Raw genomic sequence first — 239834 nt, 5'->3', positions numbered from 1 at the left:
AAGCCCACAGTAGTGTACAACATTGTAAATAGTCTTTATTCTTTTTACCAAGCCTATTAAAATTATTACCGGGTGAAATTCTACAATATAAATATAATAACTTGTACTAGGGATTAAATGGCACAGAACTGTAGGAATGGCCCAAAAAGAAAATGCAATCATTTAAGAATAAACCATCGAATACCCATATTGTTCCACTAAAAATCGTAACATTGAGAGGCATGTTCCCTTCGATGTGTATGGCAGTCAGGGCCCTGATTTAGATCATTAAAGAATTTCAGAGCAGTATAGGTTTTTTTATAATGTATTATTGTTTATAGAGTTTGTAATCTGCTTTTGATATCCAGAAAATGACCCATAAAATATTTATGCTTTAGTTAGTTCCAGTATTCGAATGTGATTCAAGAAGTGTTTTAAGAGTGCTTATATTCCAACAGAGTGCTGAGGTGCTAAAACAACTATATACGCAATGTTTGCAACACATATGGGTGCCACCAACCTGATCTCATGAAAATTCGTACATAATTTATGAATTGGCTATTTCGTATGGTCTCGCATGATGTTGTACGCATAAACTCGTACGACTTCATCACGTGCAAATTCCCGGATGTCTAATGCTGAAGTAAGCACGAGTTCCGCACACGAGGCGTTAAGGATATACTTATTAATATTATGCCTATACCCAAACCCCTTATCTACTCTTAACCAATCAGTAGAGTGTGTAAACATGATAGGAAGCTGTTGAGTGTGACAGAAGCAAGTTATTGTCACGTATTAGATAGAAACGATACGAATTGTATCGTACGATACAATTTGTTGTACGAATTAAACAGTGCAGTATCACGATATCATACGAATTAGCCAAATATAGAAAAGTTGTATGAATCCTGACGATTTCGCCGTGAGAGTGTGTTGGTGCCACACAAAGGTGGGTGGCAAATCAAACCTAAGTGGGGGAGCTCAACCAAAGAAACATGGGTAAATGGGTAGTTGCACCCCTGCTGATTTGTGTCACTCAGCTTCTTTGTGTTCATGGCTTTCCAAGTAGTGGTGGGGATTTTTATTTAATTCACTGATTCGTTTAGCGGCCATTTCTACCAGAAAGACTCCCTTTGGCGTAAGCCCCGTTTTACGGTTCAGCGCTCTAATTCTAGCTCGAACTGTCAGATCCTGCCGAAAGACGATGAAGGTAGAGGAGAGGAACTCACCCCTACAGCAGGACGGGACCTAAACTAGTGGTGAAGGGGTTGTGGTGGGGAGTGGCGGGTGAAAACAAACATGGCATAACAAGCGATAAAAGACAGCTGTAGAGCTAATAAAGAAGATGCTGGACTATAATTGAATGAGATGCCTGAATTGATTGAATGGTAAAATCCTACTATGAGTCTTCCTGACAGAACTACCACTCTTCCATTTCTAAAGATTGCATATTTACTCCAGTAGGTGGCGATAAATGAACGTCTTTTCTGTTATGAGTGAGTCATTTAATAATTCAATCAGATGATTTGTTAGAAGAAAAAAAACGCAAACAATGGAAACACAGACACAACGGACATGAACGAGAATGATTTGTTCACTTAAAAGATTTGTTCAAAAACATTGATTTGTTTCATATATCAGCATGTCTTTGATTACCTGCGACCTCGTGCCTACGACCGAATCAAAGCCAGCTGCTGATATTCGGAAGAAAAGCACTCTTGCTCATGTGATGTTGCTTAATGAAATCTTCATTAACCCCAATACACACCCCCACCCATTCTTCTACCATTAGTTCCACAATCTTGAATGTGTTCTCTGACCCCCTGGGGTGATAACGTTTTCAGAACACATCATGCTGAGGAGTCTTCTCCTCTCGCCCACAGATTTTCATTTGATTAAACACTGCATCCTACTGCGTTCCTGTTTTGGACATCCCAGCCTAAGGCCACTTCATGGTCCATTTATTCCCTATGAACTAGAACTGAGATAACCTGCATCATACATGACATTTAGATTCAGAAGGCCATACATCCGCAACAGAGTGCGGGTCTTTGGTTGGACACAGTTTTGTACTGAATGCACATGAGACCCAGACTTTTTCCACACTACTACAACAAATCAGAATTGCAGTCCTACATCTTGAAAGGATTTGGTGATGAAATCCATTGGAAATTGAATATATTGACATATTACAAAACGTAATCATTACTTGCTATGAAATAGTCTTTCATATCTATAAAAAAAATACTCTTTTGTTACATATTTCGGTAACATTTTACATTAATGTTCCCTTTGTTAAGGGTTTATAGGGGCTCATTAATGAATAATAAAACATTTACAAATGTATTATAAATCATTAATATGCAGTTAGCAACATGCATAAAAGGGGTAAAAAAAAAAGCTTTTATGCAATACCTGACAAATAGTGAGCCATTTCACCTCACATGTTATAAATGCTTTATAACACTTATTCAACATTAACCTATGAAAATGTACCTTAATGTAAAGTGGACACAAATGAAGAATTAGTAACACTTTACAAAACGGTTCCATTTGTTTACATTAGTTAACAACATTAGTTAACATTAACTAACAATGAACAATATTTATTAGGCATTTATTAACATTAGTTAATGTTAATTTCAGCAAATACTAATACATTTTTAAAATCAAAAGTTGTCCTTGTTAACATTAGTTAATGCACTATAAACTAACAATGGTCAATTGTATTTTTATCAACTAACATTAACAAAGATTAATAAATGCTGTAAGAAATATATTTTAAATATATATTAATTGTTTGTTCATGATATCTAATGCATTAACTAATGTTAACGAATGGGACCTTTTTGTAAAGTGATACTGAAGAATTTACTGAGGGATTGACAACATTAGTACGGTTTAATGGTCATCAGGCTTTATTGTATGATCTATACTGTGACTGAGCATGAAGACCTGAAAAGTGTTTTTGCAGAGGACTCTAGGTAACAAGGGCTATAAGTAAAACCATTACTTTGACATTAACGTGACAAGGAAAATGATAACACAATGAGTCAAGACATTACAGTAATTCATTTAAACACAAAGTGGACTGTAGCAAAATGACATAATCCCTCCTTCTAATCTCACTCTAACAATCGATTTTTGCTGCATTGTGACATAAATAATCAATTAGGACATTTTATATTTTTGATTGATATAAGTATGCAAAATACACAGATAAAGCATTTATAACAAGTGATGTAAAATACTCACTATTTGGCAGATATTGCAATAAGGCGCCCTTTTGATCCACGTTGTTAAAACTGCATATGATTAATAATCCATTGGTAAATGACTTATTACTTATTAGTGAACCCCTTAATAAACATTTAACAAAGGGAACATTAATGTAAAGTGTTACCCATGTTTCTTAATAGCATAAACTAAGGACTGACTGCATTTTAAAGTGAATCTTTGATTCTGATCATCTTTCAGACATAACTACACTATATTCCAATCAAAATTACACAAATTCTGAGTGGAGGAAATCTCCTTCTGTTTAAGATTTTTTTTCTGATCTTTTGGACAGTATAATTGATTTGATAATTAATTGGGATTTTGATCATTTGATAAGAGCCATTAATGCAAATAACAGGCCTATGATGTGGTAATACATGCCCTTTGACTTTGTAAAAATCTAAACACAGTTGAAAATTTTCCAAAAATCCATTGTGAATAAAGGTCATCAAAATAAATGTATTTTAACATAAAAAATATTCTTTGGTGTCACTTGGCTTTCTTTTTCTTTCTTTCTTTCACTCGAATTTAGTCATGCAGTGTTGATACATCATAAATGGTTCAGTGTTTGTTAGGAGCTGTTTCCTTGAAGGCACAGGCTGAGAAAGGTTGTCTGCTGTAGTGCACACTGCACAGGGAATGTGCCCTGTAGTGTCCCTGTATGCTTAATGTTGCCACCTCTACCAGCCATCATACATTTCTTTTTCACATGTTGCTATTGGTAAAAGCTGCCCTTTTGTGCTTATACAGGCCTTGCTCCTCCAATTAAAAATCTTAACCTTTAAAAGATGAGTAGTACACTCATCTGGACTCATTATTACCTGCTCCCACAGACTCCGTCACACTGTTCCACTGAGAAACGACTTTCTAGCTCCCCCTTGCGTCCATAAAGTTATATTGCAAAGAGAATTGGTGAACGTTTCCTACTACTACTGTATGTTAGTGAACTTTAAATATATTCAGTATAGTGCTGTATGCAAAAGTTTGCCCATACATTTGAATATACTCTGTGTAGTGTATACTTGGGGGAAGAGAGTAGATACTTTGAGAAAGGTACGTTATTGAACACGCTATTCCTCAGAGAGAGGATTGTTACACTGTGTTTGCTAAAGTGGAGCCAAGGTTTTACACAAGGAATAGAAGGCCATTCATATTCTCTGATTGTATAGCTGTTGTTTGGAACTGAATGTTAGATCTGCAACATCTGCTAAATGCTAACTAGAAAACAGATATGGACTGTAGGTGGACTGCATCAGTTGTTCATCTGCGGTTTCATTCATCTACTTTATCTCGCTCTCTCCTCCTTAATAGCAAAAGAGGTTAGTTATGTAAATCTCCAAAGCTGCAGTGTGATTATGACTGTGGTTTGCAACACCACCCTGCTATCTGCCACCCCCATATACAAATCTTCCAAATATACAACATGTTGCTTTAATGTTTAATGTCAGAAATCCCAGATATATTCATGAGAAGCAGATATCAAATGCTATCAAATCTCTCATGCACGCACACACACAACACACACACACACACACACACACACACACACACACACAGTTTCCCTGGGGCCTTTACTTTTATACTGAGATCATTTCAATTTATCCCCTTAATCAATCCCTCACACAAACATTTCTGCATTTTTACATTTTAATTTTTTTGTATGTTTAGGGTTAGTTCACCCAAAAATGAAAATTCTCTGATCATTTACTCACCCTCATGCCATCCCAGATGTGTATGACTGACTTTCTTCTGCAGAACACAAATTATGATTTTTAGAAAAATATTTCAGCTCTGCAGGTCCATACAATGCAAGTGAATGGGTGCCAAAAGTTTGACACTTCAAAAAGCACATAAAGGCAGCATAAAAGTAATCCATATGACTCCAGTGGTTAAATCCATGACTTCAGAAGTGATATGATAGTGATATGATGTGGGTGAGAAACAGATCAATATTTAAGTCCTTTTTGCTAGAAATTCTTCTCTCTGCCCAGTAGGGTGTGATATGCATGAAGACTGTGAATCAACAAAAACACAAGAAGAAGAATGTGAAAGTGGCGATTGAGCAGGGAGAATTTATAGTAAAAAATGACTTAAATATTGTTCTGTTTCTCATCCACACTTATCATATCGCTTCTAAAGACACTGATTTAATCACAAGAGTGTTATGGATTCCTATAATGTTGACTTGTGATTTTTGGAGACTCAAAAATTTGGCACCCATTTACTTGCATTGTATGGACCATAAGAGATTTTTCAAAAAATCATCATTTGTGTTCAGCAGATGAAAGAAGGCCATATACATCTAGGATCACATAAGTGTGAGTTAATGATGAGAGAATTTTCATTTTTGGGTGAATTATTCCTTTAAGCCATTTTCCTTATGGGACAATTTGGTCCTCACAATGTATGCAAAACCTGACCATTACTCACACATTCAGAAGCTAATTTGCATAAATACAAAAGCCCATTGTGTATGTTATGCAATGTGTGGAAATATTTAAATACAAAAAAATATCTGACAAAGGACAAACTGCATATGCCGCAAATCAATTCTTTATTAAATCTACAGAATTACTCATCCATGGCACATCATTGGAAACATGGAAGTAGGAACATCATCATAAAATTGATTTGCATCTCCAAAAGTCACACAATGATATAAAATGTCACTTCTCACGAAACTGTCTCAAAACGGTCTGTCGTCTTACAAAAGGAATGTGCCAATATCAATGCAACAACCACGAAAGCTCTGTTTACAAGCAGTACAACAAAGCACAATAAGGTTGAACCTAGCACATATAAACAGCCATAATATTGTTTTCTGAAAAATAACAAGCACTGTGTCCCACTGTTGTTGTACAGAAATACAAAGCGATTGATACGTGTTTTGATTTTATTGGAAAATTCAGGGTAGGAAAGAGTAAAGTGGAAAGCAGGCTGATTTGATGTGCTTTGTTTTCATCCTAACCGGAATGATCCGACCCTGGCTTAGGCATGGCAAAATAACTTGCCGCTAGTGCGTTTAATGGAGGTCATTTTACACGTTAGCTGGTAGTGCTTCCCTTCAAAAACTCTCTGCCATATATCTACGCAAGTTTGTTGTAAACATCAAATCCCATGTCAATGCAGCTTATGTCGTTTTACGACTGTTTATGTGAGCCTGACTTCAGTAAAAATGTACAGACCAAACATTGTACTGTGCTTCCTATACAATACTACCTGGCTATAGCAACCAGAGTTGGAAAAAAAAAGTGCATTTCCATGTGCGTTTGACTGTCAATGCTTTAGGTGAAATTACACTCATTGGGTATAACAAGACCCTGCATATTGCAGCTAACCCGCAGGGAGATTCAAGGGCTTCGTCTCAAGCAACGGTCACGCAAAGGTTTTTGCTAAGGTTAGACTTCAAGTGGTCTGTAAACATTGAAAATGTCCTATAGTGATGGTACATCAAAGTCTCTACTTTAGGGAAAGTTGTATACTAGAAAGGTACATTTACTAGAGAAAGTAAGCAATGTGCTTATCACCATAATCTTTCCCATTACACTCAATTGAACTTTGCATTTATCGCATTTCCCATGTTGTTTTTCAAAAGAAATCTTTTTTTCTCCCTCCCACTTTCTCTCAGCGTCCAGGGGTGAAGATGTAGTCCAGTGCCTGTCTTTCAGCTGCTGCCACATTTGGATGCCAGAGGTCCACCATGAATACAACTCTTGGACCATCTTCTGCAGAACCTGAGCAAACAAACATATGTGTAATTTGTGAAGTCAATGGTAAATACCAACAAGTTCACTTTCTGAACTAAATGTGAGTGGTGCTTTCCTGTAATGGCGCTTAATAAGCGATTAAAGGAATAGTTTACCCCAAAATGATCATTCTCTCATAATTTACACCCCTTCATGCCCTGTCAAACCCATATGACTTCCTTTCTTCTGCAGAACAAAAAGATATTTTGGAGAATGTCTGAGGTGTTTTATACATGCAATTCAAATCAATGGGGATCAAAACTTTCAAGCTCTCACAAGGAAGCGTGTGAACAATGTGTGTGATGCGCGAGTGAATAAGGACTTGAATTTTGGTTTGTTTCTCACCCTAAGCCATCGTATAGTTTCAGAAGACATGGATTATACCAATTGAATCAGATGGATTCATTTTATGCTGCCTGTTGTCCTTTTTGGAGCTTGAAAATTTTGTATGGAAAAAAAACACCTCAGACATTCTTCAACATATCTTGGTTTGTGTGCCGCAGAAGAAATAAAGACATACAAGTTTGAGATGGTATGAGGGTAAGTAAATGAGAATTATCATTTCAAGTGAAAAATGAACATTCTCTCATTTCCTCACCCTCATGTCATCCGAGATGTGTGAATTTCTTTCTTCTGCAGAACACAAACTAAGAGTTTTAGAATCATATTTCAGCACTGTAGGTCCATACAAAGCAAGTGCATTTGTGACCAGAACTTTGAAGCTCCAAAAAGCACATAAAGGCAGCATAAAATTAATGCATACGACTCCAGTGATTATTAAAAAGGGAACACATATCTTGTTCCAATAACAAGATTTATTTCCCATAATATGTTGTTTAAACATTGATCCCACTCCGACTGACATTTGTTTTTGATATATACATTCAGAGTTGGTTTCAGATCTGTGGAAGGTATAGGACATTTTACTGGTTCAGTAGATAGTGCTTCTCTGGCAGCTCTGTCTGCTTGTTCATTACCAGAGATTCCTGAGTGTCCAGGTACACAGCAAAAAATAATATTTAAACTCTTTGCTTCAAGAGATGACAGTTTGATTAAAATCTTCACGATTGTTGGTTGATCAGTTTTAGTAGCTTTCAATGCTTCAAGCCATGATTTTGAATCAGTTATTATTAAAAAAAGTTTTTGTGGAGCAGTCTCAATAAACTTCAGTGCCAGTAGTAGAGCGTTTGACTCTGCAGTGAAAACTGAACTTTGGTCGGCGATGCAGATACCCTGACACAGTTGGTTTGTTGCAAAAGCTGCCACCACTTTATTTCCAGATTTAGATCCATCTGTGTATATTGGGATATGTTGTGGGTATACTGCTCTTATGTCCAGAAATTGTTGATGGAAATCATTCGGATGCGTTTTGGATTTTTGGTTCCTTGTTAAATCCAGATGGATTTGAGGCTATTTGAGATCCCATGGAGGAATTTTGCATTAATGTATCTGTTCCAAACTGTTTAGATCCACTTTCAGATTCTCCAGATGGGTTTTTATACATAGGCCAAATGGACGAATGAAACTTGTTTTTGTTTTCATATATTGTTGAATACTGAAGTGGGAAAACTGCTGAATAGGCTGGGTTTTCTTTATTTGTTTTAAGTTTGGTTGCATATTGTAAGGCCAACATTAGGCATCTGATTTCCAAGGAAGGTTCATTGGCTTCTGCATAGAGACTTTGGATTGGTGATGTTCTGTAGCCTCCCAAAGCTAGTCGTATACCTTGGTGGTGTACAGTGTCCAAAAGTCGTATGTATGACTTCCTAGCTGATCCATAAATTATACTTCCATAGTCCAGCTTTGAGCGTACCATGGTTCTGTACAAGTTCATGAGAGTTGAGCTGTCTGCTCCCTATTTGTTTTTGGATAAAACCTTTAAAACATTCATAGCTTTAAAACATTTATTTTTTAGTGATTTAATGTGAGGAATAAAAGACAGTTTGTTGTTAAAAGTGATACCAAGAAACCTGTTCTCTTTAACAACTTTAATGGGGACTCTCAATAAACAGTTCTGGTTCATTGTGTAGCGAATGAAGCCAACAGAAATGCATACAGATGGTTTTTGTTTGTGAGAACTTGAAACCGTTCTGTGTTGACCAGGAGTGCATTTTGTTTATCTTCAATTTGATTTTTCGCTCGATAGTATTCATATACTTGCTCTTGTAGCAAGTATTCATGTACTTGCTCTTTTTCAAGAAAAAGAGTCAAAATTATTTTTGTGACAATCAACATTATGCCACAAATGCTATGGATTGAACCTGGAATATTCCTTTGAATAATTGTAATGAATCATAATTTCTCTCTCACCATCATGAAATGCAGTGTGAAGAAAAGAGTCATCGAACAGCAGGCAGCTTCCCTTAGACCAACACTGCGGCTCTCCACCAACTATCAATTCACAACCAGAGGGCACCTTCAGTCCTGCACACACAGAGAAAATGTCTATACATTAAACAGGCACTTAGACACTTACACATACTGTATATTGCTGCTCTCACATACTATATATATGGCACATACACTACCAGTCAAAAGTTCTTGTCACACTTGAGAGAATTTATGTTACTCATGATCTTAAAAACCTTTTGAGCTAAAGACTTGTGCTTAAATGCAAGAAATTACTTTGAGACAAATATACTGCTACTTGTGTCACATTTTCTTTTTTTGGAACAGAAAGTAAAGGAAAAGCAGTCAAAAAGTGCCAATCATACATATGAACTCCTTCAATATGGTTTTAAAAGCATGCTAGGCCCTTATGGAGTTGGTTTAGACAATGAGTGTGCAAAGCTGTTATCTAAGCAAATCGTATCTCTTTTTTTATCCCATACTTCCAATTGTTATTTCACAGGTTTGATTGCTTCCCAATTATTTTAAAATATGGAAAACAATAAATAATGAGTAGGTATGTCCAAACATTTTGACTGGTAGTGTACATACTGAATATATCTTACCAAGGTGGCATCGCAGGCGTACGTTGGTTGGACCGTAGTGCTCAGTGATGGTGGCTCCGGGGCTGATCACTGAGAAGCAGGCATTGCCAAACACATTATTAGCAATAAAGGTACGGAGTTGCCCAAGCACCCTCCATGTCCTTGGACAACGTCTGGCATTCAGCACCATCGGAGTGCCCTGGTTCACCAAATAGAAGGTCCACCACTGGCCTCGAGGTGTGCTGTTAACCTTCCAGCCAGGTGGAATTGAAGAGCCGGTTCGATTTGACGGCAGCCGGTACACGCTCTCAAATTCAGCCAGCAATGCAGGGAAACTTCTCTCCAGAAGCTCCACATCGTGCTTCTGTGCCTCTCGTGAGAAGAAGGGAGCAGAGGGAAGATCTGGCAGGAAAAAGACCTCCGGTTTCTGGATGGAGGGGCGGCTGCAGAGCAGGTAGCGCCCCTGCTCGCGCACACCCTTGTGCACACGACCCATGCCGGCCCAGGTGTAGCGTTTGGCGTACTCCTGCAGGCTGTGGTAGAGCCGCTGGTTCAGCCCCTCTCCGGGCTTGGCGCAACGGAAGCACTCGGGTGACTGGCAGTAGACGAAGCCGTTAAGTTCTTCCTCACTGACTCCGCTTCCTCCGCTGGCCTTACGGAGTTTCAGTGAGCCTCCACGGCCCGAGAGGTCCGTGGCTAGAACTCCGCCGGGCACGGCACTGCCTCGGTGCTCTGGAGTGAAGCCGCCATGAAGCGAAGGTGCAGCATGCTCGCATCCCACGCGGTAGCAGTACCAGATAAACAGAAGGGCGAGACAAAGAGCAGTGCCCAGGGCGCTGGATTCACACTCCCGTACTGACTGCATGCCACCTGCCACCAACTCCCTCATTCGCTCTAAAGACCATTCCATCCCTATGAGTGGTTTACAGTGGCTGATGCGGAGTGTCTCGTTGTTGGACTGTGCATTGGAGGGCTTGATTTGGTATTTCAATGAGGCATTACAGCCTTTGCCTAACTTTTAATTGCCCTTTTTGCTTGAAGCACCTCAGCTCCATTTTCATCGTGCCACGTCATCAAAGAGATCATGTGGTGACCGCTTTGGTTAATGCAAACACGCTTTCCGTTATCCGTTTTATTGCATTTGGAAATGTTGACACTGACAGTGTGCCGCTGTGCGATACCTCATCTGCTCCTCTCCTCCTCATGCAGACAAATACAGAGAGACACTGTGCATCCCAGGGCACCTAGGAGACAGATAGAAGGAGAATGATACAAGATAAAGTAGATATAAAGGACATTTCATGATGAGACAAAGCAGAAAATATCAGTACGACATCACAGTGCAAACCGCATCACACCTGCCTTGACAGCCCGGTTTGACCACATGATCATTTCGGTATACCACCCACACACATTCCGGCTTATTCCTCCCCTCCCCACGCTCACATCCACACACCCAGCACTGATAGAGACCGCAGCACACACAGGCTCTGCATTTGAAATTCAGCTTTTGCAACACACCTCCTCCGCACTGCACTTGTAAAATCATGAGTCATGGGAGAATTCAAAGCCATACAAATACACAAGCATGCAGATAACAAACCACAACCACAGACAAGGATATATTAACAAATCTACATGAACACACTTGACTCTAGAGCCCAAAAGCCAGACATACAAAAACAACTACTGATATATTTAGATGCTTAAGATGGAATGCATCCGGACAGGCCAAATGTTTATAGGCTACCACAATCTCATGGCGGCTGTCAACAAACACAGATGGAATTTACAAGAGAGTATAGCAGGGGAACGAGTACAGTTCTAGCCAAACACATAGCACAAAGAGGAATCCCAGCCACCCAACGCAACATGCAAAGAGACGAGTATTCCGATGCACAAATGAGATCGAGAGACGCCTATTCAACTGCTTACCGATTGCGTCGGCACTTGTTTTCTGACAGATTTGCAGCGTCTGTTTTCCCTGCCTCTATACTTCTCTCTCAGACACCTCCCTTTCGCCCTAGTGCCCTTATGCCCGTAAAACACTATCAGGCGACGTCCCTAATGCCGAAGGCAGCCAGGCAGAAAACAACATGACAGATGTCCGACGTCTCGGTGAATTCTGGGCGTTTAAGTAACAAAGGTGCATAACTGACTTGTAAATACACAATTAAGAGAGTACTTGCGTTAAAAAGAGCTAGACACCGGTCGACGAATGGCAGAGAGAGGTTTTCGCAGGATTCTCGAGACGCGTTTTTAAAAGTTGGACTTCTTCAACGTGACAACGCGTCTTAAAAACGCGGCGCGCCTGTGCGCGAGGTTGAAAAAAACAGCGAGACGCTTCCGTCTAGTTCATGTTTACATAGGAAAACATTTAAAACGGCGCGGAGGACGTGAAAACGTGTTCGGCCCCTAAAAATCTACTGCTTCTACTAACAACATCAACGCAGATGATAATATTAATAATAATAATAATAATAATAACCATAATAAAAATAGTAATGCTGTTTTTACATTAATTTTAATTGCTTTTAAAAGCGATATTTCCTTTGAGGCTTACTGGTGCATGCCAGTGTCGTAAGCCGCAGAGATCCGCACACCCACCTGTACCGCTGCTGCTCACGTAGCATCTCACTCAGCGGTTGTAAAAGTAAACACCGCAGTGCTACAAGACCAAACTTATCACGGACTAATCAGATAGGGAGGGAACAGGATACATCCCATTTGAACACTTCTGCCACGTGGTTCTCAGCTTTGCTCTCACAATGCGCATTATTTCCTTAAAAACATTAGTACTAACAAGTGACACCCCAGGTTGCCTACAATTCCTATAATGCATTGCACGGCACATCGTCAACTTCCTCTGCAGCCGTCATCATGAGAGTTTAGAACGAGTCACTACAAAGAAAATAACAAAAGTAACGCCGTGGCTCGTTTATGGTCTAATTGGAGACTTCGTTTTGATACTTTGTTTCTAGTCGTCTTTGTCGGTTTAACCAAAATTTGATTGGTTTCAACTTTAGCTTTGCTAGTTGTCTAGTTAAGATGAAGTGTTTAGCGTGTAACTAATCGATTAAAAAAAATGAAAGGCCTGCTGTCGTATGAATTAAAGCTGCCACATTACACAATACTACAATACCAGTGGAAAATAAAAAGACTGACAGTGACATGTGAAACTTGCCTTCGGGTGTAACACACGCGCGCGCACGAACAGCCTCCTGCTGTGTTGCTGTAGGCAGGAGAGACTCTATTCATTTTAAGCTCCTCCTCTTTTCTCTCCAGCCCTGTGAAACCTCATATCATCTAACTTTGAAAAGCGGATGTTCAGTCTTGAAAGTTATGTTGAAGTCAACTGATGGTAAAATAATAAATAAATAAATAATAGACAAATTAATAGCTGAGTAGAAGTACATTTGCAATACAATTTTGCTTGTCATAATCATCAAATGTTATCATAATATTGTCCATATCTGGATTCAGTCTCCTGGTAGCCTATTTTGAGATCTGAAGTCATAGAAATATTTTCTATTTTATGTCTCATTTTATCCTGTTTTTAAGTAAATAGGCAGAATACGTGTAAACTGGATACTTCTGTTTTTTTTTTTTTTTTTTTTTTTTTTTTTTTGTTTTTTTTTTTTTTTTGTTTGTTTTTTTAACAGGGTATATCTCTTCCTCTTTGCTGTAATTTTTAGCAAGCCAATGACAGAATATCAGAAAGTGTGCACTTTAGCCAAATGCACATATATGGGTTCATATAGACAAGTATGTTATAAATAATCTTTTACAAACGTATTTTCTCAAATGCATTCTTAATTAGGTGTAGACTAGATGAAGTGTCGGCTAGACCAGTCAATAAAAAGAATAAAGTTCCCTTTTCACAATTCTGTTGTTAATATGTAATACATTTAAATACATCCTCTTAAATCATGGTTATCAATCTGATGAAATGGTTATCAATTTGATTTAACAATTATTATTATTATTTTTTAATATAAAAAACAAAAACAATAGAATAGAATTCACAATAGAATTTCAGACAGTTCATTCTGAGTGGAGCTTACCAATAAATATATAAATAAATACATTAAAAAAGAAGAAGAAAGAAAAAATAGTCTTGCAATTTTTAGTAACATGGCAGTTTTTTTGAGGAGGCAGCTTATATCAATGCAAATGTTCCTGTCTTTTCGATGTTATTTTCAGGATTTTTCACAAGATGTCAAATTGAAAATAAAAGCGAAAAACAAAAAACAAAAAACATGGAAATGTATTTTGTACTGTAATGGGTTGGAGAATATAGTAATGAATGGATTTTCAGAGGTACCTCTATATTCTTGCCCTTTTTAGGGTGAAAAAAGAGAGCAAAATTCGTGGTTACAGTAAGGCACTTACAATTGAAGTAAATTAGAAAAATTATATTAACAGATAAAATATTTTCATCTTGTGGCTATACTTTTGAAACAATGTGTTATTTTAAAGTTAATGGACTGGCCCCATTCACTTCCATTGTAAATGCCTTACTGTAACCATGAATTTTGAGGGACGAGTCGAAATTATTTTTTGTCATAATCAACAGTATGCCACAAATGCTGTCAATTAAGCTTAACTTGTATGTACATTTCTTTAACACAGAAGCCTATGATAAATCTGACACTAAAGAGACATTCCACAATGTGACTAATAATTTGTCATTAAAAATTAAATAATAAAAAAAAAAATAGTTAGAGTGACTCCCAGTTTAATATGGAGTTGTGAGATGTTTTCCTAGGGATAGGTATGCATCAGAATGTGATTCCATCCATAACTCGGCATCAGGGGTGAGGGGTGATGTAGCCAATTTGTTAAAGATGTGGTGGTAACTGAGAGGTTGTAAGTTCAAACCTCTATAGGGGAGCACCATGAACAAAACGCCCTGAGTAAGGAAACAGCTTGCTTAGGGGAGACAGTCTCTGTAGTAAGGGAACTGTTAACATTTCCCCTGGTACAGTCCGCTAAATCAGGGGTTTTTAAACTTTTTAATGTCAAGCACCCCCAAATATGATGACCCCCTTCCTAAAATATGCAGTCAGTTTTATATTTTCATGTATAATTATTGTTCCATACTGTGTAATACTGAGAAAAATAGCAACTGTGCTATTATATGGTCTTTGTGAAATCAATTAAAAATTGTATTTTATTTTGTTACTTAAGCAAAAACATATTAAATTAAATTACAATATTATCTGGAAAATATTTACTTTGTATTAAGTTGACAGCGCATCTTTTAGAGAATAAAATAACTTTTAACACAGTTGGTGCTAAAAATGAACATGTTCAACATATTTAATTAATATCTAAAATTAACAAGTCAACTTTGATTTAAAAAGTTATATTTAGTCAAATATTCTTTATAAATTGAATGCAGACCCCTGTGGGTCCCCGGACCCCAGTTTGAAAACCCCTGCAAAATAACTTAGTAGTAGCATCAACAGGGGCGTAGCAGCCGCGGAGGACGTGGGGGACATGTCCCCCGCACTCTTTAAAAAGGTGATTTTTGTCCCCCGCACTTTTCCAAGCTAAACTCATACTGAGTCCAAATGGTGGATTTGTATACAGTATTCTTTGCGTTTTGTTACTGTGGGCTGGTTGAGCGACCATCCAGCCAATCACAGGTGAGTTTCATGAGCCGAAACAACTCTTATGCAATAGGCCGTCAGTCAGACAGTCTAATCAGCGTGGCTCTGTTCATTTCTACAAAGTTCCTTTCAACAATGCTCATTTATCCATGTTTTTTATCAGCATTGATGTTGATCTAAATTAATAATTTAGAGATGAGGAATACACAAACAATAGTTATTTATCGGCATATCGTTCTTGATTGGCAGCATTACGTGAAATGCACTGCAGAAAAAACAAAGGACAGTCCTTCTTTTAAGCACACATTGTAAGTGCCGTTTATATCAGTGCACGAGTCTTCATTAATATATATTATATATAATAATATATTATATTCGTGAGGTCATAGTTTGATCGGTTGTTTTTGGCAATTTAAGCAGATTACTAGATCTGTGTTAAATATGTAAAGCTATTTTTAATATCAGCTCCTGTTTTTTACCTCAATGCTGGTGTGCAAACTGTAGAATAAAAGATAGATCTGCTCTGTTCTTAGCACACTTAGGCATTTTACTGAAGGGAATATGTAGACACGCTTTTTTATACATGAAAGCGTACGGACGTTATTGAAACACATTATAATTATTATAAGACTATTATTGTTGTCTTTTGATAAAAGTCATGCTCAGCAGCTCACAAACTGTAGGGAAATGATAGATTTGCTTTGTTCTTATAATGCATAAAACCTCAACTAAAGTCTCTTTGTAGGTCTGTAGACATACACATTTTAAAGGATTAAAATTTTCTTTTGATCATTGATTCAGTGACTAACTCATTTCACACAGGACACTCATTTGTCACCACCTTCTGGCATCACCAGAAATGGTCACTGATTCATTAAATGGATCTGAACGAATTTTGGTGAACATAGTCAAAATACTCGAGCCACTTGGATACATTTAAATCCCACAATGCACAAGCACAATTGTCATGATTATAACTGATTAAATAATTTATTCAAGGACCAGCTTGTGCTCAGTCTTTTATTGTCATGAGTGAAACAGAAGCAAGTGCTCCACAAGATGTCCTTTAATTTTTCAGCTAATTTTGCAATTATTTTGCAATACTTAAATCTTTAAAATGCTAGAAATATTAAAAGTAAATAATACGTATATATTAATATAACACTTATACTTATATATTAATATATTCTGTAATATTAATACTGCACTGTATGTGTTGGGTCTGTGCCAGCCACCTACTAACAGTTGTGTCCCCACCCCACACACACACACGACACACTTTTAAAATGACTGCTACGCCCCTGAGCATCCTCTTACAACAGCACTTTAGCAATCCTGTTTAGAAACGACCTCTACACCTTGATAATTCGCTTAATTAGGCGTTCACACACTCTGAAAGGGGAGGGCTGATTGCGCACTTCAGCTCGAGACTACAAGTTCAGCGATTAAGCAAAAGCACTGTGCCTGCGTCGGGGGTAAAATGGCCAGACGGAAAGCAAGACTTTGCTTGTGTATCAGTATTCTGGTGATATGTGTAATTATCATCATTATTATCTGCGTGACTCGCTTTAAGGAGGGGTGTTCTGGCAGAGCTTTCAAAAAAGCAGCAGTGGCAGCGGACTCGGAAACCTGTTCCAAGATCGGCCGGTGAGTGATGATGATCAATAGCAGCATGGTGCTGAAGTTTGCGAACGCGTACTGATGTTGCACATGAATGCAGTGCAGTTTTACATTTATTTGGCATGCGATCACAGCTGACTTCAGTTTTAAAACCATAGAAGTGCGTTGAGATCTCTTTCACGAACCAATCACTCTCATCCTCTGATATAGTTTACAGAATGGTGAGGAATATCACCTTTTCTTGCAGAATAACTAGGTCTGTCGTAATCCCATGGGATAGCTGGGTCGGGGAAATTTCAGGACATGAGTGGCTAAAGAGGTGAAACAGCCGGTTGAATGTACACAGAAACTTTTAAGTTAATTAGTTGAAGTATCTCCAGTCGACTAATCTTCTTGACACCTATCTCAGTTTTCCTCTCAATAGCAAACTGTAGTGGGCGATCATTCCTTGAAAACAACTCATTTAGGCTTTATATAGTGGGTGTGCTTAATCTCCACATTATTTCAGATTTAATTCTGGTACTGTAATTATGAAAAATGTATTTGTGTAGAAATATAGGCTACGTTTTTATAAATTATCTGAGGAGTGTAACAACAATTAGAAATGTGGTTCACACATTCAAGGGCCGTTTCTTGTTTTTACTATGCGCTAGACGGACGTCATTGACCGCCACAGCGTTTTATTTTTGATTTTTTAAATTGTATTTATTTATTTATTTGTCAGCCTCTTGCGTGTTTAGACGCAGTGTCAGATAATTAAGAACTTCAATTTTTAAAAGCGTGTCTCGAGACACCTGCATTCAGAACGTGTTCGGAGTGAACGGCCCCTTCACGGTTTATTATGTGTTGTTGATTCTTGAAAACGGAGTCACACTTACAGATAATTTATTTGAAGCCTAAACATTAAAACGGGTTAGTTCTGCCAGTGTACGTCAGGTCTTAAAACTAGTCAAGTTGCGTGCCTCTGTTCTCACGACAACAATAACAGATGGCAGGTATGATTGTTAGATCATTGTCCAAATTAGTTCCTCATGTGGTTTTACCTTTTACCCACACACACACACACACACACACACACACACACACACACACACACACACACACACACACACACACACACACACACACTTATGCCTTTTCTCTAATTCGTCATCAATATACCAGAGCACATTTTCTCTCATAGAGATATACTGCAGTCAGGTGGCTCAGCCGTAGATGGCGCCATTGCTACTTTACTGTGCACGTCAGTCATAAATCCCCAGAGTATGGGCATTGGAGGAGGATCTATATTCACAATACTGGAAAAAAGTGGTGAGGTTCTGATGTCTCCTACCTAATTACTTTATTGTAATCTAACTTTCTGACACGGTAATGTACATTAATGTTAATGCTCATTCACGTCTTTGTTCTCTAGGCAAAGTGAGAATCATCAACGCTAGAGAGACTGTTCCAAAAGTTTTTAAAGCAGATCTTCTTGCAGAATGTCCAACAACATTCCAGCCAATGGAAGGTGATGGATTATTAGAATGATTGAACTTTTGTTTCTTGTGTCCTTGTGTCTTGCAACACAAGATTGGTTGTGTTGGTTCTGACATGCTGTTATCATATCTAGATGTTCTGATAGTGTTGATTTAAAGGAATAGTTCACACAAAAAAAATTAAAATTCTCATCATGTACTCACCCTTTTGCCATCCCAGATGTGTATGACTTTCTTTCTTCTGCAGAACACATTTTTTAGAAGTATATCTCAGCTCTGTAGGTCCGTACAATGCAAGTGAATGGTGGCCAAAATTTTGAAGGTCCAAAAAGCACATAAAGGCAGCATAGAAGTAATCCATAAGACTCCAGTGGTTAAATCCATGTCTTCAGAAGCAATATAATTGTGTATGTTACTATAAATCTCCACCTTGACCAGCCCCGACCAGTAGGTGCCGATATGCACAAAGAATGCGAATCGTGAAAAACAAAAGAAGAATGTGGAAGTGAAAGTGGAGATTTATAGTAAAAAAAAAAAAAAGGACTGAAATATTGATATGTTCTCACCCACACCTACCATATAATCTCTGAAGACATGGATTAAACCACTGGAGTCGTATGGATTACTTTTATGATGCATTTATGTGCTTTTTTCTTTTCTTTTTTTCTCCCCTTTTCTCCCCAATTTGGAATGCACAATTTTCAGTGCACTCTAAGTCCTCGTGGTGGCGTAGTGACTCGCCTCAATCCGGGAGGCAGACGACGAATCTCAGTTGCCTCCGTGTCTGAGACCGCCAAACCGCACATCTTATCATGTGGCTTGAACGCATAACCCCGAAGACGTAGCGCATGTGGAGGCCCATGCTGTTCTCCGCGGCATTCACGCACAACTCCCCACGTGCCCCACCGAGAGCGAGAACCACATTATAGCGACAACGAGGAGGTTACCCCATGTGACTCTACCCTCCCTAGCAACTGGGCCAACTTGGTTGCTTAGGAGACCTGGCTGGAGTCACTCAGCACGCCCTGGATTCAAACTCACGACTCCAGGGGTGATAGTCAGCATCAATACTTGCTGAGCTACCCAGTCCCCCTGCCTTTATGTGCTTTTTGGAACTTCAAAGTTCTGATCACCATTCACTTACATTGAATGGATCTACAGAGCTGAGATATTCTTCTAAAAATATTTGTTTGCGTTCAACTGAAGAAAGAAAGTCATACACATCTGGAATGGCGAGAGGGTGACTAAATGATGAGAGAATTTTTATTTTTGGGTGAACTATCTCTTTGAAGTGGTTCCTTTCTAAAAAAAAAATAAATAAATAGTTATCAATATTAAATGCATCATGGAAAAGATGCAATGCACCAACTCTTTCTTTAATTACAGGCCTTGTTATAAATGTTACAGGAAGTAGACTTTTTATTTTTCATAAATACACATACTACAGTGTACAAAACACTTTAGTCATATATGATGGCTATTTACAAAGTCTGACTCCACATTATTTGCTGTTGCTCCTCTTGATACCTTCACTTCTCACTCTGTCTTTGTCTTTCTCTGTAGGTGCTCAATGGATTGGTGTCCCAGGTGAAATCCGTGGCTATGAGCGAGCTCATAAACTGTATGGACGTCTGCCTTGGGCCAGTTTATTTAAGCCCACTATTAAGATGGCAAGAGAGGGCATCCCCATTCCCTATTTGCTCTCTCGATTTTTGCCACTCTTAAAGCAGAAAACACAATTACAACTACGGTAACACACTCACATCAGATTCACCCCGAAACGAACATTCTGTCATCATTTACTCGCCCTCATGTTGTTCCATATCCATATGACTTTCTTTTTCAGAGAAACACAAGGCAGGTCACCATTCACTTTCATTGCATTTTGTTTCCATAAAATGAAAGTGAATGGTGACTAAGGCTGTCATTCTGCCAAACATATTATTTTGTGTTCCACTGAAGAGAGAAAGTAATACAGGTTTTGAACAAAATGAAGGAAAATGAGAGTTAATGATGACAGAATTGTCATTTTTGGGTAAACTGTCCCTTTAATGTACCATTTGACACCAAGAGCTCTAATAAAAATTCTATTGCATTTGAAATGTTGAAAGTAAAAAGTGACCATTTTGTCTTCGCATGTGTTTCTCTTATAGTCAGTTGTACCAGAATGAACAAGGGGAGCTGTTAAAAGAGGGGGACATAGTGAGATTTGAGAAACTAGCAGATACTCTTGAGAAAATTGCAGCACAGGGAGCAGATGCATTCTACACAGGAGACATTGGCAAAGACCTAGTCAATGACATAAAAAAAGCAGGTAATTAGAAATGTCACTCTCTACAACTGTGATATCCATACGTGAATTATGTACATTTAAAGGCAGTGTCCATTTCACATCAAATCATTGCTAAATTCTCTTTCTAAAATATGCATGTACATAAATACATGATTTGATCTGTTCAGGGTGCATAATGCCTGGCCTTGTCATTCAGTCTGCTGTGTGCTGTTTTAAGAATTGAGAATTGTATGTATTTTGCAATTTATACAACCAACTGTAAATTCTTGTGTGTTTAAGGTGGAAAAATGTCTCTGGAGGACTTGAGTTCATTCAGCGTATCTGAATCTGATGCCTGGAACGTGACCCTCGGAGAGTATGACATGCACTTTCCCCCACCACCAGGAGGGGGTGCTACACTTAGCTTCATACTTAACACAATGCTAGGTGAGAAAACTAATTATCTTAGGGGCCATTTACACGACAACATTTTCAACTAAAAACGGAAAACTTTTAGGCGTTTTGAAAACAGGTTTCAAAGTGCAAGTTTTTGAAAACGATGCCATTATCATCTCCGTGTAAACATACAAAAACTATGATGTGAAAACTATGATGTCATGTGCACGTGTATTACTTCAAAACAACACGCGAGACATTCAAAACTACAATGGCGGACTACAGGACTGTGTTTGTGCTGCTCAAGATTTTGAGTTTGACACTTCTCCAGCAAAGTGTAGATTTACTGCATCACTACTACGACCAGCGATCGCCATCTTCATTGTTTGTATTCACCGCACTGTGGAAGAATGCTTATGTGCGCAGGCGCGTAGTGTTTCTTTAGAAAGTGACATCGCTAACTACTGGCCTGGCATGCATAATACAGCGTTTTTAGTCGTTTCGTGGATCTGTGTGAACGGGGATCGTTTTGACAACGTTGTCGAAAACGCAAAGGAAAATGTTTTACGTTTTTAGTACATCGTTGGTGTGTAAACGTACCCTTAGGCTGTGTTCCACTTCACTTTAAACATACACTCCATAACTTCCCTAAGGCACTTACCATCATGCCATTTTAGAAGTCCATTCTACTTCGTTAAGTGGGTGAGGGAAGTTTCTGTTGACAGACCCTCAACCCCTTGATTTTGACCGAGGGAGCGAGCCTACTCTGATGTACGCTTCAGGCAGCTCCATATCCCACAATGCAACTCGATTGTTACGTAACAGCAAATCATGCTTCGCCTACACACAACTCTAGTGAAAGATATAACGGAAAGCAGTTCACAGCTGTAAGAGAAGTTAGATCAAATAAGCAGTTTAGAAGAGTTATATTGATTATATTGAGTTTGTTACAGTCGTACAGTCGTAGCCTATGTGTTTATTGTAATGTTACCATTTACGTATGTGTAAATTTAGCAGATTTTGTGTAGATTATATTGCAGTGGAATTATTACACTGCAATAATCAGGTTAAGTTTTTATCATTTGTGATAACAGTCAAATAGCTAATATCCTTTTGAGACAATAGGTCGAGTAAACAATTAATTTGAATAAAAAGTAATTTGTTTCTTAACAGACAAGATTTATAGATAAGCCTCTAAAATTAGAATTAAACTTTACCTGAATCTGGGATTGCATGAATCTCAGAAGATATTGTCTTCTCAGGTGCAAAGATTGCCAAATAATTCCACAAAATGACATCATGGGCTTGGCTTCATATCGGTTGAAGTAATCAAGGGCTTAGGCCATTCAATTTAAACTCATTGCACAGGTTCCGCTCAGGGGCGGACTTAGCACTAGGCAAAGGTAGGCCCCTAAAAATACAAATGATAATTTTTTTATATTATTAATGCAAAATAACATATGCTGAAACTTGAAATATTGCTGTTATAACACAGATTTGATTAATATTGCTGTTATTTTCAGCACGGTCAATGCAAGCAATCCCCTCAGATCAGGCTTTAATGGAATATTCTAAGATTTTACACAACTATGCAAGTTTGTGGAGGTAACAGGCAGGGAAGTCTCGAGTGCTCCAACTTTAGCGCATGGCCAATGAGGCGCTTTCAGGGTTGAGGCAATGTCAGCTCTGCGCTGTGCACTTGTCACACGGCTGCACTCTAGATCCGTGAACCACAATTTTATGTACTGCTTGTAAAAAAGAGCGTCAGAAACTGAGAGGTGATCACTTAAAATGTGAGGTATTATTCTTTTTGCCCAGATAGTCTGTGAATGCCTAGATGATTTACTTCTAGAGGAAGAGTTTTAGTAGTAGTGAGCTTGTGAATGGGAAACACTGGATTCAGCATGTTTCTGAGATTAAGAGAAACACCACATTGGGATGAGTTCGTCTAATAGCCTATTCAGATTAATGGTCAATTTATAAAGCACTACAATGAATATGTTAATAAAAACATTTATTTAAAATCAAAGTATTAGTGTTTTGTTAATTCAAAGTCAGGGAATAAAAAAACTAGGCCTATATATTCTGTGGTGTGTTGGAGTTGTAGAAATTGCAATCATTCATCTTAACATGAATATTAATTGTTATAAAATATGTAACTATATGAAAATTTGTTATGGATAAGGGTTTAATTAAAATGTGATTTGATTATTTGTTTTCCTCTCCTGTAAGAGTTGGCAAAAAATCCATTCTGATTGACTGTCTGCTATAGGCAACTCTTGTGAGACAGAGACAGGCTCATCTGGTAACAAAGTTTTGTTTAAAATTTACCAGGTTGCTACAATGAGCACCTCTGAGGAAGAACTAGTCTAAAACTTTTTTATTAGATTTGCCAATTTTTGCAATGTTTATGGCACTGAAAGAAAATAAAGATTGTCATTGAAGCAAATTGTGTGATTAAGTGATTACTTGAATGAGCTACCACTTTTTTTATGGCATACCACAGTAAATAAAATAATAACAGTGAAGAGGGCCCCATTCCTGTACTTTGCCTAGGGCCTCCAAATCAATAAATCCGCCCCTGGTTCCACCAGTAGTGGGCACTCACGCAACGAAAGCAATGATGTACATCTGAGTCATGAAACTGAGTGAAGTTATCGAGGACTAAGCATAAAAGATTTTCTGGAACGCAGCCTTATTCATCTTTTATCAGTGGTGCTAGTAATACTGTTATTATTGCGTATAATTCAGGTATATGAACAAACCCCTTTTGTGCTATGGACATGAATGATAACTCAAATCATGCAACTTGTTGAAGTTTTTGGACTTTAAACTTTCTAAAAAACACAGACTCACACTGAAAGAAGGACCCAGACATGGGAATGGGCTCTTTTGACTTGAGCCATTGGGGAATCACTTATCAACATGCTAAAAAACACCCAAAACACCTTGGCAACACCAACAACCAACACCCTAGCATTGTGGCTGCCAGTTCTGGATGGGACAGCACCACTCACTTTTCTTCAAATGTAAAAATCTAGTTTTATTGATGTTATTGCATGTCACAGGATATCAGTACTAACAAGTTGTAATAATAAATCGGTATCAGGTTTTATACTATTATAAATACTATAAATAATTATAATTATAAATTATACTGATGGTGCTGTTTTCCATCAAATAATTTTTGGTGCCTCTGTGGCATACTTCCAACAATGAATGTCTCATTTCTTTTTTTTCAAAGTGATCACTTTCAATGTTAATTATTATTGTTAAAAATTTTGATTATGTTTTCTGTTCCTCAGGTTATAACCTTAGCCCTAAATCTCTGCAAGGGAAGGAGAAAGTTTTAACATTCCAGCGATATGTAGAAACTTGCAAATTTGCCAACGGTCTCAAGAGATTCATGAGAGATCACAAGTTTGCTTCTCAGACGGTACGCTCTGTTGTAGGAAATCGTTTGTTTTTATTCAAAACTTTTCTCCATTGTAAATGTTAAAGAGATGATCAGGCTCTGCTTTAGTAACTCATACTAAACATTACAGTCATTACACCCTCTGGGCTCTCTGGTATAATCTACTATAATGACTTAAGTGCCATGTTCATGGGAACCATTACTACAGGCAGTACTGCACAGTAATACTGTCATTAATGCTGGGAACACACTGATAGATCCACACATTAAGTCATGTATTAGTTGATCATCCTTGTCTTTATGTGTGTCTTAATAAAGGAAGCAGTTGAGATCACTCAGAAGCATTTTGCTGAGAAAGTGAGAGCAAAAATCAGCCCTGACCACACTTATGATGTCAGCTACTACAACGTCACTCCATACCTGGATTCACATGGCACCTCTCACGTGTCCGTGCTCGCTGAGGATGGTATGGCTGTGTCTGTGACCAGCACCATCAACCACATGTATGTGCACTTCAACTTTCACTCCATTTATTCAAGCCATAGGAACAAAGGGAGCTAATATAAACATAATATCCTTTTTTCAGTCAGCTGTACTATACTATTATTCTGGAACAAAGTACTATTTGGTATCTTAGTTCTCATTCAAAACACTAGGCTCATCACTTGTGTCCTTTTTTCTTCTCAGATTTGGATCCAGAGTTTACTCAGCCAAAACAGGCATCCTCCTCAACAATGAACTTGCAGACTTCTGTGGGAAAACAGATCAAATTCATGCTGGTTAGTAAACCTTCACAAATTATCTCTAGATTGTTGGATTCTTGATATATGTAACCGGTCCTCCTCGACCCGCTCCAAGCGGGATGCAAACCAGCGTCAGCTGGCATTGGGAGGCAGGCAAGCTAACGAGGAGGCTAAAGATTACAGCCTCTAGCGTCAGTCGCTAGTGCGCCTCTTGAGGCAAGGGGAGTGAGTTTTGCACATACCGCACAGCTATCACGTATCAGCTGGCTCCCGTTACACTCACCCCCCTAAACCTCACTCCCATCTGGGTCACGGCCCCACTGTAACAGGTCCTACTCAACCTGCTCCGAGCGGATTACAACTAGTGTCAGCCTGCATGGCAGGCGGGCACGCTAACAAAGAGGCAAAAGGCTACAGCTTCTAGTGTCATTCGCTAGTGTGCCTCTTGAGGCTTACACATACCGCACAGCTATCACGTACCAGCTGGCTCCAGTTACACATACAGTATACCACTTATTAACTAAAATAAGGATATTAGAATAATAGGTAACATTTTACAGTAAGGTTCCATTTTTTAATATTAGTAAATGCATTAGCTATCATAAACTAACAATGAGCTATATATTTTTACAGCATTTATAAATCTTTGATCATGTTGATTTATGAAAATACAATTACTTACATTATTGTTAGATCATGTAAATTCATTATGCATTAACTAATGTTAACATGTAGCTTACAACTTTTAATTTAAAAAATGTATTTATATATGTTGAAATGAACATTAACCAGGATTAATAAAAAAAAATGTAATCCAGGATACGTTTTTTTTTCAAGATGGCGCCGCAGATGGCTGCTTCAATGTGGAGCTCTCTAGCGTTTTTGTTACTTTTGTTTGATTGTCATGTTTTTTGTCACTCTTTCCCAATTAGTTTCACCAGGGATGAACTGCTGAATATTCAGCAGAGCATACCTGATAATTGTTTGCCAGTGTTTGTTTATTCGGACGTTTTATTAGACATCTTAGTTGGAGGCGCAGCAGTGCTCTACAAGCGATCCAAAGGACGCATGTGAGGGAAGCAAGCCGGCGCGCATGTGAAGCTTTGTCAATGTGGCTTTAGGACTCCACTGCCGAGTATTCATCTGGAGAATGTCAACTCCCTCACCAACAAAACGGACGAACTGCTTCTGCTCACTCAAACAAATAAGGACTTTTCTAACTCCGCTTCTCTGTGTTTCACGGAAACCTGGTTGAATGAAGCCATCCCGGACAGCGCGTTTCATCTGCCGGGCTTCCATCTGTTCAGAGCGGATCATGTTGCGGAATCATCGGGGAAAACGAGAGGTGGTGGAACATGCTTTTACATCAATGAAAGTTGGTGTACAGATGTAACAGCATTGAAGAAGGTGTGCTGTCCTAATTTAGAAGCACTCTTCATCAACTGTATGCCTTTCTACTGGCTGCGGGAATTTTCCTCGTTCATTCTGGTGTGTTTTTATCTGCTGATTACATCACAGAGAGGGCGCAACAACACCCGGACTCACTTATTATTATTCTGGGAGATTTTAATAAAGCTAACCTCACTTGTGAACTGCCAAAATACAAACAATACATCACATGCCCCACCAGAGACAAAAATATACTGGACAACTGCTACACCACTGTAAAGGATGCATAGCGCTCTGTCCCACGTGCAGCTTTAGGACTCTCTGATCACTGTCTGGTTCATCTTCTCCCGACCTACAAGCAGAAACTAAAATCAGCTAAGCCTGTAGTAAGGACTGTAAAGAGATGGACTAATGAAGCAGAGCTGGAACTGCAAGCCTGCTTTGACTGCACTGATTGGAGTGTTTTTGAAGCTGCAGCCACAGACCTGGACGAGCTCACAGATAGTGTAACATCATATATCATTTTCTGTGAGGATATGTGCATCCCTACTAGAACATTTTTATCATTCAATAACAATAAACCATGGTTTACAGGAAAACTCAGACAGCTTCGTCATGCCAAAGAGGATGCTTACAGAAGTGGGGATAAAATATTGTACAACCTGGCCAGGAACACACTGACTAAGGAAATCAGAGTGGATAAAAGAAGCTACTCTGAAAAGCTGAAAAACCAGTTTTCAGCCAGTGATCCTGCATCTGTGTGGAAAGGCCTGAAAAGCATCACCACGTACAAGACACCTCCCCCTTGCTCTGTAGAGAGTCAACTAATGGCTGATGAACTGAATGTGTTTTACTGCAGGTTTGAAAAGCCCAGTCTCACACCCATCCCCCGCTCTGATCTTCACTTCACACACACACCAACACCTCCTGGGACTCACCTGCCTGTCTGAAAGTCTGTGCTTACCAACTGGCCCCCATATTCACACAGATCTTCAATAGATCACTGGAGCAGTGTGAATTTCCCTGATGCTTCAAACGCTCCACCATCATTCCAGTCCCCAATAAAACCCAAATCACAGGACTTAATGACTACAGACCTGTCGCTCTCACGTCTGTGGTCATGAAGTCATTTTTAGAGACTGATTTTGGCCTACCTGAAGGACATTACTGGACCTCTGCTTGACCCCCTTCAGTTTGCTTACCGAGCAAACAGGTCTGTGGGTGATGCTGTCAATATGGGACTGCATTATATCCTGCAACTCCTCAACAGACCTGGGACTTCTGCAAGGATCCTATTTGTGGACTTCAGTTCAGCCTTCAATACCATCATGCCTGATCTTCTCTCAACCAAACTGACCCAGTTCTTTGTGCCCACCCCAATCTGTCAATGGATCACCAGCTTTCTGATAGATAGGCAGCAGTTAGTGAGACTGGGGAAACTCACATCCGGGACCCTCACTATTAGCACTGGTGCTCCTCAGGGATGTGTTCTCTCTCCACTGCTCTTTTCCCTTTACATGAATGACTGCATTGCTAAGGAGCCCACTATCAAGCTCCTGAAGTTTGCACATGACACCATGGTCATCGGCCTCATCCGTGATGGTGACGAATCTGCATACAGATGGGATGTTGATCAGCTGGCTGTCTGGTGCGGTCACAACAACCTTGAGCTGAACATGTTCTAAACAGTGTAGATGATAGTGGACTTAAGGAGAAATCCCCCTCCGCCACCTTTTCCCATTTACCCGCCTCTTACTTTCCGACATGATATTATTATTATCAAGCTTCCCAAGGAGAACTTTGTCCTTGCAGTAATTTCCTCAGCTCTTGTCTACTGAAGTTTTTGTTTCTTTTCTTTTCCTCCATGTCAAATTAAAAGTTATCAAATGATTAGCAGCAAGTAAATTCTCCTATGACGGGTAGTGTCGTTAAACTAACACATCTCACGCACTTTACATGAAAAAAAATGATTGTGAACTGCTTGCTACTTTGAAAAAAAAAGGTTAATAGATAAATGTATCATTACGATTTAGCAGTGTTGAAGTATTGAATTTGGCTATCTGACAAGGCAAGCCCAAGAGCAGGCTGATCAGACAATGTCAAAGCCTGACTTTTCATTCTTAAGAAAAAAATTAAGATGTTCTTAAGAAAATATTTGAGAACTCCTTAAGAATTTTTCAAGAATTGCACTTAGGAACATTCTTATGAACTTCTTATAATTTATCCTAAAAACTTGTAGTGTTTTTCCTAAGAACATTTTCGTGAATCTGGCCCCTGGGCTCTACCATCTCTCAGGACCTGAAGTGGGATCCCACATAGACTCCATTGTGAAGAAGGCTCAACAGATGTTGTACTTCCTTCGCCAGCTGAGGAAGTTCAACCTGCCACAGGAGCTGCTGACACTACTCGGCCATCATTGAGTCTGTACTGTGTACATCTATAACTGTCTGGTTTGGTTCAGCCACCAAAACAGACAGAAGGAAACTACAACAGACAGTCAGGACTGCTGATAGGATTATTGGTGCCCTCTGTCCACCCTCCAAGACATGTACGTCTCCAGAGTGAGCAGGAAACGTGCAGGTAGAATCACTCTGGACCCCACACACCCTGCCCACTCCCTTTTTGAACTGTTGCCCTCTGATCGGTGCTACAGAGCACTGAGTGCCAGGACATCCAGGCACAATAACAGTTTTTACCCTCAGGCCATTTTCCACATGAACCATTAAACTGCCTCAGAACTCCCCCATTGTGCAATAATGTAAATACATATATCATGTCCATGTGTAAATTAACATATTTAATTTAGTAACTGCACATACCCCTGACTTGCACATGCATTACCACTTGCACATGTACATATGCCATTCTGTTATGTCCTATTATTTGTATGTCTATTTATACTCCTTGTTGTATATTCTGTGTCTCACTGTAATGTTCTGTGTGCACTTGTTTCTCCTATCACTCAAAAAAATTCCTTGTGTAAGTGAGAACACTTGGCAATAAAGCTCATTCTTATTCTAATAAGAGCAGTAAAAGTATTATTTCATGTTAACTAATGTTGTTAACTAATGTTAACAAATGGAACCTTTTTGTAAAGTGTTACCAAATAATATGACACTCGATGGACACATTGAAAGGGTCCAAAATTTACTCTTTACTAAACCTCCCAGTGGAAGATGAATTGGGAAAATTTACCAAAATATATTTTTTGAAAATAATTGTTTATACATATTTTGTACTGAAAGAATAAATAATAAGAAAAAAAATGAGAAAATGTGTTTAGCATGATTTTGTAAAAAAAATATAAGTTTATCCTTTATGGCAATGTAATAATTTAGTTGTGTTTTCCTCGAATATTAATTGTGAAAAACAGTGATGAGCCAGTCTCAGTCTCTCAGTGAAACTGCATCGGTCACAAAAACACACACAAAAAAAAAGTTCTGAAGAAAAATGATAAACTTCTAGATAGGTAAACATATGATTGAAATTCTCTAAAAGTTTTACCTTCTTAAAAGATGCAGAAGTTGCGATGGAGGTTTCCTTTGTAGACGGTTTTTGTATTATTATTTTTTATTTGAATTGTTTGTCACTTACATCTCAGTGAGGGTCAGACCCAAATTCTTAAAATTCAACTTAAACCATGTCATGCAATAAAGTTAACAGCAAACTGGCCATTTTATGTACCTGCCAAAGCCAATTTTTACCTTCATTTTCTGCTTGGCAAGTATTAATATTGGACCCTCCATGTGGCACTTAGTCTGCATTAGTATCTGCTTAAGACTGTTTTGTGTGTGTCTATGTGAAGGCGAGCAGCCACCTTCCTCCATGTCTCCAGTGATTCTCCACTCTCCATCCGAGAAGCACACAGTGGTTATAGGAGCATCAGGCGGTAGCATGATCACCACTGGCATGGCAATGGTGAGTTTAAACTGCACTTTAACATATTTAATACAGTTATGTTTCAGTAAGCAAACTTTGTCTGAAACCCCTGGCTAGACCCTCCTGAACTTCCTGTGGTTCGGAAAGACTCTGAAAGATTCCATCGCTGCCCCTGTCGTGTTTGTAGACTCCAAAAATTTTCTCAACTTTGAACCCTCGTTTGACAAGGTAAACATACAAAAACTGTACCCTGCATCTAAATTGTTTGTAATGGATCAATTGAATTTTTCAATTGCTTTGATCTCTTTTCTTTCCCAGGAAGTTGTAGAGTCACTTAATAAGACGGGGCACAAAATTAAAGCCCCACTGATGTTCTATAATGTGGTTAATGCAGTATCAAAGGAAAACAGCTGCATCGATGCCGTATCTGACTCAAGGAAAATGGGAAAAGCTGCAGGGTACTGACCTGGAGTGCAGCTGGAGACCAATTCACATCAGTTCTCGGAACTCTGCTTAATGCATCTGTCCTGTGTTTTGGAGTAGCTTAAAATGAGATTAAGTACACTGGGCAGATGACAAACTGAAATAGCAGCAGAAAGCACCATCAATATTTGATTATACAGTAACTGATCATATGAATTTGACAATTCATTGTGAAAAATGTGAATGGAGTGAAGTACTCGTGTTGTATATTATACAGTATGGAAATGTTCTTTTCTAATAGAATGCAAAAGTTGGGTTCCAAAGGTAAAAATCCCATTCATTTTCTCTATGACAATTTAATTTGTATCGATAACTTATACACCTTTACAGACAGACCTACCGTGAGCTCTGGGGTTGTTAATCGATGGTATATAGTATGCTTTTGTTGAAGCCATCAGTTTATGTTATTTCAACTCCATAAAAAAATAAAATTAAATCATGTTTAATAACAAAATTCCTGGTGAAAAACTACACTACCCATGATCTTTTTTTAATTTTTTTTATCCCCTTTTCTTCCCAATTTGGAATGCCCAATTCCCACTACTTAGTAGGTCCTTGTGGTGGCGCAGTTACTCACCTCAGTCCGGGTTGTGGAGGACAAGTCTCTGTTGCCTCTGCTTCTGAGACAGTCAACCTGTGCATCTTATCACGTGGCTCATTGTGCATGACACTGCAGAGACTCACAGCATGTGGAGGCTCATGCTATTCTCCACAATCCATGCACAGCTTACCACACACCCCATTGAGAGTGAGAACCACTTAATCACGACCATGAGGATGTTACCCCATGTGACTCTACCCTCAACTGGGCCAATTTGGTTGCTTAGGAGCACACCCTGGATTTGAACTCACGACTCCAGGGGTGGTAGTCAGTGTCTTTACTCGCTGAGCTACCCTGGCCCCCCCACTACCCATGATCTTGAAGAAAAAGATCCAACAATCAGAGAGTTGCTGCAAACAAACCACCACATGCGAGCACTGCAACGACCACCAACTTCCATGATGCACTGTGAATGATGCAATCGAGACAGTTTCCCTACACTCTCAAACTTATTATCTGCATATTAATAGCAATACTATTCAAATATATAGTTACTACAGTATACTTATCATCAGCTAAGAATCAATAGTTTCATATTTTTCAACATTTTTAATTTGTCATTTGCAATGCTTCATGGGATTGTAGTTCATACCCTCATCAAAGACGTTAAGTAGATCATGAACCTTTGTCTTTTTGTCCAATTGTCAAATACTTTTTTGCTTCAAATCAAAGCTTGTAATCTTGTGATTCACCTCAGAGTTTGTTGGTTTGGTTTATGGTTTAGAACTCTTTTATGAAGGATTTTCTGAAATCCCAATGATGGGAAAAACACTTGGCTGAGATGGCAGAACCGAGATGGCTTGAAAAGTGGGCGGGCACTGTTGTGTTCTTTAGTTTGCAACATTATTTTAGGGAGAAACATAAAACAAAAACTTGAAAGTAAAATTTAATTACACTTTGTATATTAACCGAATTGTTTGTGTATTGAGTTGGTTTGTGTGCAGAGCTTTTAACGTCTCTCTTCAGCAATAATTATGTAAAAACTGAATTTCTTTTTTTGTTTATGAAGGTTAAACATAAGGGCATGAAACAGACTTTGTACAACAGATGTTTTCCCAATTAATTAAAAATGCCTCTTAATATTTTATGTCATTTAAAGATTTAAATGTCAAACTGTTAAAAATGATGTAAAAGTGATCAACTAAGCCAGGCTAATCAAAAATGGCAATAGAGAATTTAAGGAGATCTCAGGCTAAATGGTAGCTGTTGACATGGGACTCCGACTGTGGCTTAAAAGAATATTCCGGGTTCAATACGAGTTCAGCTCAACTGACAGCATTTGTAGCATAATGTTGATCACAAAAAAGAAAAAAAGCACTTACAATGGAAGTGAATGAGGCCAATTTTAAGATGGTTTAAAGGCAGAAATGTAAAGCTTATAATTTTATAAAAGCACACTTAAATTCTCATGTTAAAACTTGTGTAGCCTATTATTTGAGCTTTAAAGTTATTGTTTATTTTATCGCCATCTTTGTGGCGGACTACTAAATTAACGGGATTATAGGGTCTATGGTATTATATCAAGTTGCAAAATTGGATGTAACTACACAGGAAAGTAATCAAACATCTTGTGGCTATAATTTTGAAACTGAGAATTTTAACATTTACGGATTGGCCCCATTTACTTCCATTAGTTCCAATCATTGACTGTTATCCAGATTTTTTTTTTTTTTTTTTTTTTAAAGAAAATGAGGGACAAGTTAAAATGAATTTTTGTGGTAATCAACATGCCACAAAGGCTGTCGATTGAGCTTAACTTGTATTTAAATCGGAATATTCCTTTAATATTCATAAAGTCTGGTTACGTGTCAACAGCAAAAGGAGGCTGCTGTAACGTCAGCTTGGCAATGTCAGGCAGACAAAGACGATGATGATGTGAAGAACCCAAGTGCAGTTTATTTATAAATGTGAAATCCAAAAACCGTGGACTTGAGTGGACTAGTGGACTAGTGGACTAGTGGACTGGACGACCGGATGACGTAACATTAACAATACCTGACCAAGGACCACGGCAAACATGAGGGTTTAAATACATGGACAAGACAACCAATGAACAGACAGAACTATAAACAAGATAACAAGACCAATACATTTAAACCAATGAAAAGACAAGACTGATAATGAGTAACTCAAACAATGAACCAATGAAAACAAGACACATGAACGGGAACCACATGACAGGATCACATGAGGAAACAGGAAATCACATGACATGAAACACATTACTATAGAACCGGAACTAAACTTCCAAAATAAAAGACATGAACACAAAACGTGAACAAAAACACATTAAAGGTGACAGTTGCATTTTCACTCTAAAATAAAATGTTTACTGATGGTTAGGTTTAGGATTGTTTGGGTTAGTTAAAGGTGCACTCAGTAATTTTTTCCCCATTAAAAAAGTTTTACTCCTAAAGAAATGAATTGTAATTTTGGAACATATGTATAAAATCATGGCCACTCACATGAGTTGAGGACTCTAGTCATATCAGTGACCTTATAAAAGCTGTTTTATTCTACATGGGACAGGGGCGCCCTCATGGGGGCTGCCATTATAGAATCACACGACCAGCTGAATACTACACGCTTAACCTCAGTAACCGTCTTGTTATTGGACACTTTCACTCTTGGATTAAATTAATCATGGCTGATTGTGAATAGTGAATTTCTACAAATGCATCTGTAACTGAAGACTATTGATTTTGAATGATGCTGCATCCACACCACTAGGTGCCACTGTAAGAAGACATGAGCAAAAAGTTGCTGAATGTACCTTTAATAAAATATGCATTCCTGTTTACTTATTACATTATTTAAAAAAACAAAAAAAAACAAAAAAAAACATTTAAGTTAAAAAAATGCTTTTGAAGCCACCCGGTGGACATTTTATCTCAACAAAACTTCAGCTTCGACCACTGGGGGCAGTGGTTCGATTTTTGGGAAGCACAGACCAATTTCAGCAGCAATTTCGACCTCCTGCTGCCGAATTCACAATGTAATCACTCCATAGTGGCTTTCCTCAGAGCTAATTTCACTTTTTCAATTTTATGCATTTTTGCAATTACATTTTATCAGCTGGCTGCAGTTTTTTTTAACAATATATCTTGTTTAAACTTATTTTTGCTGGGAACATTTTGTTTTTTCTTCAAATTGATGCAACTTAATTAGATATTTTGTTATATCTAATACAATGACATTCATACATTTGTATGTTGCTTACTGTAGTGTCTAAATTGGGCTACTGAGTTTCTTTTTCTTGGTTGCAGTCACTGCTTGAAAGAGAAATAAATAAAAATCCAAATCTGAATTTGTTTTTAATTAGATTTGCAAAGAGATTGTGCCAAAATATTTTTTTGGAGTTTACCATACAGTAGTCCAATGCCTCTATTGCCTGTTTACTGTGTGGATTGCTGACCTCCTTTCACGGTTTCTTGGCATCTCTCAGTAGGTCTAAAGTGTTCAGATGGATGGTCATAAGGAACGTTTAGCTCAGCTGCTTACCAACGGTGCCTCCACAGCATGAGGTCCAGCATTTCTTTATAATTATCATTCAAAGCGCTGAAAATAGGATCTGTCTGAATGCACAGCTAGATCACATTGCAAGTTTTGAACAATGCCAGTGAGTGAATTAGCTTCGGCATCATGATAGAGAAGAAAAGCAAGGCATTATGTGCTCTTGTTATTCTGGAGGACAAGAATAAACATTGTCATGTAATCTTTTGGCATAAGTTGTTAGCATAACCAGAGTGCCAGTCAGCAAATCCTTAGATCCAGAAGACAGACAGTCTAAGGCCCAGACATTTCATATTCAGTCCACAGGGGAGATTTTTAGTCCTGATTCTGCCTGCTGGTACCCAAATCTTTCTCATTTAGCCTTTATTTTTTCCTCCATACTTCAGCTGTGAGCATATGGAAGCCAGAGGGTTTCCTGCTTGACAGTAGAATAATAGGATATACAATGAATCATCTCTTCTCAACCCAAACTTAAACCCATGCAAACCAATCGCTGGCTGTGGTACAATACATCTCTCAGACATTTCTGCCATTTTTTTTTCAAAGCATGAATGTGTTCCTAGACTCTTTGACAGAACATTCATGAGCACTCAAGGGTCTGTGCCCACAGAACAATGCTCTTCCACAGTGAATTATGAGCATGCAGTTGTGACCACACTCCTGTCAGAAAACAGCATTGGGGCTGTTCTGGAAAATGAAACATTTCCTTGTTTCCTTGCTGAATTACAGTACAGTAATTAAACATGGACACATATGCAAATCACACACAGACGAAGCCTAAGGCAGTTCTGGAGATACAAGTTACTGTTTCTACGGGCACTTCCAGCTCCCAAAGTCATTCTGGTGACTTTGGGAGCAGCAGTTTTACATTTCTTGACATTTCTTGAGTAGCTATATTGTGTAGCAATAATGTAAGTTAATGTTGAAGTTTACGTTTTTTAATTTTTTATTATTTACCTTCAAAAAGTTGCCTGCTGTGGTAGTACCATGCATGGTACAGTTATGGTACCAGATGATAAAAATAGGTACTTCAATGTCCATGTTACTAAACTCATTTCCATGGGACTGCAATGTACATGTCCAAAAAACATGGGAAGTCATGTACTATTATGCTCCTTTTGATTGGAAAATGTCTTCTAGCGACAAGCCTGCTTGTACTAAGGGCTTTGAAACCCCCAAATATATTATCTGGTCTTACGAAGAGGTCAAATTGGCTACTTCTATACCTGATACATTCATCTTTTAAACATAACAGCCTTTTTGTTTATATTTACATATTTAAAAATGACTTAAATATTGATCTCTTTATCACACACACCTATCATATCGCTTCAGAAACATGGATTTAACCACTGAAGTCTTATGGATTACTTTTATATGCTTTTTGGAGCTTCAAAGTTTTGGTCACCATTCATTTGCGTTGTATGGACCTACAGAGCCCAAATCTTTGTGTTTTGTAGAAGAACAAAAGTCACACATCTGGGATGACATGAGGGTGACACTCCGAATTCTCAATTTTTGGGTGAACTATGTCTTTAAAAAAGCACATTACTGTACTCAACTATGACCCTTTATTTTTCAAAACAGGTTTTGCTTCTGACCCGATTATTCCAATGGTACTGTTTGATAAATTGCCCTGTGAATCTTTTTGCAAACAACTACTACAGTATTAAAATAAACATTCATGAATTCAATGGCACTCAGCCATTTGTTCCAAAAACAGTTTAATTAATAGCATAGAAACAGCCAAGGCACAAGAACAATGTGTGTTTAAAAATATATATACACAAATGTATCTCTCAAAATGCCCTATACATTTACTACCAGAGTCACAAAATGCTAAACATTTACAGGTCTAGAATTACATCTGCAGCTTCAGGAAACAGTATTAATTTGTTCATTTCATTGATCTATACATTACACAGCAGCTAATGATATTGCAGTTTGTATAATTCGGTGGAAAGCATATCAAATCAACATGCCAAATCACAGTCCAGTGATAGCCTTCAAATTTATCAGGACATAAAATGACTAACATTACATAATTATTTTGTTTTAAAACAGATTTATCCTACTCTGAAAACCTGTGAGGGTCCTGGGTAACATTCAGCAATGTTTTAGATTGTGATGCATTGAAGATACTTTTGATAGTTGAAAACGGTTTCTCAGGTAGCCATGAAAATCATGCCACAGCATTACTTTTTAAATGTTCTGAAGTTACAGTTACACAGTGTTACCATATGGTGCTCAGAAGACTCCTAATCTGCTCTGAACTATTTAAAACATTTAGACCAGAAGTGATAATGTTTTTTTCTGCCCTAGGAGCTTGCATCTGTTTACTTACACTAGTCATTTACACAAAACAGAATAATAGTTACTGTTAGTCACAGTTACTGTTGTTGAGCATTTCACATTATGCAAGCCATTGCTGTTACTCTAATGTTGTCCTTTGGAAGAGGACGGCAACAGTGGGTAATGGTGTCTAGCAGACGTAATATGATGTGACTGGACGCTGTAAGCCCAGAATTGTTCTTATGAATGGCTCTGGTGTCAGTAATAATTGTTATTATGTAATTTATCTGTTGGTTGTTCCTTAAAGGAATATTTCGGGTTCAATACAAGTTAAGCTCAGTCGACAACATTTGTGGCATAATATTGATTACCACAAAATTTTATTTGGACTCCTCCCTCCTTTTCTTAAAAAAAGCAAAGTCGAGGTTACAGTGAGGCACTAACAATGGAAGTGAACGGGGCCAATTTTTGAACATTAAAATACACACTGTTTCAAAAGTATAGCCACAAAACATAAAGGATATACGTGTAAACATGATTTTAGTGTTATAAAATCGCTTACTAAACTTTTCTGTGTAAAGTTATAGCCAATTTTACAGCTAAATTACCATGACCGTGTAATTTCAACAAACCCTAAAACCCTGAAATGACTGTAAAAATTATGATTTAAACAACTTTACAGCTCAAATAATACATGAGTTTTAACAGAAGAATTAATGCAAGTGCTTTTATAAAATCATAAGCTTCACATTTCTGTGTTTAAACCCTCAAAAAAATGGCCCCATTCACTTTCATTGTAAGTGCCTTACTGTAACCTCGATTTTTGCTTTTTTTTAAAGAAAAGGAGGGATGATTCGAAATAAATGTTTGTGGTTATCAACATGATGCCACAAATGCTGTCGATTGATCTCAACTTGTATTGAACCCGGAATATTTCTTTAAAGAGCAATGAAGTCACATACAGTAGTTTATTTACTGACATTTTATATACTAATATCGGTGAAACGTTCACCTTCTAGATAGCAATATAATAGCATTTCCCACACATTTAAGCTTTGTCTTATTCCAGTGAATATTTACCCATAAAAAAAATACACGCTAAATAATACCTAAAAAAAAATTTAAATAAATAATAATAATAATAACAATAATAATAATAATAATTTAAACATGATTTAAATTAAAAAACGCTCATTATTTGTATGTGTATTTTTTATTTCATATTTATTTCCTTGACATATTGCTGTCATATCACCACTTTTATTGGTAATTCTTCTTTTTTTGCTACTGGCAACAATTTGGAGCAGTGCAAGAGTGCGAGACTGCTCTCAACAAATAACCTCATGTCCATCAACCAGTCGAACTCCATTATGCAACAAAGAACCCATTCAATGGAATCAAAGGAGGACCATACAAATGATCAATCTCAGTTCTTTTCTATACACGCAAGGGAATAAATAAGGTTGGTAAAATCAGACACTGGGGTATTCAGTTAGAAAAGCACTGTTGATACCAATATGAACAAACATTTCCCATCAAAAAGAAAATAACACAATTAATAAATTAATAAATACAAGTAGTCTTTGTGCGTCCTTGTGCATTGTGGTCCATGTTGATTGTTGGGCACAAGGTGTGTTGCTTTTCAGTATGCATATTTGTTGTTCCTGGATTTTGACTGAGTCACCAATACAGTCTGTTGACTGAAGGTCCACAAACACAGAGAAGAGAGAAAGGGAGCAGGGCAGTCAGTATCCTGCAGGATAGCCACCTTTTCTGGGGTCACATTCAGCACAGATTTTGTCCCCCTGTCGCACAACTGCCTGGACAACTGCTCCTGGAGTCCTCAGCCATTCTGTGATGTGATTCTTCTGAGCCAAGCCATCCAGAACACTCTGAAGAACGTGGGTACATAGGCCACACACAAACACAAAATAAAAATGTGAATCATTATCAGTTTACTGACTTTAAGCAACTTTAATTGTCAAGTGCAAGTAGCTCACCTTCTCAAAGTTCTGTTCCACAACTGTCATGTTTGGGTTGAGCTGATTGTGAACTCTGGGCTCTGTAACTGCTTTCTTCAGACTGTAGTTAAAAAACAAGGAGTTCAGGATTACCTAGGATGAGGAAGAGAGGAAAAGTGATACATTAGAGAACTGATACATGACAAATGATGATGCCATTATAAAAAAAGAAAAAAGGTTTAGGCTACATGAACAGCTATTGGAATATTCCTGTAGAGATGCACCTATATGGAATTTTTGTGCAAAAACTGATCATTTTACTTGATGCATTTTAACCCTTTCAACTGTAACAGCTAGCTTATTATTTAAAAACCACTCGTTTGACACAAAACAGATGTCAGTTCAAGAAAGAGCACTTTCAAGGGTTATCCTCAGTATATATTTTTTTCCGTAAACTATTGCTATCCCTTTGAGTTACCGCAAAATGACGGGAAAATTATCTAAATCTTACAACGGATGTAAACTAGAGTCCACAATATTAGTACCCAATATCGGCCTGTAAATAGCCAATAACAACCAATACCGATAAATTAAAAAACAAAAAATTGGTAATATCAGCCGATAACTATTACAGTGTCAATATATTGTGCATCCCTAATAATCAGTTTATGCAGAATGAAAACATGTACATTCTGTTCTCAATATTCTCTTATGGAAGAACTGGAGATGCTCACTCTCGCCAATTATTATGCTACATTTTATTTTGGAGAGGAGATCATTTGATCAAATAATTCATGCTTATTCATATCCTTAACAATAACACACAAGAGCACGATCAATTGCAAAATGTAGGTCATGCTTACGGTGCTTTCAACCATCTGTAAATAGATTTATGCTAATTTCTTTGCAAAACAAAATCTTTCTCCTCCTCGCTTCAAAAGTGTGTTTCTTTGATCGCTTGATTTTGAACTGTCTATATATTGTATCCCCCAGAGATACTTTAGTTTGGACATACAGTATAAAATGTGTGGATATAAATGATTATTCTGTTACAATGACAACTGCAAATAAGGTGTTTATGTCCAAAATTCTGATCAATACAGGCATAAGCCAGCTGACTTTTTCCGATTTAGACATTGTATGTATGGTGAAATATACTATATATCCAAGCATCTAAGCATGATGGGAAAAGTTTACATTGTTAAAATCTGTGTGGGAATCTGTATTTACCAGAGCAGTTGCTGTAGTGATTTTCGTCCCACCTGAGGCCCCGACCACCATTTTGACTCTGTTGTGTTTGTCAAATATTATTGTGGGACACATTGATGAAAGTGGTCTTTTACCTTGCCAAAAGACAAAAACAGTACAGTATGTTCATTCATGGTCTTCAAAGAGGTACAAGTGCTGTTGTTTTGGCTTAATATTAAAGGAATAGTTCACCCAAAAATTTAAATTCTCTCACCATTTACTCACCATCCCAGATGTGTATTACTTTCTTTCTTATGCAGAACATAAACAAATATTTTTAGAATAATATCTCAGCTCTGTAGGTCCATACAATGCAAGTGAATGGTGGCCTAGACTTTGAAGCTCCAAAAAACACATAAAGGCAACATAAAATTAATCCACACAACTTCAGTGGTTTAATCCATGTCTTCAGAAGCAATATTATAGGTGTGGGTGAGAAACAGATCAATATTTATGTTTTTCTTTATTATAAATCTCCTCCTTTGACCATCCCCGACCAGTAGAAGGTAATATGCACGAAGAATGTGAATCGGCAAAAAAATAAGAATGTGGAAGTGAAAGTGAAAGTGGAGATTTATAGTAAAAAAAAAAAAAAGTAGCATTTTGGTCTATTCTTGCCCAAAACCGATTGGATTGGTTTTGAAGGCACTGTTTCAGTCACTGGAGTTGTTTGGATTACTTTTATGCTGATTTTATGTGCTTTTTGGAGATTCAAAGTTCTGCCAACCATTCACTTGCATTGTATGATACTAAAGAGCTGAGATATTCTTGTAAAAATATTAATTTGTGTTCTGCAGAAGAAAGAAAGTCATACACATTTGGGATGGCATGAGGGTGAGTAAATGAATTAAACTTAAAGGGATAGTTCACCCCAAAATGATAATCCTCTCATAACTTTAAGACTGAAATTTTGGTCTGTTTCTCACCCAAAGTGATCTTACCGTATTGCTTCAGAAGACATGGATTAAACCACTCAAGACGTATGGATTCATTTTATGCTGGCTTTATGTTCTTTTTGAAAGTTGTGTACCCCATTGACTTACATTGTACGGACAAAAAAACATAATGCATCCTTCAAAATATCTTTGTTTGTGTTCCACAGAAGAAAGATAGTCACACCAGGGTAAGCACAAAGTGAATTATTATTTAGGGGTGAATTATATTTGTAAGGCATGTGAGTCTTTTACCTGGCTGAATGAAGTTGTTGGGTGAAGGGGGAACCCCAAAGCCATTTGTAATGTAAGGAGAGCTGAAATCGTCCATCTCGTCATTAAAGATAATGCCAGTTGAATGTGACATCACCTTAGATCCAAAACTATGAGAAAACAAGAAAGATTAAGTCAATAAGATCAAAAGGAAGAGCAAATCAGTAGTGCATTTAGTAAAAGACTCTTACAGTACACATATTGTTTTTTTTTTTTTATAAAGTTTATATGAACATATTGTAATGTTTTCAATGCTTCAGAGAATCAAGTAGCTTCTAAGAAGGGGCAGACTGTTTTATGTTGCAACTATTGACTAAATATTGTTAAAGTGTATCTCAATCTTGTTCCAGGAAGCTCCCCAGCACTGTACATATGTCTCCCTTACAGAATCTAACATGTCTGATGTAACTCATTACACATCTGATGTTATCTCCAGTGGTGGTTCTAGCTTGTATGGTGCCCTGGGCGAAACCCGCTTCAACACGGGGGGGTCTGAGTGGGTGCCCGTGCCGCCCCCCGCAAGATGCCACCGCCCCCCCGCAAGATGCCGCTCTGGGCAACTGCACATGTCGCCCATGCCTAAATCCGCTACTGGTTATCTCATTAGCACACTGCCTGAGAGTGAATGATGACGGAGACACCTATACTGTCCTACAAAGGCCAAATGCAGTAACTATGCCAACACTGAAACTGAGAAAATGGATTCAAAGCTTTACGATTGTCCAGCCAATATGGATTATCATTGTTTCCTTCTCTTAAAGAGCCAAATCCCTCTGTTAAAGTACAGTTTCTAGTCCAGGAGTCCCAATTCTGATCATACAATGAGTCAATTTTGAAAATATGTCTTTTCATTGCTGCATTTTGCCTTTTTAGTGAAGTATAAAGTGCAGTCCTGAAGGTTATATCTCTCCTATTTTTCGTACTATAAGTTGATGGTGCTTGTGGCTGCCACCGCACTCCCATCCTCTGCGATAACTGACAGGTGAGCTGTCCCATGGTCATCGGGTACAAAGTACTCAGGATCGTAGTAGCTGTCTGGGTGAGTGGTGTCATCTGTTATTTTACTCCTGATGTTGTCTGCAAAGTAGTCTGAGGTCATGTTTTGGATGAGCTGAGAGAAGAGATGATTGAAATGAGATTTACAAGAGGCAATTGAGCTTGCAGGTGCATGAAATAGGAACAGTTAAAGGATTTGGGAAAATAATGCCATTACAATGAAGGACTCTTTAAACCATTTCAGAGATCTTGAGTAAAACTGGATCAGATTAGGCCAATCTGGAGTTGACTCTTCAAAATCTGAGATGTGCATTGAATTTCACAATAAACGACTCCTTGAAGGTTCATGGGAAGAAGCCCAAGAAATACATATAGTGGTGCCAAATAGGATTTGGACAATTAAGCCATAATTAAAACGGCCTTTTTGCCTTAAAAATAGCACAAACACACTTTTCAAGTGGTTTAAAATGAAGGTTTCAAATAAAACAAGATATTGTTATTATACACTCTCTGGTTATCTAACGTGTCACATGCCCATAGGTAAATTTATGAACTAATGAAATATACCTGTTGAACTGATTTCTGACCACTAACAATCACATTGAGGTATCATTTGTTTGCAGATGCCCCTTGGTTATATATTTTGTATCTAATTCAATGACATTCAGACATTTTTCAGTGTGACCTAGGTGTCTAAAAGTGTCCAAATACATTTTGGGCCCATTGTACTGTACTAACGTCGGTGATGTTGAGGTAGCGTGGGTCTCCCAGTTTACTCCTTTTGGCATAAGCAAAGCGGAATGCCTCTACGATGCGATGATATGTCAAAGTCTTTTCCTCTGCTGTGGACACGCTGCTGTCTGAGAAGTTGTAACCTACAATAGAAAAGTTATTTGTCTTAATCTTCAGTTTACCAATGTTAATGGTAAATTCAGGTAAACTGATCCACTTTTTCCCAGTCATCTTTAAACAAAAGTGACCAAACTTAACTGAATTTAAAGGGATAGTTTACTCAAAGATGAAAATTCTCTCATCATTTACTCACCCTCATGCAATCAAAGATGTGTTTGACTTTCTTCTGCAGAACACAAACAAAGATTTTTAGAAGAATATCTCAGCTCTGTAGGTCCATACAATGCAAGTGAATGATGATCAGACCTTTGTAGTTCCAAAAATCACATAAAGGAAACATAAAAGTAATTCATATGACTCCAGTGGTTAAATCCATATCTTGGAGTGATATAATAGGTATGGGTGAGAAACAGAACAATATTTAAGTCCTTTTTTACTCTAAACTCCACTTTCAAATGAACTTTCAGATGTGAAAGTGAAACTAAACAGGCACCACATGGGGCTTTCAGATGTAAAAGTGAAAGTGGAGATTTACAGTAAAAAAAAAAAAAAAAAAAAAGACTTACATTTCTCACCCACATCACTTCTGAAGATATAGATTTAACCACTGGAGTCATATGGATTACTTTTATGTTTCCTTTATGTGATTTTTGGAGCTACAAAGTTCTGATCATCATTCTCTTGCATTGTATGGACCTACAGAGCTGAGATATTCTAAAAATCTTCATATGTGTTCAGCAGAAGAAAGAAATTCATACACATCTGGGATGATATGAGGCTGAGTAAATAATGCCAAAATTTTCATTTTTAGGTGAACTATCCCTTTAACCCTGCATATGATATCACACATTAATGTACAAAAGTACTTGCCTTACACAATTCTGAAAACCTTAAAGGGAAAGTTAACCCAAAAATGAAAATTCTATTTGATTTTATCTCTTTCAATGCATCTTGTTTTTTTTTTTTTTGTTTTTTTTAATCCAAGCGAATGGTGACTGAGCCTGCCACACTCCCTAAAGGCTGGATTACACTACAGTACTTTAATATTATTTATAGCCCCGATTAAAATTTTGGCTGAATCGGTGCTAGAGGCCATACGGGCTGTGTTTTCCCACCCAAGACTGCACCCAAATGTGCTTGAGATGTGTCTTTCGTGACTCGGAACACAGGGGATCAGCAATAAAAATAGCAACGCTCCCAAATATGTGCAGCTAGAACGGAAGTCGCGATTCCTTGTGAGTTTGTTGTAATCGGATCAACTTAACCGTCGAATAGTATGTGATCCTTATTCGTTTGGTGTGTTATGCCTAGTTTTTATCTTTTGCCATTTCAAGGTCGTTAAGTGTGTGATACCTATTTTATGTAGTTTTAGAATCGGTTCAGATTGAAAAAACTGTGCAGTGTAATCCTGTGTTAACCTCTCCTTTTGTGTTCCACAGAGAAAAGAAAGTCATATATCAAAGTCATAAGATTTTTCATTTTTGGGGTTAACTATCTCTTTAATTAATGTCCTTATACATAATTCTACTTGCCCTTATGACAAAATTCTGAAGGCCTTAATTAATGTTCATATACATATACTGATTGCCCTCATGTCTAAAGCATCCATTTATTTAAATCCCTGGTTTACCAATGACAGTGGTGCTTTGACATCAAAGTGTCTCAGAGGAGTTAATAAGTGTTTGTGTGGCAATATGGAGTATTATTACAAAATTAGCAGATTCACAGACATGCCCACTCATATTTTTCCATAAACTACTCAGTCACCTATAAAACGTTCACTGCAACCTCTAAACTCTTATATAATACTTATATATTATTATATAAAGACAATGACAAGTACATTTAACTTGCCTACACAGGATGATTATTTAAAGCAAGCGGATATGTGATAAAGAAATAGTTCACCCAAAAATGAAAATTCTGTCATTATTTACTCACCCTCATGTTGTTCCGGGTCCATATGACTTTCTTTCTTACATGGAACACAAAAGGAGCCTCAGTAACCTTTCACTTACATTGCAACTTTTTTTTTTCTCCACACAATGAAAGTGAATGGTTACTGAGGCTAACATTTTAGCAAACAACTCCTTTCTTTTTCCATAAAAGAAAGAAAGTCATGCAAGTTTGGAACAAAATGAGGGTGAGTAAATGATGACAGAATTTTTATTTTTGGGAGAACTGTCCCTTTAAGATATAGTTTCTCTAAAGCACATTTACTATTTGTTGTACTTTGAAATGCTTTAAATAGCTCAGATCTTAAGCAAACACATAAAGACACTATATACAGACTCACCATCCACTATGTTGAGTATTAGTGCAAGCACAGGTCCACTGGATGGAGCATCAGGAACATGAATGGTGTACTCCCCCACATTTAACTTCAGCGGGCTCTCATTCAACACTGGCTTATATTCCATTAGGTCTTCAAGTGTTATAATCCCTCCTATATTATAAGAAACAAACCCCTGGTTGATTTGCATATTTTTTATAGGATAAGGTCAGTGGAACTTCAACATAATCACAGTAAAACAGAAAGCATGGTATCACCTGCAGCCTGGATATCATCCACTATAATCTGGGCCATAGACCCGTTGTAAAAAACATCCGGCCCTTCTTCTGCTATCGTCTCGTAAGTGTCAGCGAGTTTGGGAAATCGAATAATATCATTTTCCTTCAGGAGGTTTTTGTCCGAGTCACAAAACACTTCACTGTAAAGCAGAGAGAGAGAGAAGGAAAAGCAAGACTATGACTATGTTTAGAGCAAGGTTCCCCAATTAGTTTTCACCAAGGGCCAAATTCTGTCGACAATACAAAGCCAAGGGCCACAAGTGTTTGTGCTGCTGCTATCATTAGTAGAAGTATTATTATTGTTTTTATTATTACTATTGTTGTTGTTGTTTCTTTTCTCCCAATTTGGAATGCCCAATTCAAACTACTTAGCAGGTCCTCGTGGTGGCGCGGTTACTCACCTCAGTCTGGGTGGCGGAGGACAAGTCTCAGTTGCCTCCGCTTCTGAGACCGTCAATCCGCGCATCTTATCACGTGGCTCGTTGTGCATGACACCGTGGAGACTCACAGCATGTGGAGGCTCATGCTACTCTCTGTGATCCACGCACAAATTACCACCCGCCCCATTGAGAGCGAGAACCACTAATCGCAACCACGAGGAGGTTACCCCACGTGACTCTACCCTCCCTAGCAACCGGGACAATTTGGTTGCTTAGGAGACCTGGCTGGAGTCACTCAGCACACCCTGGATTCAAACTCGCAACTCCAAGGGTGGTAGTCAGCGTCAATACTCGCTGAGCTACACAGGCCCCACTATTGATGTTTTTTTGTTAAAAGAGTCACAACATAAATATTTTGATTTTTTAATTATTTATTTTTCTCAGTATTAGTAGCCTGTTTTATTTATACAAACAATTATGAACATTTTGTTTGTATACTGATACACAAATCTACACAACTTTGCCTGTTGAAAATTAAAAAACGAGAAAAAAAAAAACTTAAATGAACAATCTGGATCTCCATATCCTCAATGCGAGTCAGCTGTTCCTGCTCATCTCCAAATGGGATCTACTCCCTGCTTTTTCCCTAATTGCTGATTCAATTATTAGGCCTATTAGCATTAATATTGTTATTGTTCTCATAATATAACAAAGTATTTCAATAATTTCAATAAAAAAAGACCGTAAGCCAGTGCTTTCTTATATATTATTTTTAATAGGCCTATTATGCATATTTTTTTTATACCATACTATACATGTTAATCTTAATGTGCACTACTCCACATGTATTTGTATCACAGTAACTTGTATATATTATCCAGGCATTACAGAGTTCTCAATCGCTTTGGCTAAATTCTCAAATGAGAATTATTTTTTCAAAACATTAAGTTCAAATCTCTGAACAATTAGTTTCTTGTTCACACCAGATTTGAATTTCTTATTCATTTAAGCAATTTGGCACGTGTGCAAAAAACAATTGTCTACAATTTGCACAATAACTAATACACATGGCTTGCTGATCAAAACTGATGATTTGATTCTCAGTGAAACTGTCATACTCTTCACAACTTCTAAACATTCTTTCATCGTGTGAGCCATCATATGCAAAATGATCCATTCAGTTAACAAAATCTGTCAGACATACATGTATATTCCATGAATATCATGACATGGAATGTTTTTTTTTTTTTTTTTGCATAGATGTCATTTTGTGGCAATTTTTTGTTCACTATATATGACTTTACATGTAAGAAATGTGTAAAAATGGACATGCTAATGTGAATTTTCTATTTACATGCAACACATTGCTACAAAAATTAATTTACTGTATACATACAAATGTGCATATCCTTTTTCTGTGTACTACAGTACTGTACAGTACTGACTTTTCCCAGTAAACTTTTACCTACTGTTGAAATCGGTATCTAAAAACCTCACTGTGATACACAATAGCATTCAGCTAGACAAAACTGACATTCTTGTATAGTACAGTAAGCAGTCAGTGTCAACAAAAAAGTAGAACAAAAATGAAATTTCTATATAACAAACATTTCCAGGGTTGACTGTCATAGTGAAAAAAAACATCGAAACATTTTGACCAGTACGGCTCACACGATGACAAAAAAACTTTTCATTTTGGTGGCATTGGCCAATTTATGACACAACAACTAGGGTTTGAAGCATGAATTAAATGTTTTGGGTGAGTTACTACATTTTGCAGACATACAATAGAGTTGTGATGTCCCATAAAATAGTTGCACTTACAGTTCAGAGAATGTTAAGACTGTATCAAAAAATGAGCCAAAGCAATTGAGAAAAACTGTAATACACTAGGGTGTAGCAGCCGCGGGGGACGTGGGGGTGTCCCCCGCACTCTTTAAAAAGGTGATTTTTGTCCCCAGCACTTTTCCAAGCTAAACCCATACCAAGTCCAAATGGTGGATTTGTACACAGTATTCTTTGCGTTTTGTTTCTTTGGGCGGTTTAAGCAACCAACAACTCTTATGCAATAGGCCGTCAGTCAGACAGTCTAATCAGCGTGGCTCTGTTAATTTCTACAAAGTTCCTTTCAACAATGCTCATTTATCCATGTTTTTTATCAGCATTGATGTTGATCTAAATTAATAATTTAGAAATGAGGAATACACAAACAATAGTTATTTATCGGCATATCGTTCTTGATTGGCAGCATTACGTGAAATGCACTGCAGAAAAAAACAAAGGACAGTCCTTCTTTTAAGCACACATTGTAAGTGCCGTTTATATCAGTGCACGAGTCTTCATTAATATATATTATATATAATAATATATTATATTCGTGAGGTCATAGTTTGATCGGTTGTTTTTGGCAATTTAAGCAGATTACTAGATCTGTGTTAAATATGTAAAGCTATTTTTAATATCAGCTCCTGTTTTTTACCTCAATGCTGGTGTGCAAACTGTAGAATAAAAGATAGATCTGCTCTGTTCTTAGCACACTTAGGCATTTTACTGAAGGGAATATGTAGACACGCTTTTTTATACATGAAAGCGTACGGACGTTATTGAAACACATTATAATTATTATAAGACTATTATTGTTGTCTTTTGATAAAAGTCATGCTCAGCAGCTCACAAACTGTAGGGAAATGATAGATTTGCTTTGTTCTTATAATGCATAAAACCTCAACTAAAGTCTCTTTGTAGGTCTGTAGACATACACATTTTAAAGGATTAAAATTTTCTTTTGATCATTGATTCAGTGACTAACTCATTTCACACAGGACACTCATTTGTCACCACCTTCTGGCATCACCAGAAATGGTCACTGATTCATTAAATGGATCTGAACGAATTTTGGTGAACGTAGTCAAAACACTCGAGCCACTTGGATACATTTAAATCCCACAATGCACAAGCACAATTGTCATGATTATAACTGATTAAATAATTTATTCAAGGACCAGCTTGTGCTCAGTCTTTTATTGTTATGTGTGAAACAGAAGCAAGTGCTCCACAAGATGTCCTTTAATTTTGCAGTTAATTTTGCAAAATTGTGCAATTATTTTGCAATATTCGAATCTTTAAAATACTACAAATATTAAAAGTAAATAATATGTATATATTAACATAATATATCACTTATATCACGTAATATTAATACTGCAGTGTAAGTGTTGGGTCTGTACAAGCCACCTACTTACAGTTGTGTAACCCCCCCCCCACACACACACTTTTAAAATGACTGCTACGCCCCTGGTAATACAAACATTTTAAAAAGAGTAGTTCGCTTTGGGAGTCCGTTTGGAATATACTCGTGGCACAATATATGTGCAAATATAAATAGGAGGTATATTTATGCAACAGTGCTCTTTACTCATCTCACTCGCATAAAAACACAGATTATATACTCCTCAAAATGCATCAACACCATGAAAGAACATAATGAAACAGTTATGCCAAATTAGGTAAATAAATGCTTTAACAGTATTCAATATATTAATTTCTAATAGCTGAAGGTGTGTGCAGGTGACAGGAGGTATAAATGTTTGTAGAACAGCAACAGCACCGCCTACTATACATGGGTGAAATTGTTTTTCATTTGTATTTTTTACGACCTTTTGTCAGGAGTTCATCTCGCAAAATTGTCATGGATTTCTTGTGAAAAGGCCTTTAGCGCGGACCAAACATTTGTCTCTCGTGGGCCGGTTATGGCCCTCGGGCCACCTATTGAGGAACCCTGGTTTAGAGTGTGGTGAGTTAAATAGTTACTTGTTTGTCGTCAATGAATAAGTGGAATTATTGATGTATGTTGCAGTAATGCGCAATAGCAAATTACCCAATGGTACACTCTGGTAAACTTGTGTGCATTTCATTTAAATGACTAAAACAAGCTTAAACTAGCAAGCTAGATAGATAGACAGACAGACAGACAGACAGATAGATAGATAGATAGATAGATAGATAGATAGATAGATAGATAGATCACTTGTTCACTAAGATAAATCCTTACCACATCGCCTCATCACTCAGAATGGATTCCCTGTTTTTTGCGATGGCGTTGGCCAAGGCCCTGCCGATTGGGAAACCATTGCGTGCCAATTCAATACTGGGCTCAAACAGTTCCCTCCATGGCAGTCTACCATGCCTTTTGTGTGCCATCTCGTAACCTCGAATTTCTCCTGGTATGGCGATTGACAACCCCCCTGCCATTCACACAAATCACAATAGATTGTTCTCATCATTAAAGGACCACAACAGTAAGAGATCGTCGGACAGATTCACTTCAAAATTCAAATGGAATATTGTGCTGAATCTTTCATGCATTGCAAAGCTATCATGGAGACTGGACTTGGTGATATTTACATTAATAGTGATGTACCTTTCCTTGAGAGCTGGGTATTATTGCCAAACATGTCCTCTGTAGCATTCATTGGAGCAGTTTCCCTGGCATCAATTGTCTCCACTTTTCCTGTGGGCAAAACATGAACATTTCAATTCAGTGTGTATTTATCAAGACTATCAAACATTTCAAAAGAGACTGAGGGCTTGTATGTCATCTCAAGTTTTACATTTTAGCTTGATCTCATGAGCTGGTGGTGGCCTAATGGTTAAAGTTGTGGTTTGCTGATGCAAAGGTTGCAGGTTTACTCCAAGGTAAGAGTGACGCAAGAATTGAGATGACTATGATGCTGAGTCACCACTGTGTCCTTTTGCAAGGCACTTGACCAAGGGTTGCTCCAGGGAAATGTCTCTTCAATTGGTATACTGTATATCACTTTGTATGAACAGCATCTGCCAAATAGTAAATTACCTCTGCATCATCTCAAGCCTCTTAAGCATTGTGCGTCAGTACTAGACTTCTATATAGGGAGGAGCCCTTACAGGAGGATTGAATTTTTGATTTCCACTGAGCAAACTTTAAGATTTGTCAGTAGTTTTGAAGAGTTATGGAGTATGTTCATGCTTCCCATACTGTACGTTCCTGAAACTTAACTGAAGGGGCATTGCAATTTCAAGGTTATGTTTCAATTCACAGGTAACACACATGCTGATAAAATGTTCCTAGAAAGCACTGCGGCTTTGGATGAAAGCATCTGACAAATGTACTGCTAATGTAATATTACCTGTTGATGCATCATATATGGTGAAAAACAGCCCTCCTCCGATGCCCATGCTGTGTGCATTGAACAGCCCAACACACAACAGAGCAGCAATAGAGGCATCAACTGCAGAACCGTTCCGTTTCAAGATATCCCTGCAAAGATAAAGAATGCCGTGCAAATGCAAGTGAAGAACAGTAACTGCATGCAAAATGACCATTCTTACTGCTCATTGTCAACTTCCTCCACATTGTAATGTCACACTGTGGTAGACATGTGCATCTGACCTTTTCCACAACAACACATCAACGCCTACTTTACCTTATCACCTCCATAGCCCCGCCCAGTAGTGGTGACTAGTGAGATGGAAGGAGAGAGCAGAGGCCCTTTCCTACCTACAGTCCCACCTACTTTTCCCTTAGTGACTTTCTAGATGAGAACTCTTACGAGGAACGGAATACCCGAGGAGACTTCTCCCCTGTTGCATTTGCATTCATAAAGTACCATCGTAGTGATGTCATCTAGTATTGACCATTTTTATACTGACGTATTTGCACATGCATTTCAATAGCAACAACAATAACAAAATCAAAAACACCGATGGAGGAAGCCAGGATCGGAGCTACACTTTTATTTGTTTATGGCTGTTTTATATGACCTTTGGCTACATGTAGGCAGCTGCCTTATCACTTAATGGTTTTAACAACAGTGTTTTTGGATGAATGGAACTCTCTGAACAGTTTAAAAAGCACCTTATTTCATCTTACCTTCATCCATCCTTATACACCCTTTGAAGGCAGCATTGTCCAGTTTTCGGATGCAACCTAATAACGGTTTAGTGTATAATAAAGTTAAATTACCCACTCTAGATAAACATCTTATTATTTATATCCGCCATCCCAGGGAAAAGTCGAGGTAGTAATCCAGAAATCACTTTATTTGCTTTATAGTCACACAGTACAGATGCAATGAAAATTAAGAGCGTGTCTCTTAATGAAGTCACACACACATACACACATATAGTGGTGTGAAAAAGTGTTTGCCCCCTTCCTGATTTCTTATTTTTTTGCATGTTTGTCACACTTAAATGTTTCAGATCATCAAACAAGTTTAAATAATAGTCAAAGATAACACAAGTAAACACAAAATGCAGTTTTTAAATGAAGGTTGTTATTATTAAGGGAAAACAAAATACAAACCTACATAGCCCTGTGTGAAAAAGTGTTTGCCCCACCTGTTAAAACATAACTGTGGTTTATCACACCTGAGTTCAATTTCTCTAGCCACACCCAGGCCTGATTACTGCCACACCTGTTCTCAATCAAGAAATCACTTAAATAGGACCTGCCTGACAAAGTGAAGTAGACCAAAAGATCTTCAAAAGCTAGACATCATGCTGAGATCCAAAGAAATTCAGGAACAAATGAGAAAGAATGTAATTGAGATCTATCAGTCTGGAAAAGGTTATAAAGCCATTTCTAAAGCTTTGGGACTCCAGAGAACCACAGTGAGAGCCATTATCCACAAATGGCGAAAACATGGAACAGTAGTGAAACTTCCCAGCTGTGGCCGGCCGACCAAAATTACCCCAAGAGCGCAGCGACGACTCATCCAAGAGGTCACAAAAGACCCCACAACAACATCCAAAGAACTGCAGGCCTCACTTGCCTCAGTTAAGGTCAGTGTTCATGACTCCGCCATAAGAAAGAGACTGGGCAAAAATGGCGAAAAATTTAGAGTTCCAAGACGAAAACCACTGCTGAGCAAAAAGAACATTAAGGCTTGTCTCATTTTTGCCAGAAAACATCTTGATGATCCCCAAGACTTTTGGGAAAATACTCTGTGGACTGACGAGACAAAAGTTGAACTTTTTGGAAGGTGTGTGTCCCATTACATCTGGCGTAAAAGTAACACCGCATTTCAGAAAAAGAACATCATACCAACAGTAAAATATGGTGGTGGTAGTGTGATGGTCTGGGGCTGTTTTGCTGCTTCAGGACCTGGAAGACTTGCTGTGATAAATTGAACCATGAATTCTGCTGTCTACCAAAAAATCCTGAAGGAGAATGTCCAGCCATCTGTTCGTGACCTCAAGTTGAAGCGAACTTGGGTTCTGCAGCAGGACAATGATCCAAAACACACCAGCAAGTCCACCTCTGAATGGCTGAAGAAAAACAAAATGGAAGACTTTGGAGTGGCCTAGTCAAAGTCCTGAGCTGAATCCTATTGAGATGCTGTGGCATGACCTTAAAAAGGCAGTTCATGCTCGAAAACCCTCCAATGTGGCTGAATTACAACAATTCTGCAAAGATGAGTGGGCCAAAATTCCTCCACAGCGCTGTAAAAGACTCATTGCAAGTTATCGCAAACACTTGATTGCAGTTGTTGCTGCTAAGGGTGGCCCAACCAGTTATTAGGTTTAGGGGGCAATCACTTTTTCACACAGGGCCATGTAGGTTTGTATTTTGTTTTCCCTTAATAATAACAACCTTCATTTAAAAACTGCATTTTGTGTTTACTTGTGTTATCTTTGACTAATATTTAAACTTGTTTGATCTGAAACATTTAAGTGTGACAAACATGCAAAAAAATAAGAAATCAGGAAGGGGGCAAACACTTTGTCACACCACTGTATGTGAAACGGGCAATTCTCTTTGGATACTTTATTTGTTATATGTTATCTCTGTTAAGGGAATTGTAAAATTAGTACAATCCTCTCAGTAGCAGGCAAGCAGCTAGTTTGTTTACTAACGGTGGCTGTGGAGCTCCTCTCCATTCTTAATGCAGGGTTTTGTCCAATCACAGGCACCTCCCACAGTCCCAGAGTTCCTATACTTCCCAAAAGTATCTACCCCGGAGTAGGAGCTAAAAATGTCCCCTAAAACGGCTTTGAGGAACTATATTTCCTTACGTCTGAAACCAACGAAAAGCACTAGTCCCTGGGAAAAGAACCTAAAACAGGCTTTACTGCCGCCAGTGGGAAAGGCCTTCAGGTCAGTCAAGAGCCAGTCATAACAGTGGGCGTTTACTGTAAAGTCTTAAAGGAGAAGCAGCACCAAAACCGAGCATTTCTGACAGAGTGTCAGAATGAGGGTGAAAAATTATCATGTTTTACAAATATATAACTGTTTTTGTGCAAAAAAACAAAACAAAAAAAAAAGAACTTTACTAATCTTATAAGTGAACCACAAGGAATATATTAAAATAATTTAAAAAAAGGCATGTCATCACCCCTTTAAGGAGCTACAGTATTTCTACCTGATCTGACCCTTAAAATTTGTTTTGTTTGTGTAACTAATGTATTCAGGTTTATTCAGTGGTTTTTTAATTGAATAAAACCTGTTAATGTTTTATGTAAGAAGCTCATTTTTAAGTTAACATTGTTTTTCAGTGGGCATTCTCCCATACATACATTCAAATACTGTATTTGTAGGTCTTTTTAAACTTACCTTCCAACCTCCGAGCACTTCCCAGCATCTGCTGCCACGGCTGCTTTAGAGTAGAAATGATCTGAGGAGGCAGTGAGTCTTTTATTCCCAATCCCCAAAAAGACACCCATGAAGAAACCCACTGCAGCCACAAGCAAGACCACCAGCCCAGCAACAAGAGACTTCTTGACCATTTTCCTATAAAAGGGAATACAGAATGTCTGAGATAAAAAAGCAACAACATCTAAATACACACTTTATTACATGATATTTGTGTGATATTCATACATTACCCAAACAGAAAATAAAAAGCCTTTTATTTTGTAGATTGAGATGAACTTAAAGGTACACTTAGTAATTTTTTCCCCTCATATACAAAGTTTTCCTTCTAAAGAAATGAAGAATAATTTTGAAACATATGTATAAAATCAAGACCACTCTTGTGAGATGAAGAGTTCAGTCATATCAGTAACCTTATAAAAGTTTATTCTACATGGAGCAGGGGTGCCTCATGGGGGCAGCCATGTTAGGATCACATGACCAGCTGAAGACTACCTGCTCAATATCAGTAGCTGCCCTGTTATTGGACACTTTCATTCATGGATTAAATGAATCCTGGTCTAATGTGCATAGTGAGTTTCCACAATGGCATTTGTAACTGAAAACCACTGTGTTTGAATGATGCAGCCTCCAGGCCACTAGGGGTGAGTGTAAGCCATACTTCCAAATACTTCAAACAATTACTGAGTGCACCTTTAAATCCACACCTCCATATCTGATTATCAAATGATGTCATGTAAATAAATAATTAGCTCATGCAAAAATTAAAATTCAACAATTTCTTGCTTGAACACACTTCTTAAGTCAGGATCTTAGAGCACTAAAAATGCTTTAAATTTAATCTTTTTTCTCGGCCAAAACCTACCATATGCCTTCAGAATACATGGAATGTGACGTATGACTTGCATGGACTACTTTTATGACACTTTTGGGTCCTTTTAAAGCTTTAAAGTGAGTCACTATCCACTGCTAATGTTTTGAAAAGATGGACTGAGATATTCATTAAAAAACTCTTTTAGTGTTCCACATAAGAAAGAAAGTCATACATGTTTGGAACAACATGAAGGTGAGTAAATGATGACAGAATTGTCATTTTTGAGTGAATTCTGAACTTCATCATTTATGACAGTGGATGCTGTTTTCAAGGAACAGTATCCACAGCAGCATTATTAGTTTGATAATTGAAAACGCAACAATACAGACATGCAAGATTATGAACCTCTACATTATAGAGAACTGATTTTCTCCATCCCAAAAATAAAACATATATTTATGTTACATCACCTTTTTAACTTGTGTTGTTCATGAATGGAAGCACGGGAGTAAACCTTGGGTAATTTTTTAGGAGAAACACACAACAATGAAATGTCACCCAGTTCGTAGGACCTGTGAATAAACCCTTCACAGTTATACAACATCATCACTCTTTCAATTGGTACTGTGAGTTTAATCAAAATGTTCAGCATTCAGAGTACAATGTCATTGCAACTTACAAATTCTGTTCTGTGGCAGGACCACAGCACAGAGTTCAGAGAGAGTTCATTTTTTTGTGTTAATCCAAGTCTTACAACTGTCACACAGTATGCAAGCCCTGATTTGATTGGACCCCCTTCCCTTTTGTACTCCACTCTTATGCCAGGACAGTCTGAGCATATACTGGATAAAAGATAGTAGGAAGACGGTCTTAAAAAATAAATGACATTACAGGACATACCTCAGAGCTGATTTTGTCTTGTGAACCATGACCCTGGTCCAGAACCTGAAATCCTCTTTTCTTGTGGATGTATCAAGATAACAAGAAAAGACTGGGACTGAGGCTAGATATAATCTGGACTACTTAAAATTTAACTCCAGTGGTTATATAACAACCTGGCCCCAAGGAAGTCTGAACCTTAAATAATGATTGGCCAGTCAAATAGGATGATTTCACAAAAATAATAAAGTGCACATATTGCTTACAGGTAATTGCCTCACCCTGCTTTAAGAGCTTTCAGGGACCAAACGTACCAATCACTGAGACCAAATATTCTCTTGATGAAGATACAGTCACCTCACCTTTATCTTAATCATAGCAAAAAACACAAAGTGGAGTACAAAAGTCTGATACTAAGACCATGTTTAAAATCTGGGATTATTTTTAGCCATTCGTGCCCCTCTTTAAATACAAACATCAAAATACAGTATAAGGGCATCGCTGCAGCATGTTATTTAGAGTCGCAAAAACACCCTACACCAACCCTTACCCTAATCCTTACCCCTATCTTCCCATACAAAAATTAACCATGGTTTTACTACAATAATCATAGTTTAAACGTGGTATTTTGTAGTAAAATCATAGTAACCACAAAATCAACCATAGTTACTGCAGTCATGATTGCTACAATATTACAATAGTAAAAAACATGGTTAACATGGTTTCACGAGTCTTTCGCAAAAGAAGCAAAAGAGGGTGAGCAGAAGAGTGGGACAAATGAATCATCAGGTTTTACACAAACTAGTGGAGTCCATTCTAACTTGAGTGTTTCATGTCATTAACACAAATGTGTATCACTCAAATTTTAATACTGATATAAAACTACTGTATTAAATAAGAAAAGAATTCAAAAGAGGCATTTTCACTAGTGGTCTCAGACTTTTGGACCCGATAGTATGTCTGATGGAAAACCAAGAAACAAGAGTCATGTCAAAGTCTGCACCATCTGTTCAGTATGTTGGTGTTGACTTGAATCTCAACTTTAAAAATGATATTTTTCTGGGGGCTTTATTTAATGGTGAGGTAAACAAAAGCCTTCTGCACTTTAGAACCATACCAGAAAATTCTTTGACCTTCTTACAATAACAACACTTGTTACCAACATTAAAGAGCACAGTTATGTAATAATGTTACCATAAAAACAACCAGTCAGCACTTTGCTGCATAGGACAGAACACATGAAGCATCACTGAGCCTGTCCAAGAGAACTTTGTCCCGCTGTCCTCAGTCCAATCAGTGAGTCTCAGCAGAGATGGCAGTTTGTCAGTATTTGTCTTCAGCTCCTCCTATTATGTGATATGCACTGTGAAGGATTTATTAATATGCTTTGTCACCCAGCAGTCCCTTACTCTCATGAAACCAGAATTAATTGTCGAGTAAATAGATACAGAGTGTCTGTGTGCAGGGAGGTGTATCTGGTGTGTGCGTTTGAGTGTGAGTACTGACAGAGAAAGTTAAAGACCCCATGCATTTGCTTGACAAGCACATTTTTATTTATTTTTTTATTTTTTTGACTTTTTCTCAATTGAAACAGGAAGTTTAGGCGGGACATATCAAAGACTCATTCTTTTTTTTAAATAACCAGTATGTTTAGATTTCATCACAGTCACTTTGCTGATCTGTTGCAGGGGAAGGTACATTCTCATTCTAGAGAGCAATTTACTGGGCAATAATCTGTGAAGTGCAGCATGAGTCATCAAGATTTTTGGTCCATTTTCCTAGAAGAGAAAGACTGTACATTTTCAATAAAAAAGTTAATTTTGAGCAAGTTTAGGAGTACATTATATGCAGTAGATCAGTGTTTCTCAACTGGTGGGTCGCGACCCAAAAGTGGGTCGCAGGAATATTCGGATTTGGTCAAAGATATTAGGGAAAGCACAATGCCATGGTCCTCCCTCTTTTGAAAATGTTTAATTATAACTAAGCACAATTAAAAATGTTATGTTGAGCTTGCGTTTGGCACTTTATACATGCTAAATATGCTTCTAATCTGCAACGTGATATTTTCGTGGTGCGATTGAAGCCTGGATTTCATGCGAGTGTGCATTGTGAGCCATCACAGAACCACTTGCACCAATGATCTGCTCTGTTCTAATCGACTGTATCTATGGAGCATGCACATCAACCGGGATTCCCATGATATCGCGGTGCAGACCACAAAACAAGGGAGGATTTTCTAGTTTAAAGCGCTATGTAGGATGTCAAACCCCTTAAACAGCTCAACAGCCCCAACAAGCTAAACAGCACTGAGGAAAAAAGAAAAACTGTGCTTATGCTGCGTTCCATTCAACTCAGATGTGAGATACTCCTACTTGATATCTCCGATCTCCGATGATAAAGGCATTCCATTGCCAGATGATTGGAAGATGTTGTGTAATGAAACAAATCTGTAATGCTCCCATTAGCTTAGCAGGGGTTCGACCAGGTCCGACTGTCACCAGAGACGTCTCCTATCAACCCAACTGATAAACAATGCTGCAATGCTAGCATTTGTGGTACAGGTGTACGATTATGAAAAGATAGTATAATTTACCATGTTTTAATTTATTCTGGTCGGACGGAATTTCTGTGCCACCACAGACTGATCACTGATCATGGTCCCCCCCGTGAAAAAATCCTGGCACCGCTCCTGGTGCCAACATGTTTGTGTGAGGTCACGCACCTGCATCTCGTTGAAATCGGAGTTGAAAATTTCCACACGAGTTGTCAAGTTAGATTTCCGACTTCAAGAGGCGTTCCATTGTACTTTTCCTAGTAGGAAGCTGGAAAATCTGACTTCCAGATTTGAATGGAATGCAGCATTACTCATCCTTACTGAAATTTATCATGACTTTACAGTAGAAACAGTAACTAACTGTACTACAGTACCTTGCAAAGGTTTTAGGCACTTGTGAAAAATGTTGCATAGTGAGGATGTCCAAAAATAATGACATAAATAGTTTTCATTTATCTCTTAATGTCGTACAAAGTCCAGTAAACATAAAAAAAGCTAAATCAATATTTGGTGTGACCACATTTGCCTTTAAAACAGCACCAATTCTCCTACGTACATCTGGACACAGTTTTTCTTGGTTGTTGGCAGATAGGATGTTTCAAGCTTCTTGGAGAATTCACCACAGTTCTTCTATCTATTTAGGCCGCCTCAATTGCTTCTGTCTCTTCATGTAATCCCAGACTGACCTGATGTTCAGTGGGGGGCTTTGTGGGGGCAATGCTATCTGTTGCAGGGTTCCCTGTTCTTCTATTCTAATCTTTTCTATTTGCAAAAGTAATGTTTGGGAGTCTAAAATGTATTTTTCCTATTGACACACTAAAGCTGAAGATATAAATAACCATCTTAAGACAAATGTTTTTGTGAAACATCTTATGTTCCTAAGACTTTTGCACAGTACTGTATATATATATATTTTATTGGAACATAAAATGAGTACAGAAAGTTCGAATATGTATGTATTTAACTGATATTTTGACAAAAAAATCTATAGTTTCATAATCAATAAGCTACTGAGTAGAACCTGTTAGACCTCATTTTTATTACAACTGAGGTAGTTGTAGTTAAAGTTTCTAAATGTGTTTAGGCTACTTATGTCATTACAAATACTATATATATACAGTATATATATATATATATATATATATATATATATATATATATATATGCTTATACGGCATTGCACTGTAAATATAAGGGCAAGTACATAAAGGACTTTAAAGTCTAGGCCTCCAAGATTTATGACATCAGCAAAAAATAATAATAACAATGTCACTTGATGCATGCCCTTATACTTGAAAACTAAGAACAAAACCATGCAAGATAAAAGAAAATCCCACCCAGGCTACATTAAATACAGTTTACATTTTTTACTTGGGTCGCCACTTGATGTCCAAGGTAAAATCTGGGTTCTGAAGCAAAGCCAGCTGAGAACAACTGATGAACTCTTTAACTACGTATCCACTGGAATTTTAGAGAATTGATTTGAAAGTACTATTACAGGTGGCATGGCATGACATGACAAACAGGCTGCGATGCATTTTGTGATGTAGGCCTACAAATTCCATGTTGATGAATCATTCGGCTAATAGCCTACTGTATCTACCTGGGTTAGAGGTAACAGCACATGAATTCATGTTTGAAGCAACACTGTAAACACTGGAGTTTTTCCCACCTATTTTTACAAATTACGAAACCAGTGCTACAATTTACTTAGGTTGTGACACTAGCAGTAGCTACAGAGCCACCATGTATAACCCCTACATGAGGTGAATTCACCAATTATTGAATAAACTGTATGAAAATCAGTTGTTTTGATAATGTCCTGCACATCTTTCTTGGCATATGGGGCACATACGAATCACTGCTGGCCAATGGCATGACAGTATTCTCTAATGATCCACGCGTGGTGCTGTGGAGAGCCTTCACCATCATCCATCCACTGAATAACAACTAGAGCTTCAGGCGGACGTGTCCTACTGAGATCAAACACAAATACAACACCGTGAGAGTTGGGCTTATAAAGAAAACGGGGTTTTTTTATTGGGTCAGGCTAGAGCAAATGTTATATTTTTGTGTCACACTTAAAACTGGAAAAGGGCATTGAATATAAGCGCGCGCAACGTTCAGGTAAAACGAGTACGTGGTACTCAAGTTAGGACAGATGTGGCGACTGCTAGACGTTATTGTCCTGGCTGTCATGGTTACGCCGTGAGGGGTAAGACGAACGTATTTAGAGTGTAACATTGTGATTTTATTGTCATTTAAACTATGGGCTCCAGGCTTAGCCGTCAAAACAGTCTCGACAACGAGACTTTTTCTCGGAGGCGACGGAAGCATCTAGACAGCACGGGAGAGAGCGAGCGCAGCGCGAGCCGCGGCAGCGGAGACTTCTTGTTTACATCGCTGATGCTCAAGTCGGAGAAGCTGCCGGGGATGCTGAGGAGAGCCAACCACAGCCCTTACGTCAGACGGGTCGCCTTGATCCGAGAGTTGCAGAAGCTTCTTCGGGAGATGAAGATAGAAGAGGCGACGGACGTGCTCAAACTGTTGAGGAAGGTGAGGGCAAATGTCCTGCAGTGCTTAATAAACGTGCATCCTATTAATTGACACATGAGCAACTATAAAACATGCATGAGATTAGTCTCTCTTTGTTTCAGTCTTATTGCATGTTTTACTGCAGCTTATGAAGCCCCTGATTAAGTTTCATCACTGATAGGGTACAAACGTTGCACAGATAGCCCACATTAGTAGCCTGAATACACAAACACAATAAGATATGTCATTAAGAAATACTTAGTACTAATCTTTGCAAATGAACTAAATGAATAGATATATGAGGTATCCGGAAAGGTGAAGTGTTGCTTGGTCTGCTGCACAAGTCACACTGTTCAGCATTTCAACAGTGCAGCTTGCTTTATAGCGCTGCAGTGGGTCATTTTTTGAAGGAAATCATTTCTGATTTCTCATTTGTTGCTCATATTATTTATTGTCCACACTAAAACTTAAATATAGTGTCTTTTGGATGTTTCCACATGGAACATTGATTCTGTCAGAGTGACCCATAATCTCAAACACATTACTGAGTGTCAGTGCAGAGTAGTACAGAGAGAACTGACCATTGATGACAGAGGAAGAACCGGAGATCAGGAGATCAGGCACAAAAGTGTGTGTGTGTGTGTGTGTGTGTGTGTGTGTGTGTGTGTGTGTGTGTGTGTGTGTGTGTGTGTGTGTGTGTGTGTGTGTGTGTGTGTTACAAATGTCCTAACAGGGGGCCCGGGTAGCTTAGCGAGTATTGACGCAGACTACCACACCTGGAGTCGTGAGTTCAAATCCAGGGTGTGCTGAGTGACTCCAGTCAGGTCTCCTAAGCATTGGCCCAGTTGCTAGGGAGGGTAGAGTCACATGGGGTAACCTCCTCGTGGTCGGTATAATGTGTGGTTCTCGCTCTTGGTGGGGCATGTGGTGAGTGGTGCATGGATGCCACGTGGATGCCGCGGAGAATGGCGTGGGCCTCCACACGCGTTACGTCTCCGCGGTAATGCGCTCAACAAGCCACGTGATAAGATGCTAAGATGATAAGTTGACGGTCACAGACGCAGAGGCAACTGAGATTCGTCATCCGCCACCCGGATTGAGGCGAGTCACTACGCCACCATGAGGACTTAGAGCGCATTGGGAATTGGGCATTCCAAATTGGAGAGAAAAGGAGAGAAAAAAACCCCAAAACAAAAACAAAAAACAAATGTCCTAACAACAAACACTATCAGCCAACGGTACCCACAAGAAAATTAAAACACTATATAATTGTTAATAAAAAATAATGCATGATAAATAAATAATGAAAATGCAAATGCAAAAACATTTGTGAGAGGGTTACATTTAAGGGTAAGATAGGGTTAGGTGATAGAAAATATCATTAGCTTAGTGAAAAATAATAGAAGGGTTGTCACGATACCAAAATTTCAGTAGTCGGTACCGATATCAGTTAAGTAACACGGTTCTCGATACCAGTTTCGATATCACACCAAAAATATACTAATATGGTAATGTGCTATTGATGACACACATTTAGTGTATTTAAAAAGTTGAATTTAAATGTAAATAATAAATTAAAACAAATGCATGCTTACTTCATGTGTTTCTTAATTAAGTATGCATTGCTTAAATGTTTTTTAAGTAGGGCCATTGTATTTTTATTTTTATTTTATTTTTTCAGAATTCATTGTTTTAAAGCTTAATTTCATTATCAAAATGGTGTCTAATCAAATTCATAATCAACAAAATTCATAAAACCTTTAACAAATGAAAATATGACAATCACTTTTCAACTTACATTTGAATTTTTGAAATTGTATTCAGTACAGTGACACTCTTGCTTGTGATAGGCTATATTGTTTAATTTTTTCATTATTATTATTATTACTTAAGTGAATATTACATTTTACCATACATTCATAATATATTTCTGTTGCAATTTCTTCAATTGCAGGCGTCTAGCATTTATTTTGAATCAAGCTTTTATTTTGACGTGTGTTTTTGACGGAAGCTTCACACCAAATTTGAATAAAGAGTTTGCTACATGGCCCTGTGTGACCATTAAAGCAGAAATGCTGTTTACATGTGCTACGTGCTTCATAGTGAATGAGTGCTCTGCTCTGTTATCTCATACTTTCATGTTATCTCATAGTTTCCACTGCTTCACACATTTATTTTAAAGCACACAGCTCATGCAGAATAAGATTGCGGCAATTTGCGGTTTAATAATTTTAATTTGATTTATAGTGTATTAATTTTTCCCCAAATATATCAAATTCTTGTGTGAGCATTTGGATGCAGTCGTGTCAGTCAGACAGTGTGCGGGCATCAAATTGAGTCAGTACTACAGGTACTGCAGAAACTCTACTGTAGGCTGCTGTATTACCATGTTGGGCTGCATGTTTTTAAAGGTATAGTCAACCAAAAATAAAAAGTGTCTTCATCATTTACCCACCCTCATGTCATTCCAGCCATGTATTTTTATTTTCTTTCTTCCAAAACACAGAAAATTAGACATTTCCCCTTACTGTCATTATAGTATTGATATGAGAGCAAAACCTGTCACAGTTTAATTTACAGTCCTGTTCGCTGTATCAAAACATGATTAACAGATGCATTCACGCCTCATTATAATGGAGTTTTAAGCTTGTTCTGGGAGAGCTTTTTAGATAATTTCACAACAATCAATCAATGCAGCTCTGTAATACAAGCTTCTCTTTCTCTCTCTCTCTCTCTCTCTCTCTCTCAATGTCTTCATCCTTGCAGCTGCTTGGCTTGCTTTCTCGTTCCAAATAAGCTCAATTGCTGTGCTGTTGATAATCTAAATTGGCCACTGTTGATATAAATGAATCTGGTGCTAGCTAGAACCTGCAATGCTTTTGAACTAAACAGTTGTTTTATTTTATTTTTTTCAGCTTTTGCAGACTTTCTTTAAATGTTATTGAAATGTCCAATGTTAAAGAGCACCTAATATGGTTTTTCAAATATTACCTTTCAGTTAGTGTATTATATAGCTGTTTGTGAAAGTAAAAAAATCTGCAAAGTTTCAAAAATCAAAGTGCACGACAAATGGAGTTATTGACTCCCAAAATAAAGAACCGATTTTGAACACCTGAAACGAGTCGTTAGTAATTCCAGACTTACTTCCTGTACTAACCTACATAATTTGGTAACAAAAAACCCGCCTCTGGTCTTCATTGGCTGCTCGTGAACAGCTTTGACTCGCCCTCAAACACTACACTAAGCGGTAGACCAATCACAACAGACTGGGACATCTGACCAATCAGAGCGGAGTAGGCTCTCTGAAAGGAGGTGTTTAGAATGAATCCTTTAGGACAGATCATTGAACGAGTTGTTTTTGTCACTGGGGAAAAAAGGTAATGCTACAATTTAAATTATGAGCAAATTAAAGTGTTTTTTTGACCTTGGATGCATGTAAATCTATTGTATGAGACCTTTAAAACAAAATTAGTCACGTTTAAAAACCATAATAGGTGCTCTTTAAAGGCGAAGTTTGTAATTTCTGCACTACTAGTGTTGGCGAACAGAATTGCAAAAATATGAATTTTTTTTAATATGGGTGCACAATATATCGCCGGCTGATATATTATTGGTTGTTAATGGGGAAAATCTAAATTTTGCAGATAGTGTGATGCCAAAGTTTTTCTAGCAAGTCAGTCCACTGGCAGCCATCTTTGGAACGCTCCCGGGAGACTATTTCCAGTCATGACAGTGCAGCTCCTTTCTACTTGAATGGGGAAACAACAAAATTTCAAAAATGGTTGGTCAAGATTACGATCAAAGAACATATTTCAAATCAGCAGTAAAATCTGACAACACTCTTATCATAAATTGTGCTTCTTTACCTCAGATTACCCTAAAAACGCAATTTTCCCGGCTTGTATAGCTAATGTGCATGCACATTCTCGAGATGATTGACAGCTGATGTCTGTATCTAAAAGGTGATGTCTCTTTTACCTGTAAGGCATTACCTCCTTTCTACATCCATTGACCGTTGGGTGCTAGAGCTTCTTGGTTGGGCATTCCAATTTCTCCCATTCATTTTAATAGAAGTGGCCCATCTCTGCTAAATAGTCTCTAGTGAAGCCCAGATTCCAACCTTTTAAACAACAACAATTTTGTTTCAAGAAAGTAGTGATTAATTTATTAGCTAGCAGCCCAATTTAAAAGTTTAAAACGCAAAAAAATTAAAATATGTTATCGGTTATTTGGGTCAGCCCAGAAATTCCATTTAGGTGCATCCCTAGTTTTCAAACATGTTTTCCTGTACACTCCCTGTCCTCCGTTGTTCGAACAAATAGATAGTCCATCGCCCAAGCAATTGGTTGAGCCAATGCTGCTATTTTACACAGAAAACCCTAATAAGTTGACTTTATTGATTGAGTTAACTTGTTCCCTTAATTTAATTATGGCCTCTCCAAACCTTGCGTAATTAAGTTCACTTAACTTGGTGTTCATATAGAATGAACTTAACTATTTGAGTTAAGGGAACTAGATGCAAGTAGACTTAACTCAGATTTGCTACTTAAATGTTGTTGTTTCAACTTAATCATTTGAATTGAATGCACTCAAATTTAGGTCATACTTTAGGTCATAGAGTAACACAGTTTAAATAATGAAGATTATAACTGATTCTAGGTCACTCATAAAAATAAATGTATTTCTCCACAGTAATGCATATATGCACATGCACAAGGAGAACTGAGAAAGTGTTATAGTGATTTCTGGTTCGTGAATAAATTGTTCTTTTCAGTGAATGAGTTGAACCAGTTCACCAAATCGGACTGAATCTTTTGAAACAGTTTGCATCTCGAGTCAGCACTGATCAACACTGAAGTTACTCCATCTTTACCTGTCTCTCGGATGTGTCTGACACTCGGATTCAAAATGAGTCAATAACTGGGAGTAATATGATCCTAGAACTGGTGATATCTGCTTTTCCTAACTCTTCTTTGCAATGAAGAATTCCAACTAGTTCACAAATCAGACTGAGCGTTCCGGTCACAACAGTTCTCGAGTCAACAGTAACTGAACTGAGAATCGCATCTTTTAGACATGTCTGACATGCTGAGAACCGATAAGCTGCTGATACTGAGCATGTTTGTGCTGTGTGATTAAGGGGGGCCAACTTGACCAAAGCAGAGACAGATCATCTTAATGGTGACATCACACAAAACAACTATGAATGAATGTTACATTTATATAGCACTTTTCTGACACTAAACTCAAAGCACTTTACACAGTGACCAGGGGACTCTCCTCAACCACCACCAGTGTGCAGCATTCACAGTGCACCAGTATGCTCAACACACACCAGCTATTGGTGGAGAGGAGAGAGTAGAGTTATAGAGCCAATTAGTGGATGGGTATTATTAGGAGGGCATGATTGAGAAGGGCCAATGGGGGGAATTTAGCCAGGACACCCATACTCTTTACCAGAAGTGCTCTAGGATTTTTAATGACCACAAAGAGTCAGGACCTCAGTTTAACATCTCATCCGAAGGATGGTGCCTTTTTACAGTATAGTATCCCTGTCACTATACTGAGGCAATTAGGACCCACACAGACTGCAGGGTGAGCACCCTCTGCTGGCCTCCTTAATACCTCTTCCAGCAGCAAACATAGTTTTCCTCAGGAGGTCTCCCATCCAGGTACTGACCAGGCTCAACCTTGCTTAGCTTCAGTTGGCAACCAGTCTTGAGCTACAGGGTGATATGGCTGCTGTCACTATTTGCTTTTTTAGAAGATATCTCAGCTCTGTAGGTCCATACAACGTAAGTGAATGGGTGCCAAAAATTTGAAGCTCTAAAATCCACATAAGGGCTTGTTTGTTATCGTCACTTAGTTTTTTTCTGCTTTTACAGTCCTATTTTCAGTGTGTCCCTATCTCAGAATGTGCTGTTAATTACATTGAGAATGTGACATCCCAGAGCAGAGAGTTTTTTAATTAACACACAGAGATAGTCTTGGATACCTATGCTGGGACAAGCATGCCACCTGAGATCCATGGTGAGCTCCTTTGTGTGCACTCTAAGCCTTTTCTAAGACTGTCGCACATTATCAAGAAACAGAGAATTGAAAATGGGTCTCATGTTTCTGAGCTGTTATCAATGCCTTACAGAATTAGAGTGGACTTTGAAGGGACAGATACTACAGAGATATACTGTATGTCTTGGTGACAGGGCTGGTGGTGATTTCACAGTGATGAAAAACACTTGGCATACTGGATCTAGATACCATCTAGCAGGACAAGAAAACAAGTTGACAGCCACAGATCTTGCATGATGTCACTTGAGGTGGCCGACAGCCACCGCTTGGCAATTTACCACAGTCTCTTTCTCAAAAGGGTTGTCATAGAGATACTATAATTGGAATTCTTAGATGTCACAGAAACTGGAATTTGTGTCGACAGGAACAGGAATTATTTTCAAGGTTTTTTTTAAGATCATAAGGTTTTCATGATCTTAAAGCTGAAGTATTTCATTTCTGTGCCACTAGTGTCACCAAATGGAATTGCAAGAATAATCACAGTTTTCAAACAGTTTCCCATCAAACCAAACCAGATGGTCAAACCAACAGAGCAATGTTTGTTTAACACCACATAGCTACAGTGTTTATACTTTTCAGAAAAAGTAACAAATGAATGGCTTACTCATAGATGTCTCTGCATATTAAACTAGATAAGAGAAAGTATTTAACTAAAAAATTACACACTTCAGCTTTAAATTAGGGTAGGAATGTGTAATCAGTAGCTGTCTGTCACTAATATTTTTGGGTAATGTTGTTGGTGTAAGGACTCGACATGGAGGCAGAGGTAGAATCCATATGCAATAAGTTTATTATAATCAGCAAACAAATCCAAGACACTAGGCAGAGATGTAATTGTTGAAGCAGGCAAAGTAGCCGTTACACAGGTAATCAGTCCAACCAGGCAAACAGAGCAAAACAGTAATCCAATAACGGTAATCCAGTGAAACAGGCACAATGGTCATAACAAGTAGGCAAATAAACAGGCAACGAAAATGACACTTGATAAGGCAGTGAAACTGGCGATACTTCGCAAAGTCACAATGGAAGAGCATGGCTATTTATATGGTTCAAACAGGAAGTAACCATAGAAGAAATGGTACAGTGTCAGTATTCGGGAGAGGGCTTCCTCTGGTGGTCGGCTGAAGGGATACCAGCCTCATTCGTTACAGTTGGTTCTCTTTGTGTGTTTAAACTAATGCTCAAACTAAGCTAAAATGATGTCCATTAGTGTGATGACACATTGAGAATAAAGATGATCATTATAAGAGTCAAGGATCATTAGATACTACACACACACACACACACACACACATATCCAGCTTTCTCATCCTTTGAGAAGTGTGTGTGTGTGCACATAACTGTTTCTTAACATCTTGTTATGCCCTTTTTTCATATTCTTCTCACTCGCTGTCTGAATCTCATAGAACACTATTGACATTTACATTTCTTGCACACAGTTTAACCCTATAGACACCAGACTTCATGCATTTTTGCAGACAATATGGCCAATCAGCTTTCCAAAAAGACCATGCTGGTCAATCAGCTTGATCAGTTCAATTTTGCTGGTGAACACTGTACCACTTAGTATCAAGGTAACTAGATATCACAAGTAGAACTGTATTTTTGCCTCATTTTCTGAATTATATCTGTAAAATAAGCTGTAATTAGCACTTATTACTTTTGGACGCACATACATTTACATTTCAAAATCTGCACACATTTTCCACACATCTTTCATGTGTTGTCTGTACAACCATTTGCAAAGACTGTGATGAAGTTATTTTAATTAAATTTTCAACGGCAATCTAGTATTGTAGTGTAGTCAGATAAAGCCATTTCTAAATAGCACATAAAAAACAAACAAACTGTGACGTTTATGTCAGTCAGGCGGTCTCCTACTGGGCAGTTCTTGGCCGGAATAGGCTTTTATGGACCCTTTCTTCAGATTGTGATTAGTGGAAATAGGACAAACATATTTATATTTTCAGTTTTTTATAATCTAGAGCAAATTTATAACATTATTATTTGTTGTAATATTACCCAGGCATCAATAAAAAAACAAACAAACAAAAAAAAAAAAATAGTCAACTGCTGAGGGAGCAACAGTAAATTTGGCATTTTTTTTTCTTCTGACTGTAGTAATACAGTGTAGAGGAATACATGTTTTATAAACTGAACCCAACTGAAGGTGCGTTGTCAAAAGTCTAGCATCGCGAGACTTGCTAGATCCACATCAAATCTGCACTAAGCAACATAATCCAGCCTGTACAAGTATGGAAATTATGCTGGCCTAAGCTGGTCTTTTCAGCAGGCCTACATACAGTCCACACACAGTTAAAAGTTATGGAGTGACCCCTGTGTTCCCCTTTTTTTGTGGGAAGTGTATATGAGATACAGCACATGATAAAGGGAAGAAAAGAGAAAATGTTCTGTGTTGGATGGATTAATGGAGAAAGTCTGTGACAGAAAGGTGGGTAGGTGTGGGCATCTCCTTCCCTGCAGCTAAACACATTTAAGCATGCAGACTCCAGCCGCACAAAGTGCAAAAACCTGTTTTGATCAGAATATGCAAGTCACCATGGATAAAAGCATCTGGTCTCTGAATATTAATAATCCAATGGAGGCAGTTTCATAATCCCCTCTCCACTAGAAAGTCTACGGCTGTCTTAGTGAAATACCTCAATCTTGTCATTCTAGAGCTATTCTTGTCTATCTGAATCAAGGTTGTATAATACATGGAGAGTTATGCTGTCTTTTAGATTATCCACTTTGAAAGGTACCAAATTGAAAAAGTATTTAACAGGATCTTGTAGCTCAACTGGTAGAGCACAGCGTCAGAAAAGCAAAGGTCATGGATTCAATTCCCAGGGAACAACAACAACAAAAAATTACTGGAAAAAAGAAAGAAAAGAACAATAATATATAGCTCAAATGTGTTGTAAGTGGCTTTGGTTAAAAGCATCTGGTAAATGTAACAAAGACAATATTAAAGTTTTGTGTAATGCAGAGGCATGCGTGGTGAAATTACCAGAAAACACAGTATAAGTAAGACCTAAATGAGATGGAGCTGATAAATATGTGCTCTCTTTTTCTGTTTTCAGGACTTAGGTTTAGAGGGTACATCACTCAATGATATCCTCTATAAGAACGCATCCTTTCTAAATCTGGTGGACCCTATTTCTCACGAGCTCCTGCTGAGCCTGGCCAGAGACATGCAGTGCCCAAAGAAGGTGAGTCACCCAATTTCCCTCGACTGTGTAATTTCTTCGCTTTTTGATTGCTATTTAAAAGTCAAGAAAAAAAATGTATTTGCATAGTGATTAGTTGTACTGATTTATTGCAGCCATCAAATGGAGCTCACAAGCAATTTAGTATTCTGGACATGACTCATTGTCTTTGTGATGTGACACAAGACACAAATAAGACGCCTATTTTTATTTTCACTCATCTTAAACTTGAACCAAAATGCATTATTAGGATAGGTTTTGTCTGCTCATTCAAATCTTAGGTGGTTTTCAATCTGGGCACGTTTGCTGTGGTCCGAATCCAAGTGTGATTGTTCCTGGTTCATTTATTCATTTGGTGTCATTATACACACCAGAGCGAATGAAGCTTGCGCCTCTGTGTGACGCATGCCGTAATTCAGCAGTTGTGCATGTCCAGGAGAAGGCAACTATTTCGGATGCTCACAAACCATCTTTTTTGAGGACGCAGATGGTTGCACACTGAGTACACTCATTGTGTATGTGTGTGTTTGTTTTTGTGCAGCTGATGATGTCATCATGCTTAAAATGCATACACAAGTTATATTACTTCCTGAACAAGTGCTGACCCGAGTACTGATTGCTTTCTCACTCGCAAACCGCGCCACAGTTACATCTACTGATGATCTGAAGGTATGGTATGACTGAAGATTAGCAAAACCGAATTCACCTTAAAGAAATAGTTCACCTAAAAATTCAACATTTTCATTATTTATTCAGCCATATGTCTTTTGAAACACATATTACTTTCTGTTTTGAAGAAAAGCTCCTTTTGTGTTCCATTCTGGAGAAGCAGAATGTTAAAGCTTCTCTTTTCACTGCTTTCAAGCAAGCTTTTCAGTAAACAATTATTTAAATTTCAGTCTGTTCCTCACACAAAGCTATCGTATGCCTTGAGAAGACTTGGAATATAGTGCATGAGCCATATGGACTACTTTTATGATGCTTTTATGGTCCTTTTTTGTTTCCTTTGAAGCTTCACAGCTTCTGGTCTCCATCCACTTTCATTGTATGTAAGAGAGCAGCTTAGGCATTCTGCTGAACATCTCCTTTGGTGTTCTGTAGAAGAAAGATTTTCCATAAAGAAAGTCATATGGGTTTGTAATGACACAAGGGTTTGTAAATGATAATAGATATTTTATTTTTGGGTCTTTATGTCTTTAAGGTAACCCAACAGCTATCTAAAGATCTTTGAATCAGCATGACAGAGCATTCCACTGAGACCGATTTCCTGCTTAAGTCTTGATTGTAAGCCTTACCAGCTGCAGGGCACAATAGAAACTCTACTCCCTCAAATGCAAACTAAAGTCTGCTTGCTTATCATTCTCATATTCTTGCCCTTTAAAGATTATGCATACTATTATGCAGATTTTTCTTCCTCTCCTAAGATTAATGTAGTTGTAGAACCCTGAGGCTGCTGCTGGGTTTAAGAGCAGATGAATTAAATTAGATGGAGATCTTGTTGTGAGTCTCACAGGGAGTCGGTTTGTAACATATCCTCAGATACTTATCTAAAGACACTGCAAGCTCAGTGTTAGACTCGGTATAGGCTATTGGACTGTATGGAAGCTGTCACTAGGAAACTACGTTTCAACCTGAACTGCTCTGCAAGTGACAGTGGCTGGATTTCATAAACACTGGTGGCCAAAAGTTTGGAATAATGTACAGATTTTGCTGTTTTGGAAGGAAATTGGTACTTTAATTCACCAAAGTGACATTCAACTGATCACAAAGTATAGTCAGGTCATTACTGATGTAAAAAAACAGCACCATCACTATTTGAAAAAAGTCAAATCTAGACAGGCCCCATTTCCAGCAGCCATCACTCCAACACTTTGTTCTTGAGTAATCATGCTAAATTGCTAATTTGGTACTAGAAAATCACTTGCCATTATATCACACACTGCAGAAAGCTATTTGGTTTGTTAAATGACGCTTAACATTGTCTTTGTTTTTGTTTTTAGTTGTCACAGTATGCAATAGTCTGGCATGTCTTAAGGTCAATATTAGGTCAAAAATGGCAAAAAAGAAACAGCTTTCTCTAGAAACTGAAAATTGAAGATTTCATAAAAAGGTGTACATTACAGTCTTCAAAGACAAAGGACAACTGGCTCTAACAAGGACAGAAAGAGATGTGGAAGGCCAAATGTACAACTAAACAAGAGGATAAGTACATCAGAGTCTCTAGTTTCAGAAATAAATGCCTCACATGCCTCAGCTGACAGCTTCATTGAATTCTACCCGCTCAACACTAGTTTCATGTACAACAGTAAAGAGAAGACTCAGGGGTGCAAAGAAAAAACACTTTTGAAACAGAAAAAAGAAATGGTTAGAGTGGGCAAAGAAACACAGACATTAGACAACAGATAATTGGAAAAGAGTGTTATGGATCTTAACCCCATTGAGCATTTGTGGGATCAGCTAGACTGTAAGATGCGTGAGAAGTGCCCGACAAGACAGCCACATCTATGGCAAGTGCTACAGGAAGTGTGGGGTGAAATGTCACCTGAGTATCTGGACAAACTGACAACTAGAATGTCAAAGATCTGCAAAGCTGTCATTACTGCACGTGGAGGATTTTTTGTTGAGAACTCTTTGAAGTAGTTTAAGAAGTTCTGAAATGTTTTTTCAAATTGTAATAGTAATTGTTCACGTTATTAATGTCCTGACTATACATTGTGATCAGTTGAATGCCACTTTGGTGAATAAAAGTACCAATTTCTTTCCATAAGAGCAAAATCTGTACATTATTCCAAACATTTGGTTGCCAGTGTATACCAGACCAGAGAGAGATTGCTAGAAAAGGGGTCTGAGATGATGCTAGACAATAAAGGAACAGTTTACCTATAATTGAACATTCTGTCATCATTTACTCACCTTTAATTCATTTCAGACCTTTGACTCCTTTCTTTAGGCTACTCTTTTTCCATACAGTGAAAGTGAATGCTGACCTTGGCTTTCAAGCTAGATTTTCAAGGCAAGATTTACAGTGAATAATGACACACAAAGCTATCATATGGCTTCAGAGGACTTGGAATATAGTGCACAAGTTATATGAACTAATATATGGTGCTATTATGGTGCATTATTTTCCTTTTTGGAGCTTGACAGCCCCTGTTTTTGGATTTTGCGTTACAATAAGGAGAAGTGAAGGGTAATGGTTAGGGATGTGCACGGATAGTCGACATTCGGTTAACCGTGCAATGCGGCGCTATTCGAATACCAAACTGATTTGGTTATTCTACACGTGCCATATAGGTCTTCAACCTGACCCAAAATCATCGAGTTCCGACAAACCTTTGGGTTTTGGGTCAGTGTTTTAAGTATAGGGTGAGTTAGGGGCTGTTCAAACATGCTTTTCTGTGCTTCTGTGTTGTTTTTTTATATACTGTTTACACGCGCTGGACGGGCGTCTTTGACTGTTGCGCTGAATCCCACTGTTTTTTCCTAAAGCATCTCACTCAAGATGGCCACATTTTTAGACACCAAATAAACACTTGCATTGTTTCATTCATTGTGCTGCGTTGTGCTGCTTTCTGAAGAAGCTCAGGTTTCAAAGAGGACTTAATGTGACTGTTACACCATTAAACATGATTCCAGGTTGTTTTTCACCAAGATTCAGTGCTTTATAAATGGTAAGAAAGTGTTTTTTTCCCCTTTTGCTCTGGTGTGCATACATATGATAATTAGACAAGTTCTAATTATAATTTTAAACCATTTAAATATCAAAGCACCCTGAAGAGACTATTTAACCGCAGCAGTGTAACTCCACCCACCTGACAATACTTGTGTTCACTCCCTCTTGGAGCTCATATACATGCAGTGACAGTTTAATTATTTTTGTTTGAGTTTAATGTGAGATTTTATAATTTGAAGATCTATATATTGTGCTATTTAGGCTCATAGCTCACTGTGCACTTTATTTGCTGCTGTTTTGAGTAATGTTTGAGGAAATTCCATTACAATAAATGTTCTTTATTCCCGCATCCCAACTCCAGACGAAAAACCGATTAACTATTTGTGAAACGTTAACCGAATGTTAAAAACGGTAACCGTGCACATCCCTTGTATTGGTTTCCTAAATGTATTGAATCAATGAAAATACTGCATTGGTTTAACCTTAACATAAACACAACTTATTTCCCCTCCTACAGTTTGCTGTGTTCTGTCTGCATGATCAGTTTTGCATCTCAGAATGTGAAACCGTCAACGACAGCCCCAGTAGGAGGTCCTTAGATTTCCATCTAAGCATGGTACAAGTTATTAACAGAAGGAAAAGCAGCAGTCAAATTTTGGTTTAGAGAGTCTGATTGGATTGTGACATATTAATCCTCAGCAGAGATCCAGAGCAACACAAATTGTTAAATTTTTAAGCTGGGTTTTTTAAACTGTGCCATCAATGTCACATCATACACGATCTGTTTATAACTAGCATCTACAAGTATCCAGTTGGCATTGTATAGAAAAGATGTCAATAAAAACTGATCTTCTCTGAAATTAACACTGATTTGAAGAGGATTTTTAAAAGTATTAATGTGTTAGAACGGGCAAAGAAGTTTAAGGTTCCTCAGCCAATAGCATGTTGAAATCATAAAAGCCCTTATGACTTCTCTCTTGTACACGTTACAGAGAATATAGTGTACATGGCAGCACAGGTTTAAAGACAGTTAATTAGTTATATAACTAAAGTGTACAGTGACAAGTGACTTTCAAAACAAAAAAGGACCAGCTTTGTGTCAGTTCCTCACACTGCCATATGGCTTTAGAACAGAAGCTTACAGTAGGCCCAAAACATACTCTACACAAATATGTAAATGTTAAGCATTGGCGCTTCTTGCTACACAAGCTCAATTTTGTGCATTGTTTCATTCCAAAATGTGTCAGAATGCAATTTATAATACAACGCAAGTAGCATTGCATTCTCAGTGTTGCCGCAAGGAGTGCTGTAGCGGATATTGGTGTGCTTCTACTGTGAGTTTTGTCTTCCAATTCAACTACTTTCATGGTGGAGCAAGAGTTTGAAGAGAATCTTGCTGAGCAAATAAGTTAAAGGTGCACTCAGTAATTTTTTGAAGTATGTCGAAGTGACTTGCATTGGCTTACAGTGACACCTAGTGGCCTGGATGCTGCGTCATTCAAACACAGTAGTTTTCAGTTACGAATGCCATTGTAGAAATTCACTATGAACAGTAAACCAGGATTATTTTATCCATGGATGAACGTTTTCAATAACAGGGCAGTAACTGAGATTAAGCAAGTAGTATTCAGCTGGTCATGTGATCCTAACATGGCTGTCCCCATGAGGGTGCCCCCGCCCCATGTAGAATAAAATAACTTTTATAAGGTTACTGATATGACTGAACTCTTCATCTCACAAGAGTGGTCATGATTTCATACATATGTTTTAATATTACTATTTAAATGAGGAAAAAAATTACTGAGAGAACCTATAATATATTTATTGTAACTTACCTGAATAATGACACATCCAGTTTAATGGCACAGACTACTTTTGAAGGTAACTCTATGGAGGTGTGTTACTGCTTCACTAACGTATGATCACACGTCATGTATGTTCAACCAAACAACATGCTGCAATACTTTAGCCAAACGCAGTGCAAAAATCATATGGACTACTCTTTTATAGTGTTTTTTTTTTTGGTTGTTTTTTTTACATTGATGAAAAAATTCATTGTTTGTAAAAGAGCAGCTGGACATTCTCCCTGATATCTTCTTTTGTGTTCCACAGAGGAAAGGAAGTCATACAGTTATACAGGTTTGACCTGTGGCTGAGTAAATGATGACTGAATTTTCATTTCTGTTCATATAACAAGACAGATTGGCCTCCACAAATAAGCTATTGGTTGATAGACTATTTGAATTAATCATCTTGGTGCCTGAGAAATAACATTTGGCTGGCACATTCGAAAGTGTTTTATGATTCAGAGCATCAGGCTGCCATCACTCTAAAACCACGAGCTTCTAAAGGTAGATAAGTCTTCAAGATTGCAGAGGGAAAAATTATGAAGATGATGTAGCTGATCTGGATTTGATACTAGATTAGTGTTTTTTGTTTTTTGTTTTATCTTAAGGAAGATTAAGTTCCAAATTAATTTTTTATCTGAATCAAATTTAAATATGAGATCTAAATAGTGTGTCAGACTTCTGAAAAAAATTATCACAATAAGAAACTGTCTTTATCTAGGGCATTATATTGTGTTGACTAGCAGAATATGAGAAGTTGATACCCCGGGCTCCACATTTATCTTGGACAACTTTAATCAAAAAATTCTTTCTCTGTCCTTATTATGCTTTTCTATTGATGTTGTTCTCTTAGGACTCAGACATGCTGAAGTCATCTGATAAGATCTGCAGGCAGCTCATCTACCATCTGACCCCTCACTCCAAGTGGCTTAGAAAAAGCATGACCCGGAGAAAGGCCCAGGCCTGGTGAGACATCCGCCGATTTATAACTGTCCTCCTTTTATACCAACAAAACACCAAAAAGTGCTTGTATAGCAGTGGCGTCTAGTGCTTTTTAAAAGTGGGGAAGTACAGATTATGGTTTTGAATATCTGCAATGTTGCCTCCAAAGCTGCTCAAACTACCGCTCAAACTGTGGAATTACTAAACGAAAATAATTAACTAAGCTGAAAATTGTTTTTGAAACAAATAAAGCAAAATATCAGATTATGAAAGCTGAAATAAATGTGTCACGTAAGGTTGTAAATAACTGTGTGGATCTCAGAGCTGCTGAACACTAAGCTCAGTGGTGATTTTACATTTCATTTGCTATTAGTCATGTACATCAACGTTTCAGTTATTTTCTATTTAATGCGAAGTCCCGTCCATTTGAGAGCACAGCTTCAAAGGGGCTCTGTGTTCCGTGCATCCACTGACCTCTATGGACATATCCATGTAAAAAGGTGAATTGTGTTACTTGAATGAATAGCACGATTTTATGTACAGAGCGTAATATGTCTTTTATTTAGATTTTTTAATGTATTACTTTTTATAACTGCATAGCTATTAAGTACTTCCGGGTTTGTTGACCATTTTTGGACAGCTGCATATCACTGCCATGTTCTTTCAGAGTTGTAACACAGTTTCAAATTAACAACTTTAAACAGCCAAACAGCCCACTATAGCACAATAATCAGATAAAAGACAAAGACACTGGTAAGGCAAATAGAATTTGATATTTCCCGAGTTACTTTTAAGATTCTTGATTCTAAAAAACACTTTTAAAACGAAAAAGCGTTTTAGGGGGGCCTGGGTAGCTCAGTGGTAAAATACGCTGGCTACCACCCCTGGAGTTCGCTAGTTCAAATCCCAGGGCGTGCTGAGTGACTCCAGCCAGGTCTCCTAAGCAACCAAATTGGCCCGGTTGCTAGGGAGGGTCGAGTCACATGGGGTAACCTCCTCGTGGTCGCTATAATGTGGTTTGTTCTCGGTGGGGCGCGTGGTGAATTGAGCGTGGTTGCCGCGGTGGATGGCGTGAAGCCTCCACACGCGCTATGTCTCCGTGGCAACGCGCTCAACAAGCCACATGATAAGATGCACTGGTTGACTGTCTCAGACGCGGAGGCAACTGGGATTCATCCTCCGCCACCTGGACTGAAGCGAATCACTATGCGACCACGAGGACTTGGAGCGCATTGGGAATTGGGCGTTCCAAATTGGGAGAAAAAGGGGAAAATCCATCCCCCCCCTCAGCTTTTTAGGGATGAAAAATATCTTGAGATTAACACACGTACATGTGGTAAACACAATTTAAGTAGAATAAATGGTCCTCTTCATTTTGCTACATTACCACCTTGGGTGTGCTTTAATTTTCAATATTTCAGTGGTCCTTTATCAGTTATTTCTTACACATCTGTATATTATGTACTGAGAAATTTTAATTATGATATATTGTTGTATTAAGAAATACATGTATATATGTGTAAAATATCTAGATTTTCTTTTTATCCTTTTTTCCTTTGCTTATATTTACAAAAATGTGCATACACTACAGATCTGTTTCATGATTTATTGAGAAATATGGTTGCAGTTTCAGACAGTGTGATTATAGATGAGTGGAACAAATTAGAGCTTGTTTGGCTCGTCTCTGCTGGCCCATTAATCTCAACCCCCTTCATCTCTGCTATTGATTAGTAGAGCATTTCTGACTGCGCTGGTGCCGAATATGGCAAGTACTGTCTGAAAACGATACTGCAAATGCCCTATGTAGCTTGGGTTCAAAATACTCCATAAAACTGAACCGAACCGCAGTTATCCAAAATAACCCTGCTGAAAAGAAAACCCAGAATTGCTTGTTGTCAGCATGGGATGCTGTTGTGCTGGTATCCCCATTTGTTTTGTTTTTTACAAACTTAACCAGCAAGACTGCTTTTGTCAACCAACCTCTTCAGAAAGATCTTTTTTTTTTTAACAAGTCAAAAGCGTGGTTATGCTGGTACTCCATCTAGATCAGCACCAAACCAGTCTGAACAAGAATGTAAATTCATGCTGGTCTTTCCAGCAGAGAAAACTGATTCATTGTTTCCTTTTTCACTCATGTTTTTAATTTATTAGAGTCGCAAGTGTTTGTGTAATGCAAGCACCAATCAATGGTGGCAGAGGATCCAATGTGTGTGCATCTGTGTGTTTGTTGAAAAGGAAAGTTAGCTGTAATGTCAGAGGAAATGTGTGTCTGTATGTGTTCCGCCCACATGGCCATTATGGGTACCCTGAATCCATTGCCTCTGCTCAATACAGTTTTTCCACATCCTGAATTAACCATGCTGCCCTGCTCCATTACCTTTAGACTCTCAGGGGATGATAAAGCAATGAGCGCATGAGAGAGGGAGAGACAGAGAGAGAGGGATATTTTCACACAGCAATTCTCATGTATAATGAAGAGTCGCTAAACATAAGTGACTGTAACTGTATGGTCATTTTGAAGGAGGTCATGTCTCTATCAAAAGTACTATGGCATGTACCATAGTACAGCAATTGTACCAAATGTGCTCCTGTAGCTCAGCTGGCCAAGCTGGGCGCTAACAACAGGATTGGATTTCCAGGGTATGCACATACTGATACAATGAATGCATTGTAAGTTACTTTGGATAAAAGCATCTGCCAAATGCGTAAATGTAAATGGTAACACCATGATACTTTGATATAAAGGCCATAGTACTGAATAATTACCATATTCATGTACCGTATTCATGTTATTTACATGGTACTCCAAGCTTCTTTAAAGAATACCATGGTACATGTCCAAAAAATATGGGGGGGGGGGGGGATTTTTCCCTTTTTCACCCAATTTGGAATGCCAAATTCCCAATGTACTTTTAAGTTTTTGTGGACACATAGTGATTTGCCTCAATCCAGGTGGCGAAGGATGAATCCCAGCTGCATCTGCGTCTGAGACCGCCCTACCGAGAACGAACCACATTATAGAATATATGAAAGGTGCTCGACGGCTTTACCTGGTATCCAAACTGTTGGTTCCACATTGGGACCTGTCCGTGGTCCTGAAGGCACATTCTCAAGCTGCTTTTGAAACTTGGAAGGCATTTCTCTGAAAATGCTTTCCCTAAAGACAGCTTTGTTGCTTGCTTTCACGACACCAAAATGGGTGTGTGAGCTGCAAGCATTATCAGTACACCAAGCCAGTCTTTCACGCACACATTCTTTTTTTTTTTTTCACCCCAATTTGGAATGCCCAATTCCCAATGCGCTCTAAGTCCTCGTTGTGTCGTAGTGACTCGCCTCAATCCGGGTGGCGGAGGACGAATATCAGTTGCCTCCGCGTCTGAGACCGTCAATCCGCGCATCTTATCACGTGGCTTGTTGAGCGTTACTGCGGAGACATAGCGCGTGTGGAGGCTTCACGCTATTCTCTGCGGCATCCACGCACAACTCACCACGTGCCCCACCGTGAGCGAGAACCACATTATAGCGACCATGAGGAGGCTAACTCATGTAACTCTACCCTCCCTAGCAACCGGGCCAATTTGGTTGCTTAGGAGACCTGGCTGGAGTCACTCAGCATGCCCTGGAATCGAACTCGCGACTCCAGGTGTGGTAGTCAGTGTCTTTACTCGCATTGTCTTTACCCAGGCCCCCTCACGCACACATTCTTAAGTTTTTATAGTCTCGACATGACAGAACCCTTGCTGGCACATTCGACATTTGACACATTAAGCATATTTATATATAAAAATAAAGAAAAGTGAATGGTATATCACCTTTTCCCTTTCACTTTGTCTGCAGCTCTAGAGCGGGGCCCAGAGGGAGATGTTTTAGATCAAGTTATGTGTTTAGGTGTATCTTTTTCTGTTTCTGCGGCTGCTTCGGTCAGCATGTCTGCAATATGGAAGTTGTCTATATCCCTTAGTGAGAAACTGAATGAATGTTAGACAGAGAACTTAAGGTTACTCACTTAACCTCGGATCTCTGATGACATGAAATGAGGTAGCTCACATCACTGCCCTCTTTGCAGTTCACACGGAGAAGAGATATATTGATATATATTGTGGAGGTGGGGGGTGGGGTGGTCATTGGTGCTTTCACAATCACGCTTGGGGTGTGCCCTTATTAAGATACCTCACTTCAATGACACTGCGCATGTCTTGTTTTCAGTTGGTTGCACAAGAATCAACACACAGTCACTGTGCAGTATAAAAATTACTATAAATGGTTATATAAATGCAAAGAAGACAAGACCTATTACAAATCAGTGTACAAACAGATAGTAGACCCACTGAGCAAAACAGTATGGTTCAGAAGTAAAATTCTAATTCATTTTCTCCATAGGTAAATAGTTTTTTAACGATAACTTTAAAACTTTAAAGACAGACCTACTAATGAGCTCATAGGTCATTATTTGATGGTATATGCTTCTACTGAAGCCATCAATCCATGTTATTTCAAATTTAATTTTTTTAAAATAATGTTTCATAGTGGAATTCTTGGTGGAGAACTACTGTACACTACCTGTGATCTTGAGGGGGAAAGTCCACCAATTAGAGAATCGCAGCAAACAAATCACAACAATAGAGCTCTGCAGCGATTGTACACTTCCACGATGACACACTGCAAATGACCTATATAATAGGCCTATATTTTGCAATATACTTTAAATATATTGATTCTGTACTTATTATAATTAACTTTTAATCAATTGTTTTTTTATTTTTCCATTGCTTTTTATTTGATTGCATCATTCATAATGCTTCATTATTGTACTTCATGCTCTCATGAAAGACTTCAGTTACAGTCTTGTGCCATTGTTTTTTAGTCCTTTTTTGCTTCAAATCAAAGTTTGCAGTGTTGTGATTCACTTCGGGGCTGGTCAGCTTGGTTCTTGTCGTAGTACTCTTTTACTTCATGAAATCCCTATGGACAAAATAAATCGGAAAAAATCTTCTGTAACCAGGATGGCAACAACAACAAAAAAAGTCTTTGACTTTCTATATATAGTATATCATTTATAAAACCAAAAAGAACAGATGGCAAACCTAGGCTGAAATTATTTACTCTGTTAAATGCATAAAATACTTTGAGTGAATAAAGAAAATATTTAAATGCATTAAATACTGAGTGTTTAAGCATGTATTAAGTATGTGTTGAAGCATTTGTGTAGGGTGATGCCCTGTTTGTATTTTCATTTAACATTAGCCTCTACCAGATTTCATTACCAGATTTCATTTTCCAGTTTTTATTTTCGTATTCCATTTTTGTACTTCATTTTTGTATTTAATTTCCTTATATATATATATATATATATATTCGGCCCCATCGACCGCTGTTTTTTTTATTTATTTTTTTATAAACAGCTGTCAGAATATAACCCCAAAAGATAATTTTGTATCCTGTGTTGTTTCTTTACAACCCACCAACTACAAGTAAGCAGCTCCGACTGAATTACTGTAATTGCTCAAGTTTAATACTAAGGGTTAGACATTTAGAAAAACCCCTTACCAGAATGTTTGAGGAATTTCAATACAGTGCTGCCTGGCAAACACTGTAAAAATGAAATATGTGTACAAGTGTTTCTTCATCCACTATTCAAGGATCTCATTTTCTGAATGGATGCTTGTTTTATTAGCTACCATATCACCGTAATACAGCTCCATTTACATGGAAATGAAAAACGAAATGAGAAAAAGTATTTAAATGGACAGATTTATATGTGTCTGGTCACTTTTTATGGATCTGCATCAGTTTGCTCTTGTCTTGTAGACATCATCGGCTTCTTCAAATTCATTGTGTGCTAACTTGCACAGATGGCAACTAGAGAAAATGTAACTATACAATAGGCAAAGATGATTAATGGAAAATCAGGGTGTGTTACATGATGAGGAAGACGATGGTCTGACAAAGCAAATCAGAGGGAGAGAGAGATACAGACAGGGATGAAAGAAGCGGCATCTCATGTCATGTTGGCTCTTTTGTGTGTTTCTTTCATGTGTGTGGGACTTGAGCAGAAGTCTGAGACAGGCATTGTAGTGAAACTGTATTAGAGAGAGCCCGTCGCTTTGATTGGCAGTCCAAAGCTACAGTCTGTGATGACTGATTCAGGAGCCAGACAGCACACATGCACACTCATACACACACACACACACACACACACACACACACACATACACAATCTGTCAGTCTGCCTGTGTTGTTTTACTTCCACATGTATTTATTATTTTTTTGGTGAAGATTTTTGTTTTTTTCCTAACATTATGTCTAGAGGACAATTTTATTGTTCAGTTGTTTTATTGTTTATTGTTATATATTTTTACATTTTTAATTAAGTTTTTAGTTCTATTTTATTTTCAATTTGTCACTCCAATTTAGTTTAGTTTTCATTTTGTTTGTTAGTTCTTTTTTTAGTTTTAGATAAGTTAAAGTTTTTTTATATTTTCTAAAGTCTAAGTTTAGTTATAGTTTTTTTTAGTACATTTAGTTTTTATTTTAGCTTTAGCATTTATATTAAGATATAAATGTAGAATGGGGAAAACAGGCATGTGGGTCGGATAGCTGGACTCTCCAATGTCCAAATTGTAAATAATAATAATAATCTTATAATAATATAATAATAATAATAATTTTGTTTTTGTTTTAGTTTATGATAATTACCTTGCTCAGCGGTTGCTTTTTCATATAGCTGTCATCAGAGGTTGCGCTAGAATTTGTTTTATCTGTCACTGACAGCCGGAGTTGTAAAATTTCCGTCATGGTCTACTTTTATCCATCATACTTGTTTTCATTTCATAATTACTAGGGCTACATTCAGGGGCGTACATAATGTCTATAATAATGGTATACAGTACATATGACAGTGGAGATTTTTGACTCCCCAAGCGAGTGTGGTGAAAACCAAGGGGTTCTATGATGAAAGTTCTTCCTGTCAATCAAATGCTGCGCTAAAACAAGATTTTTAAACTTTGCCGGTTATGTGCAGTTTTATAAGGATAACCATCTGGTCGGAAAAAATGTACATACATACATGCACAAGTTTACGGAACTGAGAATTCCGCTCTGAACGTAATGTTTGTGCTTAGATTAAATGCATGTATAATTGGCAGATACAATACACCACTTTTTTCACACTTTATTTTTGTTCTTATACTTTTTAGCACTTTATTATCATGAAGTAACACCCTGACGTAATAATTAACATATGCAGTCATGAATTCAGAGTCCCACACCTTGAAATCTGAGCACATTTGGTCAGAAGTGATGCATATTACCAGGTGTAGATGCCGATAGCATTCCACTTGTCACTTTCACTTTCCACTTGTGATAGGATCACCCGAAACGTTTCTTTAATACCAGGCAATAAACAAGGCACACACACACACACACACACACACACACACACACACACACAGTGGGAGAGTGAGAGAAAGAGAGTGAAGTTAAAATGCACTAGGTTAAAATGGTTTTCAAAATGACAGACAGCGTTTGGAATTATACGTCAGTGTTTAAAAAAAATCTGTAATTGACGGAGAATTTACGGTTAAAGCTAAAGTGTGTAATTTCTTCCCTACCAGCATCACTAAACGGAATTGCAAAAGTATTGATTGTTTTCAAACAGGTTTCTCAAACACTCCCCCATCTTCTATTGGATGAATAAACAGATAGTCCCACCCCAAACTTACAGCACTGGTTTAGACAATGTTGGGGTAGATACAGTCAGCAATGCGTCACACATTTGGGGCATGGTTTAGCGTGGAGGAAAGCAAAGCCCTGTTACCATAGTTACTTATTTATTCCTGAGAGGAAAACACTGAGTAATATCCCATAGATTTGGCTATTTTAACAGCGAAGAAAATGACGAAAAGCTGTTTTGTTTTTTGCACTTTAGCTTAAGCCAAAAAAACTTTAAACTTAAAACTTTATCACCTCCCAACCAACAAAAATAGAAGCCTAAAGAAGACCGCTGCAGATCAATCTAAAGTCTCCATTTGCTCTCTTTCAATCTCATTAGTGTCTTTGAGAAACAATTGAGATATTATCGAGACCTCTTTTGTGATTTTCTTTCTTGCGGTTGGTGATGCTGTCTTTGTCTAACACTGGATGTTATATACCTGTGTTTAGTTAAGACCAAGATGAAATGGTGTTAGTGTTGTTTACAGGCCTTTGTGAAAAGACAGCCCAGCATCTGCTCCTGGAGCTGGGTGTCAGTCTGAATCTCAAGCTGATCAAAGGTGTGAAAGCATACACTCAGGTAGAAAACAGCCATTGCCATGCCAACGGCAGTGGTAGGCATGCCTTTGTGAGCTCTTTTCCTGGTTTGCTGTTGTCGTCCTCCTCTCTATCACTCAATCTGCTTAGTTGGTCTTAAGCTATCATCATTCACCAAATTCATCTCTCACCTCTCACAGCCTTTCAGACCCATTCAGCGATGAAGCACAGAGTAATTAGTGTAAAAATGTAATGTTAGAGTAATAACGGAACCTCCGAATCACACTCGTCACTGATTATGCGGACGTGATCACTTCATGGTTTCAACATGGTATCCGAACCCAGATCTTCAACGCTGCTGACACAACGCACTTTCGGTTGCACCACAGGGGAAAGTAATCACACTGTAAATGATGCAAAAATGTCTGATCGAAGATGCCGCTTGTCGGTGAGTCAACATTATGGGGCCGATCCTAGGATACCGGAACTCTCGGAACGACATGCCAACTTGCTGTGTGATCATGTTGGATTAAACATCTTAACAATTTAGAGAAGTAGATCATTAAAAAAAAAAAACTAGTCCACAGCCTATTTACATATTTCCAGTTAGCCATGGCCAGATATGTAAGTATACACTATGTGAAGATCCCTTGTCTATCTTGAAAGGCAGCTATTACACAGACACACTACTGAGGTACAAGGCCAAAGGCTTTGCTCTGAGCTGTAGTTTGAATATTGAAGGATATTCATTTAAATTTTCTAATATCTTAGCAGCACTTCCAGGAATCTACTCTCACATGTCTATACCTACAGTATAAGGTTATATACAGTTTATACAGTATAAGCTGACATAGCTTCTAATAAACCGGTTATTTTACAGACACAGAAACAAAGTTTTGACTAATGATTCATCAACCCCTTTTTCACAAGGGCTGCAGCCAAAAATAACGAATTGCATTTTACAGTAAAGTTATACAATGGCATACAGTATATGCCACTGCAAACCAATCTTGACACTTTCCCATTATAATAATATAAAATGCAGTAGTTAGTAAGAAAAGATATTGCCTTTCTATATACCAGTTCAGTTGGAATAGTTTACAAATTACTTGATTAATTTTTTTTTCTCAATTGCTAAGACCCATACATTTCTTAAACTTATAAACACAAAACAAAAACTACAAACTCAAATGTACAAACCTCAAGCTAATAGTGTAATATCATTTGGACTTTCCAACAAAAGGTGGAAGAGAGTTATTTGCAATAATGTATTTAATGTAAAGATTTCTCATGCTGATCAAAATTTGCTCTTTCACAGAATTTGGACTGTGTTACAGTAAATGGATTGGAGATTTTTCACTCTCATAGGTAGCTGAATGCATTATCAAAGTATCCAAAATATATTATGTAAAAAGTAAACATGCAAGAGGCAGGGGAGATGTAGAATTTTATGTATGACATGCTTTTTGTAGAAATCTTTCATTGCTCAGACCCCGTGTGGGCTTGGTCATGGTTGTGGTGATGAATAAAACCAAACATTCCTAGGGTTTTAACACTTGCTTCATGTCATGACAGATCTTTTCACTGTTAAAGCAGAACAATCAAGGGTTAAATCTAAATCTACTGTATGTCAGGCTGTATTTATGAAAGTAGCTTTTGATTCCAGACACATGAACTTACTATCCATGGATTTAAACTCTTGTTCATGTACTGTGAGTGGAAGCTATCTTACCATCAAATCAAGACTATGGGTACAGTTGTGCATAGTATTGACAGTAATGCTCCGTATGACGGTAATGTTTCCTGTGCTTTTGATTTTAGGGAACAAGCCTGCCAACACAAAAGCCCAAAGACAAAACGACTCCTTATTCATTCATTTTTGACATATCACTGTACAGAAAACTTTACTAAAGAAAAACTGTATTTAAGTTCAGTTTTATGCAGTAATTAGTGGTGTTTAGTGATTTAAAAAACTTCAGCACACAACTTGTTTTGCACCCTTTGTGCTACAGACTTGAATAAGACCTCAAATTGTGCTGCCTTTAGAGCATAAGTGTGCAAGCCATCAGAGTTATGTTTTTTGGTGGATGGTAAAAGGAGCAAAACAAATTCCATAGATTTACATAGAAGGAAGGATCTGATATCTAGACTCCGGAATATCATAGAAACTTGGGAGTGGGCTCTTTTGACTTTGGTCAGTAAGCAACCACCTAGCAACCACCCAGAGTAACCTAGCAACATGCTAAAACATCCTAAAAACCATTTAGAACACCCATGCGACTACATAGCAAAGCCCTCGCAACCACCCACAACATGACGGTGGTGAGTTTTGCACAAGCAAGCACCACTCATATTTTCTTAAGAACATTTTAAAATATAGTTTGTGTATACAGTGTGCATTTAAAGATGTGTGAGAGAAAAGGAAATCCACAGAGAAATAGAGAGGAGAGAGAATTTCCTATTGGGAAGGAATAAATAATGGAGGTATTTTGAATCATTGATGACTCTGTAAAAACAAAATGGTGTGAGGCTTGAAACAAGCACCTCAGGGAAGCCTGGAGAGACAAAAATGAGGGCTGAGGAGGAAATCCTGACCGCTCATAACATCCATGCACTGCATTCTATGCTTCTATATCACTGATTTGACTTTTGTCTGGAGCTGTCAATTTAATGGGTTACTGCAGATAAGTACAATTATATAAAATAATGTGATAAACAATATACACATGATTAACACAACTGGCACAAACTTTCAGGCAGTACATAATGAGTAAGGGGCCATTCACACAGGACACATTAAAATAAGTTCAACATTGGGATTTTGCAGAAGGAAGTGCAACTTGAAAAAACTTGGCTCGAGATCTGCATTCTGTTCCATTTTGTTTCGCTGCTTCTACCTGTTTTTGAAAACAAGATGTTTTGTGTGAATGACCCCTAAGTCTACCAGTAACAAACAAGATCCAGACCCAAACCTAGAAAAGATCCACTAAAAAAAGTTTTAGAAAATGTATTGTTTAATGTCAAGATATATATTGTCTGGGGCAAAAGAAACATATCACAATAATTGTTTTTTGAAAAAAAAAAAAAAAATATATATATATATATATTATTACTATTTTATTTAATGTCCTCTATAGAGGACGACAGGACCCAGTTACTATGAAAATAAAGGGATGTTTTTTCCATTAAAAAATCAAGTTTTAAATTTTGAGCTCATTTTCTTCTTTAATACATAGTCTGCACCACTGCCTTAATGAAATTTAAAAATATATATATATATATATATATGTATATAAAAGATGTTTATATGGTGTAATTTTTTAATGCACTCATGTACATGGGCGTAGAATACGCTGGGGATGCCAGGGGGGGTGTTCCCCTCACTTTCAATAAAAGCAAAATTCGTCCCCCGCACTTTCTCATTGGGCAAATGTGTTTATGTTGCGTGCTTCATACAGAAATTGTGTATATGTGTAAACAAAAACATTAAACTTCACTTATTATGGTATTATAGTATGCATCTGAAAGCGTAAGAAGCTTTCTTTTAATTATACGTGCATTTGGCACTCATGCTTACACGCAAATTAATTTGTGCTTTTCACCCAACACTGGATCACAGTGGGTGAGTCACTCACAGCAATAATGACAGGTTATTGACAAGGAAAAAGGCATAAAAAAAAATATTGTCTCTGCTGAATTAGGCCTGTAAATTAAAATTAGCCATATAAATGATGTATGATATCTTGATTTAAGAAGTCTTATAAAATCTAAAGTTATTCTCCCAAAGAGTGTTTTTTTTTTCTGTAGCTATTTGCTGTGAAATTATGCCCCACAAAGGCAAAATGCAGTATCTGCCAACACTGAAAAAAGGCTTCAAAGTTTTTTGAACTGTCCAGCCAAATGTTCATTATCAAATTTTCAAACTTCTTTTTCTCTGAATCTTAGGATAGGAACAATCACTGTAAAAGTGGTAACCTGCCATTGTTAACTTAAGGAGCTATTTCTACTTTATCCAAACCCTAAAGCCCTGTACACGCATGCAGCGTCTTCGCTTGATGTCGCTATAGTCTCTGTACTATGAAGTCGCTTGTGGGCGTTCCTACTGCTGTCGCTCTAACGTTATTGGTGGACTGCACGTCTGGCCATATCTTTAAATGCAGTTAATTATCACAGATTAGAAATGTTGCCAGCAAAACTAAGACATCATTCTAGTTTTACAAGGAATTCGTTTTCTTGTCTCTAAAAATTAACATTCCACTGTGTTGTTATATAAACTACTGCAGTGCTCAGTGCATTTAATCATTAACCAGATTAACGATCTATCAGTGTACGAAATCTATGCATGAAACTCACTCAGACTGCCAACGGTTTCTAAAACGTCATTCTAATTTGACAAAGAATCAGTTCTATCGTCCCTAAAAATAACCATTCTGCAGGGGAGAGTGTTTTAATATGAACTGCAGCAGTGCTTATTGCATCATACAGTATCTTTAACAAGATGAACGATCTATCAATGTACAAATAAAACTCACTCCTTTCCATGCATCATGCTTATTATATTCATGTATGTGGTTACAGACAAATCATAAAAAACTGTGAAATTGCTCACAGAAACTTCCCTGTCTTGCCTGTACGCGACTCCATTACCTCAAAGGAAATGGATGACGTGAGCTCCACTGAACACTGAACACTCCTATTGGTATTGGAAACATCTCAATTAATTGCTTTTTTTAAATGAATGTATATCATTTAATATCACTGAATCAACCTGATTACATTAAGTTATACCAACAAAAGTAATTTTGTAAGGTTAGATCAGGTAGAAATAGATCCTTAATGTAAAAAAATGATCCCTTTTATAGTGTAGGCTGTATGAAATCTAAAGCTTTCTGATAAATGAAATTTTTAAATTGCATGTGTTCCCTTTTAATTTGACCTAATATTAGTTGTTAAAGCAGCATAAAGTCGATTCTGGACTTAATTAATATAAAAATATATATCTTAAATACTAATGTCTGTTTTGCGCTAATCAATGTCCCCCTCACTTTTGAAATGATTGCTATGCCTCTGCTCATGAATACATATGAATCAGCAGTGCCTGCTTTTAATTGGTGTTCAATTATAATGAGTGTTTGTCAGCACTCTGGAACAGAAATCTCAGATCTCAAATATTATAGAAATATAAGTTTTAATGTTTTAAAAATCATAAAAAGCTTTTATTCTTTTACTGTATTCACCTGCATTGTCACCCAATAGGTGAAAACACAAGAATTGAGTCCTGACGTCCCCTACGTAGGGCATCAAAGAAATAAATGCCTCTTTTATAAAGGAAAATCATATCCTGCACTCATTTTTTTTTTTTCTTGAGATGTGTATTAAAGAGCACCTATTATGGTTTTTAAACATGACTAATTTTGTTTTAAAGGTCTCATACAATAGATTTACATGCATCCAAGGTCAAAAAACACTTTAATTTGCTCATAATTTAAATTGCAGCATTACCTTTTTTCCCCAGTGACAAAAACAACTCGTTCAATGATCTGTCCTAAAGGATTCATTCTAAACACCTCCTTTCAGAGAGCCTACTCTGCTCTGATTGGTCAGATGTCCCAGTCTGTTGTGATTGGTGTAGTGTTTGAGGGCGGGTCAAAGCTGTTCGCGAGCAGCCAGTGAAGACCAGAGGCGGGTTTTTTGTTACCAAATTACGTAGGTTAGTACAGGAAATAAGTCTGGAATTACTAACGACTCATTTCAGGTGTTCAGAATCGGTTCTTTGTTTTGGGAGTCAATAACTCCATTTGTCGTGCACTTTGATTTTTGAAACTTTGCAGACTTTTATACATTCACAAACAGCTATATATCACACTACATGAAAGGTAATATTTGGAAAAACCCTAATAGGTGCTCTTTGATATCTCAAGAAATTACATTTTAATAATAAGTACAAAATAATACGCCTAATGTTCATCTTTCCCTAAAATGTGCTGAATTGGGATGTCAGGCATTTTTAAATTGCAAGAAAAAGAAGTTGTCGAGGCCGAACCCCAAAACATTTGGTATCTTTGAAAAGCCCAGAGAGTCCTAGATTTACAACTACGGCATGTATGGTCTCAGAAAAATATGAAAATGGACAAAAATGAACGGCTGTGTCTCAGCCATTGATTAAAGTCGCTTTTTTGTATTCTGTTCAATAATTTACTCATCTGCCCCAAAAAATGTCTTTAAAATATCTTTCTTTGGGGACTTTTCTCAGCAAATAATGCTAAATATGCTTATTTGTAATGAAATCAATTAATTAATCAGCATATAGTATTTATTTAAATCTCTTATGCAATTAATTTTTTTTAATCAATTGAAAACTCTACTTTAATACTAATACACTATAAAAAGCACACCTAGTAGAACAATTTGTATTTCAAAAACTCATATTTCTTAGACTGGAAATGTGCTGTGAAGGGAGCACACATTGGAGTTGCCGCTGAGAGCAGAATGTTTAGTCTCTGTGATTGTACGAAATCTGACAGTAAGGGAAATGAATGTCACTCATTGGCTGGTTGCCAAGAAACATGAAGTGAGCTTGATGTGACTGTAATTGAAACGGACACCTGGTCGCAACAAAAATAAACAATTAAAATTACTCATATTATTCTTTTACGCCTGCGGCAGTGGCAAACTGAAAAGACTGCATATTTAGTTTCCTACATTTTGGTAACCTTTAGAAGCCATCCCTGCTGAAAAACACTACGTAAACCAGTCTGAGATGGTTTGCTGGTTTGATCTGGTCTCCCAGACTGATTTTAGAGGGGATTTGGGCACTTTTCAGATTGTCAAGTTGATAAGTAACAGTTTGGCAGGCTGGACCCAGCTAGAGTAGACCATCTTAAACTAGATAAGACCAGCAAACCATCTTAAGCTTTTTTTTTTTTTTAAGGGATTTGTAGGAAACACAATTATGCATTTGTTTAAGCTGAACCTTTTGACAACATACATCACTCAAAATCCAAAAATAATTGTTTTTATAACTATTTGTCCTCTCCCTCACATAAAGCAGATCTGAAGCGGGTTTAACAGGGCAGACTAATCATTTTTTCTCTCAAAAGCACCTCCCCAGCTTAGACTTTTTATCTAAATTGACTCCTAAAGCACCTTCAAAGAATTTCTACAGCATCTCATCAAAGCACGCTGTCTTTTCATGGCCTGGCCTATTGCTATTTAATCACAGAGATCCCATAAATGTCACTGCTTTAAGGCAGAGCGAAATGTCTTGTGAGTTAACTAAAATGAGGTACCAAGCTTAAAAGACCCACTGCATGTCAAAATAAAGCCATTGGGCTCTCGTATACAGCACAAAGCCAGGGGGGATTGGACCTGGAGATATATTTGGCGAATAAATTGAATTTGGGCCCAAACAAAGAAGAGAGATGGCACCTGCTACCACTGATACGAAAATTGAGGAAGACTGTCAGTAGGATTTTATGAAAAGATATCAACCTCAGTGCGTGTGTGCGTGTTCTTGTCAAAGCACATATGAATATTCCTTTGATCTCTGTCCTTCTGGTAGTGTAATTTGCGTGACTCATCCTATTTCCATTTTAAATTGTGCATTGTTTCCATGTTGCCCAAATCATTTAGAAACATCATGCAAATGATCTGTGGTGCTGAGTGCATTTCAAGGGGATGTCTGTTTCTGCTTGTCTATGTTTATATGTTATTGATCCTGTTACTGAAATTGGGTTAAAATGAAGCACCCAGACATAATTATGGTGCTGTATAGAGGACTGTGGAAAAGTTTAGTGTGGGCTACTCTGCTCTCTTTTTAAAGGAGCTACACTAATTTCTATTTTATTTTATTTTTTAATGAACGTGTTTAATTCGCTCTTGTGATAGTGCATTAGAGAAAGCTCTTTACATTAAAAAGTAACGCACATCACCTTTAACTTTCCAATAATATCTATTATATTGTCTATTACTTTGCTAAAGTAATCTTATTCTCTTCAGAGCAGAGGATAACGTTTTGATGAGCCTAATCTTCAAATGCAAAAAGAACAATTAAATCAACCAAATCAGGATATTGCAACTACTGTACATTGAAATTATCTCTATATTGACTGTTCAAAGAACATGAGGTTTATTCTGGTTGAGTAGAAATGCAGTCATTCTGTCTGTTGCAAGCATCATTGGAAACCAAAAATATGAAAACAGCAGCACACCCACAGCAGGGATTCAGTGTTCAGTGGAGTTTGGCAGAACAGCAGTGAACTCTGACTGTGAGACTTCTGAGACAGAATACACAGATTTATTTTTGAAAGGAACCTAGTCTTCAGGAGATTTTATCAGATGTTAAAAGAATGTGTTAAACTCGCCTTATAAATGAGCTATTTTTCTTTCTTTCTTTTTTTTTTTTTGCAATGCAACTTTGGCTTTTATGGTGAAAAACTGAGCTTTTGAAGTTTGTGTTTATACTTCGGTCTGATTATTTGAGTCATTTTGCTTGAATTATTTGAATTATAGTATACGTTTAAATCAGCATTTTAAATGCACTTTTGAGATAATGTATTGCTAATGTATTGTTGAGAGCAACACATCAGTATTCTAAAGGACAAACGATCAAGATTGCTGACTGATTTGCCTGTGCATATTGACTAAACTTAAAACGTAGCCCCTTCATATCTAAAAAAAAAAAAAAAAAAAAAAAAAAAAATTAAGATGATTTGAAAATTCTCATTGTGCATACTCAAATTAGACATATAAAGTGGAATGGAAAAGGCTAGAAATTAAACAGTTTGTCTTTTTCTTTGATGTTATTTTGAAATGTATTATCATTAAACAATGATCTACACAGGAGCGCCAATAAAATTAATAATAATAAAAAAACATTCTACTTTAATACACTAATTCCTACTATTACAATTATTTGGACAGGTCTGTGGCAAACTGCATGAGTCAATCATTTCAAAGTGATTGCATGATTTTGCACTACCCAAGCCCAGAAGAAAGAAGCATTTAATGTAAATCTATCTATCTGTCTATCTTTCTGTCTGTCTGTCTGTCTATCTATCTACCTACAGTTGAAGTCAGAAGTTTACATACACTTAGTCATTAAAACTCATTTTTTAACCACTCCACATATTTCATATTAGCAAACCATAGTTTTGGCAAGTCATTTAGGACATCTACTTTGTGCATGACATGAGTAAATTTTCCAACAATTGTTTACAGATCGATTGTCTTACTTTTAATTGACTATATCACAATTCCAGTGGGTCAGAAGTTTACTGTGCCTTTAAGCAGCTTGGAAAAGTCCAGAAAATGATGTGAAGCCTTTAGACCATTAGCCAATTATCTTCTGATAGGCTAATTGGAGTCAATTGGAGGTGTACTTGTGGATGTATTTTAAGGCCTAATTTCAACCTTGCTTGACATCTTGGGAAAATCAAAAGAAATCAGCCAAGACCTCAGAAAAAAAATTGTGGACCTCCACAAGTCTGGTTCATCCTTGGAAGCAATTTACAAATGCCTGAAGGTATCACGTTTATCTGTACAAACAATAGTATTCAAGTATAAACACCAGACATAGTTGAAAAAAAATATTGCTATCAAAGGCTGTATACGGAGTAAAGATGGAAATTAGGTGCATTTCAAACTGTTCGGAGACCAGTGCAGTCAGAAAACACATTGGAGGTTAAGTCATTCACTAATTAGGGAGCAAGCGAGTATCCGATAGCTTTCATATGCATCCAAGTGCATTTACTTCGAACTTCTGGTCAAAAGTTACGTTTCAGGCTGCAGATGATGTTTGCACAACTCAACGTGGTTGGCAGACATGGGACAATGGTATTCAGTACTTAGATTCAGAATTTACAATGGAAATGTTTTTTTTTTTGTTTTTTTTTCCTTTTACACCCAATTTGGAATGCCCAATTCCCAGTGCGCTTTTTTTTTTTTAAGTCCTCGTGGTCGCATAGTGATTCGCCTCAATCCGGGTGGCTGAGGATGAATCCCAGTTGCCTCCACATCTGAGACCATCAAGTCTACATATATTCAAGTATAAACACCATTTGACAACGCAGCCATCATACCGATCAGGAATGAAACGCATTCTGTGTCCTAGACATGAACGTAGTTTGGTGCAAAAAGTGCAAATCAATCCCAGAACAACAGCAAAGGACCTTGTGAATATGCTGGAGGAAACAGGTAGACAAATATGTATATCTACAGTAAAACAAGTCCTATATCGACATAACCTGAAAGGCTGCTCAACAAGGAAGAAGCCACTACTCCAAAACCACCATAAAAAAGCCAGACTACAGTTTGCAAGTGGACATGGGGACAAAGATCTTACTTTTTGGATAAATTTCCTCTGGCCTGATGATCATCGTTATGTTTGGAGGAAAAAGGGTGAGGCTTGCAAGCCGAAAACACAGTCCAACCCTGAAGCATGGGGGGTGGCAGAATCATGTTGTGGGGGTACTTTGCTTTAGGAGGGACTGGTGCACTTCACAAAATAGATGGCATCATGAGGAAGGAAAATTATGTGGATATATTGAAGCAACATCTCAAGACATCAGCCAGGAAGTTAAAACTCAGTTGCAAATGGGTCTTCCAAATAGACAATGACCCCAAGCATACCTCCAAAGTTGTGGAAAAATGCCTTAAGGACAACAAAGACAAGGTATTGGAGTGGCCATCACAAAGCCTTGACCTCAATCCGATTTGTGGGCAGAACTCAAAAAGCATGTGCGAGCAAGGAGGCCTACAAACCTGACTCAGTTACACCAGTTCTGTCTGGAGGAATGGGCCAAATTCCAGTAACTTATTGTGTGAAGCTTGTGGAAGGCTACCCAAAAAGTTTGACCCAAGTTAAACAATTTAAAGGCAATGCTGCCAAATACTAACAAAGTGTATGTAAACTTCTGACCCACTGGGAATGTGATGAAAGAAATAAAAGCTGAAATTAATCATTCTCTCTATTATTATTCTGTCATTTCACATTCTTAAAATAAAGTAATGATTCTAACTGACCTAAGACAGGGACATTTTTCTACGATTAAATGTCAGGAATTGTGAAATACTGAGTTTAAATGTATTTGGATAAGGTGTATGTAAACTTCTGACTTCACTGTATCTATCTATCTACACACACATATATATATCCTACAGGAAGATAAGGACTAGGTGCAGTACTCTAAACAGATGACACAAACAGATTGTTTGGCTACAATATCCAACCTTATGTTTGGTGTAAATAAAAGAAAAACACCATAGTGTAAAGCATGGTGGAAGACACATTATTGTTTGGGGCTGTTTTTCTAATTCAGGGCTGGCCAGCCACTATAGAGTCAAGTATCACCATCAGTCAATACCCCAGGAGCATTTGTTGCCCTCTGATATCTGCAAAAGTGGTCAATGCCAGTAAGGGGTAAATATGTGCATAAATTATAATTATGACTTATGATTTATTAGTTTGTTTTTAACAAAGGATTGCAAAGGAATCATTTTTATTTAATCAGAATCAATATTGTTAACATTACTGTCAACTACAGGCCTATGTACTTCATGTGCAAATTTGTTAAAACACACCTTTTGATAAGCTTTAGCCTACTTGCTTCCCTAGCACATTGACCTCCTGAGACCCAAGCATGACTGCTGTGTGCATTTTTCATTTCCCTTTTTGATGCAAAACATGCAAAAAGTAGTTTTCCTAAAAATGTATGTCCTCATATGAGGACAGTGGGCCTAAGTTGTGAAATTTAAAGAATACTAAGCTATAGAAAATCATATATTTTTTCAAATTGTTTAATATGTTTCCAGGAGTGTTGGTAATTCATATTTTTAAGACATTACAGCTGATTTTCTGTAAAGCTGCTTTGGAAAAATGTGTATTGGGAAAAAGCACCAAAAAACAAAAACTAAAAAAAAACTACAGTATAAAAATAACATTTATTTGACTTGATTTGACATTTATGTTACAATGTTTTTTTCCTACATCTCAATATTCTCTCTTGCACTGTCAAATAAACAAGTCAAAGCTAGTGCTGAAGCATTTTACAAATTAGAAATTAGCATAATTAATTCTGATTCAAGTAATGGCCAACATCGTCCAATCACTGCCAACCATGTTAAAATAAAATTTTCCATTGTTAAAAGACGCTGGCTACCACCCATGGAGTTCACTGGTTTCGAATCCCAGGGCGTGCTGAGTGACTCCAGCCAGGCCTCCTAAGCAACCAAATTGGCCCAGTTGCTAGGGAGGGTAGAGTCACATGGGGTAACCTCCTTGTGGTTGCTATAATGTGGTTCGTTCTCAGTGGGGCACGTGGTGAGTTGAGCGCGGATGCCGCGGTGGATGGCGTGAAGCCTCCACACGCGCTATGTCTCCGTGGCAACGTGCTCAACAAGCCACGTGATAAGATGTACGTGTTGATGGTCTCAGATGTGGAGGCAACTGGGATTCATCCTCAGCCACCCGGATTGAGGCGAATCACTATGCGACCACGAGGACTTAAAAAAAAAAAGCGCACTGGGAATTGGGCATTCCAAATTGGGTGTAAAAGGAAAAAAAAACAAAAAAAAAACCATTTCCATTGTAAATTCTGAATCTAAGTACTGAATACCATTGTCCCATGTCTGCCAACCACGTTGAGTTGTGCAAACATCATCTGCAGCCTGAAACGTAACTTTTGACCAGAAGTTCGAAGTAAATGCACTTGGATGCATATGAAAGCTATCGGATACTCGCTTGCTCCCTAATTAGTGAATGACTTAACCTCCAATGTGTTTTCTGACTGCACTGGTCTCCGAACAGTTTGAAATGCACCTAATTTCCATCTTTACTCCGTATACAGCCTTTGATAGCAATATTTTTCAGCTTTTAGATGCACTCATTGATTCTCAATGAGAAAATGCACAGTGGATAAAGGATTTCTAATGTGAAAAAGGTCGATTGTCCTCGCAGGAGGTCATCGTGTTTAACGGTGTGCTGTTTCACGATAAATTGCTGACATTTTCAAAATAGAAATCAGATTAATCTAGGGATGTTACTCTTTTGATATAAATAGGTTTCAATGTAAAAACTTAGAGGTTTGTTACCAGTTGTAGTTTTGTTGCCATTTCTCCCAAAGGCAAACTTCACTGAGATTGGCGCCATGCTATGTTTTCACATGACTCTGTGCGTCGAAAGTTTAACCCTTTAATGACAGCCCAGAATGTTCTGAACTGAGAAAAGTTGGTTTAAATTAAATTAAATTATGTGAATTATAGAGAAGCCAAACCACAATGAACGCGCATGAGGACACGTGATCGCACAATGTTAAAATAAAAAATATTAGTCTGAATTTTCAATTATTCAAAAATTTCAACTAGGATTTTGTGATTTTCTTTTGGATAAAGACTGGACATTGATGTACATGCAAGCCCACACAATGACATCCTGCACTCTAACCCCACCACAGCTATCTAATCCTGGGGGCCTCTTTTGCCTCTGTATTTTAAAATGCTGGAACCACAAAGTTATGACAGCACCCTGCTCCTATCCAGCAGGGAGATACTGCTGAATCCCCTACTATAATTTTTCCTGTTTGTTTGGAATCTTTGCAGAATCCTCAGTGTCTAATGACTTTTTCCCTCTTTCAATCATAGCCTTAAAACGACGCTTCAGAAGAAACTCTGCAGTGACTCGGTGGACCTCTCTGGCATCCCTTTGTCAACCCGTGACATACAACATGTGGCGTATTACCTCCAGACCAGTGGGGGTGCTGTGATATCCGTAGATCTCAGTTTCACTGAGCTCCGGGACGAGGGCCTATGTCTACTTCTGCCCTTCTTGGGTGCATTGCCCAAACTCACAACACTGGCTCTCAATGGGAACTGTCTGACTCTTGGCATCCTTAAAGATCTGACTGAAGCCTTCAAAGACTCCAAGAAGTTCACTTGTCTTGCCTGGGTTGACCTGGGCAACAACGTGGACATATTTACCATGCCACAGGTGAAACATGAAGATTCATACAACATCAATTTTAGCCCCCCTATTGTTATTACTAATACGGTAGCCAGTGCCTCTAATTCTGTAAAACAAGGTTGCACTACAAGACTCAGGACTCAGAATTGTTCTGAATACCTAAAAGCTACACACAGTTTAAACAATGTTACAGTAATGTCTTCTAACTATGACATGTTTTCCTGCTTTATGTGAGAAAGAACATTTCAAGTACATTAACATCCTTGGTTGATCCTGAAACAACATTCCTTCAACAAACATTCATAGCCCTAACTCCATCCCTACCCCTAGCCTACCAATGAAATCAAAGAGAAATTATAAGTAGACAAGAATGTTGCTTGTTTCTGAAACCAAAGGCAGCTGACATGATGCCTAGTGAGTGACTGACTTCACAAGCAGTGCATTGTATATGAAAGGAGGCACCTTTTAAGGAAACAAGGCTTCCAGATCATTATAACATAGTCTAATAATCTCAGTTAGTGTTATCGAAGTAGTGTTAAGAGTTATTTAGAGATAAAAAGTTCATATTTAATGACTACAATGCTTATTTATCAGTAGAAATGTAATAAGTTTAAAAAATTTTAATTTCTAATTTTATTTAATTATTTTATCCACTTCTTCAGATGCCATTTTTCATGTAATGCAAACACTGAACTCAGACATGCCTTGATGTCTTCCTACCTCTATACACTGCCTTCAAATGCAGCATTTTTCAGATTTCTGACACTTCCAATGGCCAAGCACCAACCCCAGCCCTAAGCTTAGCCATATCCCAGACCCTAAACCTAAAATTGTAGTGGTTCTTAGGATCGTTGTACCAGGACCCTCAAGAATGTTGATCTAGGAATATTTCCTACTAGGTGAATCACATTAAGCAAGATGGTTATTTGCATTACACAATTTTAATCAGATTTCTATTGGCAGAGAAAGCCAATTAAGACTGAATTGTCTGCATAATTAGTTGACATTTATAGTTCATTATAGTGTCTCCTTTGTTCTCTACAGCCCCTTTTGGTGGCCCTAAGGCGGCGTTGTAGCCTGAAGAGCAGTCTGCCCACCATTTACGAGTACACAGAACGTCAGCCCTATTTCTACCGCATGGAGAGCTCCATTGAAGAACCCAGCCACCATGAAGAAGAGGAGGACGAAGAAGACGAGGAGGAGGAGGACCTGGAGCCATGGAGTATTGGAGAACAGAAAAGTTCAGGTAGTTTTACCTTGCACCATTGTGAGAGGTGAATCGCTTCTGTTGTTACCCAATGATGGGATGAATATAAGAAAGAATGAGAGATCTCTCTTCTCTCTGCACCATTTTCCCCAGTCAACACCTTTCACCTTCTCCCTCTTCCACTGCAGCCCCATGATTTTCCTATTGTGGTTATATGTGAACCAACACCATCACATTCCCAACAGCAGTTGTAACCAGTGGGACGACTAACCATCTGAACACAGCAAATGGTGAAACATGCTGATTCAGAACTTTTCAAAAGCTTCACCATCAACTTACTGTGTTGGCAGATGATGCTCCTTGACACAAGCTGGCGGTTCATTGGAGGGGGCCACAGAGAGGTTTGTAGAAGATGCTTTCTTATGCCTCTATTCTCTCACGAAGAACCAGTGATGGACAGAAGAAATGGTAATGAAAATATCCCAGTGTTTATAGAGTCAGTTGACTGGCTGATACATACCAACGGTGGATTTTAAGCTCCGAGGACCCAGCTTGTAACTAAGGTATGGTTAGCGATTTTTGTGGGGTCTGGTTAGGTTTGGTCGTATTTGTCAGTGTTGAATTTCTGAGGCCATCTTTGCCGCAGCGGACTGGACCTATTGCCACTCTGTGTGTGCTCTACTAATCTCTCAACAAAAGCCATGAAACCAGCTCAACAGACTATACAGCTGAAGCACCATCACGTGACACGGTCAAAACTGCTAGGTCAAGACTTTTGCATTTTCCCCCCTTTCCAAAATGTTCACTTGTGAATACCCACGCATCACTTGTCACCTAGTTGTGAATGATGATACAAAAAGGTAATGCTGTTGAATTGCCAGGGGTTGTTTTTTTGTTGTCTACTAATGGTGAACAAAGCCATAGTATCTTAGAAGACAACAGGTACATTTAAACAAAAATAAGAGTTTACAGAATGTTTAAGCTCATTCTTTTGTGTAAAGTCATAGTATACCTCTTTAAAATACCTCTTAAAAATGTCTTGCTGTGTCAACAAAGACTGTGCTCTGTTGTTTTCATTATTCCCCTCTTTAGGATAAGTTGATCAAGCATTCACTTAAAGAGGACTCTATTACATTGATAGTTCAATAAATTGAGATATGCCTCTTAATTTGGTTACATTTCCATAAATGTATATTTTAAAATCTCATTGCTGAAGCTAGTCTTGATAATCCATGTCTGGTAAACTAAACTAAAACGTATGAAACTTTGTTAAATGTTATTAACATCATTCAAAAAGTAAACTGGCCTGGAAGCTCCTGACTATTCCTAATTGTGGCTAATCGAAATGGGTTTTCAGTGGCAAATTCTTATTTTACCTTTGCCCCCCAATCCTTCCCCCAGTCTTGAATATTTGGTTACATCCTTGCCTTTAACACATAAAATAGTATTTACACATAACTGAATTGTATCTTTAACTTAAACCCTAAAGTGATTTTGCCAGACAGGTCAATAATGACAACAATGTTGAAATGTCTTAGAGTCATTTAATGTTTGCTCCATGGCCTTCGATTACCTGAGCACTTTAGTCAGTATTTTGATCAGGTATGCAACAACAAAGCTTATTGTAGCATTACCATCTTGTACAAAACTGACATTTTTCCATCATTTTGAAACTAAAAGGAGCTAAACAAATAGTTACTGTACTGCCAGCACTTAGTTGTAAACATTATTTATGTGGCTTTTTTTTTTTTTAAATGTGTCAAATCTTGGTGTATTTGTTTAATGTTGTCTCAGTGTTGTTGTTGACTACTGTAGGCTGTTATATTAAGTATATTCTAATATCCCACAACATGCACTGCCAAATATGTATCTCCACAGGGCCTCAATAAATTATATTCAGATTATATGTGAAATAACCTCTTGTTAATTCTTATGTTGTGAAACTAAAACGTTGCTAAATAGTTCCCTATATTAAAGTAGTTTGAACTATTTTTCATTTAAAATTTCAATCGAGTGGCTTATCGTAAAAGTAGAACTATTTGCATAGATATTTGCATTTGTTGTTATGGCCCTGTGATCATTTCAGTTACTACCCTTGCGTCTGCTTATACAGATGTTTAACCTGCATAATGACGTTCTTGTTATTCATATAAACCAATACAAGGTCTCAATACCCAGAATGTTAACATTATACACAGAGGCAAACACTTGCACTCAGCGGCAGCTTACGTTGTCATGTTGTTTATGTGTAAGTTTGTATGAGTTATCTCTGTCTGTCATATACTGTGTCTTTTGAACCTGTGCTTCAAGCATCATGTATTAAACAGTACTTTGTAAGACTGTTCAACGATTCTGTAATAAAAGTTTATTAAGAATCTCTAGGGTGTGGTAAAATAATAGTTGTGTGTTTATTTCCTAGAGATGGGAGATCAGCATGAAAGTGTTTGATGGTTGAAAGTGCCAGTAGGAGGTGGTCATGTGCCCATCTGTTGAGTGATGTGCACAGAGGAGACACAGAGGACTTTTTTATATAATGGGGGTGCATGGTGCTTGAACCTCCAATAGCTTGAGGGAATATTACACACATACACACACAATTCTTTAAGGTTTAAGGAATAGTTTTTCTTCGTTGAATTGTCATTTTTGCGTGAACTACTCCTTTAAAACAGCCCCACTTGTTCACTGTGGCAGAATTCTAACGTTCATGAGGACATCTATCCGGATGCATAAAACACGACACTGATGCCCAGCTCCAATCAAATATAAAGTGGAGCTTGTATGGTTCTTGTCTGTGTGTTTATGTGATTGTGGGTATAAGAGTGTATATTAAACATCTGTAAACAGATTTTTAACAGTGTGTACACTTGATTTTGTCACATTGATCTTAAACAAGATGCACATACTCTTCTTGTCTGTTACATTTGCTTGTGTAAACGGGACTATGTAACAGCTTTGGAGACAGTCCGGGTTGAGGTGTTGAGAATAATGCGTGTCATGGTCTGTGTTGATGTGACAAGCATACAGACCCATAGTACTGCAGAAGAATTTCTGCCAAGGTCCTTGTCTGCCACCCCATGGCTAAACAAACCATAATAAAAAGAAAAGGGAGAAAGGTTTGGAGGTCGGTCCGGGTGATGATCCCAACCAAGTCCCCTCTCTCGTTCTTGATTTCCTATTGCTCCTGTTCTTGATTGTCTATCAATAAAAAATTGGAAAAAAGCCATGCTCACCGGAAGTCTCATTTCTACAGTTGAGGCTGTTTATTATGGATTGGATAACACAAAACCTCAGTTTTAGAAGATGGATATTGTGTGCCAACTGTAAATTATTTTCTGCTATGAATGTAGTGTTTCTGTGAGTAATAAAAGGTTTCTGTATACTATTCATGGCTTAAAGGGATAGTTCCAAAAATGAAATTCTCTCATCATTTATGCACCCTCATGCAATCCCAGTCTTTCTTCTGCTGAACTCAAACACATTTTTTTTAAAGAATATCTCAGCTCTGTAGGTACTTACAGTGCAGAATTATGAAGCTCCAAAATGCACATAAAGTCAGCATAAAAGTAATCCATACAAATTCATAGAGGTCTGCAAACCGACCTGGGCCCGACGGGACCCGAGAACCTGACGGGTTTCAGGCCGACTTCGGGTTCGGGTTTGTATGAATATAAAAATAAACAGGCTTACTAAACTTGTTTCGCACATGCGCTCTCACTCACAGACACATGTGAATGGACGAGTTAGGGGCCGTTCACACCAAACATGTTTTTGCACTCGTCTGTTCTGTTTTTCCATTGTTATCCTACGTAAACACATGCTGGACGACATGCTTTGACATTTGCACCACGTCTTGCGCAGGACCGGCATATTTTAAACACCGTGTCAAGTTAAAAAGAACTTCTGAATTTTCAAAAACACATGTTGAGACACCTGCGCTCTGTTTCATTCTTTGCGCTGCGTCTAGATTGTTTTTTTAGCACAGTTGTCACAAAGATTCAACAATCTGAACAAGTTCAGGCTGTAAAGAGAGGACTGTTGCATTGTTTAATATTATTCCAGACTGTTCTGCACCAAGTGAAGTTTCAGCAAATACATGGTAAATCAATGCTTCTTTCCATTCTGCTCTAGTGTACTGAGGGGCTGCTGTGCCTTGTTAAAACTGTTTACTGTTTCAGTACTGTTACGAATGTTGCCTATATGCTTACATAAAATACAGCCTATTGCAACAGTACGTGCTAAGAAAAGAAATTAGATAGTAAGTGATTTCGGGTCGGGCCTCACGGTCTAGGGTACGTGTCGGGTTTCATTTTAAGGCCCATGCAGACCTCTACGTAGTTAAGTTAAACCTATATCTTCAAAAGCAATATTACAGGTGTAGGTGAGGGGGGAAAAAAAACTATATTTAAGACCTTTGTTATTATAAATTCTCCTCCCTGCCCAGTAGGTGGCGATATGCACAAATAATGTGAAAAAGAACAAAGTGACAGTGGAGATTGGTAGTAAAAAAGGACTGAAATATTGATCTGTTTCTCACCCAAACCTATCGCATCACTTCTGAAGAAACAAATTAAACCACTGGAGTCATATGGATTAATTTAATGCTGCATTTATGCGCTTTTTGGAGATTCAAAGTTCTGGCCATCATTTACTTGCATTGTATGGACCTACAGAGCTGAAATATTCTTCTAAAAATCCCTGTTTGTGTTCAGCAGAAGAAAGAAAGTCAAACACATGAGTAAATGATGAGAAAGTTTTAATTTTTGGGTGAACTATCCCTTTAAGCTCTGAATAACACAGGTACTTTTTTTTGTTTGCTGTTTGTTTAGTTTTTTTTATATACTAACAAGGAAACACTTTATTATTTTCATTCATTATGTTCAGTGTTTAAGTTTCCCATGTTGTTTTATGCCCAGCCATGGACCTGACGAGGCTCTCTGTGCTGTCAAAGTGAGCCGTGGCCTTTTTATCGTAGCGCACAAAATGTCAGAGCACAGTCAGGCAGTGGTAACCCCACCAGGCTGAACTTTGAAGGCTAAGAAATTACGTCGCCACTTGTCTGGATACTTGGTACATTTGGTACTGAGGTTTTCCCCCCTCTTACAACACTCTAACAACAACAACAAAAAAACTGTGTGAATGATTGGCTGGGTCAGGCTATAGCTGTTAAACATTAGGACAGGGAAGGTGATTGCTGCAGGCTGAGAGATGGAAGAGATGGACATCAAGCTTATTGCTTTGTTCTTTACAAAGACTCTCTTCTTCTGAATCCATTTCTGCCCCTGTCAATCAGCGAATGTGGAATAAATAAACTTAAGACATAAAAAAACATACTCTTGACATCAGACAAAAGCAACAACTAAACGTCCTGACCATGTTGTATATGATATTGAGCACATTTTTAGTGATTATACAGAGAGCTTTGTGATGTTGTACAATTTTGCCATCTAGTGGACAAAAATACATTATAAGAGCCTTTGTTTAGGCGTAGGCTATATAAGAAACAGAAATGCTTCGAAGTAATATTCGTTTCAGTGAAGTTCCTAAGCAAATCTCAACAAGGTATGATCAATGAAACTATTAAAATGTCAAAAGCCTGACTGAGGATCAGTGAATAACAATAACAGCAGATAACTGGCAGATAGGCTCAATTGCAGCTTTAATAAACAAGAAAAGGGACTGAAGTACTGGTTTTCCTATTATGTAACTTTCCCGAATCATGAACAACATTCGTTTGAGTTTTTAAGGTGGCATGTTGTTTGGATAAAGGAGCAACGGTTAAGAAGAAGAGTTGGTAAGCACAACACTGCGGTTTTAGCCACAGTGGCTACGTTTACATGCAACCAAATAATCAGTTTATAATCTGACTGATAGCTCAATCGGATTGAAAAACCTTCATGTAAACACACAAATGATCCGACTGAGCTGGATCTGAATGAAATTTTAAATCCGAATGAAGGGGTGGTGTAGATCTAAAATAATCAGATTAAAAGACAAATATTAACCATGTAAATGTCTGAATCCGATTACTTTCTCAATCGTATTCTAAAATACCTTTTGCTCATGTGCAGAGATGTGGTGTATGTATGTTAATACATGATACTCTTCGCGGGAACCTAATTTATACAAAGCAATGACAAAACGCATTATTAAGGGTAGCCTATACGGGCTCGCACTAAATATTCTGCTGGTCCATATATGTTCTTTTATGACATCACATAAAGCAAAAAAGTACGCCTATGTCATTCTTAATATGGACTTTAAGCAGCAGGTGTGACTATATGGCGTTCTGTGTTCCATTGCTATGTTTACTCACTTCCTGACATCGAAACCATAATTTCTAAAGCATCAAGTTGGCCGATGGGGCCTGGCTCGCAGTCGGCATTCGATTTATCCTAATGGTGCATAGGTCTGGAGTTTGTGCAGGCCAGTCAAGTTCTTTCACTCCAGACACAGTAAACCATTTCTTTATGGACCTCACTTTGTGCATAGAGGCACTGTCAAGCTGAAACCGAAAAGGGCCCTCCAAAAATTGTTGCCACAAAGTTGGAATCTCATTATATTTCATAGCATTAAGATTTGTCTTCCCTGGAATAAGGGTGTCCACACATATGTAGTGCAGGTCCCCCACTGTCAAAAATGTTAAGGCCTCTACTCGAAACTAGGAGTGTCAACGGATTAAAATAATTCATCACAATTTTGTCATTCATAAGTTTCTGGAACTGTCAGCTTATAAATTGCAGGCATTTGTCTTGATTTTTAAGCATTTTTTATCAAGCTTATTTTAAAATAAACTATTTATAATAATTGTGAGTCCTCTTGCGGCCCCCTTGAAAGTTTGCTGAGGCCCCCTAGTGTGCCGCAGCCCCCTTGTTGAGAACCACTGATGTAGAGTACAATCTAACCAGACCAAGTGAACACATGCAGTTACTACATTGTTTTAATGTAATCTTATGTGTGTATGATTCTCAGAATGTGCCTACCTGTAATAAATTTGAAGGCAGGCTCCGCCTCAGATCCCATCATTTTGATCTTGCTGAAGATGGGGAACACCATAGTTGGATTTCACAAAAGCCTCAATTTCTCGACTCGTACCTGATTCGGTGTCGCCATATTGTGCTCAAGGAAAGGCGAGCATGTTAAAATGAGACGTGCTGAGCTCTCAGTGAAGTTCTTGCAGAGCTCGATAATTCAGCTCTGTTAACTTGCTTCCACTCGCCATGTTTACAACCAGAGAGACCTATTACCAGAGACAGCGAGCCGTCAAATGAAAACACCTCTACATGTGACATTTTTCAAAAGACTAAAAATGACAAGTTGACTATTTAAAAGTTTTCTGCACACGAACTTGAATAACTTACTTTTCCCCTGTATTTCTCCAGTGAGATGGTCCTCCCTCTTGCGTCCATAACTTCATACGTGTAGAAGTTTTTCTGTTTTCGGGACGTTTGATAGTTTACTCTGCAGTAGATACAGGGAGCCCACGCACACGGCAACACTTAATAAGACTATGAAAAGTCGAGCTCTTGAAGCAGATGATTTGGTGGAGTATCCCCCAAGCGCCACCATGTTGAAGGAATGAATATATGAAGAAAAACCCAGAGATTACACATCGGTTGAAGGCATCAAGGCATCAAGGCATCATGTTACACAAGAGAGTAAAAAGGTGGAGCAACTGAAGTCTACTTGCCATAACGTTAGGGATACGTGTTTATACTGAAAACCAATTTGGTTTTAAGCAACATGTGGTAGAACAGCTACTTTTATTACATTGTTATTACATTATAATGTATTACAGCAACCTTACTAAATGTAATCCTGATTTAATCCTGATTAAAACCATGAACCTGTACAAACCCTTCATAAACATTTGCAATGGTAACACAAGTTACAGCCAAAATACCGTATTTACTCCAGTTATCATTACTACAACAAAAATTTGGTTACGTCCCAACATAAAGGTACTCTGGCAACAGACAGTGTGGTGATGGTAGAAGGTAATGCCTCAATATATACACTGCGTGCCCAATTATAAGGCAAGTGAGTATTCTGATCTTATCATTATTTCCATGCACATTTTCCAACTCCAAACCATATAAACTTGAATTCTTTTTGGATTCAATAATTTTCAGGTGGTATGCATTTATGTAATGAGGGAGGGTGTGGCGAAAGTGACTAACACCTTATATCAAGGTGTGCAAAATTATTAGGCAGCTTCACTGCCTCAGGTAAAATGGGCCAAAAAGTGAGATTTAACTGACACTGAAAAGTCAAATATTGTAAAATGCCTTTCAGACGGATGCAACACTCTTGAAATAGCTAAACTATTGAGGCGTGACCACCGGACAATCAAACGTTTTGTGGCAAATAGTCAACTGGGGCGCAAAAAACACATGGAGAAGAAAAGGAGCAAATTAACTGCAAAAGGCTTGAGAATAATTAAACGTGAAGCTACCAGGAACACATTATCCTCCAATACTACCATATTCCAGAACTGCAACCTACCTGGAGTGTCCAGAAGTACAAGGTGTCAAGTGCTCAGAGACATGGCCAAGGTCAAGAAGGCTGAAACACGACCACCACTGAATATATTTACAAGCTGAAGCGTCAAGATTGGGCAAAGAAATACATGAAGACAGATTTTTCAAAGGTTTTATGGACAGATGAAATGAGAGAGACTAGATGGATGGGCCCGTGGCTGGATCACTAATGGACACAGGACACCACTTCGAGTCAGGTGCCAGCAAGGTGGAGGAGGAGTACTGGTATGGGCTGCTATCATTAAGGATGAGGTAGTTGGACCTTTTCGAGTTGAAGATGGACTGAAACTCAGCTCTCAAACCTACTGCCAGTTTCTGGAAAGTACTTTCTTCAAGCAGTGGTACAGGAAGAAGTCCTCAGCATTCAAGAAGGCTATAATCTTTATGCAGGACAATGCTCCATCACATGCATCCAAGTACTCCACTGCTTGGCTAGCCAGCAAGGGCCACAAAGATGCCCAAATAATGACTTAGCCACCTTCCTCACCTGACTTAAATCCTACTGAGAACTTGTGGGCCCTTCTCAAACGTGAGATTTACAGTGAGGGAAATCAGTTCACCTCTTTGAACAGCATTTGGGAGGCTGTGGTTGCTGCTTCAGCGAAAGTTGATCGTGAACAGATCAAGAAACTGACAAACTCCATGGATGGAAGGCTCATGGCAGTTACTGAAAAGAAGGGTGGCTATATTGGTCACTGAATATATTTGAAAGGCCAAAAATGTTATTTAATTGTCATTTTGTGTTACTTATTTGTTGCAACTACTCTAAAAATGTAGAATAAACAATTGTAATTTAGTTGCCTAATAATTGTGCACACTAATAGTTGCCTAATAATTGTGCACACTTATATATTCCCTAGAGAAAGACAAAACTCTTTCTTTTTTAAACATTCAGGTTTGAGGTTCAATAACATTTTGGATTGACTGAGAGCATTGTATTTGTTCAACAATAAAATTAATCCTGAGGAATACAATTTGCCTAATAATTGGGCATACAGTGTAAACACCATGGTACTGAATAATAACCATTAGTTACATGGGCTTTATGTACCTAATGAAAATCCCTAAAATTCTCACATCGATTTTGAGACCAAATACTTATGTCATTTTCAGTTTTGTTCAAGGTGATTGAATCAAAAGTTTTTCAATAACTATCCAATACGTAGTATTGTATTTCATAGTAGTATACGTAAAGTTCCCCATAAAACAGTTTTTCTTTTCTTTTCTTATTTTTTTTCTTTCCAATTTGGAATGCCCAATTCCTAATGCGCTCTAAATCCTCATGGTGGCATAGTGCCTCAAACCGGGTGGCGGAGGATGAATCTCAGTTGCCTCCTCATCTGAGACCATCAATCCGCGCATTTTATCACATGGCTTGTTGAGCATGTTATCGCAGAGACCTAGTGCGTGTGGAGGCTTCACGCTATTCTCTGCGGCATCCATACACAACTCACCACACACCCCACATTATAGCGACCACGAGGAGGTTAACTCATGTGACTCTACCCTCCCTAGCAACCGGGCCAATGCTTAGGAGACCTGGCTGGAGTCACTCAGCACGATTCGAACTCCCGACTCCAGGGGTGGTAGTCAGCATCAATACTTGCTGAGCTACCCAGCCCCCAAACACAGATTTTCTTAAGTGGGGGGATAAGAGATGTGTTATGAAAGATGTTCAAAGTGGGCTCATGTTGACTGATCCAATCACAAAAGAGATTATTTTGTTTCAAGAATACTTGAGATATTATGAAATGCCAAATGTGATAGAAACTAACAGGAAATGGTACACCCTTTGGAGAAGTGGTTATTTTGAATAAGCATTATCTTAATTTTTTATGCAAAAAAGTATCTTACTGTCTCAAAACTAAAAAAAAAAACTAAAAAAAACATTTACAACGTTTCTGCACTATAACTATTGCCCCTATATATACACAATATCACTATAAACCCCTTGGTAGACTTTTACCCCAAATCGCTGCCTTTTAAAAAAAATATTTTTAATCGAAACAACCTTGTTATTTCTTTTCACACAAATTATGTTGCTCCATCAATATTCATAAAAACGAAATTCTTTTTCCCATTTTGTGACCAAAAAAAGCAAACTTTTCTTTAAGGTGTGCCTTTAGCCCTGCTGTACCTTCATGATACATGTCTAAAAACATCGGATTTACATAAAAAAACAACAACAACAAAAAAAAACATTGCAGTACTATGGTGTTTTTCAGTAAGCTTAGTATTACATTGTTTGGAGGAGATCCATTATTAACTTACACTGGTTTTACAGTAGTAACAATAACTGTATGAACTATGGTATTTTGGCGGAAACAATTGTTACATTAGTAATTTTTTAACAGCTGCCTCCTCTACACGCACGTATAAATGAAAAAGGCCACAAATGTTGTTTTCATATACAAAATAAAATGTATTTTTAGCATGCACACCTCACACAGTACATGTTATAACACTTCAATTGTTTTATGTCTTAGTGGTCTGCAAGTACAAGATTAGCAGCCTAAAGACGATTGACAACAGTCATCCCAGACAATGGGAGCTCCTGGTCAAGGAGGCGGAAGAGCATGGCGCATTTGTTTCGTTGGGAAATGTTGCCCAGGGTGTGATGCAACCGTGCCTGTAGGTAGTATAAATCTCTCATTCGCTCTTTACAGTCAAGACGGGAGAAGTACACAGCAGCCTCATCCAATGTGTGCACGGCTAGTTCCATAGCTGTGAGGAAGATGGAAAAAAAGACACTTGTTTTATGCACCTTATTTAAAGACTTGGGAACTCTTAGGAGTACAGCAATGCCCTTAAGAATGTACAGTGTAAGAAAAGCATGACTCAGTACCAGACTGTTTGTGTTCTTCAGCAGCAGTCCCTGCCAGCGCCATCTGACAGCGAGCAGCCAGCAACAGAGCTCTGCCCTTGTCTATCAGTGCCCCATGAGCCAACACAGACTCCAACACATCCTGCACCAGTACAAGGGCTTGCTCAGGTATCCCCAACATAAGCTGAGAAAAGAGTGAAAAGGGAAAGATAAACAATGTTTTATGTTATATGACAGAACAAAATGAGAGCAGATATAATACATTTTTACTGTTCTGAGAACCTTAAACTGTATCGGACTAAAGCTCAAATCTAGAACTGTATATATGCATAGAAAAAAATGGATTACTGTTAAAAACAGAGTTTGAATTGGAATAAAATGAGCCCTGATATTATCTGCATCTAATATGACCCTTATCAGGCAGATGCAGATAATAAAAAACAAACAAAAAAAACCCCAATATCGATATGTTTTTTAGGTGAAGTCAAGGTTCTGGAGGTTGTTTTTGTATAAGCACTTGCCAGTCAGTCTAAGGCATGTGGCTTGCAGCCTTATGCATGCATTGATGTATTTGGTGTACCTGTGTAAATGCCAGGTGTAACACAGCCTCTGGGGCCATGTTCTGGAGGTTGTGTTGGCGTGACAGAGCAAGAGCCTGTAACAGTAATGGCAGAGCTGTCGCGAAACCAGACGAGTCCCAGTGGAGTTCTGCAGAGGCCAGCATCACCCTGTCACACAAACATACTGAAGAGTTATACACAAGCAACAGAGCAACAAAACCTGTTTCTTATGTTCAGTTACAAATATACTGCATATCTACTCATAAGCACATACCTGATAATCATCTCTGTGTTCTTACTCTTCTCACATTGTTGCTGCAGATGCTGTAGAATCTTAGAAGCCTCAGATGTCTGATTCAGAGCTTTCAGCAACTGGGCTTTTCTGAACAGACATGCACATAAACAGTCACATAAGCAAGCGTAACATGCTTGTATGGGGTCAACCTGCTAAAACCAGCATAGGCAAGTTACTTCAAAAAAAAAAAAAAAAAAAAAAAGTAATCCACTACAAATTTAAAATTACTTCTCTAAAATTTTAATTTAATTACTGGTTACTTCATGAAAAAATGATCAAATTACTTCTTTACTTTTAATTACTTAGTTTCTAGAAACCCTACGAACACATATTTTTATTTTCTGCTCAAAGATTTCAAAACAATGTCTATTTCCTCTTCGTCCATTAATGCACAACGAGCTTGTTTACATGCATGTTCTTGCACCAATTATGCTCAATAAGCCAACAATTGGGTGTTTTTTATGTGTGTATATGTATGTAAGTATATGTGAATATAATTTGTATATGTCTTTTATTTATTTACCATTATTGTCATTACTTTTCTACTTATGTATATTTGTTTAGCCAACTGAAGTAGGGGGATACAGTGCATCCGGAATGTATTCACAGCGCTTCACTTTTTCCACATTTTGTTGTTACATCCTTATTCCAAAATTGATTAAATTCATTATTTTCCTCAAAATTCTACAAACAATACCCCATAATGACAACGTGAAAGAAGTTTGTTTGAAATCTTTGCAAATTTATTAAAAAAAAAAAATGAAATCACATGTACATAAGTATTCACAGCCTTTGCTCAATGCTTTGTTGAAGCACCTTTGGCACCAATTACAGCCTCAAGTCTTTTTGAGTATGATGCTACAAGCTTGGCACACCTATTTTTGGGCAGTTTCTCCCATTCTTCTTTGCAGGACCTCTCAAGCTCCATCAGGTTGGATGGGGAGCGTCAGTGCACAGCCATTTTCAGATCTCTCCAGAGATGTTCAATCGGGTTTAAGTCTGGGCTCTGGCTGGGCCACTCAAGGACATTCACAGAGTTGTCCCGTAGCCACTCCTTTGTTATCTTGGCTGTGTGCTTAGGGTCGTTGTCCTGTTGGAAGATGAACCTTCGCCCCAGTCTGAGGTCCAGAGCGCTCTGGAGCAGGTTTTCATCAAGGATGTCTCTGTACATTGCTGCATTCATCTTTCCCTCGATCCTGACTAGTCTCCCAGTTCCTGCCGCTGAAAAACATCCTCACAGCATGATGCTGCCACCACCATGCTTCACTGTAGGGATGGTATTGGCCAGGTGATGAGCAGTGCCTGGTTTCCTCCAGACATGACGCTTGCCATTCAGGCCAAAGAGTTCAATCTTTGTTTCTCATGGTCTGAGAGTCCTTCTGGTGCCTTTTGGCAAACTCCAGGCGGGCTGTCATGTGCCTTTTACTGAGGAGTGGCTTCCGTCTGGCCACTCTACCATACAGGCCTGATTGGTGGAGTGCTGCAGAGATGGTTGTTCTTCTGGAAGGTTCTCCTCTGTCCACAGAGAAATGCTGGAGCTCTGTCAGAGTGACCATCGTGTTCTTGGTCACCTCCCTGACTAAGGCCCTTCTCCCCCGATCGCTCAGTTTGGCCAGGCGGCCAGCTCTAGGAAGAGTCCTGGTGGTTCCAAACTTTTTCCATTTAAGGATGATGGAGGCCACTGTGCTCATTGGGACCTTCAATGCTGCAGACATTTTTCTCAGATCTGTGCCTCGATACAATCCGGTCTCGGAGGTCTACAGACAATTCCTTGGACTTCATGGCTTGGTTTGTGCTCTGACATGCACTGTTAACTGTGGGACCTTATATAGACAGGTGTGTGCCTTTCCAAATCATGTCCAATCAACTGAATTTACCACAGGTGGACTCCAATCAAGTTGTAGAAACATCTCAAGGATGATCAGTGGAAACAGGATGCACCTGAGCTCAATTTTGAGTGTCATGGCAAAAGCTGTGAATACTTATGTACATGTGATATTTTTTTTCTTCCGTTTTTTATTTTTAATAAATTTGCAAAGATTTCAAACAAACTTATTTCACGTTGTCATTATGGGGTATTGTTTGCAGAATTTTGAGGAAAATAATGAATTTAATCCATTTTGGAATAAGGCTGTAACATAACAAAATGTGGAAAAAGTGAAGCGCTGTGAATACTTTCCGGATGCACTGAACATGAGAGGGTAGGGTTAAATGGGATTTGATTTCATTTAATTGTGTGTACAGGCTTCACATTTCATTTGGACACATAAAACAATAAATGATGGAAAAAAAAGAATACACTGATTTTTGATAGCAATTAGCATATTGCTGTGCATGTAAATGCGCTTTAATGACTTGTTAGGGAGCGCACGCTCTTCAGATCACAGAAACGCAAATAGATGTAAGAGTGAGTGTTATTCATGTTTTAAATGCATCCCACATACTGTAAATAACAATTAAAGTAATAACATGTCTAACCCAAGTAATGTAATTGTAAGACATTAACTGTAATCTGATTACAAGAATTTAAAATGTAATGCTTTACTCTACTTTTTGATAATAATAATTACCTGTACAAACCCTCCGTGCTGTTTAAGGCAGAGATAGCAGTGACGTGGGGCTCTGCCAAGTGGTACTTCCCATCATTCATAGCCTTCTCAAACTGAATCTTCAGATCACATAGCATCCAGAGCTGTTAAAACAAACAAAACATTCTCGATATGAGCTGCTGCTGATCTGTGCAGAACTGATCAATTTAAGTTGTGTTTGGCAAGCGGCTTACTTTGGCATGTTGGGTATGAGGAGGGAACTGTTGTTTTAAGTGTTTCATAATGTCACCCACAACAGCATACAGGCCCTGAGGATTGCAAAAATGCACACAAATCTTAAATACAGACAGCAAGCACGGTCAAATTAAGCATTCAAAACTATGCTTGCCAATTTAACAAAGATAGATTTGTGGCCATCATATAGTCAGATTCTGTGTGGTGAAAAAGCTGTTGTTGTTGATGTGAGGTCAGGCACCTGCTCAGCATGGAGCTCTGCCAGATGGCAGAGGGCGACGGCAAAGGCTTCTGTGTTGTTTTGCTGCACACCAAAGTTCACCGGCTCCAGACTGTTCATATTTAATAGGAGCTGTGCCTGTTGCCGTGCCATCGTGCTACAGACAACACGAAGAAAAAACATCATACAACGTAGCAAATACAACATCTATTCGAAACACCCCAAGTGTCCTAACCAGGTGTTACACATTAGGTCTCATCAAGTAATTTCTCAGTTTTTATTTTTTATTATTTTTATTTATTTATTTATTTATTCAGCTTAGCATGAAAGAGATGGTATGCATTTTCTACTTTGTCTCTGTCATTAATTTCATATTTCAATTAAATTGCATTGTAGAATAAAAATAAATAAATACAATGAGCTGTAAATATTCATCATTAAAAACATCTGTACATAGAAGGGTGTAGGAATACTGGATATCTAACCTTTTACCATACATCCTCCATATGGAGGTGGTCTGGGCCAGGCTAATCTCAATGAGCTCAGAGAGGCTTTGCTTCCAGTGCATGATGTTTGTTCCCCGCAGGGCATCCAACAGCTTATTAGCTGGCATACCTTGCTTTGCTCCCTGCTGGACCAGGGATTGAATGCCTAGAGATGCTAAATACTGCAAAACACAAGAGGAACCTTAAAGGGATAGTTCACCCAAAAATGAAAATTCTCTCATCATTTATTCACCCCCATGCCATCCCAGATGTGTATGACTTTCTTTCTTCTGCTGAACACAAACAAAGATTTTTAGGAGAATATTTCAGCTCTGTAGGTCCAGACGATGCAGGTCAACAGGGTCCAAAACTTTGAAGCTGAAATAATGTATAAAGATTCCAGTAGTTAAATCCATGTCTTCAGAAGCTATATGATAGGTGTGGGTGAGAAACAGATCAATATTTAAGCCCTTTTGTACTATAAAATTTCCTCCCTGCCCGGTAGGTGGCGATATGCTTGATGAATGTGAATTGCCAAAAATATAAGAAGAATTCTTAGGAGAGAAGAGAGTGCTTAGGAGGGCTGTTTGAAAGTGGAGATTTACAGTAAAAAAGGACTTAACTATTGATCTGTTTCTCACCCACACCTATCATATCCTTCAGAAGACATGGATTAAACCACTGGAGTCTTATGGATTACTTTTATGCTGCCTTTATATGCTTTTTAGAGCTTCAAATGTCTGGTGACCATTCACTTACATTGTATGGACCTACAGAGCTGAAATATTCTTCTAAAAATCTTTGTTTGTGTTCAGTTGAAGAAAGAAAGTCATACACATCTGGGATGGCATGAGGGTGAGTAAATGATGAGAGAATTTTCATTTTTGGGTGAACTATCCCTATCCCTGTTAACTATAATTGTAAATTATGGCATTTTTTATCATGTCTTATGGTTTCACATTTACAAATGAATATGCTATAAAAACAACACAACCCATTTAAAACAAGACAAGACTTATTAAGAGCAATTAAAATATTTAGTCTTCAGATTTACTTACAGGGAGACAAAAGTGTGCAGCGATTTTCACTGAGTCTTCAGTTAGTACCACACTATCCGATCCTTTCATCTGTTCTAGTGTGTAGAGCCAACTCTGGAACAAAAAAAAAAAATACAAAAACAAAATCACAACAATACAAAGTCAGCTTTTCAGTTATTTATTTATTTATTTCATCCTGTGAGTAGTCCATGTTTCAGAAAAAGTGCACAGCAAATTATGTTGAGAGCTTTCAGGGCACTCACTGAAGAATGAAAGCGCACAGTCATTTCACGAAATAATCTTTCAAATTTAAATGTCCACTCCAAGAAACCGCTCCTACCAGACAGTGTTGGAGACACACATGGTCGTTAGCTTCCTGGGCAATCCGAATAGCTTCCTGCAAAGCCAGATCAGCCTGTTGACTGCACACAAAAGCACAGAAATGTGCATTTAGCATTTAAATTTAGGTTACAGTTATATTAGAAATTCATAGGCTAGAATTCTGATTATCCCCTCTTTGCCCCAGAAAATAAAGTGCTTCTAACACAATGCAATGCTCTAAACGCAATCAGGACAACTAATACGCACTAGTGTCCAAATCGACAGTGCAGAGTCGCTAGATTTAGAACAGCATAGCGCAAACTGCGGCCATAGCCTTCATCTCCATTGCTCTTCCCCTCTGCACCGGAGAGAATGAGGCGGTCGAAATAGTGAAGGAGGCTGTGGGTGGAGATGTAGATATCCTGCACTCGCATGCTGTTCAGATAGCTCAGGTAATGCTGTAGAAACATAGAGACAGAGAATGGGTCAATTATTTAAAAAAGGGATTAAGACACTAACCAAAAGTACCAGGGAAATGTACCAGGGTAATACCATGTTATTCCTTTAAGTAGCATGTAAGTACCATATATAAATATGGTAATAGTACCATGGAATTACCATCTGATATCATCACTGTACCATGGCACCTTCACAGTACTTTTCTTGTAAGGAGAACCCAGAAAACGTGTTTCTTTTGAAGTCAACATGGAAAGCCAATCACAGACACTTTTAATTCTGTAATCTGATGTACAGTATTTCTGAATGAAAAAAATAAAAGACTGGATTTTGAAAGTGGGAGTTACACACCAGAATAGAGCTGAGTGGATGGAGGGGACGGAATGGAAAATAAGATTTGTGATGTCAGACGAAAGTTGTTTTAGTGGTTTAGTAAGTTGAAGGAATAATTTACCCAAAAATGATTATTCTCTCATCATTAACTCTCCCAAACTCCTATGACTGACTTTCTACCACGGAACACAAACAAATATTTTTTAATGGAGATATGATGTCTGTTTGTCCATACAATGCAAGTGAATGGTGACAAGAACTTTGAAGTTCCAAAAAGCACATAAAGAGAGCATAAAACTAATCCACACAACTCCAGTGGTTTAATCCATGTATTCTGAAGTGATCTAATCAGTTTTAAATGAAAACAGACCAAAATTGTTATGCTTTTTCACTGTAAATCGTGCCATTGCAGTCTCTAGGCATGCTCATGATTTATGCTGCCTTTATGTGCTTTTTGGAACTTGAAAATTTGGTCACCATTCACTTTCATTGTATGGATAAACAGACATCATATCTCCATTAAAATATCTTTGTTTTTGTTCCACGGAAGAATGTCATACGAGTTTGAGAAGGCATAAGGGTGAGAAAATTATGGGAGAATCATCATTTTTGTACGAAACATTTCTTTAATACATTTTGATAAAAACAAAAAGGTGTTTGATTCACTTTTTGACCAAATAATTTTCACGACCTTTCCAGTCATTTTTAATTAAGACCAATTTACTTATGAATAATTTAGACCAATTAGTGTATAGGTTAGACTGACTCATTGAAAAGATCCGACTCAACAGAATGAATCAAACATCACTTTGGTATACAAGCAAGTTTTACTTTGTAATAGAGCAATATCTAGCTAATTAAAAAAATATATTTACAACAGAGCAAAAGTAGAAACATTTATCATCACTATAGAAATTTCCATGATTTAAGATTTTATTAATTTCCATAAATTCTTCCAGCCATAACATTTTTTTAAAATTCCAGGTTCTCCATTTAAAAGCAAGTCAGCTCACAGCTTCAGCAAAGTCAGGGTTGAACTTGAGGATGTTGTTGAGCTCGTCTTGTAGCTTAGCCGGCGGCACGGCCTTGTTCTCATCGTTCTTCAGGAGGTATGCCTGAGAAAAAAATATTAAAATATTGTAGCATGTCACATATGCTCATATGATATGGACACAAACTAGACAATGGTGTTCATGAAAGTGACATTAAGGTGGCACTTTAAACAAACCTGTCGAGCAAGAAAGTATTCCGCCTGTTTCTGAGATAAAGGACCTCGAGACTCATCAGATCTATGATAAACAGAAAATAAACCCACAGTCAGATCCACAACCATGACATTTACACAACCCTGTTCCACCAGTAATAAGTGGAAAAATAAATGTTCCCACTGACCTCAGTTCAGACTGGTGTAGAGATGGTGTGTCCAGCTCATCTTTGTCTATGTGGTCAGCGCTGGTGTCTTCATTGCTCGTCAGTTCCATGTCTTCAGCAGGTAGTGCTGACAGCTCAGGCTGGTTGCCAGAATGGCAATACTGCTGTAGAGACTTGTACAGCTTATACACCTGACTGAAGGACAGTTTATTATAGGCCAGCAGCATCTGACGCATGAACAAACCTACAGAGAGAGTCAAAAGAGAGAGAAAAAGAGCTCAAAACATTTCAAACTGACAATACTTACAATCAACAAATGGAATATTTACAATTCATTTTGGTAGTGCTAGTAGCACAGAAATTGCACACTTCACCATTAAAGGAATAGTTGGCACAAAAATAAAAATTTCTCTCATCATTTACTCACCCTCATGCCATCCCAAATGTGCATGACTTTCTTTCTTCTGCTGAACACAAACAAAGATTTTTAGAAGAATATCTCAGCTCTGTTGGTTCATTCAAAGCAATTCAACTTTGAATGTGCAAAAAGCAGATAAAAGCAGCATAAAAGTAATCCATTCGACTCCAGAAGTTTAATCCGTGTCGATATGATACGTGTGTGTGTGAGAAACAGATCAAGATTTAAGTCCTTTTTTCCAATAAATACCCACTTTCCAAGTTCACTTCCATATTCATCGTCTTATGTTTTTTTGGTAATTTGCATTCTTCATGCATATCGCCACCTACTGGGCAGGGAGGAGAATATATAGTAAAAAAGGACTTAAATATTGATCAGTTTCTCCCCCAAACCTATCATATCGCTTCAGAAGACACGGATTAAACCAACAGAGTCGTATGGATTACTTTTATGCTGCCTTTGTATGCTTTTTTGAGCTTCAAAGTTGTGGTCACCATTCACTTACATTGTATGAACCTTCAGAGCTGAGATATTCTTCTAAAAATCGTTGTGTTCTGCAGAAGAAAGAAAGTCATACACATCTGGGATGGCATGAGGGTGAGTAAATGACGAGAGAATTTTCATTTTGGGGTGAACTGTCCCTTTAACCCATAGACCTGGAGCAGAAGTGGTGTATTATTACTAAACAAACACAAATTCATACCCACAACACTTGTTTTGAATGCCTCAGAGTCACTGAAAGCATTTGGCAGAATAGTAAAGAAGTGCTCCATGTCCTGCAACTCTCCATTAGCCATCATAAGCAACCTGAGAAAATGGCAATAATTTTGTGAATGATGAAAAAGTTATTTCATTTCATAATGGAAAAGTTATTTATAAAGAGTACACACCTGAGTTTAACAGCATTGACCATCCGAAGACAGCACTCCTCCACTATCTTCAGAAACTGTTCTAAGGTCAGATCTGGACCCTGGTCACCACACACATTGCACAATATTTATAAAACACAAACACATCCTTACAAGAGAAACATTGCATGATATACATACCTGTTGTAAAGGTAGAATGAGTTTATTCAGGCGTCTTCTGTCTAGAAGTGCCATGGGTTTCGTTGTGGACATCTCATACAGTAAAGTTAATACTGAGATCTTGTATGGAGTGACCCAGTCCTTTATACCGAAGACATTGGCATGGACCACTCCATTTGTCATCATGGGGTTAAAATATAAACTTTCGTGCACGCTAGCCATTGCAGAAAGATCAAGCCCCTCTGGACTTCAGTTATTCCTCGTGGATAAGCAGAATAAAGAATATCGATGCATTGATTCTCTAATCAAACGGAATAAAGCAGGATTTCATGGGTCACGCTAAGTTAACCTAGCTTACATTGCATGGATAATACTATCGGTGAAGGATTAAAGTAGTTTAGAATGCAAGAATATAATTTGCAACATCTCTTCCAGATGGACGTCAACAAAACAAAGTCTACATCTGATTGTTCAGGTTAATGAACATATTTGCATCTTAACCCGCATCAATTACGAATGCTTTTCTTCAAAATACCCTCCAGTTCCGTTCACGTTTCAGAACGAGCTGTACAACACAGATAAATTGATTGCGCTCAGGCCGCTCTATAGACTACAGATAAATCGATTGCGGGTCGTGTGTAGAACCCTCTGGCTGCAAAATTTTCGCGAGAGTCGCGTTTGCGGTTACTTAAGTTAAAGTTGTGGTTAGATGTACATGTATAGTTAAGGTTATGGTTGTTTAGGGGTATGGATAGGTGTAGGGTTTCTGTGAGATTCCAAATAAACAGAACAAATACAGTATGAATGTCGCGTGCCACTCTCGCGAGACTTTTGCAGCCACAGGGTGCCTGTGTGCCAGCACTGTTTCAAGCATAATATTTGACAATGTACAATAGCCTCTAATTTCAGTGGGTGGCGGTTCAGCAAAATCGTGAGGTAAAATGCATAAAATGTTGTTCTACTTTTAACGTTTAAACAGAATCTGCACATGAGTCTATTTCTTTGAAATACGGTAGATGGCGTCAGTGTTCATTGGTTGACGTGACAGTTTACATGAAATGGAAAATTATCATCCTCATGCTTAAGTCTCTAAGAACTATAACACAGACACTGAAAGTATTCTTATTACACTAATATTTCTTATCCTCTCCTAGGATAACATTGTTAGCCTAAACCCATTGCTTAGTTACATTTTTTTTTAATCCTTTGTAATTGTTACTGCAATTGTGTACAATTTTATGATATTGTTTGATGATGTATGACTCCTGACTTTTCCCATCATCACTATTTCTGTCCATTCATATTTCCTATTAATGTTTTATGATGTGTTACTAATGAACAGAGAGGGTAGAAGGCTGCACATTCTTCACAGGTATAATCTAAATATACAGGAATATATTGTATTCCCAGAATACATATACTGTACAGAAAACATGTCAAACATTAAATCAATTATTTCTAACATCATAGGCCAATTCATTAGGTGATTGCTTTCTATGGCCTCAAAATGGCTCAGAAGAAAAAAATGTTAATAGTTGTGACCATTTCAATTCTAACAAGTGATGGCTATGGCTGTATCTTTAATTCTTTTAATCAATAGGAAACTGGAGGTGCTTACTGCTTACACAATGGACATAAGTCTTTCAAAATAAATTTGACCCCTACACCTGCACGTAAAACTCAAACTAGTATTCAAAATTAGCAGAGAATTTGATGGTATGTGTTGATTTTCTTTTTAAAAGCATAAAATACACAAGATTTACTAACTACATTAATCTTTAGCTTAAAGGAATATTCTGGGTTCAATATGTTAAGCTCAGATGTCAACTTCTGTGGCATAATGTTGATTACTACCAAAAAAACACTTTTCCAATTCATCCCTAATTTGTTTAAAAAAAATAATTACAGTGAGGCACTCACAATGGAAGTGAAAGAGTCCAAATTGTGGAGGGTTTAAAGGCATAAATGTAAAGCTAATCATTTTTTTTTAAAGCACCTAGATTAAAACTTGTATTATTTTAGTAAATTTGTTTAAATTGTATTTAATCAAATGAATAGTCTTTTTTAGGGTTTACAGCCTTACATCGTCACAGCAATTACGTTGTAAAATTTTATAAAATTTTACACACAAGTCGAAGCAATTTTATCACACTAAAATCATGTTAACACGTTGTTTACGTCTTGTGGCCATACTTTTGAAACGGTGAGTGAAAAGGAGAGAGATAGGAGTGAGTAGGCAGCTGGCTTGTAACCAGCGGGACTGTCGGTGAGAACAGATCCAGTCTAGTCTGGTCAGGTTTCAGAGTATTTATTGTACATCCAAGCATGTATTTATGGGAGTTTGTGTGTGTGGTTTCTAAAGAGAAAAACAAGGGAATACAATGTTTAGGTTCCCAATACTCAATGCCACCTCAGGGAAATGGCATCTGCAAATATTACATTAAACTAGGAGACTCACAGGCAGTAAACTTAGGTAAACTAATCAGTGCATGAAGCTGCCATCTACATGTACCACAATCCCAACAAATGCATATCGGAAATAACCAAAGCACATGCCTAAGCAGGTAATCTAACAATGACAGTGCTGAAGGCCAGCTAGATCTTCAAACAACTCAAAAATGTATCTAACATGAACATGCATGAAAATGAGGAGCACATTTAGGCCTAACTCAAGTTATGCAAAATAATCTATAAAATACAGAACACAAGGCACTTACATTGTCAATTACGAACAAAAATATAAGATACAAGGAGTAGATATCACAGTCCTCTGCACGGTTCAACAAACGAGAACAAAAGAAAAACTGTGGGCACAGCTGCTGTTAATAAGGCCTGTGAAGGTGTCCTAATTGGCCTGAGATTGAATGGGTGGAGCTGGATGCTGCCAGGGAAATGAAGGGGCTAAGAGGGGTGTGGCACTTGCTCTGAGGATGCAGCATAGAAACAAAGGAAAACTTCCAAACAGCCACCCCCAAGTTTATATTGCAAATCTGTTAATATGAGAGATCATGGGGGATCAGGTTGGCCTGGGAGAGGAATAAGGTGAGCAACAGGCCTTGTGGACCTTCTGTCCTTCACTTGGACATCAGCAACCCTACAACAACCATCCTTGCTCGGATGGAGGGAAATTACTTTACCCACTGGCCACAGGGATAGAGGAAGCTGGGAATCAAGAATTAGAACAACAGTGTTAAGTTGGAGGTTAGGACTGTCAATGTGCCACTTCTGTCAAGACTAAAGAGAGGGAAGGTAATTTCTAAGGAAATGGGCCCAAAAGTGGTCAAAGAATTTGACTATGACACCACTGATGGTGACTTTGCAGCTCAGAGTCTGGATACATTACCAGGGGGAGGGAAGCATCATGCTGCCCCATGAGCAACAGGTTAAGAGTCACAGGGTCAGTAGTCTAGGGAGGTGGCTACAGGGCAGGGACTGGGCCAGGAGGCGACCACAGGGAAAGGACTGGGTCAAGAGGCCTGGGAGGCGACCACAGGGCAGGGAATTGAAACAGGAAGGCAGGTCCTTGGTTCCACCTGCAGGGCCTACCAAGATCAGTCAGTAGCATTCCTCTAGTTAGGTTCTCGTGCCTTACCCCATAAGTGCTGGATAATAACTTTGGCCCTTGTTGTATAAGGGAGGATATACCCGAGAGGATCATACTGGCGAGCAAGAACTCCGTAAATATGGCGCATAGTTGGAGTGGTAGATTCAATGGCTCTGTGCCTGTATCTGAGGGTGTCTGCATGGCAGTTCCAGTGGAGGCCTAGGGTAGACTCCAAGGGATCAAAAAGGATGGATGGTGTGACAGCCAGAGTTCTGTTTGATTTGACCTGGTGTCTGGAGGTAGGTCACAGATGACCCTAGGGTCGTTGCTGGTCCATTGTCTGATTTCAAAGCCACCAGAGGAGAGGGTAATGTGCAGGCTGTGTAGGTCTCTGGCTTCCTCCAGCGTGGGGAGACTTTGCAGGCAGTTATCCACGTAGAAGCAATTGTGTACCTGTGATGATCCTCTGGAGGATGTAAATGGCACAGCAAGGGCTTGAGGTCATGCCAAATGGGAGAACCTGCCATTCATACACAGTTGGACATCTGCAGTCCAGATCACCCCAGAGGAAGTGCAGGAGAGGTCTATCCCGGTGGAACGGGCGCACCTGTTGAAACACTGATTTAATGTCTCCACTGATTGCAATCTTGTGTTGCCTAAAACGGAGCAGAACTCCAAGGAAGGAGGGCCTAATGATTGGTCCAGGAAGCAACTGTGAGTTCAGACATTGATTTTGGTAGGAGGAACATTCAAATACAATGCAGTCTTTAACATTATGATGCACATGGTGGTGAGGTATGTACCAGAACTCAGGGGCATCTTCCATTTCAGATGAGGACAACTTATTGACATACCCAGCATTAACTAATTTCTGGATCTCTCTGGTATAGGTCTCAGCCTGTTGTGGGTTTTGAAGGAGTTGCTTCTCACAGCTGCGAAGACGGGACATAACTGCCTCTTTAGAGGCCTTCACGGGGGGGCAAGTGGTCTGTATGGAAAAGAGGTGTGGCATACGTAGGATGCCATCAACAGGTGTTCTGATGGTTTGGGTCTCAAGCTGGTGCATTGCCTCTTGATCCTGTTTAGAATGAACCACAGCTTTCATGCTTCTGAGGTAATGCATCAAACTGCCACAGTTTCTGTACATTATGGTGGATGTCATCAGGTGGGCATTTAAGGGAGATGTAGTGAAAATGAGCAGAGGGAGAGCTAGCAAGATCTCTTGCAGGGCCCTGCAGTGTCCAGCCAAGTTGGGTCATGATTGCCACAGGGGCTCCAGGTGGGCCTAATTTCACAGGTTGTGTTGGGGTAATAAGTTGTGTATGATCAGCCCCTAGAAGGAGCAGGGGTCTTACTTTATTAAGCTGTTTGAGAGGAAGCTGATTGAGGCGAGAGTAGCGCCACTGGAGGGATTTCACAGGGCGAGAATGTTCGGACAAGGATAGCTGGTCAGCAGTTAAGGCTTGACTAATAACATAGGACTTTTTGGATTTAAGAGTCTGAACAACTTGTCTCACAGTTCTCAGCTTCAGGCTCTCAGGTTTTCCTACCAACTGGAGTGTCTTGGCAGCAGGGTGCAGGAGGATTGTTCTTTCAGACCAATCATCCAATATGGCACAAGTGTCAAAGGATCTGTTTCCATTACGCAGGGTCACTTCAACTACCTTCAGCAACACTTTTTTTTGCAGTCACTAGGGTGGTCAAGATAGAGGTTCTGCACTTGCCTTTGGTTGATGTTACATAGAACCTGTAGATGTTTCCCATCGGACTGGCTGCAGCATCCCTTCAGGTCACACGGAGTTGCAAAGTGGTCTCGTGCACATAGTCAACAACATCTCGGTTCCTTATTCCAATTAGTTCTCTGGTCGTTTGTGAGCTGGAGGAAGCCATTACATTTACTAACATGGTGTTCGGTAGAGATACAATAGGTGCACACTGGATAGTGTTCAGATGAGGTGTTGGGGAGAGGCTGACTAACTTTATGTGGGGCGACTTGGGCTTCAGGAGAGGTACCATAGAGTATGACTGTACCTCTTAATGGGTGAGGGGGCGATGGCCTCTGTCGGATAGGCTGAGGTATTCTTTGCCTTCTGGGCTTGCAATGGACTTCTTGTTGTAGCCAGCTGGAAAAATCTAGGAGGTTATAGGAAAGGGGACCTGGTCTACTTAAACTCTTATTCCTCTTAAACTGGCAGAACTGCTCATGGGGAAGCTTCTCTAAAAGCTGCTCAACATGTGAACCACAAGTAAGCTCAGAGAGACCCTCAGGGCCCATGGATTGAAGGAGGCCCACTAATGCCTGAACTCTGAGGGCAAATTGGTCTAAACCTCTACCATCACCCATGTGGATAGCAGGTATCTCCATTATAGCTCGGAGCTCCTTCAAAGCAAGCTGTCTAGGTTGACCATAACGCTCATCTAGAGCCCTCATAGCTTGAGTATAAGAATCTGGGGCATAAACATAAGCCAATGCAAGTCTCCTTGCCTGGTCTACCTTTAAATGTTCCAATAAGATGTGGCATTTATACTGCTGACTCTCCTGGATCTAACAAGTGGGATAGGGCCATCATTAACATGTACTGGCTTTCATCCTCCTTGGTGAGATCAGGGAACGTGGGACCTTCTATCCTCCTATAGTTTGACTGCAGGGGGCCAATAGAGGGAGCTAGCTGACTTTGAGGGGCAGCAGATGTCAGGTGGCGGGCTGCACATTGAAGACTGGTATGCCGGCTGGGCAGGATAGGACATAACACAAAGCAAAGGTTGATTTGGCAGTGTATAGGCTGGGAGCATGGGGTTATACGAGGCTGTTAGTTGAGATATGGCAGGAAACTGACTACAGCTGGGAAGATGCGCGAGCTGCAAGGATGGTGGTATGGGTTGGGTAAAAGGGGCACGGCTTACGGGAGGAGAAGGAAGCTGCTGCTGAGGTGGAAGAGGAGTGGGCCTGTGGTTACCTGTAGTCTGACGGACTCGTGGTGATACTACTGGTTGAAGGTTATCAGACCAAGGGGATGGTAAGCGAGACTGTGAGGAGTGGGTGCTACTCTTAAGCATGCACAGCTGGATTAATCTACCCTGATTTCTTACTTCTATCAACTGCTGTATGAGCGCAGTCTGGGTATTAGGAAGGGGAGCTATTGGAGAGGCATGTGGGTGTTCAGCATCAGGGGTTTGCACTCTCTCAGATGTGACAGGTGAGTAAGGGTGTGGAATGTCCTCCTGAGTATCTCCCTCAGTGGGCAGTTCTGGCACCTCTGGCTCTTCCTCAGACTCATCCACAGACTCATCCTCATCCTCTTTCTGGGGTTGATATGAGGACCAGTGCCAGACATATCCGCAAGGTAAAGAGGTTGTTGTTCTGCTGTAGGTTGTGACCGCTGATGATATTGCAGGATGAAATCATAATGTGCAGGGGGCTGGGCTTGGCGGCGTGGCCGCTCATGCGGAGATGACGAAGGCAAGGAGTGACTAGACATGGCCACTGGTCATCAACTACTTCCGGCTCAAAGGACCATGAAAAGGAGAGAGATAGGAGTAGGCAGCTGGCTTGAAACCAGTGGGACTGTCGGTGAGAACAGATCCAGTCTAGTCAGGTCAGGTTTCAGAGTATTTATTGTACATCCAAGCATGTATTTATGGGAGTTTATTAATGCGTGTATGGTTTCTAAAGGGGGGAAAAAAAAGGGAATACAATGTTTGGGTTCCCAATACTCAATGCCACCTCAGGGAAATAGCATCTGCAAATATTACATTAAACTAGCAGACTCACAGGCAGTAAACTTAGGTAAACTAATCTAAACAGTACATGAAGCTGCTATCTACATGTACCACAATCCCAAAAAATGCATATCTGAAATAACTAAAGCACATGCCTATCGAAGCAGGCAATCTAACAATGACAGTGCTGAAGGCCACCTAGATCTTCAAACATAATTCAAAATGTATCTAACATGAACATGCATGAAAATGAGGAGCACATTTAGGCCTAACTCAAGTTATACAAAATAATCTATAACATACAGAACACAAGGCACTTACATTGTCAGTTATGCACACAAAAATACAGGATACAAAGAGTAGATATCACAGTCCTCTGCACGGTTCAACAAAAGAGAAATTGTGGGCACAAGTGCTGTTAATAAGGCCTGTGAAGGTGTCCTAATTGGCCTGAGATTGAGTGGGTGGAGCTGAGTGCTGCCAGGGAAATGAAGGGGCTAAGAGGGGTGTGGCACTTACTCTGAGGTTGCAGCATAGAAACAAAGGAAAACTTCCAAACAGTGAGTATTTTAACGCTTATGGATTGGCCCCATTCACTTCCATTGTAAGTGCCTCACATACAACTTTGCATGTTGACTGAAATTGGTTAAAAACAAGTTATCAATTATTGACTGTAATGAATTACAATTAGAACAAACCTTCTTCAAAAGACCTGGCAGTGACTCAGGAGACACTCTCATTAATCACTCAGGGCCTGAGTTGTGAATACCAACAAATGTGTCATGGTGGGTCAATTTACCCATTAAAGGAATAGTTCACCCTCATTTACTCACCCTCATTGCAGATGTGTATGAATTTCTTTCTTCTGCAGAACACAAACGAATATTTTTAGAAGAATATCTCAGCTCTGTTGGTCCATACAATGCAAGTGAATGGTGATCAGACCTTTGTAGCTGCAAAAATCACATAAACATAAAAGTAACCCATAAGACTCCAGTGGTTAAATCCATGTCTTCAGAAGCGATGTGATAGGTGTGGTTGAGAAACAGGACAATATTTAGGTTATTTTTACTCTAAATCTCCACTTTCACATTCACATGTGAAAGTGGAGATTTGCAGTAAAAAAATATAAAAAAAAAAGGACTTAAATTTCTCACCCACACCTATTATAGTGCTTCTGAAGATATAGATTTAACCACTGGAGTCTTATTGATTACTTTTATGTTTACTTTGTGATTTTTTTTTGCAGCTACAAAGGTCTGGTCATCATTCACTTGCATTGTAATGACCAACAGAGCGGAGATATTCTTCTAAAAATCTTTGTGTTCAGCAGAAGAAAGAAAGTCACACATCTGGGATGGCATGATGGTGAGTTAATGCTTGGACAGTGTATGCCACTGTACAAAACCACTTAATTTTATATTTAGTAGAACTCTCTAAGCCATATAGTTCACATGCTGTATAATTCTGTAAAACTAGCTAAAGGGCCTCTATGAGGCACGCCAAGGTTGTGTGAAATCTAAAAGAAAGAAAGTAAAATAAAAAAACTATTAAACCAAAGGATAACAAAGCAATTCCATTACACAATGTAGAAGATACATGCCTACATACAGTAAATTGTAGAAAACCTACACACTTCCTTAGGGTCCTGTCTAGAAGAGAACCCTCGGGCTGGGAAGGTCTCGCGAGAGTCAAATTTCCTGTTACTAATGTTCGAATTAGGAATAGGTTTCGATGTACAGTTAAGGATATGGTGACATTTAGGAGTAGTGGTAGGTGTAGAGTTTCTGTGAGACGCCAAATAAACACAGTATATCTATGTCCTGTGCAACTCCCGCGAGACTTTTCCCAGTCCCTTTCAGACACGACCAGTGCTAATGCACAAACTTCCGCTGCATTACTGAAGAAAGAGATGATTTGCTATTTGATGAAGCGTCACACCGAATCACTCGCTGTGATTGGCTGAAAACGTTTCCGTTGCATATCGCTGCTGTGCTGGTGCGGTCGTAGACAGAGCGACTGAATATGAACAGTTAGCCCAAATACCTGCTGCCGTTTACAAGCAATGGCCAGCCCGCCTTTACATACAGCTGGGTGAATCCCCGCCGTGTCTTGGAGTTGCTATGAGGGTACAGTCCTTTTTTCCGTTGTATTCTTAATGTTTGGAACTTGTTTCTCCCCCTTGGCTGTTTCTCTTATGCAAGCATATACATTATATCTATAATTTGCTACTAGCATTGATGTCAGCTCTATAAGTAACAGCTGATTCCAGTTTATCATGTAATGCATGTTAGTGTCTGTGTACTGGACGCATGAGTTTTCATTGGTGCACAGATCACAAGGTGGAGCCCCAAATGTTTGTATATCAATCAAGATCTAGCAGTTTGCTGCCTTCGTGTGTTGTATATCAGTATTGAATTGTTAGATGCAGTGATCAGCGATGTGTTTGTTTCTAACTCTTCTGCTGTCATGTTTTGATTTGTTGGGAGGTGAGATCCAGCAACAGAACAGATTCTTCACTGTGCTTTTGGGCAACACAATGACAATTGGGAGTTGATGAGACTGTTGGCTCCATATGAAAATAAAAACACTGGTTACTCTCTGTTGAGTGTCACTAAGAGCACTGTCTAGCTGCAGTCATAAGTAATTTAAAACACACTAATCCCTCGTCATTGCTTTGTACTTTTCCCATCCGTCTCTAATGAGATTGATCCCAGTCAATGGGATATTTGAGGGCAAGACATTCTGAATGACCTAGTAAATACAGGAAATAAAGTACAGGCATCACATGCTATTATTATAATGCTATTTATAGGAATGCACCAAATATCAAAGGTTTTAGTTAATTGTACTGAAGACAGTCATGAAATGGTAAAAGATCATTGTCATGCTTAAAGGTATATGTAACCCAAAAATGAAAATTCTCTCATCATTTACTCACGCATGCCATCCCAGATGTGACTTTTTCTTTCTTCTACAGAACACAAATAAAGATTTTTAGAAGAATATCTTGGCTCTGAAGGTCCATACAATGAAAGTGAATGGTGGCCAAAAGTTGAAGCTCAAAAAAGCACATAAGGCAGCATCAAAGTAATCCATATGACTCCAGTGGTTAAACCCATGTTTTCTGAAGAGATATGGTAGTTGTGGGTGAGAAACAGATCAATATTTAATTCTTTTTTTTTAGCATAAATTCTCATCCCTGCCAAGTAGGTGGCGATATGCACGAAGAATGCAAAGCGGCAGAAACAAAAGAAGAAGGATGTGAAAAGAGATTTGTAGTAACAAGGGACTTAAATATTGATCTGTTTCTCACCCACACTTATCATATCGCTTCAGAAGACATGGATTAAACCACTGGAGGCATATGGATTACATTTATGCTGCCTTTATGTGCTTTTTGGAGCTTCAAAGTTCTGGTCACTATTCACTTGCATTGTATGGACCTACAGAGCTGAAATATTCTTCTAAAAATCTTTGTGTTCTGCAGAAGAAAGAAAGTCATACACATCTAGGAGTATATGAGTAAATGATTTTTAAGTTTTGGGTGAACTATCCCTTTAAATTCTCAAAGTTATTACATTATTGCAGAATTATCAGTTAAGATATGTTAATGGCTTAATATTAGGGCTGGGCGATATGTAAAACCTATTTTTGCAATAATTGCCTTAAATATTGTGATATCCGATTACATCGTCAATTTTCAGCATTCTCACAGATGACATTATTCTTGAAAACAGTTTTCAGAGGAATGAAACGGAGAAAAAAAGAGTGAAAACTCTTTACATGCTGCACACATCTGAACAAACAGCGAAACAGACATGAGCATTGACGGCTTTTCTGTTGTCTATTCTTAAAAATATAATAAAGTGTGTTTCTTCAAGTGTGTGTCTTTGTGTCTAACAGTATTTCTTATCATGTGTTACTTCGCCTGTTGCGGGTAGATGAACAAAATTACCCACGCTGAAATACATTTGGACGAGGAACTTGCAAACTGGATTCAGCCTCGTCGCATTTGACGGGTGACAGGTGCTAGTTTCACACCCTGGCCACTGTTTAATATATTTGCCGACTTCTCAGATCCATGGTTTTGCCATTTCCCGATATTGTCGATCGGCATCGGGATCTTTGTAAGATATCGTTGATATCCGATTACATCATCCTATTGCCCAGCCCTATTTCATATGTATGTGTTATGCATGCAGGCGGGGGCCTCGTCCATGTGGGCAGCATGCTGTGGTCTGCTGAATGAGGTGATGGGTACTGGGGCCGTGAGAGGGCAGCAGCCAGGTTTCGGAGCCGGTGCAGGGCCTTTTCGTTTCGCTCCCACTGCAGGATACTCCACATACCCCCCCAACAACTCAACCAGCAATAGCCTGGTCTGTCAGGCCTGTGGACAAGCATTTTCTGTCTTTAGGAGGAGGGTATGTAGACTCATAACCTGTGTCCCTAATAACGAACTGTACCCTATGCACTTAAAGAATACATAATGCAATTGGTCATGTAGTGTATGAATTTTTAAAGTGTAGTATCCTAAATGGAACACATAACGTTTTTTTTTTACTACATGGAAGCATTCGCTGTTTAACAGCTGATAGAAGTGACGTTTCAAACACATGCAATCTGTTCCCACTCAGTTTAACACCTACATTTAAAATAATTAGCATTCACACAGCGTGGGGTGATGGTAAAGCATTCAGCTCACTGAAGTTTCACAAGTTGCCATATTCTTCATTATTTACAATTGATCTGTCGGACCAGCATCGAAGCCAGGTAACTCTGCCCATTCCACAATGTACGTCAAGCCTCGAGTGCTGAGGGCATGAAGTGTCCAACATTCCACACTCTGTTTTGATGGCTGAAGAAGTGCATCATCCGGGTACTTGAAGTACACTTCTTTTTGTTGCATTTTCAATGTAAACATACTACTTGCACTAATTACACTACAAAATGGTGTAGAAGTGTGCGGCTTTGGGACACACCCACCTGTACACCTCCCACACACTCATTTGTTTTGCTCATTATGTAAATTTTTTTTTTTCATGTGAGCTGCATTTATTGACAGCATTTGGGTTTAAATCCCCCCCCCCTCTCTCCCTCTCTCTCTCTCTCTCTCCCTCCTCCCCAGCAAATCTGTTGTGACTGTAAGAAGAGTTTCTGTTCGCTGTGTTCGGTACTTCAGGAAAACTTGCGCAGGTGCACAACTTGTCACCTGCTGAAGGGCACTGCATTCCAGCGCCCTCAACTCATGCGTCTGCGTGTTAAAGATTTGCGGCAATACCTTACTCTACGCAACATTAACACTGACACCTGCAGGTATGTTTTAAGCAGACAGTATTATGCTGTTTTTAACAATAGGTTACATTTATAACAACTTTTGTATTTTTGAGTTATATGGAAATTATGTATTGTATAGAATGCTATCTTTTTAGGGAGAAGGAGGACCTTGTGGACTTGGTGCTTTGCCATCAAGGTGCAGAGAGTGAGGATGAACCAGACACGCCTTCCCTGCAGTCACGGCCCCTTTATAGCCTGTCCCCTTCAATTGAAGAACCCAATTCCCCTGTCTCAATTCTCTCCCCAACTCAAGGAGAACCAATCAGTAGGAGCAACAGCTTGGAATCCACCAATCAGGTACGTCCTTGATTTAAATAAATGTAATTTCTGACTTTGAGCTTGGTTATGTTTGAACTATCATACTCCCATGCTATTCTTATTAATTCTGCAGTAGATAGTTTGTCTACTGCCTTCCATTTCCAGTGTAATGGATGAACTGCAAGAAACATTATTGTGCATCACTATAGGGCTGGGCGATATGTAAAAAATATTTTAGCGATAATTGTAAATTGAAATATTGCCATATCCGATTACATCATCAAAAACCACTCTGAACATATTCTACAATACCGGTACTTTTTCCATTACCGTTCCAGGTAGCAGTTTGATACATATGATATGAGCATTAAAACAATGCAGAACACAACAATCAGTCTTCAAAATGCCAAGTTCTCAAACAAAACTGGTTTGTTTTGGCTTTGATTTGCTTACTTAAAGGGATAGTTCACCCAAAAATGAAAAATCTCTCATCATTTACTCACCATTGTGCCATCTCAGATGTGTATGACTTTCTTTCATCTGCTGAACACAAAGATTTTTAAAAGAATATTTCAGCTCTGTATGTCCATACAATGCAAGTGAATGGTGACCAGAAGTTTGAATCTCCCAAAATCACAAAGGCAGCGTAAAAGTAATCCATATGACTCCACTGGTTAAATCCATGTCTTCAGAAGCGAAATGATAGGTGAGGGTGAGAAACAGAATAATATTTAAGTCCTTTTTTCTATAAATCACCTTTGACCAGCACCAACCAGTAGATATGCACAAAAAAATGCAATTGCTAAAAAACAAAAGAAGAATGTGAAAGTGAAAGTGGAAATTTATAGTAAAAAGGACCTAAATATTGATCTGTTTCTCACCCACACCTATCATATAGCTTCTGAAGACATGGATTAAACCACTGGAGTCATATGGATTACTTTTGTGTTGGCTTTGTGATTTTTGTAGATTCAAAGTTCTGGCAACCATTCACTTGAATAGATTTGGATGGGGATTTGGAACATGGAAATAAACGTTTGCAGGGTAAACTTAGACAGCGGTGTATGGGAGTGAATGGGAGATCATGGCAAATATTATTTTCACTTACCCATTTGCTCCAAGAGCAAAATTAAAAATCCACTATTACATTTGAATGACTTTCCAGAAGAGGAAAAAAATAGAGAAGACAGTCAGATGGGAGAAGATGCCAGATTTACTGTCACTCTCTCAGCAGCTGTAATCGAAACTCCCTCGCAGCTGTGGTAATACGTTTTTTTAAAACTAATTCCAGGGTAATATAACACAAAGAATAATGTTATAAACTTGCACTCAATATTTAAAAAATTGATCAAATAAAAAAGTTCGCAAGATTCACGCTGCTAAATAAGATCGGAAACACGTCATTATAGTATGTGAAAAAGGTCTATTGTGAGGTCAGGACCTACAGAGTTATTTTTCTAAAAATCTTCATTTGTGTTCTGCAGAAGAAAAAAGTCAAATACATCTGGGATGACATGAGGGTGAGTAAATGATGACAGAATTTTCATTTGTGGGTGAACTATCCCTTTAATAATTGATACTTAATTTATGTGTTTACTTCTGGTAGTCAGTGGTGAATCCTTGCTAAATCTGTACTAAGGGGCTTAGCCCTCATAGCTAATTATACTCTTTCTGTGTAAACATTACATGCTGAAAGGATATTGGAGACTCCTCTTCTGTCTCGCTCCTTAACCTTGACCAGACCGAACACACGCCAGAGGTGAGTTACTGCAGACTGAAAACGCCAGTACATGGTCAAGAAGTGTAATCCAGCCATACTTGCTGTTGCTGGTCAACAAAATAATAACAACACTTCCACACACTTTGTCTTGACTTGCCCTGTTGGATTGTCATTGATATGAAGGCAGTTGATGAGCTTGAGTAATTTGTAATCCCATTTCCCCATCTTTTCCCCATCATTTCCTGTCTTCTTTCTGCAACATACTAGCAATAAAATTACGTAAAGGGGAGGGAGGGAGAGATAGATAGATATGTTTTATTCTCATATCATTGAACAAGCCTACAGTAGACAGCAATCTGTTTTTCATTGAGTTCATCAATGTGTCCAGTTATCACATTACATGCTCTTGCGTTCCGTCTGCGCTATTTTTAATTGTCGCTCTATGTACATGTCCGTGCCTCAGATGGACGTGTTTGGAGCATCTCACTTGCTGGGTTTCCATCAAAAATATTTAGCATTTTTTAAGCGAATTTCTATAAAAAAAAAGGGAGCCGCCCTGTCATGATGGAGCAGCTGAATGATCTCTCCCTGCTTTGGGGACCGTTTTATTTGCAAGACTGGAGCAAGTATCTCATTTTATTAAATGCATCCATAAGACACCGCAGGATAAGTGTAATATCTGATATAATGTGGGCTGAAATAGCTGTGATGCCCACACACCGCCAGTCTCCACATACCTGGGAGTGCCCACTCTCAAAACTGTTCTGGATGATTGTGAGGACCCAATTTATCGACCAGCTGTGGGTTAAACACTTCCGATTGACAAGCGCTATGTTCAAAGAATTGTGTGCCAAGGTCGGACCTTTCAGTGGGCTAGTCACATCAAGATATCGCACACTCATAACACATGCAAGAATGGTCAAAACGCGTCATCATTTTGCGAATAAACCGTTTCCATCACCTTAATGCGCATTTGAACTAATGCGAAACTCTAGAAAATCCACCTCCTCCTGGCTCATTAAATTTTAAGCAAATTTAGACAGTTGTGCCACCTATTGACATGGCTCGTAAAAACGGATGTACTTCCACAGGTTGTGTCTTGTTTCAAAGGCTGCGTGCTAGCTAGGACGTGCAGTATACCGAGCGTCCTCTTTTAAACAAGCCTCATTTAAACGAAACGACCTTCGTAGGACAAACGGAAACAGAACTTATAATGATTGCTATGACAGCACGTCACTCTTTAACAAGTGCGAGCACTTTGAGTAAGAAGGGAACAAATTCCCTTTGGAAGGTGGATGTAGATAAATTCTCTCTTTGGATCTACAGTGCATCCGGAATGTATTCACAGCGCTTCACTTTTTCCGCATTTTGTTGTTTCAGCCTTATTCCAAAATGGATTAAATTCATTATTTTCCTAAAAATTCTACAAACAATACCCGATAATGACAACGTGAAAGAAGTTTGTTTGAAATCTTTGCAAATTTATTAAAAAAAAAAAAAAAAAAAAAAAAAGTCTGGGCTCTGGCTGAGCCACTCAAGGACATTCACAGGGTTGTCCCTTAGCCACTCCTTTGTTATCTTGGCTGTGTGCTTAGGGTCGTTGTCCTGTTGGAAGATGAACCTTCACCCCAGTCTGAGGTCCAGAGTGCTCTGGAGCAGGTTTTCATCAAGGATGTATCTGTATATTGCTGCATTCATCTTTCCCTCAATCCTGACTAGTCTCCCAGTTCCTGTCGCTGAAAAACATCCCCACAGCATGATGCTGCCACCACCATGCTTCACTGTAGGGATGGTATTGGCCAGGTGATGAGCAGTGCCTGGTTTCCTCCAGACATGACGCTTGCCATTCAGGCCAAAGAGTTCAATCTTTGTTTCTCATGGTCTGAGAGTCCTTCAGGTGCCTTTTGGCAAACTCCAGGCGGGCTGTCATGTGCCTTTTACTGAGGAGTGGCTTCTGTCTGGCCACTCTACAATACAGGCCTGATTGGTGGAGTGCTGCAGAGATGGTTGTTCTTCTGGAAGGTTCTCCTCTCTCCACAGAGAAATGCTGGAGCTCTGTCAGAGTGACCATCGGGTTCTTGGTCACCTCCCTGACTAAGGCCCTTCTCCCCCGATCGCTCGGTTTGGCCGGGCGGCCAGAGTCCTGGTGGTTCCAAACTTCTTCCATTTGTGGATGATGGAGGCCACTGTGCTCATTGGGACCTTCAATGCTGCAGAAATTTTTCTGTACCCTTCCCCAGATCTGTGCCTCGATACAATCCTGTCTCGGAGGTCTACAGACAATTCCTTGGACTTCATGGCTTGGTTTGTGCTCTGTCATGCACTGTTAACTGTGGGACCTTATACAGACAGGTGTGTGCCTTTCCAAATCATGTCCAATCAACTGAATTTACCACAGGTGGACTCCAGTCAAGTTGTAGAAACATCTCAAGGATGATCAGTGGAAACGGGATGCACCTGAGCTCAGTTTTGGGTGTCATGGCAAAAGCTGTGAATATTTATGTACATGTGATTTTTTTAGTTTTAATAAATTTGCAAAGATTTCAAACAAACTTCTTTCATGTTGTCATTATGGGGTATTGTTTGTAGAATTTTTAGGAAAATAATGAATTTAATCCATTTTGGAATAAGGCTGAAACAACAAAATGCGGAAAAAGTGAAGCGCTGTGAATACTTTCCGGATGCACTGTAGAGAGAAAAGAAAAAAAGATTTTACATGTGTACTTTTAGTCTATAATACTTTATTTTAATTATATATTACTATAATTAGCCATCTTTTTTCTGAACACGGAAGTGTTTCACGATTCAACTGTTTTCAGTTTCCGGTCTCCAGTGTTTTCACTCGTATCGGCATATATTCTTAGCGGGTAATGTAATGCTTAAGGCATTCAATTTGTAAAAATTGTCAAAAAACATGCCGATACGTCACGGTTGAGATGACTTTTTTTTTTATAGACAGTGCCTCACTTGAGTGTGTAGATGACCTGAAGCGATGGTCAGAGGTGAGTTACATTGATATCATTAATTAAATGAACCATTAAATGAATTTCAGGCTCAACTTGTGCCGTTGTTGGCTGTCATAACAGCAAAAGTTGAGCCTGAAATTCATTTTTACATCAAGTAACACTTAAATGGTTGTTGTTCTCCTCTGGATCCCTCGTTTTGGCAAGTTTAACTTGGTGTCTCGAGACAAGGAATACAAAACATGTGATTCTTCCGGATTAATCTGGAATTCCGGATTTTCCACCTTAAAAATGTGACCCACGTGAATTGTGTAAATATGTAAAAAAAATAAATAAAGAGAGAGAGGGTGGGGCGGTAATATTACATTGGAGGTTCATGTTATCGACCTGTCCGGTGCACTCTCTGTCAGCATTTTTCATACAAACAAGTATCATCAAAGTCTTTCTAGCAAGTCAGTCCACTGTCGGCCATCTTTGGAACGCTCTCAGGAGGCTATTTCCAGTCATGAAAGTGCAGCTTCTATCTACTTGAATGGAGAAAGACCAAAATCTCCAAAACGGTTGATCAAGATTATGATCAAAGAACATATTTCAAATCAACAATAAAATCGTACAATACTGGAATCATAAATTGTGATTCTTCATATTACGCCAAAAACCGCGATTTTTCCTGACTTGTGTTGCTAATGCGCATGCACATTATAAAGTTGATTGACAGGCGATGTCTATATCTAAAAGGTGATTGGCTCTTTTAATTATAAGGCGGGACTTCTTTTCTACATCCGTTGGGTGTTCCAATTTCTCCCATTTGTTTAAATAGTAGTGGCCCATCTCTGCTAAATAACCTCTGATATCATTCAACCTTCTCTCGGAACTGCTTCACTCACTCAAACTTCACTGCTGCTGCTTCTGCGTCACGCACACACTTTGTTGAAAACGATGGAGGTTCCTGATTTTCGCTGTCAGGACTTCATTCAATTAAGACAGGTTTATTTTAATTCATCAAGAGAAATAAAATGGTTGGATATAAAACAGCTTTGAATCATTGTCACAGTTGCTGACAGGTTAAAAATAGCTATTGTTAAGCTGCAATTACCGCGTTACTGAAGTGATATTTGCAGTGAAATCGTGACGTTCATCTTAAGTACTCATGGCCAGTATATCGAACCATAAAACCCTGCAGTTACAAGTTCCTAGTGCATTAACTAATATACAACATTTGAGATTTTTACCTGTTTCTATATGTAAAATATAAAGTTCAGTAAATATGCGCTTCCCCACTGCTCGCACTTGTAAGCTGCTGAACTGCACCACGAGTGAAGGAGAGAGGGTGAGAGGGTGACACATTGCACTTTTGAAAGTGAAACATGCAGGAATTATTAAAATTGTGCTCAATCCCCGCAATTCCACGCTATTGAGCTAATATTCATTATTGAGATTTTAAGCAGGCCACTTGTCTGGTCGGGCAAGTAAAATTCTCTTTAACTTGCCTGTTCAAAATTCCACTTGTAGCGGACAAGTGTTAACGTCGAGCCCTGAACATGTTTAATATCTGTATGTATAGTGTCTAATAATGCTTTTGCACTTACTGTAAATTACTCTTGCCAATAAAGTTTGATATGAATTGAATCTGCCCGATCATTAAAAAAGTCCATAGGAAAACAACAGAACATTTTGCCCAACTTTTAATTACAGCATGTCCACTGATTTTATGGCATATACACATACTTGTATCAAAGATTCATACCTGTAATTCTATCTGCAAAAAACAGAACATTTTAACATGTTCATATTATATACAGTTTGTACATGAATGTATATTAAAAAATAATTTAAAAAAAGTTTGATCTTTCTGTAAGGAACGATTTTTATTTATTCATTTATTTATATTTATCAGGTGAGCCCTCGGACGCGGCAGCGGGCTCGAGCTTCTCTGTCAGACCTGTCCAGCCTTAATGATGTTGAGCAGCTGACTGTACGGCAGCTGAAGGAGATCCTGGCAAGGAACTTTGTGAGCTTCTCGGGTTGCTGTGAGAAGTGGGAACTGGTGGAGCGTGTCAGGAGGCTTTACAGGGAGAGCGAGGAGAATCGCAAGTCTAGTGAGTCCTAAATGCAGAACCATGCTAACACTGTTCTATATTTAAAACATCACGCATTTCGAGTGCAGTGAAGTAGGATTATACAAAGATGCTTCTGTTTTTTGTTTTTTTTTTAAGTGGAGAATGTGAGCAACCCCATCACTGCAGGTAAGAAATTATTTCACTTCATATTCTGACTTGGGTTGTAGAAGAGTTCAGAAAAAGTTATAAGATTGGACTCCGATTGAGCATAGTCCTGGGTTTAGAAATCGATTAATATGAAATTTGTCATTATTTACTCGTGTCTTTTCCAAACCTGTATGACTTTCTCTTCTTCCGTGAAGAGAATATTTGAACAATATCCTGGCCAATGTTCCCTCTAAGATATTGCTCCTGCGCAGATGGAAAAAAGTCAGCGCAGATGGTGGACTCAAGTGTAACCTAGAGATTTTCCTGAATCAGAGCTAAATGCATGCTCAGTGTTTAAACTGGAGTCCATGTGAATATTTATTTTTTCAGGATGGAGCTGAAGCTCTGAATGAGATGTGTATTTTCACCTTGTTTACATTGTTGATTTGTGAAACAACACATCCACCTAACCGCATTTACCGTGAGGTGCCTATTGGTGGAGAAGGCAGAGTGATTTACGTAAACAGTCAGTTTTATCTTACTAGAATGTAAACAGGTGCAACAAATCAGGTATGTTTCAAAAATATTGGATTGGTGCATAAGACTTTGCAGTGTAACTCACTAATGCAGCCTAATAGATCTGACAAAAAGAAAACACCATAAAAGTGGTCCATTTGACTTCCAAGTCGTTTCAAGCCACACAATAGCGATTGTGTGAGGAACAGACTGACATTTCGGTATTCAGTATTCACTGGCATTCACAAAAAGTCTTGACCTAGCTTATGAGAATTGGGCGCAATCATGGGAGTTTGTGCGAGAAGTAGCAATGCTCGATTCGCGAACGAGTCACTCTTTTGAGATGAATCATTTCTTTTTTTTAATTACCTTATTTTTATGATCTGTTTACAAAAAAATAAATAAAATACTTGTAACATTTAAAATGGAACCAGTAAGTAAAAAAAGCATGTTATCCTCTCACCCATTTACACAAATTTATAAAATTACAGACTTGTAATAATTAGTTGGTGTCCTCTTTAGCATATACTCTCCATTTCACCAAGTAACTTTGAAATAATTTTTAAGCCTTAAATTAAATGTAATTTCCTCCATACAGTAAATTTCTTTGCCAACTTTTATCCATTGTCCATCTAAGGGAGTTCTGGCTGGTACCAATTTCTGGTAATGGACTTTTTACAAGCAATGAGAAAAATCTTAAGGTACACATCCTCTTTCAGCACATTATTAAAAATATCCCCAAGGTACAGTATTGAAAATTCCCTCAGGATCTTTTATTCTCAAATCCTATTAATATCTAATAAGATTCTAAACTTTTCAGTGATCCAATTGGTCCAGTTCACAAACCTGATCTGAACAGTTTGTTAACAAATAATTTTTGGAGTTTGGTTTTCGAGTTCCGCTCAATCATGTGGTTTTGGAATGACATGAGGGTGAGTAAATAATAACAGGAATTTCATTTTTGTTTGAACTACACCTTTTAATAGGTTAAATGCTGTTGTGTTAAGGTCTAGGTTTGAGTTGATTTTAGTTATTAAAAGATCTGTTTTTTTTTTTGTTGTTTTTTTTTGTAAATTAAAAAGATTATTAGCTAGCTCTCTACAGAAATCAGATATTGTCTAATAGCTGTGTTTTGCTCCTCCCACGTAAGTGGTAGCTTATCCCCCTCCAATCTGCAATGGTGGAATTGGAGGTAAGGCTTGTGATTGGTGGAAATGCTCCCTGGTCACACCCACCAATGCACTGCAGTTTGTGATGTTATTGCACTACAACCCCTACTCCCTGCATGGCCACTGACATAACAGATAGCATGTTCTCTCCAAAAAGTCTATGTTGTGGAAAGAAAATTGCCATTGTTTAGACTCCTATAAATGCTAAATAAAGCTTGGATGTAATAAAGAGAATAATGTTGAAGACAATTTGCATTTTGTAGGCAGGGTTTGGGCAACAGAAATTTCTCTGCTATAATTTTACCCCCCATTTCATCCCTCCTCATCATCAAGTATTGCTTTGTGTCATTAGGGTTTTAATAAATGTAAAAAAAAAAAAAAAAAGAGTAGGAGGTGTCCTACATCAGATGTGGCCATTTTTTGATTGTTCAACCTGCAACTACACAAGGGCTATGTTTGGATTAGCATACTACCCTACTACTCTATGCTATTGCTGCAGTGTATATACAGTTTCTGTAGAATATTACTGCTTAAGCTCAATTCGATTTTGTCCGAGGGTGTCACACATGCAGACTGTTTTGCTGAGATCTTGCTCTCTTCAGTCTGAGGTATGACACACTTAACAATTAAGAGTGGTGACAAACATACCAACTCACCGAAACTATCTCTTCTATTCCGTCACGTGGAGCTCACCTACCGCGTGAGCATAAACAGTTGTAATAGTGATTTAGGATATGATTCATTGAGTAACTTTGTAACAATGTTCTAAGATGGGATGTGAGAAGGAAGCTGGAGATGGCGAAATCCAAAAAAAGGTATTTTTAATTTACAACTTTTCAGTCTCAACATAAAGGATTTGGCTTTTCAGCACTGCACTCTAGCGAGTCTCTCTGAGCATGTGTCTGCCCCTCCACTGACATCTGGCTCGCTCTTTTAACCCGTCTCCACTCTAACTGCAGTGAGAAACAGCTGTTATAGACAATCAATGACAGGTGATGATCTTTAGCGTTCACATCTCCTGATCTTGCTCTCCATGCACAAATCGGGGCTCAACCACGCCCCCACTACCACATACCCCCACTGCCTGACTCAGGCCAGGGAGCCATCTGGCCTGCCCATTTCTGGAGTGGAAGTCTGCAACAGCCATCTGCGCCCCCGGTCTGTACACCAACTCTAACTTAAACGGCTGGAGGATCAGATACCAACGGGTGAGCCACACGTTAGTATTCTTCATGCAATTGAGCCAATGGAGCAGGGCGTGATCCAAACAGAGGGTGAAAGCCCATCCCAGGAGGTAATACCGAAGATGGCCAGATATTCCTTCTCCACGGCGCTGTACCTTGCCTCTCTCGCAGAAAGTTTCCAACTGATGTACAGCACCGGGCACTCCTCCCCTTCAACCACCTGGGACAACATGGATCCCAACCCTCTGTCCGACGTGTCGGTCTGTAAAACAAACAGGAGAGCAAAAACCGGAGCATGTAACAATGGCCCACAAAGCGCAGTTTTTACCGGCATAACAGCCTGTTGGCACGGCTCCGACCACTGGACCAGGTCTGGGGCCCACTTTTTAGCGAGATCAGTCAGTGGGCTGGTGATGTCCGAATAAGTGGGTACAAACCTTCTATAATAACCAGCCAGCCCCAGGAACTGTCTCACCTCCTTTTTGGTCTTGGGTCTCAGACAGGTTGAATTGGCGCGGTTTTATTAATTTGGGGATGCACCTGCCCATGACCCAAGTGGAACCCCAGATACTGTACCTCCCTCCATCCATACAATTGCGCACTTCTTGGGGTTTGCCGTGAGTCCAGCCTGTCGCAGCAACCTCAGAACAGCCCGTAGATGCTGCATATGCCACTGCCAATGATTAATGTATATAATTATGTCATCCAGATAGGCAGTGGCATACTCTCGGTCTGAGGCGCTGGAACGTAGCTAGGGCCCCAAACAAACCGAACGGAAGGGTCACAAATTGGTGTAAGCCAAACGGTGTGGAGAAGGCTGTTTTCTCGTGGGACATTGGTGTTATTACTCGCCACTTTGTGAGTAATTTAGAGCTTGATGTTGGTAGTAATACAAGGACTTTAACTCCCTGTGAAAATTCCCATAGCCAAGCTCCCCTGTTATACAGCCGGGACTGACATTCTTGAGCCTGTAGCAAATTATTCTGGGATTGCTGCCCCAATGTGTGGAGTTTTGCTCGGGTCAAGAGCGTATTGAATTTTGTTTTTGCTGTTTGAAGGTCCCTCCTCCCAATTTTCTTTCACAATGTCTAAGACACAGTGAGGCTTGCGCCCATATAATAATTCAAATCGGGAGAACCCCGTGGAGGCTTGAGGGACCTCTCGGACTGCGATTAACAGGGGTCAAGCCACTTATCCCAATTCACCCTTAGGCGATTCAGTGTCTCTTCCTCTCTTAAGTGACCCGCATCGGATTATGATGAGCCGTTGGGAAAAGCTATTCCAGACGGCTCATCATCATCCGATGGCGGGTCACTTAGGGCAGGAAAAGACACTGAATCGCCTAATGGCCCGTCCTTCGTTATCAACAACTAGGTTGTATCTTCTTTTGTCTGAGTGTCCTGCATCACTTGATACAACCGATTGTTTTTAATTGAAAAGTACGGATATGCGAGTGCAATGTCTGGTTTAAGACGTTGACCATCAATTACTTTCACTCGATCGAATGCGTGTCTAAGAGTTTTGTCTCGCGTCTGCTCCAGAGGGAGATACCCTGTTGGGAATCCTCTAAGGGCTTTGGAAGCCGAGGCTTCCCCCTCCCATACGTCATCCTGCCGTGGAGCTGTTGTGGACACCCCCTGCACCGCCTCCCCAGCCAGCGCATCACAAACTACACACCAAGATGCTTTGTTACAGGACCCATCTGCACAAATTTCTCTCAAAGTGGTAAAGACCGGCTAATTTGTACCCAAGATTAGTGGATGGGTGAGGCGGTAACAAGCGTACCGTCCACTGGCTGTTTGGCCAACTGCATGCCCCCGCCGTTCATTCAAACAGTTCCAAAAAAGCCTCTGGATCATCCTGGGGCCCCATCTTGACCAGGGGCACATGGGGCGGAGTGGTTGCGGGTTCCGGGGTCACAGCGGCAGCCACCTCCCAGGGTACCAAGCTCCGGAGCACCTGCTGATCCTCCGCTTGGGCCTGAAGGAGCGTGATGAATCTTTGCTCCTGCTCCAAGGAGGCCTTGATGCTGCGCCTGGTGGATGCTTGCGAGGGTCTTAAACATTTCCTCCAGAGGTGAGGCCTCCATGACTGCCTTCTTCCTCCTTCAATTCCCAGGTTTCAGCACCAGTGTATCAATGTTCAAGGAGGGGATGTGAGGAGGAAGTGGGAGACGGCAAAATCCAACTCAAAAAGATATTTATATTTGACAAATTTTCAGTCTCAACAAAGGATTTTGCTTTTCAGCAAACAAGATTTGGCTTTTCAGCACTACACTCTAACGAGTCTATCTGTGCATGTGTCTCCCTCTCCACTGACGTCTGGCTCACACTTTTAACACGTCTCCACTCTCACTGCAATGAGAAACAGCTGTTAGAGACAATCAATGACAGGTGATGATCTTTACCATTCACATCTCCTGATCTTGCTCTCCATGCACAAATCTGTGCTCAGTCACGCCCCCACTACCACAAACTTGTCTTGTGAAAGTGTGTGATTGTGTATTTATGCCCTCGAGGCTTGCCGTAGAATGTGTATGTCCATATGCAGCCATCAGTGTCTAAAGAAATTATGTTAAATAAAAACCGACTGTAGTGTCTCTGCATTCTGATGTCATTAGTCATTTTAGTCTAGGAGAAAAATGTAGGAAAAACGCTTGGTGACAGAGTCACTCTGGATTAAAATCAGCGTTTGTGGTGATATGCAGCTGAGTGCAATGAAATCGTTCAGATCAGCTTGACGTCTTGTCAGTTCTTCAGTGAAAAGAAGAAGCTCATTGTTCACTTCACGAGAACACGAGAGCCCGCCTCAGCAACAGAATTTTTTTTTTCAAGCAAGCCTGATGTGCTTTTTCAGTTTTTGAAGCCATTCACTCAGCAGGGAGTCCCGACGGTCAAGTGATTAACGACCTTCCGCTGGCAGACGCTAATGCATGCTTCATCTCCCTCCATCTGGACGGCGATTATTTTAATGAAGCTCAAACCTGATAATCACTGAAAAAATTTTTTTTTACTGTTTTCCACAATGCAATGTGCTCAACTTGACCTGCCGTTTCCTGTGTGCAGTTATAGCCGCAAATTTTAACCTTAATTTTTCTTGACCCATTATTTGACCTCACATTGCAAATGTTGACATATTTTACACAAAATTTGACCTTTTTTCTAAGATGATTAAACGTGCATTGTGATGAGGTCATGTGAAAACATGTAGCCTACTACTGGTTGAAACATTTGCCTAATGTTTCATTTACTATTTAAAAAAATAACAATAATGCAACGTATGCAGAAAGAAGTTAACTAGTAAACCATTCCAAACATAGCCCAGATTCTGTCCATAAAGTAAGGTTGGGCCACATGTTGTAATGTCCCATTTCTTTCTCTCTTTTTCACTGCAGATACTTGCCGTACCCAGTTATCAAACGATGACAACTTGTGTCGCATCTGTATGGATGCGGTCATTGACTGTGTGCTGCTGGAGTGTGGTCACATGGTCACCTGCACTAAATGTGGGAAATGCATGAGTGAATGCCCTATATGCAGACAATACGTTATCAGGGCCGTGCACGTTTTCAAATCCTAGTACTGCTGAGAGAACCATCTTTAGCCTGATAAAAATTCTTCAGCAATGCGCTCCACTTGCTGACTGTTTTGCATTAGGGATTCGGTGCAGACGCACCCAGGATGGGCCTATGTCCTTACATCTGATCAATGAATGAAGATAAAGTTCACTGCTTAAATTTTTATGAGGTCAAGGAGCCTCAAGGAACACATGGTCCACAGTGGCTTTTTTAGTGCAACAGTGCTTCAATAATCAAATAAAATAAAAACATTCCACAAGGACTTCAGAGGCTCTGTTAAAATATGCAATTGTTCAGCAACAACACCTCACAGCCTTGACTTGATGTCCTACAGATTTGTAGACTTTCTTCAGCTTTATTTTCTCACCTGTCACATGCAATCAGCTTTTTTTTTTCTCACCCGTCACATGCAAACACTGTGAGAAAAAGAATGGAAAACAAGCATTACTCAAGTGTGTTTGTATGTCACATACATCGACAATACACCATAACTCAGGATGGAAGGATCTGAATGTTTCTTTTTGCTCTTCTTTTGTCACAGCATTTGTGAATGCGCTTTTTGTTTCTTGTTTGGATTATGAGGCTCATGACGCCTGGATTTTGAGTTGCTGTGAGTTCCATTGTGATTCCTGATAACTGGACACTGGGACCATTCAAAACAAAACAAAAGTGGCATAATTCACTAAAACGCATTCTTAGTACACTGCAGGTCATTTTCCTTTCTTTTCAGCAAACTTTTGTGTTTTATGTTACTTCCCTGCTTTGTCAAAGATCTGAACTGACACTGGCTGGTTTCTCAGACCTTACTGTTCTGAGTGGCTTTGTGCTAGTGTCAACAGTTCAGCAATCTGTTGCCAAGTTGTGTAAGTGGTGGGAAAAAAACTGATGACTCTGATGCCAGGCCCAAAACCAGCCCGTCTCACCAGACCCCAGCAAAATTTATGAATGCTTGTATTTCATGAGTGACTCCAATACCTTATTAGTGACATCTCTGTTAATGATGGAAGCATGTCACGTTCCTTATTCTCAAGACAAAATCACATTTGCATGCCCTAAAGAATTTGGTGTTGTGTGCATTCATTGTGTACATGGCTCTGCGGGGTAACCCATGATGAAAGTGTCTAAATTTTCTGAAAACATACAGAATTTATAGTAATGAAAAAATAAGTTTGACTCGTTCCTCTTTTTCTTAAAAAAAAAAAAAAAAATCTTGGTTACAGAGTGGCACTTACAATGGAAGTGAATGGGGAGGCTTTTTAAGGCAGAAATGTGAAGCTTATAATTTTTAGAAAATAACTTACATTAATAGTTCTGTTAAAACTTGTGTATTATTTGAGCTGTAAAATTGTTTAAATTGTTTTTACGTTCGTTTTAGGTTTTACGTCGTTACGTAATCAGGGCAGCGAAGTTGTAAAATTGGATCTCATGACATTTACTCGCCCTCATGCCATCCCAGATGTGTATGACTTTCTTTCTTCTGCTGAACACAAAGATTTTAATAAGAATATCTCAGCTCTGTTGGTCCATACAGTGCAAGTGAATGGTGACCAGAACTTCGAAGCTCCAAAAATCACATTATGTTTACTGATTGGCCCTATTCACTTCCATTGTAAGTGCCTCACTGTGATCCAGATTTTTATATATATATATATATATATATATATATATATATATATATATAAAAATTTTTTTTTTTTTCAAAGAAAAAGAGGGACAAGCCAATATATATTTTGTGGTAATCAACATAGTGCCACAAATGCTGTTGATTAAGCCTAACTTGTATTGAACCTGGAATATACTTTTAAGCATATTGTACAGGCAGAATGAAACTACTTTGTAATCCTTTCAAAGTAAATGTCATTGTTAGCATTTTACAGTAAGGTTGTGTTTGTGAATATTAGTTAACGCAATAGTTAACATGAACTAATTGAATTAATAAAATTGAATTAATCTTCGTCAATGTACATTTTAACGTACAATTTTTGACAATAAATGTCGTATACATTTTAGTTACTGCAATATGAACTAACATGAACAATGGTATTTTTATAACTTAACCAAAATTAATAAATGCTGTAAATAAATCATTGTTTATTGTCAGTTCATGATACCTAATGCATTAATGTTAACAAATACAGCCTTATTGTAAAGTAATACCATATCATTTATGTACATTTAATGAAAATCAATTGAAAACTATAACCTAATGAAAATTATGGACTTTGGAAATTGTAAGAGGGATCATTTAGGTGCCAAATAAGGTGCATTTATGTGTCTCTAATCTGTGCTGCAATTTTACCCCATTGGTGTTAGTGTTTGAATGAATATGTATAGATTCGGATGACCTGTTTTAGTATTTGCGTTCATTGAACTTAAGGAAAAAATACAACTTTAAGTAATGCCACGCAAGAGTGATGCTCCATACAAACGGCCCACCCATCTTTCCTGTATGCTGACAACTTGATAACATCAGTTCAAGCTACTAGCTGAAGTGTCAATGCATATTGCTGACAAGAAGCGGCCAAACAAGACAGTAATGCTTTCTCACTCAAACACCATCTTTTTCTGTGGTATTCTTACTTAGGATTATAAGAGATTTATATAACATTTTGGTGTATATTACATCCTTGTTTAACCTTTTTCTGTCTGACATATCATGTGTACATGCCTATTCCGATAAGTTTATTTTTCTTAACAAAAAATTAACTTGATATTTGTTTCTTTTGGTCAGTTGCCTAATATAGAATTAAATAAGATAAAGCATTATGTTGTTATCTTTGTGGTACTTAAATAAAAGAGCTAAGAACACCTTTTCACTGGATTGCACTGCATTATAATGATTCATAAATGTCAATATGTTGTACCATTTCATTATTTCCTTAAATATGAGCTTCAAGATGTTATTTCAGATGGGAATGAGTTAAGATGCAGAAGCATTTGCCACACATTACTCCTGTACAAAAACAAGTTCCTCTTTTTTTTATGCCCGTTTCTCTTTTGAGAAAGAATGCTTCACAATCAATTGTTTTTAATTACATACAAATATAAATAGCTGAATGTACATTAGAGTGTGTTAGATGGCAAACAATGCCTTAATTTATAGTGGTACAAGTATGGTGGTTTAGATCGAATTGCAGACTCCCTCTGTCTGAGTCACAATTGTGAGACAAAATTTACAAAACACATCAATAGTCATCATCACAGGAACTGTTTTACAATAATAACCACTGAGGAAGGAATAGTACATTCATGATGAGTTATATACAAATACTGCAAGTCTTTTTTTGGCCTTATGAAGAAAATGCAAGATAGATAGATAGCTGGATTACATACATGTGTAGAAACATTTTTTTAATTATTCAGAAAGCTTGGTTTGAAAGCTTCATTGAAATTAAGGACAATAAATTCATATAATCCATCTAGATTAAATGTAACCACCTAACTGCAATTTCTTTTTTACCCAACACCTATAAATATATACTGAGTTACAGGCACAGCTGAGAAATATACTTTAAAGGAAGAAGGCTTGGCTGTTACAACTGTGTAGCACAACACAAATGGAATATGGCACTGTTTTACAAATAGCCCATATCTGCTCTGAGATTAGATCAGCAAGTACTTGAAATTCAAAGCAGTCAAAACTCATTATTGAAAAACATTGAGCAGATTTGAACATTCCAATACTGAGGACATAAAATGGACAGAAATATTTAAAAATTCCATTATTTATATATATATATATATATATATATATATATAAAGAACAATACATATACACAGAACAGAAGTAAATATAGCACAGAATTCTGAACCGATACATCTTTTGTACAAAAACTGTTTTGAGGGTTTTGATTTACAATGTACAATCATGCTTACTCTCTCTTGAATTAAGTGTTTGTAGTATCTGATGAGTATGTGAATGTGATATATATATATATATATATGCAAATCACATTACCTGCTTTCCATCACATCACCTTTTAAATACAATCTCCCAGTTTTAAACATCGAAATCCCTTAAAGATACAGAAGTTGCTCAATTAAGTGTCCATTTTAAGAATAAACCATTCAGAACAATAGCAATATTATGTGTCTTTAAGTACACTCTTCCCTCCAGTTTAAAAGGAGTTGACAAAATGTTTTATCCACAGACATGTGTTGCAGTGCTTCTTTTTTAATGTGCGTGTCCGGTTTCAGTCATTTCTCCAAATACATGAGTGCACCTGATACATAGTATCAGCTTATATTGGTTTGTTCAGTCCTCCCAGACGTAAGGGGGTGCTGTGTGGCACAACTAGCTGAGTTTTTGGAGCAGTTTATCCTCTTGTAGTTGGAAGGGAACTATGACTGACATCTCTGCAATGAAGCGCTCACACGCCTGCCGGCTCACCTGCTTGCAAATGCGCAGGTCGATGCGACAGATGCTTCCACAGCGTTTAAAGTAGCTCAACGTCTGGTCAGTGACCCTGTGACACACTAGAATTAAGAAAGAAAAGTTTGTTCAGGAGTGATTGAATGGTTTTCCAGTATTAGACTGAAAAAAGTGAACCCCTCAAAAGGGAACATTATTTAAAGAATTGGTCCTGAAGCAGTGGCAGAGACAAGGGTGGTCCAGGGCCCACCCAAATTAAATCCTAGCCCACGCAGAATATTAGAGATTATTCTTTGACTTCAAATATATATTTAAAACATAGTTTTAAAAATGCATAAATTCTGATTTCTAGAAGTGTGAAAGAACTGTTTGAATGCACCGCTTCTCTGTTGTTAAGGAAAATTTTGGGAATAAAATTTGTGGCCAAAAACTTTGCCCATCCATTTTTGTTGAGGCCCACCCAAAAGTAATTCCCTGGCTACGCGCTTGTCCTGAAGATTCCAAAAACTAAAAATATCTGAAAATTTAACACATGGTGTCAATGAAAGTGGCAACAATTAAGGTAAACCAGTTGAACATTACATATAAATTTACATTTAAAACCCAGAACCACATTTTCTTCAAAAAGACGCATTGAACAGGTTGGTAACTGGCTTCAGCAACACGTTGGTGGAAAAGGGGAATGGAATGGCAAAATTTGAAACCACAATATGCTCTTAGTTTTGTCAAGATGGCAATGGTTTTAAGGCATTAATTTACCAGAGAGGTTGACATCAGTGAGGGAGTCTCTAGTGGTTGTCCCTGCAGCAGTCAGCAGGTTGACTGACTGGTCATTGATATGGTTGCAGTAACTCAAGTCCAGATGGGAAAGTAGAGGCATATTCTTAATGATGAGACGCAGAGAGCTGTCCGTGATGTCCAAACCAGCCAGACGCAGATCAGTCACATTCCGCAGTTTGCTGCGTGTGTCTATCTGACCTGTTGAAAAAGACGCAAGTGGAGAACATTAATGAAAATTAACTGAAAATATATTAATTCAATTAAATAAAAGTCAAATTTTTAGTATTTTAGCAGCCCTAACCAAAAAACTATGGGGGAAAAAACTACAAATAACAGTTAAAGAGTGAAAAATAACTGGCTAATCAAAATAAAACAGGATAAAAATATTTTAAATCACAACCCCCCTCAAAATTCAAAACCCTCAATACTGTATTAAATAGGGTTACGGATTTGTGTTGGAACATTGAACTTGCATGCGTGCATTTATTTGTGTATGTTACCAGGTCTGTTGTCTGTAGGAGGCGAGAGTAGGTCCCTCATCTGGGGGTCTTTGAGTCCCTCCACCCACTGCAGGTCCAGAGTGCGCAGTAGAGGACAACTGGACGTGCAGAGAGCCGAAACAGCCACCCATGAACAGCCTGATAGTAGGAGCACTCTCAGTCCTGCATACAAACACGCATATACACAGGGGTTTGGAGGTAAATTTGGATGCGGTGAATCACAGATGAGGATGACATGGATCCACACACATGCTCACATAAACACTCACCTGGTAGTCGATTAATTAGCCAGCTTAATTGCTTCTTGGAAATGTTGGTCCAGCTCAGATCCAGAGTGATGGGCTGTCTGCGAATGATCCCACTCAGCATAAGAGGAGTGATGGACTTGCAACGCTTTAGATCTATATGAGTCCATAATCTCTTGTCACAGCACCTAAACACACACACAGACATTAATGCTAGCCAAAAAGATCCAGAACCACAATAACAGTGAACCAACAGTAAAATGTAATTGTATTAATCACACTGGCGCGGTCTCAAATCACACAAATGATGTGGACTTGCAGCCTCATGGCCTCTGTTTGTCCACAAGATCATAGAATGTCCCATTTGTATTTTTTTGGTTCAAAAGAATGCTCATGAACACACCCAATCCTCCTTCAATGCGTCGCTTATACACACTTTTGCACACTGCTACCTAATACTCCATACGACACTATATCACCAAAATGTGGACTTAGAAGGGGACCACGAAGGCTGAGGTCTTCATTAGTGACAGGGCCAATGATTAGGGATCACAAATCTGGAAACTTTGATAAAACTCTACATGGCGCAAGCTAATCCTTTGAACATGTAATGTTAGCCAGTCAGCTCACATACTCCACCAAGATGATGGGTTATTTGACATGTATTCTGTAAGCCAATTAACTTGTGTACGCTCTGTCTAACATTTAAATTGCCTCAGTTGTTTGCAGGCAAGCCAGTTTCACTGCAGAGCACTACAATAGTTTTCTCTCTGAAACTCTCCTCCCCAGCACCACCTGTCTAGATTTGCTTCAAGGGGATTTTATTGTCCTTCGTGCTTGATGCAGCATGCTATATGTATGTCTGTTTGTGCAGCAGCATGTCTTACATGCTCAACACAGCATGTCTGTGTATGTATCAATAGCAAGAATTTGTTCTTGCTTTGCAGTGGCAGCAGCACGTAAGCAGATCTGGTATGCCAAGACCAACCTACTAACTTGTCATATCCATTATATGTTAGACCTAAACTTTATTCAGAGATGATGTCATGACTGAATTATTCATAATTGATAATCTAGGTATCAGTGGTTAAACTAGTCTTTAGCTATTTCTTACCAGCGATTCCAGGTCCGGCACACTCGCATACACACACAAAGCTCACGATGGCTCAAGTGACTGAAGATAGCCAACCAGGCTTCTCTTGTAGCTATGTGATTACGCTCATCAGCAAGTGGCAGCCTATCAGGTGGAGGGCAGATCGGAGGTGGCCGGATGACATGCCGCTCCATCTGCACGCATTTGGGAGGGGAACGTGCGGGCAGTGGCCTGATTGTGGGTAAACTGCGGTTCAAACCTAGAGGGGTGATCTGAGGAGGATAGAAGTGTCTCAGCTCCCAAGATGTCCCGTTCATCTCCCGAGCTCGTAAGTGCGGCCTCTCCCCTCCTCCCTCTCCCCCTCTTCCCCTTTCTACTCCTCCACCTCCTCCGTTCCCTGCAGTCCCAATCCGCAAGCCTCTCTTTGGTTCCTCGTTCTCGCTGTCCTCAGGTTCACTCTTGAGCGGCTGCTGATTCTCGTTGGCCAGTGAATGCTCTGTGCGACGGATCTCCATGTTGAGCTGCTTGCTGAGCTCTGCGCTGAGTTGTCGTTTCGGTGGCTTGCGACGGTGTCGCTTCGCCCTGGCTCGTGGTGCTTTCTCCTGTGTCTCACTGCCTTCGCTGCTGGGACCTGCCCTGGGGGAGCTACACCGTGATGCGTCACTCTCAAGCGATAATGAGAGGTTCTTCGGTGCAGGGCTGCTGTCCCTGCCTCGTTTGCCATTACTCTCCTCTTCCTCATCCTCCTTGTCTTCCTCGTTTTCTTCCTCTTGGTCTTCCTCTTTCCTTATAGTGCTGAACTCCTTTAGGGATCTGAGAAATAGATCTCTATCCTCCCGCCTCTCTTCATGACGGTGTTCGTCTTTCCTCACTGTGCTGTAGTCTCTCTTGAATGAATGGCGAGGCGGCTCTCTCTTCTCCAGCTTCTCCTCCTCCTCAGAGTTATCCTCTTCCTCTTCTGTTTTCATCTGAGAGAGTTTGGGAATCAAAGACTCTTCGGGCCTCCAGGGTTTCTTCGGCTATAAATACAACATTACAAAGTTACTAAATGACAAATCAAGAGTAGACCTTTATGTTTATGCAAGTCTATGTAAATGTTACCTTCTTTTTAGTGCTAGCCTCCTCTTCCTCTTCATCATCATCAAATAACTTCCTCTTTTTCCTCAAAAAGTTGGGTACTTCAGAACGTGGTCTTGGCAGGCCATTTGGCGTTAGGAGTGGGGGCAGACGTGAGGGCAAATCCTCAGTCTTCACTTTGGGAGTCTCTTCCCTCTCACTTTTCCTCTTGACGGACACTGCGCCGGATGAAGTCTGGTCACCCTCCTCTCGTCCGTCACGTCCTGCCTTCTGCTCCCTCAACAGGGACCCCGGCAGGTTGGATGCGTACTTAAAGCCTGGGCCCCGTTTTTGCTTACAGGCCAAAAGAATGGCAAGAAAACAAAAGACAACTTTATACCTTTTGATTGTCATTCATAATGCTTTATGCATGCATATATACTGATGACATGATATTACCTATAACTGTTTAAATTGTTAAAAAAAAAAAGCTTGCATTTGATTAGTTCACCCCAAAATAAAATTCTGTCATAATTTACTCATGCCCTCTTGTTCCAAACCCATATGACTTTCTTTCTTCCATGGAGTACAAAAGGAGATATTAGGCAGGATGTTAGCCTCAGTCACCATTCATTTTCATTTTATGGGAAAAAAATATGGTGACTGAGGCTAACATTCTGCCTAAAATCTAATTTTGTGTTCCATAGAAGAGAGAAAGTCAGCCTACTGGTTACTAAACTGCGGTAAAATGACTACAATGCACTTCTTTTTGCATTTTATACACATTTACATCTTGTTTGACAGTTTCTTTATTGCCTTGTCATTGTAGCAAGAAACAAGTCACTTCATGTGACTTTTTTAAAATAAAAAAACAGGAAAAAAATATGTGAGGCAACACAAGTTTAAAAAGTCAGTAAACACCATTATACAAATCACAAAGTGCTCCCCTGTATTCCAATACAAATAATTTTCTCTCTTTTGATAAATACAATTAATACTCTTTTATAAAACATCTTTATGGTCTCCAAACACTTCCTAAAATACTACTATCATCACTGTTTTTATTGAACTTCTATCAAACCACTGTAATAGCTGTTCCCCAGATACTCACTTTTCCAGTTTTCCCAGCATAGTTGCATTTGGGACATTCCCAGCAGTTCGGAAGCTCATCATTTACCACCCCTGCTGCATCCTTCACCTATATAGGCAAGAGACTGGTGTCAGAGCAGAGGCACATCGGGAGCCAGAGAGGTCTAAACACACTCCTAAGTAATATGAAAACATCACCCTTGCACACTCTAAAGAGGAACTGAAGGGTGTTAAATGCTGCGAGAACCCACCCTCTAACATACACTTTAATCCAGTCTCTTCCTTTTCTATGCCCACATAAAACGAAATCGGGGACAGTGTACAATACTACATTGCTTTGCATTTACCTAGGTAAAGCTATATTTCAGTCAGTCTGACCTTGAGGCAGTTCGGATGGACAATCTCATTGCAGATGGAGCACTCCATGAGCATGGCATTAAATTTCTCGTCTTCATCCTCAAGTGTGTCTTCTTTACCAGCCTCACTGCATACCACACACACTGCTGTGTGCGGTAACACAGGCTGTGGAACCACATGCCAACAAATTAACATCTCGTAAATCAACATGCTTGAAAATGTGTGAAAAACTTGTAGTCCAAAATACAGATATAACAAAATTAGAAACACAATATAAAATAGCCATCTCTTTCAAAACATTTGCCTTTGGTTGCTTGTATTTTAATTATTTTCAAGTTGTACTTTGCAAAATCACAAATGTATAAAAATTTAAAGTGATTGTTCTTCCACAAATGAAAATGAAAAACGACATCTAGTGTATATGGAATTCACAGATTTTCTCAGGCCACGTCCACACTAATATGTTTTCGTTTGAAAGCTCATGAATTTCGCCACGTTAAAACCTCTCATCCACACTAAAATGGCATTTTCATCAACCGAAAACAAAGACTTTTGAAAATGCTCTTCATAACCGCATACTTTGGAAAACGATGACGTTAAGGAAACTGAAAACTGAGGTTTCTAACAAACACATAAAGCTAGTGTAGGCGTGGCCTCAGGCTTTAAGTCATTCCAATGATTTTCAATCAAATTTAGATCAGAGCCTTGACTATGGTTTACAAGGACATTCACCTTCAATTTTAGTCACTGTATCATTGCATTGTTGGTGTGCTTTAAGTGACTGTCATGTTGAAATGTGGACTATTTTCCCATTCTTAATTTCCTAGCCCCTTTATTTTGGCTGTTTCTTCATCCCTTTTCCCACCATGCTGCTTGTGAATATGCTGCCATTCTACTTAATGATTATTTTGATTTTGATCCACTTAAAACCTTTTAAATATTTTAATACTCATCAACCCAATTTTTAAGTGCCCCTCTGACCAAAATTGATTCCTCTCAAAACTTCCTCTGGAACCACACTTCCAACAGTGGAATCCTCTGGAATTTTGAGAGGATGACATTTTGAAATCACCATATTTTATAATTCAAACTACTTTGCTTCATACGATTGGCTCATAAATTAAATTGCTAGTAATTCTCATCTTATCCAATTAAAGTACTCTTAATTCCAAATATCCAAATAATGTAAAGTTCTGTGTATATAATAAAAAATGTACCAAGCAATATTTAATATGTATGTATCCCACAACAAAATGAAAATCTTTGAAAGGGGGTGGTGACTTTCTAGTGACATTATCTGTCTGAGTCACTGGATTTCTTACCGCTATACACTGTCTCATAATACAAGACTGTTTCATGCGGCCAGGTCCTCCAAATTTCTTCATATCCTTACAGAAGTGACATTCTCCACATTCCGTCCGAACACACGCCTCGCACTTCCGACATCGTGTGCGCCTGCGTCGAGCCCCAGAGGAGGTTCGATTGGAAGGCAGCTTGACCGCTGTCGAATTAGACGAAGAGCTGGCTGCTGTCGGAGTTGTTGCTGTTGATGCAGCCATTTTGGGTTTTGGCCGGTTGGGTGGCCGTTGCTAAAGGAAACAGATAAGGAAGAATGGGAATTAAATAATAATTCAAACAATAATAATAATTAGATTACACTGACATTGTTGCCCAAAAAACATTAAATATGTCCAGCTCCAATCCAAAATATTTTACAGACAGAGCTATAATTAACCACGTTTACATGCACTTAAGGAAAAATAAAAATTACATTAAAATAATTATTCATTTGAAATTCAAATTAAATTAGAATGGGGGAAAAATTAGGCTAAGAGAAAAAAGACATCTGAAATTCAAAGGAGTGCAGTGTTGAACCACAACAGCCCCAAGAAAATATAATTTTTTTAATCTGACCTTGAACGTAACTATGGTTGGGTGACATCTAAGACCTTCTACCTTCTACTTCAGGCATTAATAGCTGAGGCATCCCTAATGATCTATGAGGTCTACTAGGTTCATAATCTTCAAGCATATCTGAAAATATATTTTTGTCCTCAGCCATTCAGTAATTTATAAATAACAGCACTTTAAAATCACATAACCACACTTAAAAATCAGTTCTGTACCTAACTAGAAGCCAGTGTAAAGATCTGAGTGGTATGGTTTTCTTTTTGGAAAGTCTGGTAGGGAGTCCATTGCAGTAGTTTACCCAGCTGGTAATGAAAGTATAAATGAGTTTCTCTAGGGCTTAACTGGATAGTAAACACCTAATTCTTGTTATAAGTTTTAGATTTTAATAGGCTGCTTTGATGTGACTACTAAAACTAGCAAGTACAACATGTACATGCAACCCGCATTAAAGGCAGGCTCCTTTGAAGGTCCATTTTAAACCACTTAGTCCATTTCATGCCATTTGCTTGACAGAATGTACAGTATAAAAAAAATGATACCTGGTTCACATATTACTAGCTCACTGGCACAGATGAAGTGTTGAGTGCCACCAGGTGCTCTTCTATAATTACCTCATTCTATACACTGTACACAGCTATCGATGACTAAAAGCTCTTACTGTTCATGCATCAGTCTATTAATTACACTTCAATAAAACAATGCTCAAAGCCATCACTTTATCACCCTTGAGATCTGCAACATTTGATATTTGTTTAGCATCACTTCTTACTCTACTGTGCATCTCTTAACTATTAGAATAAAACCTATTTAAAGTCTTCATTACATTAGCCTGGACCCTTGCGCACAAATAGTGGATTCCGGCAAACAGCCTCATTAAGTCCCTCAGTTGCCGGCAGTGAATTTGTTCTGGCAACACATGAGTTCTGGTACCTACTTATTCTCCAACCACCAACACTGGCTTTCCACAGAATGAATGCTTTGACGTTTAAATCTAGACATGAATGTTTTATTGCCGATTATTAATTGATCATGAGGGAGTAAACCCCAATGAGGATAAAACAACAAGATGCAAATAAACTCAAACCAAATGTGGACACCACTGAGGGGCTGCTTAGAGTAAAATGTATTTTATTGCCAACTAAAACGTCTCTACTAGCTGTGAGAAGAATACTACTGAAAAGCTGAGATTTGGAGATGTAGTGATTATAATACTGTCTGAATGCAGAAATTATGCATTGACAGGTCTGTGGTCTAGGAGTAAGTGCACATGCTCTGACACGTCAAGCCATGGTGCTCATGCAGGCAATGTAGGTTCAAACTACATTTCCTGATCTTATCCCTCTCATCATTTTCTGTCCACTTTCTCTACTGTATTAATAAGTGTCAAACAGGTCAAATAAAACAATTAAAGGGGTCATGACATGAGGAATAAAATTTTTCTTGATCTTTTGACAAATAAGAGGTTATTGTGCTATAAAAATACTGTAAGTTTCAGAACTAAAAACTTCCTCCTTAATAGAAAAAGTGCATTTATTTAAACCAAGCTCCAGAAACGGGCTGTTTGGAATTTCGTCATTACACCCTTGGCCCCGCCCACTGGTGCTCACTGCTCAGTTACACAGGTGAAGAGGAGAGAGGACCTGTCATGGGAGATTCATCTACACCAAAGGATACATGTAAATAATAACAATGCCTATCTGGATTTAAATGTTTTTCTACACTAGTTGAACGGCTTTGACTGTTATCATGCATCTTGCATTTTTAAAAGATGCGATATCAAGGTCGAACTCTATATAGGAGACCTCCATTGTATTTCATTCAGCTGTGCTGTTTCCTGTTGTTTTAAGGCATCCTGGACCATTTTTGCACCCATCTGTGCTATTTTTAATTGTTAGTCTTTTGTAAACATGCACTAGATGGATGTCTTTGATCGTTTTGATGTATTTCTGGTGATGTGTGCCGTGTTTTAAGAATGGTACAAGTGCAACTTTTAAAAATCACGTCTCATTCTGCTGCTGCCACTGACTGGTAGAAACACATGCAGTCCTGTGTGTAAACACACATGGAAGATGTGAGATGGGAAGACCAGCGTCTCTGCTTTGGCCTGTTGAAGCAACCAACATCACCATGGAATGCATTACATTTGCGTATTCAGAACATTTCAGCATGGATTGTATATTTTCACCTCAGATCAGTGTGAATTGCTTGTGAACCAGTCAATACATGATTCACGCTTTGCAAAGGAACAATTATTGAATGAGCATCATTAAAGGTGGGGCAGTTAAAAATTGGACCTGATGCAATCATAAGTAAACAGTTTCAATTCATGAATATTTTAAATGTCATGACTGTTTTATATTTAAGGTGCCACTGTGTCATGTATTTGTATGCAACATATTGGGTGTATATTATGTATAAATCATGAAATTAAATTTTATAATCTTGTGGAGCTTGTTGTACATTTTGTTACGATTGAGTTTCAAATACAGCTGAATTGGAGGGACTGCACAGTGTTAGCCAATCAGAACCGTGGGAGTTTACATAGAAGTTTTAAAGGGCCAGAGTGCTTAAAACCGGGTGTTTCAGACAGAGGGCCAGAGACAGGGTGCAAAAAGATTATATATTATTAAATTATGACTGTTTTGGTGCAAAAATAGTAAAAAAAATCTTTACTAACATTAAAAGTGGACCACAGGGAAGATATATATACTTTTGTACTGTGCAAACATTTTAGGCACTTGTGAAAAAAGTTGCATAGTGAGGATGTCTTCAAAAATAATGCCATAAATAATTTTCATTTATCAATTAAAATCATACAAAGTTCAGTAAGCTTAAAAAAAGCTACATCAATATTTGGTATGACCACCTTTGCCTTCAATTCTCCTAGGTACACCTGGACACAGTTTTTCTTGGTTGTTGGCAGATAGGATGTTTCAAGCTTCTTGGAGAATTCACCACAGTTCTTCTATCTATTTAGGCCGCCTCAATTGCTTCTGTCTCTTCATGTAATCCCAGACTGACTCGATGTTCAGTGGGGGGCAATGTGTTGCAGGGCTCCCTATTCTTCTATTGTATTTGCAAAAGGATTGTTTAAAAGTCTAAAATGTATATTTCCTATTGACACACTAATGCTTAAGATATAAATAACTATCTTAAGACAAACGTTGTTGTGAAACATCTTATGTGCCTAAGAATTTTGCACAGTACTAATATATATATATACACAAAGAGTATGTCATGACCTCTTTAAAATAACCTATTCCCATATTTCATAAAATATAAGTTAATCATATGCACGGCCTTACTTAAATAAAATAAATAATATGGAAATTAACCAGTTATCAAGTGTCCTTGCACAATATATTTTTTTATGATCTTGTGAAGGAGAAAAAAAAGACTGTCACTGGTACCAGGTGGTACAGACTGCGTATGTGTGAGGAGGACAATTTGTTCTTTAGTACGTCAGCTGTTATTTCTGTTTCTCAGTGTAGTAGTGATGCTGCCACAAGATCTAATTTTACTTATCATTATTGTCTCTTATATTATCATCAATGCAGTTATTATAATCGTCACTTCATTACTTGCACCACTAAACACCCTCCTCATCTCAATTTTCTCAATTACAAATAAGTGTTGTTGTTATCTTGCCTCCCAGCTCAGATATTGAATACAGTAGAACACATGCACAAAACTGCAGTGCAGTCTGTCCTTCTGCAATGTAGCCATGGCAACACAGCAGTTCCTGCTCACTGGTTGAGTGAAGGAAACGGTGTCAGAAATAGTTCCATTCAAGATTTAAACTTGATAAGGGGAAGTGGTTGATGATTTCATTTAATGTCAGATGTTTTTTTTTTTTTTTTTTTAATTGTTTTTTTACGATTGAGTTTCCCATTGCCTTTCATCTGAGATCTTAAATAACAGCACTGTACACAATGCTTTCAGTGTACTAATAAATAGCATGCACAAAATACAACAGGATGGCATATTTGCGTAAGACAGGATGAATTGTGAATTTAATGTAAGCAAAGGTATACAGATTCTAAATGATCTGGTAGGATGGTGTTAAATTAAACTTGATGGGATGTTTCACACACTAAAAGAGATGCACATTAGCTAGTCCAGCCCTTCCCATAAACAAATACTGGTGTAGAGACACTCTTCACCTTCTAAAATCCTACCCTGCTTTCATTTGACACTTCCTTCACAACACAACAAATAGAACACAATCTTTCCCCCACCACTATATTACATCATAACAAATTCAAGGTACTGCAGAGCAGTATGGAGTGCTGACACTAAGAATACTACTACCCAGCACAAGATTGTTTGTGTGCTTTGGAGTGATACATCACAGCTGTGACCTCTGTTCTCACTGTCCACCCGTGGAACCCAATATGGGAGATAGACATTTAAAAAAAAAAAAGAGAGAATGCTGTATTACAGCCAGTATTCATCAGCTGTTAAAAGGTTACCTACATTTGATGATGTAAGCTGTAACACAAGACTTTGTGAACCCTAGATTAGCCCTTTTCAACAAAGTACAACACCAGTTAAATCAAAAGTTCTCCAGTGACCTTTCAATAGTATGCTGCAACATCAATGGAGATTCACATACATGAGACTGGTGCAGGACTTGTGGTGTCGTGGGTGCTGCCTGATTCAAATAGAAGAGAGCCTTTATTTATGGCCTTATGGCCAGGGCTGGTGAATTTGTTTCTGTGACATTGCCATAGACAGAATAGCACCACTTATTACAGGGACATTCCCTGTAATAAATTCCCTTAATCTGGAAGTTAAGTGCCTTGCTCAGGGGACATTACTGTGATTGTTCATGACTCGCCCCTTGCCGGGATCGAACCAGAAACTTTCTGGTTACCAGCCATGGGCTTTGACCAGCCTACACCACCCCATCTGCAAGAGGTGATGTATTTCAAGTGTACCAGCAGGGAGTCTCTGAGATAATTCATGTATTCAAATCGAGAATGTGGAGGTGGTGCAGTCCCACACATACCTAGGAGACCAACAAAAATAGCTGATTAAACAAACAATGCAGCAATGCTATGTTTAAAAAAAAGCCTAGAGCAGCCTCTTCTTTCTCAGAAGGCTCAACTTTGCATTTAGTGAGCTGCTTGAGATGTTTTATCAATGTACTGTCTTTAATCTATGATCTGCTAGGGGGGCCATGAAGAACTTATGCCACAAACTAGGGCAGCACAATTACACCTAAATCTGGGCTGACGATTATTTCCTTTTATATTGTAATTGTGACTAATTTCAATTGATTTAATTTACATTAAAATACTAATTTGTGTTGGGCAACTATATGCCATAATGTTGTAGGCCACACATCTAATATAAGATGAGAACTGTTTCTTAATTACTTTCTGGCAGAGACCAAATTTTTCATTTTGGTTCTCATAGCAGCATGAAAAATATAACTATTATTCAAATTTAGAAAAATTATACAGAGAAATCTGTGATTGGTCCAAATGGTCAACCACTACAAAAAAACATACTGTAAACAGAAAATGTTGATGCATGAAATTATGCAAATTGACACTTCTAAGAATTAGCTGTTATTGTGATTTAGATTATTTTTTTCTACAAATTAAAACTGGGGACCTTTTTAGTAACCATTAGATACTTAGTTCAATTACATGTGTAGTTATAATCAAGCAACAGCAGGTTTTTGTGCAATCGAGCTACAGTCTTCATCTGTCTGTCCAAGTATAGATGGCACAATGCGTAATCGAAAATTTGAATGAAAGATATCAGTTGAGGAAAGGCCGGGGTATACTTCGTATTTCAGCGTACTGTTCCGTCTCTTGTATGATCGATCACTCAGCCTTTGAAAGTACAGTTTTGAATAATGTACAGATTTTGCTCTTATTGTTACTTTTATTCACCAAAGTGGCATTTAACTGATCACAATGTATAGTCAGGACATTAATAATGTGAAAAATTACTATTACAATTTGAACAAAAATGTTCAGAACTTCTTAAACTACTTCAAAGAGTTCTCATCAAAAAATCCTCCACGTGCAGCAATGACAGCTTTTCAGATCCTTGGCATTCTAGCTGTCAGTTTGTCTAGATACTCAGATGACATTTCACCCCACACTTCCTGTAGCACTTGCCATAGATGTGGCTGTCTTGTCGGGCACTTCTCACACACCTTACAGTCTAGCTGATCCCACAAAAGCTCAATGGGGTTAAGATCCATAATACTCTTTTTCCAATTATCTGTTGTCCAATGTCTGTGTTTCTTTGCCCACTTTAACATTTTCTTTTGTTTTTCTGTTTCAAAAGTGGCTTTTTCTTTGCAATTCTTCCAATAAGGCCTGCACCCCTGAGTCTTCTCTTTACTGTTGTACATGAAACTAGTGTTGAGCAAGTAGAATTCAATGAAGCTGTCAACTGAGGACATGTGAGGCATCTATTTCTCAAACTAGAGACTCTGATGTACTTATCCTCTTGTTTAGTTGTATCTGGCCTTCCACATCTTTTTCTGTCCTTGTTAGAGCCAGTTGTCCTTTGTCTTTGAAGACTGTAATGTACACCTTTGTATGAAATCTTCAGCTTTTTTGGCTATTCCAAGCATTGTATAGCCTTCAGTCCTCAAAACAATGATTGACTGATGAGTTTCTAGAGAAAGCGGTTTCTTTTGTTGCCATTTTTGACCTAAAATTGACCTTAAGACATGCCAGTCTATTGCATACTGTGGCACTCAAAAACAAACAAAGACAATGTTAAGCTCCATTTAACGAACCAAATAGCTTTCAACTGTGTTTGATATAATGGCAAGTGATTTTCTAGTACCAAATTAGCAATTTAGCATGATTACTCAAGGATAAGGTGTTGGAGTGATGGCTGCTGGAAATGGGGCCTGTCTAGAGATGCTGCAGTTTTTTTAGATCAGTAATATACCAGTATATACTTTGACCATGAGCCCATATGGACACATACAACACAATTATGACTGCTTTGTGATACTCTTTTAGTACAGTTAACTACATGTGCATGTCCAGACGATGCACAGTTTGACTCCGCAAAATCCGAACTGGCACGATTTTCCCAGCACACATCCACCTACATAATCTGTTAAGGCATGCAAACACCATTCTCCTAAAACACTTGATTTTGGTGTAGTCGTGACCATCCACACGTCTGGAGTACAAGAATGGGAGCATAATAATAATTTGTCCTGATGTATATGGGCATAAAACTGTTTACTCGCGTGTATGCAAGGGAATTTATGTCCAATTCCTGGCTCTTTCTTATGCCAGCCTTATGTCACAGGACTCAGAGCTGGGAGTCAGGAGGAGTGAAAGTCAAAGAACCAAATGTGTGCTTGAGTCATAAGGCCTCATAGCAACCAGTAATCTTGCAGAAGAGTGAAAACTACTGCCTCTGCAAAATGGAGTGCACAATAGTGAAGCAGAATAAGTCACAGATACCATTATCAACTTTATGTGCTCTAGCTTGGGAAAGCTTGTGTGTGTGTGTGTGTGTGTGTGTAGTAGTAGTATATGTAGACTCCTTAAGATTGATTCAATTGAGTGTAATGCTGTGGTCAAAGCACTGAACAGTTTGTGCAAATCAATCCAATTTATTGAAATTGACCAAACCCTGCTGATAAAAACCAGCTTAAACTAGCTTTCAGGTTTTTAGGGTTTAGAGCATTTGTATGCTGGCCCAACTAGCTGTACAAGCTATACACAAGCTTGACCACTCTGGAAGACCAGCTAGACCAGTTGAAGACCATCTTGGCCAGGCTGGAACACCAGTTCAACCAGTTTAAAACAGTAAAGACTAGCAAACCATCTTAGGCTTTTTTTTTTTTTTTTTTTTTTTAAATAGCAGCAGAGAAAACACATGCCCAAAGAATCTAAGTAAACATACCTTTTTGACTTGCACACTACCCAAGCTAACCTCAGACAGGGGGTCCTGAGAGCAGCCGGGTCCTCCTATTGTTCCTCCCATACTTTGCCCCTACCCTCCCCCATTACTAGCCAAAGAAGCTGCCTTAGAGATACAAGACCCATCTATACATCGCTACATGGATTAAGATGTTTTAGAATGTGTATGCTATGTGTTTAAATGAATGCATGGATTTCACATTGTGAATGTGGTTACCAAGCAGAGTTCCCCAATATATACATTATACCTTGCACATGATCATCTTTCCTAGTGTTCTTAATAATTCCAATATCTTGTTAACAGATTCACAGGTATCTGTCACTGATAAATGCACATCTTGTTATGCTTCCTAAGACAATACTAAAACCTACCAGTCATATCATTTTTCAACCTCAATAGATGCGTAAGAAAGACCTAATAATAGTCTAGATTTCCACACATAGAAGCAACAAGACAAACACGAAGTTCCATTTCCTATTAAAGGGTTTGAGAAGCAGTGCATTATAAGGAGAGAACTTCAGGGCAACACATGTCGAGTCATGCTGCTGCTTTGAGGAAACTTCAATCATGTCTTCCTTTAATGCAGGATTTCTACCTGAACACATGTATGAAGAAACTGATATCATCTCACCCCCCAAAAGTAAATGCTACATTTCAGGTTGCCCAACATATTAATCGAGAGCTGAAAGCCAAACAAACGTGTTAAACTAGCATATAGAACCACATCCAAACACAGAGTTCAGGAAACATACAGAATGGTGGTCTTAAGCTAAGAAGCCTTTCAGAAGCAGGCATACATGACTCAAAGATTCAACAATCACAACCAAGAGCTTAAGCTCAGTGGAGACCAACAGTAAGACAGAGGCTCAGGATTGGAAATACCACTTTTCTCCTTTTGTATCAGTGTTTTCTCTCCTGTCGCATTGAAACCCAGATGCATTTCCAGTTGCATTGAAATCTCGCCATTCTTAGCCACTGAAAAGCTACTGCAATAAAGCAAACCCCAAAACACTCCTTGAAAGGGAAGGAAAAAGAAGAAAGCAGAGGCAGAAGTGGTGAACACACATGCAGACACAGCCTTTTTGAGAGGCATGGTCATACAGGGAAGGGAACCTGAGAAGGGAGCTAATTGTTTGTGTAAGCGTGTATGTGTGGAGAGGGAGTGTGATCGCTGACCTGTTCGGCTGTATCAGAGTCGTAATCCTCATCGTCGGCGCTCAGTGACATGACCATGGCTGCCAGATCTCATAGCCAGCCAGACAAACAGTACATAGACATGGATACGGCCCCCCCACAGCAACAGTCGCCCTCAGTTGCTCACTCGATTTCCTTTCTCTATTCCTCTTCCTCTAACCTTCCCCAATGTCTCGCTCCTATTTCGCTCCCTCTCTTTTCCTGTCTGGAAGAGGCAGCTGCACAGGCACACAGCAGCCTGCTACCTCATGCATAGGCACCAGAAAAAATAGATGGGGGAGAGGGGGGCCTCATCTTAGCCAATCAGAGACCACCATGCAGCTAGTTACAAGCTTGCCTACAAAGAGCACACATTGTGCAGTGGGTCTGGGTGGGAGATTGAGAAGGGGGAGGGGTGGGATTGTCGCACACAAAAGAACTAACATTACCATGCGAGAGCAAGGTCTTGCTCTGGGAGTGATTCAGAGGGTCTGATTTGGTCTTCCTCTTGCTAACAGGAAGTTATTGGTTCACTTGGGGTTGATTGATTCTGTCTACTGTGTTGCTTTGCTGCAATCATCAGTGCATGTAGGTTTCATACAAACAGTGTTTGTCACACAAGGAGGGGTGTTTCCAAAACTGCTGATTTGAATGAAAATGGTCATAAATATCACAAGGTCTATCAGCCTTTATACCTAAACTAGTCAGATTAAAAGGAAGTCTTAATGTAATGCCCTTTGTTTGGACCTGCATTTTCTCTACTGTTATCCATTCTGCTGAAGAGAAGATTTGGGCATCTTTATTTTGCAAGAATTTGTCTTCTCTAAAATGCTAAATTTAAAGCAATATTTGGGTTCAATACAAGTTGAGCTCATTTGATAGCATTTGTGGCAGAATGTTGATTGAGGTCAAATTTGCCCCTCTTCTATAAAAAAAAAAAAAAAAAAAAAAAAAAAAAGCAAAAATCTGTGTTCCTGACACACAATGGAAGTAAAAGGGGACAATCCCTAAACATTAAAATTCTTTACCATTTCAAAAGTATAGCCACAAGACAAACAACGTGTGTTAACATGTTTTAGTCATAATAAAATAGCTTACTAACCTTTTCTGTGTAAACTTGTATCCAATTTTACATCTTTGTTGTCATGACTATGTAACGCTGTAAACCGTAAAACTCTGAAATGACCATAAAAATAACGATTTAAACTTTACAGCTCAAATAATACACCAGTTTTAACAGAAGAATTCATGTAATTGCTTATATAAAATTAAAAGCTTCACATTTCTGCCTTTAAACCCTCTGAAAATGCGCCACATTCACTTCTATTCCAAGTGCTTCAAGGTAACTTTGATTTTTGCTTTTTTTAAAGAATAAGAGGGATGTGTTGAAATTATTGTTCTGTGGTAATCAAGATTAACCAACAAATGCTGTCAATTAAGCTTAACTTGTATTGAACCCAAAATATCCCTTTAAGTTAAATGTCATTTGTAATTTACTTGAACAATGTTAAAGTTAACATCTAAACTGACAGACTGAAAGCTCCAGAACAACCTCTGTACACTACCAACCACTTATATCTATTCAAAAAAGCAAAAGAAGAAAATAAAGATGCCACACAGCATTACAGGAACTGATCAAAGTATTTATGCTATTCTTCATCTAGTGCACTTCAGAGACAAATTATATGGGCGTATCTGCAATGCAGTATGGTGTCTGTCTTTCAAGGAGACGGTGATATCATGGTAGTAACACATCTTTTGAAAATAAGCCCAAAAATAATAATGCTGATTGTAGCAACTATAATATTTTTATGGAAAAGTTGTAGATGCAAGGGAATAGATTTGGCTTGAACCCCTGGAATCTGCACCCCTTTGTAGATGCATGATGATAATCTAATATATAATGTAGTTATGGTATCTGAATGCGTTTAGATTGCCATATTTGATATATTATATAGTTACCCTAGTTTGGTTATAAAGAAGCCATACTTACATCAAGTTATTATAAATGTAACCAATCCATGGTTTGACCTGTGGTTATTATGGTCTTACGCACAGCACAGATAGTTATGGTTGCTAAGCAAAATATGGTGTGTGTATATATATATCTATAAACATTTCTTTTATTACTTTTGGGATTCATATTCAACTGTAGGTTATAACAGAAATGGCAACAAAGAAAAAGCAGTAAAGGCTTCTTTCTGGCAACTCGACCATGCAGCTCATTTTTGTTCAAGTATCGTCGTATTGTGCTCCTTGAAACAACCACACCGTCTTTTTCCAGAGCAGCCTGTATTTCTCCTGAGGTTACCTGTGGGTTTTTCTTTGTATCCTGAACAATTCTTCTGGCAGTTGTGGCTGAAATCTTTCTTGGTCTACCTGACCTTGGCTTGGTATCAAGAGATCCCCGAATTTTCCACTTCTTAATAAGTGATTTAACAGTACTGACTGGCATTTTCAAGGCTTTGGATATCTTTTTATATCCTTTTCCATCTTTATATAGTTCCATTACCTTGTTACGCAGGTCTTTTGACAGTTCTTTTCTGCTCCCCATGGCTCAGTATCTAGCCTGCTCAGTGCATCCACGCGACAGCTAACAAACTCATTGACTATTTATACAAAAGACACTAATTGCAATTTAAAAAGCCACAGGTGTGGGAAATTAACCTTTAATTGCCATTTAAACCTGTGTGTGTCACCTTGTGTGTCTGTAACAAGGCCAAACATTCAAGGGTATGTAAACTTTTGATCAGGGTCATTTGGGTGATTTCTGTTATCATTATGATTTAAAAAGGAGCAAAACAACTATGTGATAATAAATGGCTTCATATGATCACTATCCTTTTTTTTTTTTTTTTTGCATGATCAGTCATATTTTCAAAATCAATGCCAAAATTTCACAATTTCTGCCAGGGTATGCAAACTGTGCACACACACACACACACACACACACACGGCCAAATGTTTGGAATAATGTACGTATTTTGCTGTTTCGGAAGGAAATTGCCACTTTGGTGAATTAAAGTACCATTCAACTGATCACAAAGTATAGTCAGGACATTACTGATGTAAAAAACAGCACCAATCACTATTTGAAAAGTAACTTTTGATCAAATCTAGACAGGCCCCATTTACAACAGCCATCACTCCAACACCTTATCCTTGAGTAATCATGCTAAATTGCTAATTTGGTACTAGAAAATCACTTGCCATTATATCAAACACAGTTGAAAGCTTTTCGATTTGTTAAATGAAGCTTAACATTGTCTTTGTGTTTGAGTTGCCACAGTATGCAATAGACTGGCATGTCAAATAGCAAAAAAGAAACAGCTTTCTCTAGAAACTCAGTCAATCATTGTTTTGAGGAATGAAGGCTATACAATGCTTGAAATTGCCAAAAAAACTGAAGATTTCATACAAAGGTGTACACTACAGTCTTAAAAGACAAAGGACAACTGGCTCTAACAAGGACAGAAAAAGATGTGGAAGACCAGATACAACTAAACAAGAGGATAAGTACATCAGAGTCTCTAGTTTGAGAAATAGATGCCTCACATATCCTCAGCTGACAGCTTCATTGAATTCTACTTGCTCAACACTAGTTTCATGTACAACAGTAAAGAGAAGACTCAGGGGTGCAGGCCTTATGGGAAGAATTGCAAAGAAAAAGCCACTTTTGAAACAGAAAAACAAAAAGAAAAGGTTAGAGTGGGCAAAGAAACAGACATTAGACAACAGATAATTGGAAAAGAGTGTTATACAGGTGCATCTCAATAAATTAGAATGTCGTGGAAAAGTTCATTTATTTCAGTAATTCAACTCAAATTGTGAAACTCGTGTATTAAATAAATTCAATGCACACAGACTGAAGTAGTTTAAGTCTTTGGTTCTTTTAATTGTGATGATTTTGGCTCACATTTAACAAAAACCCACCAATTCACTATCTCAAAAAATTAGAATACATCATAAGACCAATAAAAAAAACATTTTTAGTGAATTGTTGGCCTTCTGGAAAGAATGTTCATTTACTGTATATGTACTCAATACTTGGTAGGGGCTCCTTTTGCTTTAATTACTGCCTCAATTCAGCGTGGCATGGAGGTGATCAGTTTGTGGCACTGCTGAGGTGGTATGGAAGCCCAGGTTTCTTTGACAGTGGCCTTCAGCTCATCTGCATTTTTTGGTCTCTTGTTTCTCATTTTCCTCTTGACAATACCCCACAGATTCTCTATGGAGTTCAGGTCTGGTGAGTTTGCTGGCCAGTCAAGCACACCAACACCATGGTCATTTAACCAACTTTTGGTGCTTTTGGCAGTGTGGGCAGGTGCCAAATCCTGCTGGAAAATGAAATCAGCATCTTTAAAAAGCTGGTCAGCAGAAGGAAGCATGAAATGCTCCAAAATGTCTTGGTAAATGGGTGCGGTGACTTTGGTTTTCAAAAAACACAATGGACCAACACCAGCAGATGACATTGCACCCCAAATCATCACAGACTGTGGAAACTTAACACTGGACTTCAAGCAACTTGGGCTATGAGCTTCTCCACCCTCCCTCCAGACTCTAGGACCTTGGTTTCCAAATGAAATACAAAACTTGCTCTCATCTGAAAAGAGGACTTTGGACCACTGGGCAACAGTCCAGTTCTTCTTCTCCTTAGCCCAGGTAAGATGCCTCTGACGTTGTCTGTGGTTCAGGAGTGGCTTAACAAGAGGAATACGACAACTGTAGCCAAATTCCTTGACATGTCTGTGTGTGGTGGCTCTTGATGCCTTGACCCCAGCCTCAGTCCATTCCTTGAAGTTCACCCAACTCGATTTTGCTTGACAACCATAAGGCTGCGGTTCTCTCGGTTGGTTGTTCATCTTTTTCTTCCACACTTTTTCCTTCCACTCAACTTTCTGTTAACATGCTTGGATACAGCACTCTGTGAACAGCCAGCTTCTTTGGCAATGAATGTTTGTGGCTTACCCTCCTTGTGAAGGGTGTCAATGATCGTCTTCTGGACAACTGTCAGATCAGCAGTCTTCCCCATGATTGTGTAGCCTAGTGAACCAAACTGAGAGACCATTTTGAAGGCTCAGGAAACCTTTGCAGGTGTTTTGAGTTGATTAGCTGATTGACATGCCACCATATTCTAATTTTTTGAGATAGTGAATTGGTGGGTTTTGTTAAATGTGAGCCAAAATCATCACAATTAAAAGAACCAAAGACTTAAACTACTTCAGTCTGTGTGCATTGAATTTATTTAATACACGAGTTTCACAATTTGAGTTGAATTACTGAAATAAATGAACTTTTCCACGACATTCTAATTTATTGAGATGCACCTGTAGATCTTAACCCCATTGAGCTTTTGTGTGATCAGCTAGACTGTAAGGTGCGTGAGAAGTGCTGGACAGGACAGCCACATCTATGGCAAGTGCTACAGGAAGTGTGGGGTGAAATGTCATCCGAGTATCTAGACAAACTGACAGCTAGAATGCCAAGGATCTGAAAAGCTGTCATTGCTGCACGTTTTGATGAGAAATCTTTGTAGTAGTTTAAGAAGTTCTGAACATTTTTGTTCAAATTGTAATAGTAATTTTTCACATTATTAATGTACTGACTATACATTGTGATCAGTTGAATGCCACTTTGGTGAATTGAAGTACCAATTTCTTTCCATAAGAGCAAAATCTGTACATTATTCCAAACTTTTGGCCACCAGTGTGTATAATATATAAGCAAATAAATAAAACATAGGGCCTGTCTCTTACATGAAAATGATCTTACAGTTAAAAATGTGAGCAATAGGCCCACTGGACTTCATGATAAGCAGTTGTTGACAAACAAACAAAATACATTTTACAGACATCACAGAGTTGATGTAGAGAGATTACCTTAGTCATTCATCCTGATCCTACTGATTCCAGATTAGAGTTTAAACTCACCTGTTAGACAAACAAAATAGCAAGACAAAGATAAAAGCATGAGTTAAGAGTTGCTGGAGCACATAAACTGCCATTTTAGGTGGAGAATTAAGCATGTAATTAACTTTGTCAGTTGGATATACACTGTATTTGGACTGCAACGATAAAAATAGCACAAGAAAAAAAAAAAAAGAAAAACCTCGACTTGTCAGTTCCCGCAGGAAAAAGAATGTTTTGGACTACAAACCCCATAAAGCACTAGATACGCAATCAATTGCAGCAGCGCATTCTGGGTAGCTCGACTTGTAGTTCCTCAAGGAACACACTGAATTGCAGAGGAACCGTGTCACTGCAAGTTAGTAGTCTTACAATCCGAGTATGTCATATCGGATTGAAGTGCTCCGGGTAATCAAGAGGCAATAAAGACGATTTCGGTTTAAACATTCGGGCAAGTTTCATAACTTTTGAACTAACATCGAAACAAGCGCAATGAGTTTGAACGAGCACTCGCTTCAAGCTCTTTCATGGAGAAAACTTTACTTGAGTCGAGCCAAACTTAAAGCGACCAGCCGAACCTCCGCTCTGCTCTCCGGCTTCGCTATGGTGAGTCCAGAAATTTATTATTTATCATTTTGTCTTTAAAAGAGGAACCTTCATTGCTCGGAAGAAGTACGGCAAGTATTTTAAGTTATAGCCGCACTTGTGACATGACGCATGACATGTCAATCGCTTTGATGTGCAAACGACACCTGTCATGGATATAGTGTAATCAGTGGCATCTGGACTGTCATTAAGAGATTTTACCATTTCACATTAGCGTTGCATTTAACAATAGACCTACTCTAAAAGAGTAAGGATGATATAGAGCTACATTTGACTTTGCAAACATAATATAAATACATTGTTCTGCCTCTGCAGGCATATTTAAATTGTTCTGCCTCCACTAAAATACTAAAAGTTACTACAGTTGTTATTATTGCAGTAAACCTGTAACATTCATAGGGAACATGGAATTAACCACAACTGTAATTAAAAAATGCACATAAAATAGCAGAAAAGTTTTCACACTGTTTGAAGGAGGGTCCTCCTTCATAATCGTTAAGCTAGTATTATTTACAGTAGTAATACTTGTAGTAACTATGCAAATTTTCCGGTAACTGGTGGTTACCATGGTGAATCTATCATTGCTGTGTCGGATTTCCGTTTACTGGAAAATTTCATGCATCTTTAAGCCATCATGCCAACAGGAAACATGTTTCCTTTGACAGTGTTAAAGGGACAGATCCCAAAAAAAAAAAACAAAAAAAAACTTTTGACAGTATTTACTCAGATTCATGTTGTTCCTAAACTGTGTGACTTTATTTATTCTGTGGAGCACAAAACAGAGATGTTAGGCATGTATAGCGACAGACAGCCTCAGGGCGCCTACACACTAGGGGTGTTTCTCAATACCACTAAGAACACTGAGGACTTGCGTTCATGTGAAGACCAATCTTGACAAGCTACCTTGGATGAACAAACTCGGAAGGACGCCAGGAAGTAGAACGCACCTATTGTGAGCTTTGTGATCTTCCTGTTGCGCAGTTGTCCATCTCTGCTCTTCTGTAGCAACTGAGAGATCTACTAGCATTATCACTTACCAGTGACAGCAATATTATCATCACACAAGTAAGGTTTTGCAGGACTAGTGACATGTTAGAAGAATAAAGACAAATTGATTTTCAATGATAACTTATAAGGATTTCAAGACAGACCTACCTTTATCCACGAGGTTGCTCATCGATGGGATATGCTTCTGTTGAAGCCATCCGTCTGCGTTATTTCTACTTCATTCATAAAAATCGTATTTGATAATGGGATTCAAGGTAAACATCTAAATTACCCATGGTACAGCAGAGAATGCTTCACCAATCAGAGAATAGCGGCCAACAAAGCCCGTGAAATTTGCCTCGGAGCGACCACCCACTCCAGTGACGCACTGTGAGTGACGTAATCGAGTCGATCTCCCTTCACCCTTAAACTACTTGTACATATCAGATTATTTTGCAATAAACATAAATCTATTGTTTCTATACTTATAATCAACAAATTAAAATCAATAGTTTTATGTATTCCCTTAATTTTTTATTCAATTACATCATTTGCAATGCTTCATGGGATTGTAGTTTATTGAAAGAGGGTAAGTATACAACCTTGTACCTTTGTCTTTTTGTCTTGTTTGTGATGCTGTGATTCACCTCGGAGCTGGTTGGTTTTGTTCTTGGCTTAGAACTCTTTAATGGAGAATTTTGCGAAAAGACTATGGAAAAATGAATGGGAAAAATACTTCCGGAACCCAGACGCTGAAGTGGGCAAGGCACTGTTGTGCTCTATTCAGCCAGGTAAGGAACATATCTGGGTAATTTCTTTGCATTCTCTGTACTTGTGTTCTTGAGTATTTGAATTGAACTTCGGCAGTGAATGATCCATGAGAACGTAAGAACACAAAAGAATGCACAGAAACAGCCTAGAGTTTACGCTGCATCAGAGAATGCTGCAAATACATTGATTTCAAAGGGGATGGTGCGTCAGAAGTATGGAGAGGGAAAACGTAAGGGTTTGCCATAGTGATCCTTTGTCATGCAACCAAAAGTTGAGAGCATTTCAACTTTTGCTGCAACGCATATTTTCTGACGGATTGACAACAGGCGTGCACACATAAATTTGTTCATACCTTTATGCTAATGTTGATTGATCTGGAATATTCTAAATGAAGAAGCACCTCCCCACAGTTAGTAATTTGAATAAAACATCTCCATTCATCACTCTGCAAACCTGTCGCTCACAGCAAGGTTTTCAAGTAAAGCCATGTGTCATTCTCAAAACCAGCGGAAACACATTAAACACGTTTTATATAGGCCTAGACAACACGTGATCACCTGCAATTTTATGCTGAACCTATGTCAGATCGAGCTATAATGCTATTTTTTTTGTTGTTGCTCAAATAAAAATAGCTAAAAAGATAAATAAAAATAATATATATATATATATATATATATATAGATAGATAGATAGATAGATATACACACTGGTGGCCAAAAGTTTGGATTAATGTACAGATTTTGCTCTTATGGAAAGAAATTGTGACATTCAACAATGTACAATTTATAGTCAGGACATTAAAAAAGTTCAGAAAACTACTTCAAAGTGTTCTCATCAAAAAATCCTCCACGTGCAGCAATGACAGCTTTGCAGATCCTTGACATTCTAGCTGTCAGTTTGTCTAGATACTCAGGTGACATTTCACCCCACGCTTCCTGTGGCACTTGCCATAGATGTGGCTGTCTTGTCGAGCACTTCTCACGCACTTTACAGTCTAGCTGACAATTTCAAGCATTGTATTGCCTTCATTTCTTCAAAACAATGATTGACTGACAAGTTTCTAGAGAAAGTTGTTTCTTTTTTGCCATTTTTGACCTAATATTGACCTTAAGACATGCCAGTCTATAGCATACTGTGGCAACAAAAAAACAAACACAAAGACAATGTTAAGCTTCATTTTACAAACCAAATAGCTTTCAACTGTGTTTGATATAATGGCAAGTGATTTTCTAGTACCAAATTAGCAATTTAGCATGATTACTCAAGGATAAGGTGTTGGAGTGATGGCTGTTGTAAATGGGGCCTGTCTAGATTTGATCAAAAATTACTTTTTTCAAATAGTGATGGTGCTGTTTTTTACATCAGTAATGTCCTGACTATACTTTGTGATCAGTTGAATGCCACTTTGGTGAATTAAAGTACCAATTTCCTTCTGAAACAGCAAAATCTGTACATTATTCCAAACTTTTGGCCGCCAGTGTATGTGTGTGTGTGTGTGTGTGTGTGTGTGTGTGTGTATATATATATATATATATATATATATATATATATATATATATATATATATATATATATATATTATACACATATACACAGTTGTGCTCAAAAGTTTGCATACCCTTGGAGAATTGGCAATATATGTACCATTTTTAAAGAAAACATGAGTGAGCAGGCAAAACACATTTCTTTTATTTCTTATGGGATTCATATTCAACTGTAGGTTATAACAGAATGGCACAATCATAAAACAAAACATGGCAACAAAGAAAAAATTAAATTACCCCTGTTCAAAAGTCTGCATACCCTTAGTTATTAATACTGTGTATTGCCCCCTTTAGCATCAATGACAGTGTGCAGTCTTTTGTAATAGTGGTCTATGAGGCCCCAAATTCTTGCAGGTGGTATAGCTGCCCATTCATCTTGGCAAAATGCCTCCAGGTCATGCAAAGTCTTTGGTCATCTTGCATGAACCGCATGTTTGAGATCTCCCCAGAGTGGCTCGGTGATATTAAGGTCAGGAAACTGTGATGGCCACTCCAGAACCTTCACCTTTTTCTGCTGTAACCACTGGAGGGTCAACTTGGCCTTGTGCTTAGGGTCATTGTCATGCTGGAAAGTCCAAGAGCGTCCCATGCGCAGCTTTCGTGTATAAGAATGCAAATTGTCTGCCAGTATTTTCTGATAACATGCTGCATTCATCTTGCCATCAATTTTCACAAGATTCCCCGTGCCTTTAGAGCTCACTCACCCCCAAAACATCAGTGAGCCACCACCATGCTTCACAGTGGGGATGGTATTCTTTTCACTATAGGCCTTGTTGACCCCTCTCCAAACTTAGCACTTATGGTTGTGACCATAAAGCTCTATTTTGGTCTCATCACTCCAAATTACAGTGTGCCAGAAGCTGTGAGGCGTATGCAGCTCATTTTTGTTGAAGTATTGTCGTATTGTGCTCCTTGAAACAACCACACTGTCTTTTTCCAGAGCAGCCTGTATTTCTCCTGAGTTTACCTGTGGGTTTTTCTTTGTATCCCGAACAATTCTTCTGACAGTTGTGGCTGAAATCTTTCTTGGTCTACCTGACCTTGGCTTGGTATCAAGAGATCCCCGTATTTTCCACTTCTTAATAAGTGATTGAACAGTACTGACTGGCATTTTCATGGCTTTGGATATCTTTTTATATCCTTTTCCATCTTTATAAAGTTCCATTACCTTGTTACGCAGGTCTTTTGACAGTTCTTTTCTGCTCCCCATGGCTCAGTATCAAGCCTGCTCAGTACTTCCACGCGACAGCTAACAAACTCATTGACTATTTATACACAGACACTTATTGCAATTTAAAAAGCCACAGGTGTGGGAAATGAACCTTTAATTGCCATTTAAACCTGTGTGTGTCACCTTGTGTGTCTTTAACATGGCCAAACATTCAAGGGTATGTAAACTTTTGATCAGGGCCATTTGGGTGATTTCTGGTATCATTATTATTTAAAAAGGAGCCAAACAACTATGTGATAATAAATGGCTTCATATGATCACTATCCTTAAATAAAAGACAGTTTTTTTTGCTTGATCAGTCATATTTTCAAAATCAATGCCAAAATTTCACAATTTCTGCCAGGGTATGCAAACTTTTGAGCACAACTGTATATGCACTACCGGTCAAAAGTTTTGAAACACTTGACTGAACTGTTTCTCATGATCTTAAAAATATTTTGATCTGAAGGTATATGCTTTGAAATTAGTTTTGTAGACAAAAATATAATTGTGCCACTATATTCATTTATTTCATTATAAAACTAAAATTTAATTAAAAAAACAAAGTTTTTGAAATTGATGACCTGGACCAAATAATAAAGAAAAGCAGCCAATAAGTGCCCAACATAGATGGGAACTCCTTCAATACTGTTTAAAAAGCATCCCAGGGTGATACATCAAGAAGTTGGTTGAGAAAATGTCAAGAGTACATGTCTGCAAATTCTAGGCAAAGGGTGACTACTTTGAAGATGCATAACACAGTTTTGATTTATTTTGGATTTTGTTTAGTCACAACATAATTCCCATAGTTCCATTTATGTTATTCCATAGTTTTAATTACTTTACTATTATTCTAAAATGTGAAAAAAAAAAAATTATAATAAAGAATGAGTGTTTCAAAACTTTTGACCAGTAGTGTGTGTGTGTGTGTGTGTGTGTGTGTATATATATGTGTATATATACAGGTGCATCTCAATAAATTAGAATGTCGTGGAAAAGTTCATTTATTTCAGTAATTCAACTCAAATTGTGAAACTCATGTATTAAATAAATTCAATGCACACAGACTGAAGTAGTTTAAGTCTTTGGTTCTTTTAATTGTGATGATTTTGGCTCACATTTAACAAAAACCCACCAATTCACTATCTCAACAAATTAGAATATGGTGACATGCCAATCAGCTAATCAACTCAAAACACCTGCAAAGGTTTCCTGAGCCTTCAAAATGGTCTCTCAGTTTGGTTCACTAGGCTACACAATCATGGGGAAGACTGCTGATCTGACAGTTGTCCAGAAGACAATCATTGACATCCTTCAGAAGGAGGGTAAGCCACAAACATTCATTGCCAAAGAAGCTGGCTGTTCACAGAGTGCTGTATCCAAGCATGTTAACAGAAAGTTGAGTGGAAGGACAAAGTGTGGAAGAAAAAGATGCACAACCAACCGAGAGAACCGCAGCCTTATGATTGTCAAGCAAAATGGATTCAAGAATTTGGGTAAACTTCACAAGGAATGGACTGAGACTGGGGTCAAGGCATCAAGAGTCACCACACACAGACGTGTCAAGGAATTTGGCTACAGTTGTCGTATTCCTCTTGTTAAGCCACTCCTGAACCACAGACAACGTCAGAGGCGTCTTACCTGGGCTAAGGAGAAGAAGAACTGGACTGTTGCCCAGTGGTCCAAAGTCCTCTTTTCAGATGAGAGCAAGTTTTGTTTTTCATTTGGAAACCAAGGTCCTAGAGTCTGGAGGAAGGGTGGAGAAGCTCATAGCCCAAGTTGCTTGAAGTCCAGTGTTAAGTTTCCACAGTCTGTGATGATTTGGGGTGCAATGTCATCTGCTGGTGTTGGTCCATTGTGTTTTTTGAAAACCAAAGTCACTGCACCCGTTTACCAAGAAATTTTGGAGCACTTCATGCTTCCTTCTGCTGACCAGCTTTTTAAAGATGCTGATTTCATTTTCCAGCAGGATTTGGCACTTGCCCACACTGCCAAAAGCACCAAAAGTTGGTTAAATGACCATGGTGTTGGTGTGCTTGACTGGCCAGCAAACTCACCAGACCTGAACCCCATAGAGAATCTATGGGGTATTGTCAAGAGGAAAATGAGAAACAAGAGACCAAAAAATGCAGATGAGCTGAAGGCCACTGTCAAAGAAACCTGGGCATCCATACCACCTCAGCAGTGCCACAAACTGATCACCTCCATGCCACGCCGAATTGAGGCAGTAATTAAAGCAAAAGGAGCCCCTACCAAGTATTGAGTACATATACAGTAAATGAACATACTTTCCAGAAGGCCAACAATTCACTAAAAATGTTTTTTTTTATTGGTCTTATGATGTATTCAAATTTTTTGAGATAGTGAATTGGTGGGTTTTTGTTAAATGTGAGCCAAAATCATCACAATTAAAAGAACCAAAGACTTAAACTACTTCAGTCTGTGTGCATTGAATTTATTTAATACACGAGTTTCACAATTTGAGTTGAATTACTAAAATAAATGAACTTTTCCACGACATTCTAATTTATTGAGATGCACCTGTATATATACACACACACACACTGTATATTAGTATATATACAATTGAAGTCAGAGGTTTACATACACCTTAGCCAAATACATTTAAACTCAGTTTACATGAGTCATTTTTCCAACAATTGTTTAAAGACAGACTGTTTCACTTTTAATTGACTATATCACAATTCCAGTGGGTCAGAAGTTTACATACACTGAACTAACTGTGCCTTTAAGCAGCTTGGAAAATTCCAGAAAATGATGTCAAGCCTTTAGAAAATTAGCCAATTAGCTTCTGATAGGAGGTGTACCTGTGGATGTATTTTAAGGCCTACCTTCAAACTCAGTGCCTCTTTGCTTGAAATCATGGGAAAATCAAAAGAAATCACCCAAAAAATTGTGTACCTCCACAAGACTGGTTCATCCTTGGGAGCGATTTCCAAGTGCCTGAAGGTACCACATTCATCTGTACAAACAGTAGTATGCAAGTATAAACACCTTGGGACCACGTAGGATCAAACCGCTCAGGAAGGAGATGCATTATGTCTCCTAGAGATGAACATAGTTTGGTGCGAAAAGTGCAAATCAATCCCAGAACAACAGCAAAGGACCTTGTGAAGATGCTGGAGGAAACAGGTAGACAAGTATCTATATCCACAGTAAAACGAGTCCTATATCGACATAACCTGAAAGGCTGCTCAGCAAGGAAGAAGCCACTGCTCCAAAACCGCCATAAAAAAGCCAGACTACAGTTTGCAAGTGCACATGGGGACAAAGATCTTACTTTTTGGAGAAATGTCCTCTGGTCTAATGAAACAAAAATTGAACTGTTTGGCCATAATGGCCATTGTTATGTTTGGAGGAAAAACGGTGAGGCTTGCAAGCCGTAAAACACCATCCCAACCGTGAAGCATGGGGGTGGCAGCATCATGTTGTGGTGGTGCTTTGCTGTAGGAGGGACTGGTGCACTTCACAAAATAGATGATATCATGAGGAAGGAAAATTATGTGGATATTTTGAAGCAAAATCTCCAGACATCAGCCAGGATGTTAAAGCTTGGTCACAAATGGGTCTTCCAAATGGACAATGACCCCAAGCATACCTCCAAAGTTGTGGCAAAATGGCGTAAAGACAACAAAGTCATTGGAGTGTTGGAGTATTGGAGTGGCCATCACAAAGCCCTGACCTCAATCCTATAGAAAATTTGTGGGCAGAACTGAAAAAGCATGTGCGAGCAAGGAGGCCTACAAACCTGATTCAGTTACACCAGTTCTGTCTGGAGGAATGGGCCAAAATTCCAGCAACTTATTGTGAGAAGCTTGTGGAAGGCTACCCAAATACTAATTAAACAATTTAAAGGCAATGCTACCAAATACTAACAAAGTGTATGTAAATTTCTGACCCACTGGGAATGTGATGAAAGAAATAAAAGCTGAAATGAATCATTCTCTCTGCTATTATTCTGACATTTCACATTCTTAAAATAAAGTGGTGAACCTAACTGACCTAAGACAGGGAATGTTTTCTACAATTAATTGTCAGGAATTGTGAAAAACTGAGTTTAAATGTATTTGACTAAGGTGAATGTAAACTTCTGACTTCAATTGTACATTCAGGAATTTTGACATTTTGTTCACATGCATACTTTTTCCTAATAGCGAAGACACATCTACTCAAATGAAGCCCCATTTCTCCTAAACAATACCCTGTAACATGAAACTAAAACTGAATGTCAAAGTAGTTTTTTTTTTTTTTAGGAGACCAAATGAAATACAGTGACTTCTGGAATCACAATGCATCACTTGTAACAACACGAATAACACCGTTCAGTAATTCCTGGACATAATATCAAGTAATGGTTTAAAAATTGTCAGTGTTCATGTAAACTTACTGTAATTTAAGGAGACTGCAGTTGAAAAAACACTATATCACTATGAAATATGATCGCTATGAAATATCACAGTGTGTTAAGGGTGTTCAACATTTTGATGGCCTTGTGAGCCATTTAATGGCAAATAATTAGATTAAAGATAATAGTTTTGTTAAGAGAGTTTGATGATGTTTTAATAGGGTTTTCGGCTTATAATTTTGACAAAAATGTGTTTCAGGAAGTCTTAAGCTATTGAAAGACACTGAAATATTCCTTCAGAGGTTGATTACTCTGCTTGTGGTTAGGCCGTGAGCAGTAAACACAGTGTTGCACATGCAGGAAATTAGTAAAATATGAGTGGGATGCGGAAACAAAATTTCACAAACTCCTCTCAGACTTGAGGACCGGTGTGAGCAAGCAGCATAATTACACATTTCAGTTTAACGTTAATTTTTCAGTTAGCTGTACTGTGTCAGTGCACTTGTATTGTAAACTTCTACAGACTCACCAGTTCATATGCATACCTGTCATCATGGCAACCTAGTTGTAAAATTGAATATAACTTTACACAGAAAAGGTTAGTAAACAATTTTATCACACTAAAATCATGTTAATACATGTTGTTTACCTCTTGTGGCTACAATTTTCAAACAGTGAGTATTTTAACGTTTACGGATTGTCCCCCATTCACTTCCATTGTAAGTGCCTCACTGTAACCAGATTTTTCCTTTTTTTAAAGAAATAAATTAATCTTTGTGGTAATCAACATTATTCCACAAATGCTGTCGATTAAGCTTAACTTGAACTGAACCCAGAATATTCCTTTAAGGCCTTGTGCCGACATATTTAATTTGCCATTTTTAGAGTATATATTCAATGGACCCATTCCATAGACTTTGATGACGCGTTTCCACCTATAATTTTTTATTTTTTATATTACCCTTGCATTATGAATACTTGGCTAATAATAATAAAAACTAGTCAACACTGCTGCAATGGTGTTTCTAATACAGCTGTTGCAGGAGTGATAGTAAATTTGGCATTTTTCTGTCGTATTATTCTGCTCTTTATTTTTTTTCCTCTTTTGGAAAGTTGTAGAAACATAGTAATGGTTGTTTTTGTTGGAGCAAATGGGAGTGCAAAAATATTTCTGTGGTCTCACATTTACCACTATATAAGTGTTCTAAACATAGAAATGTTAAAAGCGTCCATCATTGAATCATGTAGACCACATAGGCGGAGACCGTCCAGCTAGTATGGCACCTATGTTCCTATGGTAACATCTAATGTGTTTTCAGGTGGCGATGGTAGAGGTACAGTTGGAAGAAGATCACAAGTACCCTCCTGGCTTATTAATTGCCTTCAGTGCCTGCACAACAGTGCTGGTAGCTGTCCACCTCTTTGCCTTGATGATCAGCACCTGCATCCTGCCCAACCTGGAGGCTGTGAGCAATGTCCACAATCTTAACTCCATAAAAGAATCACCACACGAGCGAATGCATCGCCACATCGAGCTGGCCTGGGCCTTCTCCACCGTCATCGGTACACTCCTCTTCCTTGCAGAGGTGGTCCTTCTCTGCTGGGTGAAGTTCCTCCCTCTGAAGAATAAAGAGCCAGGCCCTAATGAACCTACAGTACCTCCAGGTATTAGCCCAGGAGAAGCTGCTGCAATCGCCTCCACCACCATCATGGTGCCCTTTGGCCTGGTGTTTATTGTTTTTGCGGTGCATTTCTATCGTTCGCTGGTCAGCCACAAAACAGACCGGCAGTTCCAGGAGTTGGAGGCTCTATCCAACATCACACGGCTGCAGAACGAGCTGGATCACAGGGGGGAGGCCTCCAATTTGCAATCCTCTTCAGCACATTTTGCCTAGTGTAAGCACTTTCGATTGTTCTCACACCAAATACTTCCTTATAAGGGCCATCGTCACCAATGATTGGACACAAGGTGGTGAGAATTAGGATCCTTCAATGCAATAAATTATGATAGCATCACAATATGTTGGTCACAGCATGATACATAATGCTGTTCTTTTTGTGTGTGTTTTGTGTTTCAGTACACCAAGTATTGTGAAATATTGCATCTTTCTTATTTTTTTCCCTATTTGACTACAACAAGATCATAGCTTGTTTTCTGCAGACTTAAGTGAACACAAACTTGATTTGAACACGGATAGAGAATCTGAAATTTGTGCCACCGTGTTTTACAGTACTTAAAAACTTATGAAGCAATTCACATTGTTGTTACAAATAAAAAGGTTAGAGGCTTGATATGGGAAAATAATCATAAAAAGGCTTGGCATCAGTGTATTAATTCAGTTTCATGACAAAAGAATGATATGTTATACTGTTTTGATCCTTCCCCGTGCTTTTAACTGTCTATTGTGGACCTACCACACATGATTCATTCACTCTCAGTGGAGGATGCTTCCTCCTGGGGAACACAAGGTGTTTAAAATTGCAGAATTCAAAAGAGCAATCCCTGAAAAATAAAATATTTTTAGATCTTTTTCTTACTGAGTAGGTAGTTGGCTGAACATTGCTGGCAGCATAATAGCAGCAGCTGTTTGGCTGAATGTCTTAATGTAATTTCATAAATTGCACTTTTTTTTATTAAATCTATCTATCTATCTATCTATCTATCTATCTATCTATATATATATATATATATATATATATATATATATATATATATATATATAATTTTTTATTTTTATTTTTAAGGCCAAACTCTTAGACCCAAACAGAGTAAGCAAAGCACATTTTTCTGTATTATGTAAATAAATTGTTTATTTTTTCAGGTTAATTGCATAGGTTACAACGGGGATAAAGGCCGTTTTGCTTTTGGTCACAAAATGTATCAAGGTAAAAAAAAAAAAAATTGATGGAGTAGATACCAGGGTATAGTTATAGGGCACAATTTGTCAACTAATGCAAATCATTTTAAAACAGCAAGAATCATTTTTGAGTAACAAATTAAGATGATGCTTACTCCAAATAACTACTTATGAAAAAGTCAACCATTTCCTGTTCATTTCCTGGCATTTTATTACATCTCAAGTATTCTATAAACAAACTGATCTCTTTTGTGATTGGATCAGTCATGTGAGCCCACTTTGAACATTTTTCATAACAAATCTATTCACCCCACTTGAGAAAAACAAAAACAAAGTGTTTAATAGGGGCCTTTAGCCTGTGCAACAGGGGGGCTTTTTACCCCAAATACTATCCTTTCACTTATAGGACAGTTATTGAAAAATGTTTGATTTAATGACCTTAAACAAAACTGAAAATGATAAATGAGTATTTTGTCTCAAAAGAAATGTGTTAATTTCAGGGATTGTCATTAACTACATAAATTTGCAACATTTAAAAAAATTATAAAAATTAGATCAAATTGCCTCAAAATCAAACTTTAGACAACACACGCAAAGATCTCATGGATCAGGAGAATTTTCCAGTGTATAGTGCAAACAGCTAGGAAAGTGCGGTGGTAGTTATTGTTGCTATTTAGCATTTTGGGAGGGAAAAAAATCAATGGAGCATTTTACCCCACGGAGCCTTTAGCCCTGTTGTACCCTGTGTGTCCAAAAAAACAAAAAAACAAAACAAAACAAAAGTAGTCTAAATATGTTTCCAACACTGTGCAATTAATTTTAAAGTGTGTTGACATGTCTTGAAGTTGAAATATTATTATCATGGCAATGACCTACATTTTTATACTTAATGATTTTTATCTTAAATGTAACTTTAACATGCAACAGAGATATTCTGAAGCCTCATGTTTCTGTTATCCCCTGTGATCAGAAAACCAAAACCAAAATACATTAAGACCTGTCTTAAAGAGTGAATCTTTACAAATGACAATAGTACTGAATATATCTTATATCTTGTGCTGTTACTATAGTTGCTTAATAATGTTTATTTTTGTATTTCAAACTGTACATTGAATGATACAGAAGTATATTATTGATTAGTCTTGTACAAGTCTTTTTATGGTCTTAAAATAAGTAACTGACTTAAATAACATTAACTGATCAAACAAAACTATATAATATACAGGCCTGTACAATAAATATCATTAAAAAAAAAAAGAAAAGTCAGAACACCTGAATATTTTTTCACAATTCACAAAGACTTTATTTTCCAATACATTTGATTGTTTTAAACTTGTAATCTGTTGCTATAAACTTGGCAAAAAATTATGGTTGAGAAGATTGGCTCATTCATAAGCAATACGCAATCAACAAAAACTAAATACACACAACAAATGGCTAAAGATACAATGCACAATTTATGAAACAGGAAGCAGACTGTTTTCTTGAGATTTTAGATTCAGTGCTAAATACTGGGGTTGTACTTCTGTGGATTGCATCTGTAAAAGTCCATGTCCTTTGGTGGGAATGCAGATATCCCAAAAATGAGTCTTTTGTGTATTGGAATTTCAGAGCAACCTAGCCTAATCAATGGAGGTTTAATAGAGATTTAGAGTAATTTTTTCCTGATTTTATTAGATGCCATGTCATCATGTCATAAGTATTCTTAGTTAATCCAAACGGTTTATGGCTTCAACAAACTCGCAAAATTTCACTTTTCTCTGTCCTTGTCGGTTAGGCCTACTTGTCAAATAGAATGCAAGGATTTACAAAATAAAAAGGTACAAAGGCTTATCAAAGAGTTGAGTTTGTCTTATTGTGTATGAAAACATTTGAGTGGATACAGGGTCAACTAATCTTTAAGAATGGCACAAATGGTATTATTACACATTAAAATGTACACAACTGCTCGTCTCAAGCTTGAATTTGCCAGAAGGTTATGCAGGCACAGTTGCTTATCAGAAATGATATAGAGAATATTTCAAGGCCATGTTGCTTGTGGGAACATATTTTAAAGGGATAGTTCACCTAAAAATGAAAATTATCTCATCATTTCCTCACCCTCATGACATCTCAGATGTGTGAATTTCTTTCTTCTGCAAAACAGAAGATTTGAAGATTTTTAGAATAATGTGTCAGCTATGAAGCTAAAAAAATCACATAAAGGCAGAATAAAAGTAATCTATATGACTCCTGTGGTTACATCCATGTGTTCAGAAGCGATATGATAGGTGTGGGTCCTTTTCTACTATAAATCTCTACCTTTGACTCGGTCGATTGGAATGCATCTTAGTGTGCCCCGAAGTGGACTTCACACGGTATTTAGCCATCTATGGGAGATTCCAATCCGAAGGGAATAATGTTCAGTTGGAAGGGCACTTCAAACAGCATAGGGAATCCACAATATTCTTAGTGAGTCCACTGTATTTCTCTAGGTGGGGAGAATTTCCGGTTGGCTAGCGGAAGTGCGATTGGTTGGCGTTTTGTGTGTTGCCGTCTCTGCTTGCTTATGTGTCATGCGGTTAGATTCTTGCTTTTTAAATGTTGTAAGATGTCTTTAAAATTTCCTGGACAATGTGTGCAGTTAAGGAATTATCCTAATAATCAAGCGAAACTAAAGTTTTGTCTAAAACAGTAATGTTAAGATCAGAAACAGCTCGCAAAGCAAAGCGCTCCAGCCCCAGATGTTGCTTCTTCCGTCAGCTGCCTACAGAAGAATTGATTTATGAACATCTGTTTGAAAAAGCTTGGAATAATTTGTTTGTCTACAGGGAGGATTACTTATATTATACACTGTTGCAGTCCGGCTACGATATATGTCAAGAAACGGAGTGCAATGAATTACATAATCAATAGCATTATTATGCTAACAGGTGTGTGTACATGTGCTGAAAGTTCATTAGAAATTTTGAGGGTTTGTTCATTTCTATTCAGCGTTGGCCTTTGTGAATGCTTCATGTGTTTTGAAATGGCATTATTACTGAGTATAAAAAGGAACAGTGTTTTTCCTGAACTGTCTGTGAGTAGAGACGATGTTTTCAACTGTTTTCATGCTGTGATGCTAAATGGATAAATTCTACAGGTGAAGACTATAATTATTAGATAAGACATGTACAATAGTGAAATGTTTTATCACGTTTGAAATTAATTGTAATTATGATTTCCCCCTTTCCTGCATTTTTCCTGCCTGCAGTTCACTTACTTTTGAGTGTCTTTGCAGAATGTGCATGTCTTCTCTTAAGGGGAAAAGGTGATTTGGTAAACAGTGTGGACATTAATTCAGTGTCAATTCAATTTATTTGTACTGTGCTTTTAATAATACATACTGTTTTATAGTTGCTTTACAGAGAACACTGGACTTTTGTGTACAATGTTTATAATGTATGTCCAAATAAATATGTTTATTTGTATTACATGTAGTTCTTTTGGTACGGTACAGTTTATTGTGTGGCTGCTAAGACATTGTTATTTCCAACACGAGAACAATAAATTCAATCTATCAACAGAATCAGTTGTTCAGTCAACACTAAAATATTTAATGTAGGTTATTACATTTAGATACGGAGATTATGTATGTTAAGTAACAATTATAAAGCTAGATTGAGCTTACTACACATTCGTCTCCCACAAATAATTGTATTTTACTTGAAAAACGGCAGCATGACAGTATCATCGCCTGAGTCCTGTAATATACGAGCATCCTGCTGTCTGGACCTCCCCTGTATCTGCAGTAAGTACATAATCTCGGTACAACAAACTCTTCAGGTTCTGACTAGACTCAGTATATGCTTTAACATAAACATAATTATCTACAGTTCTCAAAACATGTCCAACTTTACAGCTGTGAAATGTGAAACGTCTCAACAGCTCTACCCACACAAACACATATAAGTACAATGGACGTCATTGCCTAATGACGTCAAAAGTACGTAATTCTAACGTCCCGGTGTTAAGGCCCAGGGGCCGGATTAACGAAATGTTCTTAAGTAATTTCTTCTTAACTACCATTTTCTTTTTAATTTGTAACTTAAGAAAAAATTTAAGTATATTTTGTATACACGAATAAACTTCTTAAAGTGCTTATCTTTTTTTCTTGAGATTGTTCTTAATTCAAATTCTCGAAAAAAAAAAAAAAATAATTCTTATATCGTCGTAAATAACATCTTAAAGTTAGGATAACCTCACCGTTGTCTTAAATTTAAAAAGGTAAGATGTTTAATTAATTTACTGAGTTTTTCATGTTGAGTCTGAAGTTGCAGTGGGCTGTTTACATAGAAATGTGATCAAATGTGAGATCAAAACACGTTTCTGATTGTTTTGTGTTTAATTATATTATTATTTTCAGCTTGTGAACCATGTAAATGTTATCACCAAATTCATACAATAAATGTTGTTTTGAAGCTTATTAATGTGGTGACCAATCATGCTAATGGATGCTCCGCATATAGCGCTCTCTTTCCACAATATTTAGAGTTCATTGAAACATAATAATTATAACATTAGAAAGCTGAAACTTTCTTTTTCACACCCCATCCACATCCCTATCGGAGCTGGGCACAGCGGAGACCGCCTCCGCCACCCTTTCTCATTTACCCTTCTCTTATCAAGCTTCCCAAGGAGAACTTTGTCCTTGCAGTAATTTCCTCAGCTCTTGTCTACTTAAGTTTTTTTTTTTTCTTCTTCCATGTCAAATTAAAAGTTATCAAATGGTTAGCAGCAAGTAAATTCTCCTATGACGGTTACTGACGTTAAACTAACACATCTCGCGCACTTTACATTCAAATAAATATCGCGAGGTGCTACTTAAAAAAAAAAAAAAAAAAAAAAAAAAGGTTAATAGATACATTTTTCATTACAATTTACCATGTTGAGTTGAAGTATTGAATTTGTTGTAGGCTATTAGGCAAGGCAACTCCATGAGCAGGCTGATCAGATATTGTCAAAGCCTGACTTTTTATTCATAAGAAAAAATTAAGATGTTCTTAAGAAAATAATTGAGAAATTCGTAAGAATTTTTTAAGAATTGCACTTAGGAACGTTCTTACGAACTTCTTTTGTTTCTTTTCCTAAGAACATTTTCGTGAATCCGGCCCCTGGTATGCTTCAATTTGCGCGTTCCGTTCCATCTCGCGCACAGTTGTGTGCCAACAGCTTTGAAAGTATACCTCACCCTGATGAGCGCGAATGGACGCGTTCGACACATGCGCAGTACAATTGCTTTGTTATACATTACAAGACGTTAGAGGGCAGTACTGAGTCGTGTCATTTACAGGACATCCACTCTGAAGGATAAAGAGGAAGAAAAACGGACGATCCGCCATTAAAGGAAGCAAGAAGAACGGCTGTGTCTCGTTTGGAAGGCTGCATGCTAGGTAGGACGCGTCCTTTTAAGGCTGCAGAATACCGAGTGTCCTCCTTTAAACAAGCCTCGTTTAAACGAGACAAACGGATCGTAACATGGTTGCTATGACAGCACGCCACTCTTTAACAAGTGGAGAAGGGAACAAAGTCCCTCTGGAAGGGAATGTTGAGGTACATTTTAGGAGAGTTATAATGATGTAAAGAGAAAAGAAATTAGATTTTACAGGTGTACTTTTAGTCTATAATACTTTATTTTAATTATATATTAATATAATTATACATATTATATACTCTGCACCCATCTACTGAGGTACTTCAACTTGGGAATTAACATTCCTTGCGTTTGAACATCATATTTACGGGCAAATTGACGTCATTTTTTTATACATTTCCATTGAAGCAAAGAATTGTGGGTTGTGAGTGCCCATGAAGGATACACCTCATGCATCCTCCAAATTCCCATGAAAGAAGGTCGCATTCGAAGGCTGCATTTGAAGTGTCCTACTGGATTTTCTGAAATGAGACAGCCTCGATGAAGTATGCAGCCGACAAATGCGACCTCCGGAGGACACAGCCTTCCAAACAAGACACAGCCAGTAACAATAAAATGATGGAGAAGGATATGTCCTTCGACTACTGCTTGACAGTACAGCCCAACTGTGCATATTGCCACCTAGTGGACTCTTCTATCTCAACAGTCAACCTTGCACATGCACGCTGTGTGCGGACAGAAAAATCTGGCCGCACGCGGACACTGTGCACGGACGTCCGCAAACACTCCTGGGGCCGGTTGCACCAGCTATACGTACGTTACAACTTAGCCTAGTTGTGGTGTAAATGAGCACTAAGTCACAATTTACGCACTACTAAATATTTGAGCATTGCACCATTAAACTTATGTAGGACGTAACATTACGTATGAACTAAATATTTACGGAAGCCTCCGACCAGGAGTAATGAATGGAATAAAAAAGCAGACTCACTTAATAACATCAATGAACACATGTTTTGGTTGACAGGCTTCAGTCCTCTCGACATGTATATGATGGTGTTGGCATTTGCACTCATTTACATTTACAGGAGAAAACATTATGTAAAAAACGTACTTCTTCAACATGAAACCGATCTAACGGTGCACTTTCCTGTGTACGGTGTCAAGTTTCAACATATACAGGTGCATCTCAATAAATTAGAATGTCGTGGAAAAGTTCATTTATTTCAGTAATTCAACTCAAATTGTGAAACTCGTGTATTAAATAAATTCAGTGCACACAGACTGAAGTAGTTTAAGTCTTTGGTTCTTTTAATTGTGATGATTTTGGCTCACATTTAACAAAAACCCACCAATTCACTATCTCAACAAATTAGAATATGGTGACATGCCAATCAGCTAATCAACTCAAAACACCTGCAAAGGTTTCCTGAGCCTTCAAAATGGTCTCTCAGTTTGGTTCACTAGGCTACACAATCATGGGGAAGACTGCTGATCTGGGAGTTGTCCAGAAGACTAAATCATTGACACCCTTCACAAGGAGGGTAAGCCACAAACATTCATTGCCAAAGAAGCTGGCTGTTCACAGAGTGCTGTATCCAAGCATGTTAACAGAAAGTTGAGTGGAAGGAAAAAGTGTGGAAGAAAAAGATGCACAACCAACCGAGAGAACCGCAGTCTTATGATTGTCAAGCAAAATCGATTCAAGAATCTGGGTGAACTTCACAAGAAATGGAATGAGGCTGGGGTCAAGGCATCAAGAGCCACCACACACAGACATGTCAAGGAATTTGGATACAGTTGTCGTATTCCTCTTGTCAAGCCACTCCTGAACCACAGACAACGTCAGAGGCGTCTTACCTGGGCTAAGGAGAAGAAGAACTGGACTGTTGCCCAGTGGTCCAAAGTCCTCTTTTCAGATGAGAGCAAGTTTTGTATTTCATTTGGAAACCAAGGTCCTAGAGTCTGGAGGAAGGGTGGAGAAGCTCATAGCCCAAGTTGCTTGAAGTCCAGTGTTAAGTTTCCACAGTCTGTGATGATTTGGGGTGCAATGTCAACAGCTGGTGTTGGTCCATTGTGTTTTTTGAAAACCAAAGTCACTGCACCCGTTTACCAAGAAATTTTGGAGCACTTCAGGCTTCCTTCTGCTGACCAGCTTTTTAAAGATGCTGATTTCATTTTCCAGCAGGATTTGGCACCTGCCCACACTGCCAAAAGCACCAAAAGTTGGTTAAATGACCATGGTGTTGGTGTGCTTGACTGGCCAGCAAACTCACCAGACCTGAACCCCATAAAGAATCTATGGGGTATTGTCAAGAGGAAAATGAGAAACAAGAGACCAAAAAATGCAGATGAGCTGAAGGCCACTGTCAAAGAAACCTGGGCTTCCATACCACCTCAGCAGTGCCACAAACTGATCACCTCCATGCCACGCCGAATTGAGGCAGTAATTAAAGCAAAAGGAGCCCCTACCAAGTATTGAGTACATATACAGTAAATGAACATACTTTCCAGAAGGCCAACAATTCTCTAAAAATGTTTTTTTTATTGGTCTTATGATGTATTCTAATTTTTTGAGATAGTGAATTGGTGGGTTTTTGTTAAATGTGAGCCAAAATCATCACAATTAAAAGAACCAAAGACTTAAACTACTTCAGTCTGTGTGCATTGAATTTATTTAATACACGAGTTTCACAATTTGAGTTGAATTACTGAAATAAATGAACTTTTCCACGACATTCTAATTTATTGAGATGCACCTGTATGTTATAAGATATTAAAATGAATAAATGTCTATTTTTCCAGCCTGTTGTATAAGTAATTATTTATTTATTGTCCCTTATTCATTTTAGATAGTTATTAAATATTGTTATTTACATAGGTTAAATATACCATTAATGAAATCTTGTTTTATTACGTATCATATATTAATGGGGATATAATTTATTATAGTTGACAGTTACATGAGAAAACAAGGTTTGAACATCAACTGTAAAGAGATAAAACTGAAATGCATGGCTTTTTAATACTTCTGTGTACAAATTTGAAGGCTGCTTATTGGATCAATTAATGTAAACGTCATATTATGCGACTACACATTACGGAGAGCATACGACCTACTAGTTAAGACTTGCCTTAAGAACAGGTGGTGCAACCAAATTAAGCACGGACTTAGTTACAAACTAACTAGTAGTTACTAAGCCCTTAGTGTAAACTTTACATCCTAACTTACGTGAGAACTTACACACAGTTGGTGCAACCCTACCCTGATGATGAATTACGTCACGCGGACTGTGCACGGACCGTCGTGGAACGCGGACAGGCGAGGTATACTTTGGGCTTTATGGTATTCATGCTCAAACATTCAAGTAAAGCCATTTGTGAATGCATATAGCTGTTTATTACATTTTATTCAATTAAGTTACAAAAACAATGGTGTTTATTTTCATTAGTGTTTCATTCTGTGATCCTGCATGTCAATACGACTGACAATATTGATTACATCTTGGATGAGTTTACAACATTAAAGTTTTGCAACGAAAACACCCAATACAGACACAGATGCACAAACAGGATATGTTCTATGTGGCTAAAGCATATAAAGAGAATAAACTAGTCTTAAACAACTCACCAGAAGCATGATTCATAAACTGCATGCACAATAAACAATAGTTAACTTAATTTACATCTCTCAACTGAAAATTTTTTGCATGTTTTAATAAAATTTAATAAAACTAGTCATAATTTCCAGTACATTGTTATTAAAGAAACTTACATATCACCCCAGGCTCGTTCAAGTCCTCAGTACACGCATACTCATACTATAAGCAGCTCACTCAGACTCCTTGGCAAACTTCGACAGTTACTTTTTGAGTCGGACATGACCAAAAAGATGACTTTCGATTCTGCCTGTAGGTTTAAGTTGTTAATTTCGAACAGGTTCTTTGGCAAATGGACTAGTAAATTATAAAAGCCACGTAACCTGTATGAGTTCAGCTCATTCATTTCGAACTCTGTCTTAGGGTACTAGTTGTCTACATTTAGCGTTAACTTGGTAAGCTGTTGCTGATACATGTTAATGAAATTCTGATTTCTTGAATGCAACCACAACTAGAAATTAATTTGTATAAAGGAGTAAAAATGGCTGCTTAATGCTCAAAACCTTCATTTGCAAATATTTTTAAATAGTTAAAAAAATACGCCAGAAGGTTTGTTTTATTCAGCTACCATTAATGTCTCAACACAAGTCCTCAGTAATCCTTGGCAAATTTTGACAGTTAATGGGACCTGCTCATTTAAGTCAGACAGTTCAACCTGCTGCATAGCCAGTTGCCTACAGTTTCAGCTGTGCATCTTACATCAACCTGAAACTAAAGTTTGATTTTGTGAATCGGCTCAAAAGAACAATTAGTTCAAGAATCAGACATACCAATTTTCACTTTACACAGCTGGTATAGAACCATATTTGTTTTGTGATCTCACCTCAGGCAGTGGTTGCTGAAGTCATGATTTGATCTTTGCCCACAAGTTCTTGAACTTCACACCCCCCCCCAAGTTCCAGGTAATTAAGTATTATGGGCATTTAAATAAATGGTCATCTGAGGGGGGGAATTACACAGATAATTCTATTTCATATCTGATGGAAAGACATTTCAGCACCAAGACCTTCCTCAAAGTGAGGTCTAACCTCCCCATTACAGAGGGTATATGAAAAGTTAAAGTGTGAGGATCTTCACCTACTTTGCTTGTGCTGAATAGATGTATGCACCCACAGAACTAAAGACAGTGCATTGTGGAAATAACACTTGAATTTAAGTAATCACATTGAACTGTGGCTAAAGTGACTTTTACAGTTCAGAAGAAAACCAATAACAATAGTTTGACTTACACATTACCCTGCTTGTTAGATACCTTGGTAATAGGAGTACAATGATATATCTAAGTCAGCCAAGGTTACAGTCCCTCACAAACTACAGTAAGCAGCAAAAGGAAAAGCTGGATCATGCTTGCTTCATACACATGTAATACACTTGACCACGATTGCTGGTTGTAGCCATTTTAGACCATATTGCTGTTTTTAAGAGTGCAGTACAAGGTGCCACTCACCAGCTTTACTGTAAAAGTTAAAAGAAAAACCCCACACTTAGTTCAGATATTGCAGAAATTTATTAAAGATTTTGGAATTACAAAAAAGCACCAGTTGATTCAGGAATCTACAAGAGCCATTAGCCCTTGACCATGGAGTAGTATCGACTTGAGGAGCTATGGGAAGGTTGATAAATAGGAGCAGTCACGTTGCTGAATAGCTGGTATACATCAGACTGCGAATCAAACCCACTGGGAGTCGGAGATGGACCAGAGAACATAGAAGCAGCTTGGGCATTCAAGTCCAGAGATGGAGTTAAATTGGAATCTGTGGGGCGTTGCAACGAAGCAAAGCAACCAGACATCTGGCTATTGATTGTGGATAGAGGTGCTTCATGAGAGGCAAGGAGTCTAGAGGGTCGCTCCACACCAAAGAGACTCTGGGATGCAGAGAAAGGGGTCTTACCACTTTGGGTCACAGAATTCACAGGAGGGCTCAAGGCAGAGAGAAATCCACTGGGAGGCTGAGAGCTTTGAGGTGAAGAGCTGCTCTGGTACAGATGCCTTTCAGAGGTCTGAATACCATGCATCCAACTAGAGGCTGAAGATGGCAATCTTTGAGGCATTTTGCTCTGAGACAAAGTGGATACACTTGGAGTTAGAGAGTACTGTCTGGACATAGGTACACTTGCAGACAAGGAAGATACAGAGGAAAGCTGGCTAGAAGGGTTTTGGAGCTGGGCAGATGGGACATCATTAGAGCTACTCCCACCCTGCACAGACATAAGACGACTGAAAGTTGCCAGCTGACTGCCAGACTTGCTCCGAGATCCCAAACCATATAGACTGGAAGAGCTTTGATCACTGGAAGACTGGGTAGACACACCAAGGGGTGTAGAACCAAGCTTGGCATATGCAAGGGATCCATGGGTATACGGACTAGAGGTGCTTTGAGACTGGGGAAACAGACCACGGTAATTGCCACTTCCTACTTGTGTGGAAAGTGATCGACTAGGACCTCCATGCGAGGACGGTGAATAGAACATACTGGGAGCCCAAGAGCTTTGAGAAGGAAAGCTGCTTGGTGACACCGCTGCATCAGGGGTCTGAACATCTCGAGTCCAACCTAGAGATGAAGGCTGCCGTTTCTGAGACAGGAAGGATCCACTAGGAGTTGCTTGGTAGTACAGACTGGATACAGGCACCTTAACATCTAAGGAAGGAGATAGAGGGGCATATTGGCTATAGACATCTTTTGACTGGAGAGCAGAGCCACTTCCTCTCTGTGCAGACACAAAACGACTGAAAGTTGCCAGTCGTGCACCAGCCTTGTTTGTGGAGCTTGAACCATATGGGCTGGAAGAGCTCGGATCACTGGAAGACTGGGTAGACACACCAAGGGGTGTAGAACCAAGCTTGGCATATGCAAGGGATCCAGGGGTATGCCGACTAGAGCTGCTTTGAGATGGGGACAAACTACTGTAACCCATTCCTCCCTGCATGGAATGAAGTCTACCAAGACCTCCTGCTGAGGAAAAGAACCTACTGGTAGAACTCCGAGTGGAAGAACTGCTCTGTGACATAGATGTACCAGAATTCTGAATACCTTGGGTCATCCTGGAGGTAGAAGGCTGCCACTTTTGAGACCAGGATCCACTAGGAGTTGCTTGGTAGTACTGACTGGACACAGGTACATTAACATCCAGGGAAGGAGATAGAGGGGCATACTCGCTATAAACATCTTTTGACTGGAGAGCAGAGCCAACTGTAGAGCCACTTCCTCCCTGTGCAGAGACAAAATTACTGGAAGTTGCCAGTTGTGCACCAGCTTTGTTTGTGGAGCTTGAACCATATAGGCTGGAAGAGCTCAGATCACTGAAAGACTGAGTAGACACACCAAGGGGTGTAGAACCAAGCTTGGCATATGCAAGGGATCCAGGTGTATACCGATTAGAGGTGCTTTGAGACTGGGGAAACGGACCACTGTAACTGCCACTTCCTACATGTGTGGAAACTAGTTTAGAAGGACCTCCTGGTGAGGACAGGGAGGAAAACATACTGGGAGCCTGAGAGCTTGGAGAAGGAAAGCTGCTTGGTGATACAGCTGCATCAGTGGTCCGAAAACCTTGAGTAGAGGCTGAAGGCTGCCATCTTTGAGCCATTTGGCTCTGGGACAGGGAGTACGCACGAGCTGCTTTGCTGTCCTGGCTAACACCTTGGGGTGATGACAAAGGCACATACAGTGAAGACCCATGGGAAAATGGACTTTTGGTTGCTTGAGGCTGGGGTGAGGAGTCAACATAAGTGCTACTCCCCTGTAATGGAAAGGAAGTGGAATCCAAAAGGGTGTCAGAGCTGCCTGGGAAGGTAGAAGTATACTGCCTATTTGAACTCTGAGCAGTGGCAGACTGCCTGAAGACACCTTGGGGTGAGAACACCAAAGTGCTCGGAAACTTACTAGAGGGTGCAGGATCATGGGGACCAAAGGACTCTTGAGACTGGGGTAATGACCCACTGTTATATCTACTCCCTCCCTGGGAGTATACAAACTGACTGGAACCTGCTTGAGGCAAAGAGCCAACCTGTGATGTTGGCGAGTTTTGACTATAGAAAGCCTGATCACTTATGGACTGGCTAGAACCACCAAGGGGTGAGGAACCAAGCTCTGTATATGCAAGATACCCAGGGTCATGCTGGTTAGAGGCCCCTTGAGATTGGATGGAGCCACTGTAAGGACTACTCATATTGTCCCCCAGGGCATGAGAGCTGCCTTGGGAGGCAAAGGCATTTTGCCTGGAGCTTAAAATGCTGGACTGGCTAGAAACACCTAGCAGGGAGGACATGGGAGCAGTTAAGTGTTTGGTAGGGAACACCGAGGCATATTGACCAGAGACACACTGAGGTTTGGGAGCGGCAGAAATAGCGCTACTTCCTCTTTGCACAGAGACAGGACTACTGAAAGTTGGCAATTTAATGCCAGGGCTACTTGGAGCACCTGACATATACAAACTATGAGAGCTCTGGTCACTGGTGGACTGGCCAGAAATCCTAAGGGGAAGTGTACCAAGCTTGCTGTACATCGTAACAGGGGAAAACAGACTAGACATGCTTTGAGACTGGGGCAAACCACTGTAGCTTCCGCTTCCTCCCGGTGTGAAAAGAACTGGCCCAGAACTAACCAAGGAGAAAGCAGACTCTTGAGCACTGGGAGCAGAGCCATTGGAAGGGACACTCCCTTGGGTGCCAGTTGATCGAGAGCTCAAACTATACACAGTCCGAGAGCTTTGGTCACTGGAAGACTGGCTGGGAAATTGTGAGAGAGACTCAAGGCTACCCTGAGAAACTGAAACGGAGCCTGGAGCAGAAAGGGCTGACAAACTGTCCAAAGAGACACTACCCTGGGAGTACAGAGGCAGAAAAGCAGCTTCTGCTGATTGAGAGCTTGAGCTTCCATGAGAGCTGGTTGCATGCAAACTAGTGAAACTTTGATCACTGGCACTCTGGTCAGTAGTGGACTGCCCATAAACACTTAGAGGCCAGGATCCGAGCCTAGCATATGTAGGGTAACTGCTACTTCCTTCTGGAGTAGAAACTATTTGACTAAAAGCACTTGCAGATTGTGGCCCAGAGCTGCTCCGTGATGTTGAGGAGTACTGGCTTTGGAGACTCGGTCCACTGGTCAATTGGCTTGCAATATCTTTCACATACTGGGAAAACTTGGACCCACTTTCCTGGCTACTGTCAGGGAGCACATTAGAGCCCACTTCAACAGGAGAGATCCCAGTCACCGAGGCCTCAGACACAGAAGACTGGGCTGCACGAGGAGAGAAGGAATTGCGAGAAGGGTGACCCCACTGAGGGTGGATGCGTGGATAAGCCCCAACTAGAAAATAAATGTTAGAGTCCTTATTAAAAAAGGAAGGTTAATAATGTGAAGCACAATAAGGGTTTAATATCTTTTTAAAAAAAAAAAAAAAAAAACCCCAACATTCCCTCTTCATTTTCTCACCTTTAAACTTAACAGCAATACTCCAAAATGCCAGGAGAATCACAAGAAACCTACAGTGGAAAAAACAATTTCCTTTTTATTTTTATTAAAACACTTACAGTATACCTCACAAAGACAGGCTGAATAAACAAACTTACCTTCTCCACCCCTGATCCATAGCAGAAAAACAAAGAGGCCAAACAATTTTCTAGTCCACCTTTTCCAACCACCAATTCCTATCCAAACTCCAAATCCAAGTATACATCACCTGAGGTAAATGTCTTTTATAGGCCTTTAACAGTCTAATCAGCTCAAATGACTAATCCCATGACTAATTACTTGAAACAATGTTCACCTGGGATTGTGACTGGTTTTTAATGGTTGAACAATGACAGTGTTTGCACCAATATAATCACATTGCTCAATTTAGCTGTTATTTAGAAATGAGGAAAAAATAATTAAAAACATCCTGAACAAAGAAACAACATACTACTTGCTTTTTACTTAGGCTCAAAGCTCATCTTTCAAAATTGACTTTATTTTCTAAATGCTCTTAATACCCTCTGCTGATCAAAGCAGTGCCAGATTTTAACTTTGTAATGTCTACATTAGGCTTCCTCATAGACTATATAAAATATATTGTTCTATTCAAAACATTTGTTATGTATGTAACTGTGGTTCTGTGACTGGCGGGAGACTTCCAGATGACACTACTGGGTGGAATACCTTCGTGTCTCCCTTCTGGCTGAGAACCCAATATAAAAGCGGTCACCTCATGACTTGTTGATGGCGTGGCCATGCATAATTACCCATCATGCAAGTCTTCTCGATGAGCCAAGTGACAGGAGGCTCTGGCAGTCTTCCGTCAGCCATAGAACCACGGTTACATATGTAACCAACATTCTGTTTCCTTAGCTCCAGACCACCAGAGGACACTACTGAGTGGAAGAATAACAAAGCTGTCACAAGGGTCCATTGCTATAGTGATTAGCAGGATTGCAATATCAAATACACTACATTTAAACATTTGGTAGATGCTTTATCCAAAGGGACTCACAGTGAATTCAAAGTATACATTTTATTAGGTTGTATGGACCCTGGGAATCAAACCTATGATCTTGGTGTTGCTAGCACCATGCACTATCCATTGAGCCACAGGAACTATCAGGAAGGATTATACAAGTCTTTACTTGATTCCGTCAACTATTTTATGAATAACAAGTCACAAAGAGATTATTGAATTAAAATGGTTTAGAACCTTTTGACATTTTCCATTGAGTCAGTTATGCATGCAAAATGTAGACATGCATTAATTATGTGTTGGATAAAAAACCAACACAGAAAGCATTCATATGAATACTCAAATTGCAAATCTACAGTGAAGGTTGTGATTGATGACTCACATTTCCATCACAAGAGCATCTGGGCATGTCTGTTCTTTGACAGGGCAGTGCATTAAAACAAATAAATAATTGAACAGTCCATCATGTGCTGTAGTAGGGTGGGCGATATACAGATAGACACAACCTGACCAATAGTGTTTTAAAATGCAGAAGCGAAATTAAAAAGCACAATTTCTGAAGCAATTTCATTTCGTGCTGCTTCTTAGACTCTTTCGTGTCATGTATCGTTTTGAGTTCTTGGCTGGTCTTGAACCACGGTCTATCAGGTGAGCTACCGCATAAGCTGGATGTGTTGGAATAAGTGTATATATGTAGGTGGGTCTATAATACATGCATTAAAATTTATTGTTTTTCAAAAGATGTGTCAGAGCGTGTGTCGATATCATAAAATAGCAGTAACAGAGAGAAAAATAAGCATTTATAAAGTTATTATCAGCCATTAAAGTCATGATGAGTGAAAGTAAATAAACTCAAAAAAAAGAAAAAAAGAAAAAAAAAAGAAACGTCCTCTCATTTTCAACTGCTTTTATTTTCAGCAAACTTAACGTGTAAATATTTGTATGAACATAAAAAGATTCAACAACTAAGACATAAACTGAACAAGTTTTACAGACATGTGACTAATAGAAATGGAATGTGTCCCTGAACAAAGGCGGGGTCCAAATCAAAAGGAACAGTCAGTATCTGGTGTGGCCACCAGCTACATTAAGGACTACAGTGCATCTCCTCATGGACTGCACTAGATTTGCCAGTTCGTGCTGTGAAATGTTACCCCACTCTTCCACCAAGGCACTTACAAGTTCCTAGGCATTTCTGGGGGGAATGGCCCTAGCTTTCACCCTCTGATCCAACAGGTCCCAGATGTGCTGAATAGGATTGAGATATAGGCTCTTCGCTGGCCATTGCAGAACACTGACATTCCTGTCTTGCAGGAAATCATGCACAGAACGAGCAGTATAGCTGGTGGCATTGTCATGCTGGAGGGTGATGTCAGGATGAGCCTGCAGGAAGGGTACCACATGAGGGAGGAGGTTGTCTTCCCTGTAACGCACAGCGTTGAGATTGCCTGCAGTGACAACAAGCTCAGTCCGTTGATGCTGTGACACACCGCCCCATGACAGACCCTCCACCTCCAAATCGATCCCGCTCCAGAGTACAGGCCTCTGTGTAATGTCATTCCTTCAATGATAAACGCAAGTCCGACCATCACCCCTGGTGAGACAAAACCATGACTTGTCAGTGAACAGCACTTTTTGCCAGTCCTTTTTGATCCAGTGAAGGTGGGTTTGTGCCCACCTGTCTGGTTGCCGGTGATGTCTGGTAAGGACCTGCCTTACAACAGGCCTACAAGCCCTCAGTCCAGCCTCTCTCAGCCTATTGCAGACAGTCTGAGCAATGATGGAGGGATTGTGCATTCCTGGTGTAACTCGGGCAGTTGTTGTTGCCATCCTGTACCTGTCCCACAGGTGTGATATTCGGATGTACCGATCCTGTGCAGGTGTTGTTACATGTGGTCTGCCACTGCAAGGACTATCAGCTGTCCTTCCTGTCTCCCTGTAGTGCTGTCTTAGGCGTCTCACAGTACGGACATTGCAATTTATTGCCCTGGCCACATCTGCATTCCTCATGCCTCCATGCAGCATGCCTAAGGCACGTTCACGCAGATGAGCAGGGACCCTGGGCATCTTTCTTTTGGTGTTTTTCAGAGTCAGTAGAAAGGTCTCTTTAGTGTCCTAAGTTTTTATAACTGTGACCTTAATTGCCTACCGTCTGTAAGTTGTTAGTGTCTTAATGACCGTTCCACAGGTGCATGTTCATTAATTGTTTATGGTTCATTGAACAAGCATGGAAAACATTGTTTAAACCCTTTACAATAAAGATCTGTAAAGTTATTTGGATTTTTACAAAATTATCTTTAAAATACAGTGTCCTGAAAAAGGGATGTTTCTTTTTTTGCTGAGTTTATATAACACACAGTTGTTGTAGCGCCTATAGTGTTCATTTTCACCTGGAAACTGAAGGGAATTGTACCTGGAGACACATATAACAAGTTTTGCAAAAATGTATATAGTCACGTTTTCACTATGAGGCCAGGTTGGTAGTAACACCAACTGTAGTAACAGGTATGATTTGACATGTTATAGATTTATATTAAAACTGTAAAAAGTTTGGGCCTGGGTAGCTCAGTGGTAAAATACACTGGCTACCACCCCTGGAGTTCGCTAGTTCGAATCCCAGGGCGTGCTGAGTGACTCCAGCCAGGTCTCCTAAGCAACCAAATTGGCCTGGTTGCTAAGGAGGGTAGAGTCACATGGGGTAAACCGTGTATAATGGGGTTTGTTCTTGGTGGGGCGCGTGGTGAGTTGAGCGTGGATGCCGTGGTGGATGGATTGAAGCCTCCACACGCGCTATGTCTCCGTGGCAATGCTCTCAACAAGCCACGTGATAAGATGCAAGGGTTGATGGTCTCAGACGCGGAGGCAACTGGGATTCGTCCTCCGCCAACCGGATTGAGGCGCATCACTACGCGACCACGAGGACTTAAAAAGCACATTGGGAATTGGGCATTCCAAATTGGGTGAAAAAGAAAAGAAAGAAAAAAAACCTAAGGGCAGTTTTAATGATAGATTTTAAATGTTTAGGCTACTGTTTGTTTAAAAAAACAAAAAAAAATGTATAATTTATTTTGTTTTATAGAAACCATAGCTACATTAACCTATTCAATAATGACGAGACATCCATGGTCAAACCTGTGGTAATTCTTAAATAATAAAAAAATAATAAAATAAAAAATAACGAATTCAAGGGCTTTAAAGCCTGGACCTCTTGAATTAGGGGCCAAGCTATCAGTTTTTCACCCTTTTAAAATCTGTTACTCTAATGCTTTTATAGGGAAAATTTTTGGTTTGTTTGCCTTCATATATTCCAAGAGATGACTTAACCCTAGATTGCATTTGTAACGTAACCCACCTTAAATACATATGTGGGTCAAAAAGAGGTGAAATCTTGATGCTTGTTATTTATAAAACTACTGCTGTAAATTAACTTTAATATTAATTTTATAAGTAGGCTTATTTTACATTTTAAATTGTTTATAGATATTTTATTGAATTCTGAAGACTTTCAGATACATTGAAAATGAAGTATACACTTTTGGGTGAGAATCTAAAAAAGTCTGTATTACAAAAATATGGGCAATTTCCATGTTTGGTGGTGAAGGCGTCAATAGACTACATAGCTTTTCAGGTTAGTCTGCTCAGGTTCTTCCATCGATAGATAAAGACTCAAAGACAACAAAATAACTAAAATGCTTGTATTTGCGATATTTGGCCATCATCCTGAAAACCATAATCAGTAAGTCAAGTCAAGTCATTTTTATTTGTATTGTGCATTTCACAGCACACATCGTTTCAAAGCAGCTTTACAGAAAATCATTTATTAACAGAAAATGAAAACTGTAATATCTATAAAGATTTAGTCATCATTGTGTAGTTTGATTAAATATTATTGTAAATTGTGTATAAAAATAAATAATTAAATAGTTAAATAATAATTGTATTTAGAACCCCAGTGAGCAAGCTGAAGGCGACTGTGGCAAGGAACATAAAACTCCATTAAATATTGAGTAATAGAGAAAAATAACCTTGGAAGAAACCAGGCTCACTGTGGGGGCCAGTTCCCCTCTGGCTAAACAGAATGAACATAATGCCAGTATTAGTTATTTGTGTGCAGAGCAAGTCATGGTTTCAAATTAGTAAGTAAGTGTTAAGGGCCAGTGTTTATACAAAGATTTTGTATGAACTGTAAGATTAATGACTAACGTCTTTAAAGTTCAGCCTGGATTAAGTGCAGAAGTTCACATTGATGCACTGTCCTTTGTTAGTTGGCTGATGAAGGGTTTTGTTGGCAAATAATTGAAAGTCTGTGTATTCCATTTCAAGAGTGTGGTCCATTAACAGACAAAGGTGATGCAGGCAGAGATAAATTATGAGGTGCATCACAGATCAACCTGCAGGTCATTTCGGTGAGATCTATCCTATGTCCAAGGTTCAGGCAGTGGCACATTAAGTATCCCATGTCTTAGGGTTGGAGCTGGCATCAGTTCATCCCCTGAAGTCCATCGTAATAGACTGAAGTGATGTCTGGCTGGCACCGGCTGCATTTAGTCATCATTACTCAGAGACACATAGCAGTGGAGTCTGACACCAAGCAGAAACGGAGCTGGATCTGGCTGGCTCTGGTAACCTAGGGATATGAATCCTGAGGTTGAGACAGGGAAACAAATAGAATAATATTAGCGTAGATGCTATTACATTTTTTGCAGAGTTATAGAGCATGATCACTGTTTCTGGTTCCGCAGACCTAACTAAAGTTAACCTAATTGTGAGTTGATGGATAAATTAGGTGTTTGCCTGGCTAAAAAGATGAGTTTTTAGTCTAGTGTCTGTGTCCCGAGCAGTGTCAATGCTAATGCCATGTGGACATTGAAAACATTCTACAGATTCCCATAAAGTGTATTTATTTGTTATGAATAAATTACTTTCATCTATAATTCAAGTAACAGTGTTGAAATTTGACCAGTGCCTCCTTGTCCCAGAGTGGAGGGACATGAGAATATATATATATATATATATATATATATATATATATATATATATATATATATATATATATATATATATATTCTCCTGCTTTGTTTTTTTTTTTTTTTTTTTTATGTTTCAAAGTATTATTTAAACACAGCCTACACGTATGTTGTCATGAAGGTCATATACCTTAATTCTAAAATGGGGTTTAAATGTACTAAAAATGCATACTGTATAAACAAATGTAAAGTCAGTGGGACGCAAATGGCACCGCAATCGTGGAATAATGCCGCTGCATACTGTATAACCATAGAAAGAATGGAAGGATGGCATAAGTTCCTGAAAATGGTCAGGTACAATGGGCTTAAATAATAATTCTTCTATTTTAACTATTCATGGTGTATTTTCTTCATTGTATGCACTAAAAGATTCTAAATGCATCTCTGCTGATTTCTGGGATGGCTTTGTTCTTATACATTCAGTTTTATTGTGTAAAGTTATATTACAGTTTATTGTATTCTCTCTCCAGGGTTGCATCCCAGGAACCAGTAATATTATTCCTGACGTACATTAAATGCATTAGAATATTGTAGTGTATCAGAAAAATAAATAGAATGAGAGTGCCTTCTTGACTGTACTGCAATAATGGTTAACTTCTGTACAACTACTTGTGTCAGCAGAGGGCGGTGTTGATCAGGCTTATAAAGGGCAAGACCTCCGTACCTTAGATGTTTGAGCTATGGATAATTTAAAAAGCTACTTAAAATTGTGTTTTGAAAATTAATTGATAGCTATAACCTCTCCCACTGCCTATTAATATGTTAATAGTGTACAGCCTGTGTTTCCAACTATACTTTGTACTGCTGTCAAAGAATAATTAATTAGAAATTGTTGTCTTATTGTGGTTGCTTGGTGTGGAAATTATGGTTTGTAGGCACAATGTAAAAGAATGCCTGTTTTTACTCAGTGCACTAAAACTAAAGATATTCAAGTTATGCTTTGGGTGTTGTCTTATCTGTATTTACTGGTATCTTGCTGCTGGAAATACAAGGTGATATGGGCTCGTGATTGCTTAGCTGCTGTTGCGTAGAGATGCTCAGGATGATCTGTGCTCTCTCTGTTAACTTAACCGTGACTATGTTGGTATGCTGCTTTGCTCCTCAAGATCTTCAGAGAGGATCATCTCTCTCTCTCTACGCTCACTTCCCCTCACTCTGTAGCTTTGATGGGGTGCCATGTATCTCTAACACTGGAGGTCTTTTTATTGGGAGCACCTGCCAGGAGGAAGAAGGGAATGGTGGTTTGTTATTACAGGCAGGGAATTCACAGCAATAGCCAGATGAGACAGAAGTGTGTGTCTATTTGTGAGATGGGAAAGAGATGTCTGCTAGGCGACAGATGAAGAAACAGAGGTGAGAAGTGGAGGGTAGTTTCTAGACCAGTCATGCTGGTTGCAGTCTGACTTTGAACAGTTTTTTGTGTCTTTTTTGGATTCAATTTAACCAACCTCTCTGTTTGTTTGACCAGCATTCAGACCACACAAAGATGCATGCACACATTCACTTAAAATGTCTTTCCGGCCTGTTTATCTGCTGAACAGAGGTGTTGACATAATGTTTGTCAGTGAGCGAAGGGATCCGAAAGCAGAGGAATGCAATAGCACAAATTTTGTCTGTATGAACACCTGTACGTGAGTGTGTGTTGGAGTGTGTTAGGCCGGATCTGGATGCAGAAAGGACTCATCCTTCCTCCTGGAGCTACAAAGAGGCCGTTTTGGTGCTCGTGAGAGGATGGCATTGTGCTGGCTGGCCATCCCTGGCTGCCCGTTAGAAAGCTAAATGATTCTGCTGTCACTGCCAGTCCAGCTGGGCAATAAAACACACACACACACACATACACTAATATGGACACACTACATCCTCCCGCCAAAATCACCAACGGATGCAAGCACATCTCCCAGCGATGAGTAAGATAGAGAGAGAGAGAGAGAAGCCTGTTTTTGTTTTCCGGTCTCCGATGTTTTCACTCACATTGGCGTATGTTTTTAACAGATGATGTGATTTTTAGCGTATTCAATTAGCAAAAATTGCAACATTGGGACAAAAAATCATGTGGCTCCAAAATGCCGATCCTTTACAGAGTCGTGATGACTGTCTTCCAACAGTGCCTCACCTGAGTGGGTAGATGACATAAAGCAATGGCCAGAGGTTAATTACAATGATATCACTACTTCGAGTTGTTAGGAGTTGTTTGAGTTGGCAACTGCACAAGTTGAGCCTGAAATAATTTTACTCCAACTAAATGGTGGTTGTTCTTCATCTGGATTGCTCATTTCAGTAGTTTTTTACATTGTTTCTTATGACAGTCAGACAGTTTCTTAAAACAGTCCAGTGGCAATCAGAATCATCAGACTGATCGCACAGTGAAATCAGAAACAGAGGGTTGACTTTTCTTTAGCTAAAATTGGTCTGTGCTTACCAAAATTCAAAACACTGCCCCTAGTGGCCAAATCGATAACTGTTGTTGGGTGTATGTGCATGATTAAGCTCCATATTCCGGGTGTAATATCCATGGAGGGGCGCCAAAAGTAAGTTGTGATGCGAGTTGTTTTCAGCGGTACAGTGAAGAGGAATACATATTTAATAAACTGAACTTAACCCCCCCCCCCCCCAAACCTAAACCTCAGTAGGGTAAACATTTTATGTTAGAGGGAAAATGCAGCCTCCAATTCGTGCTCGTCACTGATTATGTGAACGTGATTACTTGCTGATATCATTGCGGGTTACAAACCCAGGTCTCTCACAATGCTGACCCAATGCGCTTCCGGTCACACCACATGGGAAGTGAAACACACTGGAGCAGATAAAAATGTCTGATCAAAATGGTGCTTGTCGGTGAGCCAGCGTTATATTGCTGATCCTAGGGTACTGTAACTCTCAGAAACAACATGCTGACTTCCCATGTGATCCTGTTGAAATCAATATGGTTGGCCAGAAAACTGTGGTTACCTTCAAACGGAAGGATAAAATATAATGATTTAACTTTAACAAATATAACTCTACTTCCCATCATGCCTAACAACGCCCTTCAGCCATGACTATATTTACAATATAGCATGGCCTCTTGTACCCTATTGCTTAAATAATTTCTTGAAAATTAACCTCAAATGGTCAGATCCTGACCCAGTTGTAGCATCCTGGGGAAACAGCGTGTTTAATCCATTAAGAAGCACAATGTGAGAGGAAGACTTGCCTGTTCTCAGGGCAGTCAGAGACTCACCCCTCCTTGTCTTATCACACACACAGAGTCACGTATACACACACCGACTGCATGCAAACATCATTCATAGAAGTCAATGTGTTTCAACTTGCATTGGGACCATGTGGTGACCCACAAAAGTAAATACAATTATCCTTTTGTCAGATATACAAATTTAGTTATATTATGGTTTTTAGTTGAGGGCATGTCATGCAACTGATCCAGCATCTATTTAATCTGTTTGATGCACAACCTTTGACAACAAAATACTGTATATTAGCTGCGTTTTGTCCTTCCCAAAAAAGTTGATGAGTCTATTAATTTAGCTATTCTAACTATGCATGATTATATGATTAGTTGCATTTTATTACTGATATTCTTAGCTTTGTTCCTTGCTGTCTGTGTCAGCAAGGTTAAAACTATAAAGGTTTCATGATTCTCGTGAAACCTGTCAACAAAATCTCTTGGTCGTTTTTAACCCCAAATCAATGCAAAAAAAAAAAAAAAAGAAGAAGAAAACTATTATAATTAGCATAATGAAAATGAATTGGATTGTCACATTATTTTCAGGACACTTTATCATATTTTACCCCCCAGTTCTCATTACCATAACATGTATAAAACATTTCAGTGATGATTGTCATTAATGTAACACAATTATATTTTTTTTACGTTATTACAGTAAAAGAGATACTGTTGTACAATTTTGTTTTTAATTTAAAATCAGAAAAAAATAAAGGCAGTACCAAAGGAGTACTACTTTGATTTATAAATAATACTACACAACTTATATAATGACTTTTTCACAACACGTTTATGAGAATAAATGACCATCTTCTTTTTTATGAGAATTGGGGATAAAATGTGCGTAACTGTCATAAAAATAATGTCACATTGTAAAATGTCACTTAATGGCCCAAAACATAGGCTTAATTTTATATATGCAAATTTTCTGTAATTTCTTTCTTTTGATTTCAGAATAAAGTAGGACCGGGACACTTTCTTGACAGGTTTCGTTTTAGCTATTCAATCACCCCACAACCCATTTTTGCATTACAACCTATACAACCTATTTTATTTAATTTTTTCTAACTGTGCTATAGTATATTTTACTAGACAAACATTCTTGGCACAATGGGATTCTCAAATGTTACTTTATTGTTACTTGGAAAACTATGCCTCCTGAATTCAATTGAATGGAAGTCAATGCAAACAAGTTTAGTTGGCTTTGTCAGCACTTAAGTCATTGTCTGATCTGAATTCACACATAGACAGGTTTGGTCCTCACTGGGTGTGGTCACCGGGAGTTGTAAAGGATATACACATTCAACGACTCACTTTTACTTTGGTTTTGACATTGTGTAATGGGATTATCAACATCAAGTGTGTGTATTGGTTGTCTCTTCCATTATAATGTATATCACTACTTCAAATTGCTGTTTCTTCAATACCTTAAATCTTAAATTCTCTGTGAATTATTTCTATCATACAAGCACACAAACATGCATATACAATGCAAAGGCCTCTCTGGCTTACCAAGCATGTTGTACATGAGTCAGCATGGAATTTGAATCAATCTGTATTATTTTGTTCTATATTTCTCTAATTTTCTTCTACTACTTGTCATGTATTTACCTAAATTTGTTTGGCATACATCTTATTCCTCACTGTACAGTATTTCTCAAACCACTAACAAAAAGTACCAAAAATATCATGGTACCACACTACTATTTAAAGAATGTAAATAATGTAATGTAAATACCATGGTACATGACTATGGTAATAATTCAGTACCATGGTATTAACATCTGATTACCATCACTGCATCATCACTATAGTACTTTTTTTGTGTAAGTGATGTTTATTAAGAATCTGAAAAATGAACCCAGAATCTAGTGACTTTTGAAGCTGTAGGTATGTAATCAACATAATGAACTCTTTCTGTGCATAGTGGCCCCAAAAATTATTTGGACACTCAAGCCACACTTAAAAATGCATGAAAAAATGCATTATAACGCATTCATAAATATATAATAAATGAATTAATAATGGATTGAGTGTATAAAGCATACATGCATTTTATAGATATATACAATAATATAAATAAATAAAATGCAATTAAAAATGCATTATATAACAAAATATTAAACCAAGTGGCATTTATTAAAGAAAGATGGTACAAGAACACTTTTCAAACAGAACATTTAACAAAAAGACATTTGTTGGGTTTTAAATTATAAAGCAATAGATATATTGTTCAAAATTAAAGCTTAAGTATTTGGACATTTTCTGGTTGTCGAACTCGAGCCTACTGGAACATGCCCATAGTTAATGTGAAGAAGTACACCTTACTAGTACTGAGGGAAACTGTCTTCATACATACAATAAAATCACTTTGACACAAGCTGGTTATATTGATTACAAAAATAGACAAGAAAAGTTCTAAAGAAACATTCTGTTGTCATTTCTTTGCAAATGCCAGAAGTTCAAGTATGTTTGGGGCCACCGTATAAGCTATAGAGATTCTGGACATATATATATATATATATAACTGTGTGAATAATTGCTCGGTAGTGAAGTCATGTTTGTCCTCAGGCTAATGCTTTCTATTGCTCCCAGAGCTCATTACAGCTTAAACAGAGGAGGAGGAGAGCTCACATTCAACATCAAACGAGTTCAAACCACAGGGGTGAACAAAGTAGGAAGGCAAGAAGGAGATAAGATCAGAGAAAAGTGTGTAAAATTTTCATTGACGGAAGCAAAGGTACAAAAAGAGATATGAAATGATAAACTACTCAACGAAAATGATAGCAGCAGGGTTTTGGAATGAAAAGAAGGTTAAACTTCACCAATAGATGTAAAAACAACAAAAGCAGGCCAAAAGGATGTTTTCTTTTGACAGCACACAATTAATGAAACCACAGTATCAAAAACATTGATATATAAAACACATCTGGCTTAGTTTAGACACTTGATCTGATGCCGAATGCCACATATGATTTATCTGTTAGAAACCACAATAAAGAAACGTAAATACTTGCTCTTTATTTCCTACCGTAGATACCACTCTCACCTCTGTCATGTCGACAGTTGCATAACACTCACACGCAAGGCAGATCCATGAGCTAATGTAGCACAGAACTCGAGAGCTCTTGTGTGTCTCTCAACAAATCTCTCCTCAAAAATGGCCTCTGTGTTTTGATAGATAAGAAGCTTCATTGTTTAGCCTGCTCTTCAGTTAGGCCAACAACACTGAGTTATTAACTTTCTCATTCACAGTGTCTCTCCGTCTGTATGGGAGTAGGTGTGTCTGTCTGTGCAGTGGGAACAATTGATGTCTGCTTGTCCTTTAAAGTGGAAAAGAACTCGAAATGACAGCAGGATTAGACCTGATGATAATAAAACACAGCAGAGTCACCAACACACATGCATGCATGTATACACATGTACTGTATAATAAGTATTTCTGTATTTTCTTTAAAAAAGTGACCTTTGCTAACTTAATTCTCTTGCTAACCCAGAGTGTAAAGAGGTGTAATCTAGGAAAAGGGTGGCAACTATTTTGGCAACAGCATCCTTCTAATATACTTTCATTTGTGTTATTTCAAATTTTTGATAACTTCACTATTATTCTAATATTTGGAAAATAGTAATAATAAAGAATGGTACACTGAAAAAACATATGAAATAAAAAGCTTCTACTCAGAAATGTACATATTTAAAAACATTTTTACCTGTACTTAAATGTGTACAACACAAAATATCAACTTTAAGAAGAACTTAGAGAGTGACACAAAGTATATAGACAATAATCAAAACAATAAGCACAATAATTGTGAGTTCCTTGAACTTCTTTAGCTTACAAATCCATAAAATTAAGATTTTAAGTACTACTAACTGTTCAATTAATGTCATTTTGTTTTTGCGCATGTTAATATTCAAGTGCAGCTTAAGTTTAATGCCTGACCTCAGTTATTACTTTCTTTAGAGCCAAGTAAATTAAGTAGAAACAGTTATTTAAATGTTAATTTGAAACAATTTGCTATTAATTGCTACATCTTATTCGTGTAAAACACATTTTTAAGTAAATAAAAGTTGAATGAAATGATACATTTGTGTATATCTAACAAAGGTTTTTTAGTTGTGCTGACATTAAATGACCATAAGTTGAATTTACTTAAAAAGTGTGATGCAAAAAATGCTACATATATATTTTAAGTAAATCTAACATACATTTTTTTTCAATGTAGGTGTGTCCGAACTTTTGACATACTATAAATAAATATAGCCTAATAATATTTGATAAAAGGAATAGTGATTTGTAAACCAGTTCTTCAGGAATGTGAGTATGGTGTCAAGGTATTGGTGGACTTTGTGGGTACATGCTATGTCTTTTAGTTTGGAGTTTAGTTTCATTATCTTGTCTCTGTGCTCCCTTTTGATTGCTACAAGGTGTGTCTTGTTTCATTGTCTTGTTACCTTGTTATGAGTTCCGTTCTGTTATTGGTTGCCTTTTCTTCTTGTTACCCTTGTCAATGTATATAAGTCCTATGATTTCCTTTGTACCGTGTCTTGTATTGTTTATGTTACATTGGTGTTTATCTCTTGTTTGTTTTGCCTTGTTTTGAACACACTGCACTTTTCACACATCCCTACGTCTTGTCCTGCTCTGCCTAGCCCTGACGTTACATATAGTCAGATTAAAGGGCATCCAAATGTCCAGAGATCTGATGATTGTCTGCAGTACATTTGGCCAGTTGTTCAGTGTAAGTTGTAGGCATGAGACAGGATGCCAAAGTGACTGTAAAAGCCAGTGAGGAACACACCTGTCAAGGAATGGGGGATGTAAATGAGCGAGTATCTGAGTGTGCATAGAGATGACAGAGGATATGCAGTTCTGCTCTTTATTATGAAGGTTAGCAGCTGGGAAACACACATTCACAAATATCATAAACTATTTTCTCTGGGATGTTGTTAATGGTTTATTGCTGCATGGCTGGGCACAAACTATAGCACTGTATGACCTCAGCACCTGCTGCTGTTTTCAATGTGAGACTTAAACTTATGTCTGAGCGTGTGTGTGTGCACACTTGGATATCTCACTAAATATCAACCTGCTGTAAAATCAGCTAACTGCCAACATTATCTCATATTGAACTCGTAGTGTTCAGAGTTAACCAGATGACAAAATAGTACACAATTTTACAAGTTGGCTCATACAAAAATGCACAACTTTTCTTCCCATAGAAAAAAAAAAAATTAACCAATCAACAAACAAATTTTAAATTGTGAAATAAATAAATAATAATGTTAATTAAATATGAACTTGGGCTGCCGTGCTCCAAAAAAGTACCATAAAAGTGTTTGTGCACGATATTCTCGATATTCACGAAGTCCTCTAATACCATTTGATAACTTTCAAATCTGCCGCAGTGTGATTATGATACATGCAATTGCTACTTTGGTTTTGAACACACTCATCTGAAGCTCATTGGTAGAGAAGAAATTCAGCTCAGACTTAGTTGGTTCTTGTGTGTATGGCCAGCGCAGAAAATATGAATGTGCAGGATTTGAAAGCTATCATTTGGGTTTAGACAGAAGACTTAAAATATAGCACACAGTGTGTATGGTACTTTTTTGGGCGCACAGTCCCAGCTCTCATTAAGTTTAGTAGAATATAATAGCAAAATAACTTTTAAGGAAAAAGGGAAGAAAGAAAAACATACAGGTTTGGAATGAGGAGGGAATCAAATCATCTACACGTTATTTATTAATATTTGCCATTTTTAATTAAAATCCAAGGAGAGATTTTTAATTCATAAATAGCCTAAATATGAAAAGATTAACCTAATTTGTTCAATGATGTTGCCTTCCTTAAAATACAATTTTGGATAGAAAGCTACCTAAAAATTGTCTGTATTGTATTGATTTGTAATTCGGTTGATTGATTTGTCTCAATGGGAATAAAAGTCATACATTCTCGAACTTTGGCATTTGGTTTAGCAACATGATCACAAGGGAAGTCGGCATGTTCACAAGCGGCATCTCCCAACAGACATTTTTGCATCGGTTCAAATATGTTTACCTACTCCTGTGGCACGACTGGAAGCATGTTGAATGAGCAGTGTGGGACACCTGGGTTCTCGCCCCATGTTGAAGCAAGGAGTTAATTGCGTTTACGTAATCAGTGACGAGCGTGGAGGTTGCCTTTTCCCTTTAAGATTACATTTACGGTTATTCGCTTTACCACTCGCTTTTGTCGCCCCTTTGTGGACATTTCACCCCAGAAAACTTGAGTTCACATGTACCATTACATTCAAAAACACTTCCTGGTTTGACCACTGGGGGCAAGGTTTCACATTTCGGTAAGCACAGACCGATTTTAGCTAAAGAAATGTCAACCTACTGTTTCTGATTTCACTGTGAGATCAGTCTGTGTTAACTTGTTATTTAGATTTTGTCTTAAGACTGTGTTGCAAATGTCCTGATGACTATAGCCTGCAATTAAAGGTCACAAGCATGAGAATCGCTTCCCCTCCAGACTTCATTAACAGAATAATTGTGGGGTGGTGAACAATGATGGAAGAATTGTCAATGATGTTAGGAAACCAGATGTTTGTATATCTTAAGCGTTGTGACTGGCAGGATTAAATAAACATTTTCATTTGTAACCCCTTTCAGTGCCGTATTAACGCACTGGCAGCAGCAGTGCCCAGTCGCGGCATCCTCCACCGTATTCTCCCCCGTCGATGTTCTCAGGAAGTCGCGCATGAAAACTCGTTTAGCTGGAGATGCTGATGTAAACACAGAGAAGGTGCACAATGGTTAAATCCGACTGTAGCACATGATGGCTGACAGAGTATTCCTGGTTCTACGGTGGTGCTTAAGTGTGCTAAGCACCCTCAAACAAACCTTAGAGCACCCTCAATGAAACCTTAGAGCACCCTCAATTGCAGACCAGGGCAAACTACTGCCCGCGGGTCGATTTATCATGAACGTTTTTTATTAGATCTTTCATTTATCTGGCTTTGGGACCTCAGGGTTGCCAGATAATAGATGCAACACCCCATTTAGAGATTTATCCTTGCACAAATTGGAAATATTTCGCCTTATGTCATACTTAATTTATGCAATCTGGCAACCATACATGCGAGTGCACATGCTTTCTCTCGCAAAAAACAAACAAACAACAACTTAGCGCTCAGTAGTGCACGGAGGGGACACGCGAGTAAAACCAAGTGAGAGAGGAATATGTTTGTTCTTTGTGTTATTTTTAAAATGCTGAAGTCCCTCACACCTGTATGTGAATGTTACTGTGGCAGTAATCATTTATCAGTGTCATGAAACTTGTTTTATTCACTTGTGTGCTGAATGGGATTCCAAACATTGACGAGACTCACATCATGACCCATGAGCGTGTAAACAGATTGATAATGTTCTGAGAATAAAACAAATGTGTCCACTTTGCAGCCAACATTAAAATAAGCTTTTAGAATCTCTTTCCCGAATATTTTATTTTACTTTTAAACCAGACTCCTGATATAGAGTGTTAAATTGAATACTAAATTACCACTGCATTGAAGTATGGTAAAATAATCAATTAATAATTTTATTCAGACTTTATTCAGTTTTACTAACACATGATAGAAAGTATAGCAGCAAAACTTCAAGCAATCACGGAATGGTCCCATCAGTATACACTTCAGAAAATTGTGCATCATTCATTGAGTGCATGTCTGGGCTTAAAAGATACAACTATGCAGAACTTTTTATCTTCTCTGTTCCATGTTCTACCTAATGGCTGATGTGGCCCCAGTACCAAAATAAGTGCACACCCCTGCTCAACTGAATTTGTAAGACTAATACTGTAAATTGGCAAGCAGATTTTCTTGAATACCAGCAAACACACAAAAATCCTTGCATTTTGTGAATGCACAAAATGCTGCATCAAAACTTATGCTTGTATGATTTTGCAAATCAGTATGTCCTAATCTGCAGGTGCAGAATTTTGCTGTCATTTTCAGCAACAGCAAGCAATAAATGTTTTGTACATTAAAAAAAAAAAAAAAAACTTTCCTTTACATTGTTTAAGTAGCATTTAAACATGATTTAATCTATTAAAAAATTTGTAATTATGATACATCTCCACTTTATACAGAGCACCCCCACTATTTTCAGAAGCACCCTCAGTGATTTTGATCTGGAACCAAGCCTGTGACAGAGGCCCAGCGAAAATGTTAAAACAGAGCACCTTAATATGGGCCTGACTCCTTTATGTTTGGTAAGTTTGGTATCTTATGCTTGGCATAAATGCCCAGAAACATGATAGTCTCATGATGGACCGTTCCTTACAAATGAGTTTCAGAACTTGAAAGTAATTTTGGAATGGAATTCAATAAGAAACACACACTTTTGAATGCATGGGAATTTAATATTTAATAAAAGTTAAAAATTCTTAATCACTGGGTAGCATTTAATGTTCCAATATCAATCAAACCTGTAAATCAGAGATTTACCCATTCAGTGTTTACAATATGCTTTATAGTAAATGTCTTGAAATGGTCAATTTAAAGTATCACATTCACTTTAAACTGTTAGAATTAAACTTTCTCAGAAAAGAATATGTGAAATAGTTTCTTCACATTTTCTGTGTTGTGGACAACTAGTGCATCTGGCCTTTAAGGTTTGTTATGTTTTTTTTTTAATTAAATCATTGGTCAGGTGGTTTATCTAGCTAATGAGTTTACCTCATCATATCTCCCAGTGTGTGTATCAGACTGTCTGCCAAAAACAATCTGGCCATATTTATCAAGGGACTTCTGTTGGTCAGTAGAGGAGTGTCACCAAGTGCTCAAGTTCACAGTCTTCACTCTGTCCTTTCACACTGGTTTGGCCACACTACCTCTCTGTCTCTCTTTGATCTTAAACATCTGGATACTATTGGTCAAGTTGGTTCTGCTCTTTTTGGTGTTTGTGCCTGCATGTGCATAGCATCCTCCTTCCCCTTCTTTAATGTTCATCTTTTCAATAAAGACATTTGTTCTGGTCCCCTTTGCCCAGTGAAAACAAAATAATAGCTGCACCCAGCATACAAACAGATGATTTTTATACGGTTGCATTATTGTAGAGTCACAGGGGCCTCACAATGTCAGTGTTCATTAGTTACCATCATTTGACCACATACTATGCGTGTATGAATTGTCCAGTCCTGCAAGACTGGTCTTTAATGGGTGGACCATTTTTTTGGTTATTTTATTTCAGATCAGATATTTAAAGGGACGAACTCACATCGCCACTCTGCATGATCACCAACAGAAAAAGGTTTCAGTCTGTCTAACACAACAGGGCTGTATGGACTGTATGTTGTTTGTTTGTTTTTTTGTAATGTGTGTGATGATAATACAAAATACAAAAATTAACACAACAGGGATTTATGACTGTTATATTGTCACAAATTGACTTTTAAACCTATCTATCTGTCTATCTGTCTATCTATCTATCTATCTGTCTATCTATCTATCTATCTATCTATCTATCTATCTATCTATCTATCTATCTAGTCTGTGTTACAAATAATAATAATAATAAAAATAAAAAAACAGAAGAAATCATTATGAGGGTGTTATTTTTTTTTTACCCACATTTTGAATTCCAGGGGTATTTTTGGATGAATTTTTGCCCCTAGCACCCCAAAATTTCTGATCCTGGACTATTTTGCTATTTTTTAAACAAAATGTTTTAGTTTTTTTACCACAATTGAACTTTTTGGATGCAGGCACACACATCAATACGCAAACATTGAAACTTTGAAGCATAACTATCTAAATCGATAATAAATTGCATACCCTTAATTATGTGTAATGAAGCTAAGACAGTATTGTATTCAAGGAACATATTTAATACAGTAGAAGTAGTTAGTTACAGAAATGTAAAAAATATAACATCATTTCATATGTATATTTACATGTCCACAAACAACACCCCCCCCCCCCCCTTTAATTCCAGGCATTTGTCAGCTGCCATCTGTCTGTCTGCAAACCCCCCCCCCAAAAAAAAAACCCTGTCTCTCTGTCTACGCTTTAAACTATCTAATCAAGCAGCATCACCTTTGCACTGGTACACACACACTTTGAGACTTTCATCCAAAAATACACACATTCACATCAGAGAGTTTAACGAAAATTATAATTTTATATCTTCTATTAACAAGTGCTACAGATATTGAACACATTTCGGAACATTGCAAATTAGCAGAAAAATAGTATGAAAATACTGTACAATTTGTATCTCTACACCAGTGTACTGTATAAAGGCTTCACACAATCACACACTCTTACAGCAGCACAAGCCAATTCCTCCTCATTGCAGCATATTTGTGGTTGAAATACATTTTTTCGTCTTTGTATTTGCAATAAAATTGACCTCCTGTTTGCTTGAATGGTTCTCTACATGTGCTTGTTTTTGAGTGTGTAAAAGCAGACAGGAAGGTGTCAGCGAAACATGAAAACATGCATACACACTCAAACACACATGCACATCATTCCAGCATTCTCATCAGCAACTCATTCATGAATACAGTAGAGTACACAAAACTATGAGTGTTATTTACAAACATAAAGCAATATGTTCTCTCAAGTCCATCAGTTCATGGCCTTTGACATGCTTTTTCTCAAACATCTAGTCAAAGCCACTTTCACCACTGAAGGGGTTACACTAGTCAAAACGGACCAGCCGTCTTCTAACTTCATGTTCTCCTTTCTTCTCATTGCACTCCCTCTCAAACTTTGGTGGCCAGTGACTGCACCTCAGACTTTTGAGTCTGGGCACTGAGAGTCGAAGACATGGAGCTCATGTGCCCATGCATGGCCTTCTTCAAATTGAGCAGACACAGGCACTGCGAGCGGAACCGCAGGTCAAAGAATGCGTAGAGGAATGGGTTGAGGCAGCTGTTGACATACGCCAGGCATGTGGCATAAGGATGGGCCAGAAGCAAGAAGTGGAGGAAGCCACACGAGGTGGGTGCCAGGTCCAGGTACGACAGGGCATCCATGCTCTTCAGAACGTGGAAAGGCGTCCAGCAAAACGCGAAGACCACCACCAGCGTGGTGATGATCTTGAGGAGACGCCGCTTCTTCTGGTCTTCCTTGCGCAGGTGGCTGAAATGGCGGGTGACCGTGCAGCCGATGAAGCAATAGCAGACGGTCATGGCCAAGAAAGGCAGCAGAAAGCCCAGCGCGGAAGAGGAGAGGCTAAGCCCTGCAATCCAGAGCGATTCATGATGCTGATTGAGAGTGACTAGGCTGAAGTCCATCGCGCAGGTGGTGCGGTTGCTCACGGTATCGTCCACTGTAGTGCGAAACAAGAGAGTGGGCACGGCCAGCAGACACGAGAGGAACCAGATGGCACCCAGAGATGCCAGCATGGTGGCACGGGATCGGAGCCGGCCACTGGACAGAGAGTGGACGATGGCAAGGTAGCGGTCAAAACTCAGGCAGGTGAGGCAGAAGACGCTTGCATACATGTTGACAAGCACCACATAGCTGCTGATCTTGCAGAGAGCCACGCCAAAGGGCCAGTGGTAGCCCAGCGCGGTGTACACTGCCCACAGCGGCAGCGTGATGACGAACGTCAGGTCCGCCAGCGCGAGATTGCCGATGTAGACGTCTGCCGCGCGCCGTTTGGATTTCGCGCGCCACACCGTGAAGATGACCACGCCGTTACCGGAGAGACCGAGGATAAAAATGAGCATGTACAGCACGGGAATGAGAGAATAAGACGGCTCCCACTCCGAGTAGTCGCACACCGTCTCGTTGTCTTCATAGTAATCGTAAGTATCGGCGTATTCCGGCGTTGGCTCCATTTGGCAAAGGTGCTTTTGAAGTCCTAAAACTCTGTGGTCCTTCGGGTTGCTGGTGCAGCTTTATCCAAATGCCTGGTCTTAATTTTTTAGAGTTCAACTGGAATGTTTGTTTTCTATTTTCAAGGATAAAAAGAGTCTGTGTGAGCTGAGGTAAGTTTCCCTCACTGGAGGCTGGAATAAAAACGTCTGTGTGAGGGAGAGGAGCGCCCTGCCTTTTTAAACGCCGGACTTCTCACCCCTCCCTCTGGACCCATATATCGGACCCCTTATCTCCACTAAAAAACCTCAGCGCCCCCCATATACACACACTCCCACCCACCAGGACACACCAGCACCCCCGGGCCACGCAGCCGGCAGGAGCGAGTATGTGTCAACAAAGTGAGCTTAACTCTTGTTTTTCTTCTTAATGAAAAAGTAATGGCTTGCCCGTCATTCAAGTTAGATTAACATTACTTTCTCTGGCAAAAGATGTTTTTGCGTCACGTCTCATTAACGGCATTTAAAAAAAAAAAAAAAAAAAAAAAAAAAAATGGAGTAGGAAAGGAACGCAATGTAGTCACAGCCACATTGATTATTTATTTAGTTATTAATTATTTTTTATTTATTTTTTACATTTTGCAACACATTACTAGCATATATATATATATATATATATATATATATCTTTGTATTCTTTACTGTTTATCACTTGCACTAACTGCAAACCTAGTTGCATGACACTAAATTAGACTAAACTAAACATGGCAAGCCTAAACAGGTTTCAGGCAGGTTCCCAGTGAAACCAAAGCCTGTAACCAAATTATAACGTTAGAGGCACTGCTCTGTGATTTCCTCTCACTCAAACATTACATCAGGGTGACATTTAGTCACTTCAAACGCTTGCTCTGTCATATAAACACCTCTTATTCAAATACGCATTAAACGCATAAATGCAGAAAAATACAAGAAGCCATTATAAATGCTATACGTTATAATAACTTTCCTTGTCAACAAAAAATATTGCATTTGTAATATATTACAACATTCAAATAGTTGATAAAATGTCATGAAACTTCCATTTGTTTCATATTCCTCACTGAATACACACACGAAGCCCATTTGTTATTAAAGTTGCCTTGGTTTCCACTCTTTCAGAGTATTCGAATATTTAATTCGACTCCCTTTTTATAAGCGGAGCTCAGTGGATGAATCGCAAAATCTATCTGTAATAGCTACATGTAAAAGCGCTTAAAAAGAGCGTCTTTAGTGATTAGATTACATGTCAGAGGAGGACTTGGATATGTGTGAATTTAATTCTCACTTTTGCATGCATTTGCATGAGAATAGCAGTCACAAACTCGCAAAATAAACAAAAACAAAAGGAAACGACGCATTTGACCTTAACGAGTTCCTTTAAGGACTCACGCGTTACACCCAGTTCGCAGTACCCGCAAAAAGGGCAGTTAAAGCGCAAACAGCTTAGGCTGAATAGAAAGTAATTGACATTCTAAAAACAACTACTTTATTCCTTACACATTGTAGGTGTACTGTAGGCTATTATTCTTCAAGAAGTTCTCATGAGAACTTTTTCAAACTCAGTGCAAAGGACAATTAATATATCTTCATCAAAGAAATCATTTAAACACACAAAGCCCTACAATTAATGTGCAATCACATTTAGGAGGATCAGTGTGTAAATCCATCATTCCTGAACTTATCAGAGCATCACTCTCCACAACACTGATGAGATCATCTGCAGATCTCATTTTACTTAATCAGCTGTCAGTATACAGTATGTTCAGCTCAAGTGCTGCAGGATTGTAACAACATTTCAAAGCAGTCAAAAAGAAGTACAGTCTACCTGTATATACTTCACTGTACTGTAAAGTAGGCAGTCTGGAATTCTGGAATATGGAACTAGTTTTTAGTATCAGATCTTTTTAGACACATCACATTGTAACTGTAATATGATCTTTATTTATTCAGGTCATAAACATCGCAAGACTCACTTTAAATTAATCAGACGCTTTGAGACATGTTAAACTTTGAAAGGAAAGGAACATAAAAATACCTCTGCAAATGAATTTATTGCTTTTTTTCCAACACATTAGGGCTCAAATAATAGGCTAAAAGTCCATGTTTGCCTTCAAATAATGTTTTTATTTTTAATTGTACATAGGTGCATGAAAATAATGTTAAAACAAAAATGGAACATTTGCCTCGACGTCAGTGGCCTTCTCATAAAATGCTGCCATGTTTTTTTTTAAATAAAGATGCTGCATTGATGCCAGAGTTTTTTATGCAAATTAACTTCACTTGAGTATTTGCAGGAACCACCTTTTCAATATTTTTCTCTGAAACTGGGCCCACTCACTCACTCACTCACTCACTCACTCACTCACTCACTCACTTTCCCTCTTCCCAGACTTTCAAAGGTCTGCATCCCCCAGAACATAAAAAACAAACATTTCTTTATTAGAAAACAATTAATGACTGATCCATACAGATTGACCAATTATAAGCAGTGTTATGAACTTTTCCTGTACTAAAAGTGCTCATCATGATGATAAATCTATATAAGATCTAATAAATCATATCCCACGTGGGTCTCTGAAACCATATTCCACAAAACACCTGTTAAATTGATGCTTTCACTTTGAAAGCATTTAAAAGGCCCACTATGATAAGCGAGGTCATGGTTCAGATTTTGCCATTATTACTGATGTTATTCACAGTTCTTGAAATATTACTTGTTGCCATAAATTAACATATATCATTCTGAAGTCTGCATAAAGTCAGCAAAGAGGCTCCTGCTGTGCAAAGAGGAGACTGGGTTGCTCCTCAATAATCCTTTGCCCTGCCCCTGTCTGCCCCTCACCCCCTTCCTCAGCATGTTGTTTTTGTTGGACCTCAGTGCTTCATATCTGGAGAAACTAAAACACTCCACACACACCCACAGCAGACAGACAGCCTGGAAAACACAACACACAGTTTCCTGCTTAAATGAACCTGGCAGACACTCAGATGACTGCACCCTCTAGTGGATTTGTATGTGCATGGATACATGCACACACGCACTCATACACACTGGCACACTGACATACGTAATAGGAAAGATCCTAATAGTAATCCTAATCCTAATTATAAAACAGTGGAGCACAAAAGAGGGAACACATGGACATTGGGAATTCAATTAACACAACACTCCAAATACGTCACTCATCGCCATGGAGTTTCTGCCTCCTTTAGATTTGAGTCTAAAAAAACAAACATACAATGACACACACACACACACACACACACACACACAGAGCTAGTGGGTATGCTGCTATCTAACTGACTGCCGGGAGGTGTGAACGCCTGCTGCTCTAATAGATCTTTTAGATAAATAAATAAATCTACAAATGTAAAAAATAAAAGAAACACTGATAAGAAGCAGATGGTCAGATTAGCCAGACGATTTACAAACACACAACAGACACCTCTAATGGCCTGATTAAGCAGATGAAATTGAGATCTGAACCAAAAAACCCTTTGTTGTAACAAATCAAACCCTTTCAGAGACATTTTTGTGAGTGTGATATATTCATGGTCATTTTATCACACTGATAATTCTGAACTCGTTCATGAGTTGGTCAAATAAGGAGAGTTAGTGGAAGGAGATATTGACGTAAAAGTGAGGCATATGAGCACACTGCAAAACAGCATACCAGAACTATTCTAGTATTTTACTGCAGTAAACATTGGCTTAGGCCACATCCACACTAAGACGTTCTTGTTTTTAAAACGCATTGAAATTGCTACGTCTCATCCACACTGAAACAGTGTTTTCCTCCACCAAAAAAGACTTTTGAAAATGCTCTCAATAACAGCATACTTTGGAAAACAATGGAAAATGAAGGTTTCAGATGTGAACGTATTGTGTGTACGTGGAGTCGTTGGAGTCAGTTCCAAAAATAATCTATTTTTCGATTCCGAGTCATTGCTGTTGGGACTTGAAAGTCAACTCCGCACAAGGGAAGTGATTCCGCTCAGGGGCGTGACATGATCTTTTCACCATACTACCAATCATAAATAGTGTAAAGTCTGCTTTAAATTTATATCACTGACGTAGAATTGGGAGAGACAGGGGGCACACGTCCCCTCCAATGCTGTGAAGGTGGTGATTTGTCCACCCCCCCCACCCCCCACCCCCCAAATCATGCATCTGTCCTTGTTTATATATTTTTTATCAACGCTGAAAATAATTTCGTTTGAGATAACTTGCAATTGCATGGCTGTAACTCTGTCATATTTAGACAAAATAACTGAAGTCCCCCCTCCGTTGAACGTGTTGGTATTGCCCAACTAGATGACGGTGTCACGTGGTACCTGTTACTTTTCTCAGCGCTGGCCAGGATGCATGAACTCACAGTCGTTTATTTTTACTGGAACAGGATTTAAAAAAATGCTTTTATAGATAATGCCGAGGCAGATTTTCATTCACAGGTATGAATCCTTGCAATTAACAGTTAAATGTCTCCAAATGGATATAGAGCGTTCTTATATTTAAATGCGGATGAATGGAGGATTCGGTTTTCAGAGCGTCAAGCGCCCCCTGCAGGAATAAAATTCACAAGACAATTTCGGTTTGTGGAGTCAGTGAAGATGTTAAAGGTGTACATAGATATGATCGGTTGTTTTTCATGGTGAGGAAAACAGACAGGCATTTCAGATGAGCAGGTACTGTAAGAATTGTAATTTTCTGAACGGATAACTGTTTTTCTGTAACATTAACCCTAATGTTTTTTCTGAATGTTTGATATTATACAGTGTATAAATATTTAAGAGTATGCATTGAATTAGGGATAACGCGATTGTACGGTTAATTTAACTGTACGTATTTAGAATCCATGGTTAAAAACTGTGAAATGCTTTATTTACATGTGGCAAAAATATTAGATATAATGAATAAATATATAATATAATTCGATCTACCAGATTCATATCCATAAAAAAAGCAACAAAGATCATCTTTTAGGGAGCATTTAAATGACTGAAGATGAAGACAGAAGTCATAGAAAGAAACACATCCTACAAATGGGAAAGGATGCTCCACTAATCGTCCAACAAACAAACTAGTACGTTTAATATTTTCAGCTGAGATGATTTTAAAGATGAATTGAAGATGCCACTTTGTGTAATGTTTAAGCATGCTGACAGTGCGTGGTGCATTTGCATGTAGTTACTATCAGCGAGTAAACTTTTAAAAGTTGCATCTTAAATTGTCCTCATTATTTAAAGCATTGCTTGTGTACAAATTCACCGCTTTCAACAATAAATGTCAATTTTAGTCATGATCAGACTTTAAATTGCCTGCTGTAAGTAATGTTCCGGTTATTATTCATAGTCCTAAGGTTTATTTGTAAGGTGTTGTGGACAGTATTTAGTCTGTTGCCGATTCTTTATGTTGGGGTGTCTGACAGACAATGAGTTGCTTTGATAAACTAATGCAGAAGAAAAAAACTGTTTAATGCCATGAACTACATGTTGTGCACCCACAATAATCTTACATTTACACTTTTGAAGCGCTCTGGTTACATTAGCAAATCACTGAGCTCGGGATAAGCATAAGCGGTGTTGTGCCCTAGATTGGAGCGTCTCTTATTACCTCTTATTTGTATTTTTTGTGTGTGTGTGTGTTTACCAGTTTTCTTATTATAGGGCTTCCCTTAGCGTCCACATAACCCCCGGAAATATGTCCACTTGGACAATTGTTTCGTGATATGCATTTTTTGTATCAGTGCTGTTGCATAATAAGCAAATGTGCAAATAATTATAAAACCGGTTAACCGCGATTGTTTTCTCAGACGGTAATCTAACCATCAACAACTCACACCGCGGCATCCCTGCATTGAATATACTTTATTTATTTATCTTATTTACCTCACCCGCCCACCCGCCCACCTGCCCTCTGGACCAGACCCACATTTGGTCCCCCTCAAACCAAACCAAATCTACGCCATTGATTTATATAGTCTGTTTATTGTAGGATTTATGTTTGCCTCCTGTGTTTTCTTAAGATTCAAGAAAATGTATTCTGGAATCGATTCAGAAATCCTGGAATAGGTGTCAATTCCAAACTTTCTTGAATCGAACAGCCCTACTAAATAAATAATAAAGACTCATAAAGAGATAAACGTGTTGATAGAATGTCTTATTGTTTTTTGTTCCTTTTTCTGTGTGATTCAACTATAGCCACACTAACCTTGAAACAATTTACTTTTTCTGCATTTTTCTAATTTCTTCTAAATTATTATTATTATTATTATGACTAGCATTCAAATAACAGGCTAGATGTTAATTTTCAAACGGTCATGACCATTCTAATGTGACTATTTTAAATGTTTTGTCACTGTGAATAGTGAGACCACACAAGAATTAGCAACTTTGACTGTAAGTGATTCTGTGTATGTAAGTACGTGTGAGACATCATAGCAGCTGTGTTTTTTTTTTACCCCTTGTCCAGCTGACTAGAAGTCGGCTAAATAACAGGTTAGAATGGATCTCCACTCTGCGAGTTGAGATGTTTCATTCACACACACACACACACACACACACACACACTCTAGTGTTTATTTCACCAGGAAACTGCCGCTATACACAACGTCGTGCCATGTAAAAATCATTCTGCAAAAATATAGGTATAGTAACGTGATGCTATAACACCAGGTTGCACTTTAAAGAGCATACACACAGACAGAGCAGTCTGGCATCGCTGAAACAAGCAGAGGTGAAGCTACAGGAGGGGTGTGAGCTGTAATTTGGTGATTGTTTGAAGTATACAGCTGTCAGGTACCTAACACATAAGATTTGATCTCACTGCTTGATTTGTGGAACTTTAAACCCCACAAATCACATGAGGTGTGTGTGTGTGCTTTTGTGGGTCAAATGCCTGGGGTTGGGCCACACTCAGGCCATAAAGAGGAAGGGTTGCACGTTTCAAGAGCGTTTCTGTTGACACAAAATTTCTAAGAATAGATATTGGCGAAGTGGTGAATGTTGCTTTGTAAGTTGTGTATTGGTTGTTTGGATGTCTCTGTCGTAAAGGCTCGGGTCCCGAGTGTTCATATGGGTATGCAAAACACCAAGAAATCTCCCTCAGACGATATAACACCCATGTGCCACTCAGCAGCCCACCTCTGTCATTACACACACACACACACACACACACACACACACACACACACACACAAACGTAGTTTACCATCTAACTGTTGATTTAAGTCAGCGAGTTAATTTATTGAGATTTAAATGGCAATCATGTGTGTTTATTTGCATTTGCTTAGTAGGTTAACATTCTCTTCTGATTTGATTTATAGAGGATTGTGATGCCTTGAAATGCCAGAAAGCCTGTGTTGGCCTATACCCCATAAATCCTGTGTCAGTGTAGGATACAGACAAGTTGGTCTTTCAATGAATGTGTTTTTCACCTCCTAAGTGAATTGCCATTCTGTACCTTTGGGTCTCTCCAGCCCACCTCATTATTGAAAGCATGTTTGAAATGTGGCGCCTGTGGGCAGCAGTGTGACTCTTTGACTCCTTACATGGAGACTGCCCTCACTGATGAGTCTGATAACACTGAGCTCAGAGATCGCATGCTCACCTGGACGTAGCCAAGGGATTTTTGGAAGTTAGCTGTTTCTTGCCCTTAAATCTCTGCCATAATGAAAATGCCATATGCACATTCCTTATGGGCTGGTTTTATGTTTTAAATTATATTTATGTCACAGCCATTCTTTTCTTTTTCTTAAAAAAAAAGAAAAGAAAAGAAAAAGCCGCACCTGACTACTAAAGCTATTGAGCCATGGTGCTCATGGGGACAATGTGAGTTTGATTCCAGCTTGTGGCATTTCCTGATTCTGTTCCCCTTTCTTCTCCCAATCTTACCCCCAATCCTTAATATGTAACTACAGCCTTACAAGGTACCAATAATTATGTATCATTACTAACCCTAAGTCTAATCCTTAAGTACCTTATTTCAGAACTGTCACAGTAAGCTTTTCAATTTCTAAACATAAAATAGTAGAGATAAAAGAGTAAATAGTGTTATTCAGTTTCAGCGTGCTTTGCAATAAATCACACATTATCATTAATAAATAAATAGATACTGTAAATAACCCATGACACTTCTCTTTCAATACATGTTTTGTGCCAAGCCTGTTATATTTCAGGGTCGAATGTTATGTTAAACTTTTAATGGGTTGAAGGCCAGGGCAAAAATGGCTGATAACAGATTGAAATAACAAACCTTACATTATTTACAGTCAGTATTCTAGAGCATTGTGCCAACAGTTATTTTGTTAAAATATTGATCATTTTCTTTTTCCTATAACAGAATTTAGCTTGACAGTTCCACTGTGTAAACATAATGAAATACTGTTAAAGACCATAAAACAAATATTGAATCATGTGATAAAAAGTTTTTTGATGTCACTCCCTTCATTATTATGTTGTAAAGGTTAAACCATTATTTTAAAAATATTTTTAAATTATTAAATAAATAAATGATATTTATTTTTAATAAAATAATAAAAAAAACTTTCTTTGTCTGTTTCTATCTTCTGCTCTAGAATATTACTTTAGCTATTGGGACTTGCAGATATTGACTTTTGTATGACAAATTGCTTGTTCTAGTCCACATTTGTAAGTCACATTGTACATTTTTAAAGAAGTGAAATTTCACATCATAACATGGCTGAACAGAAACTGAGGGATAACGACACTGCTGCATTTTCTCTGATAATGCATAAAGCATTTTAGGAGGAAAAACTGCATTAAATTTAAATTAAAGCCAAAGCTAGGTAAAACTGATATTATGATGACAAACAAGCATTTAAAAGTACAATTATAAACTATAATGTGACAGTTCAGTATCCTGTTAATCATATCAGTAGTCGCACACAGAAGACACCATTTACTGAGATTGCCTATAATATTTATAGAAATATATTAGGTCAATATAATATACAGTATATTTATATAAATGTACTATGTATTTTTTATTATGTATGATATATTTTATAATATAAAGTGGCCATAAAAAAGTCCAATAATAATAATAATTAAAAAAAAGTAAAATATGAAATAGGTAGGTAAAATTATGGTTCACCGATAGTTAATGATCAACAGATACACAAGCTGGTGCGTGAACACACACAGCTGCACTGCTCCCAGACTTGTCCTCAAGTGGCCGCACACAGTGCAGTCACACCTGTGTGAATGTGGAGCACTGGATCAGATAAGGCCATTGTGATGGAGGAAGCTACTGCATAAGCGGATTGCTGACTCCTGTTTCTACTGTATAATAGAGCACTAGTACTGAACAGTACAGTGCAGGGTGGTACTGGTAATTATACACACAAATGTTCTCCATGAGAGGCTGAAAACTCACGTACACCAAATGAACTCAAATACGTATTTATAACATATACAAGATCATGTAAGTACATATATATGAAAAGTTCCTTTTTAAAACTAATGACTAGAATTGTTCATTCATGGCACAGTTGTGAATAAAAATATGAACTCAAACACCTCATCAAATTCTTTCATTCATTTTATAGCTCTACACTCTTACTTTATGTCAGCAATACTTGTATCTCTATTTATTTCTCCCAAAGAATTTTAGGAGAAACACCTTACTAGACTTGCAATGAAGCATAACTGAGAACTTAGTCTTCCTATTTATAAAAGAGCAATCTCTGAGTAATTAAATATTTCCTCTGTGATGTTTTTTTGTCTTATATTGTACTTTATTATTTTACATTATTATAATTATACAACAATAATTTCATTTATCATAATCAGTGTTGCATTCTGCAACATAAACGTGGGTACTGTCTCTCTCTCTCTTTCTCTCTCTCTAAATTTGAATCAGGAAGAAACAGGGTCCACAAGGTGTTTCCCCATTTGCGCTGAGGGCTTATTGGCCTCTGACCCACCTCTCCCCCCTGCCCTTTGTCCCCTGAATGGATAAAGCAGCTAGCAAGGCAGGAAGAGCTCAGGATAATGAGAGATGCTGAGTATACTGTATGTGTGTGTGCTTGTTTGGTGTTCCCTTCACCCTAAATAACTCTATTTAGAGTGGTTGTCATGGAAGATTTTGCTGCTAATATAAATATAGATCTTTTAAGGGTTCAGCAGACTATAATATACTTTATATATACGCTGCAAAGTTAAAATCACAAACGCCCACATGTATCCCACCGCACACATACATGAGAGGTACAGTATGCTGAAAAGCCAATGATGCTGTTTTTCAGCTCATCCTCTGAATTAATAGGAAGTGCCTTGTTTAATCATTATTTAACTAGCATTTATGAAGTGCCCCCAGGCTGTGGATCAGCAAGTAGTGGTGATGGTGGGAAGGAGGGAGAGAGGGAGGAAACGGGCGGGAAAACACAGGAAGGAAAAACAAGAAGAGGAGGAAAAACAGAGGTAGAAGATAAAGGTGATGAGAGGCAGGAATGAATAATGAGAAGGATTAGAGAAGAAAGAGACACATAAATAGTCAATCACACACGCACGTGGACACACACACAATGTGCATTCGCACCAACGCACATTTAAAACATGAGGATAAGGCTTATAAGCTATCTGGTTACCTCTTTCATGGGGGCCTGAAAGGAATTTGGCCACATCTGGACCCAAATCCTGCAGAAAACAAAAGCTTCTCCACAGCTTTACCTAAGAGAGACGAGAGACGAAAGGACACACACACCACACACACACACACTGGTTTGAGCCACTAGACAGATTGAATGAAAAGAAGACAGAGCACGGTTCAAAAGTAAATAGAGAACCTATACAGACCAGACTGTATTTTCCCATGCAAAAGAACCAGTCATCATGCTGGGTTACAATTAGAATTACTGCTCTTTATAATGTTCCTTGTCATTAAATATTTCACAAACACCCCTGGTTATTTTCAGGAAATTGTACAATTTGTGCATGAAGATTTGAGATTTTTAAAATAATTTTATTTGAATAGGATACTGATGAATGTTCAAGAAATTATATTTTCACACCTCTGGGCCAAAGTACTAAGGAAGTAAGTTACCAAAAGACATTGGTGGACCACCATAGGGTGATGCATTTCCTCTATGTGCATAGATTTAGGTAGGGATGATAGGGACATGTCCCTAACAACTTTCAGAAAATCGAAAATGTCTTGGCCAACATTTGGGCAGTTTTAACACTTATAAAACACTTTAACTTAATACGTTTTTATTCTAATTTAATTGACTATTAAAAATTCTCAGTATCATTATTAATGTGTAAATTATTGTCCGACGTCTTCTGAAGCGGCGCATAAAAGACGTTGTCCCGTGGCACCTGTTAGTTTTCTCAGCATTATTCAGTACGGATGCACCAGTCACAGTCGTTTGTGATTACTGTATAAGGGCTTGTTTAATAATTCTCTGGAGATTACATGGGTGTATTTCCATTTGTGTCTTAGGTGCAAACCTTTCAACTAATAGATTTAAAAAAGCTTGCAATATGTCCCTACCAACTTTCAAACCAAACCTACGCCCCTGATTTCCCCAATATATTAATGGTCATTATCCATAGGCTTTCTGATTTAACTCTAAGTGTTTCATTATTTCATTATTTATTTTAAAACACTAATAGTTAGGTTTAGACCAGGGGTCCCCAAACTTTTTTCTGCGTGGGCCACATAATTTTTCCTTTCTTTAATGGGGAGCTAGGGATGCAGCGATTAACCGGTTTCACGATTAACCGCGCTTTAAAACGTCACGGTTAATTAATCGTAAAGTTTCTGCTAAACCGAGTATTTCTGTTACACAGAACGGAACTTCTGCATCTTGAGCAAAATGAAAACAAAGTTACACTAGCGGTGCACCATCTTAAAATGACGTGCTTATCAGAGGCATGGAGGCTGATTCAAAATCAAAACATTTACTTACTTATGCATATTAATTAGTGTGAACTGTGGGCTTGCTTCTGGCTGGTGAGAAGTCCAATGTCATGTTCCATTCCTGTCACAGCCAGTCTCAAAGACTGATGCAAATGTTCATCAGTGAGTCTTGATCTCATTGGTGTTTTCATCAGTTTCATGCATTAAAAGGTTTGCTCACAGATATACGTGCTGGCAAAAAGTGTGGACATCTTCATTGCATGCCTTTTGATGTTTGGGTATGTCTCGTTTGGGAGGGCAGCACAGAATTCAGTGAGACCGTTGGGCTTAAATGCGTCTTTCAGAACATCACATTTCTGTAACTCAGCCAACTTAAACTGATAAGAAGGCAAGGCAAGGCTTCGTCAATGTCTGAAGCGAAGGGGATCTGGAAAAGGCGGATTTCTTTAGCGAGGACATGTAGCTCACGGAACCGCACGTCTTCTTTTTGATTGTTTCTTTGAACACAGACACTGTTTCTTGACAGATGAGACAAACAGCCACTTCTTTGCACTGACCAAAAAAATAATCACTTGTCCACTTTTGGTTAAATACCCTGCATTCTGAATCAACCTTTCTCTTTCCCAACCGTTTCACCATTTTGTCGTCTCTTTGAATTTTCTCGCTGGCTCGCGCGTCACCTGTTCAATTGCGATGGCACGTTACGTTGAACGTACCATTCTGTTGGTAGGTGAATTTTACAAATAATTAGGCTACGTTAATAACTAAGGGAAATTTTAGTTTGAAAGCCAACCTTTATTATCAAATACAGACATGATATAAGTAAAAAATATATTTAAAATTGCATTTTAAAATTACAAAATATGTCTCTGGGATTGTTCAGAGGGCCGATCCAAATGTGGGGGCGGGCTGCATTCGGCCCGCGGGCCATAGTTTGGGGACCCCTGGTTTAGACATTGATTTGGTAAGGATGTCTTTTTTAAATGTCTCATTTATATTTTAAAACACTATTGGTTAGGTTCAGGCAAAAGTTGTATGTTATGAAGTTATGTTTTAAAAACATCCATCTAAAATTCACCTTAAAACCTCGTCTGAATATGGCACCATTTTACTCGCTTTTGGTGCCCCCAGCTGGACATTTCACTGGAAAACTGTAGCCAAACATGTTATACAGTACGTACATTTTGAATTGCAAAAATCTTGTCATGTTTGCATAACTTTCATGAGATCAGGCTGTCTTTTTCCCATAACAAATTGATCTATTGTGCTTGACAAGGCCTCTGTATGTGCAAACACACACACACACACATACATACAGTAACACCTTAAAATAAGGTTGTATTCATTAACATTAGTTCACTACATTAGTTAACTAACAATGAACAATACTTTTACAGCACTAAATCTCCACTTTCACATTCTTCTTCTTTTGTTTTTGGCAATTTGCATTCTTCATGCATATCGCCACCTACTCTCCTTAAATATTGATCTGTTTCACACCTATCGTATCACTTCTGAAGACATTAATTTAACCACTGGAGTCTTATAAATTACTTTTATGCTGTCTTTATGTGCTTTTTGGACCTTCAAAGTTCTGGCCACCATTCACTTGCAGAAAAATCGATCAAATAATGTGACTAAGTTAGTATCACATTAATTACTGTATATCAGTAATAAGTCATGGGTACAGGGTACACAGAAATTGCACCATTTCTTGAGAATGACCCAGCAATGTTTTTTAGTTTTTAAAACTCACTGAAAATGATCAAGCATGAATCATAAAATGTCAAAATACTTTACAGATATGTTCAGCAATATATGTAAACATGCTGTTACCACCTAAATATCAACCCAAACAAATCTATGATCTATATGACAGTGCATTTAACAGAATGCAGGGCAGAAGAAATATACTGTGACCCTTAAGCAAACAAATTAGCAAGAATATCCCCTTGTATGAGTATATTTCTGACTTGGCAGACAAGTATTCCCTAGAGAGAGAGGTGCTTCATAACTTCTGACCAGTTCCCACTGAAAATTTTCTAAAAATGTGTTTGTGCTATTCAAGGGCCAAGATTGTTTTTGCACTCTGTCAAGACCTCTTTTGCCATATGGTTTACAGTTACCCAAATGTGGCTGTTATTGAGCAGCTCAGAAAACTAATTCTGTGCTTGTGGTTTGTCAGACCCCTATAGTGGCGTCCTGCTGAGAGGCAGTACTTTCACAGTTTGAGTGACAGGTGGATTTTGAACATTCCAAAACCGGTTTCAACACATAGCTCTGTTTCTATTCAAGTGTTTTACTGTAGCTGAAAACTCCACTGAATGTTAATGAGGAACACACTCTCACTCCCCAAATGGGCCAACTGATCAGAACTGAATGGACAGAGAGATGGACTGTTGTGTTGTGGGGGTGAGAGAGAGAGAGAGAGAGAGAGAGAGAGAGAGAGAGAGGTGAGGGTTAATATGATGACATGGAACTTCAACATGTTTGGAAATGAATTTACATCGTGGTTATGTTTTGGGTTTGGGTAAGTTAGACTTTATGCTTAGAATTAGTTTTGGGTTAGGGGTTAAACTTAGGAAAAATAAAAACAACATTGTTTGTTGGTTTGTTTTATTTTTCTCTATGGGATTAAATGTGCGTTTTTGTATTTTGCTGTCTCATACTATTATTACGACTTGTGATGAGACCTGGTTGGAATAGTCATTTTTGGGTGAAGCAACCATTTAATGGGGGTCTCATTAATGTAAGTGTTGTATAAGTATCAACTTTGTTTCAGATGAGTCTTCTAAAAACCCTTATGAGAAATAAAAAGAGACACAAATGAGAATGGTTGACATACAGAGTGCAGATAGAACATTAATGTGGTGAGAACTTCCCAGATCATTTGGTTTGGGAAGAATTAAGTTACTATAGAAATCACAGACTTTTGATTGCAGACAGACATTGTTGAGCTACACATGTAAGACACATGTGAGGCAATTTACTCAGGAGAAAAATGTTCAGGAGACTGACGGTAAAGAAAAACCTCTATTACTCTCTTTGCTGTTTATGAGAAACAACTATAAGATATCTCATTTGTGACTTATTATTTTACAGCTTTATGGCTGAATTGTCAGAGCTCTGAAAGCCATATGTTTTGCTCCTGTAAGTAGAACAATAATTCATGCTGCTGAGTACAATAGCAGAGGGCTTCTGTTCTTATTGTTAACAGGCACGTGTTTGCATGTGGACTGTTGTTGGGAAGCCAGTGTCTTTGCGTGTATGTGTGTGAATCTTGCTGGTTTTAGCACTCAGTGTAGAGCCAATAAAACACAACAAACAAACTGTAAAAATATGCACTCATGGCATTGACAAACAGTAGCGTTTTTTTTTTTTTTTTTACATGTAAGTTCATGTGTGTGTGTTTGCATATGCACACTCTAAACTTCCTTATCATAATTTTGGCCCTTCAATCAAGCACTGCACTCAGAACCAGTCAAGAACTGGCACAAGTCACTTTCCTTCCACTCCAAATTCTTCTCCCTGCGCAGTAGGGGGCAATATGCACGAAGAGATGTGAATCACCAAAAACATAAGATGAAGAATGTGAAAAGTGGAGATTTACTTTTATGCTGACTTTTGTGATTTTTGGATTTCAACATTTTGGCACCCTTTCACTTGCATTGAATGGACCTACAGAGCTGAGATATTCTTCTAAAAATCTTCATTTGTGTTCTACAGAAGAAAGAAAGTCAAACACATCTGGGATGGCATGAGGGTGAGTAAATGATGAGAACATTTTCATTTTTGGGTGAACTATTCTCCTACTAAGTCTCCAAATACTTTTTCACATCCATAAGGCCACATTATGGTCTGTCATAGTCTATTATGAGACTCTTTGGTGTTCTATAACAGGCAGAGGCTCTTCTTTTGGAGCACTTTAGATAGACCCCCATGTTTACACGTCTGCCTGCTGCTGGTGACCACTGACAAATTGCCCTTTTACGATGGCACATGGGCTCAAAGCCAATGTCAAAGCCATGTGTGTGTATCTTTCTCTCTCACCCACACAAATAATGTTCCCACTTTATATTAGATTTCTTTAACTACTACTGTATGTACTTTGATACAATGTACTAATGATGAATATCTGTGCTGTTACATTTTACTTACATTTAGAGTACCTGCATTTAATTACACTCGAAGGTACACTGTTAACCTTACCCCCAACCCTAAACCTAACCCTGCCCCAACACTTACCCTAAAACCTAACTCTAACTCCTACTTCTGAACCTGCCCATACCTCAACCTCAGTAGCAGCAAATGTGAATCTTGTGAGAATTTTGCAGAACAGCACAGTACAGTTACACAGTACATACATTGTATTGTGTGTATATTAATTTTAATGACATCTAATATCAAGTGTGGCCCAAAGAACAAGTACCACACTGGTCACTGTGGGAAAATGTTTGCACAAATTTGATGGCTACTCTCTATAGACCCCTGCAGATTTCCAGTTTGTGTAAGCATTAAAGGTTGGGGTTACCAGAAGACAAATTTAACAAATTGAAGAATTGTTCTCAAATTGTGTAGATTTTATCTACATACTTTTTATAAAAAAGGAAAAAGAGGAAAGGTCTCCATACATGCACTAAAAGCAAAGCAGTTGACTCTTGTCCTCTAAATGCAGACAGCTGTTTACATCTACACTGCACATACCAGAGACTTCTATTGTATTTACATAAAACGAAATATAATTTCTACAGAGTAACCCTAACCCACACCTTAACACTAAAATAACTTTTTTTTTAAAGTTTAGCAAAAACTAAACTTTACTAACTTTATATAATAATAATTTTTATCAGACTAGGATGTCCCTGAATGTCCCAAAAAGAAGGGGTTTACTATCTTGATGGGGACTTTCCATTGATTATTAATGTTTTTATACAAAGCTAATGATGTTTTATATCCCCTAACCCTACCCTTACACATAACTCTCGCACAACTTTATTGCATTTAAAAATTTTCACTACGACATTATTTAGTACGTTTATTAAGCCATTTGCTCCTGTCTGCAAAATGTAGGCGAAACGTGACCCACACACACAGACCCCTGTCATGCTTCTTCTTTTTTTTCTTTTTTTTTTTTTGATTGTAAACAGACTAGATCTTAGTTGAGATTGTGAGGAGTTTCCCTATTCTAACCATTGTGTGCGAGTGTGTTAGTAGTCCTAGTGTTCGAACAAAGCATCAGCTAACAACATAATTTCCCTTTGGCCATCTTTTGTGCGTTCATGTGTTGGTGTGGATTTGAGTGCTTAATGCCCTGTAATCCAAGTAAGCATTTAATGGACCATGACAAG

The 239834-nt window shown here is 38.4% G+C and overlaps 9 protein-coding genes, 1 long non-coding RNA gene and 1 pseudogene across 19 annotated transcripts; 4 read left to right on the top strand and 7 right to left on the bottom strand.

The window, feature by feature from the left end:
• Positions 1-5795: 5795 nt before the first annotated feature.
• Positions 5796-12897, bottom strand: asphd2 (aspartate beta-hydroxylase domain containing 2). 3 transcript variants are annotated; one of them, XM_051669603.1, is made up of 4 exons: positions 12545-12897; positions 9959-11181; positions 9315-9428; positions 5796-6992 (listed from the first exon to the last, which is right to left on the bottom strand). In XM_051669603.1, exons 2-4 carry the CDS (start codon positions 10845-10847, stop codon positions 6883-6885), a joined length of 1113 nt encoding a protein of 370 aa, XP_051525563.1. In that variant the 5' UTR covers positions 10848-11181; positions 12545-12897; the 3' UTR covers positions 5796-6882. The 3 variants fall into 3 exon arrangements, with proteins under 3 accessions (XP_051525563.1, XP_051525564.1, XP_051525565.1); XM_051669604.1 differs by lacking the exon at positions 12545-12897 and adding an exon at positions 11873-12079; XM_051669605.1 differs by lacking the exon at positions 12545-12897 and adding an exon at positions 11296-11857.
• Positions 12898-16965: 4068 nt separating this feature from the next.
• On the top strand, positions 16966-33634 carry LOC127424215 (glutathione hydrolase 5 proenzyme-like). Its single transcript, XM_051669197.1, has 12 exons — positions 16966-17199; positions 18356-18483; positions 18587-18682; positions 20214-20400; positions 20804-20964; positions 21223-21369; positions 24624-24754; positions 25052-25236; positions 25421-25512; positions 30671-30783; positions 30862-30972; positions 31063-33634. The coding sequence occupies exons 1-12, from the start codon at positions 17033-17035 to the stop codon at positions 31207-31209; spliced, it is 1665 nt and encodes a 554-aa protein (XP_051525157.1). The 5' UTR covers positions 16966-17032; the 3' UTR covers positions 31210-33634.
• A 5203-nt stretch (positions 33635-38837) lies between these two features.
• Positions 38838-57218, bottom strand: LOC127424192 (glutathione hydrolase 1 proenzyme-like). Its single transcript, XM_051669163.1, has 14 exons — positions 57190-57218; positions 56760-56861; positions 55437-55613; positions 52012-52142; positions 51267-51356; positions 50898-51090; positions 46446-46606; positions 46192-46341; positions 43782-43918; positions 42971-43158; positions 42030-42157; positions 40825-40937; positions 39634-39747; positions 38838-39525 (listed from the first exon to the last, which is right to left on the bottom strand). Exons 1-14 carry the CDS (start codon positions 57216-57218, stop codon positions 39379-39381), a joined length of 1860 nt encoding a protein of 619 aa, XP_051525123.1. The 3' UTR covers positions 38838-39378.
• A 4480-nt stretch (positions 57219-61698) lies between these two features.
• Positions 61699-103713, top strand: LOC127424626 (leucine-rich repeat-containing protein 75B-like). 2 transcript variants are annotated; one of them, XM_051669981.1, is made up of 6 exons: positions 61699-62278; positions 71410-71538; positions 77909-78021; positions 99883-100228; positions 101246-101447; positions 101759-103713. In XM_051669981.1, the coding sequence occupies exons 1-6, from the start codon at positions 61991-61993 to the stop codon at positions 101770-101772; spliced, it is 1092 nt and encodes a 363-aa protein (XP_051525941.1). In that variant the 5' UTR covers positions 61699-61990; the 3' UTR covers positions 101773-103713. The 2 variants fall into 2 exon arrangements, with proteins under 2 accessions (XP_051525941.1, XP_051525940.1); XM_051669980.1 differs by having other exon boundaries at positions 101246-103713.
• Positions 103714-108356: 4643 nt separating this feature from the next.
• Positions 108357-109032, bottom strand: LOC127424594 (probable glutathione peroxidase 8; annotated as a pseudogene).
• A 3311-nt stretch (positions 109033-112343) lies between these two features.
• LOC127424440 (anaphase-promoting complex subunit 5-like) lies at positions 112344-122665 on the bottom strand. Of its 2 annotated transcripts, XM_051669665.1 has the most exons (17): positions 122098-122665; positions 121939-122018; positions 121752-121855; positions 120652-120874; positions 120488-120548; positions 120273-120374; positions 118738-118928; positions 118490-118571; positions 118171-118263; positions 117113-117294; positions 116649-116784; positions 116407-116481; positions 116195-116316; positions 113604-113711; positions 113350-113497; positions 112791-112953; positions 112344-112669 (listed from the first exon to the last, which is right to left on the bottom strand). In XM_051669665.1, exons 1-17 carry the CDS (start codon positions 122296-122298, stop codon positions 112458-112460), a joined length of 2283 nt encoding a protein of 760 aa, XP_051525625.1. In that variant the 5' UTR covers positions 122299-122665; the 3' UTR covers positions 112344-112457. The 2 variants fall into 2 exon arrangements, with proteins under 2 accessions (XP_051525625.1, XP_051525626.1); XM_051669666.1 differs by lacking the exons at positions 121939-122018; positions 122098-122665 and having other exon boundaries at positions 121756-121855.
• Positions 122666-131309: 8644 nt separating this feature from the next.
• Positions 131310-151087, top strand: LOC127424118 (E3 ubiquitin-protein ligase RNF34-like). Of its 5 annotated transcripts, XM_051669024.1 has the most exons (10): positions 131310-131469; positions 133546-133764; positions 134469-134656; positions 134773-134974; positions 136420-136455; positions 136632-136694; positions 141516-141717; positions 141835-141864; positions 143492-143533; positions 148089-151087. In XM_051669024.1, the coding sequence occupies exons 1-10, from the start codon at positions 131464-131466 to the stop codon at positions 148271-148273; spliced, it is 1173 nt and encodes a 390-aa protein (XP_051524984.1). In that variant the 5' UTR covers positions 131310-131463; the 3' UTR covers positions 148274-151087. The 5 variants fall into 5 exon arrangements, with proteins under 5 accessions (XP_051524984.1, XP_051524985.1, XP_051524986.1 ...); XM_051669025.1 differs by lacking the exon at positions 136420-136455; XM_051669026.1 differs by lacking the exon at positions 143492-143533.
• A 195-nt stretch (positions 151088-151282) lies between these two features.
• Positions 151283-169094, bottom strand: LOC127424117 (lysine-specific demethylase 2B-like). 2 transcript variants are annotated; one of them, XM_051669023.1, is made up of 10 exons: positions 168771-169094; positions 159086-159352; positions 157785-157928; positions 157429-157515; positions 156363-156671; positions 155283-156280; positions 154193-154356; positions 153924-154085; positions 153403-153621; positions 151283-152747 (listed from the first exon to the last, which is right to left on the bottom strand). In XM_051669023.1, exons 1-10 carry the CDS (start codon positions 168825-168827, stop codon positions 152566-152568), a joined length of 2589 nt encoding a protein of 862 aa, XP_051524983.1. In that variant the 5' UTR covers positions 168828-169094; the 3' UTR covers positions 151283-152565. The 2 variants fall into 2 exon arrangements, with proteins under 2 accessions (XP_051524983.1, XP_051524982.1); XM_051669022.1 differs by having other exon boundaries at positions 156363-156680; positions 168771-169093.
• Positions 169095-174974: 5880 nt separating this feature from the next.
• LOC127424641 (calcium release-activated calcium channel protein 1-like) lies at positions 174975-190464 on the top strand. The gene is made up of 2 exons (XM_051669999.1): positions 174975-175279; positions 185477-190464. The coding sequence occupies exons 1-2, from the start codon at positions 175166-175168 to the stop codon at positions 186050-186052; spliced, it is 690 nt and encodes a 229-aa protein (XP_051525959.1). The 5' UTR covers positions 174975-175165; the 3' UTR covers positions 186053-190464.
• Positions 190465-206293: 15829 nt separating this feature from the next.
• On the bottom strand, positions 206294-213928 carry LOC127424646 (uncharacterized). The gene is made up of 3 exons (XR_007894494.1): positions 213801-213928; positions 208600-208743; positions 206294-207143 (listed from the first exon to the last, which is right to left on the bottom strand). It is a non-coding gene; the product is annotated as an uncharacterized LOC127424646 (long non-coding RNA).
• Positions 213929-220895: 6967 nt separating this feature from the next.
• Positions 220896-222853, bottom strand: LOC127424639 (apelin receptor A). The gene has a single exon (XM_051669997.1). It carries the CDS (start codon positions 222585-222587, stop codon positions 221505-221507), a length of 1083 nt encoding a protein of 360 aa, XP_051525957.1. The 5' UTR covers positions 222588-222853; the 3' UTR covers positions 220896-221504.
• Between the last annotated feature and the right edge of the window lie 16981 nt (positions 222854-239834).

The sequence above is a fragment of the Myxocyprinus asiaticus genome, chromosome 33 (genome assembly GCF_019703515.2).
Source record: "Myxocyprinus asiaticus isolate MX2 ecotype Aquarium Trade chromosome 33, UBuf_Myxa_2, whole genome shotgun sequence".
NCBI classification, from domain to species: Eukaryota; Metazoa; Chordata; class Actinopteri; order Cypriniformes; family Catostomidae; genus Myxocyprinus; species Myxocyprinus asiaticus.
Note: the sequence above shows the minus strand (reverse complement) of the source record. Positions and strands in the feature narration are given on the sequence as shown.

What these genes read in the sequence shown, in the direction of transcription:
- LOC127424118 (XM_051669024.1), top strand. An exon ending in TTTCTGTCTTTAGGAGGAGG is followed by an intron (nt 133,765 to 134,468) that starts GTATGTAGACTC and finishes CCTCCTCCCCAG; the next exon opens with CAAATCTGTTGTGACTGTAA. An exon ending in GCTTGGAATCCACCAATCAG is followed by an intron (nt 134,975 to 136,419) that starts GTACGTCCTTGA and finishes TGTGTTCTGCAG; the next exon opens with AAGAAAAAAGTCAAATACAT.
- LOC127424215 (XM_051669197.1), top strand. Translation starts at nt 17,033, where the DNA reads ATGGCCAGACGGAAAGCAAGACTTTGCTTGTGTATCAGTATTCTGGTG. An exon ending in ACCAGCACCATCAACCACAT is followed by an intron (nt 25,237 to 25,420) that starts GTATGTGCACTT and finishes TTTTCTTCTCAG; the next exon opens with ATTTGGATCCAGAGTTTACT. An exon ending in TCACCACTGGCATGGCAATG is followed by an intron (nt 30,784 to 30,861) that starts GTGAGTTTAAAC and finishes ACCCCTGGCTAG; the next exon opens with ACCCTCCTGAACTTCCTGTG.
- LOC127424440 (XM_051669665.1), bottom strand. Translation starts at nt 122,298, where the DNA reads ATGGCTAGCGTGCACGAAAGTTTATATTTTAACCCCATGATGACAAAT. An exon ending in GTCAATGCTGTTAAACTCAG is followed by an intron (nt 121,856 to 121,938) that starts GTGTGTACTCTT and finishes CCATTTTCTCAG; the next exon opens with GTTGCTTATGATGGCTAATG. An exon ending in AACACAGAGATGATTATCAG is followed by an intron (nt 113,498 to 113,603) that starts GTATGTGCTTAT and finishes TTTGTGTGACAG; the next exon opens with GGTGATGCTGGCCTCTGCAG.
- LOC127424626 (XM_051669980.1), top strand. Translation starts at nt 61,991, where the DNA reads ATGGGCTCCAGGCTTAGCCGTCAAAACAGTCTCGACAACGAGACTTTT. An exon ending in CGGAGAAAGGCCCAGGCCTG is followed by an intron (nt 78,022 to 99,882) that starts GTGAGACATCCG and finishes TTTCAATCATAG; the next exon opens with CCTTAAAACGACGCTTCAGA. An exon ending in ACATATTTACCATGCCACAG is followed by an intron (nt 100,229 to 101,245) that starts GTGAAACATGAA and finishes TGTTCTCTACAG; the next exon opens with CCCCTTTTGGTGGCCCTAAG.
- LOC127424641 (XM_051669999.1), top strand. Translation starts at nt 175,166, where the DNA reads ATGAGTTTGAACGAGCACTCGCTTCAAGCTCTTTCATGGAGAAAACTT. An exon ending in TGCTCTCCGGCTTCGCTATG is followed by an intron (nt 175,280 to 185,476) that starts GTGAGTCCAGAA and finishes ATGTGTTTTCAG; the next exon opens with GTGGCGATGGTAGAGGTACA.
- LOC127424192 (XM_051669163.1), bottom strand. Translation starts at nt 57,218, where the DNA reads ATGGTTCACAAGACAAAATCAGCTCTGAG. An exon ending in CTGAGTGATGAGGCGATGTG is followed by an intron (nt 46,607 to 50,897) that starts GTAAGGATTTAT and finishes TCTGCTTTACAG; the next exon opens with TGAAGTGTTTTGTGACTCGG. An exon ending in TGGAACAGAACTTTGAGAAG is followed by an intron (nt 39,526 to 39,633) that starts GTGAGCTACTTG and finishes CACGTTCTTCAG; the next exon opens with AGTGTTCTGGATGGCTTGGC.
- asphd2 (XM_051669603.1), bottom strand. Translation starts at nt 10,847, where the DNA reads ATGGAATGGTCTTTAGAGCGAATGAGGGAGTTGGTGGCAGGTGGCATG. An exon ending in ACGCCTGCGATGCCACCTTG is followed by an intron (nt 9,429 to 9,958) that starts GTAAGATATATT and finishes CTGTGTGTGCAG; the next exon opens with GACTGAAGGTGCCCTCTGGT. An exon ending in TCACACTGCATTTCATGATG is followed by an intron (nt 6,993 to 9,314) that starts GTGAGAGAGAAA and finishes TTGTTTGCTCAG; the next exon opens with GTTCTGCAGAAGATGGTCCA.
- LOC127424639 (XM_051669997.1), bottom strand. Translation starts at nt 222,587, where the DNA reads ATGGAGCCAACGCCGGAATACGCCGATACTTACGATTACTATGAAGAC.
- LOC127424117 (XM_051669022.1), bottom strand. Translation starts at nt 168,827, where the DNA reads ATGGTCATGTCACTGAGCGCCGACGATGAGGATTACGACTCTGATACA. An exon ending in ACTCTGATACAGCCGAACAG is followed by an intron (nt 159,353 to 168,770) that starts GTCAGCGATCAC and finishes TGTTTCCTTTAG; the next exon opens with CAACGGCCACCCAACCGGCC. An exon ending in ATGCTGGGAAAACTGGAAAA is followed by an intron (nt 156,681 to 157,428) that starts GTGAGTATCTGG and finishes GCCATTCTTTTG; the next exon opens with GCCTGTAAGCAAAAACGGGG.